This window comes from Hirsutella rhossiliensis (genome assembly GCF_020360975.1).
Source record: "Hirsutella rhossiliensis strain HR02 chromosome Unknown scaffold00003, whole genome shotgun sequence".
In the NCBI taxonomy this organism is placed as follows: Eukaryota; Fungi; Ascomycota; class Sordariomycetes; order Hypocreales; family Ophiocordycipitaceae; genus Hirsutella; species Hirsutella rhossiliensis.
Window position 1 is genome coordinate 6,985,096 of NW_025408669.1, and position 279,425 is coordinate 7,264,520.

At 49.2% G+C, this 279,425-nt stretch overlaps 51 protein-coding genes across 51 annotated transcripts; 26 read left to right on the top strand and 25 right to left on the bottom strand.

The window, feature by feature from the left end:
* Positions 1-2,514: 2,514 nt before the first annotated feature.
* Positions 2,515-3,553, bottom strand: HRG_04012 (HAD-like protein; the record flags this gene model as incomplete). Its single annotated transcript, XM_044862483.1, has 3 exons — positions 2,515-3,027; positions 3,090-3,285; positions 3,342-3,553. 3 exons carry the CDS (start codon positions 3,551-3,553, stop codon positions 2,515-2,517), a joined length of 921 nt encoding a protein of 306 aa, XP_044723509.1.
* A 2,660-nt stretch (positions 3,554-6,213) lies between these two features.
* HRG_04013 (WD40 repeat 2) lies at positions 6,214-7,254 on the bottom strand (the record flags this gene model as incomplete). The annotated part of the gene is made up of 1 exon (XM_044862484.1): positions 6,214-7,254. The coding sequence occupies one exon, from the start codon at positions 7,252-7,254 to the stop codon at positions 6,214-6,216; it is 1,041 nt and encodes a 346-aa protein (XP_044723510.1).
* A 960-nt stretch (positions 7,255-8,214) lies between these two features.
* Positions 8,215-8,688, bottom strand: HRG_04014 (NADP-dependent alcohol dehydrogenase-like protein; the record flags this gene model as incomplete). Its single annotated transcript, XM_044862485.1, has 1 exon — positions 8,215-8,688. The coding sequence occupies one exon, from the start codon at positions 8,686-8,688 to the stop codon at positions 8,215-8,217; it is 474 nt and encodes a 157-aa protein (XP_044723511.1).
* A 3,655-nt stretch (positions 8,689-12,343) lies between these two features.
* On the top strand, positions 12,344-14,099 carry HRG_04015 (WD domain, g-beta repeat domain-containing protein; the record flags this gene model as incomplete). Its single annotated transcript, XM_044862486.1, has 4 exons — positions 12,344-12,379; positions 12,462-12,490; positions 12,540-13,043; positions 13,112-14,099. The coding sequence occupies 4 exons, from the start codon at positions 12,344-12,346 to the stop codon at positions 14,097-14,099; spliced, it is 1,557 nt and encodes a 518-aa protein (XP_044723512.1).
* A 4,667-nt stretch (positions 14,100-18,766) lies between these two features.
* On the top strand, positions 18,767-21,169 carry HRG_04016 (pectate lyase superfamily protein; the record flags this gene model as incomplete). Its single annotated transcript, XM_044862487.1, has 1 exon — positions 18,767-21,169. One exon carries the CDS (start codon positions 18,767-18,769, stop codon positions 21,167-21,169), a length of 2,403 nt encoding a protein of 800 aa, XP_044723513.1.
* Positions 21,170-22,420: 1,251 nt separating this feature from the next.
* On the top strand, positions 22,421-23,541 carry HRG_04017 (inositol phospholipid synthesis and fat-storage-inducing TM domain-containing protein; the record flags this gene model as incomplete). Its single annotated transcript, XM_044862488.1, has 3 exons — positions 22,421-22,632; positions 22,684-23,377; positions 23,440-23,541. 3 exons carry the CDS (start codon positions 22,421-22,423, stop codon positions 23,539-23,541), a joined length of 1,008 nt encoding a protein of 335 aa, XP_044723514.1.
* A 406-nt stretch (positions 23,542-23,947) lies between these two features.
* On the top strand, positions 23,948-24,986 carry HRG_04018 (ATP adenylyltransferase domain-containing protein; the record flags this gene model as incomplete). Its single annotated transcript, XM_044862489.1, has 2 exons — positions 23,948-24,082; positions 24,156-24,986. 2 exons carry the CDS (start codon positions 23,948-23,950, stop codon positions 24,984-24,986), a joined length of 966 nt encoding a protein of 321 aa, XP_044723515.1.
* Positions 24,987-25,618: 632 nt separating this feature from the next.
* HRG_04019 (uncharacterized protein) lies at positions 25,619-27,539 on the bottom strand (the record flags this gene model as incomplete). Its single annotated transcript, XM_044862490.1, has 3 exons — positions 25,619-25,786; positions 25,872-27,140; positions 27,444-27,539. The coding sequence occupies 3 exons, from the start codon at positions 27,537-27,539 to the stop codon at positions 25,619-25,621; spliced, it is 1,533 nt and encodes a 510-aa protein (XP_044723516.1).
* Positions 27,540-31,824: 4,285 nt separating this feature from the next.
* HRG_04020 (autophagy-related protein) lies at positions 31,825-32,970 on the bottom strand (the record flags this gene model as incomplete). The annotated part of the gene is made up of 3 exons (XM_044862491.1): positions 31,825-31,977; positions 32,051-32,549; positions 32,615-32,970. 3 exons carry the CDS (start codon positions 32,968-32,970, stop codon positions 31,825-31,827), a joined length of 1,008 nt encoding a protein of 335 aa, XP_044723517.1.
* A 605-nt stretch (positions 32,971-33,575) lies between these two features.
* Positions 33,576-35,139, top strand: HRG_04021 (ergosterol biosynthesis ERG4/ERG24 family domain-containing protein; the record flags this gene model as incomplete). Its single annotated transcript, XM_044862492.1, has 3 exons — positions 33,576-33,637; positions 33,692-33,996; positions 34,049-35,139. 3 exons carry the CDS (start codon positions 33,576-33,578, stop codon positions 35,137-35,139), a joined length of 1,458 nt encoding a protein of 485 aa, XP_044723518.1.
* A 2,189-nt stretch (positions 35,140-37,328) lies between these two features.
* HRG_04022 (fibronectin type III-like domain-containing protein) lies at positions 37,329-40,392 on the top strand (the record flags this gene model as incomplete). The annotated part of the gene is made up of 6 exons (XM_044862493.1): positions 37,329-37,409; positions 37,712-37,875; positions 37,928-38,316; positions 38,381-38,499; positions 38,542-40,107; positions 40,162-40,392. 6 exons carry the CDS (start codon positions 37,329-37,331, stop codon positions 40,390-40,392), a joined length of 2,550 nt encoding a protein of 849 aa, XP_044723519.1.
* Positions 40,393-47,166: 6,774 nt separating this feature from the next.
* HRG_04023 (uncharacterized protein) lies at positions 47,167-47,495 on the bottom strand (the record flags this gene model as incomplete). The annotated part of the gene is made up of 2 exons (XM_044862494.1): positions 47,167-47,360; positions 47,423-47,495. The coding sequence occupies 2 exons, from the start codon at positions 47,493-47,495 to the stop codon at positions 47,167-47,169; spliced, it is 267 nt and encodes an 88-aa protein (XP_044723520.1).
* Positions 47,496-48,293: 798 nt separating this feature from the next.
* On the bottom strand, positions 48,294-48,913 carry HRG_04024 (uncharacterized protein; the record flags this gene model as incomplete). Its single annotated transcript, XM_044862495.1, has 2 exons — positions 48,294-48,768; positions 48,834-48,913. 2 exons carry the CDS (start codon positions 48,911-48,913, stop codon positions 48,294-48,296), a joined length of 555 nt encoding a protein of 184 aa, XP_044723521.1.
* A 4,254-nt stretch (positions 48,914-53,167) lies between these two features.
* On the top strand, positions 53,168-53,642 carry HRG_04025 (uncharacterized protein; the record flags this gene model as incomplete). Its single annotated transcript, XM_044862496.1, has 2 exons — positions 53,168-53,411; positions 53,533-53,642. 2 exons carry the CDS (start codon positions 53,168-53,170, stop codon positions 53,640-53,642), a joined length of 354 nt encoding a protein of 117 aa, XP_044723522.1.
* Positions 53,643-54,959: 1,317 nt separating this feature from the next.
* HRG_04026 (zinc-binding dehydrogenase domain-containing protein) lies at positions 54,960-56,238 on the bottom strand (the record flags this gene model as incomplete). The annotated part of the gene is made up of 3 exons (XM_044862497.1): positions 54,960-55,871; positions 55,934-55,953; positions 56,106-56,238. 3 exons carry the CDS (start codon positions 56,236-56,238, stop codon positions 54,960-54,962), a joined length of 1,065 nt encoding a protein of 354 aa, XP_044723523.1.
* Positions 56,239-57,701: 1,463 nt separating this feature from the next.
* Positions 57,702-59,374, top strand: HRG_04027 (uncharacterized protein; the record flags this gene model as incomplete). The annotated part of the gene is made up of 2 exons (XM_044862498.1): positions 57,702-57,966; positions 58,122-59,374. 2 exons carry the CDS (start codon positions 57,702-57,704, stop codon positions 59,372-59,374), a joined length of 1,518 nt encoding a protein of 505 aa, XP_044723524.1.
* Positions 59,375-59,749: 375 nt separating this feature from the next.
* Positions 59,750-60,016, bottom strand: HRG_04028 (uncharacterized protein; the record flags this gene model as incomplete). The annotated part of the gene is made up of 1 exon (XM_044862499.1): positions 59,750-60,016. One exon carries the CDS (start codon positions 60,014-60,016, stop codon positions 59,750-59,752), a length of 267 nt encoding a protein of 88 aa, XP_044723525.1.
* Positions 60,017-63,954: 3,938 nt separating this feature from the next.
* HRG_04029 (uncharacterized protein) lies at positions 63,955-64,890 on the bottom strand (the record flags this gene model as incomplete). The annotated part of the gene is made up of 3 exons (XM_044862500.1): positions 63,955-64,211; positions 64,266-64,654; positions 64,706-64,890. 3 exons carry the CDS (start codon positions 64,888-64,890, stop codon positions 63,955-63,957), a joined length of 831 nt encoding a protein of 276 aa, XP_044723526.1.
* A 603-nt stretch (positions 64,891-65,493) lies between these two features.
* Positions 65,494-66,359, bottom strand: HRG_04030 (uncharacterized protein; the record flags this gene model as incomplete). The annotated part of the gene is made up of 2 exons (XM_044862501.1): positions 65,494-66,105; positions 66,162-66,359. The coding sequence occupies 2 exons, from the start codon at positions 66,357-66,359 to the stop codon at positions 65,494-65,496; spliced, it is 810 nt and encodes a 269-aa protein (XP_044723527.1).
* A 767-nt stretch (positions 66,360-67,126) lies between these two features.
* On the top strand, positions 67,127-68,536 carry HRG_04031 (uncharacterized protein; the record flags this gene model as incomplete). Its single annotated transcript, XM_044862502.1, has 1 exon — positions 67,127-68,536. The coding sequence occupies one exon, from the start codon at positions 67,127-67,129 to the stop codon at positions 68,534-68,536; it is 1,410 nt and encodes a 469-aa protein (XP_044723528.1).
* Positions 68,537-70,743: 2,207 nt separating this feature from the next.
* On the top strand, positions 70,744-71,974 carry HRG_04032 (uncharacterized protein; the record flags this gene model as incomplete). Its single annotated transcript, XM_044862503.1, has 3 exons — positions 70,744-70,778; positions 70,844-71,345; positions 71,423-71,974. The coding sequence occupies 3 exons, from the start codon at positions 70,744-70,746 to the stop codon at positions 71,972-71,974; spliced, it is 1,089 nt and encodes a 362-aa protein (XP_044723529.1).
* A 2,668-nt stretch (positions 71,975-74,642) lies between these two features.
* On the top strand, positions 74,643-75,509 carry HRG_04033 (class I alpha-mannosidase; the record flags this gene model as incomplete). Its single annotated transcript, XM_044862504.1, has 2 exons — positions 74,643-74,800; positions 74,864-75,509. The coding sequence occupies 2 exons, from the start codon at positions 74,643-74,645 to the stop codon at positions 75,507-75,509; spliced, it is 804 nt and encodes a 267-aa protein (XP_044723530.1).
* A 729-nt stretch (positions 75,510-76,238) lies between these two features.
* HRG_04034 (C6 transcription factor) lies at positions 76,239-77,172 on the top strand (the record flags this gene model as incomplete). Its single annotated transcript, XM_044862505.1, has 3 exons — positions 76,239-76,869; positions 76,936-77,017; positions 77,073-77,172. 3 exons carry the CDS (start codon positions 76,239-76,241, stop codon positions 77,170-77,172), a joined length of 813 nt encoding a protein of 270 aa, XP_044723531.1.
* Positions 77,173-77,789: 617 nt separating this feature from the next.
* Positions 77,790-80,454, bottom strand: HRG_04035 (choriogenin Hminor; the record flags this gene model as incomplete). Its single annotated transcript, XM_044862506.1, has 4 exons — positions 77,790-78,473; positions 78,537-79,574; positions 79,630-80,205; positions 80,320-80,454. 4 exons carry the CDS (start codon positions 80,452-80,454, stop codon positions 77,790-77,792), a joined length of 2,433 nt encoding a protein of 810 aa, XP_044723532.1.
* A 2,115-nt stretch (positions 80,455-82,569) lies between these two features.
* On the top strand, positions 82,570-84,338 carry HRG_04036 (dynactin p62 family domain-containing protein; the record flags this gene model as incomplete). The annotated part of the gene is made up of 4 exons (XM_044862507.1): positions 82,570-82,865; positions 82,934-82,971; positions 83,026-83,576; positions 83,628-84,338. The coding sequence occupies 4 exons, from the start codon at positions 82,570-82,572 to the stop codon at positions 84,336-84,338; spliced, it is 1,596 nt and encodes a 531-aa protein (XP_044723533.1).
* Positions 84,339-84,553: 215 nt separating this feature from the next.
* Positions 84,554-85,472, bottom strand: HRG_04037 (ribosomal protein s7e domain-containing protein; the record flags this gene model as incomplete). The annotated part of the gene is made up of 3 exons (XM_044862508.1): positions 84,554-84,920; positions 84,978-85,060; positions 85,311-85,472. The coding sequence occupies 3 exons, from the start codon at positions 85,470-85,472 to the stop codon at positions 84,554-84,556; spliced, it is 612 nt and encodes a 203-aa protein (XP_044723534.1).
* A 960-nt stretch (positions 85,473-86,432) lies between these two features.
* Positions 86,433-87,518, top strand: HRG_04038 (WSC domain-containing protein; the record flags this gene model as incomplete). The annotated part of the gene is made up of 3 exons (XM_044862509.1): positions 86,433-86,641; positions 86,693-87,171; positions 87,232-87,518. 3 exons carry the CDS (start codon positions 86,433-86,435, stop codon positions 87,516-87,518), a joined length of 975 nt encoding a protein of 324 aa, XP_044723535.1.
* A 499-nt stretch (positions 87,519-88,017) lies between these two features.
* HRG_04039 (cofilin/tropomyosin-type actin-binding protein) lies at positions 88,018-89,125 on the top strand (the record flags this gene model as incomplete). Its single annotated transcript, XM_044862510.1, has 3 exons — positions 88,018-88,036; positions 88,093-88,676; positions 88,730-89,125. 3 exons carry the CDS (start codon positions 88,018-88,020, stop codon positions 89,123-89,125), a joined length of 999 nt encoding a protein of 332 aa, XP_044723536.1.
* Positions 89,126-89,550: 425 nt separating this feature from the next.
* On the bottom strand, positions 89,551-90,715 carry HRG_04040 (mitochondrial carrier protein; the record flags this gene model as incomplete). Its single annotated transcript, XM_044862511.1, has 4 exons — positions 89,551-89,707; positions 89,787-90,495; positions 90,560-90,607; positions 90,658-90,715. 4 exons carry the CDS (start codon positions 90,713-90,715, stop codon positions 89,551-89,553), a joined length of 972 nt encoding a protein of 323 aa, XP_044723537.1.
* Positions 90,716-92,672: 1,957 nt separating this feature from the next.
* Positions 92,673-94,819, bottom strand: HRG_04041 (WD domain, g-beta repeat domain-containing protein; the record flags this gene model as incomplete). The annotated part of the gene is made up of 2 exons (XM_044862512.1): positions 92,673-94,382; positions 94,436-94,819. The coding sequence occupies 2 exons, from the start codon at positions 94,817-94,819 to the stop codon at positions 92,673-92,675; spliced, it is 2,094 nt and encodes a 697-aa protein (XP_044723538.1).
* Positions 94,820-96,614: 1,795 nt separating this feature from the next.
* Positions 96,615-97,173, bottom strand: HRG_04042 (uncharacterized protein; the record flags this gene model as incomplete). The annotated part of the gene is made up of 2 exons (XM_044862513.1): positions 96,615-97,010; positions 97,096-97,173. 2 exons carry the CDS (start codon positions 97,171-97,173, stop codon positions 96,615-96,617), a joined length of 474 nt encoding a protein of 157 aa, XP_044723539.1.
* A 6,510-nt stretch (positions 97,174-103,683) lies between these two features.
* Positions 103,684-104,197, bottom strand: HRG_04043 (uncharacterized protein; the record flags this gene model as incomplete). The annotated part of the gene is made up of 2 exons (XM_044862514.1): positions 103,684-103,939; positions 104,031-104,197. 2 exons carry the CDS (start codon positions 104,195-104,197, stop codon positions 103,684-103,686), a joined length of 423 nt encoding a protein of 140 aa, XP_044723540.1.
* Positions 104,198-106,143: 1,946 nt separating this feature from the next.
* On the bottom strand, positions 106,144-107,231 carry HRG_04044 (uncharacterized protein; the record flags this gene model as incomplete). Its single annotated transcript, XM_044862515.1, has 5 exons — positions 106,144-106,163; positions 106,388-106,424; positions 106,621-106,818; positions 106,884-107,087; positions 107,151-107,231. 5 exons carry the CDS (start codon positions 107,229-107,231, stop codon positions 106,144-106,146), a joined length of 540 nt encoding a protein of 179 aa, XP_044723541.1.
* Positions 107,232-129,366: 22,135 nt separating this feature from the next.
* On the top strand, positions 129,367-131,014 carry HRG_04045 (amino acid permease domain-containing protein; the record flags this gene model as incomplete). Its single annotated transcript, XM_044862516.1, has 2 exons — positions 129,367-129,792; positions 129,866-131,014. 2 exons carry the CDS (start codon positions 129,367-129,369, stop codon positions 131,012-131,014), a joined length of 1,575 nt encoding a protein of 524 aa, XP_044723542.1.
* A 4,848-nt stretch (positions 131,015-135,862) lies between these two features.
* On the top strand, positions 135,863-139,774 carry HRG_04046 (AMP-binding enzyme domain-containing protein; the record flags this gene model as incomplete). Its single annotated transcript, XM_044862517.1, has 1 exon — positions 135,863-139,774. The coding sequence occupies one exon, from the start codon at positions 135,863-135,865 to the stop codon at positions 139,772-139,774; it is 3,912 nt and encodes a 1,303-aa protein (XP_044723543.1).
* Positions 139,775-140,300: 526 nt separating this feature from the next.
* On the bottom strand, positions 140,301-140,798 carry HRG_04047 (uncharacterized protein; the record flags this gene model as incomplete). The annotated part of the gene is made up of 1 exon (XM_044862518.1): positions 140,301-140,798. The coding sequence occupies one exon, from the start codon at positions 140,796-140,798 to the stop codon at positions 140,301-140,303; it is 498 nt and encodes a 165-aa protein (XP_044723544.1).
* Positions 140,799-141,166: 368 nt separating this feature from the next.
* HRG_04048 (RNA dependent RNA polymerase domain-containing protein) lies at positions 141,167-144,948 on the bottom strand (the record flags this gene model as incomplete). Its single annotated transcript, XM_044862519.1, has 4 exons — positions 141,167-142,336; positions 142,517-142,930; positions 142,976-143,289; positions 143,340-144,948. The coding sequence occupies 4 exons, from the start codon at positions 144,946-144,948 to the stop codon at positions 141,167-141,169; spliced, it is 3,507 nt and encodes a 1,168-aa protein (XP_044723545.1).
* A 615-nt stretch (positions 144,949-145,563) lies between these two features.
* HRG_04049 (fungal specific transcription factor domain-containing protein) lies at positions 145,564-148,180 on the top strand (the record flags this gene model as incomplete). The annotated part of the gene is made up of 9 exons (XM_044862520.1): positions 145,564-145,663; positions 145,725-145,756; positions 145,814-145,964; positions 146,028-146,268; positions 146,318-146,605; positions 146,665-146,916; positions 146,995-147,870; positions 147,919-148,034; positions 148,083-148,180. 9 exons carry the CDS (start codon positions 145,564-145,566, stop codon positions 148,178-148,180), a joined length of 2,154 nt encoding a protein of 717 aa, XP_044723546.1.
* Positions 148,181-148,891: 711 nt separating this feature from the next.
* On the bottom strand, positions 148,892-150,673 carry HRG_04050 (RIO1 family domain-containing protein; the record flags this gene model as incomplete). Its single annotated transcript, XM_044862521.1, has 3 exons — positions 148,892-148,999; positions 149,057-149,169; positions 149,215-150,673. 3 exons carry the CDS (start codon positions 150,671-150,673, stop codon positions 148,892-148,894), a joined length of 1,680 nt encoding a protein of 559 aa, XP_044723547.1.
* A 987-nt stretch (positions 150,674-151,660) lies between these two features.
* HRG_04051 (eukaryotic aspartyl protease domain-containing protein) lies at positions 151,661-153,071 on the top strand (the record flags this gene model as incomplete). Its single annotated transcript, XM_044862522.1, has 3 exons — positions 151,661-151,928; positions 151,988-152,117; positions 152,174-153,071. The coding sequence occupies 3 exons, from the start codon at positions 151,661-151,663 to the stop codon at positions 153,069-153,071; spliced, it is 1,296 nt and encodes a 431-aa protein (XP_044723548.1).
* Positions 153,072-153,689: 618 nt separating this feature from the next.
* Positions 153,690-154,748, top strand: HRG_04052 (nmrA-like family domain-containing protein; the record flags this gene model as incomplete). The annotated part of the gene is made up of 1 exon (XM_044862523.1): positions 153,690-154,748. One exon carries the CDS (start codon positions 153,690-153,692, stop codon positions 154,746-154,748), a length of 1,059 nt encoding a protein of 352 aa, XP_044723549.1.
* A 2,218-nt stretch (positions 154,749-156,966) lies between these two features.
* Positions 156,967-158,013, top strand: HRG_04053 (uncharacterized protein; the record flags this gene model as incomplete). The annotated part of the gene is made up of 1 exon (XM_044862524.1): positions 156,967-158,013. The coding sequence occupies one exon, from the start codon at positions 156,967-156,969 to the stop codon at positions 158,011-158,013; it is 1,047 nt and encodes a 348-aa protein (XP_044723550.1).
* Positions 158,014-159,378: 1,365 nt separating this feature from the next.
* Positions 159,379-160,545, bottom strand: HRG_04054 (putative major facilitator superfamily protein; the record flags this gene model as incomplete). The annotated part of the gene is made up of 1 exon (XM_044862525.1): positions 159,379-160,545. The coding sequence occupies one exon, from the start codon at positions 160,543-160,545 to the stop codon at positions 159,379-159,381; it is 1,167 nt and encodes a 388-aa protein (XP_044723551.1).
* A 2,518-nt stretch (positions 160,546-163,063) lies between these two features.
* On the top strand, positions 163,064-164,416 carry HRG_04055 (alpha/beta hydrolase family domain-containing protein; the record flags this gene model as incomplete). Its single annotated transcript, XM_044862526.1, has 3 exons — positions 163,064-163,264; positions 163,336-164,044; positions 164,157-164,416. 3 exons carry the CDS (start codon positions 163,064-163,066, stop codon positions 164,414-164,416), a joined length of 1,170 nt encoding a protein of 389 aa, XP_044723552.1.
* A 1,744-nt stretch (positions 164,417-166,160) lies between these two features.
* On the top strand, positions 166,161-168,440 carry HRG_04056 (metalloprotease-like protein; the record flags this gene model as incomplete). Its single annotated transcript, XM_044862527.1, has 1 exon — positions 166,161-168,440. The coding sequence occupies one exon, from the start codon at positions 166,161-166,163 to the stop codon at positions 168,438-168,440; it is 2,280 nt and encodes a 759-aa protein (XP_044723553.1).
* A 1,500-nt stretch (positions 168,441-169,940) lies between these two features.
* Positions 169,941-172,534, bottom strand: HRG_04057 (amidase domain-containing protein; the record flags this gene model as incomplete). Its single annotated transcript, XM_044862528.1, has 11 exons — positions 169,941-170,032; positions 170,086-170,166; positions 170,217-170,296; positions 170,356-170,523; positions 170,666-170,778; positions 170,838-171,035; positions 171,085-171,184; positions 171,233-171,332; positions 171,389-171,846; positions 171,892-172,292; positions 172,355-172,534. 11 exons carry the CDS (start codon positions 172,532-172,534, stop codon positions 169,941-169,943), a joined length of 1,971 nt encoding a protein of 656 aa, XP_044723554.1.
* A 1,114-nt stretch (positions 172,535-173,648) lies between these two features.
* On the top strand, positions 173,649-177,452 carry HRG_04058 (tetratricopeptide repeat domain-containing protein; the record flags this gene model as incomplete). Its single annotated transcript, XM_044862529.1, has 11 exons — positions 173,649-173,710; positions 173,816-173,915; positions 173,970-174,029; positions 174,082-174,280; positions 175,020-175,519; positions 175,565-175,873; positions 175,970-176,322; positions 176,382-176,891; positions 176,960-177,071; positions 177,132-177,151; positions 177,212-177,452. The coding sequence occupies 11 exons, from the start codon at positions 173,649-173,651 to the stop codon at positions 177,450-177,452; spliced, it is 2,466 nt and encodes an 821-aa protein (XP_044723555.1).
* Positions 177,453-178,053: 601 nt separating this feature from the next.
* HRG_04059 (corA-like mg2+ transporter protein) lies at positions 178,054-180,031 on the top strand (the record flags this gene model as incomplete). The annotated part of the gene is made up of 3 exons (XM_044862530.1): positions 178,054-178,186; positions 178,277-179,077; positions 179,148-180,031. 3 exons carry the CDS (start codon positions 178,054-178,056, stop codon positions 180,029-180,031), a joined length of 1,818 nt encoding a protein of 605 aa, XP_044723556.1.
* A 3,568-nt stretch (positions 180,032-183,599) lies between these two features.
* Positions 183,600-184,503, bottom strand: HRG_04060 (WW domain-containing protein; the record flags this gene model as incomplete). Its single annotated transcript, XM_044862531.1, has 2 exons — positions 183,600-184,333; positions 184,398-184,503. The coding sequence occupies 2 exons, from the start codon at positions 184,501-184,503 to the stop codon at positions 183,600-183,602; spliced, it is 840 nt and encodes a 279-aa protein (XP_044723557.1).
* Positions 184,504-194,674: 10,171 nt separating this feature from the next.
* On the bottom strand, positions 194,675-196,027 carry HRG_04061 (uncharacterized protein; the record flags this gene model as incomplete). The annotated part of the gene is made up of 1 exon (XM_044862532.1): positions 194,675-196,027. The coding sequence occupies one exon, from the start codon at positions 196,025-196,027 to the stop codon at positions 194,675-194,677; it is 1,353 nt and encodes a 450-aa protein (XP_044723558.1).
* Positions 196,028-198,547: 2,520 nt separating this feature from the next.
* On the top strand, positions 198,548-199,465 carry HRG_04062 (uncharacterized protein; the record flags this gene model as incomplete). The annotated part of the gene is made up of 2 exons (XM_044862533.1): positions 198,548-198,739; positions 198,824-199,465. 2 exons carry the CDS (start codon positions 198,548-198,550, stop codon positions 199,463-199,465), a joined length of 834 nt encoding a protein of 277 aa, XP_044723559.1.
* Between the last annotated feature and the right edge of the window lie 79,960 nt (positions 199,466-279,425).

Here is a 279,425-nt window from a genome sequence, read left to right on the forward strand (position 1 = left end):
ACATCCCCATGCACCGTCAGGGATGTTTAACCAGCCCCTCTACTCCCTGTTCTTCGAGCCGTAGCGGGGTGCCTTTGTCGTCTACCTTCTGCTCTCGTCTAGTGCATGCTTTTGAGGCGCAAGCAGAAGAGCAAAAAGGCGATCACGGAGACTTTTGCCTGGCTTGTAGCGAATGACTGTAACCCGGATCGAGACGGACGGCTGCACCACGGGCGGGACGGCGGGTTTATTAAGCATGTCAAGGAGCGAAAGGGGGATGTCGGCCGTATAAAGGTATAAACACTCCCTTCTCGGAGACGAGAATAGCACTTTCGACTAGATAGACATACTTATATAAGTGGATTATAATATAGAAGAATTAGGGCATCATACCGAAAATGCATTGGGGCAGCTTTCTATATATTCTTGTTTCAAGGCCACTTGACGCTGTTCTTGTGCTATACCAATTAGAAGCGCAGTAATATATGGGTCATGTAAGGGCTCTGGAGGCGTGATTCTCCTTAACTTATGCCGGTACAAGGAGTTGGCAATGGATAGACCCCGTCGCATATATATATCTGGTGCCAACGCGTCAGAGCGCATAAACTCGAGACGCACTTGGTCGATATATGCAGCGATCGGGGCTGCATCGGGCTGGTGTCGAAGGAAGAATGAGGTGCATTTAAGGATTGTGCGTTCGCGCCCACTAAAGTAAAAGCGAAGATCTGGTCTTTAGAGAGCAAGCATGGTTAGAAATGGCTTTTAAAACTTAGTAGGGCAACATACCGTTGAAAAAGTGGACAATCTGAGCTCGCGAGAATACCCCGTATACTACTCTCACGATCAATCATTTGATTACGCGTGAATAGATGTGTGATTGATCGGGCCCCGTTACGCTCGCCGGTAAAGTTTGATGTAGTTATCGGCGGTGCAGGACAAGGATCGCTAAAGGTGCATTGCAACAACTCGAGTTGCCGTTTAGTCCAGTACAGGGGAGAAACAAGGAGCCGTTCTTTGCAGTGAATAAGAGCGAGCTGGTTGATGGATAGAGCAGAGCAAGGGTTGGCCGAGGTTGAGGCCTTCTGTGGCGGCGGTGCGGGCTTCATGGCGGCCACTCGATGGGTTTGGTCATTGCGGTCCGATGATGATGGACGAAGTGTTGCACCGAGTTGAGCTACGCGCTGCTGTCAACAGGGGCGCGCCGTTCGGGTAAAACATTCCCCGCGAGCCGAGCCTCTTGGTCTTTGCACGACGCGGTGGGTCTGCAAGAGGCCGAAGAATTACCGAAGAATTACCGATTCATCTCCCTAATCCAGCGGAATGCGTCTGGCAAGTTGTAGTATGTCTCTTTGCATAATTGAAACTCGAGTCTTGTGCATAGTAGATTAATATGTATGCACGTGAAAGAGTACCTGGGCATTGAATATGCGTCCGACCGCAACGAGGAGATGGCATCAAGTGGTTGTGGACGTACTGTACAGTACGGGCAGGCCGTGCACTCCTTACTCAGCCGCACTCGCGCCTATTTTGCTATAGCGATGCGCACAGTGCTTAGTAGCTTCATCATCTTCCTTCATGACGCTCGTTCTCCTGAGTTCTACTGAGCTGATGCGATCTGTTAGGCAGTCTTGATGCGACAATACGTACCAACAAAGAAGAATTTCTCCCCTGACCCTTTTAGGCGTTACAGTAAGGACTGCTTGGTTGTAACCGAGTTTAGTATTTCCTATTGCCATAAGATCTACTTAGAGCTAGGGAGTAAGACAACATATACTAAGTGGGGGGCCTATCTGCAGTGGCACTTATACGAGCCATTATAGTCATATTTCAATAATTTGAAGTCCATTGACCGCTTGGCTACGAATCTGAAGCAAAAATGTCCCCTTTCTCTATCACTGAAATGAATGATCTGTTGACGAAATGTGTGGGGAAAGAGGTCACGATTCCCTACATGTTCGGCCTCTTTCTTGGCGGGTCGAACACAGTCCCTTTGATTTAGAGGTCTTACAAGCTGCAAAACTGCTGTGATGGTATTTTCTACTGGTAGTAAGTACTGCTACCAAGATGGCTAAATCTTTGCAAGGGCTAATGTCGCAGCTATTGGAACAACAGATATGTGGCTCTTAAGCCTCAACCAGGCCAAACTGAAGTCTCGGTTATCATTAGGCAAGATCTACCTTAACTTCTAGAAAAGGTGTTGGGGGAGACCAATTGTCTCGAGAAGTTTCCATGGCCAAGACGACTCCATCAGTTATGTCTATACTCTACCACCCCCCCCACCCCTCTTCCGGCAACACCTCTCTTTCGGTAGCGCAATTGAAAATACGGGGTAGTTATCCGTACAACACGAGAACAATGTGGCGCAGATTGCGTGGCAGCGCCGATACCGCAACTTTGTGTGTGCGAATTCCCGACTAAGAACTGTAGGCGGGCGCAAGCAACGTTAAGCCCGCATTTGAAGCCGGCCGTGATGCCCTTTTATGTACGGATGGGAGTCAACCTGGCTCCCCACGGCATCGTCGCCGAGTACGATATTTACGTTATACAAGGTCGCTCGTAGGCTACCCTGATAGCTTTGACGGCCATGCTAGTAGTCACCCCGCGGTTGCCAATCTTAACTGCCACATTGCCATAGGTCAACATCCAGCCGAGCTCCCATCCTCCATCTAATTGCTGTGTAGTGAGTAGCGTTTGAAGATCTTCGGGGCTGTCGAGATCCAGAGATTGGGCTGCCAGAAGCCTCAATGCGGCCGCCAAGACCTCTTTATCAGTACCCATACGGCGCTTCAGCTGCTTTGTAACAACCTCGCGAAGTTCTTCCAAGTCCGGGTCAGTGCATTTGCAGCAGAGATCTGCCAAGTAGTAGATGATCCAGTCAGGGTGACGGTAATATCTTGAGCCGACCTCGTACGCTTGCGTGCATAGGATGCGGCATAAATACTGCAAAGTGGCCTGGAGTTTGCGGCCCTGCCCGTTGAGGTAAAACAAGCGGAGGACATTGGCAGCCACATACGGGCAGAATCGAGGTCGCAAAGAATCAAAGTAAGCCTGGGGTTATACGGGTTAGAACACATGCCTCGAGTGCGCAGCCGCCAAGGACACGACGTTACCAGTGGCAGCCCATCCGCACTTAAATTCCCCAATATCTTCTGCATTGCCTGTTCCTTCTGCTCACTTGGAATGCTCAAAGTCACCAGGGCGAGCGAGGTTGTATCAACGTCTTGCGGAAAATTGCTGTCTGTAAAGGCGCGTTCTCCGATAAAGTACTGCCAAGTATTTCCTCCATTTTCTAGAAAGACCAGGTTTCTAAATTCGCCATGAGTAAAAGAATTCGGTTTTGTATCGAAACCGGCTTCACTGACCTTTCTCCCGTGAACTCTAGGATCAACAGCTGAGAAAAGTTATCCCTTATAATGACACCCTGATCGGTCTCGCAAAATAACTGTTGCGATCTCTGCCGCAAAAAGTCCATTCCCCGTGCGACTGGGTCAGCGAGGAGATTTCGAAGCTTCACAACAACGTCATCCGTGTTGTCGAAGTGAATTCCATGGAACCCCAGCGACTGTGCCGTCATGACATTTTCAACCCGATCGTCGATGAATAAAGACTTCTGCGCAGTGGCTTTGGCAGCCTTTAAAGCGGCTTCATAAGAAGCAAACTCGGGTTTGCGATGCCCTATAGATGCTGACGTAGTCACACCGTCAAACAGTTCCCAATGGTTAATGATCGATTCAAGCAGGTCAAAATCTGGTGCAGAGATATTGGTGAGCGCGTGAATACGCAGCTGCGGATGGTGTTTCTTTTTTATGTCTTTGACGGCGCTTATCAAGTCAAGATTGGGCTTCAACGTCGACGTGAGCTGACTCACAACCTCTTCCCACACTCCTGGAGCAAGTCCGAACGCCGCAGAGACTTTTTGATAACATTCCTGCTGCGAGAGCTTTCCTCTCTCATAATCATGCCAATATAGAGAGTCGAAGACGGTTTTAATGGTGCGTCGAGAGAGAGCCAAGTCTCCTGTAATAGAGTAGTTGATGAGGACTCCCCCAATATCCAATACCAAGTGCGTAAACTTCGCCATCGTCAAGGATAGTAGAACTTGGGCACACCTTGGTAAGCCATGACAAAGGATGCGGAAGAGGACTAACTATAAATAGACGAAAACTCGGTTAAGATTTGCCCCATGAATCATGTTACTCAGTGTATGGACCTTATCCGTGTCTTGGGAAACATGTCTCAGCGGGCCCTCTCACTCCATCTCAACTTAAAGTCGTATGGATTCTCCGTCAGATGCGTTGGCCCGAGCCGGCGACCGAGGCAGATGCCTGCCGATGGACCCAGGCCTTGACAGGCTTTCTCCTTGTAGTGTTCAAGCCAAAACGTCTTGATCAACGAAAGCTGGCTGGCAGCGGCAGAGTAGCGAGAGGTCCAATCCGCGGCTAGTTTATGCTCCCGACCAGATCGCCAGGTGCCACGTAAAGCCGCCTTTATGGTCACGGGCAAAGATTTTCAGACTTCGTACAGGCATGGTCATTTGCTTAGGCCTGGAGCCGTATCACTGTAGCCGCTCGATTACAAGGGAAAATCGAGAAACTATGAAGCTGGAGCGTAACCAGCCTCGGCATTGATGCATTGCAACGGCAGTAGGGGATCAGACGATTTTATATACGGGCCGAACTTTTCATCCTTTACATGGCCCGGATATTCTGCCGCCCCTTTTTTTACATTTTGCCGATTTGCTCTTCAAACTTTCTTCATCCTTTGTTGGCCCCGGCAGAGCTGGTCCGGCGGCAGAAGCCTCCATGTCGTTACAGGGCACCGGGAGAGAAGCGACAACCAAGTACATTACGAAAAAAAAACTTAACGGTTTCGATGTCCGACGTAGATTCCCGCTGATGATGCAAAGCTCACGTGTTTGCACCGTCAACGACTCGCTCACGCTTCCCTGGTCGTTGGTAGCCAAAAAAAAAGGTCAGCTGCTCATCATGTCATTGCCACCTCACGCAGGCATCCTCCAAGACGACACCTTGGCTTTGCGACATATCCTTGGCTATGGCGTCGAGACCTTGGCTACTCGCCGCTTTGCTACCACAAAACTTGGGGGAGATTTGCAGGCGTCTTCGATGTGTGATGTCCTGCTTGTTTCGGTCGATGTGGACACTTTTCAAGGCTACGAGGACATTTCCGACGACCAACAGTTTCATATCGGCGTCTTAACCTTCGATACACGCAGTCTCAGGGACCTGGCTGCGCTTTCGGCGCCGGATGAGTATCCACAGCAGACCATCAACTCGTATCAGTTCGCCATCGGCAATAGACTCTCGGCGAGGCGGGCACGCAGGCGGTACCTGTTGGCCAATCCGAGGACATTGCCCTTTCAGACTTCAAGTCCAAGTCTGATGCCATCTCTCGAGATCGCGACTATGTCTTGGTTGTCTATGGCGGACATGAAGACATCAAGGTTCTAAACACTCTTGATATTGGCGAGCCGGCAAGCTACATCATCGATACAGTGAGGGCTGCACAGTTCCACTGAAGCTATACTATCGGTATAGCCTGGAAAAGCTCTTAGGTCATTTCAGCATTCCCTACCTGCATAAACATGCAGATGGCAACGACTCAAAGCTCTGCCGATGATAGCAGTCAAGGATGCCGAAAGACTGTCGGCACACTTGTGTGAGCCTTTTCTTGGCGCACTTGAGACCATTGCTCGAGCTCCTCTCCCAAGGAAAGAGCTCCCTCCAAGTTGCACTAAAGGGAGCAAAAAGGAGCCAAAGCTGACCATCGCCACCAAATGCAGGGCCCGGCCAGAGAGGAAGTGGTTACGACAGGAAAGTCAAACATTACAGCTCGCGGGGGCACAAGAGACGGGCAGCTCCCGGCAGGTGACAGCCGACGACGAGACGGACCTCTCAAGTTGACCCTCAACCATCACGATGTGTGACTGCCAAAGAAGCCATCTCTAATGAAATTTCACTACGTCAAGTTGCAAAATAAATAGGAAACATTTCTGTCCCGAGACAGGTTGTCATTCATCCTCGCCAAGACTCACGTCTCATTTCAGTACAGACTACTTGGTGAGTTACTTCCTTTGACCGGTTATTAAAGGCGAGGACATGATGAGGAAATGCCAAACAGAAGAGGCTTGTTAAAGAACGGTCTTCTTGGTGAACCATTCGTCAATGCTTCCTCTCTTTGCCAGCGTTAAGGGCGACCAACAAGTTGAGCTCCTCGTCACCCCTCCCTCTCCTCGACGTCCCAGACCTCGACGACGCCATCCATCCTGCCCAGCACCAGCACCTTGCCATCGGTGGAAAAAGCCGCCGCGGTAAACATGGCCGCCCCGCCGCCGCCCTCCCACACGACGCTTCCCGCCGCCACATCGACGATGTCGAAGCCGTCCTCGGTGCGGCACGCCATCCAGCGACAGTCGGGCGAGATGCACAGTGGCCAGCCCTCGGAGCCGCGAGCCGCGTGCAAGCCGTACGACGTCAGCTGTCCCGCGCACGGGAGCCATATGAGGAGGGTTGCGCCCCAGAGAGAGACGACGGATTGGCCGTCGGGGGAGACGGCGAGGGCGCGCGGGTTGGTGCCGGACGTTGCATCCACCTCGAGCTTGCTCAGCGTCCTTGCGGTTTGGGGATCTGTGATGCGTACCGTTCCGTCTCTGGAGAGTGTCACTAGCTTCGAGTCTGGCGTGAAGGCTGCGTGAGTGACCTCGTCGATGTGTCCGACTACCCGCCCGATCCTCGCCCCGGAGCGCGCGTCCCAGACACCAACCCTGTTGCGCGCCTCGCCCGCCGCGAGTGCGGTCCCTTGGCAGCTCCAAGCCAGCGGGCCGGCCGTCGCCTGCTTGATTTCTAGCGCCGTCTTGCCCGTGACCAAGTCGTGGACTACGAGGGAGTTGCCACGGTGCTCGACACCTTGCCCGGGCTGTACCGCCCCCCCGGAGCGCAGCGAGGCAAAGCGGCCGCTACCGATGCCGGCAAGGGGAGCCATGACGGCGTGCGAGCCGGCGGCCTTGGTGTAGCCGCGCTGCGAGCCGATGCCAAAGACGTCGACCCAGAACTGGGCCGTCTGCGGGTCGGCATAGACAGCTAAGGCGTGGAGGTCGGATGGCGACGAAGTAGGGCATGGCGTCAGGCCGACTTGGTTGATTTCTGTCGTGGAGCAGAGGCGGCGGTAGCGGAGAGTGAGGCCGAGGCGACGGCCTTGGGAGAGCTTTTGTTGGTGGTTACCAGACGGGCTGGGCGTGAGAGGATGCATCTTGGACATGATATGCGGGCGTGGGCGGGAAGATTCGAGTCAAACACTGCACAGGTGAAAATTGTTGCCCTTGGTTGAGTGCGAGTGACGATGTCGACGGTGCTGATGATGATGATGATGCCCTGTCCAGTCACATTCGGCACCAACATCCTCATCCTATCAACCGGGCAATCCTCGTCCCTTTAACCTCAATCTTAGCTCTCGCAGCCGAGCTCCCTCGCGCACGCATCGAGTCGTTGCCGGCATGGCGACGAGTCACTTTCACGCCGAGCTTCGGTATCGCCTGTTGCAGAGGCTAGAGATGCCTTGGTGGCCCAGGTTGACAATGGGGCGGTCTGCAGTTGGTGTATTTTTGTGTTGAAGTCGATGTTAGCACGGCTATTTCTCGGAGCAAGTAATTGCCTGTGTTGGCCAGCTAGCTACCCCATTCCTGTCAAGAGCACCATCGTATGCTCACATGACGCCCTCTTGCCCAATCCGTCTCGCCGAAACGCCACTTGAGCGCTCCCCAGCTCCCTTTTGACACCCACTTCTATTAGACGTCTTCTCCAGCCTGAGTCACGAGGCACAACGGGCGCCGGCGAGACAAATCGGGCATAGCGCCCGTTGCATCTTGGCTCTTGTGCGGGGTGCCGGCCAATGCCGGCCGGCAGTGACTGGCTGATGCGCCGACTGCGGAGGCTCCTATTTCTACTGTAACACGGCATTTACATGACCAGCGAGTCTCAACTGGCTGAAAACCGCACGGCCAGTTTACCATTGTGCATCCGACAACGACGTGATCAACCACACCTTGTCAGCGCACCGCCCTGTCAAAGCACGTCGACTTCATTTTTGGCCTGTTTACCTGGGGGATGGATTGTTCAAGCAACGGCAATGGCCAGCTTGCTGCGATCCCAGGCCTCCGCTTCTTTATTTCCAAGCCCGATTCGAGAGTGGCCGTTCTAACACATAAGCATAGGCGTGTTATTATTGCTGCTTCTGCGACCTCTTTGAGCCCTGCAACCCGATCCCGGCAAGGAAGCATATCCTCATCGTAGCTCCCGCATAGACCCAGGGAATGTTGGCCAGGTGGCTAATGTTCCAGCCTGCCGGGGTGTAGTAGACGTTGAGACCAAGCTCCTTCATAGCATAGAGATGGCCAAAGTCGGCTATGAGCAGCACCGCGAGGACGGTGCGCCAGACGCGCAGATCCCACGTCGACCGCAGCACGAGAGCCTCGTTGAGGGCGAAGAACAGGTACATGTTGGCAAGCTGGGACAAGGCCACCGAAGTGCTGGGCGGTACTCGAGAGGGAGCCGACTCGGCGTGGAGCAGTTGCAGATACTGCGTCTGTCGGAGATGGCTGAAATAGACCCCCACAACGGCAGACATGGGCTCGATGAGAAGGAAGAAGACGCGGTAGGCGGCGGGAAGCCGAAAGCCGATTCGTTGGGCGCTCATGATGCCGAGGTCGAGTGAGCGTCGCCGTTGACGACGGAGTCGAGAGTTGAAAGATTTACACGGCTTATGTAAATACTGATGTCACGGGTAAATGTTGACCCGCAGTCACGAGCTGCCAAGAACGTCAAGGTTGGCAACTCTTGATCAATTTTGCCGAAGCTGGAAACCAGCTTTTGACAGGCCTTCACTCGAGAGACACCATTAACCAGCACCTGCAGGTGGCCCCGCGAATCAACGGCAGATGGAGTTGCTTCGCCGCGTGCGACAGTAGGACAAGCCCGCAGTAGCATTTCCGAAGCCCGCCGGACAGTATCGCGAGGGCCCCCATTGGACTCGGCAGAGAGGCTCGTCTCGGCCGTGTCGTGCTCGACAAGACCATGCATGGCTGCCGGAGCATCGCTTCGTTTCATATTCACCTCGCCCAACAGCAATGGTGGCATCTGTCGCGGCACGAATTTTCGTCGGCAATTTTCGTCGGCGCGGACCCGAGTTTTCAAGGACTCCCTTGCGCCGACGTGTTCGGTGGAGAGAGGAATGCAGATGAACCTGCGTCTGAGTCAAGGCTCGGGAGGCATCAGTCTTGCCAGAAGCGGGACACATTGGCACCCGATCAACGAGGTTTTACTGCATGCATGCTCCGTCCTTGCACTCTATGCTTTTTGCACAGCTGATGGCATCTATGACTGGCTCCGGAGAGTCAAGGTTTTGCAATAACTCAAGGAAAGAGGACGACTTTTACGGCTCGGCATCGCCGCATGTCAGAAAACCGTCGGCGGCACTGTAGATGCGGAGTCGGGTTCTGAATGATGGTGCTACGCGACTCATGCAGCGCCCGCTGTCGACGATTAGCATGGCCAACGATGCCTCGCAGCAATGCGAGATCAGCGATGAAGTCTGCTCACGAAAACGACAGGTGTCTACAACACAGTACGAAATACGTACAGTACAAAACAGTCTAATCAAGTGTCGGGGTCGTCCGTACTGTAGCTACTCCGTACGGAGTAGACGTTGGTGAGACGATCTTGGCGTGCCGTGACAGGGCTCGAGACGGGGGATACCTTGCAATAGCATATGCCACCTGATCCACGACGCATTGCGAAAAAGCAGCTGGACGCAGTGAGAGATAGGTCTCACAAAAATCAACGCGCATTTACCTGCACCGTGTTAGCTACATCCTCGTCGGCCCTATCCCTAACCGTCATACCTACCCTACACTGTGCTTCTGTACGTACTTTCAAATAGTCGTAACAGCTGCCGCATTATTGAAGCTGTCACGACTAATTAATAATAAAGAGATGCTTCAAGTTGCTATTTCGTCGAGTCAATAAGAGACTGCTTCTGCCACCCCAAGCATTGGGAATCAACTTCTTATCCCAGCGCTATTATCACGAAGCCTGTCTGCGTGTGGCGGGCGGGCTTCTTTGCAATAGGTTTACTTTTCACAATGCGTTGTGGATCAGGGCCCAGGTCTTGGGGCATTGAATTGCGACTGCCTGGCTTGAGGGCTGCTGGTGTCGACTTATTTGCTTTTCCTCTGCGGTGCTCGAGCTGTCAGACGCGCACCCCGGCACCCGGTTGGGAACATTCACATGTTCCTCTCCTTTTCTCTCAAGCCGCCTCGGGTGCACAAACCCGGGGATTGGAGTCAGCCTGGCTGCGCGCAATACGAGGGGCGCAGGCAGCGCTGGTTGGATGAGCCGAGCCTCTGCTGACGGCGTCTTGGCTGCATCCAGTGGCGGGCTTGCCGTGTGCGCAATGACGCCCTGGGCCCACTGTATGTACAGGCCAACAGCACCTCGTTTTGGGGTGGCTAAGGAGAAAGCTACAGTGGCGCCCAGCAAAGCCGTTTCGGCGCTAACAGTTCTGGGGGTGGTGGCGGTATAACTAACGGCTCATCACCCAAATTCATCTGCGCTCGGATAGCCCGGTGCTGACCGGTGCAATTGGCTGATACCATCTCATCATCTCGACAGGGGCGCACTCGTAGCTCCCCGGCTTTGGAAGCTCATTCCAAAACAAGGCCCCCCCACAAAGGTACAGTACAGTACACCTAAAGGCCACCTGAAATGCCAGCCTGCGCAGTGCCGAAAGGTACGTGCCCAGCCTCCGCCGCGGTCCTCTAAATTAACGAGATTTGCCCTTGAGTCCTTACTCGTAATTATCCGTTTCTTTTTCTTGCGTCCCTCAACAATCTCCTCGTCTCCCCCCTCACATCGCCTACCTCCTGCGTCTCCCTTCCTTGGTCCCATCGCTGCGGCACGCCTGTTATTCCAAGCACCACTTCGTCGAGCCGGCATCGATACCAAAGACATCGTTCCCACCACGGCGACGCCGCCCCTTGGCCCCGTCGCGATCCACTCCTCGCTTGCCCTCGACCGACCCAGCGTCTTGGCCCTCGTCGGCAGCGAACCCGAGACCTAGAAGCAAGGGCTCCAGAGTCTTATGGCTGCGTGGTAACCAGTGCGCTTCCTGCGCCTGCGCTCCAAGCAGTCGCGTCCTGCCTGCCTACTTGGCTGCTTCTTGTTCTCTGGGCATTCTCCTTCTTGCCTGTCCATCCATCCATGCCCCGACTTCTCGTTCGCCCGGCACGAGCATTTGCCTCTTCGAAATACGTCTGGTCGGTTCCTCACTGCCGCACACGCCGTGCCTTTCCACTTCTCGGGCCTTGCTCCATGCACTGCCGCTTCCGCACTCTCCAACTGCTACCGTCGCTCATTGCGCAACAACCAACTTGAGCCTTTTGCGCCCGAATTTCTGCGGAACCATACCTTTAGACCCTCATCTCCGACTTTGGCATTGCTCGAGCTTGCTCCTTGATACACGTTTTTTTTTGTCTTGCCCTGCCCAACCAGCGCCTTCTCCCTTGCGTCCTAACTGTCGTGGTCCGTGAGCCCGAATCGAGAACGTTGCGCCGTTTAGCCAGCCTTTGTTTTTTTCCCAAGTCTTAATCTTTCTAGGCAATCGCGCTCCTCACCGCCGTTCTCGATTTCACGACATCGATCCCGGGTGCTGCTCAGAGGAATCAGAGCAACTCCCCGCCTTATTGCAGCCCCAAGCAGCGGCTGACCATAAGACCTTTCGCTTTCGCTTTAACTCTCGAATAGAAATTGCGCTCTTTCCTTGTTTCGACGCCTTTCGTTTCGGTCACATTCACCTCCCTCGACACTTGAGCGCGAGGAGGCATCGATTATAATGGCAAGGAGGATATTTCACGTCAACGACTGGGCTCCTGCCCAGGAGGCAATGGTCAGCGACGAAAGGGACCCTTTTACGACGGTCTCAGCGTACCGGCGCGGCTCGTTTGTTCCGATCACGTCTCACGATCAGCGATTTCGGAGTCTGAGCCTGTCCCTGCCATGGCGCCGTCCAAAACCGGCACTGTTTGCTCACGCCGAGATGCAGAAAAGGCTGCAGCACAATGACGACCTCGCCGTGGATGATGCGCCGGACATGCACGAGCTAGGCGACGGCCCAGGGAATGGGCAAAGCGGCGGCTCCTCTAGATGCTTGCGGGGCATGCTACGCCGCGCATCGTTGTCTCTCAAGGGCATGGTCCACAGACGGCCGTCTCAGGCGTCCGAAGTCTCCATCTACGATAAGCAACCCTCTCCCGCGAGGCCGACGACTTCTCACTCCACGTGGAGCCGCCTGCGACATGCCGCGAGCTCCCGCCACGTCCGATCTGTATACGGTCTGGACTTTTCCCAGGACTCCCCCCACGCCTCCCAGCATCTGCCGATGTCATTGAACGTACCCGTTCCGGCCATTGGCAGCGAACCACCCATCATACCGACACACACGGGTGCGGCCGCCAAGGCCTCAGCTGCGATGCAAAACGAGTTCTTCGCGAGGCAGAGCGTACAAAAGAAGTGGCTGTACGCTCCGTCCAGCGAGGACGGCAATGACCGCGAGAGTGGCATCGGCATCTCGGTGACGGCCCCGTGCATCGAAGTGGACGAAGCAGACGACGACTCTGTGCTAGCGCAAGACGCAAGCATCAGCCGACTCGACTTCATCTCCCTGCTTCCCGCCGAGCTGGCCATCCATGTCCTGGCGTTCCTGGACGCCAATGCACTGGCCAAAGCGAGCTGCGTCTCTCGCGGCTGGGACAAAATGATTCGAAACAAACACATCTGGAGAGAGTCATGCCTCAGGGAGACGACACCAACGTACGCGACCGGCAGTCCCGTGTCGCCCGGAGCCGGTCTGGGCATCCCGCCGGTGACGCCCGGGGTGGACTGGAGAAAGGTGTACCGGGCCAAGCACGAATTGAGCCAGAGGTGGAAGGGCGGCAAGGCGCGGCCCGTCTATCTAAACGGGCACTTGGATAGCATCTACTGTCTGCAATTCGACGAGTACGTCCTCGTCTCCCTTCGCGCGCGGCGCAATATGTGTGTTTTCGGGCTCGGCTAACGTAATGCAGGTACAAGATTGTCTCTGGCTCCCGCGACAAGACGATTCGCGTGTGGGACATGCACACGCTCGAGTGCCGACTCATCATCGGCCCTCCCGAAGTCGTATACAACGCAAACCTGCTCCGCGACGACGAGGGGAATGCGATCCATTACGCGTCGAGTTCCGACACCAGGCGGACAGCTCAGTCGACGCCTACGGTGGCGTCGTTTGCCGAGCACCACAAAGCCTCCATCTTGTGTCTGCAATACGACGACAAGATTCTGGTGACGGGATCGTCAGATGCCAGCTGTATCGTGTACGACATTCAGGCCGGCTATCGACCGATCCGCAGACTGCGCCACCACACGGCTGCCGTGCTGGACCTGGCCTTTGACGACAAGCACATTGTGACGTGCAGCAAGGACATCAGCATCTGTGTCTGGGACCGTGAGACGGGCAACCTCGTCCGCCAGCTGCGCGGCCACACAGGCCCAGTCAACGCGGTGCAGATGCGTGGCAACACAATTGTGTCCTGCTCTGGGGACTTTCGTGTCAAGCTCTGGAACATTGACACGGGCAAGAACATCCGCGAGTTTGTCGGGCACACCAAGGGCCTGGCGTGCTCGCAGTTCTCCGAGGACGGGCGGTACGTGGCGTCGGCCGGCAACGACAAGGTGATTAGGATCTGGGACGCCAACACGGGCGAGTGCCTGCGAGAGATGCAGGCGCACGAGAACCTGGTGCGAAGCTTGCACATTGACAGCGTCAGCGGACGCCTGATCAGCGGCAGCTACGACACGGACATCAAGGTGTGGGACATGGAGACGGGGCACCAGCTGCTCGACTTTCCGCGGTGGCACGCAAGCTGGGTGCTCAGCGCCAAGAGCGACTACAGGCGCATCGTCAGCACCGGACAGGACCCCAAGATTCTCATCATGGACTTTGGCGCCGGCGTCGACGGCATCGAGCTGTTGCAGAGCGGCACCTCGGACTTGGATAAGAGAGGGTTTATCTGAGCTCTGCTCGTCTTGGGAAGAGAAGGTGGGGCGAAGGGATATGGCCCTATTTGCCTGGCAACTGCATGAGCGACTCTTGACACTGCTCCTTGCACTCTTTTCCTTTCTTTTTCCGCGTCTTAATTTGTTAACCTTGTTTTGGCGATCTGTTACCTTCCCCCAAAGGGGCTGGATTTGGGTAACGCTTCGAGGACTGGAAAGCCGGCGGCTTCGTTCAACGCGGCATCGGACAGCAACGGCGTACAGGAAAGCGCCTGTGCAAACTGCGATGCAACGAGAGACGCGTGCTGCGTGGAGAGACGATGGCGGGCGGGCGGGCGGAACAATGGATAGACTGGCTCGCCCGGGGATTGTATGGCGGCATAGGAGGCGAAGTAGATTTTGGTAGTTGTTGCGTCATGTACATACAGCATATAGAAAAGGGACGTACATCTTTCTGGGCCATGATTGGGGGCAGGCAGCATTCTCGTCGGGGAGAGATGAAAATGGTGGACCAATTAAATGACGAAATTAATTGGCGCACAGACTGGACTGCCAAGCGTGAAGCAGCGGATGACTCTGAAAGGGACGGTGTTTCCCATTGACGGCATTGGGCGGGCTTTAGCGCCCAAGGGGCTTATTGTATCATGGAGAAGTTTGTCCGACCAGGCCATGGCCGGTCATTTGCCCGAGTAGTAAATTGGAGGAGCCTTTGCTTGACCACTACCCTGAACTGTAACCTGAAATGGTTCCGGGTCAAGGTGATGGCCGAGACAGTGCAGGGTAGCTTGGGCAGTCTAGGGTTATTCGTCGATGGATCCTTGACTAAAAGCCGGGGCCGGTTGTTCTTGAGGGGTGTCCGCACGTGGGCCCGGGGAGGCATCTTGGCGTTTAGGCTGACGGGGGTCCGGGGCGGTCGATTGGACGGCGGGTATGGGTTTGCTGGGTCAGCTGTTTATTGAGGGAACAGGGGGCGAGAAACGGATGGTTGGATGATGGGTGGTTGGGGGATGAAGTGGCAGCACCGAATACGCCCAGGAATGAATGGGATGATTGCACGAGGACAAGTCTGTATTGGGGGCCCGGGGGCATGGGATACGTCAGCGGCTTTTTGGCTGTTTTGTTGTTGAATGTTGTTGGCGTCCTGGGCAAGGGTTGGGGGGAGAAGGAAGAGACGGGACGACGTCTGCAAGATGTGCAGATGCATGGAGAGGGAGAGGGAGAGGGAGAGGGAGGGAGAGAGAGAGAGAGAGGAGGGACGTCTCGGGTTACCATTCAGGAAAAGAGGGCGTTCGCTGTTTAGGGTTCCCCCGAGATTGATTGTCGGGGCCCCAGGAGTTCCAACGTGGGTTTGTGCGGAGATGCATTCGGCCTAGAGGGGGACAAGGGTGGCTCTTGTTTCACTTAGACACGAATGAAGGCGTGAATGGGTTGTGTTACCAAGCAGCGGAAGGAAAGAAGAGTCATTTGGGCGACGTGAAGCAATCATGGGCTGCGGGTGAGTCGCCGGCCAAACACGTGGACAAGACACGACACCCATTCTCTCTGCCAGTCTGGGACCAGGCGCGTGACGGGACGCTTCATCCGTAGGTGCCGGGGGGGGGGGAGGAAATGAGGCTCCGAAGATGGGCGAGACGGACTACAAGGCACGTCTCGATGGGATGGCTTGGCGGGACGGGAGCAGGCAAATACGTTTTCGACCCGGTCAAGGTCCTGCCCGCCCGCAGGCGTATCGGAAGACTAGAGAGAGAAGCACTCGGCATCGCCGCGCCGCACAAGGGGCCCACGACGGTGAGGTGGTTGCCGCGTTGTGTGGCACAGTATTCGCTCCTTTTCCTTGGCCGGGAAAGGAGAAGGCAGGACAGACAAAGACACGGACGGACAGCACCGGGACCCGTGTGTGTGTGTGTGTGTGTGTGTTGTTCTCGAAAGGGCCTAAAAACGGGACAGGATGCTGGAAGCCTCTGGCATCGGGTGGCGAAACTCGCGGCCGAGACCTGGACTCACGACGGAGCCAGTCGGCGTCTTTGCCAGCGGCAGCCTAGCCAGTCGATGCTAGGCGAGCAAAGGCATCGTGCAGCCGGCGTCGATGAGCGGCACGGTCCATTACTTACTCCTTGGAGGCCCATGCGTCGTCCCTTTGATTAGGCGTCTATCTTGTTGAAGCCTTTTTTATTCTATTTTACACCCCTGGGTGATGCCCCGGTCTCAAACGCCGGTTCAACCTCTCGCTCGATGAGTGTAAGCCGGTAGGCAGCCGTGGTTAATAATCCCACAACGCTTGTTGTCAACAGCCGAGGTGTTTTAGATGGCCTCGTGGTCTAGAGTGGTCCAACAGCCCAGAATGAATTCCTCGGGCACTCGCAGAAAAAAGGCAAAGGGGCAAGCGCAGCTCGAGATGAGATGAGGGTGGTGGAAAAGAGAGCGGCCCAGGTGAAACGGGGCTATTTGTGGACACCGAGAGACAGCCTCCCTTTTTTCCACCAGCACCAGCACCAGCACCAGCACCGCCTCCTCCTTTGAGTTTTCCCTTCCTCTCTTGTTTGACAGGCCTTGTACCGTACCTTACTTACCACCTAGAGGTAGATACCGAATGGCCGGCACTCCGTACTCCGTACTTGGTTTATGCTACTCCGTAAGGTACCTGTCGGGTGATGGTCATGGCTGACGAGGGGCCCATCTCACCCACTCGCTTCACGTGCCTCTCTTCCTCTCGCAGAATCGGCCCTACCGTTGCTCATTCCTCCGCGACGCCTCTGCCGTGCGCACGGCCGACACACAATAGGCTTTGCATCCCAGTGCTTCTGCGCGCCACCAGGTTGCACCCCGACCGGCGGCCGATTGACCGATCGACGACGAGGAGCACCAGCCAGCACCGGCCCCAGGCCCATCGAGTTCGGACGGCCCTCATCCCTTGGGCGAGAGCTGTTGCGGCTCACGAGGCTCGATTAAGCGCGCGCAGCGCATGCAACGCAGGAGGAAGACAGCGCGTGCCGGCGAACCGACCTCTCTGCTGCCCGCCTCTGCTGCCCTGCCCGCCTCTGCTGCCCGCCTCTGTTGCCCGCCGTCTTCCTGATCATTCTTGGCTATTCTCCCCGAGGCGCCGTCTGAAACAAACTCGCGAGGCTGCTGCATCTCAGCCAATGACGGGATGCACGCCACCACGTCCCAACCATGGTCCCGCGCGGCTACCGTCGACAGAATGCCACTGCATCAGCAGCAGCTGAGCCCAACAACAGGGCATCGCCATCATGGCCGGGTGAGTTCATTCGTCACCGAGCACGTCCCTCGTCACGTCGCCCCAGATCTGGCCATCTGCCGGGTTCCCGGTACTTTGCTGCTCCACCATGCACACCCACCCAGCCTGCCGCCTAGCCGGGGCTCACAAGTACTGTGTACCTCCTGACAACCACCAACCATCCCTCCCCGGCGCTACCTGCCTCGAGGGCCGACCAGCCTCAAACAATGGCTAGAAAGGCTGGAATGGCCCGAGTATATAGTCAACTATCTGGCCGGCTGTTTCTTCGCGCTTGCCTCTATTTGCTCTATTGTCTCCAAGTCTGAGCCCATTTCCTGCTGCTCTCTCCTATTGTCCCCCCTCGCGCCTGCCGCCTCCACGTCGACACGCTTTACACGCCCTGTCTCTCCTTCCTTCTTCCGTCATTGCTTCTTTTCCTCTTCACTCTCCTGCAAAATCTTCGGCGCATCGGGACTCCTCCTCCTCTTCCCACCTTCAAGCTTCGATTCCTCTTGCCCGCCGTCCCGTGGCCCAAGATCCTGCAAGCGCGCCCGCTCGTTGGATTACAATTTGATTACAACACCCTCCGTCCGAGAGAGCAGAGAGCGGCCTTGGCCATCGCCCAAGCTTCTTCATTGGCCAGATCCGTCGTCCGTCTTGGCTTCCACCGCTCGTCTTCGGTCCCGTCAGCGCCCGTGACTTGGCTCTCTGGGCTCAATACGTGGGTGAGTGAGTGCTACGCCACCAGGTGAAGCGTCGTCATGTTTGCTCGCGCGCGTGCCCATGCAATCACCCTGCCCTCCCTCGCCTTGCTTCTTCCCTAGCCCTTTCTTCCCCTTGCTCCCCTCAGCCCTATCACCAGCCCCGGCACGGACGGGTGCATTTGCTCCCAATCAAGAAGGTGTGCCATCGCGACTCTTGGCTGAGGCACGCTTCGAGCGTCGTGACCTTGGCTGTGCAGCGCGTGGCTGTCTCGGCCTCTTGGCCTTCCGAAGGCCTTGTTCGCACCTCGTCATCGCTGCATCCTTTGTTGATTCACGTCCTCGTCTGGCGGTTAAAAGGCCTTGCTCGCCAGCTGTCCGTGCCAGCTCCTCCCCTTTCTTCCTTTCAGCAGCTTGCCCATCTTTCCTTCAACTCGCTGCGTCTTGCCTTGACTGCCTCATCATCACGTCCCGCACACGCTGCCGCCTTTGACCGAAGCCGGCTTCACCACCCTCCATGCCTTCTTGCCTGCCTTGAGCTTCTCTCGTTACACTTGGCCGTATTCCTTCATGTACAGCCTCGCCCGTCTTTGTTGATTCATCCTTCTTCACCTCCGCTGCTCATGGGACCTCCTCTGGGCAAGCTTGCCGCTTCAAACCTCGGCTAACGCCCTCTTCTCCCGCAGACCACACCCGCGTCTCGGCATTTTCGAAGAAGCAAACACGTCAGCGGCTGCTTCTTGTTCGCCATGGGGCTCTCGACGATCCTCACAGCCTCCGTCTTGGCCTTGCGCCTCTTCTCTCCCCCGTCCGCCGCGTCGCCCACTCCCCAGGACGATGCTGCGCCCGCCTCGGCTGTCTCATCGCCTGCGCCCGCCGACTCGCCCGCTCCCACGAATCCCTACGACTCCATTGGCGAAACCGCCACCTCGGGCTGGTGGATGTCTAGCATCAAGCGCCAAGGAAAGCCTGCCTTCAACCAAGCCGACTACAAAGTCTTCCGCAACGTCAAGGACTATGGCGCCAGGGGCGACGGTAGCAGCGACGACACCGATGCCATCAACAGGGCCATTACCGAGGGCAACCGCTGCGGCCAGAAATGCGACTCCCAAACCACCACGCCCGCCATCGTCTACTTCCCTCCCGGCACCTACCTCGTCTCCAAGCCCATCGTTCCCTACTACTATACCCAGCTTATCGGTGATGCTGTTGGAATGCCCACCATCAAGGCCAAGCAGGGCTTCGTGGGCATCGCCGTCATCGACTCGGACCCCTACGACCCCAACGGCGTCAACTGGTGGACCAACCAGAACAACTTCTTCCGCCAGGTCCGCAACTTTAGGATCGACCTCACCGGCCTGCCCAAGAACACAGGCACCGGCATCCACTGGCAGGTCGCGCAGGCCACCTCGCTCCAGAACATCGTCTTCGACATGGTCAAGGATAAGAGCGAGGACAACAAGCAGCAGGGCATCTTCATGGACAATGGTTCCGGAGGCTTCATGACGGACCTCGTCTTCAACGGCGGACGCTATGGCGCCTTTCTCGGCAACCAGCAGTTCACCACGCGCAACCTCACCTTCAACGACTGCAACACGGCCATCTACATGAACTGGAACTGGGTCTGGACCTTTCACGGCCTCTCCATTAACAACTGCGGCGTGGGCATCGACATGACACAGGGTGGCGCCGTTCAGACCGTTGGCTCCATACTAGTACTCGACAGTACCTTTTCCAACACTCCAGTTGGTGTTGCTACCGTGTACAACCCACAGCAGTCGGGAACCAACGGCACTCTTGTCCTTGACAACGTCGACATGACCTCAAATGTCCCCGTCGCAGTCCAGCTTGGCGGCCAAGACAAGAGGACGGTCCTGCAAGGCAACACGCTCGTCAGCTCGTGGGCTCAGGGACGCTCCTACGAGGGCGCCAACGGCAAGGCGGGGCAAGGGCCGCGGGAGCCCGTCACGAAGCCCGATGCTCTCGTGGACCAGAGCGGCAGGATCGCCACCAAGAGCAAGCCTCAGTACAACAACGTGCCCGCCTCCAAGTTCGTGTCTGTCAAGTCCAAGGGCGCCAAGGGCGACGGCAAAACCGACGATACCAACGCCATCCGCAATATTTTCCAGCAGGCCCGCCCCGACGACATCATCTACTTTGACCACGGCGCCTACATCATCACCGACACGGTCCAGGTGCCCAAGGACATCAAGGTGGTGGGTGAGATTTGGCCGCTCATCATGGCGGCCGGCGACAAGTTCAAGGACCAGGACAACCCCAAGCCCGTCTTCCAGGTCGGGCAGCCGGGCGACGTCGGCAATGTCGAGATGCAGGATCTCATGTTTGAGACGCAGGGCCCTCAACCTGGTGCAATTCTCATGGAGTTCAACGTTGCCGGAAAGACGCAGGCCTCGGCAGGGCTCTTTGACGTGCACTTTCGCGTTGGCGGCTCCGCCGGCACCCAGTTGCAGATGGACAAGTGCGTCAAGAACCCGTCCGTCCAGGCGGACCCCAACCCCCAGTGTATCGGCGCCTTCATGCTGCTGCACATTACGTCGTCCGCCAGCCCCTATCTCGAGAACGTCTGGATGTGGGTGGCCGACCACGAGCTCGACATCCCCCCCTACACGCAAGTCAACATCTACAACGGCCGCGGGGTATTGATTGAGAGCACAAAGGGCGCTTGGCTGTGGGGCACTTCGTCTGAGCACAACGTCTTGTCCAACTACCAGCTTCACAAGGCCCAGAACGTCTTCATGGGCCTGATCCAGAGCGAGACGGCCTACTTCCAGCCCAACCCGGACGCCACCAAGCCCTTCAAGTCGAACCCCAAGTATGCCGACCCCGACTTTTCCAAGTGCACCGGCCCCAAGTGCGCGCGCACCTGGGGCTTGCGCATCAATGATTCCAAGGACGTGCTGCTCTACGGCGGCGGCCTCTACAGCTTCTTCGACAACTATGGCCAGGTCTGCGTGGGGCAGAACAACTGCCAGGACAACATGATTGCCATCGACAACTCCCAGGTCGAGCTCTTCGGCGTCAGCACAAAAGCCAGCATCGCCATGGTGACTTTGGATGGGCAGCCCGCTGCCAAAGATTCGGACAACCGCAACAACTTTTGCGCGGCCATTGCAGCCTTTGAGACGTCGTAGGGCGGCGATCTCGAGGAGCTGGGCGATGGCTCTGTTCCCAAGGCGAACCCGCCGACTCCCTCCGGCGGTGGCAGCAGCGCGCTTCCAGCACGAGGCGCACCCCCCGCGGCGGTCAGCGTGGAACCCGCGGCTGTCCACGGAGAGGCGTCTTGGTCTTGTGGCGCCGTGACGACAATCATGGCGACCACGACGATATTCATCACGGTCACTGCGATTCCCTGAACATAACGACTAGACGTACATATATGAAGAAAAATGTCGGAGGTAAAGCATTGGGCATGTCGTTCTGTCTAGCCACATTTTTTCTCCCCACACGCGTTTCTTGTCTGGCTCCTCGCTTCTCGGCACGTGGGCGGCATGGGGTTGGAGACGACGTGGAGGCGCTCGCCAATGCATCTTGATGAGTGCAGCCCTTGGGCCAACGCGTCGGGGAGGATAGGTTGGACGAGCGTTCGGATTTGTGTAGTAGGCAGTTTTTCCCTAGACAGCTCTAAAATATAAGACAGACGCATAGTTGAAAACGTTCTGGCGAATTGTCCCTGCATGATTGTGCTGCAAATCAGGCGGAGACCGGCGAGTGAGTCAACGCTTTGGGCAGTGATAGATGAGAGTAGGCAAGGCCATGGAGGAAAGGGACGCTTCCAGGTAAACGTTTCCATGGGGATACTGGCAGCTCATGTGGCAAAAGGGGAGAAACAGAGCCAGTAGATAAAAAAGAAACAAGTCGTAGCGAGCTTGGGTGAATCAGGTCCAGATAATATTCGAATGTGATGAAGCAGCACGGCGGTTCGAATAGGGGGCTTCGGAAAGAAGCATGACGTACAAAAATAGAGACGAGGGCTCTTCCGAGCAGGATTGGTAGAGAACACAAGGTCACAACTACCTTGACTGGAGATCGCAGCTACCTCGCCGGGATCATACGTAAATGTTTTGACTTATCAGGACTGGGAGCAGGTCGGAGGATGACGCACAGGGCTGGTGGAGACGACTCGGAGATATCCAAATGCACCGCCTCAGCAAAGCGGAGCTGTGACCGTGGCGCAGGAGATGTGGCGTCAGCTGTATTGAATCCATGACAAGTTCTACGTCACCCACCTCGGCTATTGGTAATGACTAAGAACAGCCTGCTTTGTCTCGCCCGCTTGACCTCGAATCTCGTCCTACCGACCGGCTCGACCGAAGCCGATGAGCGCACGCTAGAACGCCAATCCCCCGCAGCCATCGCCGACCGCACCGCTCCATCCCTCTCCCATGGCCACCATCCGCCGAGCCGGAGGAGCAGGAGGAAAAGGAGGCATGGAGGAAGAGACTGCCGGTGCTCCCAACAGCCGGGCGGAAGCGCCGGCGCGCCACCCGCCGCACCTGCCGACGCCGCTCGAGCGGGCGGCGCTCGCGCTGTTCCCCGTGATGCTCGCCTTCGGGACCGTCTTCTCCCTCGTTTCGCCCGAGACGCGGGCGGCGCCGTACGACGCGGCGTCGCAGTCGCATGCACAGGACGCGGCGGGGGCGCCGAGTTACTTTGCACGCAAGTCAAACGTCTTCAATGTCGTCTTCGTCAAGCGTGGCTGGGGGTGGACGACGCTCGCCTTTGTTGTCTTTCTCGTCACGCATCCCAGCTACGGCAGCAACGACAACAGCAGCAACACCGGCTGGGACCTGACTCCGAGGCGTGCCCGCGCGGCGCTCCGGTGGACAGCCGTCACCGGGTGGTGGTTTCTCTTTACGCAGTGGTGTCTGGGCCCGCCCGTCATCGACCGCGGGTTCCGCTGGACAGGGGGGAGGTGTGAGCTTGCGCGGCGCGAGGTGGAGATGGGCGATGCGTCGGACGTGGGCGTCGGGGAGATGCTCACGGCCGTGGCGTGCAAGGCGGCGGGCGGGCGGTGGCAGGGCGGGCACGACATCTCGGGCCACGTGTTCCTGCTCGTCCTCGGCACCGTCTTTCTCATGCACGAGGTTGGGTGGCCGCTGTTGCGGTGGAGCAGTGCCTGGCGCGAGGAGAGGTGCGTCGTCATGCCCGACGGGGCCATCAAGGGTGCAGGCGTCGAGGCGGGCGACCCGAACTCCAATCAAGGACGAAGTCGACCGGCCGACGGCTGGGAGGGACGCTATGCGCTCGGGGCGGGTGGCAAGATTGTGCTGGTGGTTGCGGGCTTGAACCTGTGGATGCTGCTCATGACGGCCATTTACTTTCACACCTGGTTCGAAAAGGTACGTCCCCTTTCCTTCTTCCCGGGTCTAGGTACTCAAGGACGTTGCTGACGGCTCGGTAGTTGACGGGTCTTTTGACGGCGCTGCTGGGATGGTATGTCGTCTATGTTGTGCCGCGCTTCGTGCCCGCGCTGCGGGCGTGGGTGGGACTGCCGGGGATATAGGGGGATGAAAATGGAAGGCCGGTCATGGGTGAAATGGGAATGCGTGCGTGGGAGGCTTGGTTTGGTTGGCTGTGTATAGCAGGAATGTCTTGGAGGACGGTTGCTGCGGACTCGGGGAGAGGATGAATGATGAGGAGACGGTGGCCCGCAAGTAGAGGGAGCATGGTGGTATATCCGGCGGACTGGTTTTAGATGACTACCAATCGACAGAGACATAGAAGCCAAATTATAGGGACGTGAACTGGATCAGAAAACATCTGTTCTGGTCTCATCTCGAAAGGGTTGGCCTGGTTGCGGGGAGACTCAGCTACCCTATACTTACCACCGCTTCTTCCCCTCCTCGGTCACTACTCACATTTCGTCTCACTCGTCGCCCCATCGATCGGATCGAACAAGAAGAGCAACCATGTCGCGGGCGGCAATCAAGGCCCCTGCACAACTGCCGGAGCTGGTGAGGGCGGCGTTTGCAAAGGCCCGCACGGAGGGCGAGGTGCAATATTTTCCCACAAAGGTGACGCTGCTGTCGGTGGGATCCATTCCGGTATGGCAGCTCGAGGCATCTACAGTCTCCCATGGGTAGCCTTGGACCGGCCGACTGACTCTCGTACCCCCAGTTTCAACTCCGCTTCTCCCCGGCCCTGGCCAACAAGCCGCAGCGCGCCGGCCACGCGCCGCGGGAGCAGCCCGTGGACCCGTTTGCGTACCCGCCGCGCCGCCTGTTCGTCGCGGACCTCGGCCCGTCGCATTACCTGGTGCTCAACAAGTTTGCCGTTGTGCCGGAGCACTTTATTCTCGCCACCAGGGAGTTTAGGCCCCAGACGGGCGTGCTCGACGAGGCCGACTTGGAGGCTACGTTGGCGTGCATCCGGGCCTACCGGGACTCGCGGGAGGATGGGGACGGGCTGTTTGCGTTTTTCAACGGTGGTGAGCACTCGGGGGCCAGTCAGCCGCATAGGCATATCCAGCTGTTGCCCGTGGCTAGGATGAGGGAGGGCCTAGACGACGGCGCTTCATGGAGCCTCCTCGCCACGAGCCCCCATCTCGACAAGGCGCCCTTTGCCACGTTTTCGGAAAAGATTAGCCAGAGCACGTCGCCGCGCCACCTCCACGCAGCGTACCTGCGCCTCTACCGCCAAGCATGCCACGCGGCCACGGGCACGGCGCTACCTGCTGGGGATGAGGGCGAGGGCGAGGCGCGCATCAGCTACAACCTGGCCATGACCGAGGACACGCTGGTGGTGTGCCCGCGGCGGGCCGAGGGCGGCGAGGTACGCAGGCCGGCAGAAGGCGGCGGCGGCGAGGTGGTGGGCAGGCTGGCGCTCAACGGGACGGTGCTGGCGGGCACGGCGCTGGTGAGGAAGCAGGAGGAGTGGGACGCGCTGAGGGAGGATCCGGGGGGGTTGGTGCGTGTGCTTGGGAGGATTGGGGTGCCGAGGGGGGAGTGAGAGAGGGGTGCTTTGCGTGGTGTTTTATTCACATGGCTGGACGCTCCAACTTGTGATGTTATCCGAGGAGATGAAGGCGCCACGGAGAAGCTTGGAAAGAGTTCAGTAAACAAGTCGATAGACGAGATATCTGGATTAGAGCTCAAGATACGGCACAGTCCACTTCGTAGATGAGTCCCATTTGCTCAGCCTTCACCGTTTTGTCCGTCTCTCCCTATCACCATTTTATTCCCCTCTCGCAATCACCATTTTGTTCTCCTTTGTCAGGCACGTCTTGCATGGCCCTTGCTGCCTCTAGATCTAATACCCTGCCCCCCATCAGACTCAAATGAGTCCCGAGTTTGCTCAAAAGAGCTGCTGTGTTTTGCCCATGTCCTGAGATCGCCCGTCTAACCCTAGCGCCGATGCTTTTCGCCTTTTCTCTCATCATGTTCGTGTTGCGTGTTCGTGTCGTGTGTCTCCTTGCTCGGTGAGATGGCCCTGCAGTCTGTGTGTCTGGAAAGGGGGAGTCCCCAGGGCGTACAGCCGACATGAATACGAAAGTTATGTCGAAACAAAAGAAATATATAAAGATGCAAAAGATCCACTGATGGAAGACAAAAGAGATGGGGGTGTGTTCGGCGGCGCTGACTCTAGAGTTGGCCGGCCTGGAGCAATCTCCATTTGCGGCTACAGGCGGTGATGCCGAACTTGTACGACCCACCGTTGTTATAGATGTACCGACTGACGGCCGTCCACGAGATCTTACGTCTGAGAGACGTGTGGTGTTGATACTGTACGGCTTCTTGGAGGAGGAGGATCTGAGTAATGCGCGGTTAGACATGAGACGACATGATGACCTCAAGAGAGGCAGAACAGAGAATCAGGCAAGGAAAGGGATCTTACATCATACGGCTCCCAAACAGGCCGCCGGACTCGCTGCTCCTTAGGCAGCATGAGTTTACGGCGGTGGCCCCGGAGCGTCTCCTCGGCCCCGGAAAACACGTGGCTCAGCTTCCTTAAGATGATGCTGTAGGGCACCTTCTTGTCGCGGCTTTCGGCACGGTCATTGAGCAGCATCGTCTCCACAAATGTCTTGGTGACGGGATCCATGTCATCGATTTTGCCAAACCGGGTCCCCTTCGGCTGCTGCGATGTAGAAGAAGCAGGGGAAACAGAAGGAGCAGAAGAAGCAGGATCCGAATCAGAGCAAATGGACGACGACGGGGAGCGGTCCTGGGCCTTCATTTTGGATGAGAGACGGTTGCTTCGTCGTACCCGGGAGACACGTCCTTCCATGACGGGTGGTATTTCAGGGGCGATGCTGGGGAGTCGCTTCCTGGACCTGCGTGCGGGGGTCCTGGTGCTTGGGGACTTACTCTTGGCTGACGCCTTGCCCTCGCGGCCTGAAAAGGCCATGGCAGGGGAGGAGGAGGCACAAGGTAGACTCGGGTCAAGACCAGAGACGCCCCCAGCGGATCCGCCGGCCTTGGAAAGGGACAGGGCGCAGGGAAACTGGCCCTCCAAGTCGGACTCTTCGGACATGCCAGAAAGAGATGCCCCCGAGGACCACGACCCCAAAGGAGACGAAAAAGTCTCCCAAAAGGGGGGCAGCGGCTGGGAGACGGGCTGCGGGAAGAAGTAGGACGGCGATGAGTCAAGCCAGCTCTTGGCCGGGGCGGTGAATAACCCCATTTCCGTCTCCGGGTAGGGCGAGATGCTGCTGCCCTCAACTCCATCCAAGCAGGGATAGCTTACGTCCTGGAGGACCAGAGGGGGAGCAACCGTCGACGCTGCAAGCGTGTCGGCGCCGGGAAGCTCGTACGTCGGCCACGGAATACTCAAGGCAATGTCTGTCTGTCCAAAGGGGTCCCACGACGCGGCCGGCATGAGGGCGGCCTGCTCCTGGACGTGAAGATTGTGCTGCTGTTGCTGCTCGTGGCACCACCAGTCCGGAGAGTAGCTGCCCAAGCTGCCGTCGGCTACGATGGCGGCGGACGTGGCGGGCTCCCCATCGCTCCAGGTTGGGGCGGCCGTCATCATGAGGCTGGCCCTTCTCTTTATACCCTCGGCCTCGTGGAGCCAATGGGCGTAGCCGGTAGACGGGGGCAGCAGTGGGCCTTCGGCGTTGTGCTCGGGCCTGGGAAGGATGACTTCGGGGAAGTAGTTCGGATCCTGTGAGTTTAGACGAAGATGTGTCAGCTGACGGTTCTTGATGTTTGTTGAAGCCATATAGCGAGGTGGAAAATCAAACAGAAAAGGAGAAATGAGAAGGGAGCCAGGTATGCCTGCAAGTTGAGAACACGACGGGTCCGACACAGCAACAGGGATGAGGGTGGTTTTGTGATGGCTTGGGAACGGGAACATTGCTTCTGCAGATAGGGGATAGTTTGGTGGTGAATATTTCAAAAGAAAAGACACTGAAATAAATTGAACACGGCGGGTATTGGAACAAGACAGAGAGAGAAAGAGACTTACAAAAGTGCGTCCGCTCTGATGGTAGTAGCTTTCGGAGAACACCATATCCCCTCGCACGCCGCCAGGGCAGTAGTCATAACCGCCAGAGTTCAACATCGTGATAATGAGGACGTGTTCGAGGCACCAAGCGTTTCGGTAGAGGCAGACGAGTTCTTAAGCTTTTTAAACGTTCTCCGTATCTTCTAATAGACTTGTTCCGAGTCGACACCCGTTGTTGAGGCCTGGACCCTGGTCCAAAGCAACGACAAGGAAGAGGGCTGACTGACTTTCTCGAGATTTTGTCGAATTCTACTGCAGCTTGCCGCTATCGGGAGTTAGCGGTGGACAAGAATGGGTGGAATTGCAAGCTGGAGGGAAGAATATTCGTTTGGAGCAGACTTACAGAGACGAAGAACTGCGAGGTGAAGTGTGGTTGGAGTGAATTCAGAAGGAAACGCAGACGGGAGCGGCGGCAGCGTGCCGTCCAGGTGGGCCTGGAAGCTCCCAGGCTAAGTAGATGGTGAGCGGCGAGTTGACCTCGCCGAGTTGTAGACGAAGATGGGAACGATGATGGATTAAGGGGAAGGTTGATGATGAAGAAAACTGGTAGAAGAAAGAGAAGGAAGAGAGGATGGGGGAGACGCTTTGAAGATATCTCAGAGAGAGATGGGAACTATATATGGGGCTCCTGATGGGACGCTCGTGTTTCAAGGCCTGACAGACAGTAGGCCTGTTGTCGGTGAGGGCAGTAGTGAATCAATGATGGATGGGTCCTTGACGAGGGGGGAGTGAGCATATGAATGACCAGAGAGACGCCACCGCATCTACCACGTGCTGTTGAAGACTGGCAGCAGGGGGCAGAAGGGCAGGCCATGTTTCGAGCCCGAAGCTGAGATGAGAAGCATCAACGGCCAATCAATGAGGCCTGTTCCCTGAAATGCGTGAAATGGAGGCAAAATTTCTCGCTTGGGCGTTCATGGCGCTCACAGGTTGCTCCTCAACGCGTGTTGTGCATCAGGAGGCTTCTTTCCGGGGCCAGGGGGGGTGAAGACTGGGGTGGAGGCGCGGGTTCTTCGTCTGTTTCTTTTTCGAAGCTTTGCCATAAGATGTGATGTGACTTTGTTCGACTCCACTTCCTCCTGGGAATCCAGCCAGGGGACGATGGCGGGCGTCCAAGCTTTTCCCGTGAAGCTCATCCTGGCCGCTTTCTATCATGAGAACGATACTGGGGACCTGACGTGCAGATCGATTGTGAATTTCTAAGAGAATGTCTGGCAGTCACGTCAGAAACAACAGCCACGTCGCGTGGCGTGCCTCCAAATCACCACAAGAGGCCGAGGAGGCGAGGATTGACGCGTGGCCGTTGCCTCTGTACGGGGACACCAGCTGATTCGACGCTGAAGCTTCAGTCCACGAGTGAAGAGGCACAACTAGATGTCGGACGGGGGGTAGCTTGGATTTGATGGTGATCCAGGGTGGGTCGTGAAGATGAAGCACGGGGCGCGAGAAGAGGGGCTGGGGCTTGACGTGGGGGAAAGGCCTGGAGGCGTGGGTTTTGGTGTTGGCTTCCATGGTGGACGAGCAGGTTCTGGGACGGGGGAGGAGATCTGTCAAGCGGTTGTGGATCATGTCATATTGGGGAGAAGATGCTCGTCACAAGCTAGCATGATATCATCCACCTTCGTTGCAGCAAGCAGCAAGCACCAGAAGAATAATGTCCCGGCTCCTCTCCCTTGGTCAGCCACGAGCCATCAGGAAAGAAGAAGACATCGTGAATGAGCCGCCAGAGGGCCCGTGAAGACCCCAGCCGCTGCAGAGTGAATTCTCCGTGTGCGGCGTGCCTTGCATATATCCCTCGCCTGCCTTTCCGGGGGGGGGGTGTGCGTGGCGGAGATCGCGGCACCCAGACCCCCTCCCCCCCTTGGATACGCCACGCAGCATCGACTGTTCTGCCGGATTCAGATCACTTCAACCTTGATGCCCCCTCCCCCCCCTATCCCGCCACGTCCGTGTCGTCGGCGTCGGGATGCGTCCCGGCCACGTCTTTCTGTCCCTGGCTGTCAGGGGGGGTGGGAGGGGGGAGATCGGAGGAGGAGGGCCGTTTGGGGGTCGTGTAACGGGGCATGGGGCGCTGGCAAGGCACAGGGCTGCATTGTAGGTGCAGTGGTAAGGCTGCTTCTTGGCAGTGTCTGCCGTCCTTTGTATGGGGAATGGTAGATTGTGCGCTCTGGGGCTCTCGGCCACGCGTCTTGTGCCTCGGCGGCATCGTGGGGAGAAGAAGATTGATTTGGTGTGGATAGCTCCGGCAGGATGGGTATGTCTCCTATGACGAGAGGGTAGCTTGGCTTGCGTCATGTCGTGCCTAACATGGGGAGGAGGCCCATCAGACGACTCAACCGTGGCCCGTATGGGCGGTTATCCAGCCGTGTAGTTTCAAACTCGCGGGTCACGTCCGTTTGCTCGCCCGCCCTCTTTGGTTTCGATTTCTTTTTCCTCTCGCCGCTTTCCGAATCGCCCTCTACCCATGATACGAAAAACCCAAGAGAAACTATGTAGACCCCTTTCCTCGCTCGCCCCAGGTCTGGCCAAGCAAGCATCAGATCAGACGCGGCGTCGACCCAACGCCACAGCCACGGGAGAGCCCGACGACCGGTTTCTTGGAATTGACAGTATTGCCATTCCCAGTTGGTCGTGCATGAGACCTGTCACGCGTGCCCAAGTCTCCGGGCCCCGTCCCTTGTGTTGCTTCGGCCCCTCCGCGCTTGGTAGCTGCAGGGCGGGAGGAGCTGGGATCTGGAAGAGCTTCCCGCTTTTGGTCGATGGGGGTTCCACCAACGACGAGGAAGACGACGATGACGGACTTCTTGTTGCTATACAAGTGGACGAGGTGATGGCAAGGGGTGTTGCTCTCCAACTCCAGTCTCTCCTCCGTGTCCCCCAGCCCTCCTTCGCTCCGTGACGCTGAAACCCTGCCAAGAAAAACGATTTCAAACCCGTTGCAATGCGTCTCTCATATTCCCTGGCAATATCTCAAACAACCCATGAACGCCCGTGTCGACGGCGCGCCAAGACGACGGACAAGCAGCGGCGACAGGCCACGCGGGAAGCGTTTTCTTTGTTTATGTTTTCTTTCTGCCCTTTACGCTCTTGTTTGCATGTGCGACAACGGCCATGCAGCCGCCGCCGCGGCGTCTGTGGGTGGCCAGGCCAAGGAGAAGAGGGGAGGGGGGCTCCTGTCATCGACGCCCGGCCGCATAAGGCGCGTCCCCCCTCGCCAGGGGGAGAATGCCGATTCGGGCGATTTGATTCTTTTGCGCCTGCTGCTTCTCTGCTGTGCCTTCACCCTCCCCTTGCTTTCCCGCATGCCTTCCCCGACCGGACGAGCCGAGCGGGCACTGCATGAACTGCACATGGCTCTTCGCAGCGTTCGGAGACAAACAAAATACCCCGGCGGGGAGGAGGGGGGTCTGCTCCTGTGCGAAAGACCTGCACGCGTTGTTTGCCCGCGCAGGCGTCTGGACGCAGACAAAGATTCGAGAACACGGCATAGAAGGCTCGCGATTCAAAACCGGAAATAGAGCTAAACGACGAAGCTCCAAAGAGCAAACGACCACCCACCACGGCTACGGAGCCAGGGCCAAGCGGCACGGCCCGGAACGCTGCATGCTCCACAGCAGCAGCCGCACGGAGCCCCGGCCCGGCGCCCCGGCACACACGGTCCATCTCCAGGGCGCCGGGAGCCGGATGTGCTCTCCGCAACCGCGCTGCTCTTTCGCAGAAACGCTCCCGAGGGTTGCGTCTTGCTTGGTTCGGCCACGCGTTGGTCGAGGGCGGGTGGCAAAGACGAGCGGGCAGACACCCTCGGGGAGATCAGGACAAGCTGTCGGCATTCTCAAGGGCGGCACGTCATCGGCCACGCCCACGGCCGCGAGGGCTTGTGCGCCGGGAAGCGAGGGAAAACGACGAGCCCGTGTTTCAAACGGGACAGTCGGGTTCGGGCGGGGACTCGAGCAAGGACCGCTCGGGCTGGAGCGCCGACATCAGAGAGCGGCGTGGCTGCGCGTCAACGCCCGCCACGCCGTCGGCGCACGTACTCGCAGCTGAAGACGGGGTCGAAAGGGAAAAAGATTCGAAAAGCTGTCAGTGCAAAAGACGCCCGCCGTTGTTCCGCCAGCTACAGATTCTATAGATGCTGCTGAGCCTTTGATATCCGCGCCAAAAAAAACCCATCAACTCCACGCAACGTACATGGCTCGATATCCCTCGTGCCTCACCGGGCGCCCAAGTGGTGCCATGTCTCTTGCCCCTGAGCCAGCCTGCTGGGAGGCATGTCGAAATGGCCAGAGCGCCAAAGACGACTCGATAGATGCAAAACGCAGACGGCGAGCTTCAACCCGCTTGTCTAGTCGTCCCACTCCTCGTCCAGCTGGTCAATCAGCCGGTTCTCGGCATCCGAGTTGCGATTTCGACTGCTCGCGTTGGAGTTGAGATGGCTGTAGCCTCTCCTGCTCGGCAGGCAGCGAGCACCCCAAGACCAGACGATGACGAACATGTCCTACACGCCGAGCAAACAGTCAGCCCGTACGGTGGTGGAGGGGCAGCTTGGGCCTCAGCCGAGAAGGACGCACGCTGATGAAGTCCCAGATGCCGGCCCAGAGGCTGTAGTTGGGCAGCTGGCGCCAACCACGGGCATTGGTCACGGCGCGGTTGTAGAAGACGCCGCCCAGGACATAGACGAGGACGGCGATGAGGAGGATGATGCCAAACACGCTTCCCGGGCCGACGCTGCCGGGCTTGTGGGGCTCCGCGTGGGCGCAGGCGTGGGCGGAGCGGGCCTCGAAAAAGTAGGCGCATTCGTCCGGGTCGGTGCCGACAAAGGAGATGCTCGCCTGGGTGTTGCCGGGATCTCGGTCGCAGAGGAAGGAGATGGTGGCCGACTTTCGTCTCAGCGCCGTCTTGTCCTTGTCGTCCTTGGCCAGCTTCTCGACACGGTGGGGGGCCGGCGTCGAGGCTCGTGCGTGGATTGCGCTGCGGCTCTCCTTGGTCGACTTGCCGCCGCAGGGAGAACCGCCATGGTATTGCAAGACCAGCTTTCGTCCGCGGCTGCGCAAGTCCATCGACTCGGATCTGTGTGAACGAGGGGTAAGCATGTCAAGTCCAGAGGCCCCAAGCACACGCGCGACTCAACCAACCCTATCGAATAGATGTTTCCGTGAGCCATGTAATATGCGCTCACGTTGGCCCAGAGATCCTTGTTGAGGCCGACGACGTCGGTCACGGGCTCGACGACGGCGCCGCATATATTGAGGGTAAAGTTTTTGCCATAGTCGTAGCCCTTGGCATGGTAGTCCTTGGAAGCGCCCGTCTTGTGCGGCTGATCCTTGTCGTGGCGCGCCGCCGTGTCCGGCCGCAAGTCGAAGAAGGCTCCGCTGCCCGTCGACGAGGTGGCGGTGCACGCCGGCACCGGCGTTGTCGTGGACGCAGCATGGTCCACTGCGCTGGCCAAGGCGGCGGCAGCGGCGAGGGCAGCAGCAAGGGAGAAGCGCATGGGTCGTCAGGGTCCGAAGGGAGCGGGAGGGCGGGCGTTGGTCAGGCTTGCGCCTGGTTGCGCTTGAGTACCGCGGGGGGGTGCGACTGGCCCGGAGATGCGGTCATCAAAAGTCGCGTATTTCGAATTGACTATCTATCCAAAGGCAGCTCGAGATGGACGGCCGGCGCGGCATCGGTTGTTCGGGCATTCGTCGACTGTGACACATCGTCCAAAATGGCTGCAGCCGCAATCTGGCCCAAGCGGCGGGTCACGGGACTTTGGTCTGGACAGGTTGACAGGAATCCGGCGCGGCAAAACCACTCCTCCGACTTTCCGACCGCCCCATCGCCTGACCGTTCAAGGTACGTACCCGGAGTCATGACGATGAGCCCATCCGGATCGTCCACCTTCCGACGCGTAAAAAATCCAGCTCCAAATTGCACCATCGCATCCTCGCCCGTCATAGGCAAGGCAAAGGGGCTGTGCTCTGAGCCCTTCCGACCGACACATCGACCAGCAGCGCACTCGGCAATGCTTTAAAAGAGCTCGGCGGATCCACTACTCACTTGATGCGCTGACATTCGCTCCATCGACCAGACGCATCCTCGCCATTGCTCCACACCATGGCTCGCACCTCCAAGGCTTCTGCTGCTCCGGCCAAGCACGGCTACGAGTTCTTTGGCCCGTAAGCGACCTCTTCAAGCGCCTGCCACTCGTTCGCTGACCCTCGGTAAAACAGTCCTGGCGCCTTTGGCATCTCGTTCGGCCTGCCCCTCCTCGTCTACCTCTTCGCCTTTGCCTGCAATGACATCTCCGGCTGCCCAGCTCCCGCCCTGCTGAGCCCGCGGACGCTGTCGCTCAGCCAGCTGAAGCTGCAGGTGGGCTGGCCCGAAGATGGCATCTCGGGCCTCGCCAGCTGGAAGGCCACGGTAGCCTTGTTGGGATACTACCTCGTCAACCTGATTCTCTACCGCCTTCTCCCGGCGGCCGAAGTGGAGGGGACCGTGCTGTCCTCGGGTGGGCGTCTCAAGTACAGGTTCAATAGTGAGAATCCCCCGCCCCGGTTTTGGATGCCCGGTGCGCTTACCGGCCTCAGCCATGTACTCCAACACGGTGACCCTCGCCGCCCTAGCCGCCGGAACCGCGGCCCAGGGAGCCGAGTTCCCCGTGTGGACCTTTATCGATGACAACTACATTCAGCTCCTGACGGCGAGCATCGGAATCTCATACGCCATCGCCACGTTTGTCTACGTCCGCAGCTTCAGCGTCAAGCCGAACGACAAGGCAAACCGCGAACTGGCGGCTGGCGGACACAGCGGCAACCTCCTGTACGATTGGTTCATTGGGCGAGAACTCAACCCCCGCGTGACGGTGCCTTTGATCGGCGAGGTGGACATCAAGGAATGGTGCGAACTCCGGCCTGGTATGATGGGCTGGATCATCCTCAACTGCGCCTGGTGTGCCCGTCAGTATCGCAACTACGGCCATGTCACGGACAGCATCGTGTGCATCACCGTTGTGCAGGCCGTCTACATTTTCGACTCGTGGTGGAACGAGGCGGCCATTCTCACGACCATGGACATTACGACGGACGGGTTCGGCATGATGCTGGCGTTTGGCGACCTGGTGTGGCTGCCTTTTGTCTATACGCTCCAGACGCGCTACCTCTCGGTCCACCCCCGATCTCTCGGGCCGGTGGGCTTGGTCGCCATGCTGTCGCTCATTGGGCTCGGCTTCTACATCTTTCGGTCGGCGAACAGCGAGAAGAACAACTTCAGGACCAACCCCAGCGACCCCAGCGTCTCGCACCTCGAGTACATTGAGACCAAGACTGGAAGCAAGCTGCTGACGACGGGATGGTGGGGAGTGGCGCGGCACATCAACTACTTTGGAGACTGGATCCAGTCGTGGCCGTACAGCTTGCCGACGGGCCTGGCTGGATACCAGATCCTCGCGGCAGGATCGGGCGCAGAGGGCGCGTACGTGATGAAGGATGGGCGAGAGGTGGTGGCGGGCAACGCCAAGGGCTGGGGCATGCTCGTCACCTACTTTTACATTGCCTACTTTGCCATTCTCCTGATCCACCGCGACCGCCGCGACGACGAAAAGTGCCACCGCAAATACGGCGAGGACTGGGACAAGTACAAGAAGATTGTGCGATGGCGCATCGTTCCGGGCATCTACTAAGCGCTTGCTTGGCTCGTCGGACCGGAGCAGTGGATATCTGGTCCCATGTACAGTAGTACAGATTGTGTCACGAGGGAGGAAGAGGCTGTTGGGAAGAGGCTTCAATGTGGATACGGCTTTCGCATTCAACTCCCAGGACTCGCACATGACGCCAATGCTGTGGCTCCGAATACGTAAATGTTAGTCAAGGGCGACATGGGGCTGTGGTGTTGCTTCCCCGGGAATCATGGCTGGCCGAGTCGGGGTCTGGCGGTCAAGTGGAAAGCGGAAGAAGCCGAAGGGGAGACTGGGGGAGACGGGGGGAGACTGGGGGAGACTGGGGGAGACTGGGGGAGACTGGGGGAGACTAAGGGCCGGGTGGAGGCGGGGCATCGGGGCGTCGGGGCGTCGGGGCGCCGGGGCGGAAGGCGGGGCGGAGGCCACGAGGAAGCCCTTTGGAGATGATGGCGGAGGAGCTGCGTCGAGGGGAGGCGTTGCGGTGTATTGTCAAGTTTGATGAAGCGCACTTTGTTTGCATTCAATCACGCCAGTCTGCAGGCTGCACTCCGCACGTTAAAAGACTGAGGTGGATGCAATGCGCCGGGAAGCGAGCGAGCGGAGCCGAGTCCGGGCAGGCGACGGGACGTTCTGATAGGACGAGATGCCCCGAACGGGCAAGACGAGAGCACAAACGGACCGAAACGAGACAGGGGAGTTCGGGGTCGAGGTCGAGGCGGGGCGGGCCAAGGACGGACGGCATGGAGCTGCTGGATTGCTCGAGGCCTGCTCTTCATCTCCCGAGATGGTCGATGGAGCGCAGTACGAAGGCGGAGCGCATTGCAAGAGACGGGCCACGCGACGGGGGAAGGGGAAATGGCTCGTCGAAACAGGCGGCGAGACAATATATGCTCATTAATGCATGCCGGCGCGGTGTACAGTAAACAGAGGCGCACAACATGCATCGGTGCAGGCGCATGACGTATGCTGCAGGTTGTCCGTACACGTGTGCGGCATTCTGCAGCACCCTTGCTTTTGTTTGCAGGCGGCAATGCGACGTTTCCTCGGATGGTTCAGCTGATGTTCTTTGGACGAACTGGAGCGACGGGCATTCGAGGCACTAGTATTCCCGTACTAGCCCACACTCGAAGGGCGAATTGAGTTTGCATTGGGCTGTATTGAGTCTCAGGCAGGAGGAGCAACGAGTCGACGTACCGAATTGCCTCTCCAATTAGGTAATTAGGCGCCTACCTAACCTCCTCGAACTCGTGGTATCGTGGTGCAGCAAGTTACAGTGGGTGGTGGGTGGAGAGGACAAGGCTTGGCTCGCAGGGCCCCCTAGATTGAAATAGGAAATCTCCGCATTGTCCCACCAATTAGTCAAGCTTCCCCCCCTCCCCCGGTTGTTCGACAGATGAGAGCCTGGTTCCCAAACATTGGGTCCATTACAGTAGGGCAGGACAACATGCCTCGTGGTACTTGTTCAGATGGTGCTGGTCTGTAATTAGATACTGTAAGCTTCTCGGTGGCACGCCAGAGCCCCCCCACCTGAGCTCCCGGGGACAAGCTACAGTGGGCTACGGTGGGCCACAGCGGGCTGCAGTGGGCTACAGTGGGCTACCGTGTGGCAGCCCCAGAGCTCTAGTGGCAACTCAGAGCGCTAGTGGAGCCCTGGCGACTGCACGGACGGCATCGCCCAACAGTGGGAAAAAAAGATGAGAGAGGGCAAGAGGTAGTAACAGTAGGTGGTGGCATCCGCGCAAGGTGCGGGACGGCGCACCCCGGGCGCATCATCTGCTGGCAGGCGAGGCCAAGGTACTTTTCTCCTCCTCAACCCTCCATGATTCATTTGCACCGAGAGACAGGCTCCGCCAACCAGGGCGGGCTGCGGCATGCATGGCCTCTTGTCTTGCTTGACAATTTCGCGCACCTCCGACTATCCTTATATCAACCGGCCCGTCTCTCGCTCGCCTTGCCTCGGCCGCTTGCCCATCCCCTCCCTCTCTCTCGCTCTCTTCGTTCGCTACCCCTTGGACCGCCTCGCTGGCCGTCGTCAACACCTGTCTCTCCCCCTCCCCCTGGATCTCGCGACCCATCGACAACACGGGCGACGAGGAGAGAACCCGGGCGTGTATAGAGACAACACACACATACATCTTCACGCACACGAGGGGGATTTAGGGGGTTAGAGCCTACCACGGCGCCTCGCCATCATGAAGCCGCTGTCGACCATCGCCGCCTCCTTGCTGCCGGCAGTCGTCCAGGCCAAGGCCGTCGGGCCCGCCGACTACGAGGTATGTCTTTGATATAGACCGTGTCCATCATGAGCTCTGTGCTCCCCCCGTTGTCGTCGATCCCCGGCTACACAAAATAAGCTTGCTGGCCTCTGGTTGGTCTAGCCTCTGCATCGTCCGTCTCACTGCATCTGCTCTCGGACCTAGTCGGGACCCCAGTCCACGTCGATCCAGAAGCTCTCCTTGTCCAATTCAACACCCCTGTCTTGCTCCCTGCATGTGCCGAGCTGTGCAACTCTCCTTCGCCAATGCGCCCTTGCTCCTCTCGTCGACCTATCCGCTGACTCTCTGCTCCTCTCAAGCCCGAGTCCGAGGCCACGGCCCAGCTGGCCTACTCGCCTCCCCACTACCCGTCGCCATGGATGGACCCCTCCGCTCCCGGCTGGGAGGAGGCCTATGTCCAGGCCCGGGACTTTGTGTCTCAGTTGACCCTGGTGGAAAAGGTCAACCTCACCACCGGCATCGGGTGTGTAGATGAGAGCCCCCGTCCTATCGGGTAGGGCTAACCTCGCTTCTAGTTGGATGGGAGGCAGCTGCGTCGGTAACACGGGCTCTGTCCCTCGCATGGGCCTGCACGGCCTCTGCCTACAGGACGGCCCCCTGGGTCTCCGGTTTTCCGACTACAACAGCGCCTTTCCCGTCGGCCTCACCTCCGGCGCCACTTGGAGCAGGCACCTGTGGGCCGCCCGTGGCAAGGCCATGGGCGCCGAGGCCAGGGGCAAGGGTGTCGACGTCCTCCTCGGCCCCGTAGCCGGCCCTCTCGGCCGTGTCCCGACCGGAGGCCGCAACGCCGAAGGCTTCGGATCCGATCCCTATCTCCAGGGCCAGGGACTGGCACACACATCCGGGGGCATCCAAAAGGCCGGCGTCATTGCTTGTGCCAAGCACTACATTGCCAACGAGCAGGGTAAGCGAGCCGACTGCCATGGTCCAGGCCGAGTCCCAGTGAGCTAATCAAAGCCGTCCCTCAGAGCACTTTCGACAGACTGGTGAGTCCCAGGGCGAGGGCTTCAACATCTCCGAGGCACTGTCCTCCAACGTCGACGACAAGACGTTGCACGAGCTGTACGCATGGCCCTTTGTCGACGCCGTCAGGGCCGGTGTCGGATCCTTCATGTGCTCGTACAACCAGATCAACAACTCGTACGGCTGCCAGAATTCCAGGCTCCTCAACGCCGTCCTCAAGGGCGAGATGGGCTTCCAGGGCTTCGTTATGAGCGACTGGCAGGCTCAACACTCGGGTGCCGCCTCCGCTGTCGCCGGCCTCGACATGACCATGCCCGGAGACACCCTCTTCAACTCGGGCCGCAGCTACTGGGGCGGCAATCTGACGCTGGCCGTCCTCAACGGCACCGTTCCCGCCTGGCGCCTCGATGACATGGCCATGCGCATCATGGCCGCCTACTTCAAGGTCGGCAAGACGGTCGAAAACCAGATAGAAACAAACTTCAACTCGTGGACCCGCGACTCGTACGGCTACGCCGACCAGGCCGCCAAGGACAACTGGCAGCTCATCAACCAGCAGGTCGACGTCCGCGCCAACCACGCCGCCCACATCCGCGAGTCGGCCGCCAAGGGCACCGTCGTCCTCAAGAACACGGGCGCCCTGCCGCTGCACAAGCCCAAGTTCGTCGCTGCCATCGGCGAGGACGCCGGCCCCAACCCCAAGGGCCCCAACGGCTGCCCCGACCGCGGCTGCGACGACGGCACCCTCGCCATGATCTGGGGCTCCGGCACTTCCAACTTCCCCTATCTCGTCACCCCCGACACCGCTCTCCAGAACCAGGCCATCCAGGACGGCTCCCGCTACGAGAGCGTCCTGACCAACTACGCCTGGGACCAGACCAGGGCCCTCGTCACCCAGCCCAACGTGACCGCCATCGTCTTCGCCAACGCCGCCTCCGGCGAGGGCTACATCAACGTGGGTGGCAACACCGGCGACCGCAACAACCTCACCCTGTGGAAGAATGGTGACGACCTCATCAAGAATGTCTCTGCCGTCAACCCCAACACCATTGTCGTCATCCACAGCGTCGGCCCCGTCCTCGTCACCGATTGGTATCGCAACCCCAACATCACGGCCATTGTCTGGGCCGGCCAGCCTGGCCAGGAGTCTGGCAACTCCCTCGTCGACATCCTCTACGGCAAGACCAGCCCCGGACGATCCCCCTTCACCTGGGGCCCGACCGCCGAGAGCTACGGAACCGAGGTGCTGTATAAGCCCAACAACGGCAACGACGCGCCGCAGCAGGACTTTTCCGAGGGCGTCTTCATCGACTACCGTCACTTCGACAAGATGGCCCCCGGCAAGCCCGGCACCAAGGGCGCCCCCATCTATGAATTCGGATTCGGCCTGTCGTGGTCAACCTTCGAATACTCGGACCTCCGCGTCAAGAAGCACAATGTGCAGGAGTACCGGCCTACTGATGGCGAGACGGAGCCTGCGCCCGTGCTGGGCGAGAACAGCCTAAACCTGAACGACTACGCCGCCCCCCCGTACATCCGATACGTTTACCAGTGGATCTATCCCTGGCTCAACACGACGTCGTCGGGCGAAGAGGCATCGCGCGATGCAGACTACGGTCAAACGGCCGAGCAGTTTCTCCCGCCCGGTGCGACCGACGGCTCACCCCAGGCCAAGCTGCCCTCGTCTGGCCCGTCTGGCGGCAACCAGCGCCTCTGGGACGTCATGTATACAGTCAGCTGCGTCATCAAGAATACGGGAGGCCGCGTCACGGACGAGATTCCTCAGGTATACGTCAGCCTAGGTGGCGACTACGAGCCCGTACGCGTGCTTCGTGGCTTCGAGCGCTTGGAGGGCATCGCCCCTGGCCAGAGCGTCAAGTTCCGCACCGAGCTGACGCGGCGCGACCTGAGCAACTGGGACGTCGCCGCCCAGGACTGGGTCATCACGGAGGAGCCCAAGAGCGTTTGGGTGGGTAGCAGCTCGCGCAAGCTGCCACTCCATGCGGATCTGTGCTAAGTGGGTAGCGGACAAAGGGCGAGCGCGGTCAGGTTGCCGGCTCAGAAGAGGGACAGGGAAAAGGGGGCAGGTGGAGCATGAGGAGAAACCGATCATGAAAATGGGAGAGGGAAGGAGAAGGGAAAGCCATCGAGTACGGGGCACTCTTACGACTGAATTAACGGAACACAAACACATGTATCTTCATGTACATACTTTTGGAGCAGCTGGTTACAATGCAACACCCAGCCGAGCGATGAGCCTGAAATCACCGTGTCCCGGTCACCCCTCTGAAGACTGACGCGCAACTGGACCCAGTGACTCTGCTTCAAGACAATGCGTGTTGCTCATCGCCGTTCCAAGTGACCCCTGCCCCATGTTCCAGGTGAAAATGCATGCGTACGGCCATGATCTGGTCAGCCGAGACGTCGACTTGGTGTGACGGACAAGCATGCCCCATCAGCTACTAAGCATTCACATTGACGGCCAATACTGCTGTCACCAGACTCTCGACGGCGGCGGTGACGGGAGGAGAGGTCGTGAGCCCGGACTCAGTGGCCAAGACGCCGCAGCATCGTCTAATTCGCACTGATTAGCTTAATCCCATACTTGGCATTCAACTGAAAAGGAGCAAGGCACGACTAGGCCATTCACCCTCGGGCGAAGAATAGTGTCTTGTCGACTTGCTGAACGAGGGACGCCGGATGGTGCCGGCGGTTGATGGGCACGCCGACTCTGAGTGAAGTGATGACGCGTCTCTACTCTGACGAGGATATCAGAGTCCGAAGAAGGGTCTCCCGGTCATGGAGGGACGATTGGCACGCTAATTCGTCGGATAGGCAGTGGTGATGAAGGGGGACGGGACTGAAGCGTAAGGTTGGGAAGGCCGAAAGAGCCCTCGCCGTGAGTCTAGGCAGTGGCCTTGGACGACACGGATTCACACAAGCCTAAGGGTAGGGAGACATGACTCCCAGATGCATCACATCCTATACCGCACTCAAGTATAAATAGGAGGCTTCCTCCCTCGTAAACTTCCCTTCTCCTCTCCCTCCACACAGCAATACAAAAAAGCTCAAGTCTACAACACCGAGCTCCCGGTGCCTACAGCACAAGCACCATACCCACTGACCGAATATCCCACATGCTGGCTCCTTCCGCTATTACAGCCTCCATCGCTACCACGTCCTACAAGTCATCACCAAACGACGCCTCCAAATGCGAGTAGCGCTTATGCCGACGTGAACAGCCCTGGGCGAGATGACGCCCAAAACAACAAGGAGGAGCCGGCCTCGCCCTTCACCACCGCAGGCGGGGAAGGGTCCTTCCGCTCTCCATTTTGCCGAGACTCAGGAGTTTGGTGCCTCGCGGCGCCCGAGTTGGCCTTGGGAGGTGGCTACCAAGCTCCAGCTCACCCACACCTTGTGCGGCGGCCAGTGGCTAGGCTTTGTCTGGAGATACTCTGGGGTCACAGCCCCCCTCTGCCGCAGTAGCAGCGAGCTTGAGCTCCGAACTGCTCTCGGAAACTGGCGATTGGATCGAGCTGCCCGAACAAAACCACGGAATTCGAGCGACGATACGCCTGGGAGACGTCTTCCCCCGTCCCAGCATTGGATTCGGAGAAGACGTCGAGCTATTGCTGGAGGAGGAGGGCAAGCCTGGCGGAGGGCGGTCGTGCCTTTGTGCCGAGATTGTGGAGCGGGTTCTTCACGGTGGCTACTCTCCCTCAGTATCCTGAGCAGCATCTCGGAGCTCAGCACCAACTCAGGAGCGAGCACTCAACATTTGAGGCGCAGGACGAACCGGCCTCCCGGTCACGGTCACTGGATTGCTGAGGTTTCCCCCGGCCCCTGATTCTCCAAGGCTGCTGAGGAGGAACAAAACGCCGGCGGACGGATAGAACGAGACATCATACTCATCTTCCCCTCCCTCATACACGACGAGGGACATGTCCCGGGCGAGAGGTCCATGGCGCTGCTCGCCGAGGAGGCTTCATACAGTCCTCGGCGGCAAAAGGATAGACGCACATGGACGAGCCAGAAAATCCTGGTGCAACACAATACGGCTGTGGAGTCCAAGGGGCCCTCTCCGACTTCCGCCTGCAGCGCGGAGCCGGCGGTCTGCTTCGGTTACCAAGACGCACACGTGAGCCTGCCACTCTACGTGTGCAGGTGAAATCTTGGTGATGGCAGACGAGTGCCTCGCCCGGTGGCCGCCCGCGACTTGCCCATTCTAGGGCCTGGGCACTGACAGCGCGACAACGACGCCTCGCCTGCACATGAAGCCCCTTCTCAGACTCGGACTAGGAACTGCGCCAAATACACAGGCGCAGATACAGCATCCTATGCCACAGGGCGTTTGTGTGCTGAGCTTAGGCGATACCCTGGCCGCTCGGGCTCTTCCAAGGCCCTTCAGGTCCAGCTCGCCAATGATTGGGCGTCGTTGCCTCTCCCGCCAGGATATCAACACCCCCGGCTTCCACGGTTCAGACATGGAGGCGATACAGCGGCAGCTGAGCCAGTTCGAGCTCAGAGCCTACGACGCCCTGTAGCCGCACGCTCAAGCCTTGAGAGGCCAAGTGCTCCGCCGTCTCAGCCTGGGCCGACGTCCTAGACGGGACAAGCAAGTGCACAAATCATGCTCCTCGCCACCCTATACGGCCTGGACCAGGGACAGCGCCGGCAATCACAACGCTGGCGCTCATCTGCCCGAGAACTTGGCGCAAGCGGCCAAGGAACGGCGTGGGAGTCTTCCGAACCTCGATACCCAGATCAACCGTTCCTCACCGGCGCGAATGCAGGCTCGGGGAGCAATGAGTGAGGTCCTGCTTCGCCCAAACGGGGTGAGGTTACAGACGGAATTACACGATATACCTACAGAGAAAACGACTGGAGTACGGCATCACCTCCGTAACCCGGGGCCACACGAGACATCGATATGCATATAAGCCACTGCTCCCAGTCCGCAGCCTGCGCCTTTACGGTGCGCAAGCTGATTCCTCAAGAAAACCATCCAAGGCCGCAACAAGCCTTATGCCGCCGCGGTGGAATAGACGAGCAGCTTGTGGTGCCCCGTCTACACGGTCCTCCCATGCCAGCTTGCGATCCTAACAACTGCGAGGCTTCTCACCGCAGCGACTCGCCACCGGACTCTGCAGAGAGCTCCCTCCTCTCGACGGGTCGAGTCTCTGCAGGGAATCCTCCCTAGGTGTGGGCGGGCGCGGTGGTTCGATACACCGGATTCTGGCTGGCGAGTGGCGACTCCGCAACCATCTTCCCTGCGGCCGTCGTCTCCCGTCTCAGCCTCCTTATGGCATAATGAGATGGGCCTCCGAGAGGATTCTGGAGTGTTTCTCCCGCCTACATACACGGGCACATCGAGAAGCTCACTGAACTGAGCAAGATGGGTATCTTACACCGACTATCAACCATGAAGCGGGCACTCTGTCGCGGCGGCAACCGGAACCTCAAGCCGCCCACACAACCAGCTTGAGGTCCGCATACAATGTCCTTCAAGCCGCGGACCCGACGGCTCAACCGCGTCTGCCATACGGTGCCGCGCGTTTGTACCCTTTATACGAACCGCGGCCGATCGTGCTGCTGCTCCTCGCCAGTCTTCGCCCAGCACGTGGAGAAGGGGCCCAGAGCCGGGGCAAAGGGGCACGCTTCGAAATTCCCTGTGACTTGCTCCGCTACTCTTTGGATGGTTCAGCGGACGAGTTGATGCTGCCCGTTCTCGCCCCAAAATGCCCTGGTTGATATAAAAGGCCAGGCGAGGTTTATGTGGACAGCGCAAACTCGCCTCGCAATCCTGGCTGTGGGAGTCAAACCAATCTCCAGCCCGAAAGAATCGGGCAATCACAGCACAGGCCATCCCTTTCCACCTATCTGCTGCTCTAAGCTCTGGACGCCACACGCATGTGCTGCACTGGGGGGTGACACAAACCTGCAGAACAACACGTCACTGACATACCGACACCCAGAGCCTCTATCTACTCTGGCCGAGGGAGCTCTGTCCTTTAAGGGGCTCCCGGGATGTGGCGAACGGTGGCCAAATTTCAATGCCAGCTGAAGCCCCGTCAACTAGACGGATCGCATCCGACCTCGCTAACCCGGTCGGTCTTTTACACCCTGGTCCCGAGTGCACCACAGAGTGAAACGTAAAAAACAAACATAATCGTTTCTGGGAACTGCACTGGGATCACTTCCTGCTGTGAAGTTGGACCATGAATGTTCCTCTCGAAGGGCTGAGCGACAACCACCACCCTGGAACAGAGCATAAAGAGTCTGAGTACGGGAGGCGAGTTTACCCTATTCTGGGCTCGTGAACCCGCCCAACCTACAACGACATCAAATCAAGGCACGCCATATGAAAGCCCCATGGTCCCCTCGAGCGTTCCTTCGCCCTACTCCCGGCGCTCCGCTCGACCCATCCCGCATGTATGGGATGCGGGTGGCCGATACTTGGATGAGCCTGGGGTATGTGGCCTGGTACAGATCCGTCGCTGTAGCCTATCGTTCAGCGGCGGCAGTATATGACTTGCTCTTGGTGCTCTTGATTCCCATGATGGCGCTGTTGACAGGGGGGCCTCAGCTATCCTCGGTCTGGCCGTCTCTGCTTCTTCAAGCAGACGCTCTTTGCTGTATCTGCTATGCACTTGGTTCATACACCGAGGCATCTGGAGGCGGATCAGGCTACAGCATCGAGCGGTATATACAAAGGAAGCTCAAGACCCTAGGCGGCCTCCTGTGGCGGGCAGTATGATACAATTGCCCCTTGGGATTTTCTTGCTCTGCTCGCTCGCATTGCTTGGGGGTCTGTCCTTTGCGGTACATGTATACACGGGAAGACCTGTCCATCCGCCTTCTCCGGCACCAGACTATATCATACGATGGTGGAAGCAGAATACTCGTCGGGGGAGGTGGAATGCGCCGCCATGATGCCATCTTGAGAGCACTGGCATCCACTTCAATGTCGCTCGCGCGAGCTTCTGACGTTGTTTCGGTCAAGAAGAATTTCCTCCGGCCGAAACGACCGGATCTCGTGAAACGGAGACGCCCGGCCTGTCGATCACGCACGGTGAACCACGGACTACCACAATACGGGCTCTTTCACTCCTGACGTCCAGGCTTCTTCTCACAAGAGTTGCGCAGGTGAAGAATCGGTTGCTCATCCCGGGAGGAAGCATCCTCATTACCATCATCGTATTTTTGCCTCCGACCACCGGGCCTCAGCCGCGATAGGCCTACGAAGAAGTTACTAAGTCCGATGGAGCCGTGGTGCAAAACATGCCGATACATGTAGCAGAACACCACGGCGAGATGATGAGGTCCGGAAGTTGGATGTCGGGCTGCTTTGCTTGTCTGGCCGGGAAATGGCCAATGTTGTTTATGTATATGAGCGGTCGCAGACAGAACAGCTCCAAAGGCGCTGCCATGGGGGATTGGTCTTTCAAACGCCTCTGAGGGGATGGGTGTTATAGTTTGGATGGCGGCGTCGTTCTGCGGAGTGCGAACATGGGAGGCTACGACGGCACTTCCAAGGCTGTGTGAGCCACAGCATCAATGGCTTACAATCAAAACACGTCAGTCAATATAATGGGGCCAGGACTAAATGGGGAAGGAATGGGAACAGTTTGAGATCAGGTTGGAACAAGTTCTCAGGAGTATGTTTGGGGTCATTAGCGTTGACAAGTCGCCTGCAAATTTACAGATTGTCCTGATGATGCTTTCACCGGGCGGAGTGGCATGCCCCCAGCCTCACCTCGGCAGGGGAGTCGGATAATCCAGTTAGCCACACGAGTGTGTTTAAAGATCCCAAGGTACCCGGATCATCTGATCACGGCGCGGTAGGCATCATAGCGCCGTCTGGACTTATTCCTCGTGGTTTCTCCGCCACTACCGGCAATACGTGTTTCATAGCCCGGCTCGCTAGCAAGGAATACTAAACTCATTTTACGTCTCGTAGGTAAAGTTCAGCTGAGCGCCTATCCACCTGCTCGAAGCTGGTTAGCCATGGGGGCCTAGAACGGTTAGAGGAAGAGGCTCGAGAGTGAGATGGAGAGTCTGGGCGTGGTCCATGACCGCCCGCCTGATACAATGGAAAATGAAGGATCAATAATATGACGAATACTCTGAACTTGCGGGGATGGATCAACTTGAGAGATCTCGTCGATTCTATATTCTTGGTAAAAAAAAAGGCTGTTGACAATCATGAGTCTGTCGAATTGCAGGTGTAGCGTTTCAAGAGTCGTCTGGTCCTGGAACTAGGCGTCGAAAACGTCGTTGTATCGGAAGTACCTATCGTTGGATAACGCTTAAATAACAAAACAAAATACACGTCTTAGCAAAGACAGCACAGTTGGCTGGACAATGGTATAGGTGATTAATCGGGTATGAAGAAATAAGCAAGTGCGACATTGCATTCGATAGCCAAGCGAAAGTTATTAGGACGCTGCCCAGCAACACTCACGGAACTCTACGTACTATGAGCCCGAGCCCGGGTTCTGGGCTTGGCTATAAGGCGATGGCATAGAACATCAAAGCTCAGTCTTTAGAATACATCGACTGGCATCTAGAGATGCCCTTGCATATATCTCTTTGCCTCGTAAAGACAAATATGGTCGGCTAGCACGTTTTGAGCGTTCGGCAAAATCCTTCAAAGTCTTGAGACCAAACCTCTATTTCCATTCAAAGACCTGCTTTGCTAAACTTGGTTGGGCAACAAAGTATTTGAACATGATATTAACTCCGCCATAACGCTCTCCTGCCTGCCCTGTCGACCAACTGCGTGAGGCCATTATACGGGAATGGGCGGGATGAGGCGGCCGGCAGGGCCGAGCGCAACGTGTGCTTGGCGATGGCCCTCACGAGCCGCGTTGTTTTCATCCGCTGGGATAGCGACTTTGGCGGTGGCCGGATTGGAGACAAATTTATTGTGGTCGGAGATAATCTGGCCGACGCCGCCCCCGGCTCTGCGCTCGACAGCGGTTGCTACACAGGGGAGAAGACGCGTTAGCCACTGTCTGGCCGGGAAAGGACTTGGTTATATATACCGGTGTAGGCTGGCATAGCCAGAGCAAGGGGTGCGGCCAAGACGGCCAAGACGGTAGCAAGAGTGTACTGCATGTCGAATTAGGAGGAAGAGTAGGCCGGTCGATATGATACTTGACGTGAGAAGGAAATGCTTGGTGGACTAATGAAAGGGGAAGGAAGTGCGAACGAGAAGAGTGCGCCGTCATGAGAGTTCTGGGTAGTCAAGGGGCATATTATAGTCATTTGTCCCGGATGCACATCATCTACCATTCCCCCTTCTTGGCCGGATTCAGGCTCTCCTGACGAGCTTGGACGCGGCTTTACACCCTCAGCCTGTGAACGCTCAGACAGGCTGGGAGGGCGTCCAGTGGCAGAAAGTCGCCTAAGCGCCGAGACAGCAGTGCTATAGCCGTCAATCGCCGGAATTCCACCGCAAGAAGGATGGAAGGCAATCGGCTCTCCTCCTCCTCCCTCTGAACATGACAGATATCTCAAACACACAAGCATCAGCTCGCCATGGGGTCAGTCTTTGCCTGGCCGCTTCTTCCAAGCGCCCGTAAACCACGTCACTACGGATGAACATGGGGAGCGCATCGCCTCGGCTGAAAAGCTGGACAAGATATCAAAGATAAGGTTTCCAAGTACTGGCAGTTCGACGCGGCTCGTTTTTCGGCATTGACGATTGGAAACCCTGCGGGCTTCGTCCCGCGGCACCGGGTTTGGCCTGGTGAGACAGGCCGACGCATTGACACGCGTATTTTCGTTTGTAAATACGCACAACCCTCCCTAGTGTCGACATCTTCGCGGATATAGCTGAGGCGATTTCGGACGAAAAGTCCCATTCAACTTTCAGCGCAAGAAGCGTCTAGACTCCTTTCTGTCCTGCGGTAATCACAGCTCAAACTCAGTGCCCTCTAGCATGTTCCAAGTTGCCACTTTGTCGGGGTCAAAGTTTACGGTCCCGTCAAAACGATGGGCGGCCTTCTTGGCACCGACATACCACATGGCAATGTCCCGAACCGAATCCCAGTCGCTAGCCGACGTCCCCAAAGCCTCATCGTCTTGGATGGCTCCCAGCAAAGCCTCCTTAACCCACCCGACACTGTTCCAGCCTTCGGTATCTGGCTGAAGTGGCGTGCCCTCGAATATGGACCGAAGTCGGCTCATGTTTCTGACCTTGGCGACCAAGACGCGGACAAGGAGCATGGACACGGGCTCCGCAGCCGTGTTTCGCTCCTCGTACTCCCAAACCGACCGAAGCACCGGTGGATCGCCCGCTAGATTCATCTTTTCCTTGGCATTGAAGAGGCTTCCCTTGTTGTTGCTTGGATACTTCTTCGGCCCAACGATCAAGCCCCAGTGATAACTGGCAATCGTTAGCACCCGGGTGCAATCTGAATGTCCGTGTGAGCTGGGAAAGAGCCGGCTAACGTGTCTTCGAGGCCAGGCATCTTGGGCGCGCCGCCGCGGGCAAACAAGGCAACATAGAGGCGGTCCTTGTCTGAAGGCATCGTCGACTTGGTCGGAGCTTAGTGGTGCTCGGGAAGAAAACTTTGCAACCCGCTTTGAGAGACCACGAGTGTTTGAGATGGCCAACCGCGTGTTTTTATGAATCACGGCGCCAAAACAGTCACGAAAACGGTGTGCATGTGTATCCTGCGCCATATTCTGCAGAACGTAAATGTATAGGTTGGAGCTTGCTGATCTGACGCGCGTGACCCACCCGTAAACCCCCTAATTATTACACACGTTGGACGGGACTCTAATCATCGCACTGATGATTCTACAATCTTAACAGTACATGTATTTCCCAGAACGAGGCATGAGCAGAGCAGTATTCCGGACTCTGGAAATATAGCCGTCGCTTAGGAGAAGGAGGCGTGGGGTGTAGAATGAGAAGTGAGTAGAGGGACGAGAAACGCATATACGCAAAGTAACCAGTAGCAACTCTACCTCCGCGTCATCCGATCGGTTGGAAATAACAGAGGAGTTTAAAGGCCTCATCTTTGAGCGTAACGGCTTAGAGCTAAAATCTCAATTCTTGATCTGCTATGGCTGGTTTTCGTCCACTGTGCTCTCCAAGCGGCGAATCCTTGTGAACGCTATAGCCATGGAAGGCTTAACTCGTAAGATAAACCCTTTAAGTACATTGTCTATCACATTAGAGCGCTTCTGCCGCAACGTATCTGGCTTGGGCTAGAGGTTTTGTATCGAGATCCATGTCTCGGCTCTCAACGTCTCCGCGGGCAGGCATGTCGTTCACTTCGATAACTATCGTTTCAACTTGCTTCATAATATGCATGCACGGGAGGAAGTGGGGAACGGTGGCCTTTCAGCGAAGTTGTACCAGCCTTGACCTGTCTTATTGGACTGATTTGTCGTATGGTCTAATACGCGCCCTCCCAGTTTCAGATGCGGCCCGTAATAGCAATGATAAATGGTGTATTAGTCGTACGTGCAGAACTTTCGGTCATCTGCGGAGACTGGTTCCATCTACTCCCTCGTTCTAGGACATTCTCTCCGTCCCGTGACGGGCGAAGTTTAGTGCGCTCTTCGGGCATCCGTGGTCTGACCGGCTGCTGACGTCTGATATAAGCATCGTATACCGAAAATTCTTGATTCCATTCATGAAAGTCTCCGTCCCGGACCCAAGAGAGGTCAGACGATGGGCAAGCCACGTCACCGCCGCGGCACTGAGTGCTTGGCGGCCGTCAAGCTTGCTCGCTCTCGTCCTGATTTCAAAGCTAAGGCTCGGAGGTGTTTCCGCGTGACGCAATCTTCGTACGATGGCCATTTGTGTCTCGAGGACTCAAGGAATCTGGAATTTCGGGTTGGTGATAATTTCCCTGATTATTTCCCCGAAATCGTGCCGCATACACGTTATTGGTTGTTAGCAAACCTGACCCCAAGCGGAGGGGAGCACAGCTTTGCCAGTGAGGCACTTGGGCATTGGGACTCGGGTCTGACTCGGGGTAGCCTTCTTCGTCTTCTGTACGATTCTGGCCTCGAAGCATATTGGTACCCCCTGCCGATGCTGTTGCGATTGGCCGGTGTCTTCTTCGCATCCGTCGCCGCAGCCATCACCTCGCTCCCAACAAGCCGCTCTCAACCACTTCCACAGTCGCCGAATAGCCCCTCACTCGTTGCGGAGAGTTGTTCGCTGGCAAAATTCCCTAAGAAAGTGAACCCGAGCTGACATTGGGAGGTCGGCGATGAGTGTTGCGCAAAGAAGAGGCAAGGGATGGATTGGCCAGGCTCGATCGATTGCTATAACGGCGTCTTTTGCCGAGAGATGACCAGATCTCCGGTTACCTTCTAGCTCTGCGGCCATCGTGCAGCTTGACCCTGTTCCGTAGCATTTGACGTGAGACGTGTTGCTTTCACGCAGCACAGCCCATTGTCAGTGCACCAACGCCACTGTACCCCCTACAGTGAACAAGTTTCCTCTTCTTCCCCTCAATATACATACTGCAAGTCTCACTTTCTTTACGTAGATGTTTGGTGGGAGGGGGTTGGGGGCCTGGAACCGCAGCAAGTCTTGTTTGGATGCAGTCGCACCGACGTCTGGACCCTGTGCTGCACGGCACATTCCCTCGGAACCAGACCCCCGGGCCTTGTCGCTCTACGCACGGAAGCAGAAGGAGTGTCTGCAGGTACAGAGTTTGCTGAGGGCAAGGCTAAGGGTTCCTATTCGATATCTCATTGCCTATCTTATACTGTGTCTCCGTGTTTTTGTCCCATTGGTCTTGCATTCAAGGCCTGATTGTTGACTGGCTACAGGTATGTATGGGTTGACTCGAAAACTAAGCTCAAGTCGATGAGAACATGAAAGCATTGCTTTGTGCGGAAGAAAGGAGAAACAACCATTGCCGCTCGTCCACGAGCTGGCAGGGGACGACTGGCTTGCATCTTGTCCCAGTTGCCCCTCCTACCTCCCTCCCCCTTGCCGCCACCAGCGTAACACAAGAGAATCGCGTGGCCAACTCTGGCGACCAAACAGGTCGAGCCAAGGCTTGCAACCGCAGCGGCGGCTCCGAGTGAGAGAGAAGCCGCAAGACAAGGGACAGGGGGGGTTGGGCGCCGGAGAGGAGATCAGAAAATAGTGGCGGGTGTTCCTGGCGAATTTTTATCTTTGCCTGACCTTACAGATATGCTTTACTTGCATTTAGGTCTATGCTCTGCAAAAATCCGGGGTGAGGTTACGGGGGGGCGTGCGTCTCTGGGGCTGTCTCCTTTCTGCGCCTGTCCCCCTTTCTCCTCGTCCTCGCGCTCGCCACTGGTCCGTCTGCTCTGGCGGTTGTCTCTCGATTATTGAGTGCGCCTTTCTTTGTTTGCCATCTCCAGCTGGCGATGTAATGCGATGCAATGTGAATATGCGCCATCATGCATCAGTGTCGTAGCTCGTCGAGACTCGGGTACCACAAAGTTGGACGGGGCCTTTGCCTCCTCGTCAACGGTTACATCTGGGTCTCTCTGCCTATGCATGATTCCACCGGTAACGCAAAGGCAGGTCATTCTCGGCCTCTTGTTGAGCCATCTAGACCCCATTCGACGTTCCCAAATGCGCCATCCCACAGCCACGTCCACCCGCGCGCACACAAGTCGACGCTGGGCAGGGCACGTTGGACACACCGAGAGATGGCTTGTCTGCAGAGCCCCGAGAAAAATCGACCCAGGAAGAGACCGAGTGCGACTGTCTCGCCTGCACGGGCCGGCGACGGCAGCCAATCCGTTGTCGTCCACTTTTGTCATGATCAGGCGAGGCAGACGTCACAGATTGAGAGCTTGTCACCTTCTGTTTCTGTCGTTGTGCTGCTGCCCCTCATGATCAGCAATTCGCTGCTCGTGATCTCTCATCTCAGAGACAGGGGTTAGAGGTGATGAGCCTCGACACTGTGATGATTCCGGAGCCCGGACACGCACGGAGTACTCGGGATTATCAAATACGGAGCACAGAGCCCCTTGCCTGTTTATGCATATTGCATAGTGAAAGCTTAGCAAAATCATAGTCCATTTTATTTTCAGAGGAAAGAAAGGTGGAAAAGCAAGCAGTTTCCGCCCCGGATCCCCTCGACATATGCCATGTTTCCTGCCATCGCACTCTTGCACTTTCCACTCTTCTCAGCTCTTGGCTAGCTGCGTGTGGCAGGCCGCGGAAGCCCAGTGCGTGTCCCGTCCTGTGTCCCGCCCTCTTCGTATTTGCTTGCGGATGCGACACTGCATCTGCCGGTCAGATGAATGGGCTTCAGTCCTCGTAATGGTATGCATGCACCGCCCGTATGCTCCCTCTTCGTATTGGGCCTTGCTCTGCGTTCCTTTGCTCCAAGCCCTACTATTTCTATTTTCTCACCTCTTTTCCTTTCTTTTTTTAGCCCGATCTCGTACCCGGCATCGCCGCTTGTGCCGGTTCGGCGCCATCGAAATCCTCGCCCAAAGCCGTATCGTTTGCGGGCGCAAGGCGAGGACCCTCAAGGGTCACTTTGGCTATAAAGAGGGAGGATGGACCCCGTACAAAGCTCTGACGCAACTCATCAGCAGAGATCACCAGCATCCTTTGCCATAAACGTCAGCACTAGAACCAACAACCTCCAGCCACCTTGAACGCGAAGCCCGCATCATATATACCTTCCTCCTCCGCCTCTCACAACCTTGAACCTTGGTCCTGCGACGGGAGAAAAACGAGACCATCATTGCCTTGAACTTGACACCTCCAGCCCTCATCTCTTCTCCTCATCTCACCAAATCACACGACAAATTCTCTCAAAATGCTTCCCACAACCATCTTCGCCTCCGTCGCCGCCCTGGCCGTTGGTTCCCAAGCCGCCGCTATCCTCCCCCGCAACAAGCACGTCGCCGACTTTCGCCTCTTCGGCGAAAAGGGCTGCTACGCCAAGAACCTCGGCATCTGGACAGTCATTGATGACGACTTCAAGAACAACGAATGCAAGAGTCTCAACGATGAAACCGTCAAATCTGTAACTACCGTCGACATCAACAAGGGATGCAAGCGTGAGTCCATCCCGGTCCCTCTCCCCCTCATGGTTCCCCGCACGATGACGACGAGGGCCGTGATCGCCGTAATATCGAATATTGAAAGCACTGTGAGCTGACATTTGGACCCCACGGATAGTGTACGTCTTTACCGATGCCGCATGCCGCCACGGCCGCCAATTGGTGCCCGAGCGCGCATGCAGAGGCGCCCCAGAAGGGTTCAGGGCCTGGGCCATGGAGTGCCTTTAGGCCGAGAGATGCACTCGAGTTTTGGCATATAACGCGGCGGGGCCCAGAAAGGCTCATTTTTTATGACTGTACGACTACAAACGGGGACATGGACTAGTTAATGCGACGGAGAAACGACATTTGGCATTTCAAGGCGGAGGCGAAAGGTGCTGCTGTTCCCAAAATTTGGTCATGGGGGGAACATTGAAGGGTACAACTTAAAGCTGTAGGATAAAACATGGATACATTTATTCATAATGCAACTGGAACAATTCGCTGAGGCATGGAACAGACAGTCGGATGTGACCATTGTGACACAGTCAACACGTTGACAAGTGCAAGACGAGTGTCGTACAAACAAGATGTGGCGCCTGTCTTTGCAACCACATCCTCACGTCAAGGGCCCTGATCTACAAAGCCCCGACGTTGATGTCATTCTTTGTGGTGCGAGTGCCGGTGAACACAAGACCAAAAAGGAGGCACGGAGGTAGGGTCGGTTTCCGCTGACGATACGCCGACTCCGGAGGCCGAGCCCGGTGTCGATATGGATATATGTACGCAACTACCTACAGACATGGTCGCTGAGCGAGGAGCTATGTCGTTTGCCTCTCTGCTGCAAGCGAGAAGTATCGGTCGCTCAACTTGTACCTTGGCCCTGGCAACTGCCGTCACCTTGGCGGTATAACCAAGGCCGGTCCGCTGGCCTCGAGAGGTGGGCGCGATTGGCCTCCTCTCTGGCTCCACGCAGCGATGCCATCGAATCGATCCAGAGCTCCGTGATGACTGCGTTAGGTTTAAATGCACACTGGGCCATAAATAAGAACCCGATCAAGTGGGCTTACGACATGGCCCTGGCGACATGTGTCCACAGGCTGTCTTTAGGTCCACGACATTCAACATTAACCAGTGCCAAGCATAACCATGCGCCGGTTGTACTGCCAGTCTGCACGACATGCTCAGTTGGTCAGCGTCTTAATGGGCATCAAAAACAGACCTCGTGATCAGGCTTCCCTGTCATGCATCGTGTCCGGAGGTTACGGCAATGGCCAACTTTCGCCATCGGCCGGGTCCCTTCACAGTACACATTGCGTCACGCAACTTCTTCCGATGTAGAACTTCAAGGTAGGATGTAACTTGGTGGAGCTCTGCGGCTGGCCGTTGTGTCCAGGTTTGCATGTACTTTTCGACGCCATTGCGTATTTGCCTCCTTCATCTCCCTTTGCCATGTCCGTTCAAGCTCACTCCAAGGCCCGTCACCTTCATCACGCCCTATCCCAGACGGCTCTTTCATTGGATAAGAGACCCGATGCCTTCCACGGTTGGTAGAGAGCCCACCGTTCAAGAAATCTCGACACAGACTTTGCCAAAGTGCTTGCCGGAAAACTGGTACTCGTACGCCTCCTTCAGCTCCTCCAGCCGGAACGTCTTCTTGTCCACCACGGGTCGCAGCTTGTCCGGGTTGGCCTCGATGGCGCGGCACATGTCCTCCATCTGGGCTCGGCTGCCGACCAGGATGCCCCGGGCGGTGCAGAGGTTAGTTAAGCAATCGATGAATCCCGGCTGATCCTTGGTGTGGCCGCCGACGAAGCCAATGATGGTGATGACACCGCTGATCTTGATGGCTGCCAGGCTCTGGGCCATAGACTTGGGCCCGGCGACTTCGATAATGTGGTCGAGGCCGACGCCGCCCGTCAGCTTCTTGGCCTCGGCGCCCCATTCGGGCGTCTCCTTGTAGTTGAGGACGTGGTCGGCGCCGAGCTTCTTCAGCACGTCAACCTTTTCGCTCGACCCCGTCGTGGCGATGACTCGGGCGCCGGCAGCCTTTGCAAACTGGAGAGCGAAAATGCTCACGCCACCAGTACCCTGGGTCAGAACCCACTGGCCGGCCGTGACTTGGTTATCCGAGAGGCCGTAGAGGGCATTCCATGCCGTCAGACCCGCGCACGGGAGCGTCGATGCCTCGGCCGGGCTCAGGTTGCTCGGCATACGCACGAGTCCCTGCTCGCTAAAGGCGCCGAATGAGCGGAGGGTGCCGTCGAGGGCGCCGCCGAGGCCGGATGCGGCGCCCTCGGGCGTCAGGGGTCCACCGATGTGCTGCTGGCTAAAGAGGGTGACGACCTTGTCGCCGGGCTTGAAGCGCGTGACGTGCTTGCCCACAGCAACGACAGTGCCGGCACCATCGGACCCGGGCACGACGTTGGGGGCGGTGTCGAAGGGGTACTGTCCGAGGGGAATGATGAGGTCGCGATACTGGGCGGCGTCAGCAGCAACACAAAACTGGCGTCTGTGCCACATGGAGACGAGAGACTTACGTTGAGAGATGCTGCGTGGACTGCCGTTGGATCATGCGGTGTTAGCTGGCGCTGTCTCTCTTTGGTCTTCTTGGTAGGCCTTGTTCATCTTGTCCTCCATTGCCCGAACCAACATGCGATGACAACAACGATGGCCAAGGAGATCTTGGCAGGCTCGACGGAAACCACTCACGCTTCACCAAGACCTGGCTGTCGCCGACCTCGGGCATGGGCTGCTCGGAATACTTGAGCACGTTGAAGCCATCTCTGCCGTCTTTCGCAGTGACGTTCCACTGTCGAATGCTCTTGGGGATGTCCGGTGCCATTGCGACAAGACTTGAGGGCTGAACCGACTTCTTGCTCGGAAAGGATGCCGATTCCACTAATTTCAGGACTTCGAGGCGTGAAGGTGTTGGTTCAACAGTGTGAATCTGATGGGCTCTGCTGCCGGTGGGACTCTTTATTACACGTATGTATGAAGCTATAAGCTAGGGGCAGCTTCTATGTAATGATGCTGAGCAATCTCACTTTCCCGGCGGTTACAAATCGAGGCTGACTTTTACGGGGCAACGGAAGCAGCTTAGAAATCCTCGACTACGTCAACGTGGGTCTGGAGCTGTGGACGGAGATGATGCCATTCCATGTGGCTACCTAACTTATTGGCTGAGTTTGGTGGTACAAGTCGCTGCCTTGTGTGCGTCGGTAGGTGCGTTGTTTCTGGCATAAAGAGGTGTAGGTGAAGCTGTGGTCCTCTCTACTTCGTCTGCCAAGCTTTGGATAGAAACTCGATACCGATGTGGATTTGTCGTTCAAACTGTAAACTTTCATGCGTCTGGTACGTGGATGTGATGTGGTTCGTCCGGCAAAGCTCTTGGATGGATTTGCCGTGTCCACATCATGACCTCTCTCGGTTTAGTGACGCTATCGACTTGAACGTCGTACCCTGCCGTTCATTACCAATGCCAGCCATGGTTCGAAGCTTCGAGACTCCGAGGTCCGGTCCACGGGTCCATCTCGCGCTACACTGCCACGGGACTCTCCGGTCAAGGTCGGTAACTCTGCAATGTAGCTTTTACCGAATAGCTACCACGTAACTCCCTGAGACACTGGCATCTTGTTCCAGAAGCTTTTCAGTCTCGCCCTGCCTTTCCTTGTCCTTACTTCTGACCAATAGTCGGCAGGCTGGCCAGTCTGGAGCTATTCTGATGGATCCACCCGGTCTTACCCCGGTCTTAGACTACGGACAGGGGGACAGCATGATATCGTCATCTGGATGGATGAGTGAACGCGGGGTCGCGAAGCGATTGGTAAGTCGGCTGATGAATACTCCGTAATGGGCGACATAAAAGGAATCATGGAAAATGCTCGAAATACAAGACGATGTTGAATAAGGCAATGCCAAGTGGGTGAGTTGGATGGAAAGGGGCGGAGTACTTCGAGACAGGGAATTAAGGTGTCCATGGCGTTTATAAGCCGGGTATCTCGTACTAAATAGGTGGCCTTTAGGGTTTCTGCCACGGTTAACTGAAGCCACGCGCCGCTCGTCTGGACAGATGGAGAGCAACGACTGAAGCAGCCAGGCCGTGCCAAGCCAGCTCAAGGACGAGGCTGGGGCTCAAGGGCCCAGACGAGAGAGAAGCAGCAGCCGCCAGAGGTGAAGCGGGCAAATCGCCAAGTACAGCAGTGGCAGCTCGGGGGCTGGAAGCAACACTCGAGGCATTGAGTCCGCGTCGTGTCATTATCTGGCAACCCTCTCCTCTCCCTCGCTTTCAGATCCCCCCCCTTCCCCATGTCGCTGAGCGCCGCGCCGTTGTCGGCCCCCGACGCCGTTGTGGCTGTCGCCCCGTCCGCCGGGCTCGGTCGCCCGACGACTCCCGTTCCGGGCCCCGAGCGCAGCGGCATCGTCGTCTTCTCCGGTGGCAGCGCTGCAAACAGCCTGGTCGACGTCTTTGAGCGCGTTCGCGAAGCCAACCGCGCGACGCTCAGCTACGTCATGCCCATCTCGGACAATGGCGGCAGCACCAGCGAGATTATTCGCGTCTTCGGCGGTCCCGGTATGTGATCCTCTTCGCCGGGTCGTCTCTCCTCCAATGGCTCGAGAATAGCAGAATGCATCAGCGGCTCCTCTCCAGTCATGCGGTCATATACTACATCTACATCTATGCTTCTTGATCTATCGCTGACGAGCACCATGTCACGTCTCCCCAAGGCATTGGCGATGTGCGGTCCCGCCTTGTGCGCCTCATCCCGGACAACGGCCATGCTGAAACGGCGGGCATCAAGCACTTCTTCAACCACCGCCTCCCTCGCGCCCACGACGAAGCCCGGGCCGAGTGGTTCGACATCCTCGAGGCTCGACATCCGCTTTGGACTGACATCTCATCACCCAAGAGGGAGCTCATCCGCGCCCACCTCAACAGCTTCAACCTCGAGGTCGTCAAGCGCATGCGGCCCAGCAGCCGCTTCGACTTTTCCCGCTCCAGCATCGGCAACCTCTTTCTCACCGGCGCAAGGCTCTTTACCGGCAGCTTTGAGGCCGCCATCTACCTCTTGAGCTCCATCTGCGCCGTCCCCGAGCGTGTAGCCGTCCTGCCGGCTCTCAACACCAACTTTGCCCACCACATCGCCGCCGGCCTGCAGGACGGGTCCGTCATCACCGGCCAAAACGACATTTCCCATCCTAGCGCCCCCACGGCAGCGGCTGTCCCCGGCGCTGGCACCGTCGCTGTCGGCGGCGGGGCCGAAACCTCGGGCCTCAACACTCCCGGTGTGGCCCCTGTCGGCCATGGCACAGAGGACCACGACCGGATCGAGGATGCCAACCTGCCAGGCTCGCTGCCGGCGCTTCGACGGCCCGCCATCGAGTTCTGCAAAGAGCAAGAGGAGGACCTGCCCACGCGCATCGACAGGATCTGGTACATCAACCCGTACGGCCAGGAGATCCGCATCCCGGCAAACCCCCGCGTGCTCGACGCCATACACGGCGCCGACACCGTCGTCTACAGCATCGGCTCCCTCTTCACCTCCTTGATCCCCAACCTCGTCCTCAAGGGCGTCGGTGAAGCCATCGCTAGCCCGTCCATCCGCAATCGGGTCCTCATTCTCAACGGCACCACGGATCGCGAGACGGGCCCTATGAGCGATCCCTTTACAGCGCTCGACTTTGTCGCCTCGGTTGCAAATGCCTGCGCCGACTCAAGGGGCCTCTCTCGGCCTGCCGAGGACCAGTTCTCAACATACGTAACCCATGTCCTTTACATCGAAGGCCCTACCGCGCCCAAGGTAAACCGCCAGCGCTTTGCACAGCTCGGTATCGACACGACGCGGCTCTACGGTCCGAAGGACGAGATGTGCAAGGGAGGTCGGTATGACGCGAAGGCTCTCGCACAGGCGCTCGAGTCCATCGTCGGCCGCAAAGACGTGCGACACGACCGGAGTCGCCGCAACACCTTGGTTGGCTGAGACGCGACTGGAAAGAATTGCACGTTTTTCGGCAGTGGAGTGCCAAAATGAACGTTGTCGATATGGGTATGCCAGTGTAGGTGAGACCGATGGGAGAGCTCAAGTGGCGCGACATCATTGCACAGCATAGGCGGACGAGAAATGGGAAGTCGGGCGCTAGGATGAAATGGTTAGAGATCTAGCTGGACATGATGCCTGGGGCCGTAATATCCTCGTGCCGAATACAGCCTCGCGCGGCAACGGGTTACTGTATCCGAAGCAGATGTTTGTCCTGGCGTGCGTTCTGTTGCCCGGCGCCCGCCCCGATCCGTCTCCATCCCGTCGCAGCGGCATTTCCCCCTTTCACTCCCTCCAAGCCTTCCCCCCGAACGGCGCTCAGTCGGCAAACATGAGGTACAGCATGACGACCGGCCAGGCTGTCGACAGCAGGACGGCGCCGAGAACAGAGGCTGTTCCCACTTGATTCTTGTCCGTCGGGCCCTTCCACCGATCGACGAGAAGGCAGGTGCTGAAGATCATGGCGCATGTATACAAGACGAGGGCCCAGATGATGCCGAGGAGGATATCCGCGAACGTGTCCGGGGCGTTGAGGACGACCTTCGAGGTGTCGGGGACAAAGGTGGAAGAGAGGTTGGCACCCATGGTGGGCAGTGGTTGGGCAAACGGCCGGCGTTGAACGAGGGTGTCTGCAACCTAATGCATCCAGGATTTTTTCGTCGATTTCGGGTGAGAGAAAGCGAGGGGACAGCAGAGGTGTGGCCGTGGAGACGAGATATTGCCCAGCAATATCTCACTTCTCTCCCTCTTGCTGCACAAGAAGGAACCGAGTCCAAGTTGCTAATGAACGTATATGCGGCGGCGAATATTAAAGCTGTAAAAACATGGATGATGATGCTAGAAAGACGAAGAGATACACACCAAAGAAGAGCAAAGAAAAGGGAGAGCGGGGGCCAGGGGAACGAGAGAAGGAGGACACAGAGGGAGGAAATTCCGGCTCAACATATATCAATCACAAACCCCGTCTTCCTCGCTCGATCGGGAGCAATTCGGCAACAACCGAAACCGGCGCGGGGCTCTTTTGTGACCCATCCAGCGATGAGGGAGTTTTCGAACGCCTCTCGGCGGATCGTCTCATAAAGTCAGCTAGATCCTGACACGCCCCCCGTTTCGGGTCTCGTCCGGCGTCAGCAGCAGAATGAGAGCTAGGACCCAAGGCGTAACGTAACGCCTTGAGTTGGCACTGGTAGGGAGAAAAGAGCCAGAGCGCTACACTATCAATCATCTGACGAAATCGACGCGTGGCTCGGACCTTGTCGTCGTCATCAGAGCAAGTGGATAAGAAAGGGTGCCCGCTAGACACTCTCACACATGTAAATACTCGAGCACAAGAGGCTTGGGATTCGAGTAGAAATGAAGCCAAAGCCGAGTTACTTTGTTTCTGCCCATCGCGGTCTCTCTGGCCACTCTCCCTCCTGCTAATATTTTCCCCTTCTCTTCTCCATAAAGGAGGGTTAAGGGGCGAAATGAGGGCGATCATACCAGCGGCAAGTCAGCCACGGCGACTACGGAAGCCATGCCTCATCGACAGGCGCCGGAGCAAGCCGTTTCACCCTCCTCATGACTCTCCGCTCGACACAACACGAGGCAGTTTTCTGGCTACTCGGCAGCCACGGAATCGACTTCACCTTTGATCTTTTTTTGTTCAACGTCCCTATTGCGCCAAATCGACGCGTTCATGTTTAATGCCGCCTACCACGACTTCAGCCCAAGCCATTCACTTCTTTAACGAATCGCACGAATGAACAGAAACGAGACTAAAGAGAAAAGGCGAGACGGGCAGAGTGTCTTGGACAGTAATCCACATTTGGGCCAACAGAGCCCACGAGTTGGTGCACGCCACGACTGCCATCCGGTTCGACTGCACTTCACGCCCCTCCGTGGGCCGTCGGTGATTTTTTCAAAACGTCGGGTCGCAGACCCACGTCGTGGCAGAAAGGCCTGCGGTGAGGCCTTCCAAGAATCGACGTACACTTTGTGACGCTCCCTCTGATGGTGAATCTTGGGAAGAAGCGCCGAATCAATCGCAACGGGGTGTTCGACAACACTCGCCCGAGTCCAAAGCCCGCAGAGCGCCGTCAGTTACCATAGCCAGTGACCCAAGGCGGGACGATGCCACCCTCTCTATAGCTGGCAACGCCAGCGAATCAGACAGGGTAATAAGACTCGAGCCCTTTTGCTCCTTTGAGTTAAGGTTTGAACGACACGGCGACCATTTCGTAGTCCGGGTCCTTGGCCCTGACCTTCTACGGCCGGCGCGATGCGGTTCACCGGAACAACCTGAAGCCTCGACGGACGCTGGTGTCGACACAGACGCATCTGATCTCAGGATGACGGCAGCTGTGTGAACTCGTGGCCTGGTGTTTAATTGAGTGCCGCCGGTGGTATCTCCAGTGCGCCTTTTGGGACGAATCGGACTTCAAAAGAACTATTCAACGTTCTTTGTCCAGAATGTGATAAGACTCAATTCGCTGCTGGTTTGAGTGGCCTGTGGCCCGCTCACGGGGCATTTAATCACCAAGCGGCAGCTTATTGAGCTGGAGAAACAATCCCAGTGATTTGACTTTGCCCTTGGGGCTAGCCTCCTTTTAGTTGAAGGGTGTCAGTGACCCCTGTGGACTAAATGACTCCCAGAGGCAGTATAGAAATATCCCTTTCTTCCCCCCGAACAGATGAGGAACCGGAGGCGACGCTCCACCGAGACGGTGATGGCGCTGCTTGTGGAGACGTTCAGGGCTTCCTGGACGAGGAAGGGCATCGCTTCCCTCCTCCAGCTGGACATCAAGGGTAATCGTACTCGGCTTCGCCGACGATACTACTATTATCGCCGTAGCCCGGGACTCTAAGCAGACCTGCCGCATCCTCGAGACCGCCTGACGCATCTGCCAGCGCTGGGCGACCGACTTTGGCCTCCAGTTTGAACCGGCCAAGAGCGAGCTAACCCACTTCACAAGAGCCCATCACGCCGTTATAAACCCCATAAGGCTCGGTGAAAAGACGGTCGCCCCCTGCCAACACGCCAGGTTGTTGGGCGTTTGTGTCAACAGGAAGTTGACGTGGAAGGACCACTAAAGAGAGCTACTCGCTCAGGTCCGCCTCCAGCAGACCGCCCTAACTGGTATGGCGACGTCGACCTATGGGGTCTCCCTTGCCTAGGCGCGGACGGTCTCTTCGGCAGTAACTCGCTCGGTTATCGCCTACGGATCATTGACGACACATGAGGTAACCCCGGCCGGCTGGTCTCGCGAAGCGGTTCTGGACGGTGCAGGCCGGATGCCTCCGAGCGGCAGCCGGAGCGTATCGGGCGACTCCCGTCCATCCGCTCGAATCGGTGACAGTAATATTTATACTTCGACGAGCGTGTTGCCCACTTTATTGGAACTCGCAAGCTCGCACCAATCAAAGTTGGCCACCGTACACACTCCTGCTGGCCTCATTTTTGGTGTTAGGCAGCTCTAGGGTTTCGAATTAGGCTCGGGGGCAGGAAGGATGGCTGATGCCCGAGGGGAAAACCCCTCTTGTCGCCCGAGCGGGGTTGAGGCGATTAGTACCCGCCCAACTGACGTTTGGATGTCGCAACGTCCCTTAATCGAAAGTACTTAGGGTAGTTGGTCACATTATAACTGATATATTGCAAAAAGGTAGGATTCTTGGTGTAATAAGAGGTGGTCGAAAGTTGGGAAGGGGGGGCAGGGGGACGCGTGACTTGCGGCACCCAAAGGGACTTACTGCACTTCAAGGGGATGGTCAGGCCGCCTCGTGCATTCTTTTTCTTGCCCTTCCCTGTCGCCCTCTTCACCTTTCTCGTCCCGCCATTTGTCCTCGACAATCAGTATAGCGTGACAGCATGGACAAGCCTCGTTCCCTATTCCTTCCTGACGGTGTCGAAGACGACAATGAAAGGCTGTTGGAGTTCGTAACGAAAGAAGTTGGCTGCCCTGCTCGAGATGCCCCCCTCGGACCCCTCCCCTCTCTCCTTCTAGCTTATTGACCTGTTATCTCCCAAGTTCGGCAATAGCTTCTCAATCTCGCACAGCGACGTCCATAACTTCGAACCCATTACGGGCCGCATCTTTGAGTCGCATCCGGCCGACCGTATTGTGGTCTTTAGACCTCGAAAGGGAACGCCGAAGTTCGGGTGCATACGAGTGCTGGAAAGAGAAATAACGGACCAAGACAAGACCGCGAGAAGGAAGAAAGGTCCCGTATGGGAAGAGAAAAGAGGCGGGGGCTCTTGCGTTGGGCTGATACCCGCCGAATGCCGCTTTGAAGCTATGCTCGTCGACATTAAATTTATTGCGAAACGCTAGCAAACAAGCCTCCATCATGAGACCATGATAGCTCCAACGCAGCCTCGGACGTGTATTGAAGTGCAGCCACCCGCGATACGCTAAAGAAAACAAACGCTGGAAGCTCGTCAATGGGGACACCCAATGCGATGGGTGGGAACCCCTCACCCCCGACTGAACGAAGCCTCAGCAGATCCATCAACCTCTCATCCGGCACATCATAACGCAGCTGCACTAGGAATGCTTAAAATGACAGTTGTTAGCAGGCCGGCTGGGCTTAGAATGTTCCGAGCTGGTATGGAAGCCAGTCAACCTACAGTCCCCGAAGCATAGGTCCGGTGCAGCCTGGGCGTTTCGACACTCAGGCACAAGGCTTTCTCTGTTGTAAATTTCCGGACGCGGCGATGGATCCTCGGCGTCGCCATCCGTGTCGAGCCTTCGCTTTTTGGGCTGATGCTGATTGCGCGGGCTGCGCGCGAGTTCCTCGACCTCTATATAGCTCAGCAACATTTTCCATCGTCACTTAGATCGACATGGCGGCTCACCTTCAACGAAACGGCCATATGGCGCGATGTTACAGAAGGGCTCCTCCCTTTCCAGTTCACGGATCGTGTCCCGCACATTTACCGCTATGTCTGCCACAGGCTCGCCGCCAGCACCCGCATCTACCATCTGCCTCGCAACATCATTAAAGACAAGTTGGTCCATCTCCTCCCACGAACTAGGCGGTAAGGATACAGCCCACGCCAAGATGGGGCCTGCACCTAAGCTGCGGAGTACCCGGCCCTTTTCTGTCTTCCTTGCCTTTCGCGCCTTGAGTGAAGGCGAATCAACGGCCGAGGCCGAGTGTCCTTGGAAGATGGCGACCAGGTTTCTCTTTAGGATCGACCCTTTTATCTGGCCCTGTGCTGCAGCGCGGATATTTGACTGTGCCCTCGACATGTGCCCGTCAGATTTTTGAAAAATTCCTAGCTTCCACCCTGACGCGCAAGCGGTGAGCTTCTCGCGAAGAGATTGCGCATGTTCAAGTATCCTAGCCGCCAGCTCGTGAAGTTGAGTAACCTCTTGGCCGGAGGGGCGGAGTGTGGGATTCCGTAGCCTTGGCGAGATGGCTCCCATACTGGCGGCAATGGACCCCATGTCAGCCAGAATGTCCACGATGGTGGCCATGGTGTGACGACAGATCAGGGATTGGTGGACGAAGTAAAGCGAGCAATTTTTCCTGTCGGAGTGTGTTGCCTGACTTATTGACAGCGTTAGCTCGCCGCGAAGTATGGTGCTCTAGAGCGACTCCGGATGGCCACAACAATTCTTAAGAAAAAATGTGAGGGACAAGAGATGCGCGAGAAGGGCCTGCTCCAAGTTCGACGACTGACTGTGCTGAGTGTCTGGTTCGAATTTGGGCGTTCGGGGGTAAATACACCAATGTTGCCCCCCCTTCCATGTGCTCTCCACGGAGAAAGAGGCCGAGGTCACCTTGCAAGATGCAAGGTGCTGCTCCTCGTCATCTCTCCACCTTTTCCAATTTAGCTGCCACGGCACTGCATGACCCAAGTTCGATGACAGGGGCTACATCGGCAGCCTGTCCACAGTTTTGACGCACAAATCCCTCCATAGGGCGCACACGAGCCAGATGTCTGCAGTAAACGACTGCCCTGTAATAAGAGGTTTGGGAGAGGGAAGTAAGAGGATACTGTAAACTCCTCGACACAAATTAACGCAATTCACCAGACTGATTTTGGAACGAGATGAAGTTCGCCCTACATATAAATGTCACTCTATCAAGATCATGTCTGCCGTTCTCGGCCCGTAGAGCTGCTTCTTCCACCCATAGCCGCCAGCGTGAACCATATCTGCGAGGTCTACCAACACTCCGCTTTTCCAGTTCTTGATAGACGGCGAGAGGGTATGGCTAAAACCAGCGAGCCAAAAGAAGCGGTCTACTTCCTCGACGACTGCCTCATCGTTCCTGCCCTCCTCGATAAACTCGTAAACGAGGGCAATATACTCCTTATCGAACGACATAGACCTCTGGATCTTGGAGATGGTAAAAGACGGCGCCTTCAACTCCAAGGGGAGAGCGTGGAACACGTCGCCGCTGAGTCTCAGCCAGCCGAAACACTTTCTCATTCGTGGCATCGACGTAACCGATACTGTCATAAAGCTCCTTCTGGAAGACCGCGTCAAGCGACCCTCGTCGGAGAAGGCGTAGAGGTTATCCAGCGCCTCGCTCTGTGTTCGAGGATCCGCGTAGACTTGGATGGGTTTGGACTCTGCGGCGGCCTGCGCAATCGCCACCTCCATCATCTGGAAGAGGGAAGCATTTTGGCACTCTCGCTGAGCGGCGTAGTAGTGATAGAAGTCGGGCGGATCTGTGTCCCAGAACTAGGAAAAGTGAGTCAGCCCCAGAAAAATCCGCACCATGTCGTGGCAGCACTCACTACTTTCAGGGCAAAGGGGCCCATCTCTCCGAACCGGACCTTCCAAACATATCCATCGAGTCCGCCGCCGAGCTTATCTTCCCAAGCGATAGTGCTCGGTTCAAAGGCGCACTGACGGAGGCACGGTAGCTCGAAATCTTTCAGGGTACAGTAAAGAGGACCGCCCATGAGGCTGTCGTCGAGGAACGGCACCTGCATCGCTGCCTGCCAGGCGGGATCTGGCCTCGGCCCTAACTGTTGTGCCCTACGAAGTCTCGATGCGCGATTCATGGTAGTTGGCGTCGCAGGTGGAATATCGAGGAAGGAGCGTCAATGGTATATGAGACAAGGCAGGTGGTTATTGGAGAGCGCTTAGGTGCCGGCGTGGGAGAAAGGCAAATGCATATGCATTGCATGGAGATGTCTGACGCGTGATGGAGGAGCAAAAGCCTTGGGGTCCGGGGTCGGGGTGGGCTTGGTGGGGTGGAAGGGGGTCTAACCATACGGGTAGGGTCAAGGTACCTATTCGGTACTTTTCAGAATGAGGCAGACCATCACCCATCCATCCCCCACTGCAGGTAGCCGTTGAGGTCAAAAAGTTGGAGGACTAGGGGCGGGTATGTTGGCCGTCCGAACTTGGACTGTGACTTGACATGATCCTGCATGTTCCAACTTGGAGCTAGCTCATCTCTATTCTACTGCTCCCATCGAAAGGACGAGGAACGTCGAACTTCGGGATCACCCTGGCAGTTCCCTGTTTGTCCTAACTTGGACTCTCTACACTTTCGTAGCCTCGGCAGGAGATCGGAAAGATGTTGCTCACGAGGGGAGAGAAGGATGGGGACATATACTGGCCCGTTCTCTCGCTATGGAGGGTTCGCCGCTTGATGTTATCGCAACCGTCCAAGAATCGCAAAACTGACTTCTTATTCGCACTCAAACTTGCTTCTTCTTTTCCCATTCCTCTACGCCCTTCCTGAAAGACAATGCCGACTCTGCTTCACGTGCTAACAAGGCCGAATGTTGATGTCGACAGCAGTCTCGTCCCCCCGGGGGGTAACACGACAATCGACGCGGCCATCGTGCCCGAGAATTGGCGGCCCTGGCGCGGCTTCGACTACGTCACCCTAATGGGAATCTTCCGGCGGGACCTCGATAAGGAATATCGGGGCTCAGCAAAACACGAGCCGTTACCAGAAGACCTTCACATTTCCAACGAGGAGACCATGGAGGACCTTCTACGGAGGTTTGAAACCCCTATAGTGAACTACTGTCTGAATGGGCGGGAGGGTGATCCGCACTTTGGTCGAGGAAGCCGATGTGGGAAAGCGTACAAGCCAGACTGGTCTGTAGTTTCGCCTCTTCGCCTGGACGAAAGTGACAATTTCATGAACGTCCTCCCCGGAGACACCAAGCTCCACACGAAATGGTGGCCTGCAATGAAGACGAATGGTGGCAATCGCTTCCTTGAGTGGCAAAAGGGTGTTTCCCAGGCCGTCACTTACATGGCTTATCACAGCTCCCGATACGGCTTCATTATCACGGACGGGTGCCTCGTCGCCCTCAGGCTCACTCGTAAGCCTACCTCGCCGGGCTTGGCTGCGGGGCGTTTCCCGCGAGCGACTGTTCGCCACGTCCGGTACTCGTCCGACCTTTCAATGGGGGGAAACGACTCGGGATACCAGGACACCAACCCGATGCACTGGGAGTACGAGGACCCGGAATACTATGTCGTCCCTTGGGGCGCGCACGGGTCGGGCAGGCTCACCATCAAGCTAACCCTCTGGTTCATGGCCATGATGGCCACGAATGGCGACAACTTCCTCGACTACTCGTACCCGGACCTCAATAGCTGGCGCCGCGGCGAGAAGGGCTACGTCCACAACACGTCGGGCGTCGAGAGTCTCAAGCTATCCAGGGGCGACCAGGCCCAGGAGCCCAATCCTGAACAAAAAGGATGGGAATTGGAAGGTATATCCGGGGCTGGTGGGCTAAGCGGAGCCGGGGAAAAGGGCGAAGAAGCTTCTTGGGTCCGCCCAACTGGCGAGAGCGAGGAGGACTTACCCGTCTTCAGTCAGACAGGCGACGCTTCTGGCACTGGCTATCTTCCAGGAGACGCTAGCAACGATGAAGAGGAAGAAGAGAAAGCAGTTGAAGCAAACGACGACGACGACGACGGTGGTGAGGAAGAGAAGGAAGAGGGGGGGGGTTCCTCTAGCCCCCAGAAGAAGTCCATAGAGGTCATTATCCAAAAGACGAAAGGCGGCAAGGGTTTCTACTTCCTGGACGCCAAGAAGCAAAAGAAGAAGACATCCAAGAAGGAGTGGGCACAGATCGAGGGCTGGTGGATGCTTTCGGGCAAGAGGCACGTCTACTTTACCAAGAAGTTTCCTTAAGTGGGTGGCGGCTCAAAAGAAGGGTCCTATTAAGGAGAGGGGGCATAAGAGGCCACAGTCATGCCTAGTAGACCCAATAATCATATACAAGGAAGCCTGCCTAACTAACATACCTCCCCTAGCCTAAGGACATTATATAGGCCTAACTTAGGTATAGGAATATCTTAATACCCTCTTTTAGCTAGCTATACATAGTTACTGTACCTACATAAGCTCCTCTCTTATCCTAATAGATAGACTAAGATATATATTACTTAATTTACCTTTCTATGCCCCTATTTCTTGTACTATGCTCTTAAGCCCCTGCTTAAGAGGTCCCTTAAACTTCTGCGTAACTAATCGCCGACCGCTCCTTAGCTTCCCCGTTTACCACTGTTTGACTTAGGTTAGACTCCTGTCTGTTCTTCCTGTTTAAGGATTCTTAATCTACATCATTACATGCCGTTACACTGCTTCTCTAGCTTAAATCTAAGCCTTTTACTTTAGTCTTTTGTCTTCCATTCCTACGTCTCTGCTTTTTTTTCTTGCGTCTCTCTGCGCGCATATAGACGTTTGTTTTGTTTTGAAGGAGGTGGATATTTGCTAGGTCAAAGCATATACAATAGACTCGTGAACCCCTAGCGGGCAACATGAAGAAACGGGAAAGCATAAATTATATAGATCTATGGTAGTCACTCATTCCTATTACCTCTAGGCCACCTGCCACCATCCTATCACTAACGAAGCTATTCGCCCGTTGCGGAGGTGGCAAAATCGCAACCCAACGTGACAAGCAACACAGATATGGGACTGTGTCGCGGCCATGGTTTAGCCCGGACTTTCGAGCATCGACGGAGACTGTCGCATTTAGAATACATATATTGGATGAAATGCTGAATAATTTCGCTGTTAAGCGATATTGACGAATCTTTTAGATAATAACGTCGCCTAAGCAGCCTAGGTGGCAACATCGCCACCCCAAGGCAGGCACGGAACTATAAGAAGAAGAACTATCGAATTAATAATTCGTTTTTATAGATCTAGCTTCTTCTGGCTCAGCTATCAAGTAGAATGTATCACCATACCAATCTCAACCTCGTCACTAGCACCCAAGCAAGCGTCAATGGGGTTGTCGTAATCATCAGTGTACATAAATTAGACAAATCGCTTCACAGTATCGGATTGGAAGCTATGCATCGTAATAACGTCCTTACGCCATTCCTATAACCCGGGTCTAAGCAAACGAACGCTACAGTTGATGAGCCGATGGTTCTATTTGCCTGAGAAAGTGTACCTCGAAGTCTCCTTGAACGGCCGCATTGATCACTAGAGATTGTCCACAGACAATGGCTTTATAACCTTAAGCTCCTGTTCGTTTCAGGCGAACTGAAGGTCGCTAAATTCATATAGACATAGTATGAATCGCGATGAACGCTGCATTCAGAAGGCACCATAGGCGATGGAGCTCCCCTGAACTGAAGAATCGAATCCTTCAGTAAGTGGTGTTTACTTTACGGTAACCCCGGTCCTGGTTAAGCTCGGCAGCATCAACAGATCCATGGCCGGATCAACAGTCCTCGGGATCGACAGTGGCCATGTTATTCGCCTAACGTGTAATAGTTCTCACCTCTCAACATCTTCATATAATCCCGGGACCTGATGGTCGTGGATCTAGGACATTGTGGGGATTCGAAACGGTTGACCTCAGCAGATAAATCACTTTACTCCTATAGACGTAATCGCAAATGCTTCCCCCTTGATGGCAAACCGTAAAGCCAAGCTCTACCCTCCCGAGGCTCCCACATGTATCTACAGTGCTTCTTATGGCCTGCTGATGTCTCAGAAAGGTCCTTTCCGACGGGAACAGCCCCAGCCAGGCAGACCGTGGGGGATGCAACAACTCCATGGCCACCAACAGCGGGCTGACGGCTCAGACACGCGCTGCGCACAGCTATGCCTGAACACAAAAATCTTCTCCGTTCCTCATTCTCTTCTCAATCGCGTACGTGGGTGCTAAAGCAGCCGACAACGGGAACATCCAAGGAGAAATCTCAGGCTGGCTTAGTCGCAACCAGACGCCCGCCGCCATGGTCAGCGCACACGCAGCTAACCGTATCACCGCTGCCACCCTGCTGCTCTTCACGGTTCTCTCCACAGGCCTCGTCCTATAGACCGCTTTGTGCATAACGACGGCGCGGCGACACGGCGACCCTGCGAGACCATGGTTAATGCTCTTCAGGGCTGCTCTCGCCTTCTTCTTTGCGTGAGGATGCATTCTTGTGCCAGACTGCTCATCAAGATACAGCTAACATGCATGTATCGGGGCAGCTCCGTGGCTCTCTCCTTTTGTAACCAACTTTTCGCCGTCCTGACCGACCAGATTGAACCTGCGGCCCTTTCGGGAAGCTCCTTTGGCATGATCAAGGCCATGGTTCAGTGTTTTATACTAAAGTCCCTTTTCGACGATATGGCAGTCATATTTGCTCTGCTGGCCGTGGGCGGCGTCGCCAGCGGCATCCGCCTCATCCACCTCGGCGGCAGGTCAGCAGCCGACGACATGCTACGAACAGCATCATACGTCTTGGCCGCCATACTAGGCTGCATTAATGCCGTCATTTTCGCATTGAGCCAGTTGGATTTCCAGATGTTATACTCCAAACCCGAGTTAGCTTTTTTGAGGACCTGGCTGGGCAAGAACCCGCAGTCGGTGCTGGCCGCAAGGCTTCTCACCTTTGTGATGCTCGCCACTCAGTCGGCTTTTGCTTTGGCGCTGTTCGTGGGCTCGGTCGTCAATGCTGTGCTGACCAGGTCAGATCAAGGAGTGAAGACGGTGAGCCACCCACCTGGGTTGTGCCTCAGAGAAATCACATCGTCTTGTAGCCAAGTCGCTGACCAGATATAACGCAGGCCGCCAAATATCTCCTCGTCTGTTGTGTTTTGCTAGTACTCAAGACTTCGTTCACCATCAGCATCTGGGTAACATCAGTCCCCTTGGGCTCAGGTCGAGAAGATTCCGATGGGAAGGAGCCGTTTGCGAAGAATTCTCCTGGCCTCTATTTTCAAATCCTCGAAGTTGTCCTTAGTGTCTGGCCCTTCTTCGTCCTTCTCGTCCTCCTGTTTTCCCTTGCAGTTAAGAAGCAAGATGGACTCTGGGCCACTCATCAACCGTTCATGATGGATTGCCATTACGCAGAACGCGCTCCCCAGCAGAAGGCATGGGACTGCTGCCATAGCTTGGAGAGCCAACAGTCCATGAGGCAGACCCGCCAGCGAGCGCACGAGCTCTCCGGGCACTTTTACACGCCCGAGATGCCAGTTCAGCCCCCAGAGCTACACGGCTTTCAGCTTCCGCATGAGCTCTCTACACAGCAGCGCCTGTTCCACCAACCCCGGTACGAGATGGAAGCGCAGGCTTTCCCGCCAGCTTATGCGCCTCCTGGATCAACTCGGGGTCATTAGTCCATGTTACCAAGAGCATAGAGGATTGTATTTGCTTATAGATCCCTCAAGCCCCCTTTCTGATTGATCATCTTCATTGGCAGCGCCCACCACACAGCTCGCCGCCAGATAGCACCTATGGATATAGAAATTTCTGAAGAGTCTAGATATTTTTGTAAACTACCAAATATGCGTTGGGGAGATGGCAAGGGTTGTGTCAGGTACTGAGGAAGAACTTGTGGAGGGCCTGAGCCATATGACTTGATTCTATCACTATTTTAGATTTGTACGAGACGCCGACCGTCTGACACTTGAGAATAAAGCTAGAAGCGTTCTTGATCGACCATCCGAAGAGAGTCTCTGAAAAATTAGAAGCGGCATTCCGTGGAGGGGGCACGGAGTCTCATTATATCTCACTCACTACCCAAAGTAGTGTACGGTCATCTTAGCCTTTCCTACCATATCCAAGCAGATCAAAGCTGCCTATTAGAACTGATGAAACTATACGTCGAAGACATGATTCGAATCGCTGTCACATCCGCTCGGGGGGAATCCTCGCTCCATTACAAACGTTAACGACCCTAATTGGTTGTAAGCCCCCGGGCTCTATAGCTAGCTAGGACTGCTAATAGGGGCCTAGGCCCCTACTAGCCTCGCCATGGCCCTAGAGGCTGCATGCGAGTAATGATATAAAAAAAAAAAAAACGTTAACGACCACATCATGGCGCTCACGTTTGAAATGCCTAGTGGACAGGCTCGAACGGGCTTATTCTCGTTAACAGCTGGTATATCGAGATTCCACTTTGGATAAGTAGAAAATTGCCTTCACACAACACGTGAATGGGATCAACTGTATCCTTGAGAAGCACCATGGTAGCTAGCAGCAAGTATTTCGATGTGTGATATACGCCACGAATGGGCAGCAAAACGCCCGTACTCGTTCGTATATTTGTTGCTGGCCCGGCGATGTTCTATAACACACGTGGAGTTGCCCTGTCGTAAAGCGTCTATTCCCATAGAACCCATCTGACCGAAAAATGTTTCGATAAACGAGCCAACAGTAGCCATACAGCGTATTTCACTGTCATGAGAAATTCCGTAGGGAATCGAGAGTTGAAAGCCTGTGATGCTGACGCAAGTCAAGCACGCCGAGATAGGTTGGAGGCGAGTCTGGCCGGGAGATCAGAGCATGATCCTAGAAAGAGCATAAGCAGACGAGCTCGGGGCCTCTCAAGCTGGAGCTCGTGAGCACATTTGTGACGGCTGAAATGGGAACATCGGAAGCTCGTAGGGGCCACCAGGAGGGTCTTTTGCTCAGGGGAAGTAAGCCTCGAGGGCGTATTCGGCGGATGAGGTTTCCAAATGACTATTCCATCTGCGTAGTTCATACATTTTCAAGTATAGCAGCAGCTCTCAGCGATGAGAATCCAGTTGGCTCGTTGATTCGACGTTGCGATGGTAGGTAATTACATCTGGGCAGTCAGTCGCCTGTACGGAGGCACGTTTCAAAAGTTCTTGCTTGTATAGAAAAAAGAAGAACGTACCAAATCTCTACAACTCTATTCCCGGCTAATACCATCTTTCCTCCCTCTCGATACTCAAAGATCAGACGAGCTGCTATCCTAAGCTCGGCAGCGATATCAGCGCAGTTTTCCCTCTCCCGTACCAGTCTCGGCAAACCTTGGCGATAGCCTCCTCTGTACTAGGAGCCTGTTTACGTGGCCGGCCAGACCGGGGGGCATCTTGGAGCCACTCGTCTCGTATAGTCAACGGCAGCTTGTTTGGCTCAAAGCCTCGCTCAATTGCTCGCGCATAAATGTTATTAATCGTACGAATTGGCAGGCCAGTTAACGAGGCAATCTCGGCTGACGATTTGCCGACGCAAGGCGCCTTCAATGCAACAATTGATGCCCGGGTCGCGATGTCTGTCTTCATTTGCAGGAGAGGTTGAGGAGAAATAGCGAATGTGGACTGAGGGTAGGGCATAATAAGAGGAGTATGCGATGTAAATAAAGTTACGTGCGGGGGTCCTCTATTTCTTGTTTCCTTACCAGGGTTGTTTTAGCGAAACGTTTCTTTACGGCTGCTTCCTCCGTATAGTACATGACACGGACCCAGGCGGGCGAAACAAGAAGCCCATTGTTTATTTCTTCTCTTGTTGCTTTTTCTGATACATTACCACTGAAGCTCCCCGGGTATTTGTAGTAACCTATGGCAAGGAACGGCGCCATTTCATCAACCCGGCGGCACCACCAAAGCCAACTCCAGGCTCTTTGCCGAGCCATCCGGTGATGCAGTTCTGTCTTGTCCACCATTCCCGCCAAGTCGAACCAGCAAGGCTTCTCAAATCAAGTAGGAACCGGCTCGGTTTCCTCGTCGCATCAAACACCGTCTGCTAGTCCTGGTTGAGTTCAGCTGAGGCCAGGGGTCGCTGGGTGCCTCGCCAAGTCAAGTGACGGCTTCAATCGCCAAGCCGAGCGGAATGCCATCAGTACCCCCGATCGCCACCCTTCCAAAGATGCCAAATGCTGCCCGGGTTCTGCTCCCGAGGTCTCTGCAACGTATTGCGCGCTCGGGCATTGCTAGAGCAGCCTCGCACGTCGTGTCACAGCGGTCCGCCAAAGCCGGCTCGAGCACATCACGGCCTGCCATCCAGGCGAGCGGCCGGAGAAGTTACAGCTCAGCCGCCATGGAGAGCAGCGTGGAGCAGCATCTCACTCCCTCAAGGCTGGGATCGGTCCGGGACCTTTGGTTCGAGCACCTCAGCGGTCCTGACTCACTGGTCTTGCCCAGCCAGGACGACAACAAGCGCTGGTTCATGGGCGGCGAGCTCGATCGCCTCTGCGTGTAAGTAGCTTCTTGGACGGGCGTGTAGCTGCCTCAGCTGCAGCATGCTCATCGACGTGGCAGAGAACGCTTTGCGCCCACGCTCGAGGCCATCCGGCACAGCGGCCTCAAGTCCGGGACCGACCTGATCAAGACCGCCAAGCCCGGCGAGGCAAGCGACTGGCTCAGCCTCGTCATCCTGCTGGACCAGATGCCGCGCAACTGCTACCGGGGCGACGCGGCGGCCGTGGCCTTTGCCGTGTTCGATCCCATGGCCCGCGAGGTGGCGCTGGCGGCCATGGAGCGCGGCATCCCGGACGAAAACCCGCAGATGCGATGGCAGTTTGCGTACCGGCACTGGTTCTACCTGCCGCTCATGCACTCGGAGGACCTGGCCATGCACGAAAAGGCGACGCAGGCATACGAGCGGATGCGCAGGGATGCGTACGCACTCGCCGACGCGGACGCGGACGAGGCCAAGAAGCATCATCCGTCCCAGCAGGGAGGAGATGGCCAGGAGCACTACCGGGCCAAGGCAGCCGCGGTGGTGCGGGCCAGCCCCGAGGAGGCGCGGAAGCTGGTGGACTTGTATCTGGAATTCGAGAGGAGGCACATGGCCATCATCGAGCGGTTTGGGCGGTACCCGCACCGCAACAAGGCCTTGGGGCGGGTACCGACGGCGGAGGAGACGGAGTATCTCGAGACGGGAGGGGAGATGTTTGGGCAGTAGGCCATCATGTGTAGGTGGATAGACGAAGTAGGCGATCAAAGGGGGATCAGGAAGACTTGGGGCTGCTGGCTCGCCGCCTGGTATATATCGATGTCCCGGCTGATGAGCTTTTGTAAAATGCAACAAGCAAGTGCTTGGTCTAATATTATGCTGTACGTCCTGGAAAGAATAGCTCAATTGGTTTCCATCAATCTCGGTCTTGTCGATGCAGATGCGCCTCCTACAAGATCCCCTTTGCTTCCCAAACAAACAGACGTTTACCAAGGACTCGTCCCTTGAGCTCAGCCGGAACAGCGCCGTCTTTAGCTCGCTGTCCGTGTAAACCTTTGTAGGGGCCGTGCATGCAAACGACGGCGGACATTTCAACCGTCTTGTTATTAATACCCTGCCGCTAACTGCAGTAATTACGTGCAAGTACCAAGAAAGTCTCCCCCTCACTCGAGTCTCCTCCGTCGTCATCATCACCGTCAAATCAGATCCGCGCCATCTTCCCTTGTTGTACAGCAGTAACTACCCGGTTCTTCCCCACACTGCTTCTGCTGGTGCTGCTTCTGCATATGCACAGTCGCAGTCGCAGTCGCAGCTGTCGCCCGTGACAAGACACAACCCGGCCATATTCCCCCTCGCCCGGCTCCTTCTCCTCCACCTCATTAACCAGGCCCTTCCGCGATCCCCTCATCCCGCAGTCAACGCCGCACACACTTCTTCACGTCGCCTCCTCCCACCGCCATGGTCAGCACGCGCTCGTCCTCGTCGCGCGCCGGCAGTCTCGCCCCCGACGCCGCGACGCCACCAAACCCGCCCTCGGCCGCCGCCGCCGCCAGCCGCTCCTCGCCCTCGCCGAAGCCGCCGTCGCGCCGCCCCGGCCGCCCCCGTCGCAGCAACATGGCGTCGTCGTCGTCGTCGGGCGCACCCGCCGGCGGCTGGGCGCACACGCCCACGCCCGCCACGCTCCTCTGGATGGCCATCTCGCTGCCCCTCGTCGTCTGGGACACGGGCTACGTCCTCGGCCGCCCGCACACCATGGAGGGCGGCCGCCTGCACTGGCCGCTCTGGGTCCCCTACAAGCTCTACGGCCAGGTCGACCACATCTACGGCTGGAAGGCATTTGAGGCCCGCAACGGCTTCACCGCCGCCCAGGGCTTCCTCAACCTCGTCGAGACGGCCATGTACGTCGCCTACCTCTGGCTCTACTTCCGCTCCTCCGACGCCGACGCCGACGCCGGCCCCCGCTCCGGTGCCGCCGCCGCCGCCGCCGCCTCCCCTCGCACAAAGGCCATCCGCGGCCGGCCCGGCGCCGCCGCCGTTCTCATTGGCTTCAGCGCCGCCGTCATGACTCTGAGCAAGACGGTCCTGTACTGTGAGCCCGCTCCACCGCTACCCCCCTCGAGCCGAGCCTTGCTGACGCTCGCTCCTTTGCGCCCAGGGATGAATGAGTACTACAGCGGCTTCGACAACATTGGCCACAACGCCATGATCCAGCTCCTCTACCTCTGGATCATCCCCAAGTCCGCCCCCCCCCCCTCCGCTCTCCATCATTTGCTGACTGTCAATCATCTGCAGCGGCGCCTGGCTCGTCGGCTCGGCCTACATGATCTACTCCCTCGGCGGCGACATCCTCCAGGGTCTCGAGATAGCCTCCGCACACGTCAAAGAGGAGTGAGTTGCGACGACAAAGGTCATTGAGCAATTGCCACAACCTCCATTTCTTTGCCCCGCTGCTCGTGGTCATGGCGGCTGCCTGGGCCTGCTTCTGCTAAGGAAAACGAATAATGAGCGCATCTTCGTGAATAGGAGCGGTGGACATTCGGTTATGTGCGCAAAGTAGCATTAAATACCCATACCCCTTCCCGTCGTCTCTGCCAGATGGCCATGAACAAGTGCAAACCCCCACAACGCCTCCCTCCCCGCCATCGCTTGGTCGCGGCTTGGCGGCCCAACATACCCCGGCATATCATGTTCCAAATCAAAAGGAGAGGCGGAGTGAGAATAGTAAACAAGGGCATGACCTCGTCATCGCAAGCCGTTGCCGTTGCGTCCAGTCAAAGGACTCTGGGGTATCAAAGCAAAATAGCAAAACAGGGCTGCCAAAGCCTCAAAAGACTGGCTGGCCACGAAGCAGTCGTCGCCCGTTTGTGATTCCGGTCCCATTACTTCCCGTCCTCCTGCATCCTCTTGCTCTTCTTCCAGGTCGACTCGTACCCCGTTCAAGCTCTTGGCTTTTCGGCCCTCGTCTTGCAAAATCGTCTTCCTGCCAGTCGTCTCTCGCCCAGCGTGGCCTCATCTCATCTCAGTAAGCCCTCCCAAGTCGGCATACTGCTCCCACGCGGGCAAAACGTCTCCGTGCGCATCCACGTCCGCCATCCTGCCGTCCAGAAACGCCTGCATTGCCGTCCAGTCGCACGAATCTTGCGCAAGGACGCACGGCTCTTCGTCAATGATGTTGGGCAGATGCGTCGGCCAGACCTGCGACACCAGCGATCCTAGGCGCTTCGGGTCCGACGCCGTCGTCGTGTGTCGTCTCGTGATTCCACTCGCGCCGGCCAACATGTTCCGGCTCTCCTGCTCGACAAAGTGGCCCAGGCACTTTGCGTAGCTGAACCCCTCGAGGGCCGTGCTCATCGGCCGCCTCCTCAGGGAGTTGGACTTGGCGATGCTGCCGGCAGGCGACGCCGCCTTGCTCGACGCCGGCTCCTGCTGGCTCCAACGCTTCGCCGGCTCGGTGCACACCTCCGAAAACGGAGGCGGCGATCCCGGCGTGGAAATGGACGTGGCCACGCTCTCGGCCGGGCTGGCCGTACTCGCGAGCCCCGAGCTGGCGCTTGAGCACGCCTGCGAGGCATTCGAGTCGCTCCGGGTAGCCCACTTGACCGACATATCGAGCCTTGTCATCCTGGCGGCATCGAAACTGACGTCGTTGGTCCCGTTGCCGTAGCCGTGCACCACAATCTCGTGGTACAGAGGCTTGCAGGGTGACGACGACGCCAGCGGCGGCGTGGGCGCCTTGGCTTGCCTGAGCTTCCTCACCGATCTGCGGAAAGGCGAGCCGCTGCCCAGGATGCGGGTGACGGAGCTTGAGCGCTCTATCGCGGGCGTCTCGTTTTGGAAAACGACCGAGCTCGTAGACTGCCGTCTTTCGGAGCAAGACTCCTTGTGCGTCAGGGCAAAGTAGTCAATGTCTGGCTTGATTTCGATCCGGCCCTTGGGGCTTTCGATGAGCGTGCTGCCCCAGGTGACAAACGACATGTCCTCGGTCGCTGTGTCGGTCTGGTCGTTCTCGTCCGACTCTGTCCACGACGGCAGGTTGTCGATGGGCGCGGTGAGGAGATAAGGCGCGCCGCTGTCGTCGCTGACCCCAGGTGGTTGCCGGTTGACGTGGCGCAGGGTTTGGTGGACCGCGTAGATCAGTATCCAGCGGGCCTTGCGGGCGTCGGCCAGAGACACCCGATCCTGTTTGTCCGCCTTGCTGGGCGACATGACCAAGTTCTCTTCGAACCGCCGGTACGCCCGGACGAGGTCGTTCTGGAAGACGTCTTCCCTCCAGTTGGACGCCCTGACCATGGCAGCGTGCTCCAGTTGCCGCGTGTCCGACTTGCTTGCCCTCCGCCCAAGCCAGGAGACGCGTTTCGTCGGACTTTTGTGCTCGGGCTGCGGGAGGAGGGGCAGTGCGTGCTGCAAGGGCTCAAACCCGAGGCGCGCGTCCACGGATTGGACGAGCTGGAGGGCGCAAATCCCCCCTGCCGCGGCCGAGGGCATCATCTCGTCGCTCGTAAACCCCTCGTCCTTGAGCAGCTTGTACAGCAGCGCAAAGTCGTCGCCCATGGTGCGGTAGACGGTCGCGTTGAAGGATCGCGGGGGGTAGTAGCCAAACTTGCCGCTGTAGAAGGACAAGAGAAAGCCGCGAAAGCCCTCCAGATGGGCCCGGATGCCGCACGAGACGCCGACGTGCGCCTCCGAGAGCTCTTCGTCGAGAAAACTGCGGAGCATGGCCGAGGTCCTGTCCATGGAGGCGTCCATATGGGCGCGTGCCTGGGCGATGAGCCTCCTCGACTCGGCGGTTACATTCTGTCGATCCTGTCAGCCTGATGGTGCGCGTCGTCGCCAGACGCCGAATACCCACCTGATACTCGGAGTTCGCGCCCAGTCGTTCCCGCATGCCGACGCAGTGGACAAAGGCTCGGATGTACAACTCCCTCAACTGAAAGGTCTCTGCCAGAGTCAAAAGGGCCAGGGCACGATGGGGCAGGTTCGTCATGCTCAAGTAGCCCTTCTCGTCGAGGTAGTCAACCAGGTCGCGCACGCTGTCGGCGACGGGCGACCGAAGCTCGTGCATGCTTCTGAAGAGGGTGACGAGAGCGGTGCCCAGATGCTTCCCGACAAGCGAGCCTCTCGTGGCCCAGGCTAGCAGGTTTCTCGTCGCCAGGTGATGGTCCGCAACTCGCTTTCTGTCCGACGTCGATGGCGGAGGCACGTAGAGCTCGACGTTGCGTCCCGCATTCTGGCGGTACCATCGCTCAATCTCGTCGGCCGTCCGCGGCCGGTGATCGTCCGTTACCAGGAATCGCGCGACAAAAGGGTGGCAGCCGGCCGCTAGGAGGGCCGAAAACGGAATCTTGAAGGATGGAGTTTTCTGGGGCCGGCCATGGCAGTGCAAGTAGACGAAGCAATCCCCGTGATGAATCCATAGTTCAGGATCCTGTGTAGGGCGCCGTTAGCAACTCTCCCCGTCTCTCCCGACCCTTTGGCTTCGCCGGCTGTCTTTGGCCGGGTGCGGGCATGGGGAATCGCAATGCGGATTTGACAGGCATACCCTTTCCCAACTCGCCCACTTAACGCAGGTCCTCTTAGTCCCGTCCCATCGCCGCAGCGCTGTGGGCGGAGAAACGGCATCGGCTGCGAAGCTGTGGGAGACGTGGGCCGCCGACACGGGGGAGGAGATGGCCATGTCGGAGAAAGCAGCTTCCATCACAGAGCCTTGCTCGGCTGCATCTTTGCTTGGCGACCAGGTAGGCAACTCGACAAGGGCTCTGCGCGGTGGGCGATGTAGTTATCCAAGCGACACGGGCACCAGAGAAGATCGACCAAGGTTTCATTCGGTTCCGGCCGCACAGCTCGTGTATGTAGGCATGTGGGTTGCGTGCGGGCACGCCCGTGGGGTTGTTTGCCTGCCTCTCGGTCTTGCCGAACTGCCGTCGATGCGTCAATGACAGAGGACAGTCCAAGCTGTCAATGGGCAGGCACCCGACGTCTGAGTTCCCAGGTCCAGCGCCTCGGGAGCGCGCGCACTCGCGTCGGCAGCTCTCGCCAGGGCCCGCCTTCGGCCACGGATGCGACCAACCGCAGTGTAGCAGATTGGCTTGGATGGAAGAAGACTGGCGCAACGCAGCTCGTCCGTCAATTTCCCTTTTTCATCGTCCAAGTCGCCGAGGGCCCTGCCTGTTGGCCTGGTTCCCACGAGCCAGCCCGGTGCTGGCTAACCCATTTGTCATGCCCGGCCCAATTCCTCTGAGTAGGGGGGGCTGGGCTGCCATGCAAGCGCCGCCCAGCCGTGTCTTATTAGCACGATTCAGCGAAGATCCCCTGCCGCGGATATCTCCCCAGATGGTTTGGGCATGCCGAGAAGCAGGGATGGCACCCTCCCCCCCTCTCCCTCCCTTCCCAGGCTCCAGCTCCGCTCTGAGACGACGGTCGGACGTTGCCATTCACATAGCGTTGCGTTTGTGCTGCTCCACGGCGGGAGCTTATCGTCCAGCGACGAGGCGAAGCTGCGAACAGGTGCATCCGCCTGCGACGCACGACAGGCCAGCTTGGAGCACCTCTTGGCCCGCAACGGCAGGATCGTCACCGACAGGCGGCGGCCATGGCACGGCATTGTCTCTGTGCGACAAGAGAGCTGCCTGTTGGTGGCATCCGCACTCTACGCCTCGTCATGGACGACGCGGACGGTGACGTGATCCCACGGCTGCGGCCAACAGCCATGGGCGTGTGGGCGTTCCTTGTTTCCATCGTCCCGGACGCCGACGCGGCTTGCGGTCGAGCAGCGGCAAGCTTCGCAACAGCTCGCGGTCAGGCCGTCCAAATCCCGCTTCCTCACCGATGCAGTGGCACCATGGGTCTCCGGTAGCCTGAGACACGCAGCGACGAGCTGCTGAACAACGCACGCCCGCAGCGCCAGTCACTGCGGACCTCTGGCTAACAACAAGAGTCCGCCGTAGTTCAGGATGACGTGGCGAGCTCCTCTTGTCCATTCCTCCAGCGGAGGCCGCCGGCTGATATTCCCCCAAGAAGCTGCCCCGGGAGATGACAGCTTCGACGATGTCGGGGAACTCCATTCTGCTTGCTCTGTAAGTGACGGGCATCCCTTGTCTTCGTCTTCGTCTTCCTTTTTCCCCCGCGAGGCGACGAACCCCCAATCGGCTAGATCGAGAAGCCTGTCTCACTGCAGGACATCGACTGCCGGCCGAGTCTCCATGTGTCAGGACAATTGGCCTTGCCCCAACAAGAAACAAGGGGAAAAGTCAAATACGCAAACAATCGTGGGGGTTCGAGGGGTGGGTGCGTGCATACAGTATGTGCAGGCGTCGCCGATGCGAGTACTCCATAGTCTGGACCACAGCTCCGACTGCACTTTAGCACGTTAAATGCTGCTGCCCCTTGCTTTTTCCTTTTCCCTTTGTTATTTGTTGATCTGCGCCTGTCGCATCCTCCGCCCGGCATTTGGCGTTCAGCGCCGTCTCGTCGTGGGCGCGACGCGTGAAGCTCGGTGCGCGACAAGTCCACGGCCCTAGGTATATGCGCGTAAAAGTGAGGGTTTCAATTGGCGCTCCCTGACCCAGGACGGCGCTCCTCATCAGGGCCAATTTGGAACAAGAGGGATGCATCGAGGCAAAACAGCCAGAGGGAGCGAGGCAAAGCCGCGCCGACTGTCTAGCTTAGTCATCAGACGCTGTGCCCTCACCGAGCCTCACCTTGGCCTTAGCCGACCGCAAAGCCAGGTCGACGCCATGGCATTCTTCCTCCCGAGACCAACCAGCCCCGGGCACGTACTGTAGCGTCGCAAATGGCGCGGTCCACGCCCTACACGTATATACAATGCCCTTGCTCCGACCAGTCGGCGGCCGATCACAGCGACGCGCCATCTCCCCATGGACCGACGGCCGACGAGGACGAGCGAACCTTTGACCCCCGAGCCCCACGATCCAGCTTTAGCTTATATCCTCTCGAGTACCTGCTCTACTGCGAAGACTGCCAGCAGATACGCTGTCCGAGATGCGTCACCGAGGAGATTGTCACCTACTACTGTCCCAACTGTCTGTTCGAGGTTCCTAGCAGCAACCTCCGCAGCGAGGGCAATAGGTAAGCCGGGGGGGGGGGCTGTCAAACGAGCCAGCTCGGTCAAGCTGACGGCAACTGTTTTGGTCAAGGTGTACGCGAAGCTGCTACCAGTGTCCGGTATGCATCGGCCCTCTCCAGGTTGGGTCGACCCAGCCCGTCGCCGACCCCAATATACCCGCAGCCGAGAGCCAGCCCAGCTCCACAGGCGGCCCCTTTGCCCTCTTCTGCCAGTATTGCAACTGGTCGTCCAAGGAAACCGGCATCGAATTCGAGCGCTCCGGCGGTCTATACTCGCAGCTCGCCAAGATGAACAACGGAGGGGCGCCCAAGGTGACCATCAAGGAGGTCAAGGAGCGGCGAAAGGAGCATCCAGACGAGCCCCCGCTACCGGACGACGAGGTCGACAGAGACCTACAGTTTGCGAGCCTCAAGGCCTTTTACCAGGAGCAACTCGCCGACGCTCGAGCTTCGCTCGGCGGTGTGCCTCTGCCCGACGGCGTGGGCTTCTCTTCCCCGGCCAACTTGACGCGCATCATGTCCCTCTACACCGGGCGCGGCCATCATGGCAAGACACACAAGGGGCCGTCGGACGTCGTGCGCGAGGCCCTCAACACCGATGAGGGCCTCAAGCTCGAGCAGCTCGACGAATCGAACTCCATCAAGAAGCTGACACACGGTGGCTGGGACGCGACCAACTCGCGCAGGCAACGGGAATCACAGCTCGAGCCCATGGTACGCTTCCAGGACCAGCTTCGACCGATTCCGTACCTCCTCCGCACCAAGCGGTCCAAGCGCTGCCCCGTCTGCCGCCACATCATCTCCAAGCCCGAGAACAAGGTGACGTCGACGAGGTTCAAGATCCGCCTCGTCGCCAAGTCCTACATGCCCACCATCACCATCCGGCCTCTAAACCCCACCGCGGCCCCTGTGCCCGTCGGCTCCCGGCCCGGCCCCACCGAGGAGGCGCCGCTCACGCCTATGAAGCCGTACCAGTACATCCTGACCTTTAAGAACCCTCTTTTCGACAACATCAAGGTCACGCTGGCAACGCCAAGCACGACCCCGGGGCGATTCGCGAGCAAGGTGACCGTCCTCTGCCCACAGTTTGAGGTCAACGCAAACACGGACATGTGGGACGATGCGTTGAAAGAGGACGGGAGAGAGGGCGGGCGCAAGGGCGAAGACGGCCCGAGTCAGGGCGAGGCGGGAAAGATATGGGAAAGGGGCCGCAACTGGGTCAGCATCGTGCTGGAGGTGATCCCAGCTTCCTTGCGCGCCGAGCATTCGATGGGCCTGGGCAAGGATGGCGCGGCAGACGACCCGCCCCGGGACGACGAGGATATCCTCGAGATTCCCATGTTTGTAAGAATTGAGTGGGAGGCAGACGCGCACAACGACATGGGCACAGGGGCAGACAAGGATAAGGAGACGAGGGAGAAGAGGGAGCTGGCCTATTGGTGCGTGCTCGGCGTGGGACGCATCAGTCACGAATGATGGGACATGACTAGATAGATACCCCAAGAGAATTCAGGGCGACGATGAGTGGCCGTGAGAGTATGCATTTGATATCCACGGAAAGCAGCCTGTCGTGCTTCCAAGCTACCCGCTCTCAAAAAGACGCCGAGCCCCAGTTTTGACCAACCATCGATGCGAACAAGTCATTTCCCAGCCCTTGGATGCCATGCCAAATAAATGGAGGTGCCCACAGCCTAGTACTCGGTGGCGCTGCTCTGAGGGAACTCAAAGTTGACGTTGCGGCCCGTCAAGCGGCGGTAGACCTCGGAGTAGGTGTCGAGCCTGTAGTCGACGCCGCCGCGCTCCTTCTCGTCGAGGACAACCTTGAGCAGCTTGCTGCCGTCCTCCTTGGTACGGATGCGCTTGCCGACAATCTCGACAGGGTAGCAGAGATCCGACAGAATAGCGTCGTGGACGGCCGTCAGGGTGCGCGAACGGGGGCGCTTCTGCTTTTGGGTGTTGCGGGAGCGGGCCGAGCGCTTGGGACGGGGCAGGATGCGGCGGCCGGCGAGGATCAGGACATGGCGGTCCGAGAACTTCTTCTCGAGCTCACGCGTCAGGCTGCGTGTCGTGTTAGTTGCCCAAGCCGTCGGGCGGGCGAGTTTGGGGGGAGCTTACCGCTGCTGGACCTTGTGGAAGCCAGCCAGGGAAGGGACGGGGACAAAGATGACAATAGCCTTCTTGCCGTGGCCAACTTCGATCTAATCAAGACCCAAAGTCAGCAGGCGAGCTCCAGGCAAAGCCTTGGACCGCTTCCCGTCCTGTTCCATCCAAATTGCACGGCCTGGCAGGCGCCGGCGCTTCCCCCTTCGGCGAGTTGTGTGTGCGCATCAATTCTCTCGAATCGGCTTCGCGCTCGGGGGCTCGCGTCGCCGCCAGTGTGGCATGTGGAACAGGGTATCCCGAGGACCGGGTCGGGAGCGTGTCGAGCGTTCACGCGGCTCTTCTCACCTCGCGGGCAGAGACGATCTGCAGAGGACGCAGGGCGACCTTGAGGTCGGCAGTGTTGGTCTCGAGGTCGTAGAGCGCCTGAGCAATGTTCTGCTCGAGCTCGGAGGGCTTTTGCCGCGAAGGGCTGTTGGGGGCGATCTTGTTCAGGGCCTGGGCGCTCATCTTGGCTGGGTGGTGCACAAACGGTGATGAGGAGGGTCGGTGGTGACGGATGGCGCTTCCTGAAATTTCTTGGGAGGTTTCGCTAAATTGGGGTTTTCGTGCCCTCGAGCTGGGCTGCAGTGGGGTCACGCGGCTTGCTCATTGGCTCGAGCGAGCGCTGGCCATGCCCTCACTCTCGGATCACGCGCTCGCTCACGTGCCTTGATAGGTACGTACCACTCCGTCTTGATGCCATCGCCAACTTACGGCACTGCAGTCTCTCGCCTGGGCTCAATGCATCTAGCCACAGCATTTGCAGACGATGCATTGACACAGGCAGCTCAATGGACATCATGTGCGGTACCGAGCTCTGACACATTCTCGTTTCCTCTCTTGCTCTCACCGTCGATGGGTCTTTCTGTCAACCCCCAAAGCGCTCTCTCGACAGTACACTGTCATCGACCAGCCGGCGCGGTGGCTTGTCCTGAGAAAAGAGTCTCCCAAGTATCCCGATGAGATCTTCCCTTGACATCCATATCACGAGCTCGCTGTCCTGCCTTAAATTCATCCCTCTGCCCCGCAAGCTTGTCCTGGGGGCGCCATCCCCGCCACCATCTGGGCAGGCCCTCATGGCTGCCTCAGTCCGTTCTTGCAGTGATGATGGAAACAGCACTAGCCTGTCTCGACACTCGGCGGCTCGCTCTTGCCGTGATGGAACTCGGGACTGTAAAGCAGAGTCATTTGGGAAGGCCCGGGGACGCGTCGTCCGCCGCCAGCCGCCAGCGCCTTCCGGCTTCCCAGGCCTCGCGTCTTTTCTGGCCCATTTCAAGCGTCGCCCGTCTCCCCGAATCCCTCTCTTCTTTTACACTCCATCCACTCTTCATTTGCTTTCTTATCATTCCCCACGTTCCAAAAGTTGGCCCAGCTCAGCCTTGATAGCCTCGCCCACACACTGAGAGCATCTTTCTTGGTCAACTCAAGATGGCCGCTGCCTTTTTGCTCGCCGCTTTCGGCGCTTCCCGCGTCGCCGCCCAGATGGAGCACAGCAATTCAGCCTTTGCCTACATGGGCTGTTCATCTGTCGACTTGTCCTGCTTCGGAAGCCCCATTGTCTTCCCAGACGGCCATGTGACTCCGGAGGCTTGCCAGGACGCCTGCCACGGCCATCAGTTTGCCGCTCTCCTGCCAGGGTTCGTGTCCGCTCCCAGCTTTATGTGGTTGTTTGACTGACGGCGTTGCAGTGCTTGCCACTGTGGCGATGACGCGAGTGGCATCACGGCCATCGACGAGAACTTTTGCAACACTGCTTGCATGGGTGATCCCGCCTTTGGGACATGCGGTGGCTTCGACCAAGATCAAGGCGGCAGCATTGCCAACGTGTACGACTGGCCTGCCTCTCCGGGACAAGAGCATGGGCTGGTGACGTCCCAAACCGTCCACACCGTCTCCCTTCCAGCCCCTGCTACCGAGTCCCCTTGTTCCACGTTTGAGCATATGCCATCTGCACCTCCCACGGCCGCAACTCTCCTCACGCCCATTGGGTCTGCCCCGGAGGCTCCGGCCTTTTCCTCGACCTATCTTTCGGATGAGTTGCCGCCTTCAGCGCCGGCATTCCCACACACGTCGCAGGCCAGTGAGGCTTGGACAACGTCTTGTTCGCAGCATGATCGTTTAGTCACCGAGGTGCCAACTCCTCCTGAGCCGTCTCACGCCTCGACGAGTGAGTACTCTGGACCTCTCACCCGCGACACTGTGGACACTGATACTCCGTGTGCAACAGAGGGTCCCAATCCTCCGGATTATTCCTCGGACGGAGAGGCACGCCCGACTCCAGGATGCGGTGACATCGGTGGCCCGGACGATGTTGATTGCACGCCCACCCGTCCAGCAGAGCTGTCTGAAGTCCCCTCGCAGAGAACCCTTTGGCCCGCTGCTCCATACGCTTCTGCCCCGACGTTGGAAACGCACATTCCATCCCAGGTCCCGGAAAACGATGCCCCTCAGGACCTGATTCCCGCCTTCTCGGCGTTTGGTGGACTGGCTTTGATTGCGGCCATGATCATGTAGAAGGCTCGGTCAATGGCTGGTAGGGTCGTCGACGGGTCCGCCTAATGCTGCAGGCGGCATCTCGTTGTCATCATTGTTTGGAGGATTTTAATGGTTGGGGGAAGTATGAACGTGCGGGAGAGAAGACGAGGGTGGATTGGTGGAGAATTAGAGATATGGATGGCACCATTGCCGATGGTGGCAGTGAGCCGCGACAGTGTACGTTATCAGTAATGGTATTTCATTCCTTCAGTCGTTTAATTTGCGTTGCCGTTGCCACAGCCTGCCTTTTTTGACAGTATTAAAGGCCTAATACAGGGTAGGCGGTAATTAACGAAGTCGAGAGAGTACGTCTAATGTGCGATGTTCTTTGTATTTCAGCCCCCGCTTCGCCCCTCCCCCGCGATTGATTGATGCACCTACATTATCTCTTGCTCGTCACTACCCGAGACCCCGTCTACGAGCCCGAAGTTCTCAAGTGCCAGAGGGCAGATTCCAAGCGAGCTGAAATCCATCCAAGATGCAGTCCGGAATCTCAGGTAGGGCCGCCGGCGGTCCGCCTTGCCCCGGACCAGTCGCTAACGGCGCGAGTCAGCTTCGCAAGAGCTCCAAGCGCAGTTCAACTCGCTGCTCTCGTCCTCGGACACATTTGCCCTGCTGGCGAGCATCGAGAGCGAGTCCCTGGTACCCGTTACGACGCTGCCGTCTGCCGCCTCGACGTTTGAGGAGAACCTGGCGAGCCTGCAACCGCACATCAAGCCCAACGTGGCACTGTACCTGATCCTGCGGCGATACGAAGCGGCGCCGAAGCTGCTGGCCGTTACATACGTGCCCGACTCGGCGCCCGTGCGGCAAAAGATGTTGTTTGCGGCGACGCGCCTGACGCTCGTGCGAGAGCTGGGGACGGAGCATTTCCGGGACACCGTCTTTGTGACAACGGCCGAGGAGTTGAGCGAGCGCGGGTTCCAGAAGCTCGACGCGCACAACAAACTCGAAGCTCCGTTGACCAAGGAGGAGAAAACACTGGAGGAAGTGAAGCGAGCCGAGCAAGAGGCTGGATCCGGGACGGGGACGCGGGAAATCCACCTGAGCAAGAGCCTGTCGATGCCCGTGGCCGAGGATGCCATTGTCGCCATGAAAGGGGTCGGCCAGGCGGGAGACCGAATCGTGGCCATGCTGGTGAGTTGGAAATACAGCAAGCGATGATTGGACACCATCTGATGCATACGCAGAAAATCAACACAGAAACGGAAATAGTGGAATTGGTGCCTGAATCACCCAGGCCCAGCTCCATCAGCGAGCTATCACGGGCCATTTCGGCGACGGAGCCCCGGTTCACCTTTTATCGCTTCACGCACAGCCATAACGGGACCGAGGAGAGTCCCCTGCTCTTCTTCTACACGTGCCCAGTCACGCCTGGGAACAGGGCCGTCAAGAGTCGCATGCTGTACCCGCTCATGAAGCGCGCCGTCTTGCATGTTGCCGATAAGGAGGCGGGCCTCAAGATTGACAAGAAGTTTGAGGTGGAGGAGCCGAGCGAGATTACGGAGCAGACGGTCATGGACGACCTGCACCCAAAGGTAGCCGCCACGCAGGGGTTCAGCCGGCCGAAGCGGCCAGGCCGGTGATTCTCGCAGACGAGGTGTAGGAAGATGGTGGCCCCTGAAGGGCAAGAGAGGACGAGGTGCGTGCTTTCGTGATGACAGAGGACATATACACAAGTATGCAATTGACTGGCTGGGAATGCAGCATGCAGACGCCCTCCCCGATCTATGCGCTCCGAACCTCACGGTATGCCAAAGAGAAGAAAGAGCAATCAGGCCGATGCACTCCGAAACTCTCTCATCTCCTCCATGCCGTCGGTTCTATATGTGAAGAAGTGAGAAACAAATTTCCAACAACCCTCCGCCTGAGGTTCGCGGACACAGGCAGACCTGCGCCTCGCCGTCTCCGCGTCGGGCATGCTGGTCGACCAATGCAGAGCAACGGCGCCGCGGTGGGCTTTGGAGGATGCCCCGCCTCGTCTCGTCTTCGACCGCCACGTGTCTGCTCTCTACTCTTCGTACTTGCCGGCGCCGGTAAAGGACAAGTTGCTGCGCTCGAGGTGGTCCTTGAGATACTCGTAAACGGTGAAGGTGACGGCCTGGCCGGGAGCAACACGCATGATGCGCGGCGTGATGCCCTTGTAGAAGGCGTGGAAGCCTTCTTGCCTGTCGCGTGGGGAAGCTGGGTCAGCCAAGTACCTGGTGAGAGTTCTGCAGGGGGAAGAGAATGGGGCGGGAGACTTACTTGAACATGTCGGACGAGATGCGGGCTATCCTGGACCACGCGCTGACGCCGGGCTCGGCGGGCGTCTTCTGCAGGCGGGTCTTGATGGTGTCGATGGGGGCGTTGCTCAGGGGACCCATGGCGCCGCTGACGAGGCCGATGACGGTCGTCTGCCAGCTGGGCAGATTGACGCTCTCGTACTGGGGCTGGAAGCGCTTGAGGGCGTCCTTGAAGTAGCTGTAGGCGGTGAAGTTGACGGCCTGGTTGGAGCCCTGGCGCAGGGCCGTGAGACTGACGCCGCGGTAGAGGGCGCCGAAGCCCTCCTCTCGGACAACGGTGTAGAGGGCGTGGGCGGCGTTGCGGTACTTGGGGATGTCGAGGGGGTCGGCCATGGAGTGGTGCTGGGCCTGGAGGCGGATCTTGATGACCTCCATGGGAGTGACGACGGCGACGGCCTCGGTGACGCCGGCGGCGAGGCCGGCGGCAAAGGTGGCGCGGCCGGAGACGGCGCCCGAGGACTTGTCGGCGAGGAGCTGCTTGTAAGACTCGAACGAGGTGAAGCGGATGGCCATTTTGGGGACGATGCCCGTGAGGACGGCGCCGAGGCCCTTGTACAAGCCGAGCGGCGTCTCCTTCTTGACGATCTCGACGCCGGTGCGGACGAAGCCGCGCTTCGGGGCGCCGGGCAGGCGAGCGCGGCGCGAGAGCTGCATTCGGACCTTGATTGTGTCTGGCGAGCCGGGGGCATGTGTAAGTGAGAGCTTGCCCCGTGGAGGCGGAGCTGGAGGACGTACCGAGGGGATGGCAGACGAGGGCCTCCATCATGCCGGCGCCACCTCCGGCTGCAGAGGTGTCAGTCAGTGGGGCAAGTACGGGCCTGGCCTTGACGAACCGATGAGGTTTGTGGCGGCCGTCGGGGGCTTCTTGTTGCCATCGTTGGTCCGGGGCATGGCTGGGCAGGACCAGACAGCGACGAGGCTGTCTCTACGGACGCGGCTCTGCTGTCCGGGGATCCGGCAATGCCGCGATGATGTCGGCCGGGAGCGTTCAAGGGCGGCGGCGTCACGGCTCTATGCGCAGCAAGGACAAGGAAGAGTAAAATGGGGCCGAGACAGGACTGGAGAGAGAATTCACGCGCATATGTATGTGAGGTGAGTTTAGGTAGGCAGGGGAGATGGCAGAGTCCAAGACAGCCCCCCGAGGGCGGATCATGGGCATTCACATGTCAAAAGGGCGGGGACCGGGACGGATTCGACATGGAACGGGGGTGGGAGGGACGAAGGGGGAGTGGGGTGTGTGACGACAGGGAGGGCAAAACGAGACTAGAACAATGGAAAAGGGCTAATCGAGGGGACAGGAGGACGAAGAAGAGGGCAAGGAAAGGGGCGTGATGCGCGAACACATGGTGATGAAGCCGAGCTTCAACATACTAAACATGTACCTCCCTTAATTACTACTAGGTAGGTAGGTATCTGCCCCTCCCCCTCCTGCTCTCCCCCACACGATCGAGGTACCGGCAACGGCGCCGAAACTCGGGCACGGCCGGCAATCACGTTCGGAATGCCCCGGCACTCCCGCGAGGCGTCTCTCGCTCTCTCGCGCTCTCTTCCCCCACCGGCAAACACACACAACACGTTACCTTTACCCTCCACTGTACGGGCAAGCAAAGCCAGGAGAGAGACACGGGGCAGGGCCAAGAACAGAGGCGTCTGCGTTTGCGCGAGCGGTGCGCGTGCGTCGCGTGCGTGTAAGTGGGTGGCGCAAGTCCCTTTCCGCGCCCACAGCGTGCAGCGGTACATGCCCCTCGAGGGACTGAGTCGGTTACAGTCCGCGCGCCCGGCGGGTCGAGGCGGACGTCCCGCCGCGGCTAAGCTGGCGGGGACAAGGCGGGGGACATCAAGGACTGGCCTTCGCCGAGGTCCCGGGCGGAAGGGGCCAAGCAGGCAGGGACAGGGGCGGCTTTTGTCGTGCCGCGGGTTGGGGTTAAATGCCCGCTTTGGGCGAGGCTTGGCAGGCGGCACATGACTTGGGGGTGCTGCCGCTAATACTGTATGTACAAGTTGTATGGGATTTATATAGAATTGTAACCGTAACTTAGTACTCGGTAGCTGCCTGTCGATCATACATAGGCAACTGGGTATATGTTCGTCTAGGGATGCGGTGGGGAGGCGGCATCTGGGAACCAGGCGCTGGCAAGCTCAAGCGACTGGGCAACGACACGCTGGTCATCCAAGATGCCGTGCAAGCGCATGCTGCCTTGGTGCCAATTGCCGCCGGACACGAGACGTTGGCAAAGAGCGACAGCCATCTCTTTGTTTACATGTATACAAGGTGCCGTGTACCTGGAGCACCCGGCCGGCAATTGCGCCCCGTCTGTGCCGAGGCACGGCGCCGTTGCGGGCCGCGGCGAAGGCTCGAGTCACGAGGGGGCAGCCATCGTCACCACTTCTCCAGGACACCGTCTGCGTAACCGACGGTATACGGCATGTCACGGGCACACGCTCGCTCCAGGGTGTCCGCGAAAGCAAGAGGTGGGAGAAAGGGTCTTGATGATTGCCGAGCAGAGGCTTTTCGCAAATAAACCAGCGCTCCCGCTTGCGAGATGCTATGAACCAGCTTCTCGCCCAATCGCCTAATCCAACAGGAAAGAAAAGATGCAATCGCCCTAACCACATGGTATCATACAGCCGTCCCAGCGCCTCCCTCGCCCGTGACCACTCCCCAGCTCTGCGTGGTCCGGGAAAGGGTATCCTGAGTCCAACTGGGATCGAGGAATTCCGCAGTGAATTTGAAAAGAAGAAAGACAAAAAAGAATAGGACTGATGGGTATCGCAACGGAAAGCTGAAAAGAAGCCGGAACTTGGCAGAGTCGGACGAAAGAGACCACCGGGAGAAGACGCTCTCTCTCTACGACGGCGTCCCCCTCTCCTCGGCCCCCTCGCCCTCAAAGCTGTAGAGCCGCACCTCGCCGTCCTCGCTGCCGCTCGCCATCCGACTGTCGCTCAGCCCGACGCACGTCACCGGCCCCGCGTGGCCCGTGAAGCTGCGGTCGCATTTGCCCGACCGCGGCTCCCAGATCTTGGTGACCGAGTCGTTGGCCCCCGTCACCACCCGCAGCGTGTCGCCCACCAGGCCCCAGATGCCCTCGACGTGTCCAAACATGCTGCGGATGCACTTGCCCGTCTCCACGTCCCACAGCCGCACCGTATTGTCCAGCCCGCCCGTCAGCATGTACCGCGGCGGCAGCGGCCGCGCCGGGTCCGATGCGAACCCGTGGCCGAGCGCCGCCCGCGAGTCCACCACGGCCGGCGCCTCGGCGCAGCTCGGCGTCGGCGTGCCGCCGCGGCTGCTGTGCACCGACGCCGCGTCCGTCTTGTCCTCGCTCGGGACGGCGTCGGGCTCAAAGTCGGACGGCATCAGCAGCACCTGCTGCACCTGGCCCACGTGCCCGCGAAACGTCTTGATGCACTGCTTCGAGTCCAGGTCCCACAGCTTGACCGACATGTCGTCCGAAGCGGAGAAGACGGTGCGCGAGGGCGAGTCGATGCGCACGTGGTTGACCCAGTCGGTGTGCCCGCGCAGGCAAAACGTCTGCTTGGTGTCGAAGCTAAAGATCTTGACCGTCTTGTCAATCGACCCCGACGCCAGCGTGCAGCCGTCGTAGTGCACCGACAGCACGCCCTCGGTGTGGCACTGCAGCGTGCTCAGGCACTCGCCCGTCTGCCAGTTCCAGATCTTGATGGTCTTGTCGAAGCTGCCGCTGATGAGCTTGGACTCGTCAAACTGCAGCGTGCGCACCGTCGCCGTGTGCCCGCGCAGCGTGCGCATCACCTCGCCTGTCTCAATGTTCCAGATCTTGATGGTCGTGTCGTACGAGCCCGTCGCCAGCATGTTGTCGTCAAACTGCAGGCACGTCACGCCGTTTTCGTGGCCCTTGAACGTCTTGATGGCGCACCGACCCGTCTTCCAGTTGTAGCCCACCTTGTACCGGTCGCGGTAGACGTCCTTCCACGGCCGGAACTGGCGCTCGACATCGAGCTGCGATCGCGGCGAGAGCGCCGCCTTGGGGTTGCGCTTGGGCCGCTTCGATGGCCCGTCGTCGCAGGCCGCCAGGGACCGTTTGTTAGCGGGCTGAGGTGAGGAAGTGGTCGGGTCGGCAGAGTCTTGGACCGAGTCCTGGGCCGCATCGGCGCGGTCGTTGCGGTGGTGGGCGGATTGATGCTGGCTCCAGGCCGTCAATTTTTTCTTTTCCAGCAGCGGCAGCCCCCAGCCGCACTTTGTGCACTTTCTGTCAATGTGCTGCTCGCACATGCGGTGCCAGACAACGTCGTCGTCGGCCAGGTTGCGCCAGCGGCGGCTAACCTGGGCGGCCTTGCAGAGCGAGACGGTGTCGAGATGGCACAGGATCTTGTAGGAGAGCTCGGTGGGGAGAGCGGCGAGAAAGTCGATTTTGAGCTGTTCCTGGACCTCGCGCGACACGGTGGAGAGCTGGGGGAAGCAGCACTGGGTGATGATGCCCTGCAGCATCAGGTCGCGGTGCTTGGCGGGGGCGGCCGAGAAGAGGGACCAGACGTGGGTGATGGCTTCTTGGTCGGCGACGGAGAGGCTGTTGAGCTCCTGGGGGCAAGGATTATTAGCTAGCGATGGCGCGGCGGAGAAGCAGGACCTACCCTCTGGATGAAGCCCATCTTGGTCTCGTCGGCGGCGCGGCGGCACTTCGAATCGGGTCGGTGGCGATAGCAGTAGCGGGTGTTGGGGTCTTTGGCGCGGGAGTCGGCGGCGTCGTCGATGGCGCCCTTGCCGACGGGGGCGTAGAGGCCGGGGATGTGCTCCTTGAGAAAGGGGCTGACGGCCTTGCCGACGAGGTTGGACGACATCTTCTTGAGCCTGGTGTTGTCCTCCTCCTGCGGGCGGCGCCGGTCGCAAGTGTCGCGCGGCAGCGGGCGCGAGGGCGGGAGGGCAGGCGTGTTTAAGGCGTCGTCGGGGGGGTCATGGGCCGGAGACGCAGGCGGCAGCGGGTGGCCCTGGCGGGGCGGGTGTGCAAGATGGTCCATGGCGATGGGGGCCGACGAGCAGCAGCTGGGATGGGAGGCTGTTGGCGAGGCAGGGTTATGGTTTATCGGAGGGCATCTGTCTCAGGAGCCGAGCTTGTGCACGCGAGGCTGCGGATGGCGTGCTGGCCGACAGTCTCGGGCCGTCTGTACGGAGTAGCAGCAGCAGAGTTTTGTTTTGCCGCCCGCCGTGGGTGGCGTTTATTTGATGGGGATGGCTGGCGAGGGACGAGTAGGTAGTTAACTAAGGTAATACAGTACATACCTACAGCACAGTACAGTACCGTACGGTAGACGAGTCGCCCATCGCGCTCTCCGCCTGCCAAGCACGAATTAGAATCAATTGGACTTGGCCGCCCGCCGTGTGTGCTTCGTCACACGGCGCACAGTAATCATGTTTCTGCGGTTGGTCTATCCCTGTTCTTGTTTGTTCCCATCGTCTCAGCTGACCGACTCCAGAGAGAGCGAGACATTCATCAGGCTCTCGAGGTGCTCGAGGGATTCATATGCACGCTATCAAAGCCGCCAAACCCCCCCAGACCCGCCTGCAGGACAGCGTTGCAGTGAAAACAGCGCAGAGACGCAGGGCCTCCAAGGTCGCTATTTTTCCAGGTACCAGTAATCTCCCAGAAATAATCAGTGTCCGCACTCGGTACGCAGATAGCTCACTAGTAACTTATAGCACAGCCGTTGCGGCCCCGCTGTATGTTGGGTGCTATGCGGCCCAAATGGCGTTATTTCGCCTTGTCAGATCCTTTTTTCGCACCCTGCTTAGGTGAGCCCGAGCTTATTCATCAGCCTTGCCACCAACTCGTCACACCTCGCTTGCATCACGTGCTCGCGCTTCGTCACTGCAGGCACTTCATCCATGCTTCTCCTCAACAGACCTCAGCACAGTCGTCGTAGAAACCCTTCGCCCGCAGCAACGACAGACGCCGGCGGCCATTACCAAGCATCCGGATGGGCTACCGAATTCCCCCAGATCCCGGGGGGTGACACTGCCTCCGGAGTTGCAGTCGAGGCGGATCCATGGCAATCATTCCGATGCACAATTGCGGGCGATTGCCGCGACAAGCTTCCCACATCGACTCGTCATTCTATGTATACAGCTTATCGTCGACTCGCAGATTACCCACAATGGCGTGCTGCCCTCAAGCTTTACCTCGGCTTTTCGCCACATTCCCAGCGCCAGCCTTGCAACCGCAACCAGGAGCCTGGCGACTCCGATCCGCCACACAAGCTGACGTACTGGCCCAGCCGTCGCTACTCAATCGACACGCTATCGTGTGCTGCTCAATCCTCATCATTTTCACCTCTTCCCATGTTCTGCTTCCGTGTTCAACTAACTCTGCATGAAATCGTATGCCAATAACAGCCAAGGACAGTCTTTAGCCGTGCATTCAACACTGTCGTCCCGCTCATTCATTCTCACTCCCAACTCCTATTCCCTAGAGAACAGCGCCCCGCCAAGCTGCGTGGTCGCAAACGCAGACTTCAATACATAGGCTAGCGGACTCGCCAAGGCTGCAGCCGCGGCTGTACTCACTCAGCCTCTTGACCCTGGTCCAGCTTGGTGACATGGCGTCGACGGCTGGCTCTGATCCCGCCATCACCTCACTATCACCCGATGCCCTCGTCTTGCGCTTCCGCTCGTCGCCGTCTTACTTGGGCTCCACATAGACACGGGGCTGTAGCCGCCAGAGTTCTTGATGAGCCACAAGCAGACTCTCTGCACCATGACGCCGAGGTCTGTCGCATACTCCTCGGCCGTGATTTTCCACTCGCCGAAGTCGGGCAGTTATGTTGCAACTTGACAAGCTCTGCAAGATGCGAGTCGCGGATCTCGAGTGCCTTCCAGTGGACCTCTTTCAAGTCCAGTCCGAGCTCGTGTTGGACGGTGAGATCGAGGTTTGGCCACGTCCCATTTCCGCGCAAGCTCCTTGAGCAGCCAGATGAAGTCATTGTGGTAGCCGATGAGCGTCGCTACCAGCTCGTGCATGCGGATAATGACGGCATGGCTGAGCACTCGGTCAGGCAGGCATCGGTACTCCTTTTGCATGCACAGATACTTGGCGTACGACAGCCCGCCCGAAGTCTGCCGGCGAATCGACTGGAAAGCTGAAAATGGCGCCGGTCTGCTGGCCGCGTTGTGACGCTTCTCGTCGCCGAAGCCCGGCTCCGGTTCTCCGCCGTCCTGCCCGTCAGGAGGGCGCCGACCCGTTCCTTGGATCTTTCGAGCCATTGTACTCGGCAACGAGGTCCTCCGTCAAGGGGGTCACCAGGTCGGGGAACGTGTAGCGAGGGCGGCGAAAGGCTTCTTGTTCAGAGTAGAGCTGCTCTTCGGTCCTTGAAGCCATGGTGCTCTCAGGGGCTCGTGACTCCTCCCTTTGTTTGAAATTGTGGCTCGGAAGGCGGCTGGATTCCCGGGGAACGAAACGCCTCTACGGCCTGCTTGCTAAGACGCTGAGATGAAAGGCAGACTCAGGGTGTCTCCTCGATGGAAGGGGACGGAACCGATCTACCTTTTTGTTGCAGTGACTCGTACCGAGGCATGAGCGCTCAACTCTTATAGCTTTTCGGGTCGGCAACCCAAGCTGTTTTGTTTTATTAATCAATGCTGCCTTCCAGCACCAGAACCGGCGAGGCCGCTGAGAACCGTGGACAGCAGTTGCCTAGCAATGGCTAGTATCAAACGCACCAGTTGAATAAACAGGCACAATTTGGCTCGATGTTGGTAATAAGACATGCTGTGACTATTTTATACTGCTTTATATTAATACCTGGCCGACGTGTGGCTGACATGGACTTGCAGGGCACCCGCGAGGGAAGACTGCGAGCATGTCCAACCACGAAATACACGGATGTACTTTGCGGTAGCCGCGGCCAAAGGTCAAGTGATGGTCGTAGGCAGAGAGAGCCGAGCATGGCTTGGAAAGCCTGTTTCAAAGCCGCATCTATCCGCTATTGCATGTCCCGCCCTCACTGCGCGAAATCGACTACAGCCAGGGTCTATCGAACAAGCAGGGATCCTGTGCTCTGTCGAGAGCAATGTAGATCATCTCACACATACATGTGCAGCAGCGTCTACAGTTTTGAAACCTCAAGGCTTCCCACCATTGGCCGCGATATTGTACGCAGATGACTGTTGAACAGTTGTTTAGTGTGCACAGTGCTCTGCACTTTCGGCAGTCCCTTTTGGGTGTCATTTATAGTCCAGTATTGCTCCTGGTGCGAGACTACGCTTGATCACTACACGTAGGTCTGAGTAATACGACTTGTCGGGACTCGTGTGATGGGGGAGCCAATAGAGGCGCGGACCCCCGCGCCTTTAAAGTCGGCGCGGACGTCCGCGCCTGTTATGTAAGCCCAGGCGGAAGATAGTCGGGCCGCCCCCTGACCTGTACTCTCCTTTTCTATTGCATGTGGCAAACTGTCGCACAGAGAGCCAGCCTCATATAGCATACCATCTGCGCTCAGAGTAGTTGTCCGCGGAAGCGATGCTATAATCCGCATATTAAGGTCGAGCGCCTGCATGCGTGGTGCTTGGACCCCATTGAGGCCAAAGCTCAAACGCAGGCTGCATTAAACCTCGCAGGCGGCCTCGGTTACAAGGGTTCTGCACCACGTCCACAAAGCAGGAGTTTCCTTTCCTTTGTGTATAAAGAGCTGCTCACTGTCGTGCACTACAGCTAGCTCTTCAAGATAATTCCAATATGGGGCTTACTGAATTCCCTGACGATTGCCTTCCTCCTGAGGGCCAGTTCGACTCGCGAGAGTCTCTTCTTGCCTCAATTAATGCGTGGGCGGCTCCAAGAGGCTATGCCTTCACCACAGGCAAGTCCACGAGAGACCCGCGGTCCGGAAGACGCACAGTCATATTTGCCTGCGATCGTGGAGGTAGACTTGGGGCTCATACAAGCAAGGACCAGAAGCCAGCTGATCGGCAACGGTCTACAAGCTCCCGTATCACTGGATGCCAGTTTTCCATCAATGCGAAAGAGAGCCTTGATAAGTCGTACTGGTATGTCAGGCATCGCCCAGGCGAGGAGAAGTCGGTCCACAACCATGAGCCCAGTCTGCATATTACAGCACATCCAGCTCATCGTGCCTCTCCTCAACTGACCAGTCAGCTATTGGGAACCTCTCAAGCGCTGGCATAGCACCAAAGGATATCCGGACATATATGCGCCAGAGCTCTCAGACTGCCCAAGGAGCGACACAGCAAGACATATATAACTGTATCGCACAGCGCAGACGAGAGCTCCTTGCTGGCCAGAGCACAATGCATGCCCTTGCCAATGAGCTTGACAACGAGGGGTTCCAGAGCCGCATACAGCTTGATCATGATGGCCGAGTCACAGCAGTCTTATTCGCACACCCAGCGTCTCTAGGATACCTCAACGCATACCCAGAATTACTACTGCTAGACTGCACATACAAGACGAACAAATATAAGATGCCACTGCTCGATATGATCGGCGTTGATGCCTGTCAGCGGTCATTCTGTATTGCCTTTGCCTTCCTCAGTGGTGAAGACGAAAATGACTATATCTGGGCACTGGACCAACTCCAATCGATATACGAGTTATATGACATTCGCCAGCCATCGGTTATCCTGACAGATCGCTGCCTCGCCTGCATAAACGCAATTTCCCGGTGCTTTCCTGCGTCCAAGTCTCTGCTTTGCATCTGGCATGCGAATAAGGCGGTGCTTAGCTATTGCAAACCAGCTTTCGACCGTGACGATGAGGACTCTAATAGTGATGAGAGGTGGGCTGAGTTCTTTGGGTATTGGCACTCAATCGTGGGCTCGAAAGATGAGGAGACATTTGATCAACAAGTTGAAGAGCTCGAGAAGCGCTTTGTGCCACGATACGTCAAGGAGGTTAGCTACATACGGAAACCTGGTTGGACCCGTATAAGGAAAAGCTCGTCAAGGCCTGGGTCGATCAATATGCTCACTTCGGCAATGTGGCTACTTCCCGGGTGGAAGGCATCCACGCATTATTGAAGAGTCACCTTAAGAAGTCAACATTAGACCTCTTCGAGGCAACGAGGGCAATCAAGCAAGCTCTCCTCAACCAACTGGCCGAGCTACAAGCCAACCAAGCCAGGCAGCATATACGGATGCCAATTGAGCTCTCTGGAACCGTATATAGCACGGTACGTGGCTGGGTATCACACGAAGCCTTGCGACAGGTTGCAAAGCAACACAAGCGCCTCAACGAGAAAAACACCCCATCTTGCACAGGCAGCTTCACCAAGTCTCGCGGTCTCCCTTGTGCGCACGCATTACAGTCTCTCATAGTGGAAGATCTGCCCTCCGGCTACAACATTTTCATACACATTGGCGCCTTCGACGGGATAACAAAGAGATTGGTCAGGTCCTCATAGAGCCTCGTCGGCGACTAGACCAACTTGTCGCCGCATCAAGGATATCACAGTCATCCACACAGCGCGAGCCAAGTGCATTTGAAGCCATAGAGTCAGATCTACGGCCAAAGGCGCCGCCTACATGCAGCAAATGCCACCAGCAAGGGCACATCATGACATCTCGCAATTGTCCTTTACGCTATAGCGACATACTGCAGCGGGCAGAGGCACGGGCGGCACAGACTGCAGAGACTGCAGCAATTGCAGGGACTGCACAGACTGCACAGACTGTACAGACGGTAGCAGTTCCAGAGACTGCGCAGACTGCAGCAGTCATGGAGAAAATGACAGTTGCAGTCACTACGGTCTCTACAGTCTCTACAGCAATTGCAGAGACTACAGAGACTACAGAGAATCTATTATATGATGACCCACGAGCCATCTATCAGAGGTATGTCAGGAAAGAGACTCTTGGTATAGAGCACAGCCTCGCGGCAGTCTCAAGACCAACCAGGCATACCGAAAGGCAATGGGCTTGCCATTGCGCTACAGCAAGACTGAATATGACTGGTGCCTCGACTGGAAGCAAATGTCAAGGAGCTGCGGCTCGAGGCAATGGACCAAGGTAGAGATGATGGCATACCTTGATTGGGATAAGGCAGAAGAAGAGCGATTAGATGCCCGGGTGGCCGAGGAAATTCAGGTGCAGCCTTTCTCACGAGAAAGAGGTACTGCAGGTATATGGGCTGACTGCGAGAGAGACTCAGAGGAACAGCAGGCATTTTATTCACATATATAAGTGGTGATGATGCCGGCGATGCGAAAATGTGAGGCAGATCGTGAGATCACCGACATGCACCGGCGTGTAGCACTGTAGCTGGCCAATTTTAAGGCGGTGAACTTCCGCGCACCCTCCTTGCCACGCAACAGCGGCGCCCTTTGCGTCACGTCAATCTACCAAATAGGGAAGGCTATGGGTTCGAACCCTAAGGGATATCCTCCTTTGCAATTAATTGAAGCTATATGTATGCAGCAAGCATGCTGTATCGGTGAGGCCGACTGCGAGCGCAGTTGGCGGCGGCCCAAATGGCCTGCCAGGCTTACATAACAGGCGCGGACGTCCGCGCCGACTTTAAAGGCGCGGGGGTCCGCGCCTCTATTGGCTCCCGTGTGATGGCTACTGCTGACATATCCCAGGGGCTCAACAGCCAACTCATATGTCGGCTCAAGGCACATTTCTGACACCCGCTCCCTGGACAAGACCAAGCTGCGTGGTGACTTCGAATGCGACCTTGCTGATTCCGCTCTCGACGACGCCACTTCCTGACACGCGTCCGATCGTCTGGCTTGGGTCGCAGGGCGTAGGGTTGACGTTTGGAGATGCTGCCGGAGCAGTAGGACGCGAGTACCGGCTGGATGGGTGACGGACTGGCAGGAACCAAGCCCTCGGGACTAACAGACGACGGAGGGAGGCGGAGAAGAGCATCCGTCGGCGAGACACAGGACAACGAGGGGATGTGTTTGAAAGCCGCCTCCATGTGCTGGGCACTGTTGTTTTTGCGTTGCTCCATTTCCCGACGCCACGGCTGCCTCTCTGTAGACTGCAGCAACCATGGTGAGTTGCGTGTTCTCTCTTGCCAGCGGTAACCAATGGTGAAAAGGGCGACGGACTCGGGTGAAAGCACGTCTGCATGAAATAAAGAGAAACGGGCTTACGGGAGAGGAACAAGCGGGCCGGACTTGTTCGGGGGGTTATCATGCCGTTGGGATTTGGGTTCTCGTCTGTGTACCAGACAGCATTGAACTGGATGGTAGGACAGGTTGGGCGTGTAACTTGCTGCCAAGCTGGGTCCGGAGAATCCAGCCTTCTGCCAGACAGAGCGTCGGTCAATCATGGTCGGGCAGGCATCTCGACGTCAGGGACGCGCAAAGGGGCCATGTCAACCACGCCGGCCACCTTGGGACTTAAGCGTCAAGAGACGGCCGATGCTGGGTTTGCTCGCCTAAAACTCGTCGATGGAGCGATGAGATGTGATGAGTCCGCGGCAGGGTCATGACGAGGGTTACAGTGCAGTCTCTTTGGTTATGGTCGTTTGGGGCATAACCGTTATCGGTAGACGTCGACTCATGTTGGTTTGGACATTGCTTAGACCCACCATTGTTTGGCACCACCTACACCCTGTTTGTCAACCCTCCATTCAGCCTGGAGTCTCTTCGCGAAGAGACCTGCATGCGTCCTGCGGTCGACATCCCGAGGGAGTGGCATTCTCCGCACATTCTCCGCACATTGTTCACATACAGCTTGGCGCGTGTCAGTTGTCGGAAACAAAATGCCCGCGCAGGCGACGTGTCTGGGGCTTGTTGGCTAGGGTTATGGGTCGGCCTCAGGGGCTTGCTCATCCGGTCTGGCTGCAGGGTTGGGACTTGGGTCTGGCGGAGTTTACTGATCGGATGAATGTTTCCTGTCTACGTCCCCCAAGTCTACGGCTGGTTGGCCACGTCATACACGTCTCTCCTGCAACGCACGAATCACGGCTCTACCCTTGTCCAAGGCTGGCGTCGGCACTGCTGATCAGACTACCACCGCCTCCAGCGAGCTGCCATCAGCAAGTACTTCTCCTGCTCGCAGATTGTAAATAATGAAGGCCTCATCCACCAGAATTCTCAGCGCCTTTGCGACAAGTTCGTGCAGCTCCGTGGACGGAGGCCGTCTGAGGCCATGGCTGCTCACACGTGCTTTACGGCGGATGTCCTGACGAGTTGCTGCCTCTGCCACAGCCTCGGCAATCTCGAGCAGCCGGGCTGGCGGCCGGCCTTTAAAGGAACGATTGCTAACATGACGGGGTGTTTTACTTGAGTCGACAATTGTCGCAGCTTGCTTGTGTTGCGCAATGGATACCCCTCTAAGTCTTCGTTTGCTGCTGCAAAGTGGAAACCAAGACGTTGACAGCTCCTTTGTCCAAGGCCTCGCGAGCCAGATTGGCTTATTGCTGGAACTGATAAGAGTTTGCGGGTCTTGACTTGGAACTTTGCTCAGGCTAATTGACGATGCCGGGTCACTATTCCCCGGCTTGTCGAACGGGCCAAGATTGCCACCGATGGTGACTGTTCTGGAAAGTCTCGACCGACGGTCATTCAAGTGTTGTTGGAGTCGGTTCTCCCATCGTCTGAAAAGACGCTCACGAGGCTTACGCGCCAAGTCAACGCCGTGATGCTGGGGCGCACTCATACTATATCGACGATGATCACACTCTTGACGTACCACTCGCTCGCCAGCCCAAAACAGCTCGAAAGACTGCGGGCAGAAGTGCAAACCGTGGCGTGGGACGCGACTAGCCTGCCGCCTTGGTCGACTCTAGAACAACTGTCGTACCTCGGCGTGGTCATCCTCGAGGGACTGCGTTTGTGTCGGAGCTTGAGGCTTGATCGATTTGAGCCAATTCGACGTACGGGCTTCATGACGATGGTGCAAGAATCGCGCCCTTTACCCGGTTTCATTGTTCCCTGACCAGGCCCATGCCCACCAGGTCCTTTCGAAAGTACACCCGCTCGTGGCCAGACTCGGTCCTGTTTCCGACCTCGCTGTAGCCCATTTTCGCATACAGAGCCAAGTTTTCGTACATTTTGGCGTTGGTGAAGAGGGTGAGAGCCGCCAGGCCCCGGTCGCGCGCCACACGGTCAGCGCACTCGAGGAGCACGCGTCCGTACCCACGACCCCTGGGCGGCAGGGTCGACGACGACGTTTCCGATCTGGAGGGACTTGGAGGCTGCATCTTGTTCCAGGACGATGGAGCCGACGACTTTCGCCTGCGTGCCGTCGCGCAGCACATGGACCCGGCACCGGTTCACGAGGTGGTGGTAGTCGGCCGCCATGGGGGCGGGCGGTTTGCCGATGCGGTCGACGTACTTTGCGTAGGCGGCGCGGACGATTTCTCTGATGGCCGGCACGTCTCCAGGGCCGGCTTGAGCCAAGGTGGTGCCCTCGACGGCCGAGTGGGGGAGCGCCATGCTGGTGATGGGAGGCAGACCCGTTGAGGGTGCGTTGGAGGCCGTCGAGTCTGGTGCGACGTGTTCAGTCAAGGCGCAATGTCTGCGGTGGGTAGGAGGCGATGCGGTGCCCTGGTTCGAGGTGCTTACAGCGGGCGCTTGGCGCTCGGTGGTGCATACTGTCTCGCGCAATATGTCACCACCGCCAGCAGGCAGTGAGTGCACAGTCAACCATAGGGCGCCTGGATGGCAGACGACGCAGTTGAACAGGCCAGCTCCAGGCGGTGCGCACAAACATGCGTCCGTATGTCAGTCGTGTCAACGATGCGCAGGCGCCATCCGCAACAAGACTGTCATCGTCATCGTCGTCCTGTCGTCGAAGCACACTCGTTGATGAAGCTGGACAGCCGAGCTTCAAGCGCAGTCGGTCATTGACTGAGTGTTGGGGAGCACGTGTCGCCCATATGAGGAGGAAGGGAGGGCATCTCTACCCCGGGCTTGATCGTGTGTGCCCAAAATGGGAAAAAAAATTGGTAGCTTCTCTTTGAATAGCGTGTCATCCTTAGTGCAGGGGCCATGCTACTGTGAAGGAGGTTAGCAATGTGCGCATCCTGAGTCGAACAGGGGACCACGGGGAGCCTTACATCTTCTCTGTATCGTTTCAATAGACCAATTTGTCCGAAGACGCAATAAGGTCTCAAATTATAAATTATATCCCTCTGTGGGGGGCGGCGTGTTCTGTGGCGATTGCTGCGGGCCTGAGTGGTTGCCGAGAGCAAATAGTGGGGCCAGCTATTAATTACCTCGGCACAAAGTACTGTAGGTACGTATACTGTAGGTACCTACTGTAGGAACTGTCTCGACCATGCATTTTTCCGTAGTCAAGTGCGACCGACCATGGCCTCCTGCCCCTTGATAACGAGGCGAAGCGACGACGTGACGGCTGGGAAGCATGGATATTAGGGTTTGAGCTCGCCGCCTTTGACCAACGCATGGCCATCAGCGAGGCAGCGGCACCTGGAGCATCTCGTCCGTCTCAGCAAAGCTGCCAGTGGCGTTACTAAACTACTGAATACAGTAATTTACACATGTGCCGGAACTGGTAGGTAGTTAAGTTCATCAATTGCTCTGGGCAGATGTCGCATCACATCTCTCTCTCCCTCCGTCTGTGAAGCCTCAGAGTTGCAGCCGCGCACCACTCGGGCAACAAGTGGAGACAGCTGCTGGTGCCTGGTCTGGTGCTCAGTGCTCACTGAGTCACTGCTAGGATCCTCGACGGAACGCGGGAGAGCGCGCACAAAAGTAACCTGCGCCGGCGGAAGTAACCAGGGTAGCACCATCAAGTTGGACGAAGCTCATGCCAGGGTGACCAGTGTTATTATCACCGAGTTGTTGGAGTTTATAACCGTGACCTCGCTCGGGGGGCTGTCATCTACCTTCGCCTGGGCCCTGGCGCTCTCTTATCATGGAACACGATTGATTTGATCGAGCAATGGGGCCTTTTCGATTTTCAACTAAATAATGGCAAGTAGCTGGCTTCTTATAGTTGTTATATTGAATGTAGCCACGGCCCCGAGAACATGGTTGTCACTTGGAGACCTTTTTGACACTGCTCAAACTCGCCCAAGACGTGGCACCTTTTCCCGCTCTTTTGGCAATCCGTCGACGCATTCAAGGAATGCCTGGACTGTGGCGTCGGGTTTCACTCGGCCGGTGCATGCAAATGCGTCTCGCATACAGGTATCCCTGCCGGCTTTGGAGCGGCCACAGTGGTCCCGAAGCTGTTCGACCACTGACTTGGGCGACTGGGCGGGCTGTGTGTTGGATTGGGGAGTTGAAGATCCAGCTTGGGATCCCGTTTGACACGTAAGGTAGCGCTAGATGAACGATTACCACGAATATTAACGGCTTGCTGCTTGTCGGAAGAAAAAGAATCAAGACCTACCTCCGAAATTTTTGGGTTCGGATCATAGCTGCACTTGGAACACTAGATTTCCCCGCCGTATTAGCCTTGACTATTTTTCTCCTTTCTTGAATCAGGCAGGGCACCTACCTCGACGCCTTGATCTTTACAGTACTGCTCAAGGCGAACTAAATCCAGGGTTTTGGTTGTAGCATGGTCGTTTACAAACTTCTCCCCCTTGTCGAGCCCAGAAGTCTCCCTGACGTTCGGAACCTCCTCGTGGCATACATCATTTACTACACGCCTACCCTTCTGGCTCGTCATTTTGCATTTGACCGTCGTCTCCTAGCGGTGATGTTAAAACGCAGCCCGAAATCATAAGAGACAGGGGGAGCTATTGCATTTTTGTTGCATGTCATATCAAATTCACCTGGAAGTTCGCTCGCGACAAAGTTCCTCAATGTCTTATCGGCGTATTAGCATATACTGAAAACGTAGCACGCACTTGTTGCTTGTTATTGGTTGATGTAGGAGTACTTACATTTTTATCCCCATTCTCGATTATGGAGGTAACACACGGGCGAATACCCCTCATGGCTGTGCGTTTCTCCTTCTCGTCAAGACTGCTGTTACTAATAGCATTGATAACCTCAGTCTTAACGCACAAACTTATAAGCGGGTGGCAGAGCTTGGGTGCGCTTTTGATTTCGTCGCAAATACTCAGAATGGCCGGCTCTGGCTGTAATGAAGTCGCTGATTAGCGATTGCGCAGCTTTGTCTCGGGCAATAGGAACTACTACATACGAGGTTAAGCATGGCCGAAAAAGTGCAGAGATTGATTTCCTCCTTGGCCTTTTTAGGTTGGTCGAAGCCTCCAGATTTGTTCGACTGGTCTTGAATGCATTTCTCTGCGAGAGATGGGCAATACTTTTGCTCATCGGATTCTGGATCCTTGATGAGAACTTTCTTCTGGTACTCAGCACAGATTTCCTCAGCGGTCACTTTGTTCTACAACGGGCCATGTTAGCGATTTCTTGTTAAGAACTTGATGGCTTTCCAGTGGTGACTGACATCTCCTTGTCGAACAGTGAGGACCGAGTGGGCGGCAGTCACGCCGGCAAATGCTGCAACAACAATGGTAAGGGGCTTCATTTTATCGTCTGTCAGAACTCGAAGCGACTGTTGGAAGATGCAAAAAATAGTGTGACTGTTACAAGATGCAAAAGAGGGTGACCGTTGGAGGATGGAGGAAGGAAAGAATGGAATGAGGTTGAACGTCACCTTTTTATGTAGGCAAAGTTCTAACCATCTATGCCTTTGACGTAGTGACACGACAGAAGATATTACGTTGCGTTATGGACCAATATTCCAGACAGTTCGTATTTCTAGAGCACTCGGCTCGTGCATAGTCCTTGGACAAAACCTGGTCGGAATTAGGTACGTACGGGCTCACCAGTGTTTACACGTTTTATGGGGAAGTAGCATTTTAATTTACGCACTACAGCCAATTCGGCCAGAGGGATTTGGATTTAGGGGTTGAAAATTGAATCGAATCGCGTGATAGACCAAGGACTTATAGTAGAGGAGCGTACGCGGTGGTGCGTAATGCTCAAGCCTCGTCATGGCCTGACGCTGGGTAGGCAAGTATGAGCAGACAATGCTTTTGGGAACACGAGGTAGGTTGAATGGTTAGTCAACACAGAGCATGAAAACGTCAGCACACACTTCTAGCGACCTATATCATATATCACGGTATCTCGGTGCGTAGCCAGCCACCTTTGAGAGAGCCGATGAAAAGCACCTAAATTTCTACCAGCGTGGACGACTCGCTAATGATCGTGAAGGTAGTTAGCTACGAGTTAGGTGAGAACGTTGATCCCAAATAAATGAGTTGATTCTCTATATCATCGTATGCAGTATGACGTACTGCTAGCGAGTTTGACTCGGTCATCGTCAACAATACGCTGAGTTCATGCTTGAAGTGACCACTTCCTGGACTAGGATCCTTAGGGTTCTTACATTTGGGGAATTGCCTTCAAGCGCCCCTCTATGTAACAACACGAGACTTCGACAGGAGAGGGCCCTCCAGCATGGATAATCCAGAGATTTTTTGTGTCAGGGGTCGTACTGGGAAATGCCCTTGTCCTTTTGCTTTCGTCAACGCCTGTTATCCCTATGGTGGCGCCGTCTCAATAGATATTAAGGCCTGGATGTTTTGTTCGCGCCCTTTTAGTAAATAAGTGGAGCAATAGCCAACCCCCAGCGCTTTGCCAAAAGCTCGCCAAGAGCTCTGTCAAGAGCTCTGCCAAGGTGCCTATCGACAGCTCCACTGAGAGCGACAGCTGTTCCTGCCCCTGCCCCTGCCAACTTCACCAGAAATGATTCAACAACTCACCTTTCAGCCAACAGACCAGACGCCCCAGCCCCCGCCTTTGCTTCAGCTGCTACATATGACGCCCTCCCAGCAACCCCCTTGCCCCAGCTGGCAGATTACCCTTATGCCTCCGATACCTCTGACAACGCCCCTGATATCTACAGTTAGAAAGACGACCGCTATAGTTACAAGGAAGATTACTATAAGTATGACAGAGGATATAGTGATACATGATGAAGACGATTGGGAGGACTGGGGGGAAGGGAGCATGTTTCCCCAGCTTATTATGTGACGGGGGTCAATTGTTACGGGACGACAGGTCCCTCTACAGTCATGCATTACATCACGTTCGTGGTCACGGCAGACCTCTATAAAAGAGGACCTGCCTGAGTTAGCTACTAACCTAGAACTATTAGATCCAAAGTATAGTAGTTATACAGTTGTTAAGGAGAGTGGGCATAAGAGGCCACAGTCATGCCTAGTAGACCTAATAGTTATGCATAAGGAAGCCTGCCTAACTAATATAACTCCCCTAGCCTAAAGATATTATATAGGCCTAACTTAGGTATAGGAATATCTTAATGCCCTCTTTTAGCTAACTATATATAGTTACTATACCTATATAAGCCCCTCCCTTATCCTAATAGATAGACTAAGATATATATCACTAAATTCACCTTTCTATGCCCCTATTTCTTCTACTATGCTCTTAAGCCCCTGCTTAAGAGCAGTGTACTATAATCACTAAATGTGACGGTGTAGGCAACGTAGTTATAATTGACCTCCTAAAAGTTGCGAAAATTCTACGCTAGAGAGAAAATAGAATATAAAAGGAGGGGAAAAGAGTCCTCCGGAGAGGGGAAGAAATAGGGGGAAAGGGGGAAAGGGCGCCCATGATGAGATAGTCCTTATCGCCCAGAGTGTCGGCCGAGAGCCCCCACAAGCGTAGCTCGTTCCATTGCCCCCTTGTGGAGGAGAGCAGAGCCCAGAGGGTCCAAGAGCCGGAAAAGGGGTCTGCTGGGCCAAAATGACACTCCTAGCAGAGGGATATTGCGGGGTTGGCCCCTGTGGTTGCTGGGTGGCAGACCAAGCCTTCTTATGTATGGTCAGCTGACGGAGCTGTTTTGTTTTGTCTCAATGCATCCTGTTGGCCTCTGTGACAGGGGAATATAGTAGCGCGACTACCTGCTTTTGCCCTTCGGGCCAAGACCCCTACATCTGCGCTTCTACAACTTACATTTCTACTAGCTGCCTAGGACTTACGCACCCCGTGCACTCCTAGCTTGGCTTTTTTCCATGGCTCTTACGGCTGCCTCTGCATACTACTCTTGTAGCTTCCTCTCTGCGTTGCTCGTGGCCTTGTATCTCGGCTAGTCTTACTCCGTGTGGACATTGTTTCTCTGCCGCCCTCGTAGTCTTGCCTCTCCCTTGCATCTTGTACTTGCTGCCTAAAACTTATGCTTCTCGCTGCGCCTGTGCGACTTATACTTCGTGGTCTTGCGTACCACTCTCGCGGCTTCATCCCTCCCTCTCTCTTTCTCGTATCTTCTCGACCGTTCGTCCGTCCATTGCCTTGCTGCTGCCGGCCATCTATACGCCCTGCATAGTCTGGGAAGAGTCATGCTATTGCCTTGTAGTCTTGTTGCGCTAGGTCTTGTAAGCGTTGCTTGCTTGAACGTTGCGCCTTACTGCTGCTTTGATAGAGGAGAACGCACCCTAGGGGGAGGCGACTGTAATCATGTCGAGCGTGATGTGATGAAAACTCCCGTTGTCAGCTGTTGATATCAGGAGGAAATACTTATCTAGACCAACTGCTCACAAGGCCTCAGGGCGTGTAACGGCCGCGTAGCCATGTAATCAGGATGTAATGTCGATGTCACGTTGCACTCCTTGGATGACCGAGACAGTCGCACTCATTAATAGTGATTCCAAAGAGAACGGCACCAACAGGTATATTTATTCGGCCAAGCATGCCTCTGATTAGATGGCCTCGGAAAACCTTGGCCTTCAGTATATAGGTGTCTAGAGCAGGAGTGGCCCCCGGCCAAAGACTCTTGCGGGTGGGTGTTTTGTGACGGTACAAGTGCACGAACAAGGTCGAGTGCGACTTGGGTAAAGTGATTGTCTACAAGAGAGAAAGAGGTTCCTAAGGAAGACTCTGACTTTCGCTATTTACATGAATAAAAGCGGGACCTTTCATAAAGTATGAAAGTCACATGATCGTTCCTCACACATGGGCCTCCTTTACTCCATCGCTTCTGATTCTTCCACGTCTTGCTGAGCCTGTAGGCGAGCATTTTGCGCTTCTTGTTTCGTCGGTCTGGGTTTGTTTTTGTTGTGCTTCTCGAACTCTTTGATGGCGATGTGAGCGTTGACGACGTTGTGTAGTGGTTCCCATGTTGCCTGCTCAAGGTCGAAGCCTCTCCATAGTATATGGTACTGGAAGCCTTTCTGTTTTGTGCGTTTCGAGTCCAGTATTTCTTCAATCGCCCAGAGTTTCTCCCCCTTTGCATCTAGCGTTATTGGTGGGGGCGGTGTGTTGTATTGGCCGGGGAGCGGGTCGTTTGGTGACGGTCGCAGGAGGTTGGTGTGTGTGGATAGGTTAACTGAGGCTCAGTTGGGTCTTTGATCGATGATCGTGTTGTTCTTGTTATTCTTCGCTATCTAGACCATGCTGTGAGGTTTGATAGGTTGTGCGCGTGTCGGGTAAACGTTGTTCCCTGCTGACGCACGTGATACCCTCCTGCGATGTGCGCTCTATCGTACAAATGATCAGACACTGGCATCTCTTTAAGAATCGAACAAAACGCACTAAACGTAACACCCAAACAACATGTAAAACGGGTATCTCAACACAAAGGAACAATCGATAGCAAGCTTAAATCAAAATCGTCAATCATGCGGTCATATCTTCCTTCCTTTGAACCCAGCCTTCGAGCCGGATCGTGATCTCGTTGTCGTTAACGAATCGGGTTAAGGCCCCGTTTGGAGATAGCTTCGTCATTGCATCGGCCGGGTTATCCGCTCCGTTGATCCAGCGGATGTTGGTGATTTCGCGTTGTTCGTAGGCCTGTCTCAACGCCATGATATCGATCATCAGACGTTTCTCCGTGGTGGTGCCAAGCTTCACTAGGCACTCGTACAGGCTGTACGAATCTGTACACACAACGAGCGGGATTTGCGGTAATCCAAGGCGGCTTGTAATCTGGTTGATCGTCCCTGCAACCACATATGCCAAATCGAAGCCTGAAGCTAATCCATATATCTCAGAAGCCAAGACGCCAGGGTGGCAAACCACTCAATCAACTCAACCAAAGAGTCAAATTGAGTAGATTGACGGCTTACATCAGCGAACCTCTCGTTGAGTTGAGCAATCCAAGCCCTCGTTGAATTGATTGCGTTGATTGATGGAGTTGATGCCCTACCCTACCTATTAGTAAGCTACTTAAGGTCCTCAACACCATCAACTTCTCGTCCTTCGTGGGGCACCTCTTCGGGAAGACATCGTCATCGACTGAAGCATCAATAATCCCCTGGTAGTCGGGTATTAGCCCTGCCTTCAGCCAAGACCGAATTGCCTGGCCTGCATTGATCGTGTTAGCCTGAAGCCGGCTGCGTAGTCGTGTGACCATTAGCCCAGCAAATGAGAACGCCCTCTCGCACTCTGCTGACATTGGCGGTATAGATAGCATATCAAAGGCCATTCGAGCAAGTCTGGGATACGTTGACTCTTTGAGTTGCCAGTATTGGAACGGATCCGTGATGTCTCCGTCATCTGCGCCGATATCAACAGTCCAGCGATCGAATTCATCGGCAGTAGGTGGCCCACGACGGGTTGTGGCCGTCTGACCAGCTTGTAGCCGGTGCCTCAGTCGGAACTGTTGGAACTCGTTCAAGTCGTCAACCTTTCGACGTTTAACCATCGGAATAGCCTCGTCATCGCTGAGAATTAATGACTTATAGTCGCGTTCCCAGATGCCCCGAACAATCCGTCGTGCCTCAAGGACCCATTCAGGTCGATGAGCCCAAGCCTCCTCAAACCATTGCAGTCGCAAGGCGGGATGGAGAGCGACTGCAGCATAATATACCGGGCACTCAACCAACTTGATATAGTATTTCTCCAACTTCTTCCACCCCAATTCGACGTTTATCGCGAAATGCTCGGAATCAGGCACATCCTTGGCGAATTCCTTTGCCTCTTCCAATCGTTCAAGGAGATATTCGAATGCTTGGATAATATCCCATGCTGTTCCGTATGCCACGAGGTTGCCGCCCTTACGCACCCGAATCTGGGCATCTCCCTCGAGGGCCTTGATGGCATTTTCGAAGTGCTTAAGAATATTCCGAAAGTGGCTGATCACTGTTGATGCGTTTTTGCGTGTCCCTACGCACACTGGAGCGTTGGGCACGGCACCAAGCATCAAGGACACCGGCTGCCGCACGCACAGCCATGTGAACAGGCAGCCGTGTGAACAGGCAGCCGTGTGAAACAGGCAGCCGTGTGAAACAGGCAGCCGTGTGAACAGGCATCGGTATGTGGCTGCCTTGTAAACCGGCCGGATCGCCTAGATAGTCCGACCTGGCTGCCTCCTACATAAGGATGAGGCAGTCATAGCTTAGTTGGAGAAACAACGATCCCACTTCATCTCATCCATATGCAAAATGCATCAACTGTCCAGTCGTTACCGGTCAGCAGGTCAGAATCTCGGAGGCATGCAGGCATGTCTTTCTTCTTTGACCTGCTTCGGGTATATTCGAACTGTTCCAATGCGACGAGGTCGTCAAGAAAGTCGTGCAGTAGAAGGGCTCGATCCATCATCTTATAATGGGACAACCATCGTGTCATGTTATCCGTTAGAACGTCAACTGGTTTCTTCGTACTGTCCCTCTTGCGTTGTAGATCCCGAAGCATGTACGTTAACCTATCCGATTGATGAATCCAGTGGACAAGGTTGTGGAGCTTGCCAATAGGCCCCCTCTTCCGCCAGAGATCATGTCGAGCAAGGTCCAGGTCGAGTCGCTCTTCTGATTTGAAGACTTCATTATCTTTGCCAAAGAGCAGCGCTTTGGCCACGAGATTGATGATATGCCCAAAGCAGCGGACCCGTCTCTGCTTCCTTCAAAATTAAAAACGTGTCCCAGTGCTGCTACCGCCGTATCGTTATTCTTCGCATTGTCAAGCGTGAAATACCCGATCTTGTCTTGAATCTCGAATGATTCGATCACTTCCGCCACCTGCGACGCTATATTCTCGCCAGTATGAGACTCTCGGAGTTCAGGAGCCCAAGGATGATCTTCTGTGGCCGCTTTTCCTTAGAGAGATAGAACGCAGCAATCCCATTAAGCGCATAGCGATTGGGCGATCTCCAGCCGTCAAACGCAAGGTGTATCTGCCCGGGCGCTCCTCAGTTCCTTTATCACAATATGCTTGTACTGGTGGTATTCTTGGAAAAGCTTCGTTCGAATAGTCGAGTGTGTCATGTGGGCTTGAGTCAGGGCGATCGAGGGATTGAGGTATTCGAGAAGACGCCGGAATCGAGGGGCTTCAACTGCGCGGAAGGCAACATTCGACTCGGTGATCCAAGCAAGCAAGAGATTGGAAGACATCTTTATCGAATTGGTTTTTAGCTTGTTAATGAATGCTTGCTCCTTCTGGTCATTGGCATCGAGGTTGAAGAATTGGGCAATAGAACGCTTGTTGGTTGTAGAACCCTTCGGTAACCGTCTACCTGATGGGTCAATAACATTGTGAGCATCATGTAGATGGCGCTCAATGTTTAGGGTCCCTTTGCCGCGAAGCTCACGGGTCCCTTCGGCGATTTCTTCGGTAAACACCGCTCACAGACCCAGAGGCGATTATCTACGTTAGCTTGACGTTCAATGTCGAACCCAAAGCTCCAGATCCACGATTTGAGCTTGCCGGCGCGTTGAGACTTGGTATAGCCGCGGAAGTGATGCCAGGGAAGGCATCCCACTCGAGATGGGGAACGGGGCCTGAGTCGCCTGAATCGCCTGATGGCGGCAAGGGAGAAGAAGGCTCAGGAGATTCGCTCATTGCATATAGGAATGTTTAGATCAGCCAAGGCGTTGTGGAAGAATCGAGAAGTGTAAGTGGAACTGAGGCGAGAGATTGAACTTTGTTGTGAAGCGCGTCGATGCGCGCAGCGCGTCGACTCTTCCAACGGAACAGGGGGCCCTGTTCCCCGAAGAGGAGAGCAGGCTTACCTACAACGGGCCTGAGTAACCTGTAAGGTTAGTGGTAGCTATATACCCAATCCGTACCTACATTTCGCCTTGGCCACCTACCCTACAGGATCCCTGACCGTCAACGGCAATCTCATCAATCCATCAATCAACGGGAGCATGAATTGAATTGACAAGCTTATTCAGCAGACACTCGATTGAGTTGATTGAGTTGACGGTTGCTCAACTATATTGAGCAACCGTTGCTGGGATTGAGTGGTTTGCCACCCTGCAAGACGCTGCGGGTGACTCTCTTGCACTTCGTCGAGCTCCAATGGATCAGGTTTCCGTGGATCGTGAATGACTCATCTGACTTAGTCTCGGTTGCAATGATTATAACGAATCCGATCTGAGAGCTTAAGTCCTTGTTGTTGGCGAATGATCCGTCTGTGAAGACGAAGACCTTTGCTGCTTCTAGACCTATTGGGACGAATCGAAGGCCTCTTTGTGGATTGTCGATCTGCCATTGGATCCGTTTATTCAACGCCTGAAAATCCTCCGCGGTTGGATCTTGTGATTGTGCCGCGATTGAATAATCGAAGCTAGCCTCTGGTTGACAAATTGAGGCTATATAGGCGCCACGGGCACGTTGTTCCACGTATCGTTGGGCCCGATCTTCCGTGGATAGATCGATAATTTTGAGGTTGTTGACCTGACCTTTCTGCATGACTAGAAGATAGCCCTTCTCTAGAGCAATGAGGCTGCCGTTGAAATCACAGGTATCGCCTTCTCGTAGGGTCTTCTTTGGCTTGGCTTGGAAGCATAGCTCGCGGTCTTCACGTTGCAGGAATGTTGTTGTGCCTACCAATAACGTATCATCAGTCTGAAGCGCGGCAACGCCGAAGGCATTAACCTGAAGTGCGGTATCCGCGTTGGTCTCTGCGGTCGTGACGTTGATCTCTGCGGTCGTTATCATTAAACATGGATCAAACGTTGACGGCTCCATCTGTAGCTTGATGCGGTGATGCTCATGATACGTATTGAACCAATGAGCGCCTGCTTCAGCGATTCCGTACAATGGCTTGACCACACGAAGGATGGTTCCCCTGGGTATCTCTCTTTAATTCGTGTGGCAAAGAGATGAGGATAGTGCGATTCAAAGTGGTCGATGCCTGCGTATAGGCCATCGTAATGTCTCGGATAGCAAGAGACATCTTCAAAGAGCAAAGGAAAGGGAAAGAGCGAGTACTACCCGCTGGGCAGGACGGGAGATTGTTGGAGCCTGCGTGAGGATCTCACGCTTCTCGTCGTCACCATATCCTTGTACCACAAGACGAGACTTCTCGTACGGTGTAGCAGTGTTCTTGCCTTTGACCTCCCGGACCATTCGTGACTTGAATAGCCTGTGTTTTCCATGCTTATTCATATCGTATCGTTCGGGCACGATGACGCCTGCGCCTAGCAGGTTCGTGATTTCGAGGTCATCAGAGGCTTCAAACGGTCGTCCGGCGGTAGTGATTTTCTTCTCTGCACGTAACTTTACGGCAAGGTCGAGGCGGCGCACTCCTTATGCGATAGAAACATATTAGCGGGTGAAAATTGAGATCGAGGTAACGAAAAAGGGCTAAGACTAAGGAAATAACTAGAAGGAACGAAGGTATCGTATTGCTGCTGATCTCGAGGGACTTTTCTTGGTCTGCCGCGTCTGCGTGGTCTCTCCGGCTCGGGATATTCGAATGGCTTAGGCACTTCGGTCTCAACGTTGATGCTATCAGCCTGATTGTCAGCAGTCTGATTGTCAGCGTGTGGCTGCTGTAGAACATTGTGACTTCGTTGCTGCTGCGAATCCGGGTGGCGAAAGTAGGGCTGGACAGCCGTGCTGCGAAATTTAGCTGGCCCGTTGTCTAGCTCAACTGTGACCTCTGTGTCTGTCACAGCTAGGACCTTGTATGGGCCTTTCCATCCTCCTTTCTCACGAAATACTCGAACTTCACTACCAAGCGGCAATGATAGTGGCATCTTCTCAATCGTGTTGGGCCCATTACGGGCATTGAGGGCGTCATTGACCTTCCTTTTAGCTACAAGCTTGCGTAGCTCTGCCATAGCTTTCGTCACGGCTTTCGCACGTGTGATCGCGGAAGCAGAAGGCGGCGAATCCATCGTTATCCGAGGGTAGGCACCAAAGACTAGTAGTGTGGGCACTAGACCGTCAGGTCCGGCGGTATCATTGACGGATTTGAAGGCCATTTGAAGCAACGACTCAGCTGATGCTGTTTTTAGCTCGGCTTTCAAGATCTCGTATGCCCTTCGAATCGGGGCGTGATATCTCTCCACCTTGCCAATTGACCAGTGGGCTTCGACGGGCACTTGGTGACAGGTTATTCCTAGCAGCTTCGCTTCTGCTTGGAACTCAGAGGAGGCAAAATTCGTACCAGCGTCGTGCGTGATAACATCTGGAGGGCCTAGGTATGTGTCAATCCAACACAATTTGAGTGCTTCCCACGTCTCTTTAGCCGATATATTCTGAAGAAATCGTCCGGCTTGGAAAGAGGTTGCTAGGTCAACGGCATGAAGGACTGGCCGGCTGTCAAGATGCATTACATCGACGATCAATTCGTAGTTGAAATCGCAGTTATCCTTTAACGTGAATTTGAACCTGCGCGGTGCGTCTGCCTTGATCTGGCAAAAATGACAGAATTTTCGGATCATCGCGATTGCTTCGAATTCAACATCATGCCCAGCGCTTGTCAGTAGCTTATGTAGCTTGTGTACTGACGGGTGGCCAAAGCGAGTGTGTAGGCGCCGAAGCTCGGCTTCGGATAGGAAGGCAATAGCGGCTTCATCCTTCCGTAGGAAGAACCACGGATGACCCCATTTGCGTACGATCGGAATCCTCTTATCGCCGCAGATCAATTCGTTCGTGACGTTGTTGAGATAGGCACCGAGACGGTCCATATCCTTGAGGCATAGCAAGAAGGGCGTTGACATATTGATAACGTGGAAAACGACTTCTCCAATCGGGGTAATGACTGTTGTGATCCCGATCGTGTTCGTCGGCTCGTTTCCACCGAATCTGACCGTTGCGATCGTCGCATTCTTCCGTAGCTGGACCGTCGGCATCTCTCGTTGGAGCGCGCGGAATTGGTCGATCCCAGCTGTAGATATCTTCGCTGCACCCGTGTCAGGCAGGATCCCTTGGAAAGAGGTCCGGTTGTAGCGATCGAGCAAGAAATGCTGTGATTCCTCGCATATCGATTCTCCCTCGACGGTGTGAATGCGGTGGCGAAAAGCTCTATTAGATAGGAAGGCAGCTGCAAAGAAGCTATCGCTTTGATCGTCAGAGTCATCGTCAGCAGAATCAGAGGTCTGATCTTCATCTGGGTCCCCTTCGTAATCGGCAAGGAACGTAGTAAATGGACGGGAAGATGACTTCTGGCCGTGAAATCCTCGTTCTCGAAGATATCTTTCCTTGGCCCTCTTTCTCTCGTCATCCGGATGCTTCGTTGAAAAACAGCCTTCTTTGCCGCAGACGTAGCAGCGCTTCGTCCACTTCTTCCTTTTGTCAGCGGGGTGCTGATAGCGGCGGTCAGTAAAGAATTGGTCTTGATCTTGAAGATATTGACTGGGCTGTCCGGGCTGTCTTTGGCTGACGGTTGTGGATGGCGATCTTAGCTGTGAAGATAGTCCTCGAAGGTCTTAGCCGGCACGAAGAGGGCGAATTCTAATTCAGGCACGCCACGGCATGCTCGAATTGTCGTTGAAATTAGCTGGTCTTCGCCGCCATAGCTATTCCCAAGAGCTCTCTGGCATAGCTGCAATTTGTCAAGAAGAGCCTGGAGGATTTCACAGAGAGGCTTCTCGGGAGATTCCTTCCGAAGCTGTGTGAAATTGATCGAGGTCCAGTCAGTGTGATACTGTTGCCTATTGACTTCCGTATCAAAGTGCTGCTTCATCTTCTGATACATCTCCGCGAACGTTGAATCGCGGCTGACTTGATGCACGAAGAAGTTCTTTGCTCTCTTCGTGAGGATATTTGAGAACAAAGCGTGGAATTGTGACGGTTTGATGCTAGCTGTGAGGCAGGCATCGAGAAAGTAACGGATCTTATCATCTAGGATATCGTAGGCGTCACCTGAATAGTTGAGCTTTCGATCCCATAGCTTAGAAAACTGGTTGGCGATGGCAGGATCGAGGTCTTCATTGGGGACCTGGACTGGGGGGCACGGTCCGGTAAGCTTCGCGGTCGATAGCTGGTCTGATCATAAGTTCCTGCTGCTGTTGATTCGATCGTGACAGGGGTAGGGATTGGTCATTGGGGGGGGGTCTTGCGGGAGGTTTAGATCGGGAGTGACTGGTGCTGGGGTTGGTGCTGGGGTTGGTGCTGGGGTTGTTGCTAGCGATGGCGATCGTCTGAGGAGTTCTTGTTGGCGTCGGTAGGCGGCCGTTTTCTCGTATAAGATGGCATCACGAAGATCGTCTTCATCCCACTCAGGAAGTCGGTCACGGTTCTTCAGATTTACTAGGAATGCCGTGATCTTTGCGTTCAGCTTTCCTGTATAGATTCCTCTGAACCTTAGGGTATTCCGTAGGACCTTACGGACCCTTGGATCGACCTTCTTGAAGTCGTCTTCCTCCCAATCCTCAAAGTCTTCTTGGAATGATCCAAGCAGCTCGAGACCTTGACATGTTGAGGAGACTTTATAATCAACGATGCGGGCGAGAACGAAGGTATTATAGTGGATCTCATCGGAAGTCTCGTTGACTGGGGTGTTGAAGAGGTCCATGTTGAAGATTGTGGCGAGGCCACGGTTGAATTCAGCAATATCGAGGAATTCGTTGATGTCGAGCGTCGGTGCGTTCGCGTTCGCGCTGGTGCCGCTTGCGCTGCTGCTCATGATGTCGGATGGGGCTTGACAGGAAAATCTGCGAGGGAATAGGGCAAGAAGGTGTCAAGAGAGGGTCAAATTGATCGAGAGTGATCAATGAAGCTGATAATCAAGCGGGATACCAGAGATTTGTATGTGCGATAGGGCACGCCTAAGAGGTCAGCGGCTGAGGCAAACAACTAGGCACGGTTGACTGAATAGAGTGGGCGCCGGTCGGGTCTTCGTAGTCAGTCTCGCGTTCTAGCAATCTTAACTTCGCAGGGCAATCTGATGCAGATGATGCTTAGAAAAGACTCTCTTCTATCTTGCTGCTCTGAGGTTACCAGCCAGGTAACAACTGATCAGTGTGGATAGGTTAACTGAGGCTCAGTTGGGTCTTTGATCGATGATCGTGTTGTTCTTGTTATTCTTCGCTATCTAGACCATGCTGTGAGGTTTGATAGGTTGTGCGCGTGTCGGGTAAACGTTGTTCCCTGCTGACGCACGTGATACCCTCCTGCGATGTGCGCTCTATCGTACAAATGATCAGACAGTGTGAAATGAATTGTGAATTGAGTCTAGTTCATGTGGCAACTTCAGTTGGTAGGAGTGAGGGTTGAGCACGCGCTCGATTCGAAAAGGGCCAATGAACTTGTGATCTAGTTTTGGGATGGGTCGGGCTGAATCAATGTTGCGTGTGCTAAGTAGCACCATGTCTCCAACTCGGTAAGCTGGCGCCGGTGATCTATTTGCGTTGGCGAACTGCTCTTGTGAGGCTTGAGCTGAGAGCAGGTTTGTCGAAGTAGATCAGTGATTTCTTGCATCTTGGCGACAAATTCGTTCCCCTCGTTGCAGCGTTCTGCCAGGTCTTTGGATGCCGCGAGTGGTATTGCGCGAGGGGGACCAAAGCTCATTCGGGGGTGATAGCCTGTGTTCGCAAAAAATGGGGACATTCCCGTTGAATCGCTGACAACGTTACGGGCTGCGAATTCGGCCAATGGGAGCCACTCGTCCCAGTCGTCCTGAGCAAAGCTAACATATTGGCGAAGGTATTGTTCGAGAAATGAGTTAGCGTTTTCCGTCTGGCCGTCAGTTTCGGGGTGATATGCTGTAGAAAGGCTGATATTGATCCGTAGACGGTGGCAAACCGCTTTCAGAATTCCGAGACAAACAGTGGTCCTCTATCAGACACGATTGAATCCGGTAGTCCATGGAGTTTCCAGACATCTCGTACGAAGAGTGTTGCCAAGTCATGTGTTTTCATGTCGGTCTTGCAGGGCGTGAAATGTCTGTCCTTTGACAGCCTATCGACTACCACCATGATTGCGTTGAATCCACGAGCTGTGCGCTGAATTGGGCCAATGAAGTCAACGGATAAGTCTCTCCATCTTTGCAAGGAATTGGGAGCGGTTTCAATGTCCCCTGGTACCGCAACTGGGAGGTTTTGTTCCTCAGACATCCGTGGCAATTGCGTGTGAATTGTTTCGTATCGGCGCTAAGCTTTGGCCACCAATAAGAGCGTGAAATGAGTTCGTATAGCTTGTTTTTCCCGGGTGGCCTGATTCGACGCTGTCATGGGCGAGTTGAGTGAGAAGGGTCCGTAGTTCGCCTGCGGGTACGTATAGCCTCTCTCGGAAATATAATCGGCCTTCGTTTATCATGCATTCCGATAGAAAACTTCCTTTGAGTGGGAATTCCATGGGGTTTGAGCATCTCGTCCCTGATTTTCATCCACCATTCGTCCTCCTCATAGCCCTTGTCTAGAAGTCTTGTGATTTTGTGGTTGATTGGTTCTGGCTGAATTTCGTCAAGAATGGCGGGACATAGTGCAATCTCTTGTTCCCAGGAGAGATTTGCAAAGAGCTCTGAGAGCTCGGGTCAAGCCTTAGTTGTTCTTGTACAGAGGAGTCTATGTTGGAAGGCTTAAGCAGCGACTGTTGTTGGTACTGGATGCGGTCGTCATTTTCATCTTTCGGTAAGTCTTGTGATCTCCGTGTGAGTGAGTCAGGCTTTCCGTTCTCTTTCCCAGGCACTGACTTGATAGCGAATTGGAACTGTGATAGGAATTCGCTCCACCTGACTTGTCGTCTTGAAAGTTGCTTGGTTGTCATGAAATATCGAAGGTTGGCATGGTCAGTGATGACTGTAATCTGGTGGTGTGTGCCTTGGAGTTCGGGTCTCCAGCATTCGAAGCAGCGTACAATAGCCAAAAGTTCTTTGTCATATATCTCGTAATTGCACTCAGCGGGGTCGTACTTCTTGGACATGAAAGCCACTGGGTGTAGCACTCCGTTGATCTTCTTCCTGGGAGAGAATACCCGAAGACACAAAATCGGACGCGTCGCATTCGACAAACACTTCTCTTGCGGGGTCGAAGTGTCTGAGGATTGGCGCTGAAGTGAAGCTATTTTTGAGCATATCGAATGCTTCTTGGCAAGATGAAGTCCAGTTCCATTTGACTAGCTTCCGTGTCAGGGCAACAAGTGGTCGTACGATGCGTGAAAATCCCTTGATGAACCGTCTGTAGAAATTTGAGAATCCTAAAAAGGCTTGGACATCTTTGACATTGATAGGGGCCTCCCAGTTGATGAGACAGTTGACTTTCTCTGGGTCCATCCGTACTCCAGTGGTTGAGATGATCATGCCCAGGTATTTGACTTCAGTAGTCTCGAATTCGCATTTCTTGACGTCAAGTTGTAGGCCTGCGGCTTCAAGTGCTTGGAGTACTGATTTGACGTGGAGTCTGTGGGTGGCAAGGTCGTCTGAGTAGATGAGAATGTCGTCGATGTAGGCCGTGCAATATCTATCAAGGAATGGGCGTAAGACTTCGTTAATTCGAGCTTGAAAGGTAGCCGGGCGTTTGATAGTCCAAAGGCATCACCATGCTCTCGAAGAGACCATATCTTGTGTTGAACGCCGTCATCCATTCCTGACCCTCCTTGATGCGGATTCGATTAAACGCTGCGACGACATCGAGTTTGGTGAAATACTTGGCTTGGCTTAGCTGGGAAAGGGTCTCCTGGATCAACGGTAGGGGGTAACGGTTCTTGATGGTTATCGCGTTAAGAGCTCGGTAGTCCACGCAAAAACGAAGGCCCCCTCCTGGTTTCTTTGCAAATAACACTGGCGAGGCTGCCGGTGAGGTGCTAGCGCGTATGAAACCCTTATCAAGGTTTTCCTGAAGGAATTTCCGGAGGACGAGAAGTTCGTCTTGTGACATCCCGTACAGAGGTCCATGTGGTGGAGTCGTTCCAGGTTGAAGTTCAATTTCGTGGTCGCAGTCTCGGTGTGGGGGTTTATCCGCTTCTGATTGGTCGAATGCTTTCAAAAATTCATGGTAGTGTTGGGGTACTTTTGTTGCAGGATCGATCAAAGTCTTGGGTTCGAGGGCTTTGTGAATGTCTTCGAGTGATGCCCTGAAAGGTACATATCGGCTGCCGTTTTCCGGGAAGCTCAGGTTCCTGTGTTTGTTGGTCCTTGGGGTCAAGGAGGTGATTCCGTCCTGTAGCTGGAGTTCTCGGTTCATCTTGTCCATGTCTGTGAGTGCAGAGTCGAATCGGACCCTTCGGCGTGCTTTAGGTTCTACGAAGGTGGAGGCTTCTGTGATGACTCCAAGTTCAGCCAGCCTTTGTCGATCTCATACAGTGATAGTGAGAATACGTCGACGTCGCGGTTTTGGTCAGCATATGGAATGCGGCTGCGCCGACTCTTCGGGGATTGATGGGCGTGCCAGTATAGTCGTGGTTGCAGAAATTGACAAAGAGGAGGGCTCCAGAAACAGGCAGTTGGTATTGTCCTTTCTCCATGCAGTATTTGCGGCAGTGATCAGAGTTGAAAGTGACCACATTCGTGCTCCAATTGACGATTGGGTTGTGATCTGTCAGCCAGGGTTTTCCGAGTATGACATTGTACTTCCCAAGCTTCGTTACGTAAAATAGCATCTTCTCCCTGTGTCCCTTGATTTCCATGTTGAGTTTCACCACATGAGTGATATCGCCAGCCGAGGAGGGTCTTCCATCGACTACGTTCAGCCGGCGACGGTTTCGTAGTTCATAAAGCGTGAGTTTGTTGGCGTGCGCGAAGGATTCGTCTACAAACCCCTTTCCAGTGGCACCTGAGTCAAGCATTGCTTCGGTTTTAATCAGAGTGGAATTGTCTTCGATTAGGTTACAAGGCAGTAGCAAATGAGCTTGGTTAGTGTCCAGAGAAGAGAGCAGATCGCCCTTTTCTTGCGTCTCCTGCGGCGACTTCCGTCGGAGACTACACTTTTCCGTCCTCCATGGTGCGGTGTCGCAATTGAGGAACGATGTTTGCCTGAGCTGCACCAATGGCAGAGTCCATGCGCTGTGCAATAGGCTCTGCGTGCCGCTCTCTGCTTCCGTTTGGGGTCTACGACCAGAGGCGACATCTTTGGCCCCCAGGTGATGACGCTCAAATCCATTGAATCCCCGCCGTTAGAGGTCGTCGATTGTGGCGTAGTGGAGGTTGTAAGGTTGCATTGTGACTTGCTGAGTTGTCGGTGTTTTTCTTGAAGTAATTGGCATTGACTTGACGGCATTCGTTATCGCAGATACGGACAAGGTCCATAAATTGACTAATTTCGGTAGGAGTATCTTTGCCCTTAGTGAGAGAAAGTCTCCAGATAACGTTGTCGTGGAGGGCACGTCGGAGGTGAGCAATGAGCGCCCCACTATCCCAGTCGGTGAGCTTGGCGACGGCATACCATTCGGGAGGAATGTCGTAAGGGATCTATGGCCTTGTTTCATGTCAAAGATTTTGAGTTGGGCGGTAGCTTTAGCGTCAATATCCCCGAAGGCTGACTGAAGGGTGTTTTTTATGGCATTGACATCGTCGAAGAGAACCACCCCATCTTTAATGTTGTAGCGGACTTGGTCATGTGCTTTGCCTTTAAGGCATGAGACGACATATCCCATACGTTGAGGTTCCGAGTTCCACCAATCTTTATTCATTTCGAGCTTCAACTCGAGGTGCTGGAGGAAATTCGGCAGAAGCGTGGGTCCTCTCCGGTGAAGGCCTCAGGATCAGGGTGTTCTGGTGTGCGGTGTGAAGCTCCTTTGACTGAATGATCTTTATGTACGCTTCATTTTCTGCCATAAGACGGGCGATCATTGCGTCTCCATCACTTTTAGAAATGAGCGTGTTTTCTAGGCGGGTTTGGAGGTCCTCCATTGCCCTATTTGTCGTCGTGGTCGAGGCACGTAGTGAATCGATTACCGCTTGCATACTGTATGCGGCATTGCATACGAGGAAGACTTCTTTCATGAGACCGGCTGGGTTAGCAACAAAGGCATTTCGGAACGTTTCATCGGTATTGCTGGCGTTGAGGAGGGCAGGGGGCACTCGATCGACGGGTGTGGGGGTAGCGGTAGCCATTGGGTTGTTGACGGTGATGGCTATAGTGCAGGTGGCGTTCGACAGTTTCGTTACGTTTTAGTTGACTTTGCGATTGTGATTTGTTGGTTTGTTGGTTTGCTGATTCGTTGATTGGTGAATTTGGTGCGGTGGTGGTGGTTTAGGTGGAAATTTGGTTGCAGGGTGTTTTGGTGAGGTTAGAGGTATCGAAATCAATAGTCACGTCGCGGACAGTGGTCTATTGAGGAAGGGTAGTCGGTAGACAATATGTGACGGTACAAGTGCACGAACAAGGTCGAGTGCGACTTGGGTAAAGTGATTGTCTACAAGAGAGAAAGAGGTTCCTAAGGAAGACTCTGACTTTCGCTATTTACATGAATAAAAGCGGGACCTTTCATAAAGTATGAAAGTCACATGATCGTTCCCTCACATGTTTGTCTTCCCGCCAAACTGCTTGCCCTCTATACGCTCTACAAAAACAGATCCAAGGTTTGTATTAAAAGGGGGCTCTTTTATTATGCCTTTTCAAAGTTGTATAAGTGCTCTCTGTCCTATCCGCTACAGTCTCCCCACTTTTGTGTGCCGGTTAGGCAGAGCGCCCTCTCGGAGCCTCCTATTGCGCAGCGCTCCACGGGCAAGATTCTCCAGGCCCAGTCTCAATAAAATCCGGCTCCCAAAAATAGTCACGAACTCACGATCCTTTGGCATTGATTCGAGCAGCTCGTCAACAGCCCCCATGGTCTCCTCCGCTCGGAATGCATCTGGCCATCCGTGCTGACGGTACATCTGCCTGAGATACTGGATTTCCAGATCGGTCCCCCACTGGTCAGTCTGGGCGCAGACTTACTCCCTGATAATGTCTTGGGTTCGTTCGCCCACGTTTTCGGCCTCGATCGTGGTTCTCCCGAGGCACGGGATAAGCTTGAGGTTCCGATATGCCTTCTTCAGTTCTTCAAAATAGAATCCAACGTCTCCTTTCGGGACGTCCTGGGCGCGAAACATATCCTCAAGAACTTCGCCGTCTCTCGCGATCAACCACATGTAGCGGCCATAGACTCGTAGGACTCACGGCTCTGGGCGAAACAGAGGACGTCGGCCGCGTCGACCAACCCGTCCTCGTAATGGTAGATTTCCATAATGTATACCGCCTCGTCGCCTCTCCAGAAGTCGTTGGCGTTCCAGGCACTAAAGTCGATCGAATGTGATTTGAAGTGCACGACTGCCTCGTTGCGCCCCGTCTCAAAATACGGCAGGTGGCGCAATAATTGGATGATGTAGTCGGACTTAAAGCCCGCGCAAAAATCTTGCGTCATATGTGGCCAACCCCAAGTGTAGCGACTTCTAAGTTGGCCGCGTCAATGTGCAATGTCGCGAGAAAATTGTGAAAGTCGAAGAAGATGGTTCCGAGTTCTTCGGGCCTGTAACGAGATCCCCTGGTGGACGAAGCAGCATCTGGGTCTGCTGGGCCCAAAGCCGAGGCCGGTGGCGAGTTGTACGCGTAGTTGACTGGCGCACACATTGTCCTCCAACGCTTGCTAATAAATTTCGAGGTTGTCGTTGAAGCAGGTGGCCTGATTAAGTAAAGGATTTGGATGGTGGGTTTGGCTTTGATTTATGAGTCAACCAACACGCCTAGCTGCGGTCGTATCTCCTCCCGATGTCGTAATATGTTCGTGCTCTACCGTTACGACCACATTAGATCGCTCCTTTATATAGGCAGATACGGGTGCCTGGGGTCCTGGAACCCTGTCTTCAGAAGTCGACATGAGCAGGCTCGCTGGAACCTGCCGCCGCCTTACCGCCGCATCAACATTGATCTCTACGCTACAACACCAACCATTGCATATAGAGGAATCTACAGGCGTGCAAAATAGTCGAGGCAATTCTGGAGCATGGAGCTGGCATGACAGCTAGAGACAAAAATGGACGGACACCAATGGAAGCTGCTCCCAGTTGTGGCCAGGCTAGGGCTGGCAAGAAAACGCTTGAGTGGCGGCGGTGGCTCCGTCTCTTCTCCTTGCCCATGGAGCCGAAGGCTGCTGTCAATGATGATGGGTGTATCCTCTATATGGCGCTGCATAACATGGTTGTGTTGATATCGTCGGATTCTACGGAGCAGATATTTAATCGTTTGCCATGGGGACTCAGGCACGGTGTCCACTGGCGGTCGTCTAACATGCAGGTGCTGGCCAACAATCCAGCCTAGTATCCGGTAGATGAATCTCGACCCAACCTACTCGCGGGTCCCTATCGCCTTTCTCGTTTCTCATCCGACACCCCCCGCCCTGATTTCTGTATCATGCAAAATTTCGCGTCGCCAACGACTTAGAGAAAGCCCCGCCTCGTGCGAGTTCTAAGCCTGCCTTATGTCGCTGGCCAAGATGAGATACTGTAGATTAGCTCCCGCGTAACGTGGACCTCGGGATGGCAGGACGGCTCTTACTCGACAGCCGAGGGATGTGTGTGAAGGTGTTGATGTACGTCTTTCTCAAGCCTCACGCGACTGCTAGTCCGGGGCTTAAGGCAACAAGTTTTGGGCTCTGGTGGCTGTTAAGTCAAATCAATCAACGAGGACTGGGCGCTGCGTTCTCGACTCCGTACGAAGCTAGATGAACAGGAAACTAAAGAGCTCCAGACTTATATTTGGACTATAGAGGTCAGGGGGCACGAACTTCCTCTAGTTAGGATACCAGGGGGGGACAGTACGGGATATTCAACATGTCCGTAGTGTTGAGAAAGGACGTGAAAATGCTGTCTTCGGTTACCTGGCGGGAAAACAGTACCTTGCAACAGTCCACCAGGCTGACAACAGCCGCGACTTCTCCGCTGGGAGACATGTCGATGGCTAATGGCGTTGGCCTTCAAAGCCTATATGACTGCAAGACGAAGGGTTGTGACCACTTGAGAGATGGAGGTCGACGATTGGAGCAGCCGTCGCATCTCATGAGTAATGCACGGCAAAAAGCTGAATCTGCACCGCTTTAGCCTACTCCGATCGAGAACCACTGCATGCTATGGTCACCAGTGGATAGGTCTAGGAGGCGATGGTAGGTGCCGCCCGTAAGATGTCGGACGCCAAATTTAACACGACGAAGTCAATAGGAAAGACGAACGCTCATGGGACGCTGCAGTGCGTCAAACAAGGTCGTCTCTGTAGCGAAACGACAATTCCGTAGAAGGAGGCTTGGGGGTAGGCAGAAATGAGACGGCGGGAGGGGGAAAAGCGAGAGAAGTCGAGTGTAAGTCGCCACGGCGCCCTACCCGAATCGGGATGCCACCAACCCCAGCGGGGACAGCAGCCTGTTCCAGAATACGGACAATACAAGAGGAAAAGAAAAATTTTCCCTCCTTGGACCCGCGCCTAAGCCGATTGGCCATCCCTGCGCCGGTTCCAGGATCCGAGTCAGATAAGGCCGTTCTCTTACTAAGTTTGTCATCGTCGTCTCCTTTCCTGAAGCGTAATGGCGCAGCAGCGGATGGGATTGGCTTTACATAAGGGAATTGCAGGTTTATGCAGATTCGTGCGGACGAGGGATGAGGAGGAGGGCAAGGGTTGAGGGGGGCTCCTCTTGGATTCCTCTCTGGCGGCCTGACATGCGCTGGAGAACATAGAGCACAAAGAAATGGCGGGCGGTTCCGAGTCCCCGGCAAGGCTTTTACTGGGGAACGCTGGAAAAAGGAAAAAAAACCGGATGTGATGCCGGCTCGGAGCTCGGGCCCGGCTCGGAGCGGCCAAGGCACGTGGCGGCATCGACGGCGCAATAAGACGGGCAAAGAAACGCGCAAACGCGTTCGACGGAAGCACTCGCCAATGCCACGTTCGCTCTCGTGTGTATGGATGCAAGTTGCGGATTCCGATCCTGCCTCCGTTGCACTGATGGAGCCACTGGGGCGCCGAGCCGACAGTGGACGGACGACCAGCCGGACGGACGGAACGCTTCCATTTGTCTTCCCCTATCTTTCCTCCCATGGCCCCACGACAAAGATAGTCGCCGACCCCGTAATATACCACGTACGGTGGAAAAGGTCTCAGCAGACGACGCAGTATCTAGGGCATCTGGTCGCGATAGGGCATGCTCCGTATAATATGGGCCCCCCCCGTGGAGCCCGTCTCCTCCTGCTCCCGCCGTCGGATTTGTTATTAGCCTCCCGCACGCCCACACGCTCTTCGCGAAAACCTCGCTCGTTTGCACTCTGGGCGCGTGTCTCTGCTATTTACACATCTTTTGTGCTGTGTGCCGGTGGTTGTTTGAGCCTGATTGCCCTCGTCGGCTTCAAAGCGTCTGCACTCTCTCTCCGGCCCTCTTTTTCTGCGTTCCTCGGCCGTCTCTCGGACAACACGATCCTCAACAACAGTGATACAATAATTCCTAATAAGGAAGCACAAATTTCACCGAAAGAAGAACAAAAGAAAGAAACAGCCAAGCACCGTCCGAGACACGAACACGCCGCCTTGAGCCGGCGCCCCCGTACCCCCCCGGCCGCCTCTCCGATGGCCGGCGAAAAAACACTCGACGCCAGCACCGCAAATGCCGTGAAGACCGACCGACCGCCCTCGGCGGCGGCCCGGCCCGAGAAGCCCGCGCTGCACGATGTCGAGAACGGCCAGAACGACACGGGGCTCGACCGCGCCCTCAAGGGACGCCATCTCCAGTTCATCGCGATCGGCGGAACGATCGGCACCGGGCTGTTCCTGGGCATCGGCGGTGCGCTGGCCAAGGCGGGCCCTGCGTCGCTGCTGCTGGCCTTTATCTTTGTCGGGGCCGTTGTTTACTCGGTCATGACGGCGCTGGGCGAGATGGCGGCTTACATGCCCGTTACCGGTGCCTTTACCGTCTACGCCTCGCGCTTTGTCGATCCGTCGCTGGGCTTCGCGATGGGCTTTATCTATTTGATGAGTTGGATCATCACGTTTGCTGTAAGCAGTCCCAGCTTTCTCGCCTGTTGAACTTCACCTCGTCACTCGGGACCGGGCTAATCTTCCTCGACAGCTCGAGTTGACGGCCGCGGGCCTCATCATCCAGTACTGGAACGAGAGCCTCAACATCGGCATCTGGATCGCCGTCTTCTGGGCCGTCTTCACGGCGGCAAACTTCCTGCCCATCCGCTGGTTCGGCGAGCTCGAGATGTGGTTCTCGAGCATCAAGGTCGTCACCATAGTCGGCTTCATCATCTTCGCCCTCTGCGTCAACGCCGGCGCCGGCGAGCAGGGCTACATTGGCTTCAAGTACTGGGTCACGCCCGGCGCCTTTGCCGAGCACCTGGTCGGCGGCGCCACGGGCAAGTTCGTCGGCTTCTGGGCCGTCCTCATCACCGCCGGCTTCTCATTTCAGGGGACCGAGCTGGTGGGAATCGGCGCGGGCGAGACGGAGAACCCGCGCAAGGAGATACCATCGGCGATCCGGTGGACGTACTGGGGCATCTTTGTGCTCTTCATCGCCACCGTCTTCTTTGTCGGCATCGACGTGCCCTTTGACGACGCCAACCTCAAGAGTACGTCGACCAACGCGTCGGCGTCTCCCCTCGTCATCGTGGCCAACCTGGCCGGCGTGCGCGTGCTGCCGCACATCATCAACGCGGTGTTGCTGACGGCAGTGCTGACGGCGGCCAACTCGGACGTCTACTCGAGCAGCCGCATCCTCATCGCCCTGGCCGACGAGGGCCACGCGCCGAGCTTCCTCAAGTCGACCAACCGCTTCGGCACGCCGCACTGGTCCGTCGCCGTGTGCGCCTCGTTTGGCCTGCTGGGCTTCCTCAACCTGTCCAAGGACGGCATCACCGTCTTCACCTGGCTGCTCAACATCACCGCCGTCGCCGGCTTCATCGTCTGGTCCCTCATCAACCTGTGCCACCTGCGCTTCATGCAGACGCTGGCCGCAAAGGGCATCTCGCGCGACGAGCTGCCCTACAAGGCGCCCCTGCAGCCGTATCTGTCGTGGTTTGGCTTCTTCTTCAACGTCTTGATCCTTCTGACCAGCGGCTTCACCGTCTTCATCGAGTGGAGCGTGAGCGACTTTTTCGCGTCGTACATCAGTGTCATCATCTTTGTCTCCCTCTTTGTCGGGCACAAGCTCTTTTACCGCACAAAGGTGGTCAAGATTGCCGACATTGATCTCGGTTTGGGACGGTCGAGCATCTAGTCCATCCTCTCCCCTCTTGATATTGCCCTCCCCTTCCTGGGCTTGTATTCTCATTGTACGTTTGTGAGTACATATATACACTAGTTAATTGAGTATTCCAGCTGAACGTGGAACTGTCTGTTCCTGGCCATTTGTTTCCTGTGCATGGGGGCATGTCCGCGCAAATCCCCCAAGAGCCACTCATGGGCGTGATATACATCGCGCCCACCGCCTGGTAAAGCCCGCAATCATCACTGCCCTGAATCGTCCCATCTTTGGTGATGCCAGACGTCACCATACCTGCAATACGTCCTTCCATATCCCAAACACAGGCGTCTTGGGCTAACTGTCGTCGAGAAGCAGTCCGTCATAAGAACCGGGCTTCCGGCGACGTTTTTTGACGATTGGCCGCCGAGCAGACAATTTTCCGCAACCTTCCACGCGACAGACCGAGCAACGGACCGAGGGATGCGGCTGAAAAAGCTCGGTCAACCGCTGTCGTGGATCTTCTCGTACCTTTTGCGGCTGCCAAGTAGTGCGAGAGTTTGCCGCCACGTCCTTGATATCCCTGTCATTGATCTTCTCGGCATTCTTGGGGTCCTGGAGACCATTTCCCGAATGTGCGGCTCTTCGACCGACAACTTGTCTCGGGCACGTCCGGCAGGGGTTGTGTGCTGTAGGCATGTATGAATCATTTGCATGATTCTGAAGGCGGAAAATATTTCTTGTCTTCGTCTTGGTTTCGATATCACTCACCCCTTCGCGACGAGGGTTGTGGCCAGGTCTGTCCCTCCATCTCTTCGACGTCCTCGTATAATTCAGTGTTCCGCGAGAGACCTGAGGTGCGTCCGGCGGCCAATCCGTGTACTCGGTTCCGTTTCCAACCAGCCGGCTCTGCGTGGCGCTTTGTGAGCCCACACCAAACCTTGAACCACCACAGGTGAAATGAGTGACTTGGGCGTAGCATGTTCCAGGGCTTGTCCGAAGACCCAGGATGCGCACGCAGGCTTGAGGGGGTGGTGCCAGGGGGCAAGCTCTACGCAACGCTGGCATTTGGGCACGATCCGCGAGCCGAGATATAAAGTAGACGATGAATGCCAGCCGATTCTATCGTCTGTCGATCTCCTTCAACGCAGCGTTGGCCTCAGGGCGTCTCGTAAATGTTGCCGCCCAGCCGAATGGTCCCTTGGCGTCAGCGCCAAACCTCGAGGATGCCATGTCGTGGTCCTTGCAGCAACACCCATGGGACGACCAGTAGGCCCCAGCGGCCGAGGAGCTCCGTGCCACCTCCACCAGCGTCTCCTGCAGAGAGCCATCGAAAGTCCTAGCAGCCATGTCGGGCGCCGTTATCAACAAAGGTGTATTGTTGGTTTGGCAGAGCTCCGCTGTATATCGCCATTCAGGCTCGAGATTTGATGCCTATCAGTAGACGTTGTCTGCCTCGCGTGTAACGTGTGCTACATTAATCGGCTCGCCGAGCCTCCATCGATTAGGAATCTCCTATATGTTCTCGTGCCTAACTCGCGCGGCCTTGTCCGGGTTGGCCATAAGAAACCGTGCGAGGGCCGAGTAAAACAAGCCCTCCCGGTAGATCACAGGGCTGTTTCTCACCCCCGCAGGCACACGGAGCCGGGGGTACTAATAGCAGCTCTAACCTAGCTGCGAACGAGTAATCTTGTAGGCGCAGATCGAACGAGCTTCACCAGTGATGCCGGGGTCAATCGCGCCCTCTGCCATCAGGGTGGTGGCGTACCTCTCTGCGTTTCTAGCACCTATAGACGCGTCGAAAAAGTGCCTGGTGGTGATCAGACCGGCGGAGAAGCACTTGCCCACGCGTTGGAGTATGAGCGAGTAGTTCCGGCACCGCCGCGACGTTGGGAAGGATAGCGTATTGTAGTGCCGTCTGAAACCCGCTCATCTTTTTCTGCCAGCCGACGACGACGTGGCCGCCTCAGCTGGTCCTGGGGTTCCTCAAGCTTCGCCCGGTGCCGGTCTTTCGTCTCGGGGAACTGGGCCAGCCACCGTGTGATGTGTTCTCGCAGTAGATGCCTGTTCACGTATACCACGTAACTGTTGCCAAGTGTCCGACTTGCGGATAGTACGGCCCATTTGCGCGGCTGTCCAGTAGATGAAGACGCTGGCGTTGTCTCCCCCGGGGCCCGGCATGGTCAAGTACTACTCGAACTCGGACATCGTGAGACCATGCCGGGCCGCAGTATTGACCAGCGCACAGTACATTGTGCCGATAGCGGTGTCTTGAATTGGCAAAAGACTGGCGAAATGGTTGAACCCAGCTTGTAGACATAGCAAGAGCTCCTCGACCTCCATACATGATGACGGCTGGCCAAGCATCCAGCGTGTAGGCTGCCCACCGGGTTCGAGTGTCCTGTCTGCTCAAGAATCACTCGCGTCGTTGATCGTCATGATGGTGCTATTCCGGAAGGCCATGAATGCATCCGTTGCCATCGTCTAGGGTGGGAGGCCAGATGCCGCTGCATAGCTTGTGGAGTGACTGTGATGGAGAGCTGGCCGCAATGAGTGTTCGTGCCAAGGCTGAATCGTTCATAAGAGTCCAGGTTGGCCGACTGCAGACTGCACCATCTTGTTTTGCGGTGGGAGCGCGATCGGGACTCCGCAGCTGTATGGTAAAAGGGGACAAGGGAGAGAGATCAGTTGTGTGGTGAGGGAGGTTTAAATATGTGGCACAGCTGGTTTGGATGCCCTGATACCAAGGCAAACAGGGCCTGGGCTGTCAGATTGACCCATGCGGGAGAGAGAGTAGGGCAAGAAGAAGACAGGAGGCAGATAACCGTCATGGGACCAATTGATATGCTGGTCAGGCTGTCGTCTGTGAATCACGTCAACATGCGCCGTCGGCGTTTGCATCTCGTCCCCACGCGGCCCTCTTGTCATTGTTTGTGTGACCGCACAAAGACCCCGGGTGAAAGTGACGTCAGCCAGGGCAATTGCTCTCAATGTCGTGCTTGAAGCATCACTGGAAATCGGGTCTGGAATCCTCTCCGGGTCCGGCGCGGGCCCGGCTGTTTGTGAAGGCGCCGAGATGTGACAATTATGGGTTCCAGGCTTCTGGCTTGCAGAAAAGAGGTTTGAGGGCGTGTGAGGAGATATCCAAGTGAACTTAATTCTATTCAGGCTACGTAAACGTCGACAGAAGTCCCATTCAATACATGATCGTCTACCTGGTTGCGGCGACGACTGTATACATACAAGATGATTTTGGTGGTTGAAAGCAAGAGACGGTTCGTGACGTTCGTAAAAGCATAGCCAAGAGATTGTAACTGACATCAGACAAGCAGTGTTGCAGTCATGGGTTCCATATGAGCATGCTGGACGTTTGGACGCAACGCTGAAGCTTCTGGTGATAAGCAGCACGGCCGGCACAATGCAACACGCAACGTCAATGTACTCGGCACATTGTGAATAAAGGTTACATGAGTGTGCCGAGTGTGCGTCTACCTGCACCATTGACGCATGGCCTCTCGGGCTGCGAGAACCGAGAGGCATGGCCTGCTTTTGCTCGCATGGTGATTACCTTTCCCATAAATAACCCTCTGCAATTCCAGTCCCAGCAGACATCTATCGTCCTTTCAAGCCTGCGGTGACCGCGTCTGCCTTGGGAGCATGTGCCTGCGCCGGTATCAATGGGGCAATTTCACATGCCAGCCAAGGGGCCTCTCGCGATTTTATCCCTGCTCCGGGGTGGGTTATCAACCCTGGTCGGGGTGGGTTTTCCCCTGGTTATAAACCGCCGTGTGGCGTGCTCCCCTGCGAAAAATGACTCTCCCTGGTCCTGGAGGGACGAGTCAAGAATGTTGAATCGATGCCAAGACGCAGCAGCGCTACAGCATGACAGCAGCGAGAGATCTGTGGGTACTATACGTCGTACCCACTGGTTCACCGACACTTGTTGGTTGAGCAGTTGTTGAGTCTGACAGCCGCGGCCCGGTTGTGACGAGTGAAGGTGATGGAGCTTCCTCGTTGCCCTCGACGGAGCCTGTGCACCGCCAGTGTGTGAGAGCGGGTTGCGCAGTCCACCTTTGTCAGTCCTCTGATTACTCTCAGTCTCCCTCCCCAACGTGATCACTTTCCGCCTTTGGGCATCGTAGATATTACGGCCTGTGGCTTGAGACGGATGGAGTGGCGTACAGCCAACATAACCCCGGACCGGGGGGAAGGGGGCTCTCCAGAGGCCGAGAGGGCCAATGACCGTCGAGCCAACTGCATACGGATGGATCTGCAGGGCCCCGGAATAGTGACAAGACAAGTGGCATAAAAAAAAAGAGTTCACGCACGGCTGGAGAGCTTCGACTGTCGCGCGCACAACTTGAACCTGACATTGAAAAGGGGACGGACAAGACTCGGGCAGCAAACAACTGGCGAGCTTCCCCCGAGCACAAACAACTTCCGTCTCGCCTGGTCGAGGGTGAATGGAGCGGAGACCGGGCCTTTGTCGTTGTCGTCGCTGTCGAAGCTCGTGTCCTCGCATCATCTCCATCCAGAGGCAGTAATCATTGACCCGGCGCGCCGCGTTATCCTTTTCTCTGCTTCTCTCTCCGGCATCGTCGGTCGGTGTCTGATTCTGGGGCATATCGACTTATACATGAGATCTGGTGCCGTGGCTGAACTCTCCTTCTTCACCGTCCTCGAAACGCGCGCCTCCAACCCTTCCGAACCTCTCGAGAAGCTTCGACGCGGCCTGGCAGACGTGCTGGCCGAATAAACTGATTACCATCTCTCACAACTCTCTCCCCACGCCCGTCGAAGCGTCGTCCATCCATTATCCATAGGCAGAGCCGACCCCCGAACCCTCCTCGATCCGATATCGCCCCCCCCTCCTCCAACAACGTCATGGCCGTCATAGACACGACCAAGGACCTGGCCGCCCTGTTCGTGCAGCAGGCGCAGGCAACCCCCGACGCCGTCGCCCTCGAGGACGAGAAGCGCACGCTGACGTACGCCGAGCTCGACCGCGAGACATGGGCCCTCGGCGAGCTGCTGCGCCAGCACGGCGTCGGCCGCGAGCACCTCGTCGGCGTCCTCATGGGCCGCAGCGCAGACTATGTCATTGCCTGCCTGGCCGCGCTGCGGGCCGGCGGCGCCTTCCTCGTCCTCGAGATGGCCTATCCGCCGGGCCTGCTGCGGGACGTCATCGACGATGCCAAGCCGACCGTCATCGTCACGCAGAGCGCCCTGGCCGGCAACATCAAGGGCAACAACGTGCCGGTCCTCGTGGTTGACCAGCCGCTGCCGCCGCCGCCGGCGGGGTCCGCGCTCGAGGAGCTCAAGCCGCCGCTGCCGGACGACGAGGACGTCGAGCGCCTCGCCTTCGTCTCGTACTCGTCGGGCACCACGGGCCAGCCCAAGGGCATTGCCAACCCGCACCGCGCCGCCGTGCTGTCCTACGACGCGCGCTTCCGCCTGCGTGATCTGGGGCCCGGAGACCGCGTCGCGTGCAACGTCTTCTTCGTCTGGGAGATGCTGCGGCCGCTGCTCCGCGGCGCCACGGCCGTCGCGGTCCCCGACGCCGCCAGCTACGACCCCGTGGCCCTTGTCGACCTGCTGGCCGCGCGCCGCATCACCGACACGCTCATGACGCCGACGCTGCTGTCCACGGTGCTCGCGCGCCACCCGGCCGCCGGCGCGCTGGCCGAGCAGCTGCCGGGCCTGCGGTCGCTGTGGCTCAACGGCGAGGTGGTGCCGACGGAGCTGGCCGCGCGCGCCGGCGCCGCGCTGCCGCACACGGCCCTGTTCAACGTCTACAGCGCCAGCGAGACGCACGAGGTGGCGGCCGGCGACATCGGCGGCTGCCTCGGCGCGGGCGGCCCCGCCGACGCCGAGCCCGGCGGCGTGTGCCCCGTGGGCCCGCCGCTGGACCCGGAGCACACGTACATCCTCGACGAGGCCGGCAACCGCGTCGGCGTCGGCGAGGTGGGCGAGCTGTACGTCGGCGGCGACATGCTGGCGCGCGGCTACCTCAACCTGCCCGAGACGACGGCGCGGGCCTTCCAGATGGACCCCTTCGACGCCCGGCCCGGGGCCCGCATGTACCGGACCGGCGACCTGGCCCGGCTGCGGCCGTCGGGCCGGCTCGAGATCCGCGGCCGCGTGGGCGGCATGATCAAGACGCGCGGCTACACGGTGCAGCCGGCGGCCGTCGAGGCCACCATGATGCGCCATCTGGCGGTGCGCGACTGCGTGCTCGTGGCCCGCGGCGAGGGCCTGGGCCGGCAGCTCGTCGCCTACGTGGTGCCCGACGCCCGCGACGCCGAGCGCAACCGCACCGTCGTCGTCGTCGACGAGTCCGGCTACAGCCCCGTGGCCCGCCGCGCGCTGTCGGAGCACCTGGCCCACTACATGATCCCCTCGCTCTGGGTCGAGCTCGACGAGCTGCCGACGCACAGCGTCTCGGGCAAGACGGACCACAAGGCCCTGCCGCCGCCGCCGACGCCGCGGACGCCCGCCGTGACGCAGGCGCGCGAGCACGACACCAAGATCACCGTCGACGCCATCGTCAAGATGTGGGCGGCCTCGCTCAACATCCCGGCCGCCGCCATCTCGCCGCGGCACAGCTTCTTCGACCTCGGCGGCCACTCGCTGGTCCTCGCCGACCTCGCCGGCCGCCTGACACGCGCCTTCGGCTTCCCCGTGCCGCTGGCGCCCCTGGCCGGCTCCCCGACCCTCGACGGCCACCTCGCCGCCGTCCGCGCCGCCCGCGACGGCCACACGGCCGCCGTCCAGGCCGACCTGCCGGCCGTCCTCGCCGCCGACTGCGCGCTGCCCGAGGACGTGCGCGCCGCCGGCCCCACGCCCATGCGCCGCCTCGACGAGGCCGACACGGTGCTGCTGACGGGCACCACGGGCTACCTGGGCGCCTTCCTGCTCAAGGCCATCCTCGAGAGCACGGCGGCGCGCGTGCTGTGCCTGGTGCGCTTCACGGAGCCGTCGGGCGACGCGCGGCCGGCCGGCATGGCGCGCATCCGCAAGAACCTCATCGACCTGGGCATCTGGGACGACGCCATGCTGGACCGCATGGAGATTGTGCCCGGCAACCTGGCGCGCAACCGGCTGGGCCTGTCGCCCGAGGCCTTTGACGAGCTGGCCTCGCGCGTCCACGTCGTTGTCCACGCCGCCGCCACCGTCAACCTCGTCTACCCCTATGCCGCGCTGCGCAGCGCAAACGTCGGCGGCACCCGCGAGATCCTCCGGCTGGCGGCCCGCGGCGGCGCCACGGTCCACCACGTGTCGACCAACGGCGTGCTGCCGCCCTCGGCCGAGGGCTGGACCGAGGAGGCCATGCTCGACATCGCCGCCGTGCCCGACAAGCTGGCCGACGGCTACGGCCAGACCAAGTGGGTGGCCGAGACGCTCGTCTACGAGGCCGGCCGCCGCGGCATCCCCGTCCGCGTCTACCGGCCCGGCACCATCAGCGGCCACAGCGTCACGGGCTCGACAAACACCTACGACCTGCTCAACGCCATCATCGTCGAGTCGCTGCACCTGGGCTTCGCCCCCAAGGTCGACGGCTGGCTGGCCGAGATGACGCCCGTCGACTTCGTCAGCAAGGCCATCGTCGCCCTCGCCAGCCACCCGGACCCGGACCCGGACCGGCGCCTCTACCACGTCGGCGACCCCAAGCCCGTCACCGCCGACGAGGTCTTCGACAGCCTCGCCGCCCTGGGCTACCCGACCGAGAAGCTGCCGTGGGCCGACTGGGTGGCCCTGTGGACCGAGCGGCGCGGCGCCAGGGGCGGCGACGACCCCTTTACCGTCGACATTCTCCGCGGCGGCATGCCCACCGTCGACACCCTGCGCTGCGTCACCGTCCTCAACGACGCCGCCACCCGCCCTGCCCTCGAGCAGTGCGGCCTCGAGCGGCCCAAGATTGACGCCGCCCTGTGGGAGACGTACGCCCGCCACTTTTACGCCAGGGGCTGGCTGCCGCACCCGCCTCGCCGCCTCAACCGGGCCAACGGCGTGCTCCCCGGCGTCAACGGCATCGCCGCTGCTCGCAAGGGCCGCCTCGCCGGCAAGGTCGCCGTCGTGACGGGCGCGTCGTCGGGCATGGGCGCCGCCGTGGCCTCGCAGCTCGCCGCCGAGGGCGCCCACGTGGTCCTCGCCGCCCGGCGCCGCGACGCCCTCGACGCCGTCAAGGCCGACATCCTCCGGTCGCGGCCCGGCGGCAAGATCGTGGCGCGGCCGACCGACGTGACCAGCCGCGAGCAGGTCGAGGCGCTGATGCGCACGACGACGGAGACGCTGGGCGCCATCGACGTGCTCGTCGTCTGCGCCGGCGTCATGTACTTCACCATGATGGCCAACGCCCAGGCCGACGAGTGGGAGCGCACCGTCGACGTCAACTGCAAGGGCCTGCTGCACTGCCTGGCGTCTACGGTGCCGGGCTTTGTGCGCCGCGGCCGCGGCCACATTGTCGCCATCTCGTCCGACGCCGGCCGCAAGGTCTTCCCCGGCCTCGGCGTCTACTCGGGCTCCAAGTTCTTCATCGAGGCCACCCTGCAGGCCCTGCGCCTCGAGACGGCCGGCTCCGGCCTGCGCGTCACCTCGGTCCAGCCGGGCAACGTCAACACGGACCTGCTCGGCCTGTCGACCGACGCCGAGGCGCTGAAAAAGTACGGCGAGCCGACGGGCGCAAAGGTCCTCGACGCCCACGACGTGGCCTCGGCCATCATGTTTGCCCTGCTGCAGCCCGAGCACGTGGGCGTCAACGAGGTCCTCATCGAGCCTCGCGAGGAGCCCGCCTAGATTCGTGCTGGCAGTCTTGGCTTGTCGCTCGTGATTCAACATCCGTCACGCTCCCCCGAGGAGCCAGAGTGGCTGTGAGGCCCTTGATGTTCTTTTCAAGAGGATTAATCCGCTGTTTGCGCACGGAACAGGAGTTTAGTTGAGGTGTGGTAGCATTGATGTCTGAAGGCATAATTCCAGGTTACGGGGCAAAGGAAAAGGGGCAACTCAAAGACCTTGGCCGCCGGCGCGAGCATGCATTGTGGGGTAAATGTTCAACAAGATAGACAACCCGAGTACACACTATAGCGTTGAAAAGCACCAACGAAGCTCATCTGCCATTTGCGTGCCACCATGGCGGGCACCCTCTCCGACGCCGGGACGGACTCGGAGGAGATGGAGGCGCAGAGGTCGACGCCTGGCGCGAGGGCGCTCAGTCGCTGTGCCGTGACGTCGCCCAGTATGTCTCTCAGAGCCGTGTAGTCGTCGGAGTCGAGGATCGTCTCTCTCTCGCTGGCGGACATCGAGCGGAATTTTTAGACCGACTTCAACGTCTGTTCGATGACGTGGCGGGGGGCCATCTAGGTCTGGCGTTCAGTCCGGGATAGAGGTAGGCGAGCTCTCGTGTCATCTCGAGGGCGGCCAAGGCATTGGCCTGCTCCTTTCCGAACTCGCTAATATGCTCTGGCCGCCTTTCGGCAGCAGCGTAACCGAGGAATGGTAGGGTTGCGGTTTCGCGCGTCTCTTGGTGAGCTTCGGGTTGAGGGCGGGCTTGCCGTGGCGAGCTTTTAAGCATATATAACGCCCTATGCCAATCCTCGTAGTGGATGCCGAAGGTGAGAACCGCGTCGGGGTCTTCGCCGTCCCCGACCTCCTGGCAGAATAGCGCTGGGGTACTCAGCACCAGTCGAAGACAGATCGCGAAGACGGCAAGGATGGGGTCGATGTCCTCTAGGGACACCTCCTCGTCCGGCTCCGCGAGAGTCCCGTTGACGCCCTGGACTTTGACGAGGACGGTCGGTGCGTCGACATCCGCGGCGACCATGTCGAGGAGCCACTTGGCCGTCTTCTCCAGTGAATCGCTTTGCCTGGCAGAAGCTCGCTCAATCGGACTTGTAGGCTGCAGCATATACCATGTTCTCTCGCCTCGCAACTTGGCTTGTATTCATGTGAGATCCTCGCCGCGTATGAATCCATGCCCCCCCGGCCAGACATACATGCGTCACGTTGTCAGGCTTCATGGTGTCATTCATCGTCCATTATGCGGCTTCAACTTGCAGGCCAGACCAGCAAACAAAGACGGCGCATATATCCAACACAAGAGGTATCCCGAGAGCACATTATGACCACAAAATCAAACATCACCACAGACTCCCCTCCAGCCACAGCGTGGTAGCAGCATTGCCGCCGTCATCACACGTCGTCCATGGCCAGCCCGTCGTCGTCGTACTCCATCACCTCCTCGACGGCAACAACGCTGTCGTTCTCTCTCGCCGCCTCTCGCTGCGCACTGCGCGCCGTGATGAAATTCTTGTCAGGCCGCAATGAAGCCCACATCGCTGGCTGCACAATGGCCACTGCCGCCTCGCCCGCCACCTCCGTCTGCATGACCTTCAAGAAGCAGAGCTGCCGCGCCGCCATGCGCCACGTAAACTTGATATGGTTCCAGTGGTATTTGAACGTTGCCGAGGCCTTTAGCAGGTTCCACTGCCCCAGGTCGGATTTCGAATCCTCCATGAGCATCTGTACTAGTTCCGACGACATCAATTCTTCGGCAGGCTTGATGTTAAGCCACATTTCCCAGACTTCCTTCACTTTGGTCGCGTAATCACTCTCTCCCTCTTCCTTTCTACTCAATCTTTGCCGCCACGTCTCCAACACTGCGTCAATGTCCTTGCGCAGACCCTTTAGGAGTTGCTTGACCAACTCCGACGTCTTGCCTCTCTCATCGAATCGATTGTACATCTTCGTCAGGTCAATGTCGAAGTTTTCTCCGCCGGGGGAGAAAACCTCCTCGGAAAAGGTCGTCAAAGCGCGTTGGATTACCTTCTCGGCTACTTCAAACTTCAGGAAATCTAGAATGTGGTTCCCGCCATTCATCCTGTTATGATCCGGAATCCTGTCTTCAGAGTAGTGCGGGTTGTCGAGGCGGCTTGGCCAGTGAAAATCTCGTCGCAGTTTGTCCCAGTCGTCCATCTCGAAAATGATGCCCTGTTTGCTTTGGTCCACGAGATGACTGACGAGATGGCTCAAAATGATAGCCGCGCCGTCCCCGACAGTGTTTCTCTTGTAGCACAGTTTCTCTTTGTATTTGGTGCATTGTCCGAGCAGGGACGGCCGCATGTTGAAGAGTAATCCGATATAGACGAACTTAACGCTAATTTCGTCGTCACTCCTCTGCCCAGCCCCAATGTCCTCGACGGTCAAGTCCAACTTCTTGAGGTATCCCCTCTCGAAGAGATCAGGGCACTCGGGAACCGGAGCGTTGCGGAAGTTGTCGACAATGTTGCGGTCCCAGGTTAGCCAACAGCGATCTCCGTCGAAGTCTCCCCCGCTGAGCATGGTGGCGAGAGACTTCTTCCCCTTGGTTGAGAATACAATGACGTCTTTGAGTCTCCGTAGCTTTGGGTGGGAAACTGCCCGCACTTTTTGAACGTCGCTCGGCAGATGAGCTGGAGCTCGACCAACTAGCAGATCCATACCTTCCAATAGTACATCGCAAAACCCATCGACTTGAAATTTGGACGAGAATGAGACATGTACCTCTCCTTCCTCCAGTGTCGAGGTGAAATCTGCCACCATGAACATGTACGCCGAATGCGGTACCTTAACATGTGTCTTGGTCTTTAATTGCTCGGCTCGTTTCTTGGCCAGATCGAAGAGTAGAGTCTGAATGTATTTGAGTTGTCGATGATGAAAGCCAGCATCCAAGAGGAAGGCGATGGCCTCCTCGTCTGTTCTTGGTAGCCCGGCTAGGCACGGGACAACCCCATGAAACACGTTTCCCGTCCTCGACCCCCCTGTTTGCCGCAGCCATAGACGTAAGTCGGCTGGATGGCCCAGCGCTGCCGTCTGGGCGTCAAGTTCGGCGACAAGGCCATTTTCGAGGTGTTCCTTGATGGCACGACGCATGGCCCCTCGATCCCAGGCTTGCTCTTCGAGCACGGGGATAAACTGCTGGTTCAAGGAAGCGGGTCTCACTTCGCGGGGCCAGTCCTTTACCTCGAAGCATCGATGATGAGGATCCTCAAAGGCACAGTCCCATTTTGTCTGCGAGGGGTAAATCTCGATCCAGTCGTCTTCCTCAAGGCCGTCGTCTTCAACGTCGATGATCCACATCCCTTTTGCGCTTCCGATCCTGGCTTGGTAGCCCGAGGGTACGTAGGTCAATCCAAGGCACGTGGCCACCTTTCTGGCGAGGCTTCGAGACATGCGGCCGATGCCGTCGTTCATTGTCTCATGCGTCCCAACGTCTCGGTCGCGGCAAAGGATCTGGTGCCGTTTCAACACCACGGTTGGCCAAGTTCGAGACAAGCCTAGGTGAGGATTAGCAGCAAACACTAATTCGACTAGGGGAACGACTTACTGAGCGCAAGCCGAGCAAATAACTTTGGAATCGGCTTCTTTGAGTTGCGCTGAATTTCGATTGCCCAGTCCAACAGCCTGTGAAGCGGCATCTTCGAGCGTCTATTCGGTGTGCGTGCCTCTTGCAGTGGTGGGACGCCGCTGCGAGGGTCTGGCATTCGAAAGATGTTGCCATCAGAGGCAAAGAAATAGACGCGCTGGAGGTATTGGGATTTTCCTGCTGCCGACTGGCAAGTCTTCTTGAACTCGCGCGTGAAGAATGGAGTCCAATGACGCCCAAGGAAGTAATGAGTGCTCGCTGTCAGCCAACGGATTATCCTCTCGGCACAGTTTGTATTTTGCTTGTACGAAGCCAACTCCTCTTGCGAGGAAAGCGGTGATGGCATGACTATCTCCAGGAAACGATCAGCGCCGAAGCGGCGGTTCAACCGGTGGCCCAACTCTAGTCTTAAAGGGTTCAGCCGGAACTCGTAAAACGACCCTGTGTCGCTGGAGCGAGGGACGAGTTCGGCCGAAAGGGTGACGGCTTTGACGTCGGACTGGAATCCGTCCAAGGCGAGCGTATATGCTTGCTCCTCGCTCCGTACAGGAAGGCCTTTACCACAAAAGGGGCCTTGGTTGACGTGCATTGCCCGCAGGCTTGTTTGGTTGTGCCATTGTTGGTTGGGTTCATAGGTCAATTCATACTCTGCAGCTCCAACGCCGCAATGTTGAAGAAATCGTGTCACCTCCCAAATGACGGCAAGCGGAGCCTCGTTGAGGCCTGGAACGGGCTGCTTGGGCCACGTGATCCTCAGTCGCTGCTCCAACCCCTGAGGCGCGCGGGGGTTGAAGAAGGAGTCGATGTGACGCCCCGGGTGCGCGTCGTACTTGGCCAAGAGTTCGGCAAAGGCTTGATACTGCTCGTTGCTCATTGGATAGGCGTCGGCCGCTTGGTCTAAGAAATCATCGTCCAAGGTCGTGTCGCTGCTGGCGAGTGCAGAAGCCTGACCGGTCGAGAACACGTTATCTGCCAAGGATGATTTTGACAGGCCATTGGTTTGCATCGAAGTCGAAGTCGAAGTCGGTGGAAAGTACGAGTGAATAGTCTCGTCCGGCCTTGGAGATGCTCCAGGTGGCGGACGACAGCCAGGTGGGCTGATCCTGGATCTGACGGGCAATTCGTCCACCAGCCCGTTTTCTCGACTTTTGGGCCGCTTGGCCTGCGAAATAGAAGCCTCATCTGACAGTCTTTTGGGTGGTTTTGTCCGAGCGAGCGGCGGGCCATCCGACAAGATGTCGAGCAGACGACCCTGAAGTGACGCAGCCGAGGATTGGGGGCCCGAGCCAGTGACGCCGAAAGATTGCCAGACGGAGCGCCGCTGGGCCCGATGAGCCTCTGTGCGAAACTTGCCAAGGCAGCTCGACAGTTGGTCTCCCCTGTTGAAGTGCAGGAAGCGAATGCGGTGATAGATGGCGTCGACGCGTGCTTCGTCTTCTGTTTGCGCCAGCCTTCTTCGCTTGCTGGGAGACAGATGAGGATTGAGATTGCGAATGCCCAGGCCGTAGTTTTCGTTCAGGCCGCCAATGATCCTAACGAGCTCATCTTCGGTTGGATTGGCCACCAGCATGGCGCCGTCTGCCGTTGGAGACAGGCGGCGAAGACAGGGGCGCCGCGGCGGCGCGTCGCGAACAGAGGCCGCCTGGTGGAGGGCGCCCCTCTGGTTCCGCCCCAGCAGGGCAACTGACGATTGAGGGGGGAGCGTGCGGGAGCTGCCGAAGCTAAAGATGCCGGCCCTAGTGCGGATGGCTGGAGCTTCTGGTGCAGCACTGTAAAGAGGCGGGAGGGGTGAAGAGACAGGGAGGGGTAACTTAACTTAACTTGGGGATGGCTCTGGAAAGAGAGACAAAGTGGGATGAGAAGCGCCATGGCACGTGACAACGCAACACTGCGCAAATATGGTGTTGTCTGGCAGAACCCGCACTGTACATTCTGCCCACCAGTCGGGTCCAAGCACTGTGCGAGATACCGCTGCCGCTGCTGACTTGCCGCTGCTCCTCACGCCGAGGCGGCCGTTTTGCAGCCGTTTTGTCCAGCTCGCTTTGCGGCGCTGCCTTGGCTCATCTCGACTCAGCTTCACATAGCTGGTACCTGGACGCCGCTGAAACCATCCAAGGCAATGCTGCTGCTTGCGAACTCGCCCTGATCTGGTCTCGCCGGCCCAGAACGCACCTCTGTCTCGACCATGGCCGAGAATCCCGAGTCCGATGAGCTGGTGGCCGTCGACGAACTCACCGCCGAAGAAGCCAGCCGCATAATCCATTCCCATCGCAAGGTTCGCTATGGTCAGTCTTGCTGGACAATGCCCCATTCAGCCGCACGCCCCGTCGCTGACCTAGTCTCCAGGCACCGCGTGTTGGCCCTGTCGCCAACGCAAGGTAAAGTGCGACAACAAGCAGCCGTGTGAGAATTGCGTCAAGAGGGAGCACCCGCAGCTATGCTCTTACAAGCCCAACCGCTCCACGGCAAACAAGCATGCCCCCGCCTTGTCGCAGCACGTCTACGGTCGCAAGCGAGCCCTCTCAGCCTCCGACGGCGACGAGAGCCGCAAGACTGAGCGCCAGGACAGCTGGCCGCGCGCAATAGGTGAGTCGCAATTCCGCCCGCGCCCGCCGCAAATCCTGGGTGACCGCTCACCGGGCCTGTCAGCCAATCTGGACGACTCCGAGTCTGTCGGCGACCGCTACCTCGGCCAGAACAGCATCCCCGCCCTCCTCCGCGAGCAGTCGTCGCCCAACGACAAGACCGACAATGTCGATATCCGCCGCGACATGCGCTCCATCCTCGGCCTCGACACGTCGGCCCCGTTTCCCCTCATGTCGTCGCTGCATCTTCACCGCCTGGCCCAGGACATCTCGAATGAGCTGCCGTCTGACAGAGAAGTCGTCAAGTCAGTGCCCTTGCCGCATTGAACGACGCTGCGACTGACTTGCATTCAGACTCTTCCGCACTTACAAGGAGATCCCCCAACCCTTTTGGGGCTTCGTTTACGACATGGATGACCTCGAGTCCCGGCTGATGGTGTACTTGGAAGACCGATCTCGCAACGCGTCCAGCACCGTGAGGTCATCCAGGTCGGTCACGGCGTCATGGCTGGCCATCCTCTTTGCCGTCCTGGCCGTTGGGTCCCAATACCACGAGAACCCATACCACATCCGCACCAGGGACTCGCAAAAGTACATTCAGATTTCGTTTCACTTTCTGCGCGTGGGCAACTTTCTCCTGAGGTGCGCACTCTACCCGCATCGTCTCTTCTGCGCCTGCTCTCGCTGACATTGCACCTTAGGCCGTCTTTCGACTCAATCCAGGCCCTCCTCCTCACCAGCTTTGTGCTGCTTAACGATATGAAGGCCGAGGCTTCATGGGCTTTGACGGGACTGACGTGCCGCCTCGCGCAGTCTCTGGGCCTACACCGCCCCAACACGTACGACGGCCGCGAGAGCGCACCGCCCAACGCAAAGTCCAAGGAGATGATTCGGCGCAAGCTTTGGTGGACCTGCGTCTGGCACGATACCCTGACCTCGCTGTCCTTTGATCGGTAAAGCGCCCCATTTCTCGTTGCAGCCCGCCCTCCTTTCTCCTATCAAGACCTCCTGTATTGACCGGCTCGTGCCAGTTGCCCCATGACCAACTTCCCGAGCTGTTCCATCCCCGAATCGTCTACCGGCAGCTACACATACCTAGAGATGATGTACCACCTCATCGAAATCATTTCACGTCGGCTCAATCCCGACGCCACCGCCACCTCGTCGTATCGCCAGATTGCCGACAACTGCGAGGCCGTGGAGGCTCTCCGAACCCGGGCCCGCGCACACATGAAGGACAAGGAAAAGTGCAAGACGGCGTTGGATCGTCTCCAATATTACGCAATCCGCCTGCATACGTCATTCGTCATCTCCGTCGCCTGCCGCCCGGCGCTGAAACGAGACTGCGATCTTGATCCTCGACAAAAGAAGGAACTGGCAGACCGGTGCAAGGAGAACCTGCTGGAGACGGTGCGGATGTTCTTGGCTATGCACCAGCTGTCTGTGATTCCGACGAGGACTTGGGCCTTTACCTATCATGGTCTTTCCTCGGCCCTCTTGCTAGGAATTTTGTGCGAGACCAAGGCAGATCCCGAGATACGGCAGCTACAAGGGGACCTGATTGCCGCCCTGTCTGCCACGGCGGCAAAGGACGCAACCACACCCGAGCCCCACGTGCCCAAGACCGACAAGGACATTGAGCTGTCCGGTCCGCTGTGGCGAGCGCTCACGGCGCTCAAGAATATCTACGACCACGGCTCAATAGCGGGCTCCAGCTTGAAGCGAGAAGGCGACTCGTCGGCCGGCGCGAGCGGAAGCCGGACGCCGCTGCCTTCGTTCAATGGCCAAGGCTTGGCAGGGCCGACTTCACAGCTTCGCGGCGCTCAGGCCGGTGGCAATCCTCGGGAGGATGCCGCCTTGGCCATGGCCGAGATGCAGAACGGAGCATCTCTGTCCGATTTCTCAGGGTCAGACGATCGCCCTCCTTGTTTCCGCTTTGGCTGACCGTCCCGCAGAATTCCATTTACGCAGCCCATCCCGACGACCATGGGCCTAGACGGCATGCCTGGCTTGAGCATGGACCAAACGCAATATATGGCGCCCATGGATCTTTACGACTCCATCTGGGGCGGTAAGTGGAACGCCAACCGCGACCCTGCGGCCCGAGCTGACGTACCAGAATCCCCCGATCCCTGGAGCTCGGGCATGGATTCCATGAGCTTCGACTTTTCGGCGCAGCCGCCGCCAGGGCAGCCGCAGCAGCAGTTTTACTTTTGAATGTGTCGACGTCTTGGGGAGATATCGGGGTGGGGAGTGGCACCACTCGATGCCTCTTGGGGAATAATATCTTTTGATCCGTATTTTTGTATCATTTCAGCGAGGGAGCAACGGCGGGAAACAAATGGCTTACTGCGCGAATGGCGTTGGGGAATGCCCCGTGTGGGTGGATTCAATGTTTGTGGAGTTTTGGCTACGTGATGCAATGGCTCGGCGAGATATTGGTTCGAGATTTTGACTACAAGGGCCTATGACGCTCCAGCGAGACAGAGGTGCAGGCCCAGCCCACATGTGTGACACAAAAATATCACGGTGAATGTCGTCAGGGCTCTCTTTGATCATCCAATCGCCCGTGGGCGTTCAGGTCGCATCAGGCGCCCCTCGCTGCCCAGAGGTTCCAGTGCCGACTCGGCGCTGGAGCCTTCTGGGCTGAGGGGGACCTTGTAAGCGACGATCTAGGCTCATCATCCGACAAGAGGGGCAGGTCAGTTGATTGACGAGAGGCTCTCTGCACTTGCGAAGCCAAACACTGTTTGGGGGGAGCGAGGAGGGGGGGTGTTGGAAATTCCTGTCAGTCGTCTAGGCCACGCAAGCGTTTTGCGAGGCGCATTTCCCCCCCTTGCCATTGCGCGGCCGATTTCCTTTTCGATGAAACTTTTTTGGCCCTTTTTTTACTTTATTTTTCATTGGTCGTCGTCCTGTCATGGACTTCTACTTCTTCCGCCGCGATGTGCTCGACACAATCTTCTTCTTAACGTGCTTGGGCATCTTTTCCTTGCGCTTCTCGCGCTTGGCCTCCTTGACTGCTTGCTTGTGTTGCTGCGAGGAAGCGACATGTTAGTCAACCGACACTGGCAAAGGGAATGGGAAGCATGCCTTCTTCTCCTCCTTGTCTTCGAAGCGGCGCCCCCTCGGCTGGCCCTTTTCGAAACGGCTGTCATCGTCGTCGCCGTCGCCAGAAAGGGCGGCACCAGAGTCGGAGCCCGAGTCTTCAGACGTGTCGTCTGTGCTCTGCTCTTCATCCGCCGGCTTGCCGTTCTCCTGGCGGCTTGGGGTGGCGACGACTTGATCGGCCAAAAGGTTCTTGTACACGAGGTCGTCTCCCTCCCCCCTCGTCAGTTTCTGAGCATCTTTTTCCATGTCGTAGACCTGCTCCAGCGTCTGCGGGATGTACTGGTTGCGAAAGACCTCGTTGTCCACCTCAAACTCTGCAGCCTCCTGCTCGTCGCCCGCCGCCGCAGAGTGCCGCGTGTCGTAAAGGCGCTCAAAGGCCTCGGGCATGGCGGGCTCCTCGACGGGGCCGGCCGGGGCCGTGATGAAGTCAAAGACGGCACGGTCGGGCAGCGTGTCGACGCCCTTGCGCCGGAAAAAGTCGCCAACGTTCTTAATGTCCATTCGCAGGAACTCGAGAGAGCGCGGGTGATCCGGCTCGACGCTCTGTGACACGTCGATGATGTAGAGCTTGCCGGCGTGGTAGAGAATGTTGTACTCGCTCAGGTCGGCGTGGACCAGCCGGCAGACCTGGTACATCTTGCGCATGGCGGCGGCGAGCTGGGCGTAGAGGCCCCGCCACCGCTCGTCGGCGTCGTCGCCCTCGATGACGGCGTCGCGGAGCTTGGGATACGCCCAGCCTTTTCGGTCTCCGAGGAAGCCCATGACGAGCACGTGCAGCTTGAGGCTGATGGGCTCGGGGCAGGGGATGCCGGCGTTGTAAATTCGGCGCAGGTTTCGGTACTCCTTTTCCGCCCACAGCTTGACCATCTTGCGGTTGTTTCCCTTGTCGAAGCCGCCCTTGAAGCGGTGCTCGCCGGTAATGTACCTCTCGCGGTCCTTGAAGACGAGAATGGCCGTCTTGTAGACCTTGATGGCCCTGGGTGTCGTCTCGCCAGTGCCATGGTCGTGCAGCACGGCGCCGTAGACGTTGGCCTCCTTGCCGGTGCTGATGGCGCCGTGGACCTCGCTGACGTAGCCGCGGTTGATCATTTGCAGCAGAATCATGCGCGTGCGCTGGTCCAGGACCTGCTCGCTCGTCGCCCTGTCGGCCTTGTCCTTGTCCCTGTCGTCGTCGCGCTTGACCGAGTCGAGGCGGATCTTGGCGGCGTGCTTGGAGAGGGCCGAGACCTGGTCGTCGATGCTGGCCAGAGTGTTGGCCTTGGGCTTCTGCTGGTTCGACCGGGGCACGGCGACGCCGCCTCCGCTGCTGCTGCTGCTGGTGTCGTGGAGCTGCCGCTGGCGGTTGTACGACTTTGTAAGGTCGGCGGCGCTGGAGGACCACTCCTCCTCGTCCAGGTCGCCATCGTCCTCGTCGTCGAAGATGCCGTCCAGATCGTCATCCTGGTCGTCGTCGACCTGGTGCGAGTCTGGGTGAGGGGCGCCCCGGGGCATGCGAACTTCGGGAGGCACGTCGTGTATTTGCGCGCCGTAGCCCTGGTTGGCAGTGTATGTATAGGGCGGCTGATGCGGCGCGGCCGGCGAAGCGGATGCGTCCGCCATAACTGAAGTCTCTTGCCTCTGTCTTGAGGTCTGTTGCCTCTGTCTATCCGTTCAGTGGTCAAGAAAGGACTCGATTGGAGATTTTGGCTGGCGCTTTGATGATTTCTTATCGAAAAGACGACCCCGCGGCGGCTATCCATCGCCATCTTATCTATCGCTTTGCATATCTAAAAAAAAAATCATTGTAGCGGGGACTCGGAGGCGAATTGTGCGGATTGTTTACGTAAGGTTGGCCACCTACAATGGTGACTCATCACTAGCCGGAGCAAATTGGCAGTGTTCGTCAGCCTCAACGTCAGCCTCAACCTCGACACATCCTTGGCTTCCGTGTTCCAGTCATCGACAATGACTCTTGCCGCCCTGACTCCATGGTCTGAGAGTCACGAGATGGATCCAATTTCTGATCTGCCGTGGCGGAAAGTTGACGCGTCTTTGGATTCCGCATCAACTTAGCAAAGCACTGCAGATGGCGCCAACGCGAGCAGCCGTGCCGGATGACAGCTCGCCGGCGAACATCGTGGCTGGCCGTCTTGCCCTCGCCTTGTTCTCCGTGCGAGGGCGATTGGGGAAAAGACACGGGACGCCAATCTATTGAAGGGCGCATACTTTGGCCTCGTCGATGTCTCAAACCAGCCCCTTCGCCGCCGGCACCCCAGAACCCACGGGCTGGGAATACGTTGTTAGGCCTTGTTCTTCGGACCTTTGTCGCAGTTGCATCCAAGTGCATTCCTCGTTCAGGTCGCCATGCCTGGGTCTTGCGTTCCAGTTTGATCCTCGCATGAATAGATTCATCCCTCGACGCGTCGAGTTCTATAGCCAGGCCATTATTTATTCATGTGAATCCGTCCCGGTATCATTGTTCTTGCCCTCTCGCGTCGGTCTGATTCGGTGGTCGGCTTGCTCTCAACTGTTTCTTCGTGGTCCCAGTTGCTCCAGCTTGTTCCCGGGCCCCGATAGCAGACCAAAAGACGACGCTCACTCTCCATCATGAGAGTTACGCTCGCTGCCATAGCCCTCGCTTGCCTGGCTAACTGCGCCGACACCACGCCGCCAACTCAATCTTCCAGCAAGAAAGGGGGCAAACGGTTCACGCTTACCCAAGTCCACAACGACAAGTTCCAAGGTCATGATACGCCTTCGTCCTTCCTCAAAGCCCACTTGAAATACGGTCACACTCTACCGCCGCAATTATCACGAGCTTTGGACCTCAACCCGAGCCTTAAACTCAGGTTCCAGGCCCAGTTGCCTTATACAAGTACGCTCGCTGCAGCCTCCACTTCCCCCTTTCCTGTCAGAGAGCTGACACGGCGATAGACAGATCACAGAAGGGAACGATCAAGACATCCATCGCGCCCAAATATGACTCGGAATACTCAGTCCCAGTCCAGATCGGGACGCCTCCGCAGACGATACCCTTGAACTTGGACACGGGGTCTGCTGATCTGTAAGCCACTCATTTCACCCTTTGCTTTGACCCGAGTCTCGCGCTGACCTGTGCAGGTGGACGTTTTCATCGGAAACATACCCGACCGTGGTCATGAATCAGACACTATACCATCCTGAGAACTCGTCGACCTGTGAGCTGCAGAGAGGCGAAAGTTGGCAAGTCAAGTATGGCGATGGCGCCGGCGCGGCAGGCATCGTCTACAGAGACAGGGTGCAAGTGGGTGAAACCTACGTCGATGGTCAAGGCGTGCAGGCTGCCATCACGGTCTCGCCCGAAATCGCCAGGGACTCGTTCACATCGGGCATCTTGGGCATGGCAAATAGCCGTGTCAACACGGCCCGGCCCATGCAGCAGCGGACCTACATTGACAACATCAGGGGATCGCTCGAGGAACCCCTGTTCACGGCCAATCTGCGCAATCGCCGTCCCGGCAACTACAACTTCGGATACATTGATAAGTCCGAGTACACGGGCGACCTCCAATACGCCGCTGTGAACCGATACTCACCATTCTGGATGGTCACTGTGAATGGGTACCAGGTCGGCTACAACCCCCCCCTTCAGGTGTCGTGGAACGCGATTGTCGACACGGGCACGTCGCTACTGCTGCTCCCCGACGAAATTGTGCAGGACTATTATCGCCACGTTCCCGGCGCTGGGATAGATCCGAAGCTGGGGGTGGTTACGTTTCCCTGCCAAGTTCACCCGCCCGACTTCTTCTTTTACATTGGGGCCCATCGCGGCCGAATCCCAGGCGCGTATATCAATTACGGGCAGGTCAGCGAGACGTACTGCCACGGCGGGATTCAGACGGCACGGGGGCTGCCCTTTGGCGTGCTTGGCGACGTTGTGCTCAAGGCGCAGTTTATCGTCTTCAACTATAACCTGGGCCTCGTCGGGTTTGCCAACAAGAAGCTTGATGACGCTCCTGACAGCCCTCCTGAACACTAGAGCATTCCCTCACGGGATCCCCTGAAGCCCGCCGCTGGCAGCTGGCACTGAGGACTTGAGCAAGGATTTGAGCAGGCTGGCGTTGCATGTTGAGGCATTGCTCCACATATATTGGATGTCGTGCCTTGAATCACCCTGGAAGGTATGGGAGCGCGGCTTAGCATACGGACTGGATCGGGTTTCGCCATTATACATGGAGCATCACGACCATGCAAGCATTGGGCATTGCGGTGAATAAACGAGGACATATAGGCTGACTTATGATCCCGATGAATGCATAATCCAAGACTGGATAGAGTGAAGAGACGTTGCAATGGCGTCTTTGCAAAGTAGCTGTCGGACTCTGGTGCTCCCTTTCCAATCATTCCACAGCATCAGACAACGGCTTGGGCCGACAACGGCAAATCGTCTAGCGCTTACCGTCTAGCAAGGCAAGGTGCGCTGACGTCTGCTTACGGGCAATTATTAATGCTTGAAAGCCGAAGAAGCCGATGGGATCCCTGATGTGAACCAGACACGCAGGAAGGTAGTTGGCTCTACATATCCCCGTTGCAATATTGCCCAGCAAGCCAGGCGACGGTCGACGACGAAGACGAAGAGGGGAATTCTTTGACCGAAATGGATCAGCTCGCGTCGCGCCAACAGCAACTAGACGCCATGATGGAAAGCGTGCTCATCATCGGCGCCGGCGAGCTCGGTCTCTGCGTCATCGAGGCACTGGCGGCACATCCGCAGCGCAACCGCATGAAAAAGATGTCGGTGCTGGTTCGGGCCGCGACGTTGGAGTCCACGGCGGCAGCTGAGAAGCAGCAGACAGTGCAGAGGATCCGGGCACTCGGGGCCGAGTTCGAGACCGCCGACGTGGTGCAGGCGTCGGTGGCGGAGCTGGCGGGCATCTTGTCGCGGTACGGCACCGTGGTGTCGTGCTCGGGCATGGAGCTGCCGGCGGGGACGCAGACAAAGCTGGCGCAGGCGGCGCTGGCCGGGCGGGTGAGACGGTATTTCCCATGGCAGTTTGGCATGGACTACGAGGCCATTGGCGAGGGCAGCTCGCAGCACCTGTTTGACGAACAGCTCCGGGTGCGGGCGATGCTGCGTGAGGCCACGGCCGTGGAGGAGCAGGAGGAGCAGGAGGAGCAGGGAGGATCGAAGGGCGGGGGGACCGAGTGGGTGATTGTGTCAACGGGCCTGTTCATGAGCTTCCTCTTCGTCGCGGCCTTTGGCGTCGTCGACCTGGAGAAGAGGACGGTGCGGGCCCTGGGCGGCTGGGAGCAGGAGCTGACGGCGACGACGCCCCGGGACATTGGCCGGGCGACGGCCGAGGTGGTGGTGGACCCGCGGGAGATTCGCAACCAGGTCGTCTACACGGCGGGCGACACCATCTCGTACGCGCGCCTGGCCGACACGCTCGACGGGCACTTTGGCGGCGCGCCGTTTCGGCGGGAGCTGTGGGACGCGGCGACGCTGCGGCGGCAAGTGGAGGAGGCGGACGGAGGCGAGGCGGTAATGGCTCGGTATAGGGACACGTTTGCGCAAGGGCGCGGCGTGGCGTGGGGCATGGACGGGACGCTGAATGCGCAACGGGGGATGGCTATGACGGACGTGGATGGGTATCTGAGGGAGATGGGAGCCGGGGGGTCGGGCCCGGAGCCGGGGGCGGGGCCGGCGTCGGGCTGAAATGTCGAAGCGCCGAAGTACCGAAGTGGAAAGCGCGCTTACATCCATACACCACTCATACACTCATACGGGACGTAAGGAAAATTGTTCAGGCTAGGCAACCTGAGTCTAAGAGCTCTGCGCCTCCTTTCACCTCCCAGTCATTCTCTGAGATGAGACTCAGTCACAGCCGGCGGAACGTGCCATCCAGTCAACAATGTGACGGATGCCCAGGGCGCTCTGCTCAACAAAGAAGCCGCCGCACCCGAGGGCGCCACGTCTTTTGGTGTCTGCCTCGTCTCCCCACGCATGTACGAATACAGGGCCGAGACGGGAGGCAAAGTCAGTCACGAGCAACGTCGTGGCGTGGCGGACGAGGACGGGGCCTCTTGCATGGGCCTTGGACACACACGCAGGCGCCTGCAAAAAGAATGGACGGGCACATGGGCACGTAGACTCGCCTCGGCCTCTCCGGGAATCGACGGGACCTGGGCCGCGCCGCGGGGATCACGAGAAGGTTTCAGGCTTGCGATATGCAGATTATAGGGCCCACTAAGGAAAAGGGGAGCAGGGCGTGCGTGCCTGGAGCCGTGCCTGGAGCCGTGCCTTGGTCATGACGACGTCAGGGCGAGAGGGGGAAACGATTGGCGCCAGTGGGGGGCGGCGGAGAGGAGGAAGAAGACGTGTGTTGATTCCTCTGGCTGGCGTGAGGCTTGCCGGGAGCGGTGCAGCCGCTGAATCCGGCATCAAGCATATTGGAGGTATTGCTGTACAGGGATTCATTCGCGTTGGGCAGACTGATGCCCCGTCTGCCCAGTCCGGTTCCGGCTGGGGGAGCTCGGGCTGCCATGGACCAGGAGGAGGAGGAGGAGGAGGAGGAAGGACGAGGGCATGTGCTGCCTTGCAATAAGTCGAGCTCGACGCATCTACTCAGTCTAGACCAGACAGGACAGGCAGGACAGGCAGGATAGGCAGGACAAAGATTGAACAGGCGAGCACTATAGGCTGACCGCCAGCAAATAAAACAAAAACACACACACCATCAGTGCAAGTGCATAATAAAAAGTCATCTGGTCACTCACCTTGGCTGGGCGTCGAGGCCCTGTTTTACCCGGGCTGTGCTAGTGCTGCAGTGCGCTATGGATGATGCGGACAGGGAGGGGGGGCAGTGGGGAGACAGTGGAGGGACAGTGGTGGAACAGGGCACCCACTCGCTGGGAGCTTATCTGCTTATCGGCGGCAGTGCTGAATCCTCCGTGTCAGGCCTGGGTGGTGGTAAGCGACGGAGCATCCCGCGAGACTGCATCTGCAGCGGGGGAGATACTTGACTCGAAGCACGAGACTCTGAGCGCAGGCATGTACCTCTGATTCCAAGCGACCCTTCACATGGCGGGCGGCAGTGGTTGGTCAGCTTGTACCGGCTACGAGAACGGACGTATCGGCGCGCATTCCTCCCACGAAACAGCGCCGACGCCTACCAAGGGAGGGTGGAGGGTACCCGACTGCCTTGTACGGGGTACCGCGATGGAATGTGCCCAAGCCAAGGCAATGGCGCCATCATGACCGACTCAACCCTCCCCTCAACACCCAACCCTCACCCCCTCTCGGGACGGGGATACGGTACACAACCCCCCCCCCTCGGAACCGGGGATACAAGGCCAACCCGAAGCGTCCCATCCAGCGTCCCATGCCCGCGATCCGATCCGATGCTACTGTACGCTGGGGGCTGGAGACTGTGCCTTGAACCACCTCCAAGGTGACTCACGGTCATGCGCTCGCCCTCGACTCGCCATCGTGACTCCGCCGCTCGTCGGCAAGCCAACCAACGCCCCTTTCCGGTTCAGGCGTCGCAGCCATCAGCGGTGACCTTCGATGGAGCGCCGCCACCGGGGGTCCGGGGCGGATGCATAAATGTACAAAAGGGGAGGAGGAGTCTGCGAGCCTTTGTTTCTTCTCCGAGTCTTTCTAGACGCCTCCGGCATCCATCGCCCCCTTCCCCCACCTTTTTCTCGCTAGCGGGTCTCAGCCTGTCCTGTGCTGCATGCGGCAAGCCAAGCCCTTTGTCGTCATCGCCTCGGACCCCGTCCATCATCGCCATCGACCTTTTCATCTTGCCTCCTCTCCGTCCCTTTGTTCCCCCCCCTATAGCCGTCACTCCAGACTCGACTCGCTTTCTCGAGACCATCGAGCACCCGCAAACCCTACATCAGCACCTATCATCCTCCATCCGCACAACAACATGGACGCCAGCGCTGCCGACTCTCATGGTGGAGGCGTCCCCTCGTCCGTTATCCAGAACCGCCACATCCCCCGTCGGGGCGCTGTCCCCAGCCGTCGCCGCTCCTTCAATCATGTCATCCGCGCCAGCGCCAAACGCCTGGCCCAGTCTCAGGATGTCCAGGCCTGCGAGCGTCTAGGTCTCCCCTGTGCCACAGCCGACGCCGACGCCGCCACCCACCCCCGCGGCGGTGCCCTTCGTCCTCATCTCGAGACCGAGCTTCGCCGTCATTGGGGTGCTTCCCGCCCCCCGCCTCGCATGCGCTGCCGGAATCGTCCCAACCTTCCCTGCGGACAAGATGAGGAGGACGAGGGCCGCGATCTCGCCCACAGCGAGATTCCCCTGCCCAGCGATCGCTTCCGGCTCGTCCGTCGGCCTGCTCTTGAGAGGGAAGATGCTTTCCGCGACGCCGCCACCTCTGCTAGGGGCAAGGTTCGCCTCAGGCGCTCGGTGCCCGACGCCGATGACGCCCAAGTCGCCGAGCTCTACAGCATGGGGCTGCTATACGACGACGCTGATGACGCCGATGGCCAGCGGGGCGGCCGCACCCTCAGCTTGAACAGCATCTGTCATGAGCAGCCCGTCTACTCGATCCGTCATGACCGGCGGACGCGCAGGCCGTCCAAGTCCAAAGGCCCCGGCCGAGACCCCCCTCTGCAGCTGGAATTCTCCTTTTCCGATCTGGGCGACGATACCGCCATCGCCCAGTACCTGGCCGTGCCTTCTGCCCATGCCCTCGAGGCCGACGACCAAGTGATGGAACAGGCGCCTTGCCCGTCCCGGCAGCATTCATATCCCCCACTCCGCGTCATCTACGAACTCGCCGGCTCGCGGCCCACGTTTGACGTCGATACTTCGCAGCCCCCAGACCTGGTTACCGACCTCATATCCGACTACGACTGCTTCACCGACAGCGAGCTCGACGACACGCCTTCGCAGCGCGAGGTGCACGAGAGCGACGACCACGCGGCCTCGGATCCGTGGGTCATGCTAGGCGACGACTCGTAGCAAGCCGTCCGGGTTCGCGAAAAGGGACCCCGAACAACTTCAATTCGCGGAGGAACACTTCCTTTCCCTTGGATAATACACGGCGCGAAGCTCCGGCAGCTGCAGACGCCTGGAGCTCCACGTCGCCAAATCCCTCCAAAACAGCACGCGCTGTCTTGTTACACAGCGGTAATGTGTTATACCGGGGGCGCGGGTCATTGCATAAAGCGGCGTCAATATAGCGCGCGGCTTCATACTCCTTTTTCTACTTTACCAGTACCAGTCTACCGGGTATTGTTATCATCGTGGCCACGGTGGTTTTTTCGTTGGTTTTTGTTTACATTGTTTTTGTACCACGCTATTAGATTCTCTTCCTAGTGCAGCGAATGCATTCGTTTTCTCTCCTTAAACTAAGTTGTTTTATAATGGCTATGGCTGTGGATGTTGACGTTTGCGGAATGTACCTTGGGCCGCACTTGGCTGGTCGATCGAAGGACAACGCGCCGGTTTGTACTGGTGGTGAGATGAGGGCTTTCTATGGCCAAGACCCATAAGATGTGTATCAAACTAAGCAGATGCTAAGATACACCTTTGTACCCATGCCCGTCGTGCTTTGTTCCTCCCGGGCAATTGAGCGGAGCCCGCCGAGCAAAATGCCGGGTGGACCCGCTTTTCCGGAGCCGGGACCGGGAAAGACCAGGGGGAGCGTGGCAGGGTGTTGCCCGCGCACGTATGACGACAGAAGCAGCTACAGTAGGAATAAGAAGGCGTTTAGATGGCACAGTGGTAGGACTACGGGGCTGCGTCTTGTACATCATACGCTGCGTGGGAGGACAAGGAGAGGTGCGGGAATGACGGGGAGGATAGGCGGTGGCGAAGTTGGAGAAGAAAGACACCACCAGGCGTTTACATGTCTAGAGAATGGAATATAACTGAGGCTCCTGGACAGCATGAATCCAACTCGCATGTCGGATTGGCAGACAGCTCTTTGATGTAGAGTAGGTTCCGCCTGGAAACACGGTCTTCCGCGGTTAGGGCGTTCCCTGGCACGGCATCTGCTTCCTCGAGCAATCCAGTAAACAGGGTCGTCAGATGATTCCAAGATGATTCCTCGTTCGACAATATTGAGACATTAAAACATGCAACGACGAGGGCAGGTTTATCAGATGCATTGCTCTATCAGGTATGCTAAGGGGAGCAACTGCAGAGGCACCGTTCAGAGTAAAGTACAGAAACGTTGCCGTCATCGTTTCCGCTTAGCCAAGTACGTCAAATATAAGTGTTATGTACATGCATCGCGTTATGGCATCAACTCGTCGCCGGTCGTCGAGAAGATTGCTGCGTCCATCTTGCCTCCTACACAAGAACGGGCAGAAATGGGGAGGACTAGTCCAAGCAGAGGCCATCTCCGGAGCCCAGCTCGAAAAAGCGATAGTCGGGCGGCTCTCCATGTCCTGGATCCTCGCGCAGGCGTTGCTGCTGGTGATGGACGGCCTCCTTGAGGGAGTAACGGGTGCGGCGCAAAAAGGGGGCGATGAGGCCGGCGCCCTTTTTGTCCTCATCGTGCGTGGCGACCCAGTACCTGGCCCCCGTGGCGGCGACTGCCTCGATGCCGTCGAGAGCGCCGAGGTTGAGTTGCTTGGCCATCCAGATGCGCACGTCGTGCAGGCCGTGGAGGAGGGCGAGGGGGCGCAGGCCAGAAGACCGGATGCCGTCGAGGTCCCGGCTCTGGACGCCGTGGGGCGCGTAGAGAATAGCTTCTCGACTGTCGTCGTCGCCATCGTCCTTGTTACCGAGGCGGAAGGCGACGAGCATGGCCGAGTGGTAGTAGAGGCTGTTGTCTGGGGCGACGAGGCGGCCGATGGCGATCCAGTCTGGCAACGGGTCGACGGCGGGCAGGCCGGCGGGGGACCAGTCGTCGCGAGCCTGGAGCGCGGGGGCGGTGAAGACGCGGTCGAAGTGGCTCCAGCTGCGGATCAGGTCGGCGGCGACCTGGGGCGCAAAGACGGGCGTGTGAGGGGATACCTCGAGGAGCGTTGCCTGGTGGCAGTGGTCGGTAAACTCGTGGGATACGACGACGGCGTCGATGCGCGAATCGGAGCATGGCTCTGTCTCAAGCCCATCGCCGGCATCGCCGTCTCTGCCGTTACTGCTGCTCGGGGAGGAGCCCAGCTGCAGGAGAGTGCGAGCCTCGACGTCTCGCAAGGCATCGTCCAAGTCGGCCACGGTGTCGAAGCTGGGCGGGATGAGGTGCCACTGGGTGCTGAACCAGCCGGCGACGTCGCTCTGAGGCCCGCGCAGCCAGGGGTCGACAAGGATGTTGAAGTGGGTGCGGCTTGGGTGGTGACGGTGAGCTGGCCGCGGCAGCTGCAGCAGCCAGGAGGTGTCGCCGTTGAGGTGGGCCAGCAGCGGGCGTTGGCACCGGGCGCTGCGGAGGAGCAGGCTGGACCACTGCTCCCGGTCCGAGAGGTGGAAGGACCCCGGCGAGGGAGAGGAGGAGTCCCTCGTGCTCACCGGTTGTGGCTGGCAGGGCCGAGCCGCGGGCGCCGCCATGTCGGAGGAGAAGGAGGAGAATGAGGCCGCCCACGCCGCAACAACAGGAATGCCGTGGCGGATGTGGCGCCGGAAACTAAAGCAAAAGACGACTGAATGCCTGTGGATGGACACCCACGAAGCACCAGTGACCTATCGTGAGCGCCTTCACCCCGGCCTGCCTCGTGCAGCTTCTACGGGAGGGGGGACGCGTCATGCCGTCACGCCAGCGTCAGAGCTTGTCCGCCGAACGGATCGCGATGACGGTGGTGCGGAGATGACGATGACGATGACGATGGGCGGAAAGGGTGGGTGGTCAGAGAGCGGGCGGGGTCGGACGACTTCGTCGGGACTCTGCCTCGCTCGGCAGTGGCTGTTGGGACGATGGGCATCGAACCGATAGCTTCTATCGAACCCTCGCCCTTCTGGTGATGGAGCGGAGCGGTCCAAGGTCTGGTGGCCACGGTGGACTGGACAACTCCAACCTCTTCCCCGGGACTCAGGGGGTGCCCGGTGCACAAAGCCAAGAGCCCAGTTCCAGTTCTCCCCAGAATATCCTGCTTGAAAGATGCCCCCGCAAAAGGGCCTCCATCTATCACAGTGATCTCATCGTGGTCTAGTCCGCATATGGTACGGGCTACGCAATAACTCGCCCTCCCTCCCAAACTACGAAGACACTCGAGCTAAGCTCACCCCTTCCGCCCCGTGCCTCGGATGCCAGCTCCGATTCAGGATCGGCTTCAACGTCACAAAACCGGTGGTGAAGCGGGCTCAGATGATCTGCTCGCCGCTAGTTTCGGCTCAGGCTTGCTCCTGAACCCTTCTCCTCGTGCTGGTATTTTTGGGCATGGTCACGAAGAAACCGTGTCTCTCTGGCCCGTGTGCCTGCCAGACCTCTGCTCCCCGCGAGCCATGCCATTCTTCATGTATGCTGACGAGGACCCGCCATTGCTAACGTCCGTCCCCGGAGTTCCGGCTGTATCGCACCGTTGCCCACGCCCTCAGCTCGGGCTTCGGCGAACAGTTTCCATGGCCAGCTCGTGTCTGCTTTTTTGCTGTTCCTTTGGGCGGCATGCACGGCATCGAGGTCACACGGTGAACATGGGCTCGGCGAGGTGTGGACATCCATGCATGCTGTTAACTGACGGGGCTTACTTTCCTTCTTTCTTTTCACCCCTGTGCTTCTTGTTTGTTTGTTTGTTTGTTTGTTTGTTCGTGTGTTCAAGCGCTCCGTGCTGTGATTTCGACTGCGGAACTTTGCCGTCCGCCGTGTTTTATCCAAGACTTGGGTTACTTTTTCTGGCCAAATCACTTAAGATGAAGAAGACGCTGATCTTGCTTGCCCGGCTTCAATTCGTCTTCTGTCATGTTCTCGGGGGCGGGGGCTGAGACATGCGTCACCAGCCCGCATTTCTCGAGCATCGGTACTGAGAACCCTTGACCCGGTCCGCACCAAGTACTTTTCTCGCTTCTCTCTTTACTTTACACACACACACACACGGTATTTGGAATTTCTCAATATACATGGGTCATGGGGGTTTCGCCTCGAAGCTGCCAGCAGAGGGGGGGGGGGACAGCCATGCGAGGCCTGTGAGTTTGTACGACCAACATGGAGCTGCAAAAAACGGTCTCCCCCATGCACGTCGTCTACCCGCCCCTGATCTCTGCGTCGTCAACGGGCTGGGAGACAAGTTTCCTCGGCCGACGCCGGGCTCCCTTCATGTTGCTGGCACCGGCTATCTTCCGTACTAGCCTTGAAACCAGTCAGATTCCTGCTCAACTCTCACTTCTTCCAGACGGGGATCCCCCCCCCCCCCCGGTCCCACTGGTGCTCGTAGTCTAACGTCGAGCTTCCCCGGCGGGCCTTGGCGGGAGGGTAAACTGGGAGATTTGCCTGGGATTCCCACTCGGATCACTCCGTGCTCTGACCCCAGACTGGAGAATAGAGATCCTCGGACGACAGGGTTCGGCAGATTTGATGCCAAGAAACCTTTGTAGCTGGAACAACCCCTTGGTCCCCTTTCCTCTCCAGTATACATAATCACAGTAGCCCTGCCGTATGCAGGCGAGCTCATACATGCATGGATCAGACACGCACACACAAACGGCCCTTTGAGTCCCCATGCCGCCGGTGGTCGTCGCTAAACCCGTAGCGCCTGTTGGTGCTGTCGACATTTCGCATGGAGGAGGGCACACTTTGCGGGTATTCCATGTCCCGGAATGAAAATTTAGTGAGACCAAAAAGTCTCGCCAAGGGCAGCCAGTAAATGACGGCAACGCTCGATAACATGGAGCTCCCTCACCCAAATGATTCCTCAACCACTCACACTTGGCCCTAGAAGTAGATGGCCGGTCAGGGTATATTTAAAGTCTACCTATTCCCGCGGTCCCACCTCGCCCGCACGTCATGTCTTCTCTACCGGGCTCCCGTTCCCGCTGCCACACCTGCTCTGGTATATTGTCTCCCATTGTGACCCTTCCTTCTTAATTCTTCAAGTATTTGATTCTTTCGCTGTTTCCACACACGTCCCAGGCCATCATGCTCGCTTCGGCGCTCTTACTCGGCCTTGCCACGGCTGTGGCGGCCAAGAACTGCGTCGACCTTAAAATTCCCCTCTACCTCAGGTCTAGAAATGGCGTATTCGACATGGCGACGCCCAAGACGGAGATTGAAGTCACCAATTTCATACTGGACTATGCGAGAAATGGCAGAAATTACACGAACGCAGTCACGACTGGTGTAAGTCGTAACCGAGGACCAAAGCACACGCGCCAGCCCACGTTGATGCTAACGGATGAGGCGGTTTGTAGTTTAAGACGATCAAGGGAAATTACAAGCTCGCGGCAACCTACTGTGAGCCGGATTGGGGGGCCCGCGACACGCTCCAGATTGTGACGCACGGCATCGGCTTCGACCGCTCGTATTGGGACTTTCCGTACAAGAGTTACAACTATAGCTACGTCAATCGAGCCCTTGACCAAGGCTACTCGGTGCTGTCCTGGGACAGGCTCGGCATCGCCCACTCGTCTCACGGTGACCCCATCGACGAAATCCAAATCTTCCTCGCGATTGCTGCCCTCGAGGAGCTCACCAAATGGGTCAAGCACGGCAAGCTGCAGGGCGGCAAGCACAAGTACAGCAAGATGGTCCATATCGGCCACTCGTTCGGCTCGGCCATCACCCTCGGCATGACCAGCGCCAACCCCGAGCTGAGCGACGCCATCGTCCTTAGCGGCTTCAGTCAGGTCCCCAGCTTCTTGGCCCAGTTCTTGCTCGGTGCCAACTTCATCTCCGTTAAGGGCGTCGAGTTCCTCGCCCCCAAGTACTCGGAGGGGTATCTGGCCTCCAAGTCGACCGTTGGGCTACAGACAAACTTTTTCGCGCCGGGGGACTTTGATCCCAAGATCCTCGGGGCCGCGGCCATTACTGGTCAACCCGCGGCCATCGGCGAGCTCATGACTCTTGGCTCCGTATCTCCCCAGAGCAACTTCAAGGGCCCCGTCCTCATCGTCACGGGAGGTTAGTTTCTTGCCCCCCCCCCCACCCCCCACCCCTCGCCCCCCCATTACGAACAAGACGAAGCTTCTCTTCTATAATGAATTGCCGCAGCTGGCTTACACCTTGCAAATAGAAAGAGACGTTCCCTTTTGCGGCGGAGACTGCACCAAAACCGACCCAATCAACCACAGCGCTCGGGATCTGCTTCAGGCGTCCAAGAGGAACTTTAAGTCGGCCTCCGTCTTCAAGACGGTCGTGATCCCCGGCGCCGGCCACGGCCTCAACTACCAGTACTCGGCCCCTCTCACCTACAGAGCTATCCTGAACTTTATCAAGACCAACGTAAAGGACCGAGGGGGAAGACACCATTACTCCGACTCACGGGAGACATAACGGCATGGTTCGGCTAGCATCGTAAAAGAACGGGAGATCTGCGTCTGGCAGCCGGCGCGAAAGAAAGAGACCGTCGGACGAGATGTTGGTGTGAGCACAGGCAAAGGCAGCGCCAAGAATAAAAATCATACGTACAAGGAAGCTGCAAATCCGCAGCGACAGTACATCTGATGTAACGAACACATAGACGATTTAGAATTCCATTTTTTAATCTTGAGCCCTCGCTGAAAACTGCCCCATTCCCGGCGCCTACTCCCTTTACACCGACACTTGCTTTGTCTTACGGGGCTTCCCCCCTCCTTGCAAAGTCCGACCTGAGACTCCGTTGGATTCTCCCGTACTTCTTGTACTTTCCACAACGCTTCGTTGCCACCCCGAGAGACGTGGCGTCCGAGACATACAGTAACTCAAAGGGAGAGATCTTGACTCGGAACGTCCGTCTGAGATCCTTCACTCCCCTGCGCGCGAGATGATGTATTACTATCCCAAGGCAGCCACGGCCAAAATTGTGAAGAGCCTCGTTTGATGTGCATGTCTTCGCTTGAAGCTGTGGCTTGTACCTCGCGTTGAGAGGCATGAACCCAGACTTGTGCTTCGCTGTAGACTTTAGGCTTCAAGCAAGCCTGGCCAGTGGATCGAATCAAAGAATACCGATGCTGCGTTTGAGCCGTCAGCGAAGCGAGGGCCCTCGATGAAAGGACTCTCTGGCCCTGATCTCCACGTTATAGAGAGTGCCCAGATGTGCCCTGCTCCCCTGCCCAAACAAGCAGCAATCGGATCCTAAACTGCGGGGGGCGTCGACTTTACTGCCCACGACTATAGCTCTGATAATAGCGGCGGGCCGAGCATAAAGTGGCAACAACCTAGGTGCTTGTCAGCAAGATAAAGACTTATAAACTATACCAATAACACCTCCATAAGGGGGTGACCCTATTTGCTGGTGGCCAAGTGGTATTTGCTATGTTCGACAGTACTACACCCTATCCCAGGGGAAAGCAGCGGCAATTGCATATTAGGCTTATAAAAGAGGACACAAGGAAGTAACGTTTCACCCCAGGCAAGCGTAGCAGTAGTTCCCCTCGATTTGATATTGAACATACGAAGAGTTTGCCAGGATCGGCGTGATCCGGAATGCCGGTGAGCAGAGAGGCCCAAGTGCAACGCGATCTCGATACACATTAGTCGGCTTCCACAGGGGAAGCCTACGTACGGGTAATAAATCATTCCTCTGAGAGCCGCCCAAGCCGGAGAAGGACCTCTGAAAACACGGCGGAGAAAAAGAAGGCGGGGCCGCATTCTTCGGTCCCGGTCCCGGCGGTTGGGTCCCACGACAAGGTCACACCGAGTGCGCCGCGGTCCAAGGCGTGTTTCAGCGGGTACCGAGAAAGTTGGGAGATGCTCAATCCTTTGCGATATCTCACCGCAGCGCAGGATCAGATAAAGTCTTGGGCCAACGACGGAGGACTTTCAAAGCGCGGACACGGCGGCGGACTTGCACAACCAACTTATAAGGGATGGCTGCAGGCCGTTAGACCTAAAGAGGCTCCTGGCGGCAGACGAACAGAATTGGTTGGGCAAAGCGGGGTAAGGCGGACCAATATTCGGCCCGAGACGGCTCTCCAAGAAAGCCGTGATTGCGGCAAACGCGCCCTTTCGAAAACACATACTCGCCTGAGCCTCGAAATCGAGCTTGTCCCAGACCAACAAGCGACGTTTGCGCATCCTATGCCGTCCGTTACACGCCATGTCCGAACTTCGTCAGGAGATTGAAACGCTTCGACGTTTAGTCGAGAAGGAGCGACGGGAGAAAGAGCAAGAGCGACGGGAGAAAGAGCAAGAACGACGGGAGAAAGAGGAAGCCAAGGCGCGAGAAGAGCAGGAGCGGCAAAAAAGCCAGAAGACGACGCTCGAGGAATACTTATTCAACTGCCATTTCTACCTCTATACGAAACTCGCCTTCGCCGACAAGACCAAGTCCTCCATGGGACTCGCTACCCGAGTCGACAAGAAGTACTATCCTAAGAGGCTACGTCCTTGGAACGCCTTCGCCAATTCCCAGCGACATCAACAATTTAGCGAGATTAGGAGGGTCTGTGGTGAAAGTCGGCTTTTCCATCAAGAGAGCACGACCAGAGACCTGGGAGCTACCATCTCTTACGATCCGGCTGGCAACGAGAACGCTATTGAGTACTTCGAGAGGATCGCAGTTGAAGTTCCTGTGCGGGAAATCTTAGCGCCCGTATGGAACCAAAAGGGACCACGATGGGAGCACCAGGTTACGATGCTAAGATTCAGTCACAACGCCCGCGACTTCACGCAATTAAGCGATAGTCAGATTGAAGATGAGGGCCCAAGCTCAGGAAGGCAGAAGCGACAACGGCGGACTGGGACCACCATGCGGAACGAATTCTCAAGGGAAATAAAGCCGCCGCCTATGAAACCTGATGGATGGGGCATCCGTACGCACCTAGACGGTGACGAGAGCATGGCTTTTGTCTACGACTTCAAGGCAGCTCACAAGTTTGCGGCGCCATACCTTAAAGCCACACTTGCGAAAGAGAGGCTATTTATAGACGTTATTGCACGGGACAACAGCAATAAATATAAGATCGATCCCCAGCTGCAAGAGCAAGAGATTGAAGAAACACGAATTGCTATGGCGCTAACACAAGTCTTCGACTATATGGTTTGGTATGGGGTTGCATATGGTTATATTGCCGCAGGGAAGTCCTTGGTGCTCCTTCATATCGACCAAGAGGACCTACAGACATTATATTACCATCTATGCGTGCCCGATGAAGAGGTGGTCGAAGCGTTAGCCGGCGATCGGGCTGGACAGGTGCCTTATACCGCAGTAGCTCAGCTAGCCGGCTTTTGCCTTTTGAGCCTTCAATCCGAGGCTCTTAGGGGAAATTCACTCAACACGGCGTTGCAGAAGGCAAGAAAGGAGCTAAAAATATGGGGGGAGCCTTACGAGGACGCGGTGCTTTCTTTCGAGGCAGAGGGTGTCAACTCGTCGTCGCAGTCGTCATCGCAAGGGACGGATGGCTCGGAGTTCCAGTGCGTTGCAGACCCAACCAAGCGAGTATACCCACTGCGGTCCAAGTCGTCGTGCATGGCCGCGGCAGTTCGTTGCAGGAACGACAACGATGACGAGCATGGGCCAGAGGGCGGTCCATCTCGGACCCGGACAAAAACCGATACGAATGAGCGGAGCAAAGGTCCGCCGAGCGGCAGCTATGAGAATAAGGAGGCCGCGACGCCCGATCCGGGACCTACCAGGCAATACTGCACGCAGGCCTGCTTGTTAGGTCTTAAGAGAGGCTGGGAGCTCGACGATAACTGCCCCAACGTTCTCTCGCACCGCATCACTAAAGGCAGTACTCGACACCCCATCGACGCCGGCGAGTTCACCCGCCTGGTGGGTAAGCGGCTGCGCCAGAATCCATATCGAGATTGCAAAGCGCTGGACGGCCGCGGCAAGGTTGGGGCGATAGGGGTGCTCTTTAAGCTAGAGCTGGCGCCGTACGGCTATACATTCGTCGGCAAGGGGACATTATCGGATCATCTCTACCGCCTAGAGCACGAGAGCCGTATATATGCACATCTCGACAGGCTCCAAGGCGAGGTGGTGCCGGTATACTTAGACATCGTCCAACTGGCTAGGGGTTACGTCTTCCCTGGCGGGGCAAGAGTCGTCTATATGATGCTAATGTCGTGGGCCGGCGAGGTGGCCGCAGAGGCGGGGGCGCTGGACCTAGCGGCTGAGGTGAGGCGTTCCTCGCAGGCCGTCTGGGCCGAGGGCGTCTACCACGGTGACGAGCGTGAACCCAACCTGCTCTGGAACGACGAGCGCCGCCGCGTCATGCTCGTCGACTTCGACCGTGCCGCCCTCCTCCCAGCTCCCAAACACAAGCAGCTAATTCAGCTATCCCGGGATAAGAGGAAGCAGCAGAGAGACGGGTCTGGAACTCGTAGCAGGAAACGTGGTTCGCAACGAGGTCATTTGCAATTGGTGGAGTAGCATTCCGTGTCTTTCCTGTTTCCGCTTCTCGACGCCGTACTGTTCCGGCTGGCGGGACTTGGAGCTTCGTCCAAAACAACCAATGTATTGAAGTGGAGGATAGGCCTGTTTATTTCCAAGTTGTTGTCTGGCCTTGGCCTCATTTCTGTCTAAAGGGAAACTGTTTGCGGCCATGCCAGGCTATATTTATCCAGCAGAACACACCAACTTTGGCTTGATCATCAGTGCTCAAATGGGGTCTTGACTGATTGGTAAACCCGCGGACTGAATTGCACCTCGAAGCGTACTGGACTGGAAACACGGCAGGCTGAACTGCGCTTCGAATGGGGGTTTGATTGGCACGTCAGGCGCCGCAAGCAGCAAACAGGAATTTATGTTTGCGTCCCCAGTGTGAGGGTGTCGTATCGAGATCGAGCTATGTTCTTTAAGCTGATATAGGATACGTTAGCTCTAGATATAAGATATAGCATAAGGAAGTAAGAGAAAAACAGAAAGTAGCTTATATATATATAAAGAGTAAAATAAATATATATATATATATAGTTATATAACATCTTTAACAAGTATAATGTTAGGCAATGGCAATGTCGGCGAGGCGGCGCATCGACTGACGCGGCGGCTCGGCAGCATCTCGTCCATTTCTACCCTGGCGCCCCCCCGACAGCAAATACAAGGGTCATTCTTAGTATCGGGGGCCAAGTCTTCACCTTTCCCGGCCTCGATGCTCACCTATACGGATGCGTTGCTGTTCTACGGGGCCATCTCGACCACGTTGATGCGGTTGTGCAAAGGGACGAGATTCGCACGAAAGGGTCGAAAAAATAATAATATCCCTGGATAGCATGGCATAACAGACAGCAAAGGATGAAGTTGTGTGATAATGGCTTAGAAGTGGGCTACAGAGCATCGGGGTATTGGCCATCCGATTTCGGAGTCAAGAGAAACGGGGTATTTCCAAAGGTCGCAGCCGGCTACATGCCACGCGGCATCTCGGCATAGAAGATCATAGAGATGGAGGCATGTAGGGATAAGTTCAAGAACGGGCGATACCACATCCGCGGGACCAACCAAACATGAAGAAGAGATACGAGAACGCAAAGACAATCCCAACAAACGGGCGGCTCGAAAAGGACCTTCGGCAGTATTATCGAAAGTCCCGTTTCTATCATCATCCCAAGTAGGAAATCGAGGAGCAGCTTGCCCAGGACGGTCAGGACGATGGCGATAATGCTTACACGGCGGTGTTGATCGACATTTAACCTATATCTAAGTAATTCTCGAATTGATAGTATTGTATTTATAAGCGACCTCTCGATTCGGCTGAGTGTAGCCTCTAAGCCAGCGCGACCGAAATCTCAGTTGATCAACGGTTGCTCCCTTTTATTTGACTGGCGATGATGATCTCCTGCGGTGCCACCACGGTGTGTTGACTTCAGACCAACAGAGAAACTAACCCTGCTCTCGGTCGTTTTTCTGTCGCACTGCCTCACAGTCGCATCGCTAAAACATCAGCTTTCCAGCCTTCACCGCAGTTGGCGAACCAGTTTTCTCGAGAACCGAGTAGATGGCGTCTATAAGTGCCAGATCAGTGCCTAAAGCTCCCGGTTAGCACCGTGATATTGCAGGTGAGCTCATTTTCGCTTACCTGGTTTGCCCATAACTGCCAGAACGAATGGCAGTCTCTCCTGTTGGTTAGTGATTCTGGACAGATAAGGTATATCCGTAACTGCAAGTCATTAGCAACGTGGTCCGTAGACTGGCCGAGACAGCTCTTACGCGGAACAGCGAGGACTGGAGACTTCATGACTGGGCCTAGAGCCAGCGCACCTACGCCGTCTTGGGGAGGTCGTCTGAAACTAAATAAAGCGTGGGATCAGTACAGCCAGTCGGTAGAAAAACGCACGAGGTAGCTTACGTGGGCGTGTTGTCTCTGTATCGCGGAACCACACACTCGAGGGGCATGATGATGAGCGGATTCGAGTGTTTTTCCGTCAAAATGGTGCTATGGAACCATTTCTCAAAGACATCCAATTTTGCAAAGTCTTCATCTCTCTTCTCCTTCGACACGTTTTTGGCGAAGTTCCTGTTCGTGTTTGAACCGTTAGCCCGCGACCGCAGTGTAGAACAGAGTGATTTGTCTCCAGGCTGCGCAGATTCGGGCATAGGCCCAAAATCATCGGGCATGAGCCAAGGCACCACTCAAGTCAGTCGGGAAAAGACCTTACCACATGCTCTGATTTCGGGGAGAGATATAGGGTGCGTGATTGAACTTTTTGCGATACTGTTCAACGAAGGGTTGGCAGTTGTGGTAGGCATCGTAGGATTGGGCTCCCGTAGCCTAGAGCAGTTAGCATTTCAGTGAGTCTAGGGCGGAAACCACAGGCGCAGAGCACTTGCCTCTGTAATGAATTCGAGAAGTGAGGCCCCATTCGCCTCAGCAGGTGGGGACTTCGTCCATGCTTCCTCGAAGGAGACATCGTCGCCGCTGATGTTGAGAACAGATGCAACTTTGTTGGCGAAGTCTCTGGCAGTGTTAATCTGATCATCCTCAATGATGTTCCAGAAGTCTTTGGCCCATATCACGGACGAAAACGGCTTGGCAGCCGGTTAGCGAAGACAGGCAGTGTGATGCAGAAGAAAATACCTGCGGATCCGATTGGAGGGCATTGGCATCAAGCCACTCGGCGGCCACGTCTTTACACACCCCCAAGTCTCTCGTAAGAATGCCCGCAGTATCCCACGTCCTGGAATTGTCAGCCATGCCTCTGATAGTAATGTGAATCTGTGCGTACTGGCAATATGGGACGATTCCTTGAGGCGAGAGCGCTCCAAGGGTCGGGCGAAGGCCAAAGCATCCACACCAATGCGCAGGCCTGGTCACACTTCCCCAAGCTATTTCGACCATGTGTCAACGAGTCTACGAGACCGAGCCACGGGAAAGAACTTACTGTCGGTGCCGATGGCTATGTCAAGCCAATCATACGCCGCAATGGCGGCGGCGCTCCCCGAACTGCTGCCGCCGGGTGATTGATAGCGGTCTGCGCGGGGGTTCCAGGGTGCCTGGTAGTCAACGTACTCAATGGGTTCTTCCCAGATTCCAAAGGAATTCATTTTCGTCTTTCCAACGAGCGACACGCCCTGGTCCAGCAGCTTCTGCACGCATTCTGCCGTCTCGCTGCAAGGGGGGAAGGTATCGTAGAAAGCTCGGTTGCCAGCAGACGTCTTGATGCCACGCAGGTGAATGTTATCCTTGATGACCATGCGGAGGCCGGCCAGCGGGGAATGGAAGACTGCCCGAGCCTTGGTTCGAGACTGGAGTGCGAAGATGGGGGATTGGTCACCGGTGTCCAAGAATTGGAAGGACTCGAAGGCGTCGGAGGAGCTAAGTCGGGTCAGTATATCGGGACTAGAGCAGCATGTCGGCGCGGAGGAGCAGCTGCAGACGACGCACCTTAACTTGGGCTCCAAGGTGACCATGGAAGCCCCGTGGGTATCAGCCGCCAGCTTCCACACGTCCCTCAGCTCATGGCCGACGAGAAGGTAGGGGCCGGGGAGCAGATGTGGAAGCTCTGGAGGGGCGATGAAGGCGACCTGCTTGTTGCCAAGCTTGCCCAGATACTCTCGGGCTTCATCGGTCAATGTCACGCTGCGTTCGTCGGCTCCGTGGAAGATGACAGTGGCTAGAAAGGCGGTATCAAACACATCGTCCCGTTGCTCGTATTCGTGTACAGTATCTTGCACCCAGCTGGCTGTAATTTGGCGTTTCTCGTTGCTGCCATGTCGGTGCTGTGGCACCCTCAGAACACTGACGAGGCCAAAGTCATGGGCCCAGGGCAGCCGTGCAACAGCATTCTAAGACCCCGAGTTAGTCGCTCATGTGGTGACGGGACAGGGCACATGGCTGGCACTCTCACGGGCTTGGAGGGTGGCACGAAGTATTGGCCCCCGGCGACGGAAAAGACACAGCCGCCCTCGAGGCGGGCAGCCGCGAATGGCGTTGGCGTTGGAGCTTTGGTCATGATGTTGATGGCCCGGTTGACGACGGACTGTGACGTTGGGAAGCAGCGATCGGCGAGCAGGGCCCCGCGTACCATGGAGATGTTCCCCGAAGAGGCTCGCCTTAAGAAGGGCAGAGACACGATGGACGGGAGATGCCTGCCTCAATTCTGCTTGCTGGTGCAGGAGTGAGCTCTCGGTGAGTCTGCACTCTGGAGGCGAGGTGGGGGAATGCGCAGTTGCCTGCGGCACGAGGGGAGATGCATGGAGCCTCGCTACAGCAGTACATGCTGTAATTAATTACCTTTGTGTGTTGGAAGGTGTGAGTTGAAGCTTGTGCGGCTGCCCTCATGATGTTGACTAAGAGCAAGGAGCTACCTAGCCAGGGCCGAGCCGCACCAGAATAGGTACGGATACAGCACGGTAAATTACAGTACATGCCTACGTCGCCGCCCGCGGTACGACGGGAGATGCCTAACTAATTACTGCGGAGCCTCGCTATTAATACAGCAGTACCATCGCAGTGGCAGACAGCTGGCAGGGAGCGACAGCAGCTTCGTCCCGCGTCCGATTAATAATACTGTACCGGACTAATGAAAATGCCTCGTCTGAGCGACAGTCCCGAAATATGCAGGCAGCGCCAATCGAGGAGTGGAAGCCACTGAATTATTGACGGGCGGATGAGTGTGGGCCTTGCATTGCATTGCATTGCATTGCATATGGCACGGGTGGTTGAGAGAGAGGGTGGACTGCGAACGACTTTCATTCTGATTCGAGCATGTCCGCCCAACATGGTGCCGCTGTGAAGCCCAGAGCAGTTTGCTCGCTATTCATAGTCAGGCCCAGCCAGGAGTTGGTTCAGTGAATCACCAACACGCCGCTGGTGGGCAGCCGTAGGATAATCAGCCTACACCCACGGATGGGATGCCGCCCGAAGCGGTTTGTGGGCGTTCAATTCCATCCTTCAATATTGGCAATCGATGCCAGCGCTCTTGTTCGAGGAGATTTGATACTGCCACTCCAGCATCACGAACTTAAGGCTCTGCGAGGCCTCTCGCTCTCGCTCTTCATTACCGTGAGTCTGCCTTGGGACCTTGGGACCCGTCTGCGTCATCGAATCCGTATAGGCCGTCAGTTGGCTGGATCCCATTGTGCAGTTGAGTTGCACTACGTTCCCCCCCTCCCAACAGGGGGGCATTCGATGCAAACATCATGCTCAGCCCTGTCTTCGAACCTCATAGGGCCCAGGGACAGCATCAAGACTGTGCTCTCAAGTAAGTGCAGACACCATGCTACCCCTTTGGACCAACGCCGTCGGACTCATGTGGCTGTACACAGCGTCATCGCGGTCCCAGCGGTTGGTCTAAGCCCAACTTCAGTGTGTACAAGGGTGACCAGCGAGGCTCTTTGGCTCAGCGTCTCATTGCAGAAGGCTCCTATCTGCTGGAAGCCCTGTGGGATCACTGCAGGAATGGTCAGGTATGTGGGAGCAGGAGTAGTGAGCACAAGAACTTGCGGCTGAGCACATCGCAGCATGGGAAGACCCCTCTCGTGTTTATCTGCCATGGCACAGGTGGACTTGTGCTCAAGGCGGTGAGTGTAACCCTGATTCGGTCGAGGCGCTCAGAAGCTGAGACACCAACAGGCGTTGTGTGTCTGCCGCGATCACCCCTTTCAGTTCCGTCCCGTCATTGACATAATAGCTGGGGTCATCTTCCTCGGAGTGCCACACTTTGTCGGGGGCAAAAAAGATGCAAGGAAGACGTTTGACCTGTTGCTGAAGTGCCAGCACAAAGGGATCGGGAGAGACTTGTCCAGCAACAGCGACATCGAAGAGTTGATGGGTATTTGCAGAGCGTTCGAAGCCGTCGGCCTCCGAGTACCTATTATTTCTGCGTATGAAAGCAAAGAGACTTCGACACAACGTAACTTGTTCTCACTTCGCCGTAAAGGGAGACATCAGGTGGTAAGTCGAGGGGAACTTCTGTTCCGATGAGCTATCCGCACTCATCATAGTATCCAATTGACCAAGCATAGATCGTACCAAAGGCACCCGGGATAATGCACGCCAGCATGGAGACCCACGTCGACAGCAATGCAAATCACTTCAACATCTGCAATGTCGAAATTGGTAGTGGGCTATACAGGGAGTCTGCGAAGCTCTTCAAAGATGTTCTGGCCAACGCGCAGGAGAGGATGGCCGAGGCGAGTCACCGATGCAAGTATCCAACTCTTTGTGGGGCTTCGCCGAAGAAAATACTGACAAATTAGATGTCGTACCGGTCGGTCTAAGAGACGACACCTTGAGGAGTGCAAGTACAGCTGGGCTTACAATAACTGGGGAGGTCACATCGGATCGGTCTTATCTGCCCATTTCATCTCCTCTAGGGGGCGTGTCGGGAGGCTCGACGGCAGGATCGTTTGAGTTCATCCCTAGTGAGGCTGTTTTGGAGCCTACCAGTAGAGACCCCATCTTGCCCTGTTTCTTGATTGGAACTCATCGGAGAATGAACCACTTCGTTGGGCGGCAGGAAGACCTGGAAGCCATCGATGAGCACCTTCTCCCTCATACGCTAACAGCAGAGCGAAGGGGCAGTGTACAAGATGCTGTGCAGCCAGGTAGGGACAACGAAAGCGATCTGCGTTCCTTTGCCATCTGTGGATTAGGTGGAATCGGGAAAACACAACTCGCTGTCGAGTATGCATACTCGCGGAGGGACAAGTTCGAAGCCATTTTCTGGCTCAGCGCAGACGAGCCTGACATTCTTGCCAAGCACTTCGCCTACATTACTGAAGCACTGGGGCTTGACGATGAGCTGTCGGACCTCGCGGCATGCCGAGACGTGGCAATGGGCTGGCTTTCGGAGCCGTTGAGAAAGAGATCGGAGCCAGAGTCGCCAGAGAATACCGTCAATTGGCTCATCATCTTCGACAACCTCGACAACCTCGACGTTGTTGCCGACTACTGGCCAAAATTCGGACGCGGGTCTGTGCTGGTTACCAGTAGAGACTACTTTGCCAAGCACACCATGCACGTGGAGCATGGGAGAGACCTGATGCCCCTGTCAAACGACGATTCGGAGGCACTGATGCAACGCTTGACTCATGTGAAGGCCGACCCTCTGCAGAAGGAAGCCCTAGCTACCATTGCAACGAAATCAGACGGGCTTCCATTGGCTATTAGCCAACTATCTGGCATTTTTCGACATCTTAGACTGTCATCATACGCGGCGTTCCTGAAGTATCTGAACGAAGAAGGAATACAAGGCATTTTCGAGAAGCATTCGGAACCTACCGACTCCCACAGGATCAGTACGCTGGCGACAGTTTGGGCGCTCGACAAGCTCTCAAGTGGTACTAGGGCATTGTTGCAAGTCATCAGCTTGCTCGACCCCGACGACATCCTTGAAGAGCAGCTAATCGACAAGGCCAACGTCGTAAGGCTCGATGGGTATCCCAAGTCAAGAGGAGACTACCTTCGTGCACGATCAGAGCTGGTTTCTTCGTCCTTGATCAACTCCGTCCCCCTGCAGAGAAACAGGGCTGCTGCGACTGCATCGTTAGCAGACAAGACCTCAGCTTTGCAGATCGCTGGAGACACGGACCTAGAGAAAATTTCTTTACACCGCCTTATTCAGGTCACTTCAAGAGGCATGATGAGTAAGGAAGAGCTAGTGGCGGCATTCCAGGCGGTTACCAATCTCATCATCGTGTCGTGGCCGATGCAGGACATGAAGGAACACCACTCCATTGCAAGACTTGACAAGTGTGAGAACATCTTCCCCAGCGTTCTCCGCCTGAAAATTGGGTTGGAGGCGCTCATCAAAGATTCGATCGACTTTCCCCTGAACATCCGTGCCGCCCGACTCTTCAATGACACTGGATGGTAAGTCCAATTCCTCTGTACTTCTTAGGATGTCGCGTGCGTGCTTCTAACTTATTTAGGTACATGTTCGAGCGTGGATTGATGGAGGAGAGCAAGCCCTTCTGTGAGCTCGGGCTTCTTATCGGCGAGCGGCTGCAGGACCAGCTGGGAGAAGTGGCCGTAGAGTCGATTCGCGAGAGCCACGGCTTTCTTGGAATCATTCTCACTGAGACCAACGAGCATTCTCGCAGCATGTGGCACAAGAAAAAGTGGCTGACCATGTTGGTGGAGAGGAGATCAGCCTCGGGTGGCCATGTCGAAGACTACGAGCTCGGATACGCGTACAACGAGATCGGCGTGGCTTACGGTAATAACGACATGCTTGAAGACGCGGCTGATGCTTTCAAACGGTCAATTGAGATCTTCCAAAGTATTGAAGACTACGAAGATACTTGGCTAGGATGGCCCGAGCCGAATCTGGGGTTCATTTACTGGATGCAAGGCAAGTTGGAGGATGCCGAGGAAGCCCTTGTTGAAATACTCGACATACATGCTGCTGCATGGGGCGTTGATGACATAAAATCGTTCAAGTGGGTATTCTTTATTGACTCTTTTGCGGTGCCGCGAGGCTATCAGACTTCAGTGCTAATCGAAACAGGACTGGCAAAATTCTATACGGCATGGGAAATGTGCTGGAATCTCAAGGACGGCTCGAAGAGAGCTTCAGCTTCCATCGCAGATGCCTCGAACAATTCAGAAAAGTGTTGGGGGTAGGCCATCATCGGTTTGGTGATATATGCCATAGGATGGCCGGCCACTATATGCGACAGGGCCAATACAAAGAGGCAGAGTGAGTTTTACGCGCGCATACGTTGAATAAATTCCTTGCTAACATTGGTTTTCTCTCCAGAGATTATCTTAACTCTGCGTTAAAAATCTTCAACTCGCGCTCATACTTGACAAACGAACGGGCGAGAACTTCGTTCAGGAAAAGCAAGCTGCTGCGCTTGATGGGAAAGAGAACGGCGGCCAACAGATTATCGTTGGAGGCGTACGAGACACGAAAGCAACTGAGACCACTGGACGGGCGCCCGTTGGAGGAGCTAGAAGAGGCCGATTTTGATGAGCTTGTTGCGTTTTGGTCTCGCTAGGCATGGAATGCGAAGAAGCGTTTGAGGCTGTTGTCCGGAGGATGGGCTTTGCATACTGCCGCACTACTTGATCCTCTCATCGAAGCAAACCTGTAATAACCAAATGAAAAAGAAAGAGACTGGCGGATTCTGTGTAATACTCACTGGACGCATATCTGACTGGTGTTCACATGTACATCTTGACCACCATCTAGCACTCGACGCGTACGCGGCCAAGCCGCAGCCTCACATGTTTTTCAAGGCGAGGTATCCGTACTCTTGCATCTACTGTTGGGAATGCCCGAAGCGCCTAGCAGGTGTTCGCGTGAGGCGCGGGCGGCGGTGACACCACATCACTCCGTCTGACATGGCCCCGACCATCCCCGGCCTCGTATTTCTCTGCGGCTGACGCTTGGGTGGCCTCACGCAGCCCCAAACGGTCCGGACCACTGGAGATACTCTTCTGTGTAATGTGATGTATGAGTCGCCACTTGCGCCTGTGATGTGATACACACTCGCTGATACGAAACCCGATACATTGCTATTTACACGCGCTTCTGGCAGCACATTCCGCGCCTTGTCTTGCCGTTCTCTCCCGGGCGCTATACGATCATCTTGCGGCATGAATCTCGCAATTACACCGCGGCAAACTGCGAAGAATAGGGTGACGACACTGGGTGCGAATTCGTCCAACCGCGCAACGCTTCTCGCCGCCCCGTCATCGCGCGTACGCAAGGCAAAGCCGGCAAAGTCACGTAAGCAAACACGTATAACGTCTCCATATTCAGCTTTGATTTTCAATCCCTCAAGAAAACAGGAGCTTACCGACAGAGCTCACCGCGCAGTAAAACCAGACGAGTATGCCAAGGCTGTAGAAGGCTACGCCGCTCTGCCTAATGGCGCTGGACAAAACTACATCGCGCTGGCCAAGTTCCTCGCCGAAGAGTTGAGGTCGATAGACTATCATCTCACCCCAAGCTCATCCCGGGACGACTTTGTAGTTCTGTACCCTCTCGACGTCGAAGACGACCACCACCCTTCGCTCGGTGCCGCTTCATCGTTACCGACGCCGCAGCACAAACCCTCTGACTCTGACCCTGATCCCGATTCCGCGGATGATAGAAGCAGACGCCATGTCCCGCGGAAGCCCATGACGTTTTCCGAGCCCAACGGCTTCTTCTCTATCACTGAGCGGCAGAATGGCGAGCCGCAAAGCTGCATCGTCTTCATGCGCGGCTTCATGTCTGCGGCATGGATCAACAGCGTCGGCGCCCGCTACGTCGTGGATCCCGAGTTCTTCTGTCGCCATCTGGACTTTAGGCCACCCGATGACAACTCGAACAACTTCTCCATCCCAGCGCTGCCTTCTTCTTCGTGGTACCTGATCGAGCTGCCCGTCATGACCATCGGGACCCGGATGGCAGCGAGAGGGCCCCTACGGCTCGATAGGCTGGCAGATCTACGGAGGCAGGGGGTTGAAGCGTTGACGGACCATCGCTACGAAATCTCTAAGTTGTCGTCGACCAAGATGACGGTGGGCGAGTCGATGGTGCGCAACTTCTACGTCTTTGACGAAATGCACTTTGCCGTGGAACAGCGGATTTCTATTTGCATGCAGCCGGCTAACAATGGAAAGACGTTCAGCTGTGAGTGCCTATCCTGTTTCTTTAGCAATCGAGTAAGATCGATCCTGACTGTTGGCTGTGGTTGAAAAAGTAATCGTCTGGCTCGACTCTGGCGCTCCCATCCCCAGCCGTCCGTCTGTGCCTTGGTCCGTCCGACAGCACGAGTCTTACTACCTACCAGTCATTCTACACAGGCACATGGTCGCACTCAAGTTCCATCTCTTCGCGTCTGCCGACTCAGGCGACGATGCTCATGCGCGGTCCGCCTCCAGCCTCCCGGCCGACTACGGCCGCTCTCTGCGCCCTAGCATCATGGCCCGCGACGCACTGTACAGCCTAACCGAGGTCTTCGACTTTGCGGCAAGCTCGCAGATGGAGTTCTTGAACCTCATTGACGTCAAGCTCGACAAGTACACGTCGCTGCCGGCGGAAGAGGACTTCCAAATCCTTCCGAACCTCACATATATGAAGCAGACGCTGTACCAGTACATTCAGAAGACGCAGCGTACCCTCGACAGCATCAGGAGCGCGCAGCAGGGCAAATGGCCAACGGAACAAACCGACTCTGGGAGCAGGAAGGCCAAGTCGGTTGCACAGAACCTCGAGCAGGACTTCCAGCACCTCCTCAACCGCGCCGACAGGCTCCATCGCCGCTCCACCGAGGCCATCACCGTGCTCATGTCGAGCCTGTCCATCTCTAAGTCGCAAATGGCCATCGTGCAGGCCCAGCGCGTGGGGAAGCTGACGTTTCTTGCCTTCATCTTTGTGCCGCTTTCCTTCACGACCAGCTTCTTTGGGATGAACGTGGCTGAGCTGGCGGATAATACCACAGGGCTCAAAACGTGGGGGGTGCTGTCTGCGTCGCTAACCGTGGCCATTATTGCACTTTTCTTCATGGATGTAGTGGGATACGCGCGGCGCATTTGGGCAGCTTGTAAAGAGCTTTGGGTCAGAATGTCTCAGTGGACAATCTAGCCGGCAAGCAATCTATGCACCAAGAGCCTGCACGGTAGATTCTTGTGCCATGATTTAGAACTGAGGCGGCTGGAGTCGAAGCAGTATAATGAATATAGGGTATATGTATGGTTCTGAAGCAAAGGAAAAGACCTGCTAGGCACGGAGGCAAATGGTAGCTAAGGAGGGAAGGTTTTCACTTACACAGATCGACAAGGCAGTCGAGGCACGCATCAATTGACCAGGAATTGGAACCCGGACGCTGTATTTAAACACTGAAAATTGACCCCTGAATTGAATCGGGATCGTACAACGCAGCAGTTTAATCGGGTTCTGCTGCTATATGAGGTAGACGATTGGATCTGGTGAGCTCGTCAAGGTGGCTTAATAGTCTGAAGGTATTCCTTTTCGTCTGTCTCTTTTAAGGCCCCTAATACTTTTAGACGAGAGTACTCCGATATATTATTTATGACTAGAATATAGCCAACGTATTGCTTCTTATATAGAAGTGTATACATTATCTTAGTTATTATATATTCCCTGCATATAGGCATGTTTCTTCGATGTATGTATGCCCGAATGCCTGGGGGAATGAGCGTCGTTCACTTAGCTTCCTTATGGGGCATTTTCAATAATCTTGTACGCAAGGAGAGTCTGAACTAGTATGTGCCGTCGGACTACGCGTAAATATATATACACGGATTGGCGCGAAAGCCAAAATGCGAACACTCAACGGTGAAGACAGCAGGCGGTACGGCTTCAACTTGTCTTGAATACGGCCTTTTTATACACACGAAGCTGGGTTTCCCATCATCATGGAAGAACACAAGTACATTGGTTTTATCATGCTCTATAAGATGGCTCTAGTTAATGGGCCCTTGGTTTTCCTTATCGGGCCCTTAAAGTGTGGCTAAAATAGTCACATGACTGTCGCGTCCCTTTCCCCGCCAAAACATTAGCCGCCAACTGTGAAAAGCTGTCAATACGGCCTCCACAGTGCACGCCCCCACTTGTGGGTGAGCCAAAGCGAATCCCAAAGTGGAGGCGGGCACGAGTAGTCAATGGTGCATCCAGCTAGAACGCGACAAAGTTGACAACGCGCATACAACGCACGCCAACGTACGAACGCACGAACGCATACCAAGGTGAGGGCATCCCCAACGCACCAACGCCGCACCGATGAAGTCACCTTTCCGCCGCAAGTTCGAGACCTGGCAAGCTGCTGCAGAGAGCGCCGTAGCTGCATTACGGAGCGAGAGCCTAATCAGGGACTGTGTCGTTGTAGCGACGTAGCCTCGGGCATATGTTCCACGAGCCTGTTCAATTGCCTCACTCATTGACATTACATTAAGCACCCTACTTTTAACGGCTCTACGTGAAATGCAGTTATGCTGTCGGGCCTATGACGCCGGCAAATGTGTGCACCGGCGCGCGTGCAAGCAAAGCCGCAAAGTAGGTTTGACAGTCCGCCACACTTTCAGCCACACTTCAAGGGCCCGATAAGGAAAGCCAAGGGCCCATTAACTAGAGCCTATAAGATCTGTTGTTACCCGCCTTATGTCCCCTTTCAATCAATGACAGCAGGCTCAATGTTCCTTCCACCTACTTCGCGACTCGCGTTTGATACCCTCGTTAAATATCAATCTTAACAAGTTCGAAGTCTATAATTGGACAACCCGGGGTTCGAGTCCCGAAGAGACTACTTGCAAGTGAGTCCTGAGCCCAGCTCCAACGCTCCATGTATTTTATTAAATATCCACGCTGGTCTCGCGCCTTGCTCACTGCTGGCTCTTTCGCGGATGAAAAGCTTGGACGAACTGAGCAAGGCGACTATCGCAAGGAAAGCCAGCCTCCTAGAAGGCATTCGTCTTGTATAGGCACAGAAGCCTCTGAATCTATTTTTACGCCTAGACGTTTGTCAGTGATTGAACGCATCCTGTATTCCACTTTACCTTCTCGCCAGGCACCATCGACCTCAAACTCCAGGATTAAACGGCGTCCTGTTCCACCTTGGACTTTCTCTCTTCCTGTTCGTTACTAATACACATGCCTGTATTCGTGTTTTCTCCGACTTTGCGGATTGTATAGCCGAAGTCTGGTTTTCCAACTTTGACTGCACAAGCGGATCAAGACATTGGCCCCTGATCATTGTCTCATAGATGGCGTTTTCAAACGACTCCTTGCATCTGCCATGTTAAGTGACACCTGACGGACCAGGGCAGTATTACAAATAAAGCCTGCGCGAATGGGCATGCCATGGCGTGTAATACATGCAGGCTATCATGATGGGATATCATATGTGCTCTGCATGCCACTTGGGTCATCGGGAGCTGAGAGAACATTGAAACCAGGTTTGCCTAGAATGCACTAGTCAAACGTGTTGCAGGGAACCCCATGATTGGGAAAACCGAGATAAGTCAGCCTGGACGGCGGCACGAGCCCTTAAGGTGTTATGGGGGTTTGCACCCTGTGTGTTGTTGATGCGGAATGTATATGATGGTCCCGCGCCATGCGATGCGCGATGCGCACTTTCCTTTCTCTTACGCCTTGTAGAACATTAACTCTTCTGTTCGTCCTATCATATGTGATCCCCTCGTTTAAAACCGTTATATGTTTAATAAGCTTGGCTTATTCTATATAGATGCTTAATTGTTTGATTTCCATCCTCTATTCCTCTCTTTCCAACCCGTCTAATGCTCCCTTCCTTCTCTCTATGCTTCCTTCCTCGTCAGGCTTGCCGTCAGGTACGTTGTCAGGCTCGGATCAGGCACACACGCCTGCCAGCCTCACCTACTGTTCTACAGCTAGCTCTACCGCCTCATTCTACCGACAGCGTTGCCCTCATGCAGTCAGCCTCTTCAGCTGACGCTCTGTGCTGACTGTAGCTGGTCGGGCAGTAGGCTCTTAAACCGACGGATCCAATGATCGTGATCTTCGCATCACAGTAAGACGCAGTTGTCGGAGACTCCTAACGCTTCCGACGCTGCAACCGCTGGTGCCCATACACGTGGCAGCTGCTACCGCAGGTAGCTGTTGGCAGTCAATCTCTCTCCCAACACGACAGTGACGACACCAACAGTACATTCCAACGATAAAAAATCTTTACAGGCAGAGCTGTGGTCCTCCAAGCCACTGTGACATTATCGCGAAGGGTAAGCACCAGATAACGGAAGTGTTGCACAAGTACGAGGTAGTTAAACCGACCTAGGAGACGTAGTTAGACCACGGACTATCTGGCTTTACATATATTTTGATTAGCACAGGGATCTTTTCCCCCCAGAGACTGGCATTTCCGCACGCTTGTTTTGGCCGCACCCACGGCCCAGTGAAGCTTCCTAGCATACGGTGGAGTTTAACACATCGTCTAATATAGCTGTGCAGCACTACCATCTACGCATGCAAACTCATAGAATCAAAGATACCGGGTGCTTTACCTCAAAGAAATACAATCACCCGTAGGTTCTGGGTGGATAACGACCCGAAGTCCTGCTGCGCATGGCCATGTCTTCCTAGGTGGCAGGTTGTTGGCAAGTGATCTTCCTGATATATCTCTCCACATGTACAAGATTCAGTCGAAAGCCACACCATCTTAATAGTCATCGTCTTCCTCGTCGCCGTAACCAGGACGACTGTCTTCAAGCCCTTCCTCATAAGCGTCTTCGTACTTATCTTCTTGGCGGCGCAAAGCACCTCCTACAAGGGCGCTACCGACGGCTCCGACAGCCAGTCCACCTGCAGCGCCAAGCAACAACCCGCTCTTTCCGCTCTTCTTTGCCTCAGGTACCGCGGCACCCGAATTCTCCGAAGCATTAGTGGGCTGTCGAGGTTGCATCTGCTGGGGGGGTGGTTGAGGGCTATACCCAGGTTGCGCCTGGGTGTATTTTCCCGCTTCTCCTGCGGGGAAATATCCTCCTTGGCTTTGAGGAGTGTTTACGGCTGGTTGCTGGGGCAGGTATCCACTTTGTCCGTAAGCGGTATTCTGCGAACTAGGGGAGTACACGTCCCTAGACATGTCGGAGTGTCGAGTGTCGGACGGCATAGCTGGAGGCGGTGGCGGCGGCGGTGGAGGTGGTGGTGAATGAGCCGTCGGAACCTCCCATTGTGTCCGGTTCGTTGACTGCTCTACATAGTACCATCTTTGCTGTTGCTGGTCAAACAGAGTTGTCCATCCCATTGGCAATGTCGGCTTGTCAGGCGTGGATGGGGTTTGGTAGAGTGGTTGCGGCGGCGCGGGAGGAGTGGCGGCATAGTACTGCGTGGGAGGGGGTCCTCCTTGACTGACTTGGCTTGGGGGCTGCTGGTACCCGTAGCCAGGCTGCTGGACTGAGAATAGGAGCGAGCTGTAAGCAGGAAGTTATTAAAGATGCGAGATGATGGTGGGCCTAACCAGGAGGTGCTTGATAGTATTGGGGGGGTTGCTGCTGGCCACCGTCCCTTTTGTTGCCGAGGCCAAGGCTTTCGAACTGATTGCCGATGCGGTTCATGAACGACATGGCTGGCTAAGTGTGATGGTACAGGAAATTGTATGGATGACTGGCGACACGGAGTACAAGTCCAATATTTGCAAGCCAAGGCAGAGGAAGCCAGTATGGATATTAATTTTGTCAGAATAGCAGGCCAGATCAGTTCAAGAGCGAATAGTTGCCAGCAGCGACTATTTGTAGAATTGAATCCCGCCCGAGAAAGGGAACGGAGCCATAAAAGGGGTTTTTTTTTTCATTAACTACGCCGGTTAGGCTATGCCGGGGCTGAAGGTACCGTGTTTTTTTTGTTTCCGCAGTGTCCTACCTGAGGGAAATAAGCATCAAGTCTCACTCGGTGAACATCCGGCGCCTCGGCTAAGCCACGCAGTGTTGGTCTTCCCACAGGGGCCCAGGCTCGAAGACATGGGCACATGCGTCGACTCGAATCCTCGTCAGGGGTCTTTTGTCGTGGCGCAGCACACATACGTCAGCCAATATTGATTAAACCGCGGGAGTCGCTGCCGGTGTGTGGAGGCGCAGTGAGACATGGCCAATGCCGTGAGGAAAGGAACCAGAGTTGTGTAGACGGGGGTTGCAGGGCAGCAGCCACTAATGCAGTGGTGCTGAAGTGCGGGTCTAAGCCCCCCCCTATCGTCTCGCAGCAATGCCTTTCTGTATCCGTAGGTTTTTCATAGATTACTTCCGTATTACTTCCGTAGGGCAGAATGCTCTACACTGTTGATAGAACATGTCAAATCCCCTGAGTCTTATTTTATTACTCGAAATATGATAATATAAACCCTGATTTGTAGAGCTAGAGGCCTCACCTCTACGGGAGCCTGCAGCAAGTTAGCCCTGTCACCTGTGCATGCTTCTCTACAGTTAACTGCATTCGTTGTGACAGAAACACGCAGTAATTTGGGGTAATAGTTAAAAGAAAAGTAGTGAATATAAGAAAGACTTAAAGCTATCTATATATAGTTTCGAGGCTTTTTATAAAAGTAGAAATCCAGATCTTTCAATAGTATCTTAAGCAATAGGAGTAACCTTCTCCAAGGATTTTCCCAAGAAAGGTAGTGTTAATTTAGTTATATCTTTTAGAATTGTCTCCGAACAATATATAAAGCTTGGAAAGGTTGGCTGCTTTTTGACTGGCACGTACTTGTCGAAGAAAATGCGCTTCTAGTTAGAAAACAAGGTGTATATTGCAGAGTCTCTAACCTAGAAAGGGTTTTCCTTATCATTCGGCTTCTAGGACTCCGAACTTTATTATTGAGGGTAACAGCCTCATCCAAATGAGGAGAGCCTTGGACTTCCATCTCCATGGCACCCGGGCCGCCCCGTAGGTCCGTCCACAGCCCTCTCTCCAAGCCCGCAAGACCACCAAACCCGCGAAACACCATGAGATTCTTGGGGATATGAAGGGTGCTCAGCTGCTCCGGGGAAAGCAAGGCATCTCCTCTGCCCGCCATTGGAGCATTGCCAATTTGTAAGACTCAAAAGAGATTGGGGAAATGGGTATCGCTCGCTAGTAAGAAACGAGAAGCCGTGGTGGACAGTATCAATCCAGGGCGCCCCATTTGCCGGCGGTATATAAAATGGAGAGCATGTGTGGGAGTCCCAAGGAGAGGTCTGGACACGAGCGGTGTATTAGCGCTTCAGAGCTGTCAATAAGATTCAGCCCCCACGTAGCCATGCCTACCAGGGACAAACGGCAGGCTGGAACACAGCCACGGCACTGCCACATATTCACTGGTTGAAAGCCTGCACCATTGATGACAGATGCTGGCGTGGGTGACTGAAACTCACCAGGGCTCGAGCTGACAAGATCTCTTGGTGCCGGCTTCTTTGCGCCATGCCATGGAACGCGGACTTCAACCATGACCTTAATGAGCGGATGGGTCAAGACTTTGATAGTTTGACGGGTAAGGTTATCCCCCTCGTTGACCCCAACCCCTGAGATGGGCCACCTACAGATGTACTTAATTGCGGGCATGCATCCTTTCCTCATAAATTTTGAACGTCTGTTTCCCCCTCAAGCGAGTGTTGCCAACAGGCGCCCCCGTCTTGACAGGCATGAAGTCAAATACCGGGACAAACCATCAGAGCAACAGGATACTCACAGAATTACTTGTTTCCTTGATGACCAGATGATCCAGAGGTCTGTGAAGACGTTAAATACTCTCATTACCCTTAGCCGAAACGACGTTGAAGCTGGGCCGCGGGCAATAAGGCTTCCCTGCACATGTGGCGTAGCCCAAGAGTTCTTTTTGTTGTCCGCACACGCAAACCATGAAAGAGGTAATGAATAATGGGTTGGTGATGATGTCGCTAGCTACAGAAGAAACGAAAGGCCAGGTCTTATTTAGACATTACTGTGGAGTCGTCGTGAGCACGGATAGAGATATCTAGTCTCCTCCGACCCTTTCCTCGCGGGAAAGCGTCTCGGGCAACTACATGGCGTGCCATGTCGTTTCCCCATCCGCCTGGACGCCCTACGTTGGCCTGATAGCCCCCCCCTTTATATTTCGCATTGGAGATCGCCGCTTCCACTGAGTGGGCGGATGCACAGACACCCGGGGAGGGGAGTGGACTTGAAGTCAACCGGCCGCATGGCTCGTGCCGGATATGGGCGCGGCCTTCAAGCGTCTCGGCTTCGACAGGACTACTTGATTTGCTTTTCATTTCATAAGAGCCCCGTAGCACGAGAAATGATTGTCTATGGTCTGAACACGGACGAAATCGACGGCGTCCTGGAATACGAAGGGTACAAAATCGCCCACAAATAACATACACTCTCCTCAATCGCTTCAACGCCTCAACCGCCTAACCTTTTCGGCTTAGCCAGCGTCGAGCAAATCGAACCGGCAGCCTCCTGCCTTATCTCTCCCCACCCCCCAATGCTCATTCCCATCAGCTTGGTGGATGGACCGTTTGCATAACCGCAACGGGTGGTTTTGACGGCGGACCGGTGTATGTTGGTGGCGGAGCGTAGTTGATAAAAGGGGGCGGAGGCTCGACTTGCTCAATATCGTTATTCCGCTTCTTCCGCTGTCGAATGACGATGATGGCAAAGGCGATGAAGACGATGAGAACGATGGGGATAATGACGAGCTTGACTGCGGTTCCTAACATGCCCATGCTGAATCGAGTTTCTACCTCGGCTTGTAAGAATTGCGGCAAAAAGAAACGCGTTGATGTGAGTATAAAGTGCGGTTGAGTGGCATAAGGATGTCAGTCCCTCCTCGGATTCTTGAAAAGTAGTGGCGACGAGGTGCCATAATATATCAGCCACCTGCCCTATGTTTCCGGCGAACCAACCGCTGCGTAGCCATACGGCAAGACTATTGATCTAACTCGAAGGATTGACGCCACGGCAGAATCATGTTGCAATTCGAGCATGCACGACATCCGGTTCTCATTGGCCAAGAAAACCAGCGCTTCTGTGAAGCAGCCAAGGGGGGGCCGTTAGCTGGCCTGCTCTAAGAGGTGCACCAATGTCACCCAGCCGGCGCTTAGAATCCGGTCTTCCGAAGAATATGGTCGTGTCGAAGTCGCGAGTAGGCTACGCCCATAAGAGGACGTCCAATGATAGAGGGGGGTTGCTGTGCCCCCCTGCGCGGAGTGAGGGGTACAGGGGAGCCAACCTGTGCTGGGTTGCGCAAATAGCCTTAAGTAACGAAAGTTTTGAGGTCGAAGGTGACATACTGATGGTGTCAAAGAGTTCGGGAGATCAAGAAAACAGAACGAGGAGCAGGGGGGGAGGGAAGCGCCGGGGACGCCCCGACGTACAGGGACAAAGACTCCTGAGAATCACGGGCAAGGGGGGAAAAGGCACCAGCGGCCAATTATGACCGCCTTTGAAGCTTGAAAGAACGGTCGACGGAACGCAGAGGCAAAGGCAAAAAAGAGGCACAGGGCTCGAGGAAAGAAGAGAAAATTATGGGTCTCGCAGGGCTCAAGGCAAGCGGCGGATCTAGACCGTTCCTATTCACCCAAATCCGCACCAGCCCATGCAACTCCACGCAAGCACTGTGGCGATGCCCGGCATTCTGTTGGCTCCCATTGGCTTCGACTTAATCCAGTGTCCGATCAGCAATCGGCTGCTGTCATTTGCATCCGTTACAAGATGCCGGCACCGCGGTGTGCATTGAGGTCTCGGCCATTGCTGCCGTAGTTGTCCACATCCTGGCCCTTAAGGGGGGGTTGGAGGACCAATGTGCTTCGCTTGACGACGACAGTGCCGGCCATGGGGCAGATCTTACCTCTTGGCCGGCATCAGTTTGCCGACAGCGGAGCCGTGACCTTGTGGTCGGGTCACTCAGTGCCACTTGGGCCACTGCTAACGCACAAGGTCTCTGTATTACTTCAGGAGAATCTCGGGCATTCCGTTTGGGGCGGTCTTATGCCAAGAAGGAGAGCTGCACGGCGGTGAGCACCGACCACCCTTGGCGACTTACGACCGTGCAGATGAATGTGAGCCGCCCGGGTTCAGAAGAGGGGTGGATCCAAAGAGGCATTTCATTATGCATCAAGTCAATGGTCGACGCTCCCCGGGCAACCTCGGTCTCCTAAGTGTCGCCCATCAGAAGCCGGCATCGGCCGTGCTGAGCTGAGCTCGCTGATCTCATCACCGGGTGACCGCGACTTTGCTAGGGAAATTTTCAATGTCGACGAATTTTCGGACAAAAGCTCCCATTTGGGTTATTCCCCTTGAGTATAATAACGGAAGGGGGGGTAAAGGGGAATGCGGGGAGCTTTTGTGCAAATAGAGATTTGTCTCCGAGCGAAGATCAGTTGTCTTGAAACACCCCAATAGCTGACCGGGCTCGTTTTCGTATTGGGATGCATGCTAGCATAGATATTGGGCACCATCCAGACATCACTAGGCGTAGAGCTGAGACAACTACAAAAACATGGCCCTGCCACATCTCATATTATCACGAGCAAAATTCATAATGTATTATTATCTCTATCCCATCACTGTCGCCTTATATATTTTTGGCCAGTATCCCGAATGGCGAGATGGCGCTTTTATCTTAACCCACGATGCTGCGTCACTGTTGCGCTGGCTTTCCTCTCGTAACTTCCCAGATATCGCGGCGGAATCGATGATCAGAGAACCCGCTGAGCAATTCCTCGCTTCGATTTGGCTGCCGCCCGGGACCTTCGATTTCACACCTAGAGCTAGGGCGCTCTTTTCCACGGGAAAAATCGGCTCGGAATCTTATAAAGCTTACCAAGGGAACCAAATTGGGCATAAGTTGAAAGGCATTGCGAAGGAGCTTTTAATCTCGAACGATCTGCAAATTATCGACGGCAACGGTTCTGGAGGATTCGCACGAGTCGTACGAGACTTTATCACGCTGAAAATCCACGAGTATAGCAATGATGGAAATGAACACCGCTTTTTTGTCTTCCACCCTGATACTGCTTGGAGGGGAGCATTTTTACGGCTGGAGGACGTTGAAGGGCCTCTCCCTCCCCAATTCGCAGGCATATGTCACAACTTAGTCGTCCTTTGCAGATGGATGCTCTGCGTCAGGGTGGCGCTTGTCGAGGCCATGGGCGACCAAGGCAAGAAGATCCACTTCCATATCCTGATACCGGCATACGAGCCATTGGTCATTCCGCGACCTTTCAAATTCTTTCATGCTCTGCTTCCTCTTACAGTTGACGGAGCTATCAGTCGGGGTCGTAAACTCGTCTGGCTGAGGATTGTGTCAGGTTCGGCAGGCTTGTTGAGAGATGTTGGGGCGATTTTACCGCCTAGTCATTTCCGTGCACAGAGGAGGGCATGTGTTGTTGTTTTAGGAGCCTGGTTGGTCACGATGCCCGCACTCGTATTGGCCGGCAAACTCATTTGTCCCCCTGGCGCTCCTCTTATGGCAGGTCTACTTCTCCATATAGCGATCCATGGTTGCTCTTTGGCCCTGTCGATTTGGATAAATGGAGCAGTAAAGGATCATTACCTTCGGGAAGAACCACCTGCAATTCTTGGCTAAGCTTTGGTCTCTTCTTTTCTCGCTATGAGAGCATGCAAGGGCGGAAAAGGGGAGAATGTGAGAGAGAATATTCGCCAACTAAATATGTGCCCATGAAGGGATATATTCTCAATTAGGAGGTTAGAGAGTCCATTCTTCAGAAGTGTCAAGAGGGAGGAGTCTTGAACATATGCAGCTGCACTATGTCGAGGTCCTATAGACCCTCTCACACGCCAAACTGCCACTCTGACAGCGACTTTGAAATTATTAAAATCATTTGCAAATCAAGGCACCCAAAGCCAACTTGCCATATGGACGGCCACGGATGGGGAAAGTCTGTCTTCGGTATGTGGAGACGGCTCTGGTGAGTTGCCAGCTGGCCGTCAGGTTGTCGCCGGGGTGTGTCTCTGTGTGTGCTTTTGGGAATAGATGCTTCCAAGGGATTGAAGGCTGGGCCGCCGAGTCTCGGGCGCTCGACGGGGAAAATAGATGTATGCGGGGTGATGGGTTGAAGCAACCTTGGTTTTTGGCTGGCAGGGGCGCGCAAGGTCGACATGGTGCGCAGGAAACATCAACCAGTGGCGCATAAGACATGCCACATGTGTTTTTAGGCTGCCATGACCGGGCTGCCATGACCGTGCGCCGGCCGGGGCGCGCGGGGCGAGCGCAGAAAAAGCCCCGGGGTTCGACGGGGACTTTTATCTCCGTACTCCGTGCATCTGCGCAGAGATGCGGGGCAGGCCTGCGCAGGGGGGGGCGATGCCTCGAATCACGTGCGGCGACATTCCGCCTTCTAGAACCTTGCCTCAAGTTAAGGGGCCTTTTAACCAGTAGGCACGTTTACTTAAATATCGGGCAGACCAAAAAGTGGGCTTGTTTGGCTGGTCAAGGCCCCCGCATTTATGCGTTGCGCAAGGTACAAGAGCAACGGCAGTTATTATACCAGAAGCCAAATAGAATGCCCTATAGCCAGACGTTCACACCATGGTATAGACTTCCGTGCTCTCACGCTCTAAAGAAACTAGAAGACGAGAAGCGAGCTCTATCGCTAGAGCATTTCTATCCGCACTGGCATTTGAAGCGAGATGAGGTTCAGCCGCTCCCTATTTTGGAACCTCGACGAGCTATTGATCGACGTAGTTTGCGTTGTATTCAGCCAGCGGCAAGCATAAGGCGCGAGCCGTCAGGATTTGAGCTGGTTCAAGGTAGCAGGAGAGCCCCCGGAAAGTGCAGCAGTCGTCATGCACTAGGTCATATCAAGACGTCAAAGCACTGTCCGTTGAGGGGCAAGGAATCGCCGACACAGGCTGTGCAGGTCGCCCACCCCCCAACCCCCCCCTTAAAAAAAACCTTCCTTGCCAGGAGATCTGGGATTGATGTTGCTTTCGTTCCTCACACCCATCGCTTCATTAAATTTCCTAATAACCCTAGGGACTTCACGCGAGTGAAAGCTTCCCTAAGCAAGTTGAAGCAATATGAGACGCAAATCTTTAAGAGGCGACTCGTATACCTATCGAGAGGTTACTCTTCCGGAAGAAGCAGCACCGGGGATAGAACCCGTGGCAAAACGGAGAAGACTTTCCGGCAAATCCGTTTTAAGAATTTCTAGAACGAAACCGCTATATAGCCCTAGCTATAGACTAAGATAGACTTACGCCCGGCTAGGACGAATACCTACATTAGATAACGCACTATAAAACTAGCGATAGCTTAGTTAAAGATCCTATTATATACTAGTACGATAAGCGACTTAAGTATCTAAATCTATCGTGAATAGTACTCGACTTCCTAATTATATAGCTAATATCCGCCGAATATAAGTAGCTATTCTCTATAGTAGGCAGAATAGTTACCCCTCTCTAGAATCGACTTAAGGCATAGACGATTAGTATATACTAGGTATTAAGTTCGTGACTATAGGCGGGAATTATTTAAGATTTAGACCCTTTCTTTATCTTAATTAAAGAAGCGAAGACTATTCTCGAGCTAGCCCAGATGTCGGATCGAGAGTTTAAAGAGTGGGCGATAAAGTGGCTTACTCGAGTGGCCAGCGCTTAGGAGGAGGCGGAATTTAGCTAGAGATGATCTCGCTTAGGGAATACATAAGGTCCTGCAGGCCGTGCAAAGGCAGGAAGTGGTTCCTGCTCTCAGAGTCTCGGGTCTCTCAGGAAAGCTTCAGGCTGCATTTCGAATGAAGGCATATAGTGGATTATAATCTACCCACTCCACTCGAGCTGCCAGTGGATTGAGTGGAGTGGATGTCAACCCTGACCATGCTACACTCGGGTAATGAAGTGAAAGCAGGGAACCCACCATAGAAGGAAAGATGTGGGATACAAGTGTTGGGGCGGAACCAGTCTCTGGGGAGGAGGACGGCGTGGACGGGCACCTGGCAGTTTCGAGGCCGCTGTCGGTGTTGAGCGCAGGGCGCCTGCCACCCCTTGAGCACGCTGCAAGCAAGGAGCAGCTGAGTAAATGGTGATGAGTGCCGTTGAAGGGGCGAAACTATCCCTGATCTGCTGACTGGCCTGCAAATTCTCCGGCTGCGTGACCAGAAGGCGTTTCCTCTCCACAAATAACTGGTGCTCCCGCATACCGGCAGTCACGAAGAACTGACAATGTCTGTAGGGAGCGAATACGAGACTCACGAGTCTCTCGCAAGCAACGACGTCCTCATCCCTAGCCGTCATTGGCATTGTCTTGGGTCGCTCGATTCATGTCACGCTCCAGCCCGCATAGGCACCGATCCCTTCAGGCGGCTACCAGGGAGGCCTACGATAGAGTCGGATGCATGGATGAAGTTCTCGTCTATCCCGTTCCTTGCGGGGACCTGAAATGCGGAACTTGGACCTCGCGAGACGTGTCAGGGAAATTATAACGGGGGATGAGGGGGCTCCATACCCGCACTCTCGACGAATAGACAGCCTACATCATGTCAGCCCATCCAGATTGTGGGGTTGGTGTTGGGCCTGAAAGGCGTGGACATGTAAACTATGTTTCTACACCTCCTCGCCTGGATTGACTCATACAACATCCTTCCACGGGAAACTCCCCACCCCCCGTGGGGATCCAAGACGTCGCACTACGCTGATGGAAGTGGAGGTAGCATCACTCGACTCCCGTCCGAATGTTAGGAACCATTGTTGGATGCATACAAATTACAGGATAATGACAGAAATCGCTGTTAAGCCTATCGAGACGGGAGGGAAGTGCCGCCGCTTTTGGTGGCCTCGACAGTGAGGGCTGGCACAGTGTACCTGCATGGGGTGCGCCAACCTATCCGTCAGCTGAGACGCACCTAGGCCGGGGTCGCCTACATGACTAACGAGCCCATTACCTTGGCCCACACTCCAGCGGTTCATCCTCCAACGACCTCCTCGTGTAAGGAAAGAAGATAGTTTGTTGAGGACGAAAGAACACACCAAAAGCCCAGTGCAACGACCGTTGAGTAGGCCAGCAAGACTGGAAGACCCTGCCCAAAGCCGGGCTAACGAGACCAGCGTCTCTGACAGCTGACAAGTTGGCGAGAGATCAACCGAAGGTTCAGGCCGTGGAATTCGTAAAGGCAACGCCTAACAAGGCAATTCATGTCATGTCACGCGCGCAAGCAAAGGTAATGACAGGCAACTTCGGCCGTCTCAAAGGTGCGGAAGGAAACATACGAAACCTCCCATTGAACTATGAAGAGCTCAAGAATAAAGTAAAAGCGCATGAGGGATCATTTGATCATTAAGACCCAACGTCTCCTTTATACTCATTTGGCCCTTTTGGCCCTTTTGTCCCACTCCACCAATGTGTCCATCCTCATTCCTGGTCAGGGGTCTGTGCCTCTGCTCCGACAAACTATATTCTGGAAGCCAAATTCCTCAGGACCTGCATGATTTCGTTCAAGAACGAGAGAAAGATCTAAGTACTTGCGACTTTTGGTATCTAGAACTGGCGTCTCGTGATTTAGGACAAGTTCAACGATATTATGAAAAGCCTACAAGAAACTTTACTTTGGGCAGAAGTCAGCATGCCATGTCGAAGCTTCGCCCCCGTATCTCTCGTGCCGAGTGTAGAACAGTGGATGGTATTTGTCGAGGATATGCGACATTTCGAGGCAGGAAATGCCTGGTCATCAAAATCTCATGCCTGCGAATCTAGTCATACTAAAAACACTGCCCTTTTATGTCCCCAATCCTTCGAAATTTCCTTTGGCATGCCCCCCATGACCTCTACGCTTCAGAGCCTTTCGAGCTGCCGGCCCGCGATGACTCTTCTCGTGATAGCTCCAGCCAGACCTTAGGATCAATGGGAGCTTCCGTGTTACCATACTCATCCTTGTAGCACTTGAGGTTCTTATGGCACTCCCTCTGCAATCTGACCAACTTATTCCAAGCCGTCTTTCGTCGCTTCAATGTCTCAAGTTTCTCAGTCCTGTCAGCCTCCGCGAGAGGACGCTTGGAAGAAACACCTTCTGGTAAATCTCCCGACGGAGCATCTGTGCCGAGGGTGGCTGCCGCGAGGTGGACCATCGAGCTATCTGCGATGAGTTTTGCGTATCTCTCAGCAGCGAGTTTCTCGACTAGCTTGCGCTCAGCGAGTACCGTTTCCCGTTTCTTCTCCTTCTCCTTCGCCATCTTTGCTGCCCTGTCGTAGGCTTCCTCCTTCGGTGTCCAGAAGACTGGATCGTCACGGTGGCCATCGCGGCGGTCAAAGTAGGTGTCGATCACTGCCTGAACAGTCTCTTGCAGCAAGGGAATATTACCGCGCAAGTGGCTGGGTGTAACGACAGGAATGTCGACTAGATCTTCAGCCAATGTGTTTTTGAGGACATGCCATTGGCCTTGCTCAACGAGGCGCTGGATCGACGCGTGCACGAGGCTGTTGCGGTCGGCGTACATAGCGATGGTTCGCAGGACGCAGTCAAAATTGAGACCCATGGCGCTGCATGCGTTGAACGCCGCTAATGTTGTCTTGACATCTGCGTCTGTGACGGCTGGATCTCGCGCCTCCCATTTGCGCCACGAGGTGTGTTCCTTGTTGATGTCGCTGTTGATGTCGGTCCAGTAACGGTCCCAGCCGTTGAGCTGCTCAAAGTACTTGGTCTCTTCCGTTCTGGCTGTGACCTTCAGCTGGTCACAAACGCGAGTCAGGTAATTGCCATATCGTGCCGCAAACTCGAAACGTCGTAGCTGAGAAAGACGTTCGACAAGGTTTAGGTTACCGATATCTACTGGACGACGTAGGAAGTTTCTTGTGCAGATATCCCTCTCAAAGAGGAGAAGACTGGAAAGCAGTTCTTTCTTCTCGTCATTGTCGTCGTATTCTTTCTCGAGAACCGCCTTCAGCGTCGCCTTATAGAGGGTTAGGCAGTGATGGGCGATAGGGGACACCTTTCTCTTCTTGTTGCGGAGAGAGTGATCTGCGAATCGGAGTCCCAATTTCAGGCGTTCTTCCGAGTAAGCAGAGATGTCTCTGGGTGGCTCAGGTATCGTAGGATTGTCGATGACGTCCTCCTCGTAGCTGTCACCAAGCAGCGACTTTGTTGAGGCGCGAGCGCGCTTGATGAATTTCGAGAGGCTCATGAGGATCAAAATACCGAAAAGTCAGCGGTGAAATGGTTGATGGATGGAACATGGGCAGTGCGGAATGGATAACAGCGTTTGATTAATGGGTGCGATGAGAAGGAACAGAAGTGTCTGCCTGTGAAGCGTCGCTAGAAGTAGCTCTCTGATGCACACGCACGTGATGAGAGGGGCCTCGCAGCTTCTCGTCGAATCTAAACACCACTCTGCCACTAGCAAAATAGGGGCACCCCCAGTGGAGGTGATAATACTAGCAGATATTATAAGGCTCTGTCTGTCAGAAACAAGCCACAGGAAAAACGGAGGCCTGAAGCGGCCTGGACAATAGGTACGAAAGTCTCTTGTGTAGGTGCAAACTCTCTTGTCCTCAGCAGACGGGGCCAAACGCTTGCCGATATGTGACATCTCTACCCATAGAAAATCGCATCCAAAGGAAGGTCATGGCCCGGCTTGTTATTCTGCTACGGAAGGCAGCAGCCTGCCAGCTTCTGACACGCTGTATGCGGCTGTTATACTGTTGGCCTCAACAGCTGTTATTGTGGCCGGCCCGGGCCACTGTGGCAGCTGCCCTGCCTAGGGTCGGGCGTGCAGCCGGGCGTGCAGCCGGGCGCGCAGAGGCGCAAGGTCGGGCGCGCCGTCTAGGGGCTAGCTTTATTAATTATACGGCACCCAGCAATAGAGAGGCATGGCCACAGGGGCAGGCCTAATGGCGGCAAGGGCGCCGATCGGGGATACCACCATCCCCGGTGGGTGCAACAGCGTATTCCAGACTACAGTACAAAAATCGATGATGGGGGAAAGGGGAGTAAGATAGAGGGCAAGGGCCAGGGGGATCTTTAATCTAGAGGGCATAGTGAAATCAGCTTTGGCTTATCAACACGTGCGACTAATGCCCTCAAGCGTTTGTTTCAGCACGAGTAAGAACCAGCGGCCTTCAACAGCCAAGTTGACAACGAGGCAGCTGTCTGCCGCAGCCGTCCATGAAACGACACCATCCCACAGTCGCGAATGTTTACCCAGCCTAAATGGGGAGTTCGCGCCTCTGCACACGCACGCGTGAGAACCATGTTAGTAGACTTATTGTAGAACTCCCCGGTCGACATATCTATGCAAGCTGTGGGCCCGGGTTACGCCTAGGCGTAGCTCGTCGAGCAGTCGCCGCATGGTGGCTTGCGTCAACGATACAGACTACCTTCCGAACCGGGGGCTAGATGCTTGGCCAAAGACAGAATGAGCTGGATGGATACCTGCATCTCATCCGCTCCTGGCTGTCTCACGATACTGCCCCGGTGGATCCGCAGAGTAAAGGGGCCCGCTGTTTTCGGCATTGATGAGATAGGAGTCCCAATACTAGCCTGATATGGCGACAAGTAGGTAGCTGTCAGGACAAGAAAAGGGCCTATAATACGCGTTAGTAATACCTCTATTGGTGTAGCGGTATTTTACTAGCTGACAGTAGCTGTCTCATTAGGACCTGCTGGGAACTAAACAACAGGCCCCCACATAACGGTTGCCAAAATGACTGGAAGTCATAAAAGCCAAGATCACCGGCTCCCACGGTACTCCCCAGCACACACACCAACCGTGGAGCTGCTTGCGAACCACGCCCACAAACTAGTCGACAAGACTTTCAGGTCTGTCTAGCAAGGGGCAAGATTCGACCCGTCACTGGCTCCAGCATCGTTGGTTGAGGCTCGCACAGGACTACCATGTACGTGCAGCCATTGATTACATATAGGCATGGCCGAACTATAGGCGACCAATATCGAACCCGAGTTTTCTTGGCTGGCTCCGGTATCCTTGGTTCCTAGCCCTCTCCCCCTTACTATGGTTCGACCCCCTGCAGTCAAACGTTCCATCTCGTCACATAGTGGAGCAACCAAGCTCCGCAGCATTCAAACAACTATCCCCGCTCCGGGTCAAACAGTTCAGGAATAATGCAAATGCATTGTACCAGTATATCGGACTGGACCCTCTTTTTCCAGTCAGTGCCGCCAGGCAGCCGATCAGCCGAGTAGCTGTCACTCGCTCGGGCGATCGTCTCTTGATTTAGTGCGCCCTGGAGTCTGGGTCTGCCCTTGAACCCGGGGTCCTTCGTCGACCCCTTTAATCTCGAATACTTGGAAGACGCATCCACCCGTTACATGGTCACTCGAGAAATAGGCTAAACGACGTATTTGAATTATGAGTTGGCCCTCCGCGAGCACCGATGCCCTACGGGGGAGCACCAGCATCCCCTGACCTGGCCATGGCCGAGGTCGTCTCCTTCGATAAAGAGCAGACGGAGCATATTTGTATAAAGGATCAGCCCATCTTCCCGTTAAAGTCGTCTAAAGAAACGACTCACTTTAGCTTCAACTGACCGCAGGCTAGTTCCGGCTTTTACTTTTTCGTCTTGTTCGAACGAGATTCCTTTCGTTTTCGTTCCTCTCTTTTTATTCATTCAACACTTATCGGGTCTTTTCATTCACTATGGTGATGCTTCCTCTCTTGGTGGCCAGCCTGATGGCTACGGCTACTATGGCTGGGCCAATTGATCCGGAAGACGATGTTGAGTACTCTGCGTGCGCCAACGCGGACGCTACCCCCGAGGAGAACAGCATGTGGGCGCGCCAGCTACAGCAGCGACCGCCGCCAAACGACAACGGCGACGAAATTACGTTGCCGGCGTCCTTCACCTATTGCTGCGCAAAGGAATCGGACTGCCCCTTTGTGAGTTTGACCCAACAGCAAAAATCCATGAGCATCCGCCGTTACCGGCCAGCGAATACCCGGTCCTAACAGGTGGTGTGGTAGGACGAGCAAGAAGAGGGCAAGAAGCAGATTGAAATCCTGAACAAGCACTACAATCCTGTCGGAATCAGCTGGGTTCTCAGTAACTCCACCAAACTCAGCAATGATCCACGCTGCGCGACAACGACTCTGGACAATAACAAACAGCAACTGGAAGAGCTGAAGGCACAAAACCGCGACGGTGGCTCCGAAGAGCTCAACATTCTGTACCTGCCCTCTAACCGGGGCGCTGGCAAAAAGGGAGAGTGCATTTCTCCTGAAGCCGGGAGCGAACCTCCTCCCAAGAAGAGTTCACTTGTGGATTCTTGCGTTGTCGCCATGGATACCCTCCCTGGTGTGAAGAGCCAAGGAACTGGTGGTCAGCCCGGACAGCCTCAACAGACCGGTGGCTTTGGCAACTTCATCAGCCGTCTTTTTCGTCGTCAACGACAACAGCCCCAGCAACCCAAAGGACAAGAAGACGTCACCACGGTTCACGAGGCTGGTCACTGGCTCAGTCTTTCACACGTGGGGCAGACGAACGGCGGCGGCGGCGGCTTCGGCGGCGGCGGCGGCTTCGGCGGCGGCAACCGCTTTGTTCCTGGCAGGCTGCGCCGTAGACAGCAAGGCAGAGAGGGCAACATCATGGAGCCTTATCAAGTGTAAGAGTCCCCTTTAGCCCGAGATTGATGACGAAATTGCCAGTCCCCTTCTAACAGGTGCACATCAGACTTGGTCAAGGCATCAACTATACGTTCGATTACCAACAGAGGCGACTTATGAGGGAAATGGCGCAGAAGCGCCTTCAGAAAGGAAACTCGACTGATGGCACTGAGAGCCGGGGTGGAGGAGGAGGAGTAGGAGGAGGAGGACAAGTACCGCCAGATGTGGCTGGCTTCCCAGGTATGGGTCCAAGAACCTGGGCGGTCGGTCCCCCGGGCGCTCAGCGTTTCCCACAGTCCGGTCCTCCTAGTGGTCAGGGTAAACCCGAGATCCAGACTGGTGCCCCGGGCACTCAGGCTTTTCCCCAGCCTGGTCCTCTGGTCGGTCAAGGGGGCTCGGGCGGAGAAGCCGCAACAGTGGAGACTCTCAACCCGGATGATTTAGTCAAGGAGGTGACCCAAAGCCTGGGGATGTAGAGGACGGGTGGGAAGCGCATGGGCAAGATCAGGCTTTCTATCTATAAGCGTATGGAATAAGTTAATCCATATTCCATATTCCATACGACTAACGTGCTTCACCACCTAATGAGCCATACTACCCAGTGAGCCACTACCCCTGCATAAATCCAACAGTCCTTAATTCTCATCGTCGCAGAATACACTGTAAATCGATAATCATTTAAATGATTATATAAATAGAGTCCTTAATTACCGTGCATAATCGGACATTATGCCCCGGCAATTTACACCTACTGCGGAGCCGTTGTGCGCCGGTTTTCTCGGTCGCGCTAGACTATACCCCTAACCCCTCGCCCTCATCCGCCTTCTCCTTTGCAAGCCGAAGACCTTCCTTAATAGCTAAATCACCATTATCTAGGCTTTGCTATATACTATATTCGACGCAGAGTTTATAAGCTCTTAACTTTAACTGCTTTTAGCACTTAAGTACTTATATAGACGGCTTATCTAAAAGATAGTATAACTAAGGACTATTTATATTAATTGTAAGGAGCGGTGTTCCTACTATAAATAAAGCAGCTATAATATACTCTCCCGATTATATAAGCTAATAAGTAGTATATTAATTATAGACAAAATCCTATCCTATAGAGCAAGAATCGCTCGTTATTTTGCATGTTATTATGCATTAAACGGGTTGCCGGTTATCGTACAATCGGGAATCGAAGGAACAGAGCTAGCTTAGAATACTAGCTAAGACCTCTTAAGACCTCTTAAGAACACCGGCATAACTAACCTCCTTTAAACACGAATATTAGTAGAACTAAGATACTTCTAGCTATACTTAAGGTATTACGGAATTCCTTAGTCTTAGGGCTATATAGCAGCTTAAATCTAGTCCCGAAAGGTTCTTCTATTTAGCTATAATTATCTATATAAGATAGTATATCCGCTAGTAGATAGAGAGAGAATTATTAACTTTAATACTATAAGAGTCTTTAACTATTATAGGTAATAGGCTTAGGCCGCGGCCTAAGCCGTATAGTTACGTACGGAGGGCCGGATCCTATAAGTATAGGGGCGGGCTAGCCGCGTATAGAAGAGCTCTATATAGCTTATTAATATTATCCTACGGACGGCACCTACGTATACGCCTCTACCTACTCCGTGATAGTATAAGCTATTAACTAATAGATCTAATAGATATCTCCCTAGAAAGGGTGCCGCTTCCCTAAGGGAGCACCCTACTACCCCCTAGGCGGATAGAAAGTATTATAGCTATCCTAAAAGCGATTAAAAACGCGACGGCTAGCGAGAAGAACGAGGTTCTCGCTATACTAAGGGAGCCGTCTACGAGACTAGCGTTAACCCCTACGACCTTAGTAATACCGGTTATAGCGGCGGTACTACCGATATAGAAGCCGCTTCCCTAGCCGACTTAGGACGGTAAGCCTAAGTCTTTCTATTTCTTCCTTAGCTAGCTATAGATAAAGTATATAATAGATAAGAAATAAGGCCTAAATAGCTATTATAATATAGCGTAGTATTCGCTCCTTTATACGCTACCGGAGCCCTAAATATAGCGGATCTCTAGATTCTAGGATAAGAGCGGCCCTAGAAGGAAACGCGACCTATAGGACTTCTTTTAATACCTTATATATATATTCGGCAACGTATAGGAGCGGGAGAAGGTATAGGATAGGCTATAGACCCTTAAGTAAAGGGATAGGTAGACCTTTAGCGAATTCCTCCCTAACTTTAAAGAGACGCTCTTATAAGTAGCGGGAACTATAGTATAGGAAGATAGCGCGAAGCTTATATAGTTATAGAACTTAATTACGCTAGCCCTATAGGAGCTATTTATCCCTATAATTATACCTACTAACTATAGCGAGTACGTAAGCTAGTTAATAAAGGTAGTATAGGGCTATAAGTAGACGCTATATTTCTAGAAGCTTTATAAGCGTACGCTATATAGCGGTAATAGGATTACCGCCCCTTTATAAGAGGAATAGCTAACTATCGATATTAATAGAGATACCTTAATATCGGCTACCTATATAGACCGAGCTAAATATAGTAGGAAGTCGTCTTTAAATATCCCTTATCTTATCCCGCTCTCTAAGTAGCGGGCAAAGTAGGTAACGAGCGAGGAAATTAAGAAAAGGAAGGCTAACGGCCGCTACCTACGTTATAGCGCGTTTATATACTTTATATTAAAATGCCCCTTCCTTTTAGCTAAGCGGCCTATAGTAGTTAGAGTAGTAAAGATAAAACCGCTCCTTACCTTAGATAATAAAGAGGACTCCGCTCCCTTAGGCCTAGAGGAAAAAGAGTAGCTCTAGAGTAAAGATAGGCTCCGGAGCCCTAATTATTAGCGCTAGTAAAGGAGAAGGAGGAATTATCCGCCTATATAAAAGAGGAGCCTACTTTAATATAGGTTATAGTTAATAACTCCTTACTTATCGCCGCCCTTATAAACGAGGGCTACTAATACTATACTATAGTTAACGAGGCGCTTATATAAGAGATATAAGTATTAGTAGAAAAGATTGCCCTAAGGTAAGTAAAGGGCGCCTTAAGCGTAATAAAGGGTATAGTAATTAAGGGTATTATATAGCTAGCTATAAAGGTCGATAGTTACTATAAGCTTATTATAGCCTATATAATCCCTTAACTAGAGTTTCCCTTAATCCTTAGGAAACCTTAGTTATTATATATAAAGTTATACTTAGTTCTATACTAAAAGAAGCTATAGTTTAGGCCTATATAATAATAGGTCCGCTATAACGATAGTTCTATAAGTATAGGACTAAGCGTATAAGCTTTATACTTAGTATAAGAAGTCCTTACTTTTATCTTTATAGGAACTATACGATAGTTAGAGCGGGAAGAAGGCTAGGTAGCGGCTAATATAGCGGTCTATATAGTTAGCTTAGCGGATATCGATAAGGCCCTTTAAGTAAAAAAGCTAAAGTCGCCCTCTAAGCTATAGTAGTAGATACCGGAGCGCTTTTACGACCTCCTACTACTATTTAAGTTCTAAGAAGTAGATAAGCTTAACCTATATAAGCTAGGGGTAGACTATAAGATCGTACTCTATACTAATAAGAAGGGGTAGGAACTACCTATACCGTTTAGACCGTTATATAGTATATTATATATAGAGCTATTAGTACTAAAGAAGATACTAAGGGACCTCTTAGATAAGGGTTTTATTTAAGTAAGTAGCTCTAAAGTAAGAGCGCTAGTCTTATTTATATATAAACTAAGGGGTAGGATATAGTTCTATTATAACTATAGGGCTTTAAATATAATTATAAGGCTAGACCGCTACCCTTTACCCTTAATCTTAGATACGCTCTATAACCTTTTAAAGGTAAAGTAGTTTATAAAGCTAGATATAAAATAAGCGTTCTATAAGGTATAGATCTTAGAGGGTAATAAGTAAAAGATAGCGTTCTATATATACTATAGCTTATTTAAGTAGCTTATAATACCTTTTAGCCTCTTAAGAGCGCTCGCTACCTTCTAGTATTATATTAATAATATACTTTAGGACTTCCTTAATAAGTTCGCCTTTATATATATAGATAATATCCTTATCTATATAAGCGGCTCTTATAAGGACTATATATAGAAAGTATAGAGGGTCTTAGAGCGCCTTTAACTTTATAGGCTTTACCTTAACCTAAATAAGTACGAATTTAGGGTTAAGAGGGTTAAGTACCTAGGCTTTATTATCTACGCCGGTATAGGTATATAGGTAGATCCTATAAAGATCTAGGCGATTTAAGACTAAGCTACCCTAACTACGTAAATAAGTATACGGAGCTTCCTTAGGTTCGCGAACTATTATAAGATATTTATTAAAGGCTTCTCCTATATTATAATACCCTTAAACGAGATTACTAAAAAGCGGACTACTTTTTACTAAGGGCCTATATAGGAAGGAGCGTTCTATACGCTTAAGGACCTATTCTCTTAAGCCCTAGTACTACTTTAGTAGGACTTTAACCGGTCTATATTAGTTAAAGTAGACTATAGCGGCTAGGTACTTAAAGGAACGCTCTCTTAAGAGGTAGACGGGCGGAAGTAACTAATAGCGTTCTACTCCTATAAGCTAACCTTAGCGGAGCGGAATTACGCTATTTATAATAAGGAGATACTAGCGATTATTAGCTACCTTAAGTAATAATAAGCAGAGCTCTAAAGCTATAAGAGCTTTAAGGTTCTTATAGACTATAGGAACCTTAAGTACTTTATAACTCGCTAGTACCTCTTAAAGCGGTAAGCCCGCTAAGCGGAGTATCTCTTATACTTTAACTTCTCGATTAAGTACTAGCTAGGGCGGGACTCTATAGTCTTAGATACGCTTTTCTAGAAGGATTAAGACCGGCTAATAAGAGTAGATATCGAGGCCTAAGATCTATAACTTATCCTATAAGAAGCGCTATAGACTTATATAAGAGCTTCCCTAGTAGAGGAAAGCGCGGCGCTAATAGATAAGCCTTTTCTTATACTTTTACCTTAGCTTAGTAAGGAGGGATAGACCGGCCTAAGGGCGCGTATAGCGTAGGTATTCTAAGATAAGGTCCTCTAGCGCTTATAGGATAGGATATTATCTCTAGACTATACTTATAAGAGCGTACGCCGCGCTATTAAGTCCGGCGCTTAACGCCTTAATCTAAAGCTAAAGCTAAAGGTATAAGTAGCCGACTATTATATTAACCTACGAGGGCACCTATATTAGCGGGGGAGACTATAGGTGCTAGGCGCGCTATATACTATAGAAGCTAGGGAGAAAGATAGACCGCTAGAGCTAAATAAATAAAACGAGCTCTAAGGGAAGCTAGTCTAGCTCGTCTATAACTCTAGTATTATAGGCTACCTAGGTAGGTAGGGTATAGTAGTAAGCCTCGCGAGGGATTTCTACTAGCCCCTTCTATAGTACTACGTTTACTACTTCCTCTATAACTACGATATTTACGGCTATACTAAGATTTAGAGGGCGTAGCTTAAGGGGCTACTTAAGTAGCTTTTAGTACCTAACCGGTTCTATATATATATATAGATAGACTTTATAATAGACCTCCTACTTATAAAGGGCGGCAACCGCTATATATAGGTAATTAAGGACCGACTTAATAAGTTTATAGTATTAAAGCTAATACCGTTTATAGATATAGAGTCTTACGTAAAGCGCTTCTTATAGTACTAGGCCTACTTATATAGCTAGCTAGCCTCTATTATAAGCGATAAGGGATCGAGTTAAACTAGCCGCTTTTAGTAGTACTTATACTAGCTACTTTAGATTATATAGCTACTTAGTATAGTATATTACTTATAGACTAATAAAAGGCTTAAGAGGGTTAACTAAAAAGTATAGGCTTACTTATAGGCCGTTATAGCCTATAACTAAGTAGACTAAGACTATTAGCTCCCTATAGCCTAACTTATATTAAATAGTAGACTATATACCTTTATTAAGATAGCCCTTTTCTTTATAATATATAGCTTCGAACTACCTTAACTAGTTCCCTTTACTATAGATATAGTAATAAAGTAGTATAGTAATTTATTACTAAAGGGCCGCGCCTTTATATTTATATAAAAGCTATAAGAGACTATAGATTATTATTAATCTATAATAGCTACTATAGTATAAGATTAAGAGTAGCACGCTAATAAAACTAAGGCCCTAATAAATAGGTTTATAGTAAGAGATAAAGTATAGCTAGACCTCTATAACTATAGGTCGGTATAGTTAAAGAAGAAGCTTAACTAGCTATATATAAAGTTTATAGTATAGAGGGTTATTAGCTTATAGGTTATAGAGCTCGATAGTCTCTTAATAGGGGTCTATAATAAGATTAATATAGACCTCCTTTATAAAGCCTCCTTTAACCTACTACCTAGATAAAAAGTAGCGGATGCTTAACCGCCTATAATTAAGGTAAAGGGAGAGGATAAGTTTAAGGTTAAAGAGATATAGGCTATACGCTAAAAAAAGGTTAGTAAGGGGAAACGCTAAGAGGTCCTCGTTAAGTAGCGCGGGTATCTTAACCTTATATAGGAACCTATATATAAGTTTATAAGAACTATAGCCCTTAATAAGTTTAAAGCCTTATTTAAAATAGTAAATAAAAATAATAAACTAATAGACTACTAATAATAGCTTAGGCTAGGACTATAAAGTAAGTATAGTAAAGGGGGTAGTTATAGTAATATAAGTAATATAAGCGTAATAGTATAAGTAGAGATAAAAATAGCGTTTATTATAAGGCGGAGCCCTTAAACTACCTAGGCTTATTTCTTATTATTATTATTATTATCTTTATTATTATCGTCCTTATTAGCCTCTTCTTTCTTATTAGCAGCGGCGGCGGTCTTTAAGGCGCTAAGGCGGCCCTTTAAGCCTATAAGCTAGTCGGCGGCGGCGGCGGCTCTAAAGGTAAAGGGGCGGCGACTAGCGGCGGCGGTAAGGGCAGTAGCGGTAGCAGAGGCGGGCACGGCTAAGGGGACCGCCGATAGGGCGATAAAGGTAGTATCCTTAGCGCCGGGTATATTAAAGGCGGAAATAAGGGAGCGGAGAAGTAGGACTTACTTAGGTATAAGGCCCTATCGCTCGAGGGCGCGGAGGTTATAGTAAGCGGTAGCGGCGGCGGTAAAGCGCTTCTTAGTAGCCCCCTACGCTTACCTATACGAGCCGGCCTTCTAAGCTAACGCTATAGCGAGTAAGATAAGAGGCGCCGCCTTATAAGCGCGGCCGGCTCGCGCGTACTAGTAGTAGCTACCGCCGTAGCGGCGCCTAGCTTAGTTAAAGTAGTTAAGCTCTTACGACGTATAATATATATAGGGGGCTAAGCGGGCGGCGCCGGCCTATACTTAGCGCTTATACTATAGGAGGTTAGCGGATAATATCTATTACGCTTACTTAACTATAGACTTATAGGGGTAGCGGAGATAGAGGTAGGGGCTAAGGGGCCGGGCGTTATAGGTAGCGGCGGGGATAGCGTCGTTACCCTAAGGGGCGACGTAAGAGCGAATAGCGTAGTAAAGGCGGCGGCGGCGGCGGTAGGAGCGGTAGTAGTAGCGCGGGTAAGAGCGGCGGTAGCGGCGGAGTTATCGTCGGCCGCGGCTAGTACGGCGTCGACGAACGACTCTATATACTCTAAGAAGGAAGAGGTAAGAGAGGGAGAAGCGGATATATCTATCGCGGAAGTTAATACGATAGAATATAGCCTCCCGCTTTATAGGGCGTAGAACTTACTAGTTAAAGTTATTATTATTATTAGGGCTATTATTACTACTACTACTACTACTACTATAAGTATATATTAATAAAGCGGCTTATATAACTAGGAATAGACTAACGCCTTAAGTAGAGCGGAATTTACCTATTAACGCTATTACTATAGTTAAAGAAAGGAGAGAAGAAAGAAAAAAAGGAAGGGGGGGATACCGCTTTATATACCCCTTAGTAAAGGATACTACCTAAGATAAAGGGGACGGGTAACCTAAGGCTTACGTAGGTCTAGACTAGCCGCTAGCTACTTAGGGGTATATATAATAAGTTATACCCTTATTTAAATAGCTAGCTAGCTAATAAGTATAGAGCTAGGTCTTAGCTACTTAAGCTAATAAGTATAAGGATAATAAGGCTAGTAGGGCCGGCCCTATTAATAGGTAAGGGTAAGGAAGAGCTTATAGTATAGGCCTAATTATATAGGAGCCGTTAATAGGGCAGCGCTACGCCGCGCTTAAGGGAGGGTATTATATAAGAGTCTTTAACTATTATAGGTAATAGGCTTAAGCTATAGCCTAAGCTATATAGTTATATATAAAGGGCTAGATCCTATAAGTATAAGGGCGGGCTAGCTATATATAAAAGAGCTCTATATAGCTTATTAATATTATCCTATAAACGGCACTAAAATATACGCCTCTACTTACTCCGTAATAAACACTTCTTTTATATACTAATATACTACTAATAAATTCTATTAAAAATCCTACCTTATACTCCTTCTTCCCCTTTATTACTTAGTCTTATATAATTCCTTAATTTCCTAAAATTCTACTTTTACTTATATACCTTAAGAGGTTATAAGCCTAGCTTACTCCTTTTAAGCCGGGAAATTAACTTATACCTTTTAAAATTCCTTATTAAAATACCCGATTAAAATTCCTTTTAAAAATCCCCTTAACGACTTCTTCTACCTTCCTACGCTCTTAAACTCCCGTCTAGACTTCTTAATCCCTATAAACGAAATAATACCGAATTTATATAAAATAAGTAGATAGAAAGAATATAAATTCTCTAGACTTAAGGGAAATTTAAATTATACTCTTTAGACTATAAGGATAAGAGCTATCCTTACTAAGGAAAAGCTTATTACTACCTTAAAGTAAGAAAATTATATAAAGACTATAAAAGCTTTATCTTAGATTTTTCTTTTAGTTAAAGATAGCCCTTGAATATAAATTAAGTATTTAATAAATACTAAAGCTGCTTAGGATAAGCTTATAAAGCTATATAATCCATCGAATTTCTCGTCGAATTATTTACTTATAAAGTAGCTCTTTAATCTTAGTCCCTTAGGCTCTAATTTAAAGAAATACCTTTAGAAGGTAAAGGAAATCTATAAGGATTTAAAATCCTATAATATAGAAATTCTAAAAGTTATCCTTATAGTATAGATTCTTAATTGCCTTAATAAGGAATTTAAAAGCTATATTATAAATATTATATAGAGCCTTAGGTATAATTCTATAGCGATTACCCTTAAATCCCTAATAGCTAGTCTTTTAAATAAAGCTAGAAGAATAAAGGATATAGATAAATCTTTAGAGAAAGCCTTCCTAATATAAAGGAAGCCTTAGAAATCCTATAGAAATTCTATAGATACTCCTTATTATAAGGAATATAAAAAACTAGGGCATTTTATAGTAAATTGCTATAAATTATACCTAAATAAGGCTCCTACTTATTAGGTTTTAAATAAAGGAAAAAAGGATAATAAGACTTAAATTTCTAAGAAGAGAAAATCTTCTTCTTTATCTTTTTCTTCTAGGAAGAAATCCCCTTCTAATAGTATTTCTACTACTAATAAAAGAAGGAAGGCTCGAATTATAAAGCTAGAGTCCGATTTAAATAATAGTAATAAGGTCTTAAATATAGCTTTATAAGAAAATATAGACCTTTCTAAGGCTCCGACCCTTATATAAACGTCTAAGGATTTAAAGGTAATTTTAACCTCTATAAATACCCCTATAGTAGAAGCTAATAAAGACTTTCTTTTAGGACCTTTAAAAGCCTCGATTCTTAGAATAAAGGAATTAGCTTTAAAGGTAAGAGAAGGAGGATTTCCTAGTTATAAGAATAAAAGGACCTTTAATTTTATTTATAATACCGGAGCTACTAAGTATATAGTATTAAATAAGACTTTCCTTATTAACTATAAAGAAATTAAGTCTAAAGTTTACTAGGGAAAAGCTTTATTTATATTAGTAAAAGGAAAGGGGGACTTAGTATTTAAGTTCCTATATAGTAGTAAAAGGTATATCCTTTAAGACTACTTTTATATACTTAAATTAAGGGTAAATATACTATCCTAATCTTATTTTAATAATACCTATGCCTTAATAGGAGGAAATAAAGTCCTTTTATTAGATAATAAGGCTAAGGTCCTTACTAAAAGATTTCTTAGAAATAAACTATATTATATTCTTATAGAACCTTTATTAGAAAGCTAATTAATCCTTAATACGTCTTTAAAGGTAAAGATATAGATTTTTATACTTAGTACTTACGCTTAGGGTATATAAATAGTAGGGCTATTTTTAAAATATTAAAAAGATATAATAAGGATATAAAAATACTTTTAAAAGAGGAAAATAAAATAAGATAATACGAAATATATATTAAAGCTAAAGTAACGAATAAGGTTAATAAATAACCTTTATATAAGTCTTATACCTATTTAGAAAAAATAGTATTAGATATTTAAGGGCTAATTAAAGTGCTTACTTATAATAAATATTACTATTATATTTCTTTCCTAGACGTTAGAACCCGATATCTAGAAATATACCTTCTTCGAAAAAAGGGGGAAGCTTTAGATAGGTTCCTAGAATTTAAAAATAGGGTAGAAAATAACCCTAAAAATACTAGGATTAGAGAAGCATTTTCTAATAATGCTAAAGAATTTATATATAAAATAAAGCTTTACTACGAAAAAGAAGGAATTACCTTTAATTCTAGTCCTCCTAGGACGCCGGAATCTAATAGTAGAATAAAAAGAATAAATCGTACTATATTAGAAAAAGTACGAGCTCTTTTATTTACTACTAGGCCTTATAAATATCTTTAGGGAGAAGCTATTTTAATAGCTACCTATTTATATAATAGATTACCGTATTCTACGATAGGATTTAAAAGTCCTATAAAAAAGAAGGATAATATAATACTACTTTTTAAGACCTAAAATAAAATTAAGACCTTTAGAAGCCTTATATATTATAAGAATAAATACCTTAAAGATAAGCTAAAAAATAGAGCTTTTAAGGGAATAATAGTAGGCTATTTAGAAAATATATATAAAATCTAGGATTTTTCTAAGAGAAAGATTACTATCTTTAGAGATATTACTATACTAGAAAATAAATTTATAAAAAATCTAGAAATTTCTAGTAGTAATAATACCTTTGATTTTAATTTTATTTTAAATAAAGATAAGCTAGAAAGCTATATCCTTATAGAGGAAGCTACTAAAGAACCTAGAGATAAAAGTCCCTTGCCCTCTATAAAAGAAGAGTCTCTAAATAACGATCCTATTCCTACTACTAGTAAAATAGTAGTAGAATTACCTAAGAAGCTAGAAGGGTTCGATTCTAACTATATTAAATACCCTAACGTTAATTTATTTCTAAACTACGATTTTATAAAGTTAATTCTAGCTAGTATAGAAAATTAGGATCTAAAAATTCTAAGGACTTATAAATAAGTAATAAACAGCCCTAAAGTAGTATTTTAAAAAGAAGCTATAATTAAGGAAATTTTCTAGCTAATTAAATATAAAACTTAGGAATTTTCCTACCTCCTTAGGGATAGGGAGGCTATAAGAGGCTACTAGGTCTATACTATTAAGAAGGATAGTTAAAATAATATAAGAAAATATAAAGCCCGTTTCGTAATATAGGGATTTAAGTAGATCTATAGCTTAGATTTCCTAGATACCTTCTCGACTATAGCTAGACCTAGATCTATTAGAATTCTACTTATTTTAGCTATTATCTATAAATTTAAAGCTTTATAAATAGATATAATAAATGCCTTTATATATACCGATATAGATAGTAAAGTATATATCGATCTTCTTATAGGCTACGAAGAATACGCTCTTAAAGAGTATTATTTAAAATATAAATTAGCTTATAGAGCTAAAGGAATTAAATTAACTAAATTCCTAGACCTATATAAAACCGGTTAAACTAAAGCAAAGCTAAAGAAAGCATTATATAGCCTAAAATAAAGTCCTAAGCTCTAGTATAATTATTTAAAAATTATACTAAATAAACTTAGATTTCTTCCTCTTTTAATAGACGAAGGAGTATTTATAAATAAGGACTATAGTATAGCCTTAGCAATTTACGTTAACGACTTTCTTATAGTAAGGCCCTCTAAATCTATAATAAAAGAAAGATTATTTAAAGAAGTATTTAAATTCTTAGATTTTACTATCTTAAGAGATATAAAAGACTTCTTAGGTCTAAATATTATAATAAACTAAGAAAATAAAGAACTATATATATCCTAAGAAGATTATACCTTAAATAAATTAAAGGAATTTAATAAAGAAGGTTTAGGAACTTTAAATTTACTTACTATAGTAGGCTTTAAGCTTATAAAAGTAAAGGAATTACCTTTTAAGAAAGATATATTATAATTTTAGAAAGAAATAAGATCTCTATTATACTTAGCCTTATTTACTAGGCTAGATATCTTATATTCTATAATTTCCTATACTAGATTCGCGGCTAAGCCTAACTAGACGTATTTTAATGCTTTAAATATAATTTAGAAATATTTAAATAAATTCCCTAGCCTAAAGATTAAATATAATTATAATATCCCTTTTACCTATCTATATATAAAGGGTTTTACCGACTCTACCTAGGCGTTGGATTTAATAGACGGAAATTCCTTTTCCGGTTACTATTTTTATATATATAATAATATAATAAGCTAGGCTTACTCTAAGTAGAAAGCCGTTGCTCTTTCTACCTATAAAGTAAAGTATATTAGCCTTAAAGAGGTAAATAAAGAAGCTATTTATTTAAATATACTTTTTAAAAATATTACTAAGGATCTATCTATTAAGATTCTTAATACTATACCTCCTATTTTAACGGATAATACTACTACTATTAAATTAATAGAAAATCCGGAATTTTATAAAAGGTCTAAGTATATAAGATTAGCCTATTACTATACTAGAACTAGTATAAAAGAAGGGGAAATTAAAGTTTTTTATATTAAATTAAAAGATAATATAGCTAATATTTTTATAAAGGAATTAAGACCTAGATTACTTTATAAATTTAGAGACGGTCTATCCTTAATATAAGTTCCTAAGCAATTAAAAGGGGCTTTTAGATATTTCTTATACTTTCTATATCTTTCCCTTACTAGGTTTTTCCTTTTTAGGTTTCGTAGAGAAATATTTACTAGGTTTTTATCTATTAAGATTTTCCTAGTAATAATAGGTTTTACCTTATATAAGGTTATCCTATAAATAATTATTATAACTATAGAATTTTCCTACTATAGGTTTTTCTATTAGTATATACCTAAGGATTTCTTTTCCTAAGAAAGAATAGGTTTTTATATATCCTATTAAGGTATAAAAATAGTTTTCCTAAATTAGGTTTTTATCCTATATATATACTACTATAAATAAATTAGTAAAGAGTATATAAATCTACTCTTTAAGGGAGGCTATAAGGAATAGTATTCCTACTATAAATAAAGTAGCTATAATATACTCTCCCGATTATATAAGCTAATAAGTAGTATATTAATTATAGATAAAATCCTATCCTATAGAGTAAGAATCGCTTATTATTTTATATATTATTATACATTAAACGAGTTACCGGTTATTATATAATCGGGAATTAAAGGAATAGAGCTATCTTAAGACCTCTTAAGAATACTAGCACGACTAACCTCCTTTAAATACGAATATTAGTAGAACTAAGACACTTCTAGATATACTTAAGGTATCACGGAATTCCTTAGTCTTAGGGCTATATAGCAGCTTAAATCTAGTCCTAAAAGGTTCTTCTATTTAGCTATAATTATCTATATAAGATAGTATATCCGCTAGTAGATAAAGAAATAATTATTAACTTTAATACCTCTTCTATATACTAATATATTACTAATAAATTCTATTAAAAATCCTACCTTATACTCCTTCTTCCCTTCTATTATATAGTCTTACGTAATTCCTTAATTTCCTAAAATTCCGCTTTTACTTATATACCTTAAGATATATACTTAGGCTAGCCGCGCTTATAAGGTTATACCGCTTATCCTTACCTATACTACCGCGGCTTAAAGCGCCGTAGAGCTAGGTAAGGGCTAGAATAAGGCTAAGCGCGCCTTAACCGCTACCGCCGCCGCCTACCGTAACTTATAGTTCCTTAAGCGCGCCGACCTTATACCTAAGTATATAAGCTCCCTTTCCTATACTCTCTATAACGCTAACTCTCTCTCTATTAAGGGCACCGTCGCCGCCGCCTTAGCCGCCCCCGCTACCTTTACCGCCGCCGCCGCCGCCGCTATCTTTAACGCTACCGCCGTCGCCGCTTAGCTAGGTAGCCTAGAGGGCCGGATCTACGCCCTTAAGGCTAAGGCCGCGCTTTATACTAAGGAGGAGGATAAGGAGGAGGATAAGGAGGAGGATAAGGATAACCGTTTAGTAGTCGAGACCTTATTAAAGAAGAAGGCCCGCTAAGCTTAGGCTATATACCCTTAAGCGCGCTTATAAGGGATAATATAATTTATTTATACTACCGCCGACCTAAGTATACCTTACTTATTATTTATAGTCGCGGTATCTATAACGTATACCTATAGCTTATACTAGCGTAGTAACCGCCGTAAGCTTAGTACCCTACTACTTCCTTAAGGGTAGGGCGTAGTCTCCTTTATATCTTAAGGTACTAGCTACTTTACTACTATAAGAAGGTATAAGTAATAAGCGTAGAATCGGGTAATCGATAATATAAGCGGAAAGATCGGTCGAAGGAGTATAGGGTAGGATTTCTTCTAGAATTTATAATAAGTATATAAGGGGCTAAATAATATATTAAAAGAATAGCGTTATAAAGGATGCTTATAAACTTACTTATTCTATCTACTACTCCTAGGGAAATCCTTCGTCTTTTATAGACTATTGCTCGCCTACTAGTAGACTAATTAGTTAGCTTTCTAGTATATTCTATAGTGCTTAAAAATCTCTATCTATAGTATATCTTCCTAACTTAGTAGGTGGTCTAATTATAGCGTGATAGGTAATATAAGACTATAGGTTCTAGTATAAGTAGTGGATTTAACTAGAATGTTCTATGCCCTACCTATTCTCGTATCGCGGATATCTTCGGAACTACTAGGCTAAAATAGGTAATAGGGTATCCGTTCTACTCGTAATTAACTTATGCATTTTATATATATTTTTATTTATAAGGATAGGCTTATCTTAACCCGCTCTTCCTAGAGGAAGGTATAGATATCTAGTAGAGGTCTTTATATTTAAGGGTTATTCCCTTAGACTATATTATAAAACCTCTTTTTACTAGCTTTATTCTATAGAGCCTCCCTATGCCTATTATTTCTTTATAATAGTAAAATAGGAATATAAAGGTATATTCTTATAACTACTAAGGGGGTAGCTTCTCTCGCTAAGCTATCGTTCTCCTTTACTAGCTTATAAAAGGCCTTAAACTTATCTAAAGCTACTACGCCCTTAAACTTAGAAGCTAGCTCTTATATTAAGTCTTAGTAGCCGCGCTACTTAATAAGGACTTTACGCTTCCTACCGCGGCTTATATTCTTTTAATAGGCTATATATAACTCCTTTACTAAGAACTCCTCCTTCCTCTTAATAAGAATAGTAGCTAGTTAAGGATCTACTATCTCTTAGCCTAGTAAGGGGTCTATAATAATATAATAAAAGAGGTTAACGTTAATCGTACTATAGATACTAAAGGGTAGCCCTTCTAGCTTTATAGTCTATAGACTTAGTACCCTCTTTACTATATACTTAGCGTATAGCTAGTTAAGCTTCTTCTTTAGCTTTATCGACCTATAGTTATAAAGGTCTAGCTAGATCTTATCTCTTACCGCGAACTTATTTATAAGATCCTATAACTTATTAGCTTACCGCTCTTAGTCTTAGGCGGTAGACGCTATTAAGGATTAATAGAACTCTATAACTTATTATAGCTTTTATATAAAAGTAGACGCCCTACCTTTTAAAGAGCTAGCTAGGTAGCGCTTTACGCTTATATCTATAGTAATAGGCTATACTAATAGCGGTTTAAACCTATATAGCGTAAGGAAGGGAGATATACTAATAAAGGAGTTCGACCTACTATTAAGCGCTATCTAAGCTATAGGAAGCTACTTATCTTAGTTTACTTAGTTATAGGCTATTACCTTTTAAAGGTAAGCTTATACTTCTTAGTTAAAGTATTTAGGCCCCTTATTAGTCTATAAGTAGTAGGCTATACTTAGTAACTAAGTAACTTAAAGTAGCTTATAAAGGTACTATTAAAAGCAGCTAGTTTAATTAGTGCCCTTATTACTAGTAATTAAGGCTAGCTACTAATAGAAGCGGGCGTAGTATTAAAGGAAGCGCTTAGTATAGGCCTTTACTTTTATAAATAGTATTAGCTTTAGTACTACCTCTTTACTTAAACGGTCCTTAATAACCTAAAGATTATAGTTACCGCCTATTATAAAAAGGAGGTCTATAATAAAGTCTATCTATATATATATATAGAATTAGTTAGGGACTAATAATAACTTTAATAGCCCTTTCTTAAATACTTACTAGATTTTTAAGCGGCTATAGATATTATAGTTATAAAGGAAATAGCGAACGTATAGTACTATAAGCGGCTAGTAAAAGTCTTAGCTAATCGCTACTAGCGTGCCCTTATAGTTAAGGTAGCTAATTACGCTTAAGTTATAAATTATCTATATAATCTACCCTCTTAACTTATCCCGCTCCTTAACTTTTAAGGGGGCTGCCCTAGTTATAGCCTCTATTATTACTAGCGCGCCTAAGACCTATAGCTTACCCTTATAGCGAAGGTAGCTATAAGGGTCGATATAGTAGTCGCTTACTTAGACTTTTAACCTAAGGCCGCGGTTAAGGGAGCGTGCCCTTACTTTTATAGCGCGGCGTACGTTTATATATATACTATCTTATACTACTAGCTAGTCTTATAAGCGTTAGAGCTCCTTATCTTAAAAGATATACTAAAGGATATTAAGCGTACCCTTAAGGGGGGCTAGGACCCTAGCCGCTTTTAAGGGGTTACCCTTTATACTTAATAAAGTAGCGCTAAGGTAAGTCTAGAGCGCTTTATCTAGGATTATCTATATATCTTATATATTAAGGTCTATAAAAGTAAGCTAGTCTTACTCTCTTTATAAGAGGGCGTCTAAGACTATAGCCTCCTTACTTACTTTATACTTAATATAGAACTAAAAGTATAAGAGATACTTTACTTAGCGTACTTACTACTTTAAGAGATATTATTAAGTTATAAAGTATTTAAGGTTCTTATAGTCTATAAGGATCTTAAAGCTTTTATAGCTATAGAGCTCCGCTTACTATTACTTAAGGTAGCTAATAATCGCTAATATCTCCTTATTATAGATTAAGTAGTTCCTCTTTACTATAGTAAGCTTATATAAGTAAAATGCTACTAGACTCCTTTACCTTTTTACTTCTTAGGATAAGGTTCCCTTAAGTATATAGCCGCTATAGTCCGCTTCTATAGTTAAGGGATTATTAAAGTCCTATTATAGTAGTACTAAGGCCTATAAAAATAAGTCCTTAAGGGCTTAGAACGCCTTTACTTATATAAGTTCCTAAGAAAAGAGGGCCCTATCTTTTATTAGCTTATTAAGTAGTAGTATAATCTATAAGAACTCCTTAATAAAGACTTAGTAATAGTTAGCGAAGCTAAGGAAGCTTTATATACCTTGTTATAATATTAAGGTCGCTTAGTCGCGGATAGCTTAAATCTTAGCTAGGTTTACTTATACGCCTATACCCGCGATAATAATAAAGCTAAGGTATTTAACGCGCTTAACGCTAAATTTATATTTATTTAAGTCTAGGTATAAGCTATACTTTACTAGGTAGTTTAATACCTTTTATATCTTTTATATATAGTTTTTATAGCTCCTACTTAAATAAATAAGAGTATTATCTATATATATAGATATAAACTTATTAAGGAAACCCTTAAGTACCTAGTTAATATAACGTTAGAATATAGCTAGGGCACCTACTAAGCTAAAGGGGGTAACTATTTACTTAAATAAGCTATATCTTATATAGAACGCTATCTTTTACTCCTTTCTATACGCTATTTATACCTTATAAAACGCTTAAACGATATTAAGCTTTATAAACTACTTTGCTTTTACTAGGTTATAAAGGGTCTCTCCTATAAGCGGAAAGGGGTACCGGTCTAGGCGTATAATTACGTTTAACGCTTAGTAGTCTATATAAAAGTAAAGTCTCCCCCCTAGCTTCTATATAAATAAGACTAGAGCCGCTACCTTAAAGGAGCTAGCCTTAATAAATCCCTTATTAAGGAGTTCTATAAAAGTCTTCTTTAATACTAATAGTTCCTTTTATAATATACTATATAGCAGCCTAAATAATAAGGGAAGCTCCTTACTATTATCCCTTATATAGTATTATAGAGTAAGTAAAGGTATAAGCGTAGGTACCGTCTATAGGATAATATTAATAAGCTATATAGAGCTCTCTTATACGCGGCTAGCTTATATATATATATATAGGATCCGGCCCTTTATACGTAACTATATAGCTTAGGCCGTAGCTTAAGCCTATAACTTATAATAGTTAAAGACTCTTATATAATGCCCTTCCTTAAGTATAGCGCGGCGTTACCTAATTAATAGCTTCTATACTATTAGGCCTATACTACTAGCTCTACCCTACCCTTTCCTATTAATTATATAGGCCCTACTAGCCCTATTATCCCCGCGCCTATTAGCTTAGGTAGCTAGAACTAGGCTTTATACTTATCAGCTAGCTAGCTATTTAAATAAGGGCGCGACCTATTATATATACCCTTAGGTAGCCGGCGGCCGGCCTAGACCTATATAAGCCTTAGGTTACCTATCCCCTCGGCCTTAAGTAGCCTCTTCTACCTAGGGGTATATAAAGCAGCATCCCCCCCTTCCTTTATTCTTTCCTTCTTTTCTTTCTTTAACTATAGTAGTAGTAGTAATAAGTAAGTTCTACTTTACCTAAGGTATTAGTTCGTTCCTAGCTATATAGGCCGCTTTATTAATATATACTTATAGTAGTAGCTATAGTAATAATAATAGCCTTAATAATAATAACTTTAACTAATAAGTTCTCTACCCTATAGAGTAAGAGGCTATAATCTATAATACTAACTTCCGTAATAGATATATCTACCTCCCCCTCCTTTACTTCCTCCTTCTTAGAGTATATAGAGTCGTTCGTCGACGCTATACTAGGCACGGCCGATAACGGCTCCGCCGCTACCGCTGCTCCTACCCGCGCCCCCGCGACCGCGCCTACTACCGCCGCCTCTACCTCTACTACGCTAGCCGCCCTTATATCGCCCTTCTATATAACGACGCTATCCCCGCCGCTAGCCGTAACGCCCGGCCCCTCTACCCCCGCCTCCGCCTTTACTACCCCTATAAGTCCGCTACCTAGCGAGCGTAATAGCTATTTTCCGCTAACTTCTTAAAGTATAAACGCTAAGTATAGGCTAGAGCTACTTACGCGGCCCCCTATATATAGTGCGCGTTATAGGAGCTCCCCTACGCCGACTAAGTCGGGCGCCGCTATAATAGTAGTTATTATTAGTACGCGCGTACCGGCCGCGCCTATAAGGCGGCGCCTCCTATCTTACTCGCTATAGCGTTAGCTTAAAAGGCCGGCGCGTATAGGTAGGTATAGGGGGCTACTAAGAAGCGCTTTACCGCCGCCGCCGCCGCCTACTATAATCTCCGCGCCCTTAAGCGCTAGGGCCTTATCCTTAAGTAAGTTCCTCTCTTTTAGCTCTTTTACTTCCGCTATTAACTCTCCTAGTACTAGGAATACTACCTCCGTTGCCTTATCGGCGGTCCCCTTAGCCGTGCCCGCTACCGCCCCCGCCGCTACTACTAGCCGGGCCCCCTTTACTCTCGGAGCCCCCGGAGCCGCCGCTACCGCCGACTAGCTCGCGGGCTTAGAGGGCCGCCTAAGCGCCTTAGAAAGCGCCGCCGCCGTTAATAAAGTAGAGGAGGATAATAAGAATAAGGATAAGAACGATAATAAGGATAAGGAGTAGGTCTAAGTAGTCTAAGGGCTCTACCTTAAAATAAACGCTATTTTTATCTCCGCTTATATTATTACGCTTATATTATTATAACTACTTACTTTACTTTACTTACTTTATAGTCTTAGCCTAAGCTATTATCGGTAGTCTACTAGTCTATTATTTTTATTTACTATTCTAAATAAAGCTTTAAACTTATTAAGGGCTATAGTTCTTATAAACTTATATATAAGTTCCTATATAAGGTTAAGATACCCGCGCTACTTAATAAGGACCTCTTAGCGTTTCCCTTTACTAACCTTTTTCTAGTACGCGGCTTATATCTCTTCGACCTTAAACTTATCTTCTCCTTTTACCTTAATTATAGGCGGTTAAGCGTCTACTACTTCTTATTTAGGTAGTAAGTTAAAGGAGGCTTTATAAAAGAGGTCTATATTAATCTTATTATAGACCCTTATTAAGAGACTATTAAGCTCTATAACCTATAAGCTAATAACCTTCTATACTATAAACTTTATATATAGCTAGTTAAGTTTTTTCTTTAGCTATACTAACCTATAGTTACGGAGGTCTAGCTATACCTTATCTCTTACTATAAACTTATTTATTAGGGCCCTAGTCTTATTAGCGTGCCGCTCTTAATTTTACGCTATAGCGGCTATCGTAGATTAGTAATAATCTATAGTCTCTTATAGCTTTTATATAAATATAGAAGCACGGCCCTTTAGTAATAAATTACTATACTACTCTACTACTATATCTATAGTAAAGGGAACTAATAAGGGTAGTTTAAAGCTATATATTATAAAGAAAGGGGCTATTTTAATAAAGGTATATAGTTTACTATTTAACGTAAGTTAGGCTATAGGGAGCTAACGGTCTTAGTCTACTTAGTTATAGGCTACGATAGCCTATAAGTAAGCCTATACTTCTTAGTTAACCCTCTTAGGCCCTTTATCGGTCTATAAGTAATATACTATACTAAGTAGCTATATAATTTAAAGTAGCTAGTATAGGTACTACTAAAAGCGGCTAGTTTAATTCGATCCCCTATCGCTTATAATAGAGGCTAGCTAGCTATATAAGCGGGCCTAGTACTATAGGAAGCGCTTTATATAAGACTCTATATCTATAAATAGTATTAGCTTTAATACTATAGACTTACTAAGTTAGTCCTTAATTACTTATATATAGCGGTTGCCGCCCTTTATAAGTAAGAGGTCTATTATAAAGTCTATTTATATATATATATAGAACTAGTTAGGTACCGGAAGCTACTTAAGTAGCCTTTTAAGCTACGCCCTCTAAATCTTAGTATAGCTATAGATATCGTAGTTATAGAGAAAGCGGCGAACGTAGTACTATAGGAGGGGCTAGTAGAAATCCCTCGTAAGGCCTATTACTATACCCTACCTACCTAGGTAGCTTACGATACTAGAGTTATAGACGAGCTAGACTAGCTTCCCTTAAAGCTCGTTTTATTTATTTAGCTCCGGCGGTCTATCTTTCTCCTTAGCTTCTATAGTATATAGCGCGCCCGGCACCTATAGTCTCCCCCGCTAACGTAGATGCCCTTATAGGTCGATATAATAGTCGGCTACTTATACCTTTAGCTTTAGCTTTAAATTAAGGCGTTAAGTAACGGACTTAATAGCGTAGCGTACGCTCTTATAAGTATAGTCTAAAGACGATATCCTATCCTATAAGCGCTAGAGGACCTTATCTTAGAATACCTATGCTATATACGCCCCTAGGCCGGTCTATCCCTCCTTACTAGGCCGAGGTAAAGGTATAAGGGAAGGCTTATCTATTAGCGCTACGCCTTCCTCTACTAAGGAAGCTCCTATATAAGTCTATAGCGCTTCTTATAGGATAAGTTATAGATTCTAGGCCTCGATATCCGCTCCTATTAGCTAGTCTTAATCCCTCTAAGAAAGCGTATTTAGGACTATAGAGTCCCGCTTTAACTAGTACTTAATTAAGAAGTTAAAGCGTAAAAGATACTTTACTTAGCGGGCTTACCGTTCTAAGAGGTACTAGCGGGTTATAAAGTACTTAAGATTCCTATAGTCTATAAGAACCTTAAAGCTTATATAGCTTTAAAGCTCCGCTTACTATTACTTAAGGTAGCTAATAATCGCTAGTATCTCCTTATTATAAATAGCGTAATTCCGCTCTACTAAGGTTAGCTTATAGGAGTAGAACGCTATTAGTTACTTCTACCTATCTACCTCCTAAGAGAGCATTCCTTTAAGTGCCTAGCCGCTATAGTCCGCTTCGACTAACGTAGACTAGTCGAAGTCCTACTAAAGTAATACTAGGGCCTATAAGAATAAGTCCTTAAGCGTATAGAACGCTCCTTCCTATATAGGCCCTTAATAAAAAGCGGTCTATTTCCTAGTAATCTTATTTAAAGGACTTATAATATAGGAGAAGCCTTTAATAAATATCCTATAATAGTTCGCGAACTTAAGGAAGCTCTATACGCCCGTTTACGTAGTTAGGGCCGCTTAGTCTTAGATCGCTTAAATCTTTATAGGATCCGCTTATATACCTACGCTTATATAGATAATAAAGCCTAGGTACTTAACCCTCTTAACCCTAAATTTATACTTATCTAGGTTAAGGTAGAGCCTATAAAGTTAAAGGCGCTCTAAGACCCTTTATACTTTCTATATATAGTCCTTATAAGAGCCGCTTATATAGATAAGGATATTATCTATATATATAGAGGCGAACTTATCGAGGAAGTCCTATAGTACGTTATTAATATAATACTAAAAGGTAGTAGGCGCTCCTAAGAGGCTAAAGGGCGTTATAAGCTACTTAAATAAGCTATAGCGTATATAGAACGCTGTTTTTTACTTATTACCTTCTAAGATCTATACCTTATAAAACGCCTATTTTATATCTAGCTTTATAAACTACTTTACCTTTAAAAGGTTATAAAGTATATCTAAGATTAAAGGTAAAAGGTAGCGGTCTAGCCTTATAATTACGTTTAGAGCCCTATAATTATAATAGAACTATATTCCGCCCCTTAGTTTACGTATAAATAGGACTAGCGCTCCTACTTTAGAGCTACTTACTTAAATAAAACCCTTATCTAAGAGGTCCCTTAGCGTCTTCTTTAGTACTAGTAGCTCCGCGTATAATATACTATATAGCGGTTTAAATAGTATAGGTAGTTCTTACCCCTTCTTATTAGTATAAAGTACGATCCTATAGTCTACCCCTAGCTTATATAAGTTAAGCTTATCTACTTCTTAGGACTTAAATAGCGGTAGGAGGTCGTAAAAGCGCTCCGGTATCTACTACTATAGCTTAAAGGGCGAATTTAGCTTCTTTATTTAAAGGGCCTTATCGATATCCGCTAAGCTAACTATATAGACCGCTATGTTAGCCGCTGCCCGGCCTTACCCTTACTCTACGTATTATATAGTTCTTATAAAGATAGAGGTAAGGACTTCTTATACTAAGTATAAAGCTTATACGCTTAGTCCTATACTTATAAAACTATTATTATAGCGGACCTATTATTACGTAGGCTTAAACTATAGCTTCCTTTAGTATAAAACTAAGTATAACTCTATATATAATAACTAGGGTTTCTTAAGGATTAAGGGAAACTCTAGTTAAGGGATTATATAAGCTACGATAAGCTTATAGTAACCGTTAACCTTTATAGCTAGCTATATAATACCCTTAATTACTATACCTTTTATCGTACTTAAAGCGCCCTTTACTTGCCTTAAGGCGATCTTTTTCATTAGTACTTATATCTCTTATATAAGAGCCTCGTTAACTATAGCGTAGTACTAATAGCCCTTATCTATAAGGGCAATAATAGGTAAGGAGGTATTAATTATAACTTATATTAAAGTAAGCTCTTCTTTTATATAGGCGGATAATTCCTCCTTCTCCTTTACTAGTACTAGTAATTAAGGCTCTAGAGCCTATCTTTACTTTAGAGCTACTCTTTTTCCTCTAAGCCTAGGGGGGCGGAGTCCTCCTTATTATCTAAAGCAAGGAGCGGTTTTATCTTTACTACTTAAACCGCTATAGGCCGCTTAGCTAAAAGGAAAGGGCATTTTAATATAAAGTATATAGATACTCTATAATATAGGTAGCGGCCGTTAGCCTTCTTCTTCCTAATTTCCTTACTTATTACTTACTTCGCCCGCTACTTAGAGTATAGGGCGGTATAGGGGGTAGTCGATAGCGTCTTCTTACTATATCTAGCCCGGTTTATATAGGTAGCCGATATTAAGGTATCCCTATCTATATTAATAGCTAGTTATTTATCTTATAAAGGGGCGGTAATCCTATCGCCGCTATATAGCGTGCGCTTATAAAGCTTCTAGAAACGCGGTATCTATTTATAGCCTTAAGCTACCTTTATTAACCGGCTTATATACTCGCTATAGTTAGTAGGTATAATTATAAGGATAAGTAGCTCTCGTAGGGCTAGCGTAATTAAATTCTATAGCTATATAAGCTTCGCGCTATCTTCTTATACTATAGTCCCCGCTACCTATAAGAGCGTCTCTTTAAAATTAGGAAGGAATTCGCTAAAGGTTTATCTATCTTTTTACTTAAGGGTCTATAGCCTATCTTATGCCTTCTCTTACTCCTATACGTTACCGAACGTATATATAAGGTATTAAAAGAAGTCTTATAGGTCGCGTCTACCCTTAGGGCCGCCCTTATCCTAGAATCTAGAGATTCGCCGTATCTAGGGCTCTAGTAGCGTATAGAGGAGCAAATACTACGCTATATCGCGATAGCTATTTTAGCCCTATTTCTCGTTAGTTATAAACTTCGTCTATAGCCGGCTAAGGAAGAAATAGAAGGACTCTAGCTTACTATCCTAAGTCGGCTAAGGGAGCGGCTTCTACGTTAGTAGTATCGCCGCTATAACTAGCGTTACGGAGGCCGTAGGGGTTAGAGCTAGTCTCGTAGATAGCTCTCTTAGTATAGCGAGAACCTTATCCTTCTCGCTAGCCGTCGCGCTTTTAATCGCTTCTAGGATAGCTATAATACTTCCTATCTATCTAAGGAGAGGCAGAGTACTTCCTTAAAAGGGAGGCGCCCTCTTTAAAAAGATATCTATTAGATCTATTAGTTAATAGCTTATACTATTATAGAGTAAGCAGAGGCATAGGTATAGGTACCGTCTATAGGATAATATTAATAAGCTATATAGAGCTCTCCTATACGTAGCTAGCCTATATATATATATATAGGATCCGGCCCTCTATATATAACTATATAGCTTAGGCTATAGCCTAAGCTTATAACCTATAATAGTTAAAGACTCTTATATATAGAGCGGTATTAAGTAGTCTACGCCTAGCTTATAGGGGTTTAACTTATTAGCCTTACTCTTTTAAAAGAGCGGTAGTAGGTTATAAAACCGCGGTAAGATAGCCTACTATAGCTCCTCTTTTAATATAAGGCGCTTTAGTTATAGCGCTTTCTTAATATCTATTAAGCTAACCGCGTAGATTAACGCTATAGCTATAGCTAGCCCCTTTTACTTATAGATTTACTATAGCATGCCTATAAATACTAAGGCTAAGACTTCCTAAGCGTTTTATAAGTTAAGTAGGGCGTTTAGCGCTCCCTCCTTACTATAATACTAAACCTAGGACTATATAAGGCTAAACTATAGCGTCTCTTTATATAGTACTAAATATATATAAGGAACGGTGTTCCTACTATAAATAAAGCAGCTATAATATACTCTCCCGATTATATAAGCTAATAAGTAGTATATTAATTATAGATAAAATCTTATTCTATAGAGTAAGAATCGCTCGTTATTTTATATGTTATTATATATTAAACGGGTTGCCGGTTATCGTATAATCGGGAATCGAAGGAATAGAGCTAGCTTAGAATGCTAGCTAAGACCTCTTAAGAATACCGGCATAACTAACCTCCTTTAAACACGAATATTAGTAGAACTAAGATACTTCTAAATTTACTCGAGGCATCACGGAATTTCCTAGTCTTAGGGCTATACGGCAGCCTAAATCTAGTCCCGAAAGGTTCTTCCGTTTAGCTATAATTTTCTATATAAGATAGTATATCCGCTAGTAAATAGATTAAGAATTATTAACTTTAATACCTCTTCTATATACTAATATACTACTAATAAATTCCGTTGAAAATCCTACCTTATACTCCTTCTTCCCCTTTATTATATAGTCTTACGTAATTCCTTAATTTCCTAAAATTCCGCTTTTGCTTATATACCTTAAGAGGTTATAAGCCTAGCTTACTCCTTTTAAGCTAGGAAATTAACTTATACCTTTAAAATTCCTTGTCGAAATACCCGATTAAAATTCCTTTCGAAAATCCCCCTAACGACCTTTTCTACCTTCCTTCGCTCTTAAACTCCCGCCTAGACTTCTCGATCTCTATAAACGAAATAATACCGAATTTATATAAAATAGGTAGATAGAAAGAATATAAATTCTCTAGACTTAAGGGAAATTTAAATTATACTCTTTAGACTATAAGGATAAGAGCTATCCTTACTAAGGAAAAGCTTATCTCTACCTTAAAGTAAGAAAATTATATAAAGACTATAGAAGCTTTATCTTAGATTTTTCTTTAAGTTAAAGATAGCCCTTTAATATAAATTAAGCATTTAATAAATACTAAAGCTACTTAGGATAAGCTTATAAAGCTATATAATCCGTTGAATTTCTCGTCGAATTATTTACTTATAAAGTAGCTCTTTAATCTTAGTCCCTTAGTATTATAACTATAGCTACTAGGCCGCTAACGGTCGACCGCGTTAAGCACGTAATACGGTCTAATAGATAAATAGTTAGCACGACTATCTAATAAATATAGGATCGAGGGGATCGTAAAGATCTAAGTAATCTAGGATTAATAGGATTACTACGCTCTATACAATCTAACGTTAGGGATTATAGCTAGGCCTATAATCTAAGGATAGTCTTTATAGGTATATATAGCTACCTACTTTTACTCCTTTAAATAGATAGCTCGATAGCTTTTAATATAGATCTTTATTACGATTCTATCTTTAATTTTAATTACTTAATTATAGTCTACGGTCTATAACCTCTAACTTATTACTAACGTAATATATATATTATTACTTAGACCACGCCCTATTATATCTATTAATATAAACCCCTCGATAGGTTTATCCCTTAGGAATAATACCGGTCGTTATATATTAAAAGCTCTTATTTAGTATAATACCGCGTTACTCTAAGTAATATCGTAACTATTAATATACCTATATAGTAAACTAGATTAACTAACTCTAAAGCTACTATATCGCCTTAGGATATAATACGCGAGATTATTACCCTTCGATATAAGGTATAGTTACTTAGAAATAAAGGAGGCAATAGATAAGTTAGGGACCTTAGAGAAGTAGTTAAACTAAAATAGCTAGGACTATTCGATAGTACTTATAGTACGATTCGAGACTTTCTTACTTAACTTAAGGCCTACTACTAGTTTTACCTTACTAAACTCTTAGACCTAGTCGAAAAGGTACTCTATATAGGAAATTATTTATTTAGAACGGTACTCGCTTAGTTTAGACCTATTATAAGGGACTTTCTTAATAACTAACTAGCGCGATAAGATAATAAGATAGATAAAGTCTTTACTAGTTTCTAAGGATTTAAAGAAGCTATTATAAAGGTATTTAAAATAACTAATAAGGAATAAAAAGCTAAATAGAAACTTAGAGAACTCTAATAAAGGATCTTAGTATTAGATTATACTATAAAGTTCTATTAAGTTACTCTTAAGGTATATGAGCAAAAGCGGAATTTTGGGAAATCAAGAAATCACGTAAGACTACGTGATAGAGGGGAAGAAGGAGTATAAGGTAGGATTTTCAACGGAATTTATTGGTAGTGTATTGGTGTGTGGAAGAGGTTTTGAAGTTGATGATTTTTATCTATCTACCAGCGGACATGCTGTCTTATATAGACAATTGTAGCTGAACGGAAGAACCTCGGGACCAGATTTAGGCTGCCGTATAGCCCTGAGACTGAGGAATTCCGTGATATCTCGAGTGAATCTGGAAGTGTCTTGGTTCTACTAATATTCGTGTTTAGAGGAGGTTGGTCGTGCCGGTGTTCTTGAGAGGTCTTAGCTAGCATTCCAAGCTAGCTCTGTTCCTTCGATTCCCGATTGTACGATAACCGGCAACCCGTTTAATGCATAATGACATGCAAAATGACGAGCGATTCTTGCTCTATAGGATGAGATTTTGTCTATAATTAATATACTACTTATTGGCTTATATAATCGGGAGAGTATATTATAGCTGCTTTATTTATAGTAGGAACACCGTTCCTTACAGTTACCTTAAAGCTTAATTAAGAAAATAAACCTCTTATATTATAATTTTACGATAAGCTTAAAGAAGAAGTTAAGGATAAGCTTTATAAGGAAAATCGACTTAATAACCTCTTAGACTATATTACTATAGTAGTATAAATCGACGATAGATAGTATACGCGATACTAAGAAAACAAATAAGGAAGAGGAAACTAGAACCCTTCTTATAAAAATAACTTTAACTAACGCGCTAACTATAAAAAGAAGCGCGAAACTCCTATTACTTATACTTATATAACTAACCTAGGTAGGATAGATCTAAATATAATATAGAAAAGCAAAGGAAAGTATTTTAACTATAGGAAACCTAGATATTACTTTAAAGAATATAGATAACCTTATAAGGAGAAGAAAACCTACTAGGTACTAGCCTTAAAAGGTAAGAAATACCTAAACGCTATTAATAAATAGGAACTAAAGTATAAACTCTTTAGTTAAACTATATACTACGATAATAAATATATAGTATACTTTAGCGATAAAAACGGTAATAGATAGTTCTTAAAGCTATTAAAAAAGACCTTTATAATAATATAATAAAAGGATCTTAAAATATAGAAATAAGTTAAATTTATAGAACTAAAATACCCCTATCTTAAAGGAGTCTCCTAAGACTAGATTAAGAAGAACGGTAAACGATTCTAGGAAGATATATAAAATAAAAATCGATAATAATAATAGGTAGTCTATAAATAATATAATAAGGAAGATATAGATATAGCCCTTATACTTACGAAACTTAGATAATAACCTAAGGAGGAATAATAAAGTATCGATAATATAAGCTTTAAAGAATAAGAAATACTTAGAGAAATAAAAGATAAGAATAAACTTATACTACTACCCTTACTATTAAAGGAGAGTACTATAATTAAAGAATATACTTTATACTTCGAAGAATTTAAAGAAATACTTAAAATTAAAACCTAATAAATACCTTAAATTCTTATAGAAAACTAATAAGCTATATTAATTCGATATTAACTAGTACTACGCGGAGGAGACTACGCTATAGCTATTACTATAGTCGATACCTTTATAGCTCTATAACGAGAATAATAACTATAGGGAGAATTTAAAGACAATCTATAAATACTACTTACTTATAAGTACTATAAGTATATTTTATAGATATTATACGTTTACTTAGATTATATAATATACTTTTAGATAAAGGCACGATATAATACCTTTTTAGTTAGGTTTAAAGGATAAGTACTTTCGAAACCCTACCTAAGTATAGAACTAGACTACTAGAAGATCGATTAACGCTACCTAAATAACTAAGTTATATTATTAGAACCCGATTATAGCACGCTACTTAAATACCGCGATAATTACGGCTTATTAACGAGATATCTTTTAAAGATATATAAAATCTATAAATATACTAAAATAAAGGAAGAGTATAACGCTACTCGCTTTAAGGTATCTAAGCCCTTAATCTTTTAAAGACTTTCGTAATAAGTTAAATATAATAAAGAAGATTATAATAAATATATATACCTAAACTATAGAATTTATAAATATAAAAAAGTATAAGTATAGTATAAACGATATAATAGTATACTAAAAGATTACTAGTAATATATATAAAGGCTATAAGCTATATTCGACTAAGGAAGAATCGATAAGGAAATACTATATAAAAAATAAAAAGACGCTAAACGAAAACTTAACCTTTAGTACGAAAACGAATAAAATTATAAAGTATAGTATATAATTAACTATAAAGTAGTATAATATAAACGATATAGCGTTAAGAAAGAAAGAATCTTTAATTAGCTATAAGAAATTAGTCTTTTAAGCCCTAATATAATACTATACAACGAAAATATAAAGAAATAATATTAATAATAAATCGAAGAAGAATACCTAAATAAAATAAATAAGGACTAAGTAAAAAATAAGGTATACTATTTATAAAAGGGTTATAGACTAGCATAATATAATAAGATCTAAGGACCCTATATATAGTAATAGTAAGCTATAGCGACTAAATAGTATTAGATATTTAAATCGTAGGATATTATATACGTATACTTTTAAACTATAGCGCGATAGGTAATTATATTTTACTTAAAGTCGTTAATCGTTACCGACTTATATAGAGATATAAGATAGATCTATATTAACTTATAAATATTAAAGGAGAGGCCTTTAACTATAATAATAGAATTATTAATATAGAGATTAATTACCTTAATATTAATATCTAGGGCTATAACGAATAAGTTAACTTTAATATTATAGATATTAAAGAATACGACCTTATATTAAGACTTTTATAGCTATAAGAGAGCAACCTACTAATTAACTAGAGAACTAGCTAGCTATATTAAAACGAAGATATAAGTTTCTAGGACTAATAGATTTAAAAGAAAGTAAAATTTTACGATAATTTAGCTATTAAATAGGATAAAAGGGATAACCGTTTAAGTAAATTATTATAGGCTTTAGTAATATAAACGGAAATAGTAACCGAACTAGCGGATATAATAAAATCGACTACTAAGACCTATATACTAACTAATATAGGTATATAACCTAGTATCTAATATAAATAGAATAAAGGATATAATATAAAGATTTAAAGAGTTATTACTACTTTAAGGAAAGACCTTAAATAAATTAATAAAGAGCTTAAGTTAAGAGAAACTAGCTCTTAAAAGAAAGAATAAAGCCTATAAGATAGAATAAAGAATATCCCCTAGGAATACCGGAAATATAATAAACTCTTTAAAGAAGAACTTAAGATAGGGTTACCTAAATATAGCTAATAAGACTACGAAATTTATCTTAAGGATAAAATAACGCTAACGTTTTATAAAATCTATAACTTAAACGAAAAGCAACTATAAACGCTATACGACTACCTCGATAAGAATCTATAAAAGGGATATATATAAATATTAATATCTAAAGTAGGCTATCTAGTTATATTTATTTTAAAGAAAAACAGTAAGCTATAACTAGTTATTAACTATAAACGCTTAAACGATATTATAATAAAGGACTAAATACTATTACCGTTTATATTAAAACTATAAGATCGACTATATAGTAAAAAATAGTTTATAGCCCTCGATCTTAAAGGCGCCTATAACTTAATACGTATAAAGAAGGGATATAAATAAATAATAGCCTTTAAAACGAAATTTAAACTATTTAAATATCTAGTAATACTATTTAGACTTATAAATATACTAGCTACCTTTTAATAGATAATTAATAATATCCTATACGAATACTTAAATATCTTTATAGTAGTATACCTAGATAATATCCTAATCTTCTTAGATACCCTAAAAGAATATAAGGAATACGTCTATAAGGTACTCTATATACTTTAAAATATAAAGTTACTAGTTAAACTAAAGAAAAGTAAGTTCTATATATAAGAAGTAGACTTCCTTAGATATACGATCTTACTAAAAGAGATATAAATATAATAAGATAAAATTAACTTAGTTAAAGAATAGCTAACGCTAAAGAATATTAAGGACGTATAAAGTTTCCTAGGATTTATAAATTACTACTAACGATTTATTAAAGATTTTAGAAAGATTATAATACTACTATATAACTTAATAAAAAAGGAAAAAGAATTTATATAAGACGATAAAGCTAACGAAGGTTTCGAATATATTAAAACTATAATTATATAAGAACTAGTCTTAACTACCTTCGATTTAAAATAATAAATTAAACTCGAAACTAATATATTAGACTTTACTCTATAAGTATAAATCGGATAAAAAGATAATAAAGGAAGACTATAACTAATTATATTTTACTTAAAAAAGCTATATAGCGTAGAACTTAATTACCCTATCTACGATAAAGAATTCCTTATAATTATTTAAGCTTTTAAGGAATTTTAATACTACCTTCTTAGAAGTAAATATAAAGTTAAGGTCTATATAGACTATAAGAATATCTTATATTTTATAACGACGTAATAGTTAAACGGACGATAGATTTAATAGGCCGAATACCTATTAGAATTTAACTATAAAATAATTTATAGAAAAAGAATAGAAAACGGTCGAGCTAATACCCTTAGTCGACGAAGTAACTATAATATAGGAGCACCTATAGCGAAAGGATAGCTCCTAGAAATTAACGAAAATAGGAACTACTAGCAACGATAGCTAAATATAATATTTAAAGTATAACCTAATAACTTAATATACTAAAAGATCCTAAAATAAATAAAAGAATATAAAGTACTAAAGGGATATAATATAGAATATTCGGAAGTTCTAATATATAAGAATAAAATCTAGATACTACTAGAATTATAAGATAAAGTTATATAAGATATATATAAATATTTAATATATAGATACTAAGGAATCTAAAGAATAATAAAATAGATTAAACGATAATATAACTTCCTATAGCTTAAGGAAGTAGTACGATAAGTTATTAAAGAATATAAACTTTATATATAAAGTAAAGCTAAACGATATAAACTATATAGAGAATTATAACCGCTACTAGTACTAAAGAAACTATAGGATTTAATAGCTTTCGACTATATTATAAAGCTATTACCGTCGAAAGAACTTATAACTAATATTAAGTATAATAGTATATTTATTATTACCGATAGATTAATAAAGTATAGGCATTTTTTACTATATAAAGAAGTAAGTAATATAAAAGAGCTAGTATATATATTCCTATAAATAATTATTAGTAATTATAAACTACTAAATAAGATTATCTTTAATAAAGGAAGTACGTTTATAGCTAAGTTTTAGTAAGCTCTTATAGTATAATTAAGAACGAAATATAAGCTTAGTATAGCTTATTACTTATAAATAGATAGATAAACGCTTAAATAATATTTACGATACTATATTAGCTACGAATAAAACGATTAAGTTAAATAGCTATTAATAGCGTAACTAGCTTATAATAACTTAGTTATAGAAATAACTAAGCTCTTACTAGTATACGCTAATTATAGATATAACCTAGAAGTATTTAAAGTTACTTAATAAGGACTATAAGTAGAACGAGTAATACTATAAGTAGATTAGCTATAAAAATTATATAAAGATATAATAATAAGAACTTTAATTTATTAAAGAACGAATATCTACTTACTATAATCGGAAAAGATTATAGGGACTAATCTTTTAAGAGGGAGATATAGTCTACCTTATATAATAAAATATTAAAATAAAACGACTAAGTAATAAATTAGATTTTAAGAAACTTAGACCGTTTAAGGTTAAGAAAACTATTTTAAAAGTTAACTACGAACTTTCGCTACTAATAATAATACGGATATACCTAATATTTTATATCTTATTATTAAAACTAGCGCTATAAAACGATAAACTATAGGAAAAAATTAAAGTTAATAACGATTAAGAATATAAAGTAGAATAAATACTAGATATAAGAAAATAAAGTTAGTAATAAGAATACCTTATTAAGTAAAAGGGATATAGACTAGAGGAAAATACCTAGGAACTACTTAAATACTTAACTTACTATAGCTCTTTACTTCGATAATTTTACTAAAAGGTTTAAGAGGGATTAAAGGACTAAGATCTATAAACTCCTCGCTAATACTAAATAAGGACTAATTCGCCTTATTAAGAACGCCTAACGATTATAAATTATTTATTACTTAATACTTATATATATCGAGCGTAGGCAAAACGCTATCCTTAGTATCTACTTTTTAGATACTACGACGAAATAACTTAGAAGAGTAATCAAACATGCACTCCTGATTTTCAAACATGCACTCCGACTTAAACCCCATTTGGAAGAGAGCCCCACCAAAATTTGGCGCGGCGCGTTCCCAACGCCGTGGCCGCCGCGGCTGCCGCCCGGTCGCATTCAATCAGCATTTAATTATCACCAACGCTGGAAGCTGCGTTCCTTGAGTCGTTCAAATATATCAATACGCCCGGCCCGACCTATTTTCCGATATATATACAATGTGCACACCTTTGACTACCGCCCGTGAGATCAATCAACGCCGTGACTATGACTGTGACGGTGCCGGAGGATCCGTAGGATCCGTCTGATCCGTCTGACGCGGCGGAGGACGAGGCACGTAAGGGACGAACGTATGCCCGGCCTGCCTACCAAAATGTATGGCGCCGTGTCCCTCTGATCCCCTGGCTGTCGGGCAGGCTCCTTGCCGTCCCTTGCGACTGTACCGGCGGCTGTGCCCACAGGCAGCTATCGTGATGTCCCTGTGCCGAGGGGGCGGCCCTGCTGCCACTGTGAGGGCGTAGGTGGCATCGGGTAGACGTACGATGCCGCCGGCGGCGCCTGTGTGTATACAGGCACATGTGTTGTAGGCGGTGGCATTACGTAGTACCCCTGAGCCGGCGGCGCCTGTGGAAGTGAGGGCATCGTCTGTTTGTATTCATGTTGCGATCGGTCGAATTCATCGTGACGGTTGTGCGGTAGGCGGCGGCGGCGGTGGCGGCGTTGGTGTGGTGTGCTGAATAGTTGGTGATAGCTTCAAAACGATGGCTTCAAAACGAACGAACGTGTGTGCAGAGGTGGCCTCGGGCGCCGGCGGCAAGCCGCGGCGGCCACGGCGTTGGGAACGCGCCGCGCCAAATTTTGGTGGGGCTCTCTTCCAAATGGGGTTTAAGTCGGAGTGCATGTTTGAAAATCAGGAGTGCATGTTTGATTACTCAACTTAGAACTCTTTTCCTTTATATAATTCTAAATCTTTTAGATATAAGCTAAACGATTAATAGCGATAGATATTTACGACTAAAGGTTTATAAGCTATACCTAAAGCTCTAATAAGGCTTCCTTAGCTTCCTCCTCTTTAAAATATAGCTTATACTACTCCGCTAATAATTTAGTTACTAAAAGAAATATATTAGCTACTATATATAAAAAGAATTAAAAGACACCTATAAGAAGAGGCTACTAAAATACTATTATAATAGGGACGACTACTAGTAATATAATTATTATAGCGCGAAGAAATTTCGGATATTTAATAATTCGTCTTCTTTGCCTTAAAGCATCGAGTATATAGTATATCGGTAGGATCTCTACTTAAGTCGATATATTTAGTAAGAGTAGCGCGCTTAGAGGCTTTTTAGGAACGATTTTTTAGTATACGACTAGATATACTATTAGTAGTATATCCTAAAAAGATAAAGAAATAAGGAACGATATACTTATATATAACGCGATAAGGGTATATTTATATACGGCGGCTAAGGTAGCTATAGTAGGTCTTATAGATAAGACTAAAAGGAGGGGAGATATCGTATTATAACTATAGCTACTAGGCCGCTAACGGTCGACTACGTTAAGCACGTAATACGGTCTAATAGATAAATAGTCGGTATAACTATTTAATAGATATAAGATCGAGGGGATTATAGAGATCTAAGTAATCTAGGATTAATAAGATTACTACGCTCTATACGATCTAATATTAAGGATTATAGCTAGGCCTATAATCTAAGGATAGTCTTTATAGGTATATATAGCTACCTACTTTTACTCCTTTAGATAGATAGCTTAATAGCTTTTAATATAGATCTTTATTACGATTCTATCTTTAATTCTAATTACCTAGTTATAGTCTATAGTCTATAACCTCCGACTTATTACTAACGTAATATATATATTATTACTTAGACCACGCCCTATTATATCTACTAATATAAACCCCTCGATAGGTTTATCCCTTAGGAATAATACTAGTCGTTATAGTCCCTTAGGCTTTAATTTAAAGAAATACCTTTATAAGGTAAAAGAAATCTATAAGGATTTAAAATCCTATAATATAGAAATTCTAAAAGTTATCCTTATAGTATAGATTCTTAATTGCCTTATTAAGGAATTTAGAAGCTATATTATAAATATTATATAGAGCCTTAGGTATAATTTTACGGCGTATACCCTCGAATCCCTAATAGCTAGTCTTTTAGACGAAGCTAGAAGAATAAAGGATATAAATAAATCTTTAGAGAAAGCCTTCCTAATATAAAGGAAGCCTTAGAAATCCTATAGAAATTCTATAGATACTCCTTATTATAAGGAATGCAAAAAACTAGGGCATTTTATAGTAAATTGCTATAAATTATACCTAAATAAGGCTCCTACTTATTAGGTTTTAAATAAAGGAAAGAAGGACGATAGGACTTAAATTTCTAAGAAGAGAAAATCTTCTTTTTTATTTTCTTCTTCTAAAAAGAAATCCCCTTTTAGTAGTATTTCTACTACTAATAAAAGAAGGAAGGCTCGAATTATAGAGCTAGAGTCCGATTCGGACGATAGTAATAAGGTCTTAAATATAGCTTCGTAAGAAAATATAGACCTAGATATCGACCTTATAGACCTTTCTAGGGCTCCGACCCCTATATAAACGTCTAAGGATTTAGAGGTAATTTTAACCTCTATAAATACCTTTATAGTAGAAGCTAATAAAGACTCTCTTTTAGGACCTCTAAAAGCCTCGATTCCTAGAATAAAGGAATTAGTTTTAAAGGTAAGAGAAGGAGGATTTCCTAGTTATAAGAATAAAAGGATCTTTAATTTTATCTATAATACCGGAGCTACTAGGCATATAGTATCTAATAAGAATTTCCTTATTAACTATAAAGAAATTAAGTCTAAAGTTTACTAGGGAAAAGCTTCCTTTATATTAGTAAAAGGAAAGAGGGACTTAGTATTTAAGTTCCTATATAGTAGAAAAAGGTATATCCTTTAAGACTACTTTTATATACCTAAATTAAAGGTAAATATACTATCCTAATCTTATTTTAATAATACCTATGCCTTAATAGGAGGAAATAAAGTCCTTTTATTAGATAATAAGGCTAAGGTCCTTACTAAAGGATTTCTTAGAAATAAATTATATTATATTCTTATAGAACCTTTATTAGAAAGCTAATCGATCCTTATTACGTCTTAAAAAGCAAAGGATATAGATTTTTATACTTAGTACTTACGCTTAAGGTATATAAATAATAGAGCTATTTTAGAAATATTAAAAAGATATAATAAGGATATAAAAATACCTTTAGAAGAGGAAAATAAAATAAGGTAATACGAAATATATATTAAAGCTAAAGCAACGAATAAGGTTAATAAATAACCTTTATATAAGTCTTATACCTATTTAGAAAAAATAGTATTAGATATTTAGGGGCTAATTAAAGTGCCTACTTATAATAAATATTACTATTATACTTCTTTCCTAGACGTAGGAACCTAATATCTAGAAATATACCTTCTTCGAAAAAAGGGAGAAGCTTTAGATAGGTTCCTAGAATTTAAAAATAGGGTAGAAAATAACCCTAAAAATACTAGGATTAAAGAAGTATTTTCTAATAATACTAAAGAATTTATATATAAAATAAAGCTCTATTATAAAAAAGAAGGAATTACCTTTAATTCTAGTCCTCCTAGGACGCCGGAATCTAACAGTAGAATAAAAAGAATAAATCGTACTATATTAGAAAAAGTACGAGCTCTTTTATTTACTACTAAGCTTCCTAAATATCTATAGGGAGAAGCTATTTTAATAGCTACCTATTTATATAATAGATTACCGCATTCTATAATAGGATTTAAAAGTCCTATAAAAAAGAGGGATAATATAATACTACCCTTCGAGACCTTAAATAAAATTAAGACCTTTAAAAGCCTTATATATTATAAGAATAAAGACCTTAAAGATAAGCTAGATAATAGAGCTTTTAAGGGAATAATAGTAGCCTATTTAGAAAATCCATATAAAATCTAGGATTTTTTAAGAGAAAGATTACTATCTCTAGAGATATTACTATACTAGAAAATATATTTATAAAAAATCTAGAAATCTCTAGTAGTAATAAAACCTTTAATTTTAATTCTATTCTAAATAAAGATAAGCTAGAAAGCTATATCCCTATAGAGGAAGCTACTAAAGAACCTAGAGATAAAAGTCCCTCGCCCTTTATAGAAGAAGAGTCTTTAAATAACGATCTTATTCCTACTACTAGTAAAATAGTAGTAGAATTACCTAAGAAGCCGGAAGGGTTCGATTCTAACTATATCGAATACCCTAACGTTAATTTATTTCTAAACTACGATTTTATAGAGTTAATTCTAGCTAGTATAGAAAATTAGGATCTAAAAATTCTAAAGACCTATAAATAGGCAATAAATAGCCCTAAAGTAGTATTTTAGAAAGAAGCTATAATTAAGGAAATTAGCTAGCTAATTAAATATAAAACTTAGGAATTTTCCTACCTCCTTAAGGATAGGGAGGCTATAAGAGGCCGCTAGGTCTATACTATTAAGAAGGATAGTTAAAATAATATAATAAAATATAAAGCCCGTTTCGTAATATAGGGATTTAAGTAGATCTATAGCTTAGATTTCCTAGATACCTTCTCGACTACGGCTAGACCTAAATCTATTAGAATTCTACTTATTTTAGCTATTATCTATGAATTTAAAGCTTTATAGATAGATATAATAAATGCCTTCGTATATACCGATATAGATAGCAAAGTTTATATCGATCTTCCTATAGGCTACGAAGAATATACTCTTAAAGAATATTATTTAAAATATAGATTAGCTTATAGAGCTAAAGGAATTAAATTAACTAAATTCCTAGACCTATATAAAACCTATTAAATTAAAGCAAAGCTAAAGAAAGCATTATATAGCCTAAAATAAAGTCCTAAGCTCTAGTATAATTATTTAAAAATTATACTAAATAATATCGGATTTCTTCCTCTTTTAATAGATAAAGGAGTATTTATAAATAAGGACTATAGTATAGCCTTAGTAATTTACGTCGACGACTTTCTTATAGTAGGGCCCTCTAAATCTATAATAGAAGAAAGATTATTTAAAGAATTATCTAAATTCCTAGATTTTACTATCTTAGGAGATATAAAAGACTTCTTAGGTCTAAATATTATAATAAACCGAGAAACTAAAGAGCTATATATATCCTAAGAAGATTATACCTTAAATAAATTAAAGGAATTTAATAAAGAAGGTTTAAGAACTTCGAATTTACCCGCTATAGTAGGCTTTAAGCTTATAAAAGTAAAGGAATTACCTTTTAAGGAAGATATATTATAATTTTAGAAAGAAATAGGATCTCTATTATACTTAGCCTTATTTACTAGGCTAGATATCTTATACTCTATAATTTCCTACGCTAGATTCGCAGCTAAGCCCGACTAAACGTATTTTAAGGCTTTAAATATAATTTAGAAATATTTAAATAAATTCCCTAGCCTAAAGATTAAATATAATTATAATATCCCTTTTACCTATCTATATATAAAGGGTTTTACCGACTCTAGCTAGGCGTCGGATTTAATAGACGGAAAGTCCTTTTCCGGTTACTATTTTTATATATATAATAATATAATAAGCTAGGCTTGCTCTAAGTAGAAGGCCGTTGCCCTTTCTACCTACGAAGCAGAGTATATTAGCCTTAGGGAGGCAAATAAAGAAGCTATTTATTTAAATATACTTTTTAAAAATATTACTAAGGATCTATCTATTAAGATTCTTAATACTATACCTCTTATTTTAACGGATAATACTACTACTATTAAATTAATAGAAAATCCGGAATTTTATAAAAGGTCTAAGTATATAAGATTAGCCTATTACTATACTAGAACTAGTATAAGAGAAGGGGAAATTAAAGTTTTTTATATTAAATTAAAAGATAATATAGCTAATACTTTTATAAAGGAATTAAGACCTAGATTACTCTATAAATTTAGAGACGGTCTATCATTAATATAAGTTCCTAAGCAATTAAAAGGGGTTTTTAGATATTTCTTATACTTTCTATATCTTTCCCTTACTAGGTTTTTCCTTTTTAAGTTTCTTAGAGAAATATTTACTAGGTTTTTATCTATTAAGATTTTCCTAGTAATAATAGGTTTTACCTTATATAAGGTTATCCTATAAATAATTATTATAACTATAGATTTTTCCTACCATAGGTTTTTCTATTAGTATATATACCTAAGGATTTTTTTCCTAAGAAAGAATAGGTTTTTATATATCCTATTAAGGTAAAAGAATAGTTTTCCTAAATTAGGGTTTTACCCTATATATATACTACTATAAATAAATTAGTAAAGAGTATATAAATCTACTCTTTAAGGGAGGCTATAAGGAACGGTGTTCCTACTATAAATAAAGCAGCTATAATATACTCTCCCGATTATATAAGCTAATAAGTAGTATATTAATTATAGATAAAATCCTATCTTATAGAGCAAGAATCGCTCGTTATTCTATCCATTATTATGCATTAAACGGGTTGCCGGTTATCGTATAATAGGGAATCGAAGGAATAGAGCTAGCTTAGAATACTAGCTAAGACCTCTTAAGAACACCGGCACGACTAACCTCCTTTAAACACGAATATTAGTAGAACTAAGACACTTTTAGATTTACTCGAGGCATCACGGAATTCCCTAGTCTTAGGGCTATACGGCAGCCTAAATCTAGTCCCGAAAGGTTCTTCCGTTTAGCTATAATTGTCTATATAAGACAGTATATCCGCTAGTAGATAGATTAAGAATTATTAACCTTAACACCTCTTCTATATACTAATACACTACTAATAAATTCCGTTGAAAATCCTACCTTATACTCCTTCTTCCCCTCTATTACGTAGTCTTACGTAATTCCTTAATTTCCTAAGATTTCGCTTTTACTTATATACCTTAAGAATATAACTTTATATATATTAACTATAGCTTCCTAAGAATTAAGGGAAACTTAAGCTAGGGGACTATATATACTACTAGTAGCTATAGGAGGCTATTAACCTTTATAGCTACCTAAGAGACGCCTTTAATAACCGCGCTTTTTGTTATAGCTAAGGCGCCCCTTATATACTTAAGGCGAATCTTTTCTACTAGGAAGTATAGCTTAAGGGCTTTTACTTTATTAATTATAGCGTAATACTAATAACCTTTATTTATAAGGGCGGAGAGAAGGTTAGTTTAGTTAATAATAACTAATATTAAGTAGGTTCTTCTTTAATACGCCTTACTAGGTCCTCCTTAGCTAGTATTAGCTTACTAGGCTTTAGGGCCCGCTATTATACTAGAGCTAAGCTTTTCCCTCCGCTTTATATATAACGGAGGTTCCTTTATCTCCCTTATTATTAGATTTTAATAAGGCGTAGGTAACCTATATCTTTACTAGCCTCCTTACTAAGAGGTAGGGGTAAGACCTAACTATATATATACTTACGCTATAATATATATAGCGGCCCTCTTTATATTATTTACTAATTTCCTTATAAGGTACTTACTTAGCTATCTTACTAAACTACGCCGCTAGTAGAGCGGCTAGGGTCTTACTATTACCGCGCCCTTTAAGGCGTATAGCCGCTATCTAAACGTTACTATCTATATCGACCGCTAACTTAAGAGTAAGCTTAGGTATAAACGGGTTAAGTAAGGAGTAACTATCTAGCTTATTAATCCCGCTTAAGGCTAAGCGCTTATATAGCTTTTAAAAGCGCGGCGTTTACTTATATCCCTAGGCTACTTTTATAAGGCGGGCTACGTAGCCCTTATAGGTAGAGGGTATTATAATAAAAATAAGTAGCTCTTAAAGCGCTAAGGAGATTAAGTTCTAGAGCTAGGTAAGCTTAGCGCCGTCCTCCTAAGCGGTATTATCTACCGCTTAGGTTAAGGTCTCTTTAAATTCTAGTAAGAACTCCTTAAAGGATTGCCCCTCTTACTAAGTAAGGGTCTATAGCCTATCCTACGCCTTCTCTTACTCTTATACGTTACCGAAGGTATAGACTAAGTAGTTAAAGAATACTTAGGGGCCTTTTATCCCCTTAGGACCGCCCCGCTCTTAAATGCCCGCTACTCGCTATATTTAAGGCTTTAGTAGCGTATAAAGGAGTAAGAACTAAGCTATCTTTTTATAGCCGTTAAGGCCTTATTTCTCGTTAATATAGTATTTTACTATTAAGTAGTTAAGGAAAAAGTAAAAGGTCTTTAGCTTACTATCTTAAGTAGGCTAAGGTAGTAGCTTTTATTTACTAAGGGCCGCCTCGCGCTCTAACCTCTTAGTAGCGGGGGGCGTATCTATTAAAGCTAGCGTTAAGAGGGTATTAAGGATCTAGTATAAGGTTACTTATTAGTCTAGGTCTTATAATAGCTAGTAAAATAGCTTTATAAATTAAGCTAATTTATCCTATTACTACTAAGCCTCTTCCTATAAGTATTACTAATATAGCTCTTTTACTTATTACTATAGCTATTAATACTAAGCTTCTTCTTATAATAGCTACTACTATTACTACTACCTTAGCTAGTACTACTAAGGTTTAAATATTAAGTTTAATATAAAGATAGCTTATATTATTATAAGGTAAGTAAAGGGTTATACTATAAGTGCCTTTTATTATATTATAATAATAAGCTATATAAGATCTAACTATATACTATACTTACCGCTACTAAATACGCGTTTATATATATAGCCTACCTTACCTTATAACGCTATTAGCTAAGGTCTAAGCTAATACCTAGACCTATACTAAGGGTAAATACCTTTATACTTACTATTAGTTTATACTAACTATTAAAAGGAACCTATTAAAAATATAAAAGATAGATATATAAAGTACTATAAATACCTAAATAATAAGGAGTATTTAATTAAGTTTACCGCTCTTATATTTAACCTTAGTCGCTTTATATATAAATAAAGGTATATAACTAAAGTTATTAACTTTTTAGTAGGCTTAAATAAAAGGGGACTTTACTAAGGAGCGTTCCTTTAAGACTATAAAAAAGGAAACTTAGTTATTTTTAATACTTAGAAAGAAAGATAGTATACTAGACTTTATATATTCTTATAAGTATAATAGTAGTTTCTTTATATCCTTTAAGTTCCTTATAACTTTACTTATATACTAGTCCCTTATACCGCTTAGTAAGAAAGGTAGGAATATAGCTACTTAGCCTTAATAATAATCTAATACTAAGTTAAAGGTATAGTTAGGCTATACTTTAAAATAATTAAGTAGCGATACTTAAAGGTTAAAGTAATTTTAAAGTAAAGGTATAAAGTAACGTAAGAAGCCTTATAAATAGATAAGATCTTATACTAAGACAAGTATTTCTTTAAGCTAGATAAAAGGATAAGTATAAAAGGCTATATTAATACGCTAATATATAGAATCTAAGCTATTATAGTAAATAAAATTAATTATATATAAGCGATATTATAAGGTAGCGGAGTTTCTTAGTAGTTTAATAGTAAGGTTAAATAACTATATAGGATACTATTTAATTAAGGTTTAATAACTTTTAATAGAGTCTTTCTTATAAGGATTCTTAGGTATAAGCGGATTTACTAATATAACTATATTATCTTAGGATATTAAGAAGAATAAGACCTCTAAGAAGTCTTAAAGGTAGCTAACCTTTTATATAGGCCTATTAAATAAAAACTATTACTTTAAAGAGACGTAAAACTAGCTTATATAGTAAAGAGAGTAAGAAAAGAGCTATCTATACTAGCTGCCCTTATAAAGTAACCTAACTTAATTACTTAAGCTATATATAGTTTCTTTATAAAACTCCTCTTTAAAAAGACCCTTAACTATTTAATTATACTAATAGGAATCGAGAATAGGCCTAGACCTTTATTACCTTAAGCGTTAACTAAATTAAGCTCTTTATTTAAACTAAGTAGCCTTTCCTTAAGTAACCTTAAGATAGGATCCTTACCTTAGATTCTATAAAGGAAAGAGCTAAGCGCCCTTACTAGTCTCTTTATCTATATAAAAATAATACCTTTATTCTCCTCTTTAAATATATAGCTAATTAAGCTTACTCCTTACTTACTATTAATAACTCCTTAAAACGTATAAAGGAGTAAAAGACTTATAACTATACCCTTATTAATAACTTAATAAGAAGCTAGTAAGGAAGAAAGGTAAATAGCGCGGCTACTAACTCGCCTTAGGACTCTAAAATTACTAAGCGCTTAGTTAATTACCTTAAGGCTAAAGACTCTAGTAACGCTTATAATATACCTTATTACTCCCTAGAAATAAAGTATAGTATAGCCTTTCTAGCTATAGTCCTTATAAGGTTTATACTAAGCTTTAAACCTACTTATATTAAAGTAGTTAAAAACCTAGGAATATATTAAAACTACCGCTAAGATATTAATAACTATAACTCTATATATTTATATAAGACTACTAGTAATATAATAATTATTAGTCTATAAGACTTTATAGCTTATTTAATCTAGCTATACCTAAGCTATAAACTAGTAAAGACGCTAACTACTTTATTTCCTTAATACCCTTAAGAATAATAAGCGCGAATACCTAGGAGCGTATATAAGGGGTAGTAGATAATTATCTAAAAAGGGAAGTACATAAGTAAAGATAGGAAAGAGCTAAATATATAGCTTATAGGTAAAGGAAGGAATAAATAATATAAAGGAAAGGAATTATAGTAAAGGAGAAAAGTTCTATTAATAGTTTATTTACTTACTTACTTAAAATAAGAGCCCTTACTTATTATTATCGCGCCCTTTCTATTAATATCTTAGGTCGGAAAGCCGCTAAGAAGGAGTTTAATAAGTAAGATTATACCCTTATAGATATTAGCCTATTAAAGGGATAAGACCCTTAGCGCTTTCTATCTACCCCCCCCCCCCCTAAGTATACTTAAAGGCTTTATAAAAGCGCGGATTATTTAATTAAATATCCTTTTTAATTATAGTTAATTTAAATATTTATTTTTCCTTTTTAAAGTAAAGGCCGCTAATTACGCGACTTTAATAAAGATAAAGAGGTATAAAGTAAAGAAATCTCTAAGACTTATATTAATAACCTAAGACCCTTAGAGCTATATATAGGACTAATTACTAGATAATTACACGGTTAATTACTTTACTAATCCTTAGCTATATACTACTGGTGCTTTAAGTATATACCCTTATCCCTATTAAAGTAGCTAATACTAATAGATATCGATATACTATAGCTAGGTTAATAGCTTTACGTTTTCTATTAGAATTTATATAGTCTATATATTATTATATTCTATAGCTAATAAGGATTAAACTTATAGTTATAAAGATATAAGTAGCTAGCTAAGAATAATCGCTTCTTTTAACGCTTTTAAAAGAGCTAGTAGCTCTACCTCTATACTTAAAGTCCTAATAGTAGCTTACTTTAAAGCTCTCTAAGTAATAGTTCCTTTAAAAAGGGATATAATATACCCCTATAAGCTCTTTTTATTTAAGGAATTATCTATAAAGGATAAATCGCTTAAATAAAAGAAGATTTTAGTAGCTAGTTTCCTTCCCTACCCTCTTAGGCGTAAACTATATAATCTTATTAAATAGAAATAAAGGATAGCTTAGTCTACTACTTCTTAGTACCTAGGGCTAGGATTCTAGTTATACCTAGCTAGCTAAGAGACTATAAAAGAGATATCCGGTCTAGTAGAAATAGCTAAAAAAGGTAAGGAGCCTACCTTCTATTAGTATAAGTATTTCTCTTACTCCCTAGCTTAAAAGGACGGATTAAGTAAAAGCACTTTATTTAATATAGGTATAAAGGGAAGCTTCTTATTAAGGGAATTAGGGAGGAATTTATAAGCGACCTTATTAATATAAGTATCTTAGGTAAGCTAGATAGTTTATTAGGACCTATTTTAAAAGATTTAAATCCCTAGGAACTACTTTAGCTCCCTTAGCTTAGTTATCTTATACCTTTATTATAGGCCTTTTATAGCCTCCCTAGTAGTTACTTCTTCCTCTTTTAAGTAGGCCTAGATAATATCGTCGATATAGAAAAAGACTATAATTTTACCCTTCTATATTATATATAGTTCCTAAGGGACTTTCTTAAAGCCTAGGGCTTTAAGGGAACCTATTAAATACTATTACTAAAGAAAGGGTAATCTTTATAGTCTATATAAAGCTTTCTTAAGCTATAAAACCTTTCCTAGCTATTAAAAGCTTAGTAAAAGGTATATATAAATAACTTCTTTTTCTTTAAAGGGGTAGTTAATAAAAGCGTTAATAGTATCTATTTAATTAAGTTCGAGGTCGAATTCTACTATTATAGCTATAAGGGTCTAAAAAGATATCCCTATTAAGGTAGTTACCTTAGTAGGTAGATCCCCTTTTTCCTATTAATTCTTATAAATAACTAGCTAGGCCTTATACTTTTAAAGGAAGCTATATTTATTAGTCTTATAGATAAAGACCTACTTATAGCTAAGGACCTATTTTCCTCTTACTTTTTCTTTAAGGACCTCTTTAAAAGACCCTATCTCTTTATATAAGGCTAGGTAGTCTTTCTAAGCCTAGAAAAACTAGTCTTTAAAAGGGTGTTTTTCTAGCTACTTTTAGTTTACTAATAGGTCTAGGAGGTCTCTTTTATATACCTTCCTTACTAATAGAAGCTTAAAAAGCCGGCCTACTATAAATACTCTATAGGAACTATCTTCTAGAGTATTACTATTTATATAGATAAAAGTCTCTATTTATATAGACGATCTACTTTTTCTATATATACCCCGCCCGCTTAGGCCCCGCTACCTAATTTAGCTATACTAACGTAGTAAAGGAGGGAGCCGCGCTAAGTATAGCGTAAAGCCCTACTAAGGGAGAAATCTACCCTTCCTACCTATATCGTAAAGTAAAGCTATTTGCGATAGACCTACGATTTATCCTTAACGAGCCTACTAAAGAGCCTATTAAAGAGCCTACTAAATAGCCTACTAAAGAGCTCGTTAGGCTATTAATTCTACCTCTACTGCCCTTACTAACCTTTAACTCCTTTAACGAGCTCTATAACTTCCTTTAAAGCTTCTATTATAGTTATAGCGCCGCTATTATTAAGAGCTCTAGCTTATATAAGTATAAGATTAATAGGTAGGTCTTACTTATATATATTATATTTATTTATAATCGTAGCCTTTAATAAGCTTCGTTAAGTAGCAGCCTTTATAAAGCTTCCTTATAAAAGCTTAACTACCCTATTAAGATTATTATATCTATAATAAAAAGATCCTACTAAAAGTAGACTTTTTATATTAACGATAGTTAATATAACTATAGGTAATTAATCGACCCTTTAGCTTATAACGTCTATCGCCGCTAAACCTAAGTATAGTAAGAGCTTAAGAGAAGCCTTTCTAAGTATCGCGCCCTCCTAGCTCGCGAGATAGCCTCGATTATTAAGGACTCTATTAAAGAGAGCTTCTTCTATTAGCGAGATATATATAATTTAACGGGGACGAGGGTATATACCTAAAGTATATATAGTACGTAGCAAAGGATTAATAAAGTAATTAACTATATAATTATTTAATCGTTGGTTTTATATATAGCTCTAAGGGCCTTAGGTTATAAATATAAGTCTTATAGATTTCTATACTCTATACTTCTTTATCTTTATTAAAGTCGCGTAACTAGCGGCCTTTACTTTAAAAGGGAAAAAAATAATTTAAATTAACTATAATTAAGGAAGATACCTTATTAGATAATTAAGGTCTTTATAAAGCCTTTAAGTATACTTAGAAGTAAGTAGGAAGGGGAGTACTAAGGGTCTTATCCCTTTAACGGGCTAATATCTATAGGGGTGCGATCTTACCTATTAAAATAATAACCGCTAAAAGATCTATATCGCGGCCCTTAGTAGTAAGACTATAACCTAGGCCTTTATCGATTACCTTTAACGCGGCGGCCTTAAGTATATAGTAAAATTTAGCGATAATAACGATAAGTAAAAGGTCGAGGCTATCTTTTAGATATACCCTTAGTATAAGTAGATATAAAAGCGCTTTCTAGAAGTCTTAGGACTTAATAATATATATAAAATAAACCGGTTTAAGATATATTTCTTTTAGGCTATTAGAGTTACTAATTAATAGTCTATAGCTAACTTCGCTTTAGCCTTATTAATATAGAGAAGGAAGAAGGGTTCTAGTAGCTTTATAAACGCTTTAATAAGCTTTGCTTTAAAGTTAAGGTCCCGGCGCTTTCTATAGTTATTATAAATAAGGAAAATGCCCTTAAAAACATACTTTTATACGTTTTCCCTTTATTATAGGAATAACTTTACGTTTACTATATTAACGCTAATATTAACGTAGAAATTAAGTTACGTTAAAAGGAGCTTAGCGGCGTTAATAATAATAACGATAATAATAATAATAATAATAATAATAATAATAATAATAATAAAGCTAATAGCGTTAATAGCGCTAACGATCTTATTAATATCTTCCTTAATAGAGTTGCTATATAAAAAGAAGCTAAAGATAAGATCTTAAGTATATAACCTATATAACCTAAAGACTATAGCTATAAGGGGATATTTACTACTTAAAAGGCCGTTATCTATACCTTAACTAAGGTATGCTTTTAGTCGGCTTAGCGGGCGCTTAATCATAAGTATAGATAATACTAAGGCTATATTATAAGATATATTTCTAAGGAATATATACTATAGTAAGAGTAGTAAGCTTATTACTATATTAGCCGCTATTATAACTTTAGTTAGAGGGTTAATAGCTTAGTTAAGACTATATATAAAGATATAAAGTTATATTTACTTATAGGTACTAGCGATCTTTTTTACTTATATACTATATTAAAGTAAATAATCGCGAATAAAGAACGCTCTTATATTTAAGAGGCGGCCCGTTAAAAGTTATAGTAGCGGCTTCTTTATCTTAACTAAAAATAGCTAGGTAAGCTAAACGTTAAACTTACTTACTAAGCGGTTAACCTCCTTACTAAGTAATACCGGCTTACTTTAGCCGCGATACCCTTAAAGCCTAGGTAAGAGTAGGAGTTATAGCTACTACTATATTATATAGGTCGATTTATATAGTAGTAAGGGCTTCCTTATATATATTAAATCTTTTAACGCCTTTAAGCTAACGTTCTACTTATAAAGTAAGATACTTACCTTTAGTAGTAGCTTAAGAAGCCTTTAGTAGAGAAGCCCCCCCTTTTATATACGAATTACGCTAATCCTTACTATTAAGATCTTAATAAGCTACTTCTTTAAATCTAAGACGCTAATATCGTTTAAAGCCTCTATAGCCGACCTCGTATTACTAAGAATACTAGCCTACCTATACCTTAAGACCTAAGGCTATATTTAGATGCCGCATAGCTAGCTTTATAGCCGGCCTTATAGTTAGTTAGAGGTATATAGAGACGGTTGCCGCGGTCTAGTTAGGTAAGCACCCGCCGCCTTAACGCTAGCGTACGCCGTACGCGTATATAAGCCGAGATCGATAAAGGAGGTAGTTAGGGCTCTCCCTAGCTATTATTAAGAAGATCGCGAGCGCGCGTAAATATATAAGGAAGGGGATCTTAAGGGAGATAGGGTAGAGGTATAAGGGCTATGCTAGCCTTATTAGTAAAGGAGGTTATCCTAGCTATATAGCCTACGCTTATATAGCTTAAGCTAGACTATTAGCCGGGCTATAATATATAACGTAATATATATATATCTTACGATAATCGTAAAGATATATTATTTAAACGAATTAAGCTACCCTAGGCTTATAGGTATATATAATCTTTATACTAGCGCGGCTCCCTCTTTTACTATATTAGTATAGCTAAATTAAGTAGCGGGGCCTAGGCGGGTAGGGTATATATAGAAAAAGTAGATCGTCTATATAAATAGAGACTTTTATCTATATAAATAGTAATACTTATCTTTTATAGGTATTAGATAGAAGTTAGAAAAACGATCGAAATAAGGGAGAGGTTAGTTTTCTTTAATAACTATATCGGGCCCTATACCTTCCTTTACTTCTTAAAGTAAGGATAAAAAAGCAGCTAAGTAATCCTTTAAGAGAGGTGCCTTTCCTACCCTTTTAAGGGTCGAGATAAAAAGACTAATAGAAAAAGCTACTTTTAGATCTTCTTATTATATAAAAGGAAGTATAGGGAGGTAAGCGTATTCTAGCTCTACCGCTTTCCTATAGTCTCTTTCTTTATTTAGATTATCTAATCTAGTAGCTACCTTTTCTTTAAAGTTAGCGTTATCCTTAACTACTTCGATATCGGTTTCTTTTTTTATTTCCTTATCTAAGACCTCTTTTTAAGACTATTAGGAAGGGGGGATTTAGATCTTTTAAATTAGCTAACGTTATAAGAGTAAGAAGGGCTATTAATCCCTCTTTTTATTAAAGAAGCTAGATTTATCGAAAATCACGTCCTTAGTTAAAATAACCTTTTATAAAAGAGGAATCTAAATCTAAAAGATATTAGTATAATTATAACTAACGAGGTAACTAATAAAGGCTCTAAGATTAAGCTTTTTTTTTCTTCTTCCTTTTTAGCTATATATTAGTAGTTATAGTATATACCTTATAGCTATAGGTATAAAGGTAGGCTAGTAAGGCCCTCTTCTTTATAAAGAGCTTAAGGGGGCTTTTCTAGTTTATTCCTTAAGTAGTCCCTTTAAGGGTTAAGTTTTATAAGTAATAAGCGGTCTTAACGACTTCCTTTTAAAGGTTATAAGGAAGCCTTATAATAAGTCTTATTATATAGGCCCTTTTTATTATAGTACCCTTTAATCTTTCTACCCCTTTATTTTAGGCCTAGGTATTTAGTACTAATAAGAAGGGTAAAATACCCCCTTTTTAAAGCTAATTTAAGATATCCTTTATAAATAACTCTTTATTAAACTATATCTTCTTTACCTTATAGCTAAAGTAGGATTTTATTTAGTTAATAAAGTCCTAGAAGGTAGACTAGTTATACTTACTTAGGTAAGTCTATATAAAATAAGGGAAAACTATCCTTAAAAACGCATCTATAAAAAACATTACCTTAATAAAGCTTTCTTAGTCCTTAGAGACGTTAGTTTAGTTAACCTAAATTTCCTTATATAGCTAGTCTAGCTATAAAGGGGTTTATCTAGAAATTCGTTTCTTAGTCTTTCCTTAGCTATAGTATTTATATTTAATAGTCTTTTGGCCCCTTATTTATATACTTTATTATTAGCCTAGCTTATATAAAGCTAGGGGGCCTAGGTAACTAAGTCGTGCGTACTAAAGAAGGCCGTCTCCTTAAGCTACTAAAAGAGGGTCCTTTATAGTAGACCTATTCCTCTTAGTAGGGAAAGCTAACTTCTTAAGAGATTCCTTTTTAAGGATAGGTTAAAATTCGAGAATAAATTAATTAAATTTCTCCTCGATAAGCCTAATCGTCTAATTCTTTTAGACTAGCCTTATAGGCTTAAACGTTATATCTTAGAAGATTCCTTTCTCTTAAAGAAAGCGGAAGGAAATTAAGCTTATTAAAAATTAAGGGTAAAAAGCTACCCTTTTTTATCGAAGAATTTATATAGACCTATTAAGTAATTTTATTATATAATTTACCCTTCTATACCCTTCTATCTATATAGTTAATTCCCTAGTAATAAGGTATTCCCTTTATACCTTCTTAAAGAACTAGAATTATAAGAGGGTATTATAGATATTAAGGGAAGTATTAAAGTTAAGGATAGCTAATTTTTATAGGGGATAATTAAAGGGCTCTAACGGTTAGTCTTAGCTTTATTAATCTATAAGGAAGATAAAGGCTAGATTTACTATACTAACGATCTTTCCTTAGATTTATAGCTCGAATAAGGGTAGCGGCGTTAGTTACTATTTCTTAGTAACTTAAATCTTATCTATCTTTTTCTATAATAAGGGGTCCTCCTTAAAAGACTTTTTAATAACGTCTTTATTATAGGATACCCTATAGTCGATAATCTAGGTACTTATAACGATATCGGCCTCTTTTAAGAAAGTTACCCTTAACTCTTTAAGGCTCCCTATAAAAGAAAGAACCTAGAAGCTACTAAGTAAACTCTAGGAAATTACCTAGAAATCCTAGAAATAATAACTAAGTAGATTATTTAGATATTTTATAGAGATTTCCCTTAAGGATATATTATATAATAAATATACTACGATTTCCTAAGTAATAATAGCTCCTTAGGAATTATACGGATATTTCCTTAAGAAGTTACTATAAGAATATAGTAAGGAAATTATAAAGAAATACCTATGCCTACCTAGGGAAAATACTAGGAAATACCGCTAATATACTATACTACTATTATACGATTATAAGGTTACGATATTACTTAGTTAAAGCCCTAAGTAAGGTCTTACGCTTACTATAGTATATATAAAAGATAGAGAACCTACTAGATCTTAAGTAAGCGGAAAAGAATATAAATAGTTATTACTACTCTTACTTTAACTTATAAGACCGGTAGCTAGTCTATATTTAACGCGCGTAATAATATATAGTAGCTAGTCTATATAATACGTTTAATTACGTATAGTAGCTATTTTATTTAATTACCTATTAGACTTATACTAAATCTAAGTAAATAGCTAGGTTAAAGTACTAGCCTTATACTAAGGGACTAGTATATAATAAATAGTAGTAATTCCTATTCCCTTAACTATTTATTATCTTAAGGTCTATATTTAGTAGAACGAAAGATAAAGAATAAGGAAAGGGATAAGTTAACCTCGACCTATAAACCTTAATATCTTCTTAGGAAGAAAGCTCCTACTCGCGTACTAATAAATACTAGCTTCTTAATCGCTTTTTATAGAAGAAATACTTAGGGAACTCTAGATAAAAGTAGAACTTTAATATATTAAAGCTTAAGTAATATAGAGCTTTTATTAGTAGATAGAAAGATACTTATTTCTAGGATATTTCCCGTTAAGTTCCTATAGAAATAGAAGATAGCTAGATCGCCTACCTTAGTAATAGGAATAACGCTTAAAATAATTAAAAGTAGAACTTCTATAATATAACTTACTAGCTTACTTAGCTAATCGTTAAGGCCTATAAAAATAAATTAATAACTTAGAATACGTTCTAGAAATAAGGTAATATTAGCTATAAATAATAAAGCTATATAGAAATCGGTATAATATAGCTTCCCTTACCTTACCTTAACTACTTTTATTAAAAGGATAAAGCCTTAAAAGTTTACTAAACTATAATAACTAAAATAAAAAAGAACCTTTAAATAATACTGCCCTTAGCTATATATTCGCGATAATAACCCTAGTAAACTAGCTAGTAAGCTTAATTATAAAAGAAGCTCTTATAAGACTATTAGTAAAAGCTATAGTAAGAGAAACTAAGGATAATACTATTATAAACCCTCCTTAAGTACCCTTAGTATATATTAAACTAAAAGATATAAGGAAGTTTAACCCTACTAGCCCCTTTAATATAACGTTCGATATTCTTAAAGAAACTAAGAAAACAATTATATATAAAAGCATCGATCGATTTATTAATTCCCTAAAGTAAGTAGCTATTTATAGACCGAAATACGCTAATAAACTAACGATATTAATCCCTAGCTTACTCCGCGGAACCGCTATTAAATAGTATTCTAGCGATCTTAGTAAATCCGACTAAGCTATACTTTATACCCTAGACTAAGGATATACCGCCTAGTATACTAAACTATAAAAATACTTTACTATCTAGCTAGAAGTAGCGTTAAGATCTTTATAAATAAAACGATTTACTACCTTAAATATTATAAATAAAGCCGACTTTTATAAATAGATATTAAAGCTTTACTAAAAAGTAAAAGTAGCGCTATACTTAAAAGAGTACCTTATTATACTAGTTTATTAACGACTAAACGTATTACTATAAGAATTATTCCGCTAACCTATTAGTCTAAAATTATTTAATACTTAGATTAATAACTATAAGTAACTTATCCTATAGTTAGAAACTAAGCTAATAGTTAGGTTATAAGGAAAGATAAGTAATATAGTAAAAGAACGTATATAAAGTAGATTATATAAAACTAAGAATAAGACTATAGTAAACTCTACCTTATCTATAGCTAAACTAACTAGTTAGAAACCCTAGGAATAAGGGTAATTTTAATAGAAAGGAAATATAATAACTATATTAAGATAGAATAATCTATACTAAGTAAACGTAGGCCTAGTACTAAACTAATTAACTAGCCTTTAAGCTAGACTATAGCCTTAGGATTTAAAACTAAAGGAGGGCTCTTAGGAAAACCTAATTATTATTAACCTCGCTTATTAGCTTTAAGCGGTATTAACTAATAACTAAGGTAAGATATATCTTTCCTAGGAAATATAAAACTAGATCTTATTTACCTAAGATAAAGGGCTAGAAGATAAAGATACTACCGCGAATATAAGAGAAGATATTAAAGAAATAAAAGATAAGATCTTATTTATTCTTAATATAATAGAAGTAGAACTTATAAGACTAAGTAGTTCGCTTAGAGTACTAAGAAACTAGCTAATTATAAGAGCGGCGCTATAAACCGAAATATTAAATCTAATAAAGCCGTCCTAGTTTATATACGCTTAGATATCTATCTTTAAAACTAAAGGCCTAGACTAACTATTAAATATATATATAGACTTTAATATAGCCCGCTTTATAATTAAGGAAGACTAGCTTAACTACTTTAACGATATAACCCTTAATATAGCCTAGTAGGTCCTACTATTTAGTATAAGGAAAAGCTAAACTAAGGGTTAAGCGACCTTAATAATTAATATCTTAGGGAAATAGGGAACGGGATTTAAGGTTAGGTAATTTACTATTAGCGCCTAGGTAGTTTAGACCTTATCTATAAGATTATTACTTAGATAAGATTTCTTAGTACTAAATAAAGTTAATATCCTAAACTTTAAGGGAATAATATTTATTAGCTTATATAGTAACCTAATAGTTATAGCTTGCTCGACCTAATAAGGCTATACGATCTATTATTAGGTTATATACTAAGCTAAAGTTAACGTCCCTATATATAGGATAAAACGCTTACTAGTATAGATTAAGGACATACTAAGGGATTATAACCTAGTATTTTTTCTAAGAGACCTATTATTAGTTTATAACTTAATCTAAGGTATAACTTTAGTTATAGCGGTTAATACTACTACTTACTATATCTAATTTAAGAAAGGATAGTACTTAAGAATATTAATAGACCTTAGCGACGAAATATAGTTTTTATAGATCGACCTACTTAAGGAAACCCTAGCTAAGGTAACTTTAATTAAAGAGCTAGCTATATAAAAGACTATAAAATATAGTAAACTATATTAAGATACTAACCTATTAAAAGAAACCTTAGAAGAAAGGAGCCCTAAGTTTATTAAAGGGGAACTCCTTTTATAGATATATAGATAAACTCCGAACTATAAGATTAGGATTTTATAAGACTATAGCCTCTTAGAGATAACTATTTTAAAGGATATTAAAATCTATAATTAAGACCCCGCGTTTATAGAAAAGATCTAATATATAGTCGCCTCTTTCCTAACCTTATAAAAGGACTAAGGTATTATTAAGGTCTACCTAGACTACTATATATATATTCTACTAGTAGAAAATTAATACCTATAAAAACTAGCTTTTAAGGCTTACTCGCTTAGCTAGAAAGATAAGGTGCTAATTAACTAGACTTATAAGGACTTATATTAAAAGGGGCGTATAAAATAAGCTATAAAGGTAACCTTATTCGCTTACCTTATATTTATAGTTTAAAGAACTATATATAATAACGAAAAGGGCTAAATAGTAATAGACCTATATACTCTTAATAGTATAGCTATCTTAGACGCCTACCTAATACCGCTTTAAGGAGATATAATTTAAAAGCTATAAAGAAAACGCTTTATTTCTATTATAAATACTTAGTCCTTCTTTTATTAGTTCCTTATCTATAAGGAGTATTAAGAAAGGTTTATAGTAATTAGCTATAGAAGCTTAAAATAACTAACGGTAGCCTTAATAGGATATAAGAACTTACTTATATATATTTAACGATTTATAGACTAAATCCTTTAAGAATATATAGAATATTCTTTTAAGTATATCGATAATATTATAATATACTTAGATATAGAAAACGACTATATTTATTACTTTTAGGCTATCTTCTAACTCTTTATTAACTATAACTTAGCTTTAGCTAAATTAAAATTATTCTTAAGCTACTTATTTATAAAACTATTAGGATTTTAAGTTAATAGTATTAGCTTAATAAATACTAAAGAATAAGTATAGGTATTATAGGATATAGAGTTTCTAAATACCTTATAGGTACTAAAAAAGTAGCTTAGCTTAGTTAACTAGCTATAGTACTTAGTAGCTTACTTCTTTTAAAAGGTAGAGGCGCTCTAGGTTTAGAAAATAGTAATACTTAAAAAAGTATAAGATAGTTAAGCGCTACTTAAAGGATTAGTAAGGAATAAATATACCTTTAAAGTAATATACTAACCGTCCTTAGTAAAGGAATAAGCCTTCTAAGATATTATAAACGCTCTTATAAAACTAACGTAGCTATACTATTTCGACCTATAATAGCTATTATTCCTATAAATTAATACTAGCCGCGAGCTAGGCTTTATAGTAGTAGCCTTTTACTTAGTATTAAGGGTAGACTAGAACCTAAGAAGAACCCTACCTTAAACGAGTATCTAGCTAATCCTTTACCTTAGTAAATGCTTACTTAGTAGAGAGCCTAGATACTAGCTTACTAAACTTAAAGTTACTTATCTTTCCTAAGCTTATTAGAAGCTCTAGTTATATATTATCTCTACCTTACTACTAAAGGTCGTTATATTAATTAACTACGCTACTATAAGCGTAATCTTAAAGTAAATATCGTTATTTACTATTAGTATAAAGATAAATAATTAGCTTATACTTACTTTATAGTACCTTAGCTAGTTTCCCTTAAAGGTCTACTATATTTCTAGAACTATAAATATCCTTACTAATATACTATCTTAACTACTATTTATAATACCTAGGAAATATAAACCTAGGGAATTAAACCGCGTTTAAGAAGATAAAGCGCTAGTTAAATATATATATATAGTTATAGAATCCTTTATTTAATCTAACTTATACTAAAAGATCTAAGAAGTATATATAAAAGAACCTAAGTAGGCCGGTATACTAAAGTAGCTTAAAAGCGATAAGTCCTAGGTTAGTCTCTTATTTATTTAGCGGAATAAGTTACTTTACTTAGTTAAGTCTAAAGGTTATTACTAGCTTTATATCCCTACTACCTATACTAAGGAAATTATCGCCGATAACTATATAAGTAAATTTTACCTTAGATAGCGAAGGATATAAGAGGAATTATCCTTTATATTTACTATTATTAGCCTTAAGAAACTTATCGATAGCTTTATTAATAAGTATAACGCTTACTATAAGAACTAAACTAACTAGTTAAAGGCCCTTAATAAGTTAGTTTTAATTACTTCCCTAGCCTTACCTTTTTATATAATTGCTATAGATTTTATAATAAGGCTCTTAGATATCCTTATAAACTAAACTTTATAGATACTACCTATTAAGGTCTATTATAATATACTACTAATAGTAACTAATAAGTTCTTAAAAATAAAGCTCTTTATCTTAAGCTATAATTAGTTTATTATAAAAGACTAAGCTAAGGTACTATTTACTAAGTTAATATACTATAACTAAGGGATTCCTACTTAGATTATCTTTAACTAAGACCCTAAGTTCCTCTTAGCGTTCTAAAAAGGACTATAGATAGTATATAGGTCTAAGTTACTAGTATCTATAGCTTAGTATCCCTAGACTAATAGCTTATTAAAATAACGTAACTAAGTAGTTAAAACTATACTTTAGTTCTTTATAACTAACTTCCTATCTTATTAATAGGTTAATATATTACTATTACTTTAATTTACCCTTAATAACTCTTACTCCTTAGTAATTAGCACCTTTTTAAGCGAGCTATTAACTAGGATATAGATAGATAATAGTAGGCGATACCTTAGGGAAGGCCCCTTATAGATAGATAGGGAGATACTCTAAGACTAAGCTAGGATCTCGATCGCTCTAGCCTAAGCGGGAATAAAAAGGCGGTATAATATAAAGTACTAACCGCTAGAGTTTAAGCTTAGGGATTAAGTATAGCTCTAGCTAGGGAAAGGATATAGCGTAGCTAATAAATAAGTAGTAAAGTTAAAGGAACGCTATATAGGACCGTTCGAAGTCCTTAAACGGATCGGCTATTTAGCCTACCGCCTTAACTTAGCTAGATCCTTAAATATCTATAACGTTATTTCCGTTATATAGCTATAGCCGGCCGAACGATTAAACGCCCGACCTAGCTTAGAACTTAATACTAACTACTAGGAAATCGAAAGAATCCTTAACTCTAGAACTTATAAATATAGCTAAGGGACCGCTTATATAAAATACCTCGTTAGCTAAAAAGGCTAGCTAAGTAGATAGTAAGGAGCATTATAAGGTTATATTACCTATACCTAGAAGCTCCGCGCGCGCGCTATATAACGGTATAAGCTACTATAGCTAAGGGAGAAATAATAGTATATAGTATACGCTATTACTATTCGTTCTCTTAAAAGTCTAAGGATAAGTTAACTAGCTAATAAATATTAATAAGCTATTTATAGCGAACGGTAATCTAATACTATATTTTAGTACCTATATTTATTTTTATTTTAAGAACTTAATTTCCTTATTCTTTTACGCTCCCTTTTTTATATTAAACCGCGCCCCTCTTATACCTATATTTAAGGTTCTTATTATCTAAGGCTATAAGTATTATAGTAAGGACCTAGTATTTCGCTAGTATTTCTCCGACTAAATCTATTACTAACCGCTATACCTAAGCCTTAAGGGATTCTACTAAGTAGTTTAATTATATAGGAATAAGGTAGAACTCTTCTATAACCTTAAGTTTAATATAGCCGCTTTTACTAAGTAGAAATAGGATAATTATAGTATATATACTAACTACCGCGACCTCTTTACTAGATAAGGATACGATCTTAATATAGGCTTAATAGAAAATAGTATATATTACGCCCCTTTATCTCTTCCCTTATTTAAAGCCCGCGACCTATATAACTATAACTAGCTATACTTCTCTATACTTTATAGCGCCGCCGCCTATTATAAAACTACTATAACTCCTATAACTACTTAAACTAATAGGAATATAATATTAACTATCTAACTATAATAGGTTAGCGCTTCCTATCGCTATAATCTTAGTACTCCTTTATATATTTACTTTAACGACTATACTTTATTACTATCGAGCTTTAGTAATTTATCTAGCGACTCGCTACTATTAGTTTTAGGTATTATAAGAAAAACCCCTAGCACCCCCTATAACGCCCGCGGGTAGTTTACCCTATTATTTAATAAGGATAAGCTTCTCCCTTTATTACTACGCGACCTAGATAGGGCTATCTTCCCCGATAAAACTAAGATAATAACTAGCGCCCTTAAAACTATATAGATCGCTATAATCTTAGCTAACGTTATTAATAAGCTCCTATTTAAATAAGTCGCCTTTATAAATACTAAGATACTTAAGATTATTGCTATTATTATTAGTATAAAGTACCTCCCTACCTATCTAAAGATATTTAAGGCCGCCGCTATAAAGGAGCGTAAGGCTATTAGTATACCGGGAACCTATAAGTTTAAGGAGAGCCTTAAGCGTACCCCGGCTAAACCTAGAGGATCTAGTATAATAAACCTTACCTTTAACGAGCTATTAAGGAACCTGTTCGCTAAACGCTTACTCGCCGCTACTATAGCCTTACCCTTTACTCCCTTTAAATAGGCTAACCTATTCGCCGAGGAATAAGCCCTAATACTAGTTTAATAGAAGCTTAACCCCTTTTAAGTTCTAAGCTATAGAAAACCTAAACTATTCCTTATTATACTTTTTATAGTATACTATAATAACCCGGCTAATATAAACGGCTATATAGGTATTATTTACTCTAGGTTAAAAGCGCTAGTCTATAGAGCCCTAAAGGTAGCCGTAATATTACGAACTAGCTAACTATAAGGGGAAGACGGTTAAAATATAGGCTATATAGCTAAAGCGTAGGATACTAAGTACTATAGACTATAAAAGAACCGTTAATATAAAGGTTATATAACGGATTAGTTAGATTAGTTAGATCGGATAATCGATACTAAGTAAACTAAGTACTAATTAGTTTAATTAGTTAGATTAGCTAAATTAATACTAAGTAGACTAAATAGGCTAAATATAATAAGTAATATTATTAGGGTAAGGAAACTATAGATATATAGCTACCTACTTTTACTCTTTTAAATAAATAGCTCCTTAGCTTTTAATATATTATAATTATTACGATCTCTATTATAATCTTATCTTTAATTCTAATTACTTAATTACTTAGTTATAGTCTACGGTCTATAACCTCTAACTTATTACTAACGTAATATACTTATTATTACTTAAACTACGCCCTATTATATCTATTAATATAAACCCCTTAATAGGTTTATCCCTTAAGAATAGCACTAGTCGTTATACGTTAAAAGCTCTTATTTAGTATAATACCGCGTTACTATAAGTAATATCGTAACTATTAATATACCTATATAGTAAACTAGATTAACTAACTCTAGAGCTACTATATCGCCTTAGAATATAATATACGAGATTATTACCCTTTAATATAAGGTATAGTTACTTAGAAATAGAGGAGGTAATAGATAAGTTAAGGACCTTAGAGAAGTAGTTAAACTAAAATAGCTAGGACTATTTAATAGTACTTATAGCACGCTTTAAGACTTTCTTACTTAACTTAAGGCCTACTACCGGTTTTATCTTACTAAACTCTTAGACTTAGTTAAAAAGGTACTTTATATAGGAAATTATTTATCTAGAATAGTACTCGCTTAGTTTAGACCTATTATAAGGGACTTTCTTAATAACTAACTAGCGCGACGAGATAATAAGATAGATAAAGTCTTTGCTAGTTTCTAAGGATTTAAAGAAGCTATTATAAAGGTATTTAAAATAACTAATAAGGAATAAGAAGCTAAATAGAAACTTTAAGAACTTTAATAAAGAATCTTAATATTAGATTATACTATAAAGTTCTATTAAGTTACCTTAAAACTTAATTAAGATAACGAACCTCTTATATTACGATTTTATAATAGGCTTAAAAAAGAAGTTAAGGACGAGCTCTATAAGGAAAATTAACCTAATAACCTCTTAGACTATATTATTATAGTAGTATAAATCGACGATAAATAGTATACGCGACGCTAAGAAAAGAAATAAAGAAGAGGAAACTAAAACCCTTCTTATAAAAATAACTTTAATAAACGCGCTAACTATAAAAAGAAGCGCGAAACTCTTATTACCTATACCTATATAACTAACTTAGGTAAGATAGATCTAAACGTAATATAAAAAAGTAAAGGAAAGTATTTTAATTATAGGAAACTTAAATATTACTCTAAAAAATATAGATAACCTTATAAGGAGAAGAAAACCTACTAGGTACTAGCCCTAGAAGGTAAGAAATACCTAAACGCTATTAATAGATAAGAACTAAAGTATAAACTCCTTAGTTAGACTATATACTATAACGATAAATATATAGTATACCTAAGTAATAAGAACGGTATTAGATAGTTCCTAAGGCTACTAAGGAAAACCCTTATAATAATATAACGAAGGGATCTTAAAATATAAAAATAAGTTAAATTTATAGAACTAAAATACCTTTATTTTAAAGGAATCTCTTAAAACTAAATTAAGAAGAATAGTAAACGATTCTAGGAAGATATATAAAATAAAAATCGATAATAATAATAGGCAGTCTATAAATAATATAATAAAGAAGATATAGATATAGCCCTTATACTTATAAAACTTAGATAATAACCTAAGGAGGAATAATAAAGTATTAATAATATAAGCTTTAAAGAATAAGAAATACCTAGAGAAATAAAAGATATAAACGAACTTATACTACTACCCTCGCTATTAAGGGAAAATACTATAATTAAAGAATACGCTCTATACTTTAAAGAATTTAAAGAAATACTTAAAATTAGAACTTAATAAATACCTTAAATTCTTATAGAAAATAAATAAGCTATATTAATTTAATATTAACTAGTACTATATAAAGAAGACTATATTATAGTTATCGCTATAGTTAATACCTTTATAGCTTTATAATAAGAATAGTAACTATAAGGAGAATTTAAAGACGATTTATAAGTACTACTTACTTATAAGTACTATAAGTATATTTTATAGATATTATATATTTACCTAAATTATATAATATACTTTTAGATAAAGGTATAATATAATACTTTCTTAGTTAGGTTTAAGAGATAAGTATTTTCGAAACCCTACCTAAGTATAGAACTAAACTACTAGAAAATTAATTAACGCTACCTAAATAACTAAGTTATATTATTAGAACCTAATTATAGCACGCTACTTAAATACCGCGATAATTATAGTTTATTAACGAGATATCTTTTAAAGATATATAAAATCTATAAATAAGCTAAAATAAAGGAATAGTATAACGCTACTTACTTTAAGGTATCTAAACTATTAATCTTTTAAAGGCTTATATAATAAGTTAAATATAATAAAGAAAATTATAACGAATATATATACTTAAACTATAGAGTTTATAAATACGAAAAAGTATAAGTATAGTATAAACGATATAATAGTATACTAAAAGATTACTAGTAATATATATAAAGGCTATAGGCTATATTTAACTAAGGAAAAATCGATATAAAAATACTATATAAAAATTAAAAAGACGTTAAACGAAAACTTAACCTTTAGTATAAAAACAAATAAAATTATAAAGTATAGTATAGAATTAACTACGAAGTAATATAATATAAACGATATAGCGTTAAGAAATAAGAAATTTTCGATTAGCTATAAGAAATTAGTCTCTTAAGCCCCGATATAATACTACGCGATAAAAATATAAAGAAATAATATTAATAATAAATAAAAGAAGAATACCTAAATAAAATAAATAAAGACTAGGTAAAAAATAAGGTACGCTATCTATAAAAGGGCTATAGACTAGTATAATATAATAAAATCTAAGGACCTTATATATAGTAACGGTAAGCTATAGTAACTAAATAGTATTAGATATTTAAATCGCGGGATATTATATATATATACTTTTAGACTATAGCGCGATAGGTAATTATATTTTACCTAGAGTTATTAATTATTACCGACTTATATAAAGATATAAGATAGATCTATATAAACTTATAAATATTAAAGGAGAGGCCTTTAATTATAATAACGGAATTATTAATATAGAGATTAATTACCTTAATATTAATATTTAGGGCTATAATAAATAAGTTAACTTTAATATTATAGATATTAAAGAATACGACCTTATATTAAGACTTTTATAGCTATAAGAAAGTAACTTATTAATTAACTAGAGAACTAGCTAGCTATATTAAAGTAAAGATATAAGTTTCTAAGACTAGTAAATTTAAAAGAAAGTAAAATTTTATAATAATTTAGCTACTAAATAGGATAAAAGTAATAACTATTTAAGTAAATTATTATAGGCTTTAGCGATATAAACGAAAATAGTAACTAAATCGGCGGATATAATAAAATCGACTAATAAGACCTATATACTAACTAATATAGCTATATAACCTAGTATTTAATATAAATAAAATAAAGGATATAATATAAAGATCTAAAGAGTTATTACTACTTTAAGGAAAGACCTTAAATAAATTAATAAAGAGCTTAAGTTAAGAGAAACTAGCTCTTAAAAGAAAGAATAAAGCTTACAAGATAAGATAAAGAATATCCCCTAAGAATACTAAAAATATAATAAACTCTTTAAGGAAGAACTTAAGATAGGGTTACTTAAATATAGCTAATAGGACTATAAAATTTATCTTAAGGATAGAATAACGCCGACGTTCTATAAGATTTATAACCTAAATAAAAAGCAACTATAAACGCTACGCGACTACCTTAATAAGAATCTATAAAAGGGATATATATAAACGTTAATATTTAAAGTAAGCTACTTAGTTATATTTATTTTAAAGAAAAATAATAAGCTATAACTAGTTATCGACTATAGACGCTTAAACGATATTATAATAAAGGACCGAATACTATTACCGCTTATATCGGAACTATAAGATTAACTATATAGTAAAAAATAGTTTATAGCCCTCGATCTTAAAGGCGCCTATAACTTAATATATATAAAAAAGGGATATAAATAGATAATAGCCTTTAAAATAAGATTTAGACTATTTAAATATCTAGTAATACTATTTAAACTTATAAATATACTAGTTACCTTTTAATAAATAATTAATAATATCCTACGTAAATACTTAGATATCTTTATAGTAGTATACCTAGATAATATTTTAATCTTCTTAAATACCCTAGAAGAATATAAAGAATATATTTATAAGGTACTCCGCGTACTTTAAAATATAAAGTTACTAGTTAAACTAAAGAAAAGTAAGTTCTATATATAGGAAGTAGACTTCCTTAGATATACGATCTTATTAAAAGAGATATAAATATAATAAGATAAGATTAACTTAGTTAAAGAATAGCTAACGTTAAAGAATATTAAGGATATATAAAGTTTCCTAGGATTTATAAATTACTACTAATAATTTATTAAAGATTTTAGAAAGATTATAGTATTATTATACGACTTAATAAAGAAGGAAAAAGAATTTATATAAGATAATAAAGCTAATAAAGCTTTCGAATATATTAAAACTACGATTATATAAGAACTAGTCTTAATTACCTTTAATCTTAAATAATAAATCGAACTTAAAACTAACGTATTAGACTTTACTCTAAGAGTATAAATCGGATAAAAAGATAATAAAGGAAGACTATAACTAATTATATTCTATTTAAAGAAGCTATATAGTATAGAACTTAATTACCTTATCTATAATAAAGAATTCCTTATAATTATTTAAGCTTTTAAGGAATTTTAATACTACTTTCTTAGAAGTAAATATAAAGTTAAGGTCTATATAGATTATAAGAATATCTTATATTTTATAATAACGTAATAGTTAAACGGACGATAGATCTAATAGGCTAAATACTTATTAGAATTTAACTATAAAATAATTTATAGAAAAAGAATAAAAAACGGTTAAGTTAATACCCTTAGTTGACGAAGTAACTACGATATAAGGGCACCTATAGTAAAAGGATAGCTCTTAGAAATCAACGAAAATAAGAACTACTAGTAACGATAGCTAAATATAATATTTAAAGTATAACCTAATAACTTAATATACTAAAAGATCCTAAAATAGATAAAAGAATATAAAGTACTAAATAGATATAATATAGAATATTTAAAAGTTTTAATATATAAAAATAAAATCTAGATACTACTAGAATTATAAGATAAAGTTATATAAGATATATATAAATATTTAATATATAGATACTAAGGAATATAAAGAATAATAGAACGGATTAAACGATAATATAACTTCTTATAGATTAAAGAAATAGTATAATAAGTTATTAAAGAATATAAACTTTATATATAAAGTAAAGCTAAATAATATAAGCTATATAAAGAATTATAACCGCTACTAGTACTAAAGAAACTATAGGATTCGATAGCTTTTAACTATATTATAAAGCTACTACCGTTAAAAGAACCTATAACTAACGTTAAGTATAATAGTATATTTATTATTAGTAATAGATTAACGAAGTATAGATACTTTTTACTATATAAAGAAGTAAGTAATATAAAAGAGCTAGTATATATATTCCTACGAATAATTATTAGTAATTATTCTTATAAAGAGAGATATAAGAAGTATATAAAAATATATAAAGGTAAAATTAAAAGTAAGGGGTCGGATAGGTAGGGTAGAGAGATTTAATTCTTACGGGGGTAGTAATAAAGGTAGGGGAGTAATTATTATATTGCCTTAATTATCCTTCTTTCCTCTATCTAACGCCCCTCTTTATACCCGTCTAGTATCTTAATTAATAAAGAAGATCCCGCTTAAAGAAGCTATTAATATCCTTTCGACTACTAAGCTTTTTACCGGTTTTTCCCCTCCTTTCTAGCCGTTGCTAGCATATCCGTCTTATCTCTCGCTACCTTTATAGGAAGCTATCGCTACTTTTGCTTCCCCTCTTGCCCCTACCCTCCTCTCTATACCTCTTTTTAGCTCCTTCCTTAAAACCTGTTTTTTAGCTTCCTAGGTCCCTCGTGCTAAGGGATATCTCTAAGAACTACGAAATTAGGCCACGCTTCGCGACACACCCCCTTAGCTATAGCCTGCCCTTATAGAAAGGGTAAAGCTAAATACCTAGGCCGGTAAGCGTATAGAGGAGGTCTTAGTCTATACTTATCCCCTACTTAAGAAATCCGGGTTTTAGCCCTAGGCTCTTTTAGACCTACTTTAGGAAAAGGGGCCTTAAGGAGGAAATTAAGTCCTATAAGAAAGGGGGGCTTCTTTAAAGATAAGTCCTTAAAAAGGGGGCCTTTAAGAAGAATAAGTCTTAATTAAGCTAGGGGCCCTTCTCTAGGATAAGTCCTAATTCCTCTCTTCGGCTATAGATATCTCCTTCCTCCTACGTACTATTAGCTCCTCTCGTAGACTCTTAAGGCGGGCTTCTAAGGATAGCTTCTCTTAAACGTCTTCTAGCCTAATTTACTATAAAAAGATAGCTAGCTTCTACTTTAGTAAGGGCTTCGTAAGACTATCGGCTTTTATTAATGCCGTTAGAACTTAACGGATAGAAATAAGTCCCCTTTAGACCTCTTAGCGTAACTAATACTAGTAGATATCGATATACTATAGCCGGGTCGATAGCTTACTATTTTCCTCTATAAGAATCTATATAGTCTATATATTATCGTATTTTATAGCTAACGGGGTCGGGATTTATAGTCGTAGAGATATTAGTAGCTAGCTAAGAAAAATCGCTTCTTTTAACGCTTTTAAAAGAGCTAGTAGCTTTGCCTCTATACTAGAAGTCGTAACGGTAGCTTGCTTCGAAGCTTTCTAAGCAATAGTTCCTCTAAAAAGGGATATAATATACCCCTATAAGCTCTTTCTATTTAAGGAATTATCTATAAAGGACGAATCGCTCTAATAAAGGAAGATTTCGGTAGCTTATTTTTTCTTTTCTAGCCCTCCTAGGCGTAGACTATATAATCTCGTTAAATAGAGATAAAGGATTACTTAGTCTACTACTTCTTAGTACCTAGGGCTAGGATTCTAGTTATACCTAGCTAGCTAGGAGTCCGTAAAAGAGATATCCGGTCTAGTAGAAATAGCTAAAAAAAGCAGGGAGCCTACCTTTTATTAGTATTAGTGTTTCTCTTACTCCCTAGCTTAAAAGGACGGATTAAGTAAAAGCTCTTTATCTAATATAGGCGTAGAGGGAAGCTTCTTATCGAGGGAATTAAGGAGGAATTTATAAGCGACCTTATCGATATAGGCGTCCTAGGTAAGCTAGATAGTCCGTTAGGACCTATTTCGAAGGATTTATATCCCTAGGAACTACTTTAGCTCTCCTAGCTTAGTTATCTTATACCTTTATTATAGGCCTCGTATAGCCTCCCTAGTAGTAGCTTCTTCCTCTTTTAGGTACGCTTAGATAATATCGTCGACGTAGAAGAAGACTATGATTTTACCCTTCTATATTATATACGGTTCCTAAGGGACTTTTATAAAGCCTAGGGCTTTAAGGGAACCTATTAAATGCTATTACTATAAAAGGGGTGATCTTCGTAGTCCGTATAGAGCTTTCCTAAGCTATAGAACCTTTCCTAGCTATTAAAAGCTTAGTAGAAGGCGTATATAAATAACTTCTTTTTCTTCCTTAAGTAGGTAGTTAATAAAGGCGTTAACTATATCTATCTAATTAAGTTCGAGGTCGAATTCTACTACTATAGCTATAAGGGTCCGAAAAGACATCCTTACTAAGGTGGTTGCCTTAGTAGGTAGATCCCCTTTCTCCTATTAATTCCTATAGATAACTAGCTAGGCTTTATACTTTTAAAGGAAGCTGTATTTATTAGTCTTATAGATAAAGACCTACTTATAGCTAAGGACCTATTTTCCTCTTACCTTTTCCTTAAGGACCTCTTCGAAAGACCCTATCTCTTTATATAAGGTTAGGTGGTCTTTCTAGGCCTAGAAAAACTAGTCTTTAAAGGGGTGTTTCTCTAGCTGCTTTTAGTTTACTAGTAGGTCCGGGAGGTCTCTTTTATATACCTTCCTTGCTAATATTAGCTAAAATAGCCGGCCTACTATAAACGCTCTATAGGAACCGTCTTCTATTAGTGTTAGGTAAAAGTCGGAAAAACGATCGAAATAAGAGAGATATTAGTCTTCTTTTATATCGGGCCCTATACCTTCCTTTACTTCTTAAAGTAGGGATAAAAAGGCAGCCGGGTAATCCTTTAAGAGAGGTACCTTTCCTACCCCCTTAGGGGCTAAGATAGGAAAACTAACTAAAAAAGCTACTTCTAGATCTTCTTCTTACGTAGGAGGAGGCGTAGGTAGGTAGGCGTATTCTAGCTCTACCGCTTTTCTATAGTCTCCTTCTTTGTCTAGATTATCTAATCTAGTAGCTTCCTCTTTTTTAAAGTCGGCGTTATCCTTAACTACTTCGACGTCGGTTTCTTCTTTTATTTCCTCGTCTAAGACCTCTTCTTAAGACTATTAAGAAGGGGGGATTTAGATCTTTTAAATTAGCTAACGTTAAGAGAGTAAGAGGGGCTATTAATCCCTCTTTCCGTTAAAAAAGCTAGATTCGTCGAAAATTATATCCCTAGTTAAAATAACCTTCTATAGAAGAGGAATCTAAATCCGGAAGATATTCGTAAAATTATAACTAACGAGGTAACTAATAAAGGCTCTAGGATTAAGCTTTCTTTTCTTCTTCCTTTTTAGCTATATATCGGTAGTTATAGCGTATGCCTTATAGCTATAGGTATAAAGGTAGGCTAGCGAAGCCCTCTTCTTCGTAAAGAGCTTAAGGGGGGATTTTTAATTTATTCCTTAGGTCTTAAAAAGGGTCTCTAAGTCCCTATAGTCCCTTAGTCCCCTAGGGTCCCTTAGGGTCCGGTTCTAAAGGTAATAGGCGGTCTTAACGACTTCCCTCTAAAGGTCGTATAGAAGCCTTATAGTAAGTCTTATTATATAGGCCCTTTCTATTATAGCACCCCTTAATCTTTCTGCCCCTCCGTTCTAGGCCTAGGTATTCGGTGCTAACGGGAGGGGTAAAATACTCCTTTTTCGAAGCTAATTTAAGATATCCTTTATAAATAGCTCTCCGTTAAACCGTATATTCTTTACCTTATAGCTAAAGTAGGATTTTATCTAGTTAATAAAGTCCTAGAAGGCAGACTAGTTATACTTACTTAGGTAGGTCTATAAGAAATAAGGGAAAACTATCCCTAAAAAGGCGTCTATATAAAACATTACCTTAATAAAGCTTTCCTAATCCTTAGAGACGTCGGTCTAGTCGACCTAAATTTCCTTATATAGCTAGTCCGGCCGTATTAGGGTCCGTCTAGAAATTCGTCTCCTAGTCTTCCCTTAGCCGTAGTATTCGCATTCGACGGTCTTTAGGCCCCTTATTTATACGCCCTATTATTAGCCTAGCTTATATAAAGCTAGGGGGCCTAGGTAACTAAGTCGTGCGTGCTAAAGAAGACTGTCTCCTTAGGCTGCTAGAAGAGGGTCCTTTAAACCTACCCTCTTAGTAGGGAAAGCTAACTTCTCGAGAGATTCCTTCCTAAGGATAGGTCGGAATTCGAGAATAAATTAACCGAATTTTTCCTCGATAAGCCTAATAGTCTAATTCTTCTAGACTAGCCTCGTAGGCTTAAACGTCGTATCTTAAAAGATCCCTTCCTTTTAAAGAAAGCGGAAGGAAATTAGGCTTATTAAAAATTAAGGGTAAAAAGCTACCCTTTTTCGTCGAAGAATTTATATAGATCTATTAGGTAATTTTATCGTAAAATTCACCCTTCTATACCCCTCTATCCGTATAGTTAATTCCCCGGTAATAAGATATTCCCTCTATACCTTCTTAAAGGACCGGAATTATAAGAGTATATTATAGATATCGAGGGAAGTACTAGAGTTAAGGATAGCTGATTTTCGTAGGGGATAGTCGGAGGGTCCTAACGGTTAGTCTTACTAATTTATAGGGAAGACGAATGCCGGATTTACTATACTAACGATTTTTCCTCGAATTTACGGCTCGAATAAGGGCAGCGGCGTTAGTTACTATTTCTTAGTAACCCGAATCTCGTCTATCTTCTTCTATAACGAGGGGTCCTCCTTAAGAGACTATTATATCGTTTCTTATAGCCTCTTTAAAGGGTTAAATCCTTTAGGTCGGTTTTCCTCGAAGACCTACTAGTATTATAATAATCGATAACCTAGGGATTTATATACTAAGCAGCCGTTTCGTTATTTAGTCTTCTATTTCTTCGAGGAATCCTCGTCCCGATCTAGAAGGTCTGCTTAAAAACCACCCCTCTTTATACCTTATTGCTAATATTAATAAAGAGGTTCGATTTCGACTAGTTTCCTAATTTTTCGACTAATAGACTAAAAGGTCTATTAAGAGACTAGTCGAGCCGGTCTAACTAACGGGACCGGGGCCGGGCCCGGAGTAAGATATAGAGCCGGGGCCGGGGCCGTAGCTATAGTTAACGACAGCGTTAAGGCTCTCGAGGGAAGAGGAGCCGAAGGAGCAACAGCCATAGTAGCAGTAGCGGGAGCCGTAGTAATAGGGGCTGTAGCAGCTATAAGGGCAGCAGGTCGAGCCGTCTAGGTCGAGTGCTAGCTACGAAGGAATAAGACTGCTTACTATTATACTCTAGTAGCCTCTTCGTCTAGTTCCTAGCTAGCCTCTCGAAAGATAGTCGAGTAACCGTTACTAATAGGCTTTATTAGTAGAGATATATCCTATAGCTACTAGCCGGAAAGAGCTTCTATAAGGAAGTATTAGTTAGCTTCCTTAAGGATTTCTTCCTACGTAGCTAGCTACGATAAAGCTAGTAGGTTTCTAGTAGAGAAGGCTCTTAGATATACTATATAGGTCTTCCTAATACGGTTAGTTATATAGCCCTTTAAGGGAGCTATCGAGGTCTCGAGCTTTAAAAGCTACTGCCTAAGAGTCTCTTCCTTTCGAATAGTAATTAGCTTTACGGTACTAACGGATTCTATTATTGCCGTGCGTATAGTAGTTAGTAGCTTCGTCTTATAAAGGTATTCCTTACGGTAACTCTCGTAGTTACCTAAGGTAGCAGAAAAAGCTCTCCATTATACGGAGGTTAGCTCGGAGAAGAGGGAAGCTCCTTCTATAAATTCTATTGCCCTAGGATAAAGAGGGGGCTCGAGAGGGTCCTACTTATTAAAGAAGACTAAATTATAGATAGTTCTATCTATACGAGCCCGTAGCTCCTTTACCTACTTATCCTAATCTTAGGGCTTTATAAGAATCGTCCTATAGACCGTAGGGACGGTAGAGGAGTCGTTTTTTAATATTATTACGGGGGAAGGGTAGAAAAGTCGGTTAAAAGTCGGCTTTTCTAGTAAGAGGGGTAAAAGGATATAAGAAGGTGCCTTTTATAGCAGCCGGAAGGTATAGGAATTCTATTCCTCCCGGGCTTATAACTCTCGCGAAGAGAGATATAAGAAGTATATAAAAATATATAAAGGTAAAATTAAAAGTAAGGGGTCGGATAGGTAGGGCAGAGAGATTTAATTCTTATAGGGGCAGCAATAAAGGTAGGGGAGTAATTATTATATTGCCTTAACTATCCTTCTTTCCTCTATCTAACGCCCCTCTTTATACCTATCTAGCATCTTAATTAATAAAGAAGATCCTGCTTAAAGAAGCTACTAATATCCTTTCGACTACCGAGCTTTTTACCGGTTTTTCCCCTCCTTTCTAGCCGTTGCCGGCATATCCGTCTTATCTCTCGCCTCTATAGGAAGCTATCGCTACTTCTACTTCCCCTCTTACCCCTACCCTCCTCTCTATACCTCTTTTTAGCTCCTTCTTTAAAACCTATTTTTTAGCTTCCTAGGTCCCTCGTACTAAGGGATATCTCTAAGAACTATAAAATTAGGCCACGCTTTGCGATAATTATAGACTACTAAATAAGATTATCTTTAATAAAGAAAGTACGTTTATAGCTAAGTTTTAGTAAGCTCTTATAGTATAATTAAGGACGAAATATAAGCTTAGTATAGCTTATTACCTATAAATAGATAGATAAATAAAACGACTTAAGTAAACGCTTAAATAATATTTACGATACTATATTAGTTATAAATAAAATAATTAAGTTAAATAGCTACTAATAAAGTAACTAGCTTATAATAGCTTAGTTATAAAAATAACTAAGCTCTTACTAGTATATATTAATTATAGATATAACCTAGAAGTATTTAAGGTTACTTAATAAGGACTATAAGTAAAACGAGTAATACTATAAGTAGATTAGCTATAAAAATTATATAAAGAAATATAATAAGACCTTTAATTTATTAGGGAATAAATATTTACTTACTATAATCGGAAAAGATTATAGGGACTAATCTTTTAAGAGAGAGATATAGTCTACCTTATATAATAAAATATTAAAATAAAACGACTAAGTAATAAATTAGATTTTAAAAAACTTAGACCGTTTAAGGTTAAGAAAACTATTTTAAAAGTTAACTATAAACTTTTACTACTAATAATAATATAGATATACCTAATATTTTATATCTTATTATTAGAACTAGTACTATAAAACGCTAAACTATAAGAAAAAATTAAAGTCGATAATAATTAAGAATATAAAGCTAAATAAATACTAGATATAAGAAAATAAGGTTAGTAATAAGAATACCTTATTAAATAGAAAGGATATAGACTAGAGGAAAATACCTAGGAACTACTTAAGCACTTAACCTACTATAGTTCTTTACTCCGATAGTTCTATTAGTAATACTAGTAGTAACGCCGTTAGACTATAACTATAAGTTAAGTTCTAACTACGGAAAAGCGTTATCTAGAACCGCTATTTTAAGGGTCGATAATAAGTCTAACTCGTTTAACGTATAAAGCTCTTAGCGTAATATATATAACTACGCCTTAGAGTATTAATTAATTTAAGAAGAGATATCGATCTCTTCTTATTGCGCCCTTATAAGAGCGGTATACGCGGCAGCCGCTATAGCCGCGAGCCGACCGACCTCTTAGCGCTTAGATTAGGTATTAACCTAAAGACGATTCTTTTAGACCTTAAGGCTATTAAACTCTACTATCGAAAAATTTCTATTATAATAACGAATGCTTTTTTTCGTATAAAACGAGTATTTCGAATATCCTTTTAGGACGAAATATAATAAGCTACTCTCTTAGTAAGGTAAATACCGACCTATTTCGAATAACTAAATACCGATTTTTTTAATTCGAGATACTATATCCCTACGGCGTTAAGTAAAAGAACGGAATAATTTAGAGACGCGAGAACTAAATATAGTTAGCTATAGTAGAAAAAATATAAAGAAGGAAAGAACGTACTAATACTTAAGGACGACGTACTATACTACTTATAATCCTTAGGATAAGGATTATAAGGGCGGAGAGAATAATATTATAAACTAGCTAACTATAAGGGGAAGACAGTTAAAATATAGGCCGTATAGCTAAAGTATAGGATGCTAGGCGCTATAGACTATAAAAGAACCGTTAATATAAAGGTTACGTAATAGATTAGTTAGATTAGTTAGATCGGATAATCGATACTAAGTAAACTAAGCACCGATTAGTTAAATTAGTTAGATTAGCTAGATTAATACTAAGTAGACTAAATAAGCTAAATATAATAGGCAATATCGTTAGGGTAAGGAAACTATAGATATATAGCTACTTACTTTTACTCCTTTAAATAGATAGCTCTTTAGCGTTTAATATATTATAATTATTACGATCTCTATTACGATATTATCTTTAATTCTAATTACTTAATTACCTAGTTATAGTCTATAGTCTATAACCTCTAACTTATTACTAACGTAATATACTTATTATTACTTAGACCACGCCCTATTATATTTATTAATATAAACCCCTCGATAGGTTTATCTCTTAGGAATAGCACCGGTCGTTATATATAATTTAGGTAAATCTATTCGCCGCTATCTAATAAAAGGCTAACGCTAACCTCTTACTTAGCTAGTACGCTGCCCTTACTAAAGTACCCGCTAGCTTTATTTATCGGTTTACTTTCGCCGCTTACCTCTTAGACGACTTACCTAAGCTCGCTATAGTATATTAAAGAGCGGCCTATATTAGCCCCCTTTATACGCTAGTAGCGGCCTACTTTTATACGGCTAATATAATAGCCTATTTTAACTTATTAAACTAAAAGTTTATTAACGCGTACCTAGGTAGGTTCTAGAACCTAGGCCTAACTATATAGGTATTAGTAGTAGTAATCTATAACTAGGTTCTAGCCTCTTATAACAGACTAGCTATAATGCTCTTAGTAGAACCGGCCCTAAATAACGCTTATAGCGTGCCTATCTATAAAGCCTTTAATATATAAGATACCCTAGATAATATACTAGTAAGCCCTAAGGATCTAATAAAGGAGGAAGCTAAGAAGGAGATTCCTTGCCTTACCCCTACCCCCTTAGTATAAGACGGTCGGTTACTAGTTTAGCCTCGTTATATCCTTAGTCTTATTTATTTTTTTCTTTTTACCGGCTTAGCTATAAAGCGCCCCCGGTTATAATTAGTTTTCCCTAGCTTAGCTATACTATACCCCTAGCTTTACTCGTTTATTACCCTAGCTTAGCTACCTAGCGCCCTTAGTTTTAATAGTATTTTACTCCTAGCTTAGCCGCCTCGCGCCCTTAGTATTAGTTATACTAGGTTATATCCTAGATAAGATATAAGTTATTCCTTATACTAACCTTAGAAATCTATATAACTCTATTATAATTCCCTATTAGCGCGACTCCCGCTTAAATACTATAAGAGACTAATAAGGACGTTAGTTAATTCTTTCGCCCTAGGTATTTATTATAGGATACCCTATAGTCGATAATCTAGGTACCTATAATAATATCGGCCTCCCTTAGGGAAGTTACCCTTAACTCCTTAAGGCTCCCTATAAAAGAAGGAACTTAAAAGCTACTAAGTAAACTCTAGGAAATCACTTAAAAATCCTAGAAACGATAACTAAGCGGATTATATAGATATTTTATAGAGATTTCCCCTAAGAATATATTATATAAGGAATATACTACGATTTCCTAAGTAATAATAGCTCCTTAGGGATTATACTAATATTTCCTTAAGAAGTTATTATAAGAATATAGTAAGGAAATTATAGAGAAATACTTATACCTACCTAGGGAAAATACTAGGAAATATCGCTAAGACGCTATACTACTATTATATAATTATAAGGTTAAGATATTACTTAGTTAAAGCCCTAAGTAAGGTCTTACGCTTACTATAGTATATTTAAAAGATAGAGAACCTATTAGATCTTAGGCGGGTAGAAAAGAATATAGATAGTTATTACTACTCTTACTTTAACTTATAAGACTAGTAGCTAGTTTATATTTAACGCGCGTAATAATATATAGTAGCTAGTCTATATAATACGTTTAATTATATATAGTAGCTAGTTTATTTAATTACCTATTAGACCTATACTAGATCTAAGTAGACGGTAAGGTTAACGTACTAGCCCTATACTAAGGGACTAGTATATAATAGTAAAGCTAAATAATATAAACTATATAGAGAATTATAACCGCTATAATACTAGAAAAACTATAGGATTCCATAGCTTTTAACTATATTATAAAGCTACTACTATTAAAAGAACTTATAACTAACGTTAAGTATAATAGTATATTCGTTATTATTAATAGACTAATAAAGTATAGATACTTCTTACTATATAAAGAAGTAAGTAATATAAAAGAGCTAGTATATATATTCCTATAAATAATTATTAGTAATTATGGACTACTAAATAAGATTATCTTTAATAGAGGAAGTATATTTATAGCTAAGTTTTAGTAAGCTTTTATAGTATAATTAAGGACGAAATATAAGCTTAGTATAGCTTATTACCTATAAATAAATAGATAAATAAAACGACTTAACTAAACGCTTAAATAATATTTATAATACTATATTAGCTATAAATAAAACAATTAAGTTAAATAGCTACTAATAATATAACTAGCTTATAATAGCTTAGTTATAGAAATAACTAAGCTCTTACTAGTATACGCTAATTATAGATATAACCTAGAAGTATTTAAGGTTACTTAATAAGGACTATAAGTAAAATAAGTAATACTATAAGTAGATTAACTATAAGAATTATATAAAGAAATATAATAAGAACTTTAATTTATTAAAGAACGAATATCTACTTACTATAATTAGAAAAGATTATAAGGACTAATCTTTTAAGATAGAGATATAGTTTACCTTATATAACGAAATATTAAAATAAAATAACTTAGTAATAATTTAGATTTTAAGAAACTTAGACCGTTTAAGGTTAAGAAAACTATTTTAAAAGTTAACTACGAACTTTCGCTACTAATAATAATACGGATATACCTAATATTTTATATCTTATTATTAAAACTAGCGCTATAAAATACTAAATTATAAGAAAAAATTAAAGTTAATAATAATTAAGAATATAAAGTAAAATAAATACTAAATATAAGAAAATAAGGTTAGTAATAAGAGTGCCTTATTAAGTAAAAGGGATATAGACTAAAAGAAAATACCTAGGAACTACTTAAGCACTTAACCTACTATAGCTCTTTACTTTAATAATTTTACTAAAAGGTTTAAGAGGGATTAAAAGACTAAGATCTATAAACTCCTTACTAATATTAAACGAAGACTAATTCGCTTTATTAAGAACGCCTAACGATTATAAGTTATTTACTACTTAATACTTATATATATTAAGCGTAGGTAAAACGCTATCCTTAGTATCTACTTTTTAGATATTATAACGAAATAACTTAGAACTCTTTTCCTTTATATAATTCCGAATCTTTTAGATATAAGCTAAACGATTAATAGTAATAGATATTTACGACTAAAGGTTTATAAGTTATACTTAAAGCTCTAATAAGGCTTCCCTAGCTTCCTCCTCTTTAGAATATAGCCTATACTACTCCGCTAATAATTTAGTTATTAAAAGAAATATATTAGCTACTATATATAAAAAGAATTAAAAGATACTTATAAAAAGAAGCTACTAAAATACTATTATAATAAAGATAACTACTAGTAATATAATTATTATAGCGCGAAGAATTTTTAGCTATCCGATAATTCGTTTTCTTTACCTTAAAGTATTAAGTACACGGTATATTAGTAGGATCTTTACTTAAGTTAATATATTCGGTAAGAGTAGTATACTTAAAGGCCTTTTAAGAACGATTTTTTAGTATATAACTAGATATACTATTAGTAGTATATCCTAAAAGGATAAAGGAATAAGGAACGATATACTTACGTACGACGTAATAAAGGTATATTTATATATAGCGGCTAAGGTAGCTATAATAGGTCTTATAAATAAGACTAAAAAGAGGGAAGATGTTATATTACGACTATAGCTACTAAGCCGCTAACGGTTAACCGCGTTAAGTATATAATATAGTTTAATAGATAAATAGTTAGTATAACTATTTAATAGATATAAGATCGAGGGGATTATAAAGATCTAAGTAATCTAGGATTAATAGGATTACTACGCTCTATATAATCTAACGTTAGGGATTATAGCTAGGCCTATAATCTAAGGATAGTCTTTATAGGTATATATAGCTACCTACTTTTACTCCTTTAAATAAATAGCTCTCTAGCTTTTAATATAGATCTTTATTATAATTCTATCTCTAATTCTAATTACTTAGTTATAGTCTATAGTCTATAACCTCCGACTTATTACTAATATAATATATATATTATTACTTAAACTATACCTTATTATATCTATTAATATAAACCCCCTTAATAGGTTTATCCCTCAAGAATAATACCGGTTATTATACGCCGCCTATTATAATACTACTATAACTCCTATAACTACTTAAACTAATAGGAATATAACGTTAACTATCTAACTATAGTAAGTTAGCGCTTCTTATTACTATAATCCTAGTACTCCTTTATACGTTTACTTTAATAACTATACCTTATCGCTATTAAGCTTTAGTAATTTATTTAATAACTCGCTATTATTAGTTTTAGGTATTATAGGAAAAACCCTTAGTACCTCTTATAACGCCTATAGGTAGTTTACCTTATTATTTAATAAGGATAAGCTTCTTTCTTTATTACTACGCGACCTAGATAAAGCTATCTTCCTTAATAAAACTAAGATAATAAACTAGCGCCCTTAGAACTATATAGATCGCTACTATCTTAGCTAACGTTATTAATAAGCTCTTATTTAAATAGGTCGCCTTTATAGATACTAAGATACTTAAGATTATCGCTACTATTACTAGCGTAAAGTGCCTCCTTACTTATCTAAAGATATTTAAGGCCGCTACTATAAAAGAGCGCGAGGCTATTAGTATACTAAGAACCTATAAGTTAAGGGAGAGCCTTAAGCGTACCCTAGCTAGACCTAAAGGATTTAGTATAGTAGACCTTACTTTTAACGAGCTATTAAGGAACCCGTTTACTAGATACTTACTCGCCGCCGCTATAGCCTTACCCTTTACTCCCTTTAAATAAGCTAACTTATTCGCTAAGGAATAGGCCTTAATACTAGTCTAATAAAAGCTTAACCTTTTCTAGGTTCTAAGCTATAAAAAACCTAGACGATTCCTTATTATACTTTTTATAGTATACTATAATAACCTAGATAATATAAACGGCTATATAAGTATTATTTACTCTAGGTTAAAAGCGCTAGTTTATAAAGCCTTAAACGTAGCTATAATTTAAGTAAATCTATTTACTGCTATTTATAAGGAGGCCGACGCCGACCTCTTACTTAGCTAGTATACCGCCCTTACTAAAGTGCCCGCTAGCTTTATTTATTAGTTTACTTTCGCCGCTTACCTCTTAAATAACTTACCTAAGCTCGCCGTAGTATATTAAAGAGTAGCTTATATTAGCCCTCTTTATATATTAGTAGCGGCCTGCCTTTATACGGCTAACGTAATAGCCTATTTTAACTTATTAGACTAGAAGTTTACTAACGTATACTTAGGTAGGTTTTAGAACCTAGGCCTAACTATATAGGTACTAGTAGTAGTAATCTATAACTAGGTTCTAGCCTCTTTTAATAAACTAGCTATAATACTCTTAGTAGAACTAGCCTTAAATAACGCCTATAGTATACTTATTTATAAAGCCTTTAATATATAAGATACCCTAAATAACGTACTAGTAGGCCCTAAGGAACTAA